General features: G+C 39.1%; 4 protein-coding genes and 1 long non-coding RNA gene across 15 annotated transcripts; all 5 read left to right on the top strand.

Moving 5' to 3' along the window:
* Window positions 1–501: 501 nt before the first annotated feature.
* Window positions 502–122,313, top strand: KCNIP2 (potassium voltage-gated channel interacting protein 2; the record flags this gene model as incomplete). 5 transcript variants are annotated; one of them, XM_083364381.1, is made up of 9 exons in its annotated part: window positions 502–574; window positions 112,440–112,542; window positions 114,701–114,884; window positions 116,424–116,493; window positions 117,961–118,031; window positions 120,315–120,422; window positions 120,541–120,645; window positions 121,873–121,935; window positions 122,266–122,313. In XM_083364381.1, the coding sequence occupies 9 exons, from the start codon at window positions 502–504 to the stop codon at window positions 122,311–122,313; spliced, it is 825 nt and encodes a 274-aa protein (XP_083220507.1). The 5 variants fall into 5 exon arrangements, with proteins under 5 accessions (XP_083220507.1, XP_083220510.1, XP_083220511.1 ...); XM_083364384.1 differs by having other exon boundaries at window positions 114,764–114,884; XM_083364382.1 differs by lacking the exon at window positions 502–574 and adding an exon at window positions 75,594–75,711 and having other exon boundaries at window positions 114,764–114,884.
* A 17,734-nt stretch (window positions 122,314–140,047) lies between these two features.
* On the top strand, window positions 140,048–178,147 carry OGA (O-GlcNAcase). 7 transcript variants are annotated; one of them, XM_083363627.1, is made up of 18 exons: window positions 140,048–140,515; window positions 144,556–144,607; window positions 147,717–147,814; window positions 149,084–149,214; window positions 150,679–150,850; window positions 154,748–154,846; window positions 154,992–155,276; window positions 156,065–156,223; window positions 158,244–158,854; window positions 159,655–159,829; window positions 163,478–163,563; window positions 164,420–164,524; window positions 165,195–165,280; window positions 167,212–167,404; window positions 169,219–169,378; window positions 170,859–170,881; window positions 175,543–175,605; window positions 177,989–178,147. In XM_083363627.1, exons 1-18 carry the CDS (start codon window positions 140,290–140,292, stop codon window positions 178,025–178,027), a joined length of 2,763 nt encoding a protein of 920 aa, XP_083219753.1. In that variant the 5' UTR covers window positions 140,048–140,289; the 3' UTR covers window positions 178,028–178,147. The 7 variants fall into 7 exon arrangements, 5 of the variants coding, with proteins under 5 accessions (XP_083219753.1, XP_083219754.1, XP_083219752.1 ...); XR_014492649.1 differs by lacking the exons at window positions 175,543–175,605; window positions 177,989–178,147 and adding an exon at window positions 172,971–173,279 and having other exon boundaries at window positions 170,859–171,393; XM_083363628.1 differs by lacking the exons at window positions 175,543–175,605; window positions 177,989–178,147 and adding an exon at window positions 172,971–173,279.
* A 277-nt stretch (window positions 178,148–178,424) lies between these two features.
* NPM3 (nucleophosmin/nucleoplasmin 3) lies at window positions 178,425–184,911 on the top strand. Its single transcript, XM_083363634.1, has 5 exons — window positions 178,425–178,630; window positions 179,804–179,889; window positions 182,069–182,188; window positions 182,769–182,862; window positions 183,469–184,911. The coding sequence occupies exons 1-5, from the start codon at window positions 178,555–178,557 to the stop codon at window positions 183,579–183,581; spliced, it is 489 nt and encodes a 162-aa protein (XP_083219760.1). The 5' UTR covers window positions 178,425–178,554; the 3' UTR covers window positions 183,582–184,911.
* A 15,119-nt stretch (window positions 184,912–200,030) lies between these two features.
* LOC310640848 lies at window positions 200,031–204,174 on the top strand. The gene is made up of 3 exons (XR_014492605.1): window positions 200,031–200,169; window positions 202,454–202,539; window positions 203,970–204,174. It is a non-coding gene; the product is annotated as an uncharacterized lncRNA (long non-coding RNA).
* Window positions 204,175–216,194: 12,020 nt separating this feature from the next.
* On the top strand, window positions 216,195–233,882 carry FGF8 (fibroblast growth factor 8; the record flags this gene model as incomplete). Its single annotated transcript, XM_083364889.1, has 5 exons — window positions 216,195–216,226; window positions 216,397–216,433; window positions 218,488–218,668; window positions 228,514–228,620; window positions 233,595–233,882. The coding sequence occupies 5 exons, from the start codon at window positions 216,195–216,197 to the stop codon at window positions 233,880–233,882; spliced, it is 645 nt and encodes a 214-aa protein (XP_083221015.1).
* Window positions 233,883–283,248: the final 49,366 nt, after the last annotated feature.

Here is a 283,248-nt window from a genome sequence, read left to right on the forward strand (position 1 = left end):
CGGGAGCCCATCTTGCCCCTGGGTTGAGTGCAAGGGAGCGCCCGGATGGGCGCCCGGGAGTAAACCGGCACCCTTCTGGCGTGGGGCGGTGCGAGAGGGAGCTCAAGGCGGCCCCCGGGAGAAAGGCACCCAGCCCGGGAATGGGGTCTGGTTCTTCTCCTTTCGCCCCAGCTACAGGCGGGCAGAGAAGAAGCCCGCCCGTGTGAACCGGAGAAGCAAACAAGCGGCGGTGCACAGAAGCTGGCAGGCGAGTTGGGGGAGCAGCTCGGAGGCTGGGAAAGGAGGCGCTTGCGCTTCTTCTGTTGCCGGGGAACTGGACGCCGGCTGCCCCTGCCCGGTCCCGCGCCCCCGCCAGGAGGATCTGCAGAGGGGGAGGGGGGCATCAGAACCGGGCGCCCCGGGCGCCCCACCTGGCAAGAAAGAGAAGCTGTAAAGGGAAAGGAAGGTGTGCAGCCAGGTCCCGCCCTGTCCCGGCTCCCCGGGGCGTCTCCGCTCCGCAAGATGCGCGGCAAGAGCAGAAAGGAGAGCCTTTCCGATTCGCGGGACCTCGATGGTTCCTACGATCAACTAACCGGTGAGTTCCCCCCAAACTGGCAGCGCATTCTGCTGAGAGCCGCCGCCTTTGCTTGAGGAGGGGGAGGGCTAGGAAGATGCAGCATCCCTGTAACAGCAAACTGGGTGGAGGGTGAAAGAGGTCCCACGCAGTAACTGTTGTCGACCCAGCACCACCTGCCAAAGGTGGGGTTTTCCTCCGTGCATCCTTGTCACGATCTAGGGAGGGGTTCTTTAGTCCATTTCTGAACAAAACTTCCACTTGCACAAAGTGATGGTGCCGAGGAGAGGGTGTCGGGTTAGGACGCTGATTTTGTCCCTTGCCATCTCGAAGTAGGTGAAGATGCATGTTTGTACGTGTGCATGACTGAATGGATTTACAGGCTGGAAAACAGAACCTTTTTACTGCTTGGCTCCTTAAAATGGTCCAAGGTCTGGAGCTAATGCTGGCTGCGATGCCTTCTCCCAAGACTCGAAGGAGATCTTAATGAACTTACTCCTCGGTCTAAAACCAAGGTAGAAGTTGGACAAGATCCCCTTGAGATGGACAAGGAAATCTTCAATAAAAAAAATAAAATTCAATCAGAAGGAATTCATCTACGTCTTTCTGCTGCCTCTGCTCTGTACCAGGGAGATGGGAGGCATAGAAATTTAATAAATAAATATTTATTAGAGGGTCTTAGCCGACTACAGAAAGCACAGACCCCGATATCTATACAAAGGGCTAGTAGGAAGAGATGCCTTCCCTATCAGGAACTAACAAAACCTCTTCAGAGGTCCGGTGCTGTCCGTGGTGCTGGAGTTTGTCAATGCTGCTGGGCTCTCCTCTGCACACGGAAGAGCAATTTCCTCTCTCTGTTGGCCCTGAACGTCATTCAAGCGATTCGATGCCTGCAAAATTGGCTCTTCAGCCACAGAGATATTTTGAGCTCAGTAGAAATTCAAAGCCCACATGATGTCTTGTCTCTCAAGTGACTTTAACACATCAATATGATTTAAAATCAAAATGCAATTTAAAAGAAGCTTAGGTTCCTCCCAGTTGTGACCTTTAATTGTGGAACTCCTGATCTTGTGCCATTCATATTTTGCTATCCAGGTAGGAGTTTGATTTCACAGTATATTAATCAGTCTTCATATTTCCGTGTACCCTTTTTATCTGAAGGGAACTGAGCAGAATTAAAGTCAAGAATTTTTGTGTTCTTCAACTCTCCCTTCCACACAATCAATGGAGCCATTTATCCCTGGTTGATTTTTGATACTATAAATTCACTACTGCTCTCTTTTTCTTTTTACTTTTTCATGTAGTTTTATGTTTAATATAAAGTTATAAGCAACAAAGAGAATATTATTAAAGACAGCTACAAATCTCAGGTCTTGTATAACACATATACTTTGAGGGGCAAGTGGATAAAAATAACATAATAAACTTACTACTTAGTGAAATGCTGGGCACTCGTTATGCAGCACACATACAGTGAATGTCTATATGTTATATTTTGATCATCTCTTCTTCATTTACTAATGGACAAATTCTCTCTTGGAACTAAAGTTCACATCCTAACTGCTGAAAAGAATATGTATATATGACTTTTGCTCTAGTTCCATTTCCTGTTTTCTTTATTTTTGGTCAACCTTCTCACTGTTAACAGACATTACCTTGCTATTAATTCCCTTGAATCATTCACATTCATCTTCTTGTCAGCTTTTTAGGCATAGCTGTTGCGCCTATAGTGGCAAAAAATGTAGCTGGTCCAGAGACTTAATGAGGGACCATGGAATACAACAAAGTACTTTGGGGAACTTAAACCATGGCTTTTTAAGACCACACACAATTACTATTTCATGTTTTGGTATCACTTGAACTATAGGAAATATTTCCTAATTGAGCTGTAAAGAAAGTTCCGTGAATATTCATCTCTTATTGATAGTATTGGAAATGGATATTTCTTCCAAGAGTCCAAGTTGCAGCAAGTTATATGTGCAAAAGTGTGGAACACAGCTGAAAACAGTAAACTGATATTCTAAAATTCATATACTCCTGTGTTTCTTTATAATACTATCCAAATAGCTAACTGGCTGCTATCAAGTTAAGCTTTATTATTATGAGTGTAATAACTTTTGATCTTCTGATATTGTTGTTGTTGTTGTTATAATTATTATACAATATAGCCTGAAGTGGACTCTGGCTAATGTATAACAGCTAATATTAAATGAAATGAAATTGGACAGTTTGAACTAAAATCATTAAAACAAAGCAGGATAGCCTCCCCCCTCCCCCACCACATGCACATTGACCCCAGATTTGGGACCAAGTTTTAAAGGCTTTTCAGAAGCCCAGGACACCACTTCCAGGGCATCCTTTTTTGAAAACTCCAGTTCCATTTTAAAACCCATGCATCTAATTTATTGATCATCTTACCCCTCTTCTACTTCCTTCAGTCTTACCTAGCACTTATTTTTCTAATTCATTATCCACCTGTGTCACATGACAAAATGTATTGTTTTGTTTATTTTTCTCTCAAGAAATCTCTGAGCTTTTATTTGATCCAGATCGGATGTATTGATCCTTCTTACAATCTGTGATACCACTCGTAACTTTCTCAAAATCCATAATTTGAAATACCTATCTTCTTTCCCTTTCCATTTCTCAGTGTCTACTTTTCAAAGATGAATTTGCAGCTTGAAATATTGTTGCTTTCACCTTTCTAATTTTTGTTGTCACTGAAGTATCCTCCGTCTTCATAATCTCGTCTAAGGTTCGCATTGTCTTACTTCCTAGAATTAATCTTTTCTTGAGCACACTGTCCACCTCAAGTTTAAGAAAACAAAGTATCTTCCACCTTCACAGCTATTAGTTTAGTCAGCATGCTGGTTGACATGGATCTGGATTTCCCACTTTCTATTTCTTTCTCATAATAGCTTAAATCCTCTTTACTTTGGGATAACGAAGTGATGCCTAACTACAAATTTCAAATTGTTAATATTTTGTCTCTACTTTTAATTCTGGTTCTCCCCCCTCTCTTCTAAATCTATCATTGTTTTATTGTATTTACTTTTACATAAAAGAAATAAGTGCTGTTATATAGATAGTCCTCAACTTGCAACCATTCATTTAACAACTGTTCAAAGTTACAGTAATGCTGAAAAAAGTGTCTTATCCCTGGACCTTACACTTACAACCGTCACAGCATTCCCACAGTCATAATCAGAATTCAGTTGCTTGGCAACCAGCATATATTTATGACAGCTGCAGCATCACAGGGTCATGTGATTGCCATTTACGACCTTCTGGGGGGTGAAGGTTGGGTTGGCAAGCAAAGTCAATGGGGGAAGCTGTATTCAAGACTATGTGATTTGCTTAACGACTGTGGCACAAAAGTTCATAAAATCAGATGCAATTCACTGAAGTGCAGTGTTTGATGATGGAAGCTCCCAAGTGTGGCCATAAGTCGGGGACTACCTATAACTCATATCGTGCATCTTGGTCACCATCCTAAAAAAACAACCCAACAATCTTTTGAGAACAAATACCTAACAGCAGTTTATTCAGTTTTGTTATGCTGGCATACCTTTTTGTTTTGTCAGGCATCTTTGTCAATGTCATGAAAGAAAGTGACGTGGGCAAATAGGAGATCTGTTTTTTTCACCAATCAAATCTAGATCGGGGCTTGGCCACGCTTCATTTGTAAATCCCCTTTATAAAGGTTTTCCAAGGAAGCAGGGAGGTTTCCTGCCAATTGTCTACATAAAAAGCCTTAAGTAACAAGTCTGAAATAAAAAAAGTTAATCCAAGTTTATTAAAATCCTAAGGATGATTGTGTGAATTGATACAGAGTAAGAAACAGAAAATCCTCTCTGCTTTTTTTGGTTTATGTCATCCTCCCTGAAGCACAAACTTCTGAAAATGGTTCTTAGCCCTAGCCATTGACTTCTTGGGATTGGCCTTAGGAATCCCTGGAAGACAGTTTAGTGGTCAGGAAAATTTTGTGCTCACATTCCTCGCCCAGCTTAGAGTCCAAATATGGCATTACAATCATGCCAATAGAAATTGCAGTTTCACTTTCAGCATTACATCTGGCTAAAAAAACAATCTGCTTTTTCAAGGAAATGGTAGTAACAACATCTTATCTTGTTACTAAATCTTAAAATAAGCTACAAAACAGGTACAGTTGTTGCATTCATTTATAGGCAGTTGCAGCTGTTGTAAAAATTGAATATTCTTCGCAAACAAGAGTAAACAGAGTATTTTGCTGTATGTATGCAACTGCTTGTAGTGAATAATTGGCTATTTTTTGGTACATTATAGGGTACATTTTCGGTACATTTTTTAAGAGAAGAAGGACCTTGCAGTGGGTTAAAACTGGATGATAAGTATCTGCAGAAATGGCTGTGCAGTTTATTCATATGAGTAGCCTTTCAGTAATACCACCTGAAAATCCACAAGCTCTCAAAGTGGTCCTGTAAGCAATCAAAATGCTAAAAAACATTGCTGCGTGCATGAAGAAGAATCTATAAGCATTAATTCTATACCGCTCTAACTCAAGATTGTTAATTTATAATAATAAAATTATTACAGTGATTTAATTGAATGCCACTTACCATTGGAAGTGGTATGTTTTTGTTTTCTAACTTGAAGGTATTACAGTAGTGCTAGTGTTTCTTTTTTTTCCTTTTCTTTTTCTACAATCCCAGGGGTGTTATTTTTCTTAAGGCTTTCTGCATACTGTAAGCATCAGTGGAGCCTCTTCTATCCAAAATAACAGTGAAGTAATGAATAAATAAGAGTACATTACAGGCAGCAACGACTGAATCCTATTGTCTTCAAACTTCATGAAAATGATTAATTGTCTCCATCTTAAACCTCCCCTAATACAATCTAAACCTGTAGCACACAACAGATATAACATTGGATATAGCAAATTTTTTTTGAGCTGAGAGTTTAAAGGTTCACTGTGAAGGAAGCTAAAATATGACCTGTGGATTGGATATTAGTTCCCAAGTCTTGATCCTTCGTGGCCTTTAGACAGTCTCAGCTACACATGGGAAAAGGAAAAAAAAAGATGGTCTCAATCCTAGATGCATACATTTCTATTTTGGTAGCCACTTCACCACCACGGTGCCTTGATTTCCCTAGAGCGTACAGCCATCTACCTTGCAACTTCTTTGTCGTGCAGTTGCTGCTGAACAGCTGGTGCAAAGACAGTTGCATTTGGCAGTGGGTGAATGATCACTATAGAAACAGCCAGCAATGAATGCACTTGGGATGCTGACAAGGCCTACATTTCCTTCACTCCCTTAGAAGTGACAGGTAAAGGGCTACTGTAAGTCATGTTGCTTCTGTCAAACCGCTCAGTGGGAAGCCTGCACAGGCTTGCCTACTGTATATGGTAGCCAACTTCTATCTGTCATGAATCTCCTCATAGCAGAACTATGGTTCAAAGCCTGTTAGCCCTGCAAGGTAGTCCAGACAAGAAGCACAAGCAAGAGTACCAGTTCTACCTTTTTGTAAGGTTACATTAACAGAATCAAGCAATATCAAAGGCATTTCTCTCCTCCTTTCCTTTTATTCTCTGGAAAAAATTGAGAGGGCCTCTTCTGAAATGATTCTCTTTCTGTGAGCTGAGGTATCTTTAATGTTGGTTTCCAGTCTGCAGTTCTCCCTCCTATCTCCCAAGGACACTCTCACGTACCATTATGTACTGTAAGCCAAGCATGGAGTATGGTCCTGTCACCTTGAAGACAACAACAACAACAACAACAACAACAACAACAACAACAACAATAATAATAATAATAATTATAATAATAATAATAATAATAAAGTTGGAAGGGCAGGAAACCTTATACCATTTCAGGCAAATGGCTGTCCAGTCTCTTCTTAAAAACCTCCAGTGTTGGAGCATTCACCACCTCTGGAGGCAGGTTGTTCCACTGGTTAATTGTTCTAACTGTCAGGAAGTTTCTCCTTAGTTCTAGGTTGCTTCTCTCCTTGACTAGTTTCCATCCGTTGCTTCTTGTCCTGCTTTCAGGTGCTTTGGAGAATAGCTTGAATCCCTCTTCTTTGTGGTAGCCCCTGAGATATTGGAACACTGCTATCATGTCACCCCTCACCCTTCTCTTCGTTAAACTACACATACCCAATTCCAGCAACCGTTCCCTATATGTTTTAGCCTCCAGCCCCCTAATCATCTTTGTTGCTCTTCTCTGTACTCTTTCTAGAGTCTCAACATCTAGAAATGGAGGTGTGACGACCACTTTCAACTTTTTCTCTGCCTAGGAGGAAGCAATTAACATTATAGTATTTCATATACAGTTTGGCTACCAGGCCACAGCATCATGGACCAGGCCTTCCACCTACTTGTCCCCTATCTCAAGTGGGATATTTTGAAGGGCTGCCTCACATTCTATGGCCTAAAAAAGAAGAGATCTGATCACTGTATCCATGATGTTATTGTATTAAATATACAATTACACATATATTTAGAAAGCAGGGTGGTATGAAGTATTTCTAATTCTATGATACCTTGCAGTGTGTGTTTCTGCACGTGTACACATGTTTATGTGTTTGTAAGTATCTTCCTTTCCATACCATTGTCTTCTCACCCCCTTTAACTCTTTCAACACCCCAAGGCTTTGGTCTCTGGTACAATCTTGCAAATTCTCACATAAACTGTCTGGTTTCACGCTTTGACGTCTGTGGGGATAATGGTTCTCACATAAAGAAAGCTTTCCACCACATGCTCATGGGGGGAGGGGGAGTTTCTGGGCAATTCCTGAATGCTGACAGGACTATGAAGTGATCTCACTTATCTTGCTCACTTTGAGATTTCAAGTGCCAATTAGTTTGCTGTAATTGGGGATGCTGCATCTTGTGAACTAAAATTTGCACTATGAAGATTATAGGTATATATATGTACTTTGTGGCTACCACCTTCTTTCTGTGTATTTTGTCCATTTCTGAGACTATGGTCTCTTTTGCTTTCCTGGCTTGGAAACTCTCTTGTTGCTCAATTTCAATCTTGTAATTTCGCTCAATTTCAAATAAGATATTTATTTTTCTAGTGGGCAGATGTGCTGTATGTGTGCAGTTGAGTACTGAAGGCCGTTTTTGTAATGTAAAACATTTGAGTTATTCAAGACATAGGGAGGACAATATTTTGTATTTTGTGTTTCTGCTTTGCAATGTTCAGCCTGTTTGAGTTGGGCAAAAACTGAACAGGACATCTTAATCAGGACCTCTCAGTTTGGAGAGACAAAAAATAAATGAGAAAATATTGGTCCAGCAACAAATTTGCTTTGAGTTGTGAAAGCAGCTTGTGCTATTTTACTTACATTGGGAATATGGTGTTGTGCAAATTCTGTAAAACAGAATAAAAAGACAGAAGTTGTCTAATTTCAGCTTTGATTTCTTGAAGTATTGGTTATCAGTTTCCTTAATTTCCAGACAACGTGGCCCAAAGTTGAATAAAATGGCTGCTTCAGTCTCCTTCATCTGGAGATTAGGGAGGAGAATAATAAGAATATCTGCATTGCTGCTTATGCAAATTTAATGAGCAATTCTGATGAAATTCAAAATTAGAAGAATCAGCTGTTTTCCCTGACCTTGTTATTTGTCTGATCAAAACCAAAGAGACTTTCACCATATGGGATTAAAGCAATGAGTACCATCTACTCTCCTGTATAATAATGCCTCTTTTGGATACTATCTCTATCATGACAGTACTTTGGGTGTCTTGGGGAAATTTAGTGTCCAGGCTGAAACTGCCCAATCAGGAGGGATTCAGGATTTCATGCTCCTATGCAGTAAAGACACGAACTGGATTTGGTTTTCTGGGTGGGTAGAGCTAGCGGTCTGAAAGAGGAGGAGGTTTCTGCAATTCCATTGTCATGGACAGCTCACTTTCTAATGAGTTTCAGACTGGTAGTTATTTTAAATTTCTGCAGAGCTGGAAAATCAGTTAAAATGTGTAGCAGGTTCTTGATGTTTCTAGATAAATTCTCAAATGGGCTTGGAGAATTTCCTGTTTTGACTGTTGACAATATTGATGAAGCCCTGTTGATGTGAACATGGAGGTGGCCTGGATAATTGACACTATTTGTCCTAAACACTCTCTTTGCTCTAGCAGAGCTTAAGCAACAATTTTGTTTGTGAGGAATCCACGAATGCAAGACAGGAATATTTGGGTGTCAAAAACATCTGAAGTCCTCCTCCATGACAATGGATGCATCAAAGAGGGCCTATATCTGTCCCCTGACTGCATTTGCATCAAATGGGCCAGCAATCATATCATATGGCTCCTCCTACATCAAGGTGGAAGAGAGTCTTAATACTGTTTCTAGGGAAGTCAGTCTAACACAGTTAAAAATTCATTGTAAGTAGTACGGTACTTATTCTTTGTGGATAAAGTTGATTAGATTGCCTCAATTTAGCTTCCATTATTGGGGAATGTAATTTTTGGCATTTTCTTGTTGAGATTGTTTTAGAGCTTGTAGATCTGGAGAGGTGAAGTTTGTCACCTGCTTGCTTGATCTTTGCTATTTCCAGCTGATTAGATAAGCTCAACTCATAAACTGTACCTTTTTAAGGCAATTTTAACAGCCCTACTGAACAGCCCTCCCTTACTTCAAAAATCTCTGTGAGTATAGGTTGATATCAAATATTTTATTCTTGAATAATGTGCCTGAAAAAGTGGTAACTTTGCAGTTCTGAATTGACCCATTTCAATTATATTTCATCCATAATGTAGTACTGAAATTGTTTTGGTTGTCTTGAATAACCTGATTCTGAAATTAGGTGGGAAAAGCAGTCCTGCTAGTTCTGCTAGGCCCTTCAGCAGCTTTTCATAGTGTCATGGTATCCTTTTGGGCTATCTAGTGGAGGTAGAGCACTATTTTGCAAATTCCAGTCCTTCTTGTAGGGATTTCTGTTGGAACCCAGGACATCAATTTATATTGTTCCCCATGCTATTTGGTTTAAATATATAAGTGTTGTGGGAGGTCCTTCAGAGCTTTGGAGAAGGGTGCCACTAACATGCAAATGATATCCAGCTTTGCAGCACTTGTTCAGCAAGGGTAGATCAGACCAAGAAATGAACTCCAACTTCTACTGAGGCTAACTATATCAGAATCTTGCAAGTCTGATTGGGTTGTAGGAATGTCCTTCTTATGGTTCAGTGAATTAGGAAAACATCTGCCTGAGTCCAGTGGTGGGATTCAGCCAGTTCGCACCACTTTGGCAGAACAAGTACCGGTAGCTAATTTTTTGTTGCCTGGGCCCAGAATAGACTTACGGAAGTGGCATCCACACAGAGAACCAGTTGTTCACATATTTGAATCCCACCACTGCCTGAATCTCTCTGAATATCATAAGTCTGTTGTTAAAACCAAGTTTTACCCCTCATCATCCTGGCAACAGTGCTTGCAAATTTGTGTCAAGGTGATCTCTCTTTTTCTACACTTACTTTTTTAACTCTAAGGAAGCAATCATTACCCTTGAACGTTGCTTAATCCCAATAATGAACCGGATGGGACCGAATAAAATGAAGATACTCAGTAATGAAAAAAGCTGAACTCAAGCAAAGTGATGGAACTGCAATCTTTCAGAAAGATGGGAGTAAGGAAGCATTAGCTGACTCTGACTCCAGCTGTCAGTGGATTTGCAAGTGGCAATTGTGGCAAGGGGTGGGTCTGTGCTACCATGGCTAACATGCCAACCATGACTGTTCGTGAACCTGTTGGACTTAATGATAATTATATGCAACAGGTTGCTACCTATCTTGACTACTGCAAACTGCTCTGTGCAAAGTACAGGAAGTCCTCAACCTATGACCACAACTGAGCCCTAAATTTCTGTCATCAAGCAAGACAATTGTTAAGTGAGTTTCGCCCCATTTTATGACCTTCCTTGGCACAGTGGTTAAGTAAATCTCTTCAGTTGTTAAATTAAAAGCACAGTTATTAAGTGAATCTAGCTTCCCTATTGACTTTGCTTGTCAGAAGGTCCCAAAAGGAGATTACATGACCCTGGGACATTGCAACCACCATAAATACATGCCAGTTGCCAGTTTTGATCATGTGACCATGGGGATGCTGCAATGGATGTAAGTGTGAAAAACGGTCTCAAATCACTTTTCCCAGTGCTATTGTAACTTTGAACAGTCATTTAAAACAAATGGCTGTAAGTCGAGGACTACCTATAACTCTTAAAAAAATATCTGTAAATTATAGTAAATTATACTATCTGTAAAATATAACAACTAGGCTGATAACTCATGTACGATACAGGAATCACAGGATACCTATGCTGAACATGTACACTGGCTATCAACTGCCTATGGGGATCAATTTAAGATGCTGGTGTTAACCTTTGAAGATTTACATAGCCAAAGAGCTTAGGGCCTAACTATCTGACAGGCTGCTTCTCATACTATGTTTTACTCTGGTTGCTTAGATTGAGACATGAGCCCCATTTGAAAATAGCCCTGTTGCCAGAATCATGCTTCTATTACAAAGAAAAGAATTGTGTCTTATGTATCTTCTGGGCTATGGAATACTGTGCATGTGACCTCTTTTCTTCCAGGATTTAGGAAGCTGATACAATATCCACCTCTGGTGGTAAGTTTTTAATTGTTAGACATCAAATTGTTAGACATAGACATATTTTAATGGTCTTAATTTAATTTTGATTTTGATTGGACTGAGTTTATTATCATATTTTGTATATGGCTGTTGACAGCCATCTTAAATATCTACAGTACATAAACAGAAAGGTAGGGCTAAACATTTAATAAATAAATATTGGCATACAATATTAGGAATATGGCAGGTCTTGAGAAAGAGCAACTCTAAACCTACCCATAATTGCAGATGTGGTTTATAGAGGTTGTGTTGCATAAACTCATATTCACTTTAAAAACTGGTGGGTGAAATCCTTTGATTCAGATAATGGGTGAACAGCAAAGAGAAATATGGAATTATTGATTTTCTGGGAGGTATGTTCTCTCATCTCAACTCTGATTGACTTGTTCCTGCATATGTAGCCTTTAAATTTCAGAAAGATTATAAAATGAGTTTATTAAAATGAGAATTACCCATTGGGGAACTTTGGGTCAGATTAAAGTAAAGGCAGATTGGTTTTTCTAATGAATGGCTATCCCACTCCTCCCCCTGCTTTTCCTGTTTTCGTTTTTTTATCAGCAATGGTTTCATTAAACAAAGTGCTTTTAGTTTGGTCTGAGGCAGATTGCTACCCTGAAAAGCTGGTGATTAATCAACTGGGTCAATAGCTTCTCTTTTTACAGTTGGTATATATAGTAAATGCTGAAAGGGGCTTCAAAGATTGTTGGACTCTGAAAAATTGTAGACAAATTTGGTGACATCCTGGAAACTGGAGATGCTATTAATATAATTGAGACTGGAGACTGCCCTTACTGAACAGCAATTGCAAAGAATGTCCATTTGCAAGAAGTCAGTATAGCCATAATAATACAAATGGTCAGTGGAGTTACATCTTCCTGGGATAGACAGTAGCAATTCAACTGGGGGACTGTTGTATTGTGATCATGTAAGACAGGGGGACGGGGCAAAATTTAGGAAATCTACAAAGGGCTAGGTGAAAGTTCTTTCTTAGTCGTGTTTGCTATCCTGTTAAGTCTCAGTAGGATTTTTAATAGGGTTCCTTGAAAGGGGAGGGGGAAATGCTAAGGAGGTAGGAGACAAAGACAACCTGGATGCACAAAAAGCTCAGCAAAAATAAAAAATGTCACACATGTAAAAGATGAAAAGAAAGACAGGTCATCAACAAAAATCCATTGAACAGTGCAGATTTATTTATTTTATTTTAATTCCATTTATATCCCACCCTTCTCCGAAGACTCAGGGCGGCTTACAAGCTTAGCAGTAGCCTTCATTCTATGTATATGCCTGCTTATTAGGGCTTTCACACACACCCCAAGCGGCATTATTACAAAGTCAGCTTAATTGCCCCCAACAATCTGGGTCCTCATTTTACCTACCTCGGAAGGATGGAAGGCTGAGTCAACCTTGAGCCTGGTGGGATGCGAACCTGCACTAATTGCAGGCAGCTGGTGTTACTTAAGGAGGCATTAGCCCACTGCTCCACCAAGGCTATAGAGTTGTTGTTGGAAAAGCTAAAGCTCTGAATGAACAGAGGTTACAGAAGGATTGTACCTGTTCAAAATAAAGGAAGGAAAAGGAAACTACATGCCATTTGATTAGAGAAAATGGCAAACTATAAGAAATAATAAGACAAATCCTATTTTGGTTCAGGATTCTCTAGGAAGAGGAAATGCATTCTACCAGGCAATTATGTGTGAGTTCAGCTCTCAGGACTGCATGGCTTACAATCATCTCTCAGTAGTAAAGATGTTGCTGGCAGTCTGGATGAATCTGCCAGCATCTTAAATATACTCCACCAATTACTAGAAATCAGCAAAGGGCTTGCTAGCCTTTCCTTGTCTCATTTTTTGAAAGGATAATTTCCTTCATAGATTATAGAAGTGCTTTCAATTTATATTTGGACTTGGGCAAAACATTTGAGAAAGACTCCCTGTCATGCTGATCAGCAAAGTTGTTAATTATGGGCTGGATGGCATATCTGTTAGATGAATCTACAGTTAATGATGCTTGAAAACCATAGTTAAAGAGTGTTAATCAATGGTCTGTCATCAAACTGAAGTGAGATATCAGCTAAGATGCCACTGGCCTGGTACTCACTAATAACTTAGATAAAGAAGTGGAAGGAATGTTACTGAATTTGTAAATAACACAAATTGATGGGATAGCTAATAACCTAGGAGAATTTATTCAATTGCTTAATATTGGCTAGGTCTGCAATATTATTGTTATTATTACATCATTATCATCATCATTTTAACAGCTGTAGAAAAAAATTGAATTTTTGTCAAGGTGCATCTTTTCCTTCCAGCAGGATTCTTCCCCAATCCCCCCTTCAAGAAGGCAGCATGTTGGCTGACCTCATTCCAGAAAGCACAGCAAGAGTTAAGCTGCTGAGGCAGCAGTTTTTCCAATCAACTGAAAAACGAGAGGAAAAGATCACTGCCACTGGTCTGGGGAATAGTCTCTGTAAAAAGATATTGGAACCATGGCTGATCACAAGCTGAATATGTGTCAGCAATGTTGCATTGCCAAAAATGAGGAACGCAATTAAGGATGGTGCCCTTCCTGTTTATGTTTAGGAAGGCAGTCAAAATAGTTTTTCTGCAGAATGGTTAATGTGCAATATTATGATTATTATAAGGTTTTAAATATATAAATTGCTTATTGACTGGATTTGCATTGTGACTTCTTATTTTATGTGAACTCTTGTAAGCCACTAAAATTCCTTGGAGTCCTCTGTGGATGGGTGGATGGATGGATGCATGGATGGATGCATGGATTTGGGAACTGAATATTGATCTAAAATTTTAGATTTTAGATCAATATTCAGTTCCCAAATCATGGGAGGTCATAGTTCCATTACGTTCTGCATTAACCAGACTATTCTTATGTCCAGCTCCAAAGATTCTAAGAAAGATTCAGAGAAACTAGAGCAGTCATAAAGAAGGGCAATTAGAATAATCAGAAGACTAGAAATTAGGTCTTATACAGACAGATGTAGGAACTTATTGTTAATCTTGAAGGGAAGTTGAGTCACTGGGCAGTGGGAGATTGTAAATGTAACTTTTCAGTACCTGAAAATGGCTTAGTGGGTTAAGATTTAAAAGATACCTTCATTCTCTCCACAGAATATCAAGATTTGTTTTCAGTTGTGTTAGCGAGCAAGACATGGAATCATGATCTTAAATAAAAGGAAGACAGATTTTAGATTGATGTGAGGAAAGAAATCCTTGACTGTATGAGCAGTCTGACAGCCAAATTAATTGTTGAGGTTGGTGGTGAATTTTCCTTTGTTGAATGTGTTTGAGTAGACACTGCCATCTGTCGAAATTGTCTTAATTTGATTCCTGTACTGATCAAGAATGAACTTGATGTCCTAAATTGTCTCTTCCAAATTTATAATTCTGTTGAACAGGAAAAACGATTACAGGATTCTTATGAGGTTAAGATCGTGGGCACTTTGCAAGCAGAATTGCTTGAGGAATAACCTCTTCCAATGTTTATGTAGGATTGAATCTGTACTGTGAAGAAGATAGTATTGTATGTATGTATGTATGTATGTATGTATGTATGTATGTAGTGAAGAAGGTAAGCATATGCTCATTAATGTACACCTTTCACAGTGTGAAGAGGCCATGTGTAATTGCTCTGCTTTCTGAAATCATAGCTATTCACTCTCCTTTACTGAGCAAGGATTTTCCTCCTCATTTTTCCAGTTTTGTGGTTATATGCACAGAATATATATTTATGGCTTAGCTGGTTAAGCTTTATAAGATGACTTCATTATACAGTCAGTTAATATGCCTGTGCTGTACGCCATTTTAATGTGTCATGATGCAGAGCATTGTTTCCCTATCTAGTGCTCTCTAGGTCTGTTGGCTACAACTTCCTTCATGATCAGTTCTGCTGGGTTAAGGTTATGGTAGTTCAACAGAACTGGTGGATGCCAGGCAGATAAAGGATGCTGTGCGAGAGTGGGCGATCTGCGACATCTAGCTCTTTCTGAACGTGGATACAATCGCAATCATTTCTCATAATCATAATCTTGTCCATCATTCTTGAGTTAAAATCTCATCAGCCTCTCAGCAGGACTGATGAGATTTTAGCTCATCAACTATTGACAAGGTACAATTTGCCCACTGTGCGCAGGGATAACTAGCAGCCCCCTTTTAAAGAAGTAGAAGCTGACATTAACATTATGGAAACATTTAGAGTGCTCAGAAGCAATTGAAATCACAAAGCTAAAGCAGTGCTGTCAGATTACAAAGAAAGGTATGTGTAGGCTAGGAGCGAGGTAAGGTTTGTAGAAATACAAAAACACCTACCCAGAAAATCACAAAAAAACAGTCTCATATGATGTGAGCATGCTGAATGGGTTTCTTGAGTTCATATCACACAAATGTATTGCAAAGGTTTGATTTGGGCTCTAGGTATCAAGTGAACACAATTGCAAGATTTGTAAATGATGGTTTATGGCTTAGGAGGTGATACAAGCCCATTCAATTGTGGCTTAATAAACTACGGTTAGGTAGGATATATAATTCAGCTCTAGTGGGGTTGGGGGTAGATTGGGGAATAGAATGACCTGGCAGGCATTTTGAACAGAATATTCATCAATGTCTTGTTTTGGGTTTCACTTCTGCTAACAAAACTTCATATCTTGAGTTCTGGGGGAAAAACCCTTCCCTGACGTGTAATATAGATAGTTCTCAACGTATGACCTCAACAAGTTGTCTACAGAACAACCTGTGAAGTTCAAACAGTGGTGTTTTTTTCATACCTAGGGCTTCACCAGAGTGATATGCCATACTTTGAAGAGTGGGCTTTTTTATAAAAAAATATTTCTCTCTTGAGGGCATGTGATGTAATGGCCTTGACGGCTTTTCATGATTTCTTCATATCAATTCTATATATATATATTGCATTTATAGAACAGTAAGCTGGCCAGTGGAAGATGAGTTTCCTGTATTTTATTGAACCTTTGTTCTTCCCACTAACATGTTTTCTGCTACAACTAACACTGTACTGTGCAATCCTGATATAAAGGTTGAGGAATGCACATACACAGAGAGAGCATCTAAATTCTTATAACTGAAACTATATTATATTCTAATATTTACATATCAAATTTGGTAGTCACAATGTTTGGTCACCTTTATTATGTTGTCCTTATCATATTTTTCTCTCCTACTTATTCAAAAAGATATTGAATTTACATTGACCATATAAAGCCAAACTCATGCCAGACATTTTTTTATGGACAAACATCAAGAATTCAACAACTCACATAAATTCCTGTATCAATTATCTTTATAGAATAGTTCTTCCTAGCCACCTCATTTTATTCTTTTGCAAGAGATTTCTAATGTTCAGTCACAATACTTTAGACATTGTTTAACTTTTTAAAAAATATATTTTATTTTAATCAATGTCCAATTAAATAGCATTAAAATTTAATGGAGACATTACTGTGTTTCAAATGGACTTCAAATAATCTTAATTCTTTTTGCTATATAACCTGTTTAGGATCAATTTTCATCTTACTTTAAAATGATAGTTCAGTATATATAGAATGGAGAAAATGCAGAACTTTTTAGCAAGTGCATTACTAAGTGTCTTTCAGTTGGAAAATATATCGGTGAAAATAAATTTTTCAAGTTCTTTGTTTCTTTGATTTGAGTTTCTTCATAATCAGGTTCTCACCTGCTTTAAGCCAACAAGATACATTTTCTTTTGTTTCCTCTTTCCTTTCTATTATTTTGTGCCTTGTCAGCAAATAAAGACATTCAAGAAATATGTACATTCATTATAATACTATAATGACCATAATATAGTTCTAGGGCTCATACATTGAATGATCAATTAGCCTTCTCTATCCTTGCATTTTTCTGTGGTCTAGGCTGCCCACCTTGGATCAACAGAGGAAACCTGTGCTATGATAATGCTCACAAGTATTGAACAAATAGTTTTCTTAGCTCCACCCAATCTATTTTATTTTATTGAAGTTGTTTTGAGGATAAATGAAATGTAAGCCAACTTGACTGCTGAAAAGCATTACTGCTTCTCCTCCTACCATTTGCTAAATTTGTGGTGAGAATTCAGTGGGTCTAGATTCTCTTTGTAGCCAAAGCATCCATGGGCAGTAACAACACATGGATTACAATGGCAGGCTTCTCCAACCCTATGCCAACTATTGGCTATACAGCCTAAAGGTTATTGGATGCATAAACCAACTTATTAGAAAGGCTCCTAGTATGGGAATACAACAGAGCATGGCCTCAGAATTGAAGGAAGCTGGCTCATTCATTGCTAACCCTTTTCCATCCTGGAAAGTTTTATGAGATTTCCCCCCCCCGAAATGTTGGAAAAAGACTGTTATAAGAACGGGGGGGGGGGATGCAGAAATTTATTTATTTTGATTTGTATACCGTCCTTCTCCCCAAGGACTCAGGGCGGTGAACAGGGACATAAATATCAAAATGCACAAATACAGAAATTGAAAACAAATTAAACCCTAGTGCCCAAATGCAGAAGATAAATTACATTTAAACAATAATTAAAACAAAAACCCGTCAGACCAGACTGGATTGCTCAAACAGATAGGTTTTTAGGTCACGTCGGAAGGAGCGAAGGTCGGAAGCCATCCGGAGCTCAACCGGTAAACGGTTCCACAGGTCAGGCGCACGCACAGAGAACGCCCTCCCCCTGGGAGCCACCAGACGGCATTCTCTGAACGGCGGCACCCTGAGGAGGCCCTCTCTGTGGGAGCGCACTGGGCGGAGGGAAGTTGACGCCGGCAGCAGGTGATCCCTAAGGTACTCCGGACCCATGCCATGTAGGGCTTTCAAAACCATTACCAGAACCTTGAATCTCACCCGGAGGACAACTGGGAGCCAATGCAGTTGGAGCTTCTTATAATCCTAAGACTTTGCTTTCTGTACTTTTGCTTTCACTGCATTTGAAAGTTATTGTGTCCTTGAAGTTGGGCTACAGAGAGAATAGCAGATGGAAACTGTGGAATGGTTGCAGTTGAATGCATCTATTTCTTTGGAAACTGATGGCTGAGACCCAGAAATAGAGTGCATGTGATAATCCTGATTGCTTGATTGCTTGATTGCTCTTCGTATCCCATTTAAGCAAGTTGACAAAAGTGAACTCATGCACGTCTATGCAGATTCTCAGTCATCCAGGTCATGATCGTCCCAAAGGTGTTTTTTCAAAAGGCAACTGGAACTTTGTTTTTCCTTGAAAAAGTTTTGCTTCTCATCCAAGAAGCTTCTTCAGTTCATTCAGTTCTTCAGAGCTGAAGAAGCTTCTTGGTTGAGAAGTGAAACTTCAGTCATAATCTTAGCATGGCCTTATTAATGTAGTAGCAAAAGTAGTCATTTGGTTTGCATACACATCTGCCTGAAGGAATTTACAACGTGAAATTCAGGAAAAGAAATAAATGTGGAAAAAAGGGGAAAGTAGGCAGGAATATACAGAGAAGTAATCTGAGGCTGTTTCCAATTCCAAATGCTTCAATGGCACTTTAAACCAGATTTATAGTGGTGTTATTTACCTTTTCATATATAGATTCACTTACTTTGCTGTGTCAATATTGTGTATCCCATAGAATTGCATGCACAACTGTCCTTAGCAACTGGTTGTTTTATGGGCATACAGTAAATATTGCAGAATAGCTGTTCTTCACCTCATGAGAACAGGACAAAGAATATCAAGGGTAGGAAAGGCAATGAAAATTAGCCTAACTTCCTCCTAATGTCTAATTTATGTATGGATCAATTTTTAATTCTCTCACCTGAAGCACGTTTGAGGGGCCTAGGCAGTCCACAACTTCCCCAGCAAGTTATTTCCTAACTGCCATTTCGTCAGCACCAGAGCTTGTCTCTTAGCTGGATTAGATAAATGAACTTCCATGTGGATACTCATGTGGCTCTTTTCTAGATTTTTGTTTTCACATTATATTGTCAGAGTCTTTTTCAAAAGACTGTAGCTTTGGAGATCCCTGTAAAGCTGTAATCCAGGCAATTTTACACTTCTGCCAGTCTTCTAGATTGCTCCTTCTGTTCCAGAAACTGGTCTTGCTCCCTGTTCAGCCATGTCCCCTCTGACTTTTTACCCTGATGGAAAGAAGCTGGGCCCATTTGATATTCAAGCCAGATATGCTCACTCTTTCACTTTTTCCAATAAAATGTCAATGAATTCCAAATGGCATGAGTTCCAATGATGAAAGTCTGAATTGCCTTGAGAGTGGGTCCAATACTCTGCAGCAATGAAGGCATGAAATCTTCTTGAAAGTTGTACTGCTCCAATTTTGACTGTCAGCTGAGGACATAAAGGAATAGAAGGAATACCCTCCAGTAGAAGGCAACCCAGCCAAGGGCCGGTTCAAAGGTTATTTCAAAAGCAAGAGGTTGCTTCCTCTGTTTCTGTAGCAAGATGCTTTGTGCATCTTAATAAAACATTGCCGGTGGATGCTAGTAATATGGAGAACCCTGCAAGGCCACTCTGAAAACAAAGAGCTGGAGATGTTGTGGGAGCACCTTCATCTCCAGAAGCAAAGATTCAGGGCAGAGTTTTCCCACTTGCAATGGTACCAAGGAAGTAGCAGATTTAAGAATTTGACACACCCCATGGCTGCTTTGCTGGAGGTGAGATGTGACGGATAGGGAGGTGACAGTGGTGTTGATTTGCAGAGGTAGGTTATTCCTCACATGCTAAATCCATGGTCTCCGTGGATCTGCCACATGTTCTTTATTTTCTGCAGAGAAAATGCTGGAGTGTGGGGGGGGAAATGTGAAAAGCCACAGGCATATTACCTATTTCACTTAATACTGAATGTTGAATGAACCCCAGCTTCTTCCCAGCATGTATTCTATTGCTGGTTATGAGTTCCTTTTTTCTGTTGCTTCTTAAGCCTCATGATAAGCCGGAGGATCTCTTTGCTCTCCTCTCAATTTGTTAATGTGGTTCAGAGCTAGTTTGTTATATAACTAAAAAGGTCAGCAAAGCTCTGTAGCTTTGATTAGTTTTTCACCTGCAGGCTTTTTCTTGTGGATGTTTTTTCTGAATCCCAAGGCTTTCTTCCAAAATAGTTCCCTCTTTATAACCAATGTCGGGCCTGACCTATACTCTATTTGTGGTACCTGAACTGCTACTGGGATCTATGCATCCATGCTTCATTGAGAGGGTTCTGTTAATGGTGAACGTGTTTATTTGCTTGTTTGTTTGGTTAGGCAGAAGTTTAAATTTCTGCAGGGGAAACCCCTGCTTTTCCTTGCCTCAAAATAAATAGCCATAATAGCCCCACAGTACTTTACAGCACTCTCTGGACAGTTTACAGTGTCAGCATATTTTCCCAAACAACCTGGGTCCTCATTTTACTGACCTCAGAAGGATGGAAGGCTGAGTCAAGCCTGAGCTGGTCAGGATCAAACTCCTGGCTGTGGGAAGAGTTAGCCAGCAATACTGCATTTTAACCACTGTGCCGCTAGAACTCCTACATAAATAAAGAAAAGAGCAAAAGGCTAGGGGGATAGGCAGTGTCAGGCAAGGCTGCAAACCGAATCATATAGCCAGCTTTCTCTCCTGCTATGTCCTATCCAAGACCTTAGGAATGAACCACATCTTGAAGTCACATTTCTTGGGTTGTAGCCAGAGCCAATTCCTTCCACAAGAAATCACTTGGCTTTTCACACACGTCCACATTGTACCTGCCATAAATGTGCTATTTTTTCCTTCTTCTTCTGAAAGCATTTGTGTTAAATCATGCACAAGGAACAGGTCCCTGTCTTAGCAGGCTAAGTAACATGCTCTTGTTGGGGGTGGGAAATACTGTATGCCTTGTGAAGTGGCCTTCTGACCAATGCTACTCCCACTTATTCCCACAGCCTAAATGGGGCAGCTGCTGCAGGCAGCAAGGCAGAGCATCACCTGCAGAGCCACTATCCTGGCAGTTTTGCTGGTGGGGGTTGCTACTCTATACAATGAAGTTGCTTGCAGCACTAGCTTGATAAAAGTATGTGTAGCCTAGCAACTCCCTAACCTTCCATTCTCCTACTCAGAAAGCTTCCTTTTCTATTGTAATGCTGATTCCTGAATACTGAATCTGCTTTTCCCCCTCACTGCCTTCTTCCAAGGTAGTTCCCTGTTGGGAGCAAATGCCAGTCCTGATCTGTTCTCGATTTATAGTACCTGAATATGTTCTCTCTCTCTCTCTCTCTCTCTCTCTCTCTCTCTCTCTCTCTCTCTCTCTCTCTCTCTCTCTCTCTCTCTCTCTCTCTCTCTCTCTCTCTTCCTCATAATTACAATCCTGTGAGGTGGACTTCCCAATCCTGGGAAGAATGAACTTTACCAAAGTCATCCAGAGAGGTTCATGGATGTCAGTGGACTTGAACCTGGATATTCTCGGGTTTTAAATCTTCCCCAAACATTTTAATTTGCCCAAACTTCAAGTGTCTGCAGAATCTGTGTAAATTTGAATTAGTGACATCGGCAGAGAGAGTCAGAAAAGATGAAAATCATATATCTACAAAGGGCTTCCACTGTTGCAATCTCCATCTTGATTTCACACACACACACACACACACACACACAAATGGAGGCAACTGAACTTAAACACACATAATTTGCCATATGATTAAATAATGCCTGGATTTCTGTATTAGTTGAAGCTTCAACTCCCATTTTGCCATCAGCATATTATTGTTGACTCCATGGTCTGGCCTGGCTCATCTAATAACAGTCTCAGCCTGCCAGATAATGTATCTCTGACTTTGTACCCTTAGGCAATGTTGATACCTAAGAGTCGGTGCTCCCAGAATTCCATAGCTTCATGGAGGATTGTTTGGCAGGAATGCAGAGAAAGGCAGGAGATAAGACTACCATATTTGAGCTGATAAATCCATGTTATTGTCAGAAGGCTGTTCTTCCCTGTTGCTGTCTTGGGGATCATCTAAATTCATGCAACCAAAATATAACAGGAGGAGGAATTCCTACTAGAAAAGATTCCAAAGGGACAACATATAATAAATGTCCCATTTTTTAAAATACTAGGTTGGGCTACAAAAGGATGAGTCAGCTCCTCCCCACCTCTTCACCATCTTGGACTGTTATCTCCTTTTGACCTGGATGCTCTATTACCCCCTTGGTACTCCAGTCATCTCTGCTTCCTGGCTTACTAAATAATGTGATTAACTCTCACTAATGAAGTGCTTATGGTCTTACGCTTCCCCAGTTATTTAATTAGCTGACTGTAAAAGCAAAACTTATGGCCCTGGGAATTCTGAAAGACTGTAATTAACTCAGAAAGAAAGCATGTAGACAGGCCCTTCCAGCAAAGAGTTAATGCAGAATGTCACAATTCCCCATTCCTAGATATTAAAAAGAAAGAAAATATTGCTGAGAAGTCACTCAAAATTTCAGAGAAGAAATGGGACCAGGAGAATGAGTAGCTTGTGACAGCTGAATGACCAAAAGGGACACCATAGAGAATAGCTAGCACCTTTGCAACAGCTGAGAACAGCTTATGGCCTCTTGTCCTTCCTTGGCTCCCCATTTCAATTTTATCCCAAGAAAAGATGGCATGGGGATGGGAAATGGCTTCCATTTTAGTAGAGAAAATGGTTGGGAAATTTTGGAAGCAATCATCCAGCCAGCTCAGAGTAAATGTACTTGATTATAAAATGGGAGGAGAGAGACTATATATCCAAAACTAGCATGCAAGCCGTAGAATCAGGTAATACCGGTTGAATATTGCCACACTATCTACTGAACTGGCACTATGAGTTAGCTGCAGAAACATGCCCAGCCTATTGGCTTATACTTCATTTTCAGGCACAATAACAGACTGATTTATTTATTTATTTCAAAGGGACACTGCTTTACCTATCACCATTTGAGGGAAATTTGTAGTAGGATGCTAAACAGCATGTATATACTTTCTTCTGCCTCTAGTTTTCCTGTGCTCTTTCCTGAACCTTTCAGCTGTTTGCTTCCTGCTTCTAAAGTTGCATCTGCCCTTGCATTGCTGCTGAAATTCCATGAAAAATATGGCTCATTTCAGAATATTGCCTCCTGAAATCTAATGCCTTGACAGCAAACTGTCATCTGCATTTTGCCTCCTTGTAAAATCCTTGAAGCTATACACTTCTAATGAATTCCACAATGACTGTGCAGGTATTTCCAATTTAAAAATAACAGTCGCAAGGAATCTGGTTGAGTCTGTTACATTTGAAAGAGAGAGTTTAACTTTTTACCTACTCTTCATACTAGTTAAATTTCACACGTAACTATAAATAATATCAGCAAACTAAACTATTCTTTAAAACATTGACTGAAAGTTGCATGCTGGGATAATTAAGAACTGATAAAAAAGGGTGAGAAAGTTAAGGAAATCTTCATTTTAGAAAGGTATATTCCACAGTCTAAGTCTTGTTCCCAACAGCTGTTCATTAACAGATTAATGATGAGAGTCTTAGTGCATTAAAGTGAATTGCAAGCAGTTCTGAGGCCTCCATATAAATATGCATTTAATATTTATAATATGATTGACAAGGTACAGAGTATCCTTTTGGCCATAACTGTTCTGCTGTTGAACCTGTCTGGTTTCAAATGTTGATTGTTCCTATGGTAGTTCACAGTTACTCAAGGTCAAAGAGATAACAATACTCAAAGCATGCAAACCAAAAGAGAGTCTCTGACAGATGCTTGCCTGAAAGGTTAATTTTTTCAAAGAGAAGCATGTGAAGGAATAGTCCTAAACCAATCCAAGCTTCCGAGAGTCAGGTCAGGGCTGTCAGCCAGTCCAAAGATCAGAATTTCACAGGCAGAGTCCACACACACTGTCACATAGGGGCCAGAGATCAGATGATTGTTTCCAGAAAAACAAGAACATAGGTTTTAAATCAGCTGCAGCCAGCTATTGCTTAGTAAGAGATTTGCTCTCTTACTTGGTAAGAAGCATCCTAGAACATCTCTGCTCTGTGCTCTACTTGCTGGATGTGGTGGCTGGGAGGCCTTATATCAGGGGTGTCAAACTGCCGGCCCACAGGCCGGATGTGTCACACCAAAACTGTGCCCACCCCACTGCCAGCAATGGGGAAAAAGTCATGATACGTCATGACACATCATGTGACATCACAAGTTTGACACCCGTGCCTTATATCATCCTGATCTGAATGTTCCAGCTGTCCAGATGGTATCTGATTTTGATCAGTTTCATGTCACTCTTGACTGTTTGTCTCCTGAAGATGACGTTCCACAGCTTCTGCTGGAGCATCTTCTTCAAAGTCAAAATCAGTTTCTGCATCCTGCCCATGACAATAACTACTTCGTAACAACAATATACATGACACACAATTAGACTAAATTTAATCAAGTTTGCAGATTAAAAGAGAATAAAATGAAATCTTGCCAGGAGACCAAAATCACATCTCCGTATTCTAAAAGAAGTATAGGTATAAAAGTATAGAAGTAGTTTTTTAAAAAAACTAACCTACTTTATTCCCCTAGCTTTGGGGAATCAAAGTGCTGTACAGAAAAATATCTAAGTTTAGCCTTCTTAGAAGTTTATCACCTATAGATTGCTTTGTGTGCAAGGTGCTAGTTTTCCAAATATTATGTCCTAACTGATTTAGGACTTTCATGCCAGTATTGCTAGCCTGAATTGGGTTTGGAAACAAGATCTAAGCCAGTGAGGTTGGGGTGAGATATGGCCTGGAAACTGCAGCCCAGAAAATTATTTAACTGCAGCATTGAACTTTCTACAATGGCATATTTCAGCTATGGCTTTAAATCTTAAATTCAGGATGAGTTTTTATCTCTAACTTGTTTTAAAAAATCATATAGGATTTTGTATGCAGTGTGAGAGCTTAGACAGTGAAAGTCACATAAAACTAGTCAGGAGCATGATCTTTCATTCTCTAACTATTTTATTGGAGCATATTCTATAAGTATAAAAAATTATTTGTGGGAGAATCTGAATTTTTCCAGTGCCGTAAGTATGCACACCATGTATCTATGATGGTTCTCACGAAATGTTTTTCTATTCTCCTCTGGACTCATTTTTTCTTGTTCTGATGTATCAGTTCCTTTCTCAAGGAAAAGTATGTTTATTAATACTGGCCATATCATCATTATTAGCAGACTTTTCTTTCAGTTTATCAGCTCTAAATGGTGCTCACCGGTGATTTAGTCTGTATTCATCAACTTTCTTTTCTTGTTCTTTTTTTCGTGATTCCTCAGAAGTGCCTGTAGAAATAAATTTTATTATATTTATATCCCGCCCTTCTCCGAAGACTCAGGGCGGCTTACAAGCTTAGCAGTAGCCTTCATTCTATGTATATGCCTGCTTGTTAGGGCTTTCACACACACCCCCAAGCGGCATTATTACAAAGTCAGCTTAATTGCCCCCAACAATCTGGGTCCTCATTTTAACTACCTCGGAAGGATGGAAGGCTGAGTCAACCTTGAGCCTGGTGGGACTCGAACCTGCACTAATTGCAGGCAGCTGGTGTTACTTAAGGAGGCATTAGCCCACTGCTCCACCAAATCTGTCTCTGCTCACATTGAATGTTGAGTTCGTGATGCACTAGCCAATCCAGAAGCATGAGCAAGGAGGTCCATTTAGCCCAGACCTGAAATTCAAAGGAAGGCTCAAATGTAGTTGTTTGCTATTTCTTATTTTATAAAAAATCAAACATGTCTGTCTCTTTGTGGAGGAATTTTGTCTTGTCTATCATGTTATTGTACTTAAAGAAATGGAAGGGACTCTCTGAATCTGAAAACATCTGGCTGTGCAGTCAGATCTTTAGAAGAGGACGCTGGAACTTTCCAATCACAACTAGGCCATGTAACCTATTAATACCATGTAAACCAAGTGCAGGAATGCAACTAGTGGCATATCCTTATTTCCTATTTAAGCTGCTCCTGGCCTGTGCTTATGTTGGTTTGATCCTGAGCCAATTTAAGGAAAGTCAGAGCAGAGATATTCTTGCAATAGCTTGAAAAGTATTCAGTCTGAACAGAAGCAACCACATCCTCCCATTTTGTTATTGTTGTGAGCTACCCAGAGTTGTGTTTTAAGATGAAAGCCATACAAATCCCTTAAATAAATGAAATATCAAACTATTCTAGAACAAAATTACATAGCTTATACTAAAATTTTGCTGATTAGAATGCCCAGTGTAATTTTAACCACACATACCCAGTTGGGATCAAGCAATGATCCCAAGGGAAGGGTGCACATCTGTTTCACATATGCTACCGCTGCTGGATCCCTCTTTACATTTCTTCTCAATCCCAGGAACTACATCAGATGTTCTGATGTAATTATCTATACAGGCTGCAATTTCAACAACTAGAAGAAGCCTTGCTTCTTGAATAAGAAAATTCTGTGGATTTTTCAAAATCATGGGATGGCATAATAGTACAACTGTTTACTGGGAGTTGGGAGCCAGAGCCTCACTTGATGAAGGTGCTCACTGTTCAGCCTGATGAGCTTTGCTAAATGTCAGGTCTCTAATTGAGGCTCTCCACTTACCTATATTTAATTCTGGTTAGGTTTACATGAACACAACATACTATCTTGCTGTTATAGCAAGAAGGAGAATTTGACTTCCAAATAGATGCTCTTTTAAATATACCCCCCCCCAATTCTTATGAGTCATACACTATTTATTAAAAACATCTCCATCTCTGAACCATCCTTTTCTATTCCAACTAAAGTCATGAATATATTTCCTCCTATATTGTAAAGCTATGACTCCGCCGCCTTTCAATTTATTCAGGCATAATCTCCACGTGAATCTAGCAATGGTACTTGTGTTTTATTGTCTCTGACCCGAGGTTATTTCTATGTGAGAAGTTTGCCCCATTGGCTTCATCCTATTAATTCCATCTTATTTCCACAATATTGTATAAATGTTCACTATGGCTCACTATTAAGCCACTTTTCAGCAGAGTAGAGCAGTGATGGCCAGCATCCTACCCCATTCTCCATATTCATCTCTTCTTGCCTGCTGTCCGTAGGGAAGAAGATAACAAGCAAAGAATGCAAGGGTGGCATATTGAGAGCACCGAGGAGCCCTAACATTTTGGCTGATAGAGGTAGGGGGCACTCTGGGATGCAAAAGGAGGCAAGGCAGGAGTTCCTTTTGATAAGAAGCTGCCTGCTCAACAGGCCTAGGGGCAGCTCTGTGAAATTACCACAACATTTCCTCTAAAGCAGGAGCTGAGCCAATTACCAGCTAATTACCTCAACTGTCCAAGCTTTATCAGAATGTTATAATGTACACAATACATCTCCCCTTAAGTTGTTATTGCAGAGAGATGCAGATATTATACAATGTCATGCCCCCATACACAATACCACCTCTTGAAGAAGAGAGAAATTTCTTATTTTTACACAATGTCTACCTTGTGTGGTATTTTTGGTTACACTGATCACCAGGAGGCATAGTGTGACTAGGATTCCTCAGACATGGGTAGCTAGATAACTATGGGGTTCAAACTTTCTACCAGAAACGGAAGGCATAGACCTTTAAGTTATTTTAGAAATCGTCCATGTCCACAGAGTCCCAATAAGGAAGAAACTGGTTACATGGTGCTTTCCAATAGTCAGTATAATTGAAAAATATCACATGGGATATACACAGTGGTGGGATTCAGGCAGTTCACATCGCTTTGGCAGAACCGGCAGCTAATTTTTTGTTGCCCAGGCCCAGAATGGACTTCCAGAAGCAGCATCCACATAGAGAACCAGTTGTTCACATATTTGAATCCCACCACTGGATATACACTGTGGGGAAAAAAGTCCATTAAAAGCCCATACACAGGGGCATGATGTAATGTAATAGATGCTCTTTCTGGTCTAAAAGCTTAAGGGTAGATGGGATGTATAAACCATTCTGATAATTTTTTAGTGTATTCCTTCCTGTATCCACCAAGCACCAAAACATGGATCGTTTCTGAAGTTAATGCACTGTATATAATCATCTGTGTGAAGGTCTCTGAGTTCAGTTCCTGACAGATTCCTGAATCCCATAGAATAATACCTGACTACCCATGTCTGAGAAGCCCCATTAAGGATGTATTGTTTTTTTCCCATTGGCTTGCAGTCACCCTGGTTTTTCACACCTTCCCTACAACCTAAATACCCTACATCATTCGGACTGGTCTGGACTCCGACTGGGCTGAGTCTGACAGAGGTGACACGAGCGGTCTTGGTGATGTTATCTGGGAAGAGTTTGATCCTGTGACTCCAGAAGATGTGGACAGGATCGTGGGGAGGCTGAGTTCCACCACGTGTTTATTGGACCCGTGCCCCTCCTGGCTGGATTATGCGGCTCAGGAGGGGACACGAGGCTGGCTCCAGGCAGTGATAACTGCTTCTTTGAGTGAGGGTAGCTTTCCCGCCACCTTGAAGGAGGTGGTGGTGAGGCCCCTCCTCAAGAAGCCTGCCCTGGACCCAGCTATTTTGAACAACTATCGTCCGGTCTCCAACCTTCGCTTTCTTGCGAAGGTTGTTGAGAGCGTGGTGGCGCATCAGCTCCCTCTGTTCCTGGAGGAAGCTGATTATCTGGACCCGTACCAATCGGGCTTTAGGCCCGGGTACAGCACAGAGACGGCATTGGTCGCGCTGGTGAATGATCTCTGGTGGGCTCAGGACAGGGGTTGTTCCTCTGTCCTAGTCCTATTAGACCTCTCAGCGGCTTTCGATACCATCGACCATGGTATCTTACTGCGGCGTCTCAGGGGGTTGGGAGTGGGGGGCACTGTTCTCCAGTGGTTCTCTTCCTACTTCCTGGGACGTTCGCAGTCGGTGCTGGCAGTAGGGCAGAGGTCGGCCTCGAGGCCTCTCCTTTGTGGAGTTCCTCAGGGGTCAGTCCTCTCGCCTCTCCTGTTCAACATCTATATGAAGCCACTGGGTGAGATCATTCGTGGTTTTGGGGTTGGGTATCATCAGTATGCTGATGATACCCAGCTCTTCATCTCCACCCCAAACCACCCCAGTGATGCCCTCGATGTGATGTCTTGTTGCCTGGAGGCGGTTCGAGTCTGGATGGGGAGGAACAGGCTTTGGCTCAATCCCAACAAGACTGAGTGGCTGTGCGTGCCGGCATCTCGGGAAATTCAGGTTATTCCATCTTTAACCATGGGGGGGTGAGTTATTACCCCCCGTAGATAGGGCTTGCAACTTGGGTGTCCTCCTGGATTCACAGATCAGTCTGGAAGATCATATAGGAGCTGTGACCAGGGGGGCTTTTGCCCAGGTTCGCCTGGTGCGCCAGTTGCGACCCTATCTACTGCAATGCTCTGTACATGGGCCTGCCCTTGAGGACCACTTGGAGGCTTCAACTGGTGCAGAACGCGGCCGCGCGAGTTGTGATGGGGGTCTCCCGATACTCCCATGTAACACCTCTACTCCGCGAGCTGCATTGGCTTCCAGTTGCCCTCCAGGTGAGATTCAAGGTGCTGGTGATTACCTATAAAGCCCTAAATGGCATGGGTCCGGATTACTTATGGGAGCACCTGCTGCCGGCGTCAACTTCCCTTCGTCCTGTGCGCTCCCACAAAGAGGGCCTCCTCAGGGTGCCGCCGGTCAGAGAGTGCCAGCTGGCGGCCCCCAGGGGGAGAGCAATCTCTGTGGGCGCGCCAGCCCTTTGGAATCAATTACCGGTTGAGCTCCGGATGGCTCCTGACCTTCGCTCTTTCCGCCGTGATCTGAAAACTTACCTATTTGAACAAGCCAGCCTGGTCTAATGGGTTTGGGGTATTTTAATTAATAATTTTTAATTATTTATTGTAATGGGCTAGTTCTATTTAATCTTATTTTTAACTTTTGTATATTGTATTTTTATTGTATTTTTATTGCCCTGTACTCTGCCCTGAGTCCTTCGGGAGAAGGGCGGTATAGAAATTAAATTAATAATAATAATAATAATAATAGTAATAATAATAATAATAATAATAATAATAATAATAATAATAATAATAATAATGTCAAACACAAGACCCAGGGGCCGGATGCGGCCCGCGAAGTGGTTTCATGTGGCCCGCAAAGCCATCCTGGAAACAGTGAGGGAACGGCCCCCACTGCCTTGGCCCTGGCCCAGAGACCCTCCTTCTGCCAGAGACCCTCAGATCTGTCCCACTCCTGCCCAGGCCCCCATAGGCACCCTTGATGCAAACGATGTAGAGCTGGCCACGCCCACCCAGTAGGCCATACGCACTCTACTCTAGTCACGCCCACCCAGTTGGCCACGCCCACCCTGGCCATACCCACCCGGCCCCCTGAGGGCAACCGCAATGCTGATGTGGCCCTCAATGAAATTGAGTTTGACACCCCTGCCCTACATGGTGAGGGAAATTCTCCTATGTGTCCATGTTGTTGTTGCCTGCTTGTTTCTTTGCTTAGTAGTGATGATACTGTTATCACTATGGAGAATTCTTAGCCTTGAGGAATTGCTGGAAAATTTATCTTCCCTCTGAAGAAATTTGGAGAAGTTATCGTCCCAATCTGTTGCCCAACTTACTTTTATTATCCAAAAGACATGGCTTTATAGCTTATGCACTAAATTTATAAATAGCCTCTCACTGTGTGAAGGATGATTCATCCTTTGTCACAAGGGATGCCCCTGTGCCAGCATATCCAGCTATTTGGCAAATCTAAAGATATCAGCCATCAGAAAAATTAAAAGAATGTACAGTAAGTGTCTTCTCCAAATCCAGCTGAAGTTAGTGAGTATAATGGCCAGCATTTGTTGAAGACCTAACTTCTTTCTTCTTTTGCAGTGAAATATAGTATCCTGCTAGTACATTACCTGTATGTTTTTTTATTTTGCTTTTGTTGTCATTGACCTATGTCAATTGCACTTGGGAAATTCAAATGTCACCCAACAACCATTCTACTTGCTGAGTTACAAGCAATATGCAGATTATCCACACATATCTCAGGGGATGATTATAGTTCTGATTCTGCTTCCTTGGGAACCTTAATGTGCCTCACCCAAGCACTGAGGGGGCAGGACAAATGTACCATTAATTGGACCCCTGAGGCTTGTAGTTGAGCAGTGGCTCCTTGCTTAGTGGTTATTAATGTGCTTATTTGCATGCTTATCTGCAAAACTGAAGAAAACAAGGATAATATTATGCTGGTAGGACACAGTTGGACTTTAATTTGGCTCATCTTCCAAACCTTTTATCTATTTGGAAACTCATTCAGGATTCCACATGGAATTTTGAAAGCAGGAAAAGAAGGCAGAAGTTGATAGGCTGGAGAACACCCACGTCAACTGGACAGAATCTTAGCTGTGTTGAATCTATAAATATTAGTGATGTAATTGAATAATTGTAGCAGGACAGTATTGTTGAATACTGGGTTCTTTGCTTCAATGACGAGACGAGGCGAGTGAGTTCAGCAAAGATCATTGTTTATTGCTGCAGGAACTGAACTGAGAAACAGGGCTGCGAATGCAGCAATTTATACCATGGCCTCTAGGTGGCGGCCAATAGGTTTAAAGCAACCTATTGCCACCCTAGAGACAGCCAATGCGGCGCTGGAGACAGGTTGTCTGAGGAGCTGGGAGCCGTTAGTCAGCTTCCCTGCTTAAGCAACCTTCCAGCAATTAACCCACATGGTGTTCCCTTAACAAGACAAAGCCCAATACATTACAAGTATAGTACCTGAAACCTTTTGTTGGATCAGAAAATATTACAGAGTTTGTTTTAAAAACCAGATCTGTTTTCCTGTTACCTTGTTCCTCAAATTTTTACATTATGAAATATCAGCTTTTTAAAAATAAAGTTTAAACCCACTACTTTTCTGTGGCAGTTTCCTAAAGCACTTGATAATGTTTCATAAAGTTTAATGTTCAAAAGCGGCATTTGGCTGGCCCAAAACCTTCCCAGCCAGAAAGAACATTGGGCTGGCCATTTTTAGCATTATATCAACTGGCCATTTTTAGCATGGTATCACAGTTAACTAGGATTTAAAGAAAAAGATTAGTAGTGGCAGCCTGGCTTTCCATTAGATCAACAGATGGGAATTCTATTTTGGTGTGGACTACTTGTACAGTCAGAATTAGCTTTTTTACCTCTTTGTAGTGTATGATGATTTCACAATACCAGTTTTGAATTCATGAATCAAAAGACTTCAGCTGGAATATTGTCAGAAGTTAGTCATGTAATTGTGCACAGAGGGAAGTACTGTTTCAAGTCCTATGAAGCCAACTTAATGTTCAGAAAATTAATATAGTACAACCAATATGTACAGGAAGCATTAATCCTGAGAGAAAGAGACCAAATGAAAAACTACAGTATAGCAATTGCTTTCTGCATGCAAGGATATTTTGTAATGGTTGAACATTTTAATGCACAATCCATCTGCATTTTGAGGAAGTACAGCCCTTCCAGATTTATGGGGTGAGTTATCATCAGTATGCTAATGATATTCATTTATACCATCTCCAACTCCTAGTGAATTAAGTGATGCTATTGAAGTCTTGTCCTGGTGTTGGGAGGCTGTGGGGCTATGGATGGAGAACAACAGTTTCAAATGAAACCGGGCAAAACCGGTTTAAAAGGTCTTTTAAATCCGGGTCTGTACTATCTTTGCTGCTGAATGGGATGGCACTGCCCCAGATAGTCCTGGTGTACAACTTGGAGAGGGTCGCAGTTTTGGCTAGGGAGTCCTTTGTACAACTTCAAATTGTATGCTAGTTGTACGCATTCCTGGATTGTGAGACTCTGCTCACATTTACTCATGTCCTGGTCATTTCTGCAATCAGTAATACTGCTAATGACTTTGAGCCCAAGCATTTGCTAGATAAGTACCGCTGGGCCTTGTAAAGTACTCTACATAGGGAGCAAAGAAGCAATGAGCAGGGAAGGATGCTTTTAGATTCTATGTACCAAATACTCTTGTTAATGATGATACTCTTGTTAATGATGAAAAGTTTGCCAACCTAAAAAATGGATATGAAGTTTTTATCGTAGTTGTGTCATTCTTTGGTATTAACCAAACAAAAGTCTGATTTACTTTAATATAACACTTTCTTTACTGATGGCACTAGTTTGGATTAGAGATCAGTGTGAATTTTAATGTAGTTATCCCTATAAAGTGATCCAGTCTCAGCAATGTTGACTGGACATCTGGATTCATTAAGGCTCTGCTTCGTGCCGTGCCAAAATTTGTGTTACCTTTTCTCAAAAGCTTTCTTTCTATGTAAAAGTATCTTCTTTTTTAATTTTCTTCTCAACATGCTTATAAATTTCTGTTGAATTGGTCTTTAAGTTTTTGAACATACTTTATAATCGGATGTGATGGAAGGAATTTCAATCTGTATTGTCCTCTATTACTTTTCTTCACTCACTCTGAGAAGACTTTCCTCACTACGTCTTCTGTTGGGATCAAATTGAGGTATAATGAAAAATTCACACCCATTTATCAGAATGCAATTAAATAACTGCAAACAAATACATATTTATATTCTTCCCCTACTCTACTTTGCTATTAAATAACTGCAAGAAGAACTAGTTACTTATCAGTAATTTAAGTTCTTTTATTAATCATATGTGAATTCATACATACAAATTATGCGCTTGCACAGAATCCATTCTACTCCTATTGCTAACAGATTTGGGGCAGGATTTTTGGCCTACCACACATAGGATGCATGACTATGCATGCCTCTTGCTAATACTTTCTGAGGCCAACGTAATGGGTCTGATAGCAAGAAACCCTGGTATTATATGTCACCAAGTGGAGCCTGAAGGCTGGCTACATGACTTTACAGATGACAATCTAATATCTTTAGTTACAAGTGGTAGCCAGTTGTATTTCACTGTGGACTCCAATTCAGCAACTGGTGAGTAGTTAGGCTGCATCTACCTGGGCTTGGAGGTCCAAATGACAGCTTTGAAAAAAATATAGAAGGCTAAATCCAGGTAACTGACCAGCACAGCTCTGACTAAGGAATGCTAAGGAGGAAAGCTGCAGATGTTGAAATAGGTCCTCAAATGCCCTCAGATACCAAGCTTGGTCTGTTCAACTAACAATGTTTTTTTTAACCATTTGGAGAAATTCTGATCTGACTAACCAACCCTTTCAGATATTTTCTGAAGAACAAAGAACAAACACATCCTTTTCAGTGAAGCAGATTTTGTTTTTGTTGTTTGTTTATTTATTTATGTGTTTGTTTGCTTATCTAATTTATATGACCACCCATTCACAAAACAAGTGACTCTGGGTTGTGTACAAGAAAGCTAAAGCAATTAATAAATACCTAAAAACTTGTAATATTGATTATTTAAAGCATTAAAAACTGTAAAAGCCAAGCGAAGACAAAGAACTAGTAAGCGAGGGAGTGTTAATAAAGTCAGTTTACCAGTTCCCTGAAGTCCCCGGACCTGACGGCACAATGAATTCTTGATGGATTTTAAGAGGTTCAGATCTGATGTTAGTAATAATATTCATTCCGGAAATTGAAGTGATTTTTTTCCTCACAAGTTTGTCAGCCTCAAAGGGCTTGACATCAATCTTGAAAGCCTGTCAAAGCAATTATCCAAATCAACTTATACCTAACATAATTAAAGTGGAACTACTCTGAGTTTCTTTCTCACTTTTTCCCCCTCCCCTAGGCTAAGAAATCTTTTTTCATAATGTCTCCCCACTCCATGTCCCCAGCATTTCTTAGACTTCCCATCACATAAATCTACACAATTTGTTGAGGTATGCTGTGATGCTTTGGGTACCAGCCAGATGGATGCAAAGGAACCAAAAATATCTGGTGTGTTGTGTTCCAAATCAGTCCAGCCTGAATGCTTCACAAATAATAATCTGTTTCAGTGGAGAAAGTGCAGAGGCTATACCTTTGGTGAGGTTGTCATACTCAGGATTCCTTAATCTGTAGTAGAGTGAAGCATGTTTGGCATCTGACCCCAATGGAATGTTATAGTGTTATTACACCTGTAAGAGGAACATTGAAAATCATGGGGACCATATCCCAGAGGGAGCAGCTGCCAAGTTTTCAAGCAACACCAAATGATTCTAGCCATCAGCTTTAAAGCAGATATTATTATTATTATAAAACTTTTATTCATAAAACATAAAACTCAGTCAACTGAACACTCAAATTGACTGGCACTAATGGTTGAGACGGGTTGCTGCCAGCATCCTAGGTATCAACCAGGTATCTCCTTAAAATGTAAGATGTTCCGAGTAGTGCAGTTTTTTGTAGCTTTGCTGGAGTTATTGTAGGAAGCTGCAATTTCTTGATGTATTTTGCAAAGTGTTTGGACATGGTTCCCAGTGCCCCGATGACAATGGGTATCACTGTTACACGTTTCATCCATAATCGCGCAATTTCGATGGCCAGGTCGCGGTATTTTGTGATTTTTTTCCAGTTCTTTTTCTTCGACTCTGGCATCTTCTGGTACAGCGATATCAATCAACTGTACGCTTCGGTTCTCTGTGACTGCGATATCTGGTGTGTTGTGTTCCAAATGGTGATCTGTCTGTATTCGGAAGTCCCACAAGATCTTCACCCTCTCATTCTCAAAAACTTTTTCCACCCTATGTTCCCACGACTTTTCAGACACAGGCAAGTCGTATTTTTTACACAATGCCCAGTGGATGAGTTTAGCAACTCGGTCATGTCTAGCTTTGTAATCAGTTTGCGCAATTTTGCTGCACTCACATATTAAATGTGAAACAGTTTCAACTTTGTCGTTGCAAAGTTGGCAATTTGGATTGTCAGTAGATTTTTGTACTTTGCTTTCATGGCATTAGTTTGTAGTGCTTGTTCTTGAGCAGCCAGTATTAAGACTTCCATTTCTTTTTTGGTTCCCATCTTAAGCCATGCCCATGTCAAGTTATTATCACATTTTCCTTCAATCTTTTTCAAATGCTGTCCATGCAAAGGTTTGGTTTTCCATCTATTTAATCTGTCATCCAGCCATTTTTCCTTATATTCTGCCTTTGTTTCTGTTATTTTTATAATGCTGTCTGTTTTCACAGCCTGCAGCAATTTTTCTGTACTTTGATTTACATAGTCATTCAAACTTCGTTTTTCTTCTTCTACAGTTTGGTGGATTTGCAGTAGCTCTCTGCCCCTACACCTCTTGGCAGGTACAACCTGTCGATGTCACTTCGTGGATGTAGAGTGTGGTGCATATTCAAAAGTTTATGCGTTTTCCAGTCTAGGTGTTCCAATTCAGCCAAAGTCCATTTCATAATTCCACCTGGGTAGCGTATCACTGGGACTGCCCATGTATTAATGGCTTTAATTATATTTCCAGCATTCAGCTTTGATTTTAGTATTTTGTGGACTCTCCTGATATATTCCTTTTGCGTTGACTCTTTGACTTTTCCATTCAAGATGTTATCTGCTTCCAATATGCCTAGGTATTTGTAACCATTATCCTTTGCTAGTGCTTTCATAATACTTCCATTTCCCAGTTCTATTCCTTCTATTTTTCCCATTTTTCCTCGCTGCATGAATAATATAGCACATTTTCCAAGTCCAAAGTCCATTCTAGTGTCGCTGCTAAACAGTTGAACTGCACTGAGTATTGATTCAAGTTCAGTGTGGCTTTTCGCATACAGTTTTAAGTCATCCATGTATAGTAGTATTTTGCCATGCTGGCTTGAGATGTGGTATCCCAGTTTTGTGTTTCATAATATTATTGTCAATGGAATTAATGCAATGTTGAACAGTAGTGATGAAAGTGAGTCCCCTTGGAAGATTCCTCGTCTGATGTTGATTTCACCAATGTTCTCCCCATTTGCTGTTAGAACTGTTTTCCATTTTTGCATATTTGCTTTCAAAAATGCACAGATGTTTTTGCTGATTCCAAAGTTTTCCTAACACGCATTGATCAAACTGTGGGGTAATGAGTCAAATGCTTTCTTGTAATCAATCCACGCCATATTTAAATTTGTTTTTCGTCATTTTGCATTTTTAAGTACCATTTTGTCAATGAGCAACTGATCTTTTGTTCCTCTTGATTTTTTTATAATTTCCTTTTTGTTCTGCGGGATGCAAATTGTTTTACATCAGATGATTGAATACTGAATTTGCCAGTATTCTTGTAAAAATTTTGAACATTGTTGGCAGACAAGTGATTGGGCGGTAGTTGCTTGGTTCTGTGCTCTTTTCAGAGTCTTTCATTATCAAGTATGTTCGACCAGCTGTTAACCATTCTTCACTTGTGGCATTTTGAAGCATTTCATCAAACTGAGTGGCCATGAGGTGATGGAGGCTGGTGAGGTGTTTCAACCAGTATCCATGCAGCTCGTCCAAGCCAGGTGCACTCCAGTTCTTGACCTTCTTTACTTGTTTTGCAACCATATAGGTGATTATTACAATATTCTCCATTTTATTTTGTGTTGCTTATTTTTGGATATCTTTGATCCAGGCAGTTTTATTATGTTCCACTGGGTTTTCCCACAGTTCTTTCCAAAAGTTTAAGGTTTTTTTCTTTACATGGTGGAATGGTAGTTTGGACTTTATTTTTGTCAAGTGACTGATAGAAGAGGTGCTGGTTTCTTTTGAACTGGATGTTTTCACGATATTATTTGTCCTTCATATCTTTCAATTTTCTTTGCTGTTGCTATTACACGCTGTTTTAGGTTTCCCATGATTTCCGTTATTGTTTTTTCCTCCAAGTTGTATTTTTTGTATAAACTATTTTTCAGCTTTTCGTTCTTTAGTTTTCCTTCTTTCAAGTATTTCAATTTGCTGACAACCTGTTGTTGTTTTTTCAAGTCGAATTTTCCACTTTGGTGTTCCAGTGGGTTTCTTTTGGGGCATTTTATAACCCAATTCTTCAGTTATAATGGCGGCTGTACTGTACATTAGTTGGTTTGTTTCATACAGTGTGCTGGATGGGATGGAAGTTAAAATGTTGTTCACAGCATTTAGTAAATATTTCACTCATTTGCTATGCACTTCACGGATGGCAAGCGGTCTTTTTCTTTCTGTGTTTTCTTTGATGTGGTTTTCAATCTTCTCTTTCAGTATTTTCGCTAGATTACTTAGCTGTACACTTTCGAGTTGTTGCACAGGGGAGTCTTCATCCTGTGTGGCGGCTTCTTCTGCTGGTTGGTCAGTTTGTTGGTCAGTTTGTTCAGGTATTGGAACAATTTCTTCAGCCTGTTCATCATCATTGCTTGTTTTTTCTTTTTAGCCAATGTTCCTAGATGTTGAAGTTCCACATCTGTAAAAACTTTATTACGGATGATGAAACGTCCTTGATCCATTAATTGTTGTTCAGTTACGTCACTCTCTGGGTGCTTTTCCTTCCACAATTGCATCATTCTTTTTTGAAATCCCCTGGCTGTTGGTTCTGCCTGGTAGTAGCATTGGATGATTTCTCGATTTTCTTCAGTTGTCCAGGTTTTGCGCTTTTGTTCCAGTTGCTTTACAGTTGTATGCTCTGGTTCCCCAGCACTAGTAACTGAGCCCTGTGACCCATTTTTCGACAGATGTCCAGGAGCCATAGCATCTGACGCGGTCCTTGTTGATCTGGGCGACGACCAATCGTATGGATTTTTTTTTATTTCTTCTCATCATTGGTGATGGGAGGTGCCTGGGTTGGTTCACAGTGGCTAAACCACTACCAATCTGAAGACCGGTAATCCCATAACCATAGGGACCGCACCCAATAGCCGTCCAGACCCAGCCACAGGTTGTTGTTGTTGTTGTTGTTATTATTATTATTATTATTATTATTATTATTATTATTATTATTATTATTATTATTATTATTGAAGGGACCTTGGAGGTCACCTAATCCAACCCCCTGCTCAGGCAGGAAACCCTATACCATTTCAGACAAACGGTCGTCCAGTCTCTTCTTAAAAGCCTCCAGTGTTGGAGCATTCACCACCTCTGGAGGCAGGTTGTTCCACTGGTTAATTGTTCTAACTGTCAGGAAGTTTCTCCTTAGTTCTAGGTTGCTTCTCTCCTTTATTAGTTTCCATCCATTGCTTCTTGTCTTGCCTGTTGCTCCACATTCAAAAATTTGAAGGCAGTGGAGAAAATGTTTCTTCAGTGGCATTCATATTTGTCTCTGTTAACTCTCTCTTTATATAGAAATAGATGTAGGATAAAATAAGCGAATTCATATCCCACTCCACATTGCAGGAGGAGCAGGAAGGAAGTAATGAAAATAATTCTAAAGCAAGGTAGTTTCAGGATATAATTAAGGTAACGTTGTGATTCATCACTGTTTACTGTGGGGACCCTTTTATAGGCACAGCAAAATATAAATGCAATGATTGAAGGAAAGTTCATTGTCCTTTTAAAACAATGAAGTAATTCAAGTAAAAAAATTAAGACTGTAGTTCTTAGATAGAATATACACAATTGTTCCTTTTGGCAAATGCACACAAACTTCCAGTTGCACAGAGCAGTTTGGCAAATGTTTCTCCCAAAATTTAATATAATATGCTTGGGAAATACTGTACAAAAAGCACAAACCGTAGAATTGGATCAACCAGTGTCTATGCAGTGGAGGTGAGAAAATTAAACAAAGATGCCACTGACAACTCTGGGCTGGAATCCTGTGGTCCTAAAGAATGATAAAATTGATGATGGATGAGAGCAAGAATTATATCTGCACACTACCTAAATTGGGGGCTGTCTCAAAATGTCTATGAAAGCTGTGCAGGAAAAGGCTAATGTTTTGCTAAGAGGGGAATTCTGAGCATGAGACAGTGTTATTGAGGGAAATTTCTGGTTATGGGAATGTTTTTGCAATGGACAGGTCTAGTTAGGTAGGTAATCAGAATGATTAAGTAACGTCATTGGTATACAGTAGTTCTGTTCTATAGACCAGCACATGGAGTGATTGGTCTCATGGCTATTATGCAGTGCTGACAAAAGGCAACAGCTGATCTGAAGGGAGAAGTCTGTTATCACTGGAATTTGCAGAAGGAATTTTTCTAGGCCATAAGGAGCAAAAAGGAACAAATTGTTGCCTGACAAATGCTTTCCCATGAAACTACCACGCAAAGCAAAGCAAAGCAAAGCAAAGCAAAGCAAAGCAAAGCAAAGCAAAGCAAAGCAAAGCAAAGCAAAGCAAAGCAAAGCAAAGCAAAGCAAAGCAAAGCAAAGCAAAAGCATGTCAAGAAATGAAAGTAGGAAGAACCTGAGGACAAGCTATTCCATTCTTGGCCCTACTATGTGGCGCATTGTAGGATTTGGTGCTTTTTCCCCTCCTGCTAAACATCTACAAAAAGCCTCTGGCTGACCTCGTTTGTTACCATGGATGAGATATCATCAGTACACTGATGATACTCAATTCTGCATTTCTGCCCCGGGCAAATCAAGCTATGCTATAGTTGTCTTATTCTGTGCCTGGAGGCTGTAGAGATCCTGATAGGCCTCCAGGAACAGGGTTCAACTGACCCTGGAAAGATGGAATGGCTTTGGGTTTGGTGGCCAACTGGTTCTGGGACTATGGCATTTTTGGTGCCGGATGGGGTTGCGCTACCCCAAACAGACTGGGCTTCTCCTAGAGTCACAACTTGTGTTCAAATAACAGGTTACATTTATGGCTAGGAGGGCCTTTGCACAGCTTTGTGTTATGTGCTACTTATGCCCATTCCTGAATTGGGATTCATGGTCACTCATGCCATGGTCATCTCCTGAATGGACTACTGTAGTACTGTTTACACAAGGCTGTCCTTGAAGAGTATCTAGAAGCTTCAGCAAAATGCAGTGGCTTGAGCGGTCTATGTGCGTACCTAGAAAGGCTCTTGTTACACCTCTGCTCCTCTAGCTGCATTGATTAGAAATTTGTTTCCAGGTCCAATTCAAGATTCTTTCTTTGATCTTTAATGCCCTTTTGAGGGACTACTTAGTTACATCCAGTAAAAGAAAAAAGTGCCGGAACTCACACATGTCATACAACCCGCCTTGCCTACCCTACAAAGTTCCATCCAAAAAAGGTGCTGGAACTCCGTTCTGAGTGTTCTATGACAAAAAAGCCCTGGTTACATCTGTCCCTCCCATCACATCTGGGAGAAGAGGTATGTTATGGGTGCCATCTATTAAGGAGTTATATCTGGCAGAATTCTAGGAGATGGTCCTTTTCTGCCATGGCACTGCCATTTGCAACATAATACCATCTGAGGTAAGGTGAGCCCCATCCTTGTTAACTATCTTTTTTTGTATATAATTTTTATTAAAACTTTAAAGCAGCAAGATAAAACTAACATAAATTAAAGTAAAGAAGAGAAAGAAAGAAATCAGAGAAAAAGCAAAAAGTGCAAGAAAAGTAATAGCTAAAATGTACAAACTTTTTTTTATCGAAAATTGAAACTGAGGAAGAACAGGCTAAAGAATGTATGATAAAGCAGGCTAAGAATTTTAGTTATAAAATACAGATGAGTCAGTGGGAAAATATGTGATTAAAGGGTTTGAAATTTATGTTGTGCTATGTTCTCAAAGAATTTTTTTATCACATGATGTATGATTGGTACATGATACCAGATAAATTATATAGAATGCATAAATGTACTTAAAATGTATGTTGGAAATGTGAACAACATAAAGGGAAATTTTATCAGGTTTGGTGAACATGTAAAAAAACTAAAAAATTTAGGCAAGGTAGAAAGTTTCCCAATACCTGTCAGATTTTTTTGTTTTGCTGGCCCCATATTGTTTACATTTATTTTGCATTCAAGGTATTCCCATTATTAAAAAAAAAACAAAAAGTTTGAGATTCAAGGGCTTGAACTGAGGGCTTCAGGTAGAGAAAGATTGAACTCTGTCACATTTGTGTTGACAAATCTTGAGCTCCCAATGTTAGTTTTGAGATGCCTTTTAGGGAAGCTGTCTTGGCTTTTGGCTCTATAAGTTCAATTTTTAGCTGTTAAAAAAGTTGTTAGTTTTGTGGGTTGTTTTTTTTAACTCCAATCCCTTAGAAAACTGTTATACTCAAGTACTCTTTTTCCCAGTAACAAGTGTCTGGTAGCAATTCTTTTTGTTTTAATGCCTGATTGGTGGCGCAGTGGTTAGAATGCAGTACTGCAGGCAGTTCGATTCTCACAGTTCAAAGTTGACTCAGCCTTCCATCCTTCTGAGGTTGGTAAACTAAGGACCCTGTTTGTTGGGGGCAATATGCTGACCCTGTAAACCGCTTAGAGAGAGCTGTAGAGCACTGTGAAGCGATATATAAGTCTAAGTGCTATTGCTAAGTGCTATTTCTGGGTAAGTAAAACTGCACGTTTTGATCTGGAGGTTTTACCTAAAAGATTGTACCCCCGTGTTTAGATCTGTTTGTTCAAGACAAAATATTGTAAATGTGTGTGCGAGGGGAAGAATATTAATGTTTTGAGATGAGGAATAGCATAATTAGAGAATGGACATTGGCAGAAGTCTACCTTAGTATCACAATTAGATTTCTTAATTTAAGCACCACATCATAAAAGTTTTAATTGCTTTCTGAATGGATAATATATAGTTAATGATTTTAAGCATTTGGGATTGGATATTATTACAGAAGCAATGCTCATCCCTCCTAGTTTATTAAGTAGCTCTTGGAATGCTGACGCAGCTTTTCTCCAAAATCAAAATAAGGATTATTGTATGAATACTTATTTCTCAGTATTATCTTATATTTTGTAAATGTCATATATTAATTATGACCAAATAGAGATACACATACGAGCAAGTGAGCAATTTGCTTAGGGCTAAATATCTGAAATTGACAAATGTTTGTGCTAACTAGAAAGGCCATGCAAGCCATCCTGATAAGACAGGACTTTTGACTAGATGCCCATGCAATTGGCTCTCTTTCCCCAAAAACAGCATGCAGAAGAGTGCCCAGACACTAACAATCTATAGCCCCAAGAATTGCCCCACCTGCCAGACCATCTATACATGCATCCCATCTGAGAGAGTTTCTCTAGATCACAAACAAACTCTCTCACACACCTTTCTTCTGCTTGAGATAAAAACAGTGTAGTATTTTTAAAGAGCAGAGAGGACTTGGCGGGACTAGAGAAAAGTGTGAACAAAGGCTGTGAAAAACAGGGGACTATCCTCCTTTCCCATGGTGCCTGTCAGGGATGAAAGATCAGGTCTACACGTGAACGTCCAATTAAACTGATTTATTGTTACTGATGTCTATGCACAGGAATATTCTCAACTAATACTTAGCACCTGGTAGGAGTTAGATAACAGTTAATGGAGTTCAAGGGAGAGTTGGACTTATTTCGCTTATGGCTATGTAGAGATTCTAGACTGATCCCTCTTTTAACTTCACCCCCAATTTCTGCCACTCCTTCCCCTGCAGTTTCTGATTAATGTTGGGAAGCTCAGGAAAAAGGGAGATCCAGGTAATTGAAGCAGAGGAAACATCTGTTTCTGAACTCTTCTATTTATGTAGAAATCATAGTTTGAACTATTTATTTCAAGACCTTGTGCTATGTTTGATTGCTGTTTTCTGTATTGTGTAAAATCTTGTTTATCTCTCTACATAGGTCATACAACTAACCATTGAATCCTTAGTTTTTATCCAGGTGGGTTCATGAAGTTATGCTGTTTCTACAGAATATTCCTCCACCGTATAATATTAGTTTCGAACTCTTCCTCTTTTCTGGACTGTCTCTGGGATGGGCAAGCACATGATAGAATAAATAGGTTTGGATTATAGGCCATTTTAATCAAATATGGAGTTATAATGGTTGGTTCCTAAATTTTATAATAATCATGAATAGTATAATTGAAGATATGAGAATAAATAAAATACTTAGTGAATGGTTCAGCATTGTGCAGGAATTAAGAATGGGTAATATCCCTCTAATTGTTTAATATATGTATAAATGTAAAAGGAACTCTTGTAATGATGCTGTTGACTGGGGATGTGATTGTATACTTCTTTTTAATAGAGATGATACCTTGTTCTTGACTGCAAAATGATTTGCAATCAAGAATGCAACTAATTTTGCTTATCCCAAAGGCAACAGAATAATGGATTTGTTCATAGAGTCACCTTTTATGATATCACTTTTTATATCTACAGATTTCACTTGATATTATGGTTATGCTTCTGTCAGGTGCCTCAGACCCAGTGGTGGGATTCAGCTGGTTCGCACCACTTCAGCAGAACCGATAGTTAATTTTTTGTTACCCAGGCCCAGAATGGACTTCCAGAAGCGGCATCCACACAGAGAACCGGTTGTTCACGTATTTGAATCCCACCACTGCTCAGACCAAACATTATTTCTTGGCTGAGTTTCACGTTTGACTGCTGATTTCAGTACAAGCTGAAGCAAAGTCAATGGGGAAACCAGATTCATTTCACAATCATGTTACTAACTTAACAACTGCAGTGATTCACTTAACAACTTTGGCAAGAAGGATCATAAAATGGGGCAAAATTCACTTAACAATTGTCTTGATTAGCAATGGAAATTTTAGGCTCAATTGTGTTCATATGTTGAGTATTACCTGTGTAGATATTGTCTGGATTAAGAAAAGCATTCTAGGTAACACATTCATTCCAATAGTTGCTATTCTCCCCCAAAATGAAAGATTTCATTTTCCCGTCTCTCTAAATCTTCTTTACATCCTCCAAACCTTTTCAGAATTATTTTTAAACAAATAATCTTAGTTTGGGGTATATTAACTCCCAGATATTTAAACATCTTGGCCTCAGTACAAAACCAATCAAATGGTTTTTATCCACCTTTATCATATTTTAGGTAATATTTTGGTTTCTTTATTAATCTTAAAACTATTTACCGGTACTTTTCCATATTCCATTAATTTATTCATTAAAACACAAATTTTCCTTTCCTTTCCTTTCCCTCAGTTTTTAACTCCTGGTAACTACATAGACAATGGTTACATAGGTAACCATTTACCTGAACAGCCTGAAGTGGAACTAGAATTCATAATCGCAGTTTCTAGCCTGATGGTTTTAACCACTACACCAAACTGGCACTTAACATTTCACTAGAATCCTCTGTTGTTAAAACAATTCGTCCACATAAGCTCTTCACTTATATCTTTGTTGGCTAATTTTTATCCCCTGTATTCTCTGGCCTTGATGTCTTTTACCAAGACTTCTAAAGCTATTATGAGCAGGAGTGGCAAAATGGGACAACCACGTCTGGTTCCTTTCTGAATCATGCATGGTTTGGATAATTACCCATTCATGACCACCAGAGCTTGTTGCAAAGTATATATTGGTCTTATACATGCCATGGAATTTTGTCTAAATTTCATATATTCTAACATTCGAAATAGAATTTTTTAGTTCAAATTGTTAAAACTTTCTCAGCATTAAAAAAAAAAGAACAAAGCTGCTTTTTTCATTGTGAACCTCTAAATCAGGGGTGTCAAACTGCCAGCCCGCAGGCTGGATGCGTCATCCGGAAGCCACACCCACCTCATTGCCAGCAATGGCATAACTCTCCCGATACGTTGCACGACATCACGTGACGTTACAAGTTTGCCATGTCTGCTCTAAATACTTTAAAACATTTAAAACATATCTAACATTGTCTCTCATTTGTCTATTGAGTACAAATCCACACTGATCTTTATGAATACTCTGTGGTATACACTTCTTCAATCTGTCAGCTAAAATGGTATTAACAAGTTTATAATCACTATTCAAAAAATGAAAGGTCTATAATATTTTGGTAGTTATAATCTTGATTTTCTGTAGGTATTAAAGAGATATCAGGGCCACATTTTCAATTGCTAATATTGTGTAGAAGAGTTTGATGAAAGTTTCTCCTCTGAGGAAAAATATTTGGAGGAATAAAGCAGGAACAAACTAGGTCCAGGGACATAATACGTCAAAGCTTTTGGAAGATGGAGAATGAAGGATGTTTAATTTTCATCTTGGTCCTTCAACAATTGTCACCCCAGCACTCCTTTGGAAGAAGAGATATGGGGTCTACTTGTCCATAGAGACATGCTCATGACTCCCATGACTCCCTGGGTTTTTAAAAAACAAATTGAAGAAGATATAACTGCTGAATAGTTTTATATAATTCATCAAGGAAACAAAAACTCAGTAGTAGTTGAGAGACATATGGGCAACCTTTTAACTGGTGAGAGGAGCTGCTAAACAGCTGAAGCACCTTAAAATCTCATTGAGGTAGAGAGATCTGGTTGATTACTGGCCAGTTACCTAAGCTTAAAGACTCTATCATTAGTTCATTGCTAAACAGCCATCCGTATCAGAGAGTTCTTCATGTTAATGTTTTGTAATTTGAACCTAGAAGAGCAACAGAAAGAGGCTGTTTACCTATCCTTTTGTGACAATTTTTCATAAATCTGAAAATATTTGTATTCTATTATCCTTTCCTTTGTATTCTATTATCCTTCCTCTGTAGAGGAAAAAAAATGAGATTATCTCTGTTTTGGGGCATTTGTTCCAATATTTTAAGGAGAAATGTTTTTCCCAATTTTTTTATTTGACACCATACTCTTTTCTATTCCCAGCTTCCAGAATGTCAAGTTAGCATGATGTTTGTAGGTTTTGTTTTCATATATATCAAATTTATCTTGATTAAATCAATTATTATTTTCTGAGATTTTATTATTGTTTTGTCTTGAGCTGTTTTGTCCTAGTCTGCTTGATCTTTGGTTATTGGACAGACATTTTTAGTAGCATAGAAAGCTTTCAGTCTCTTAATATGAGCTGAGTACATAGAATACTCTTCTGCAACATGATGCCAGGGGTGTGTTAGCTCTGTGTAATTGGTATTACAGTGCAATTAGAGGCATTCTTATTTTGGTTGTTCACGCTTGGGGCTGAATGCACTTAATGGTGCATAGTTGGAATGCAAACCAAGAGACTATGGCTAGTTTCTCTCACATCACTGGATCCAAATGTGAGAAGGACTGATTCATCTAAAGAAACACTTTCGGACTCTTGATGCAATAGTTTCACATGTTCTTTTTGCTTTATGTAATAACAGCAAGTATACTTAGTTCTCAATCTCCTTCCCTAACTCTGCTGCTCTCAAAGTGCAACTCTCATGGGCCATTTTGGTTTGCAGTTTAGGGAACCGTAGTCCTAACACATTTCAAGGGCAGAAGCTTAAAGGCTGAATTAGACAAAAAGAGAAGCTGATAGCTAGGATTTCTTGGTTTTTCTGAGCAGCTGGAGACTTCCTGCAATAACCAGCATATCCCAGCAAGTGCAAAAAATGAGTGGTGAAATGATCTGGCTGGCAGAAGAGGTTGGGTAGTAAACTAATGAGCTTGCTGCACAATTGACTTAATTATCTATTATGTGCAGAGCACCTTTTGCAAAGTAATATTTGCAGCTTTCTCTGCAAATGTAGAGAAGAGAGCCATGATTAATTCCCAACCTGCATGTGATGACATGACATGTAATGACAGCACACCCATTGTCAAAATGATTGCAAATCCTGGAGGCTAATAGCTATGCAAATATTCTTGTTATCTGCCCTATTTATTTTCTTAGTCTTACACCCTCTTCATATATTTGAGGTTTTCTAGCTGTCATACTTAGCGGGAGGGAAGATGGTGTTATGACTGCTGCCCTGAGGTTGCTCAAGAAGCATATCTGTCCTTGCTGACAAATACCTTCTGGCTGTAGATCACTTCTACTAAATTAGATATCTCAGTTTGGTTCAATTAGGCAACTCATTGTTTGTTTGTTTTTAACCAACTTTGAAATGTTTTGATGAAAGCAAAGCGTGGGGTGGTGGAGAAGTAGGAGTTTGGAGGCAGAACTGGTTGCAAACTTGGAAATACAAATAGCTCCAGAGTCCTGCTCTTGACTCTTGAAATCCCAGTCCAAATGGCTCTTTTTTAGAAAATTTCATACAATTAAGTACATGTAAAATGTACCAAATAATTTGCCATGGAATAAATGAAATGATGGCTCTTTTTATTATTTTATACAATGGTTTTGAATTTCACAACTGCAGGTATGAGAGCAAATAATTAGGTATTTTTATAAAGGTATCAATTTAAACTGTTTACAGTATGAAACATTCAACAGATCTTAATCATTTTACCTATTTTCCCCCCTAGATATAGAGACCCTTGGTGCTCCCCAGGCTAAAGAAATATCAGCTAGGGATTATGGGAGTTAGAATCCAATACATTTGGAGTGCCTCAATTAAGGAAAATCTCTGTGGCTAAGGCTTATTATCTTTGGAAGCGAATGCGTACTCTTGCTCACCAAAAGTCTTCAAAGAAGTTGGGTGGCCAGTCCCAGAGTCCTTGGGATATTTTGCATGTTAAGTTAAGGCAGAAATTTTGTGCAAATCCCTCTTTGGTGGGTATCAGCTAAAGGTTATTAACTATGAAATTAAACGTTTCAGTGCTGTGTGGCCACTGCATACAGGTAGTCCTTGACTTACAACAGTTCATTTAGTGACCGCTACAAGGGCATTGAAAAAAGTGACTTATGATCATTGTTCACAGTTACAACCTTTGCAGCCTCCCCATGGTCCTGTGATCAAAATTCAGGTGCTTGGCAACTGGTTCATATTTATGACGGTTGCAGTGTCCCAGGGTCATGTGATCACCTTTTGCAACAGCGGGAAGTCAGCCCCCCCCCCGAGAAGGAAATATTAAAAAGGCAGAATATTATATTTCCTCAAAAGATCTTAAAGAGGCAGAAAATCATGCCCAGTTTTTCTTAATAGCCCCAAGTCTCCCTCTCCTAAGCAGAAACCAGCTCTGTAGAAATGCAGATGTAATAATCCATTCAGGAAGGTTGGAGCCCTCTAGCTAGAAGTTTAGGAAGACAAAGAACCTTAAAATCTACATACCCCACTCACACTCTAAGACGGGACATAATAGGATTAACCCACAGATGCCAAAGGGGCACATCCAGACTCAGGTCAGAATACATGACACAGGAAATACAAAGCCTCAAACAGGAACAGGAAACAACTCCAAACAAAAGCTTCAAACAGGAAAAGGAAACAACCCGAAGAGCCCCAGAGGGTATAAAAACCCACTCCCTAGATGTGCTCGCTCTCTTTTCTTCCACAGCCATCTTTCTGCCTGGCTCTCCTCTTCAATAAACCGCAACCTTCTTTCTAAAGTAGTCACCATGTTGTTGATTTCCAGCTTGGACAGAACCATGATGAAGACTTTTCCTTCGACACAACCTTCCAACAAGCAAAGTCAACAGGGAAGCCAGATTCACTTAACAACCATGTTACTAACTTAACAACTGAAGTGATTCACTTTTAACAAACTGAGGCAAGAAAGGTAGTAAAATGGGGCAAAACTCATTTAACAAATGACTCACTTAACAACAGAAATCCTGGGCTCAATTGTGGTCGTTAGTTGAGGACTACTTGTATAAATATTCTTTAGCTAGGCGAACTGAGAATAAATATTAATTTATTATGTTTGTTATTTATTATGTTTATTAAATGTTTGGCACTGGAAAACAGGATGCATATTAGCCCTTCTCTATTCTTCTTAACTTCAGTTTATTCGGGTTATTTAATGCATAAAGTTGTGAAGTTATTTTAAGACAAGATCCTTGTCTGAACTTCTGGACGGTGTTGATAGCCTTGTTTATAGCACTAAATCCCTGGTAGCCCTCTACCTTTCTACACTTCTTTTTTTTCCTGCTATTTCTCTTACCAGATGTGCTAATACACATTTCATTGCTAGCAGAAATGTTGTATTCCCTGTGCTATCAGGATGCTTTTGTTTAGTGCTAGCCCAGATAGTTCTGTATTAAGAAAATTGATTCTTTGCCTAGTATTTCTCTCTGAAGTTTTGCAAAGTTGGCAACACCTTTGGCAAGAGTTTCAAAGGATATCCCATAGAAAACAAGGTCTTGGTATTAGTCTAAGGACAAGGTCTGCCCTCTATGTACTTCTGTGAATTCTGTATACAGTATCCAAGAAAACATGCACAGGATGCATTTTAGATAATAAGGGAAAGGAAAGGATGATAGAGAAGGAGAAGTACTGTAGTTCAAAAAGGTCTTATCATTGTCCAATATGTATTCTGCAAGATTGTGCTATCTCTCTGCTCTAGAATTTTAAGGGAAGCATGAGATTCAACTTCCATGTTGGTGACAGGAATACTTGTACTGTATCACACATAGCTGGATTTTGTACTAATCAGGCAAAATTAGGCAAAGGAATCTGTTAAAACAGGCTTAAGCAACCTGGTGCCCTTCAGATATTTTATGTTAGTTCTTTGATCTTCCCCATCCACTATAATAAAGTTGTGAAAGTCCAGGAGGATGCTCAGATTGCACACATGTTCTGAACCGGGAAAGAAGCCCTATTCTAGACCAAAAATGATAAGTCCCTGGAACCAAATAGACAAGGATTCACAGCCACTTGGTCTTGCCAGAAAGAACCTCTGTCTTTTTCTCCCAATCCAGGTCCCGACAGCTTTCAGGCACTGATGAGTAACCATTAATGAGCACTCTCTGAATATAATTTTCAAGCCACCCATATATCTTAATTCTCGTGCTATCCAGCCCAGAGTCAAATAGCTTGTTAATCAGAACATCATGGAGTACTTTGTGAAATACTTTGTTGAATTCTCTCTCTCATGCATTGCATTTTCCTAAATCTGTTAAATAAGTTACTCAATGACAAGGAGATAAATTTGGTAGGCAAGACTTAAAATATTACTGAGAGATCAGTGCTGGCTTCTGATACTACAGCAAGATGCTTTACAACTAAAGCTTCTGTAGAACTTTCCAAAACATTATATAGTTTTCCAGATCCTTCTCCCTTTTTTCTCTTTCCCCCACCCTCTTTCTTTGAAGATGAGCATAATTTTTTTTTTCTCCAATCCTGGTACTTCACTAATTCTCCAGGCTACTTCAGAATTAATAGACACTATTTAACCAAACCAACAGCGTCCCAAGATGCAATTAATTTGGTCTGGAAAATTTAAACACATTCAAAGAAAAGAATTATTCTATGATCCTGATATTTTCAGTGGTCTGCTCTTTCATTTTGCTCTTGTTAATTGCCATATGGAATACATATCTTCTTGCTGGAAAAGATTGTTCTGTTATAATTCCTGATTCTTTCTCATCATTTTATTTTGAACTTATGCTACATGCTCTTTGCAGTGTATGCCTCCCAGCATACACAAAGGACAGCACAGCAGGAGGCTGATGGTGCAGATCAACAGAGGGGTTGGACAGCTCCGGGCGATAACTGCTCACTCAGGATAAGCCTAATGAGTTAAGCTGTTGACAGCCCCAGGCATGGTCAGCCTGGTGGGAAGCCAGGATCTACACCCATTGTCACCTGCACTGGCAGGAAGCCCAGGTTTGAACTGATTGGATGCCATCCACCTGGGCAGGTACAAATAGACGCCAGGCTTCCCTGTTTCCCCAGTTCGTTCTGTTCAGAATAAACTCATCTTTACCCCAGCTCTGTGTCCATCTCTATGTGAAGCACGCGACTTTACACTCTTTTTGTTGTTGTTCACATTGTTCCCCAACAGGTTCATTATTTTGGCACTATCTGCATATTTCTGGACTATCTGTCAAGTTTCCGACGGGTTTTCAATAACAAGTAAAATGTTATTGCTTGACACTATCTAAATATGTGTTCTTTTGTACTGATCTGCTCCTTTCCACCTCCAATATGTGTCACTTCTTAAGTATGCTTAAATTAGCTTCTTTTGCTATTGCCTCTCCCCCCCTCCCTATTTAACCCATTTACTACATAATTTTTAAGAAATTCCTCCCTATGTTGATTTTCCCCCCATTAATTTCCTGGAAGTACCACACTTGACAGAGTTTGTCTCCCATGGATGTCAACATTATTAACGTTCCTTACCACTTGTTTTATCTTTGTATCTTAATGTGCCTTCTTAACATATCTTTGAATTTGTAAAAGACATTCAATTGCCTTTACTTTGTTAAGGAAGTAGAGTTTCCCCATTAGAGATAGGTGAATGACAAATTGCTCCTTTTGGAATACTATTGTCATAGAACCAGCAAGAAAAGAAGAAAGGCTGGAACATATTTTGATTGAAAGAGATCCTGGGAGGATGAGGTGATTATGGGGAAATAAAAACACTTAGAAATTATATTTGCATCTTTAAATAGCAATGAAAAGTAGAGGCAAGAGTTTCTGTCTTATGCTTTCTGTTAGTAAGTTATCTAAACTAGAGCCACCAAAAATAGTTGAGAAAGAAGCCATTTGCTTTCTTACTGAACGGAATGAAGCAGCAACCATAACACCTATGGAACGGAAAGTCAGGAAACATTGCACAGTACTGTGAAAACTTGAAAGAATACTATATAATTATTGCTTCTTTTTATTGCTGTCAGATGTTATCTGTGCTTTTATAGTTTGTTTTTATCCATCTAACTGTATCAGTTTCTTGGATGTTAGTGCCCCTTTGTGGTGATATTATGTCTCTTCAGTCTATAATGTACATTCACTTCAAAAGGAAAACCTCTGAGTGTTGTTTCCTCCTCCTCCTCCACCCCCCCAATTTGCAGACACAAGGCATCTAAGTCAAGTTGTCCACTTACCAGGTGAATTATAGAACCTGACATCTAATAAATTTTTTTTTACTATTGTTACTATTGTATAGTAAAATTACTTTTTACTACTTACTGTTCCACATCCTACAATATGGATTGTTTCCATTTAGTCTTCTCAAACCAAAACAGTCCCAGTCTTATCTCTTCCTATGTTTTGGTTTCAGATTTGATCTTCTTTATCATTTATTTTGTCTGTATTGCAAATGGGGTCTATTGAATGGAAGGTCATAATGGGATCCTCCTTCCTGTGGTTTGGAAACTGTACAAATACTGATAATCTTAAAATTCCATCAGCCTCCAGTTTCCAGGCTACTTCCATTCCAAACGCTTTTGCCCAAATATAAGACAATTATATTATAAAATGATGCTTCTGTCATCCTTTATCTTTGCATCTTATTTTTGTTTACTAATATTTATCTGTGTAAAACTTCATTTTTTAAACCTGTTTCTGTAACTTGTTCAGATTGGTCTCAATTTTATTTCCATCTCTTGGGGTGTTATCAAACCTGCCCATTTTTTTGTCATCTGCAAATCTAAAAAGCATTCCTTCTACCTCTTTATCCAAGTCAATAAAAATGGTTAGAAGATCCAGGGCTGAATATTGTGGCAATATGGTGCATTCTAGTTTGATGAGGTACCTTTGATGAGAATTCCATCAATATTATTTTTCAGCCACTTAATTGTCATATCATCCAACCCATGAGGTACTTTGTGAAATGCTTTTATTAAAGACAATATATGGTATTTGAGCAGTATTTATTACATAGACTGTTAAGAAAACTACCCAGTCAGAAATGATTAGTCTGTTCCAGTTTTGTGTTGTGGAGAGAAGGACACAGGAAGGCAGAGCTCTGCCTTCTGCACCTGTTTTCACCCTGCTGGGGCCCCCAAAGAGGTGATGAAGAAGGAGGGGTGCCTTGTTGATCATGGAGAGATGACGGTCTCTCCATTTGATCAAGGAAAGCCCTCTAAACGGGCAGGGGGAAGACCGACCACACCTCTGCAGCCAGCCATTAGCTGCTGATGACTGAAGAACAAAAGCTTTAATTATCACATTGTAAACAGCATGTTTGGACTGGGTGAGACTCCCAAGAAGCTTAAAACCATTTTAATTTTTTTATGGGGGACAGAAATACACAATACTGAAGTGAAAATAATACAAAGCTACCATTTTGATAAATCTGAGAACTGAGATAATAGTTAAGATGTTCTCTTTGGAAAAAAATTATTGAGGTGAAATATAAGAAATATAAGAAATCAACCCTTTGTTTTAAGAGTGGAAAATGGGCTTTGAATGACATCTAGTGGTAGATTTGAGTATAGCACTATAACTAGCTCCTTGGCTGCTAGGTGATTTTCAGCTTAAGGGAGAACAGCTAGCAATAAAGGAAAATATTTTGGCATATTTATCATCCTGACCTTCTTGGACTGACTATAAATGCCTACTGAGCTTGGACTTTTAATCTCAAGAGCAAGTGGGAGAGAAAGAAAAATTTGACTTTTGAATATGTCTGGCTGCAGGAAGATTGAACATTTTGAACTCTTGGAACATTGTGGATTACAACCTTGCCTGACTGATAATTTTCAGGATACTTGAGACAAAGGATTACTATAAAATATTGCCATTAGGACTGGATTATAAAGGCTATATATAAAGACCAGAAAACTAGAGGAAATTTTGTTCCACTTTTATTGAGACTGGTGATACTAGGGGATTTCTAGGAATGATGCCTCAAGAAAATTGAGCCTTGGTGGAGCAGTGGGCTAATGCCTCCTTAAGTAACACCAGCTGCCTGCAATTATTGCAGGTTCGCATCCCACCAGGCTCAAGGTTGACTCAGCCTTCCATCCTTCCGAGGTAGGTAAAATGAGGACCCAGATTGTTGGGGGCAATAAGCTGACTTTGTAATAATGCCGCTTGGGGTGTGTGTGTGAAAACCCTAATAAGCAGGCATATACATAGAATGAAGGCTACTGCTAAGCTTGTAAGCCGCCCTGAGTCTTCGGAGAAGGGCGGGATATAAATGGAATTAAAATAAAAATAAAAAATAAAAAACAAATACCTTTCAGAAGGAAATACTTTCTATGCTACAGCAAATTCATCGAACAATTGTTGCACACAAAGAGGACATAAAAAGAAACCATAATGAGACTAAAAATAACCTAGATGATATAAAGGACCAAATGGGCAAATTGAAGCTACAACTGGAAAGCTCCCAGACAACGACTACAAAGTATGAATAAATAAACCAGAGATCAGAGGGCAAAGCAGAAGAAATGGACCTAGAGATGGAGGAGATAGGAGAAGAGAAATATGGATTGCCATACACAAATAAAATACTGCAAGATCTACCTATAACAATGAAAATACAAAAGACCCTTTATTCCTTTCTCATCTGATGACATGGAAGAAGATCTAGAAAATGTAACATAGAGTGGGTAGGGGAAATGTCTAGGGAATATGGATGGGTGGAGCTCCCCCCCAAAAACATTCTACCTAAATTGTCTTTCTCATGCCAAGCAGCTTTCACAAAAATAAAGAAAATTCTTGGGTGATTTAATTGCCTTGGCCTGGAAAACTGCTTAGCAAAGTCAGAAATTGAGAGTTAGACTTAAAAAACAGAGCATTTGATCTATCAGAGGGGGCCCAATTTATTTAATATACCTGTTTGAATATGATTAAAAGGACAGATGACCCTTAGATATAGCTAGATTTTTACAGTGGAAGATATGATTTAGAATTAAAATAGCATTTTTCTTCTTCTTTTGATATGGGAAATTTGAAAATAAGAGGAGAATTGGTATGAATAAACTTTTAGCTATATAAATGTAATTAATATTGAGAAAATCATAACTGACAAAGATACTTTAAATATTGATGGGAAATCAAACTTTAATAAGAGCATGAAAAACAGGATATTGACTTATGAATTGATATTATTGTTATTTCTATGATATTAGTAAAATATGATAAAGATGTCTATATCTAATTTTATATACATCAACAGTACTAAGAATTGTAATTGTTTAATGAGGTCAAAAGGGAAAAAATATGGGGAAGAAAGGAAGATTAAGGAAAAAATACTGGATTGTGCAGATTTATATTGAAGAAGTCAATGTTAAATATGTGAACCCAGACAACATGTTGTTTACTAAGCTCTAAAGACTGTAATTTAAAAAAAATAATAAAACTTAAAAAAAACAAATGATTAGTCTGACAATAAATCCATGCTGACTTATAATCACTACATTTTTTTCAAGATGTTTACAGCTCAATTGTTTTATAATCTGTACTAGAAACTTGTCAAATATTGATGTCAAATTGTCTAGTTTTCTGGATCTCCATTTTTCTTCATTTTGAAGAAGGGGACAAAATATTCACTCCTCCAGTCATCATAATACTTTAGCCATTCTCCAAGATTTCTTAAAGGTAATACATAAAAATTCAACTAGAACTTCTGGAAGTTCTACAGAACCAAATGAAGTAATCTGGCCTTGAAGATTACTGCTGCTGGCATCAAGCTCCCTTCATCCAGTGCGCTCCCACAGGGAGGGTCTTCTCAGGGTACCGCCGGTAAGAGACTGCCGGCGGACAACACCCAGGGATAGGGCCTTCTCAGTGGGTGCGCCTGCCCTTTGGAACCAGCTGCCAGTGGAGCTTAGGACCGCCCCCGACCTTCGTTCATTCTGCCGGGACCTGAAGACCTGGCTCTTCGAGCTCTCTGGCCCAGGCTGAGAATTTTAATTTTAATTTAATTTTAACTGGGGTTTTATTTGTTCAGGGACGGATATAATTTTTTTTAATCTGTTTTTAACTTTTGTATTTTTTGTTTTAATCACCCTGTAAACCGCCCTGAGTCCTTTGGGAAAGGGCGGTATATAAATATAATAAAATAAATAAATAAAAAATAAAAGATCTGAACCCATTCAAAATAATAAGCATTCCCTTATTATGTATCCTCCCATTCTTTCAACCATCTTCATAGTTGCTTGATAGAACACATACCTTCTTTTGTTAGAAAAGACTGAGTTAAAATATAGCTCCATAATTCTGATTTTTCTGTTATCTGGTACTCTTCTGTTGCCTTCACTGACCACAGGTACTTTGCTTTCCCCCACTCTTCCTTTTAATTTGTAGACATCTGAAGAAACTCTTTTTATTGTTGGTACATCCTTCCTGATCTCATTTTCTTCTAAACTAGCTTTCTCAACACTTTTATAGCAATTCTGGTATAATCTATATGTATTCCTCTCGTGACTTGTCCCCCCCTTCTTCTTCTTGTATGTTTGAGTTCCAAATTTTTGTTAAACTTTAATGAAGCCAAATTAGTTTTCTTCTGGTGTTTTCTTTATTCCCCCTTTGGTACTGCTTGCAACTACATTTTTAATATCTCTTTTTTAAAGGAATTTCTGCCTGTGTTGACCTTTTCTTCTCATTAGCTTCTCCAACCATGGAATCATATTTATCATTCTCTGAGTTTATTAAAATCTGCTTTCATGAAATCCAGGCTATGAATTTGATTATTGTCAGTTTTTTCTTAATAAAAATTCTAGTATTTTTAAGCCACTTTTCCCTACGGTTCCTAGACCTTCTCTTATTCAGTTAATGTTCCTGTAAAGAACCCCTGGATTTGTATTGATCAAATCCATGTGTGAGGTTATTTTGAGAAAGAGATTGAGAAATGCAAGCTGGCCAAGATGTGTAATTCTAATACAACTCAATTTTATTGCAACATAAATAGAGATCCATAAAAAATGTCTCTGGTCTTAGTGTAGCAGAATTCCTGGAATGTGGAGCTTGGTGGTAGATAATGCTCTCTTGATCAATGGAATCTTGACTGACTTTCTCCTCATTCATGGTCTTCCTGCAATTATCTTTATTGGTATATCTGTCCAGTGGTTCTTTTCGATCATCTGCAGCATGGAGAGATTTTTTTTAAATTACTATTTGTTTGTTTGTTTGTATTCCTAAGCCACTTTCCAAGTGGCATACAGTAGATAATAGTGGGTAAAAAACCCCAAAATAATAGCAAGCAATATATTTCATTATAGCATTAATCAGCACAATTAAATCTAAAAACAAAACAAAACTTATATACTCCAAATGAAGTTTCCCACAGCCTAGTAGTCACTAGTTGTCACTCCTAGAATAAAAGTGTTACCTCAGCAAATCCCAAAACACTTGACACAATCTTGACTACTGCTTGCTGAACCAGTTTACCTTTCTAGCTGGTCCTCAAAGTTAGCCTCACATAATGCAAACTGCAATAATCCAATTGTGAGGTGATAAGGGCATGTGTGACCATGTTTAGTGCTTCCTTTACAGACAGTCCTTGTGTAACAACTATTCATTCCACAACTGTTTAAGGGGGACTTGTGATGTTTCCAGGAGTTCTATAGCTGACACGGTTTCCCCACAGTTACACGGTTTCTCCAATGTTCCCTGCCATCTTCCCACAAGCAAGTCAGTGAGGAAGTTGGCATACAATCAGAAATTACAATCGCATGAGATCCTTGCTTAACAACTTGCATGATACTCATTTATTGACAGCAACTGAGACTGGTTGGATTGCCATTACTAAGCAACATGGCATGTGACATCATACTTTATGACCCCATTGCTTAGTGATGGAGTTCCCAGTCCCAATTTTGCAACCCAAGGACTATCTGTACTATAAATAGTCCTTATTAATGCACCAGATGCAATTGTGAAGAAGTACTCCTGGCCACAGAAAGCAGGACTTCCTACAAATTGTGAGCCAGTTTTCAGGAATCACCTCCCCAGACTGATAGTTCAGCAAGTTTACTATTGTCTTTCACCTCAATTGGATCTGTCCAGTTGACATCCAATTCTGTATGGTGCAACTTATTTTTTTTCTTCCAAATGGTGAGCAAATTCCTCAGAATGATCCAGCAACAGTTCTTCCAATGCAAATTTCCCTAAGAATGGGTCTCTGTAAGTCTGCCGAATGCCCTTCCTAGATGCAGTAAAAGTGGAGAAGTAGACATATTCAGAATAGACCTATTCAGAGTTCTTATCTGTTTCCAGCTGCATTTGTCCTTAATTTGTAAACCAACCATGAGAATCATCCCATTCTTTGTTATAGCTATGAAATCATATATATATATACACACACAAACACATAGACATCTTTATCTTTCCATAAAATAATTCAAGTTCATGTGTTTATTATTACTAAATTTATTTGCCACCCATCTTATGGTTCTAGGTGATTCTGAAACACTTAATTCATATCTGAGCATTATAAATATACAGAGCAGCCTTTTACAGCATATTCTTTTTTATACATTGTCGGATTGGTAATATACAGGCATACCAAAATTCTGTGAGTTACCAATCAATAGAGGACACTCTTGATTTATGTTATTTATTTCCTGATTCCAACAATTGGCTTCAATGCATCCCTTTCAAATCTATGATCACTGTAGTCTGTAAATCACATGACTCATCCTACATTTCTATGGTGAAGTTTAAAAAGTACTTTGTCATTGATTCTATACAGTCACTAGCATAAGTTCTTGGAAATAAAGATTTGTTGGAAAAATATTGCAATTGAAAAACTAGTCTTTCTGATGCTGGAAAATGTAATTTCATAAACATGTAAGTCTAGGTACATTTTTTACTGTTTTTCACTCTAATTTTTGTTGCACATGCTTAGAAAGTTAAAGAAAAAGTTACTGTGTCCACCCCACATCTTTCTTTCCAATTGTCCACATCCTCCTTTGTCTGTCCAGATACTTGCTAACCCTACATGAGAATGCTTGTCCAATCCATAGGTGGTAATTGGTGAACAAGGTGCATATTTATTCATTAAATTTATATGGCTGCCAGTCTCGGATGAATGATTCTGAGCAGCTAACAATTAAAACAGTAAAACAATAAAACTGCAAATAACAATAAAAATAGCAGCCGAGCAATGTTACGTAGGAACCATCCACAATCAATATGCCAAGAGATAGGCTTGCCAATATTACCAAGACTCCAGGTTGATAGCAATATAAAATCTTTTTTATTTTTATTTTTTATTAGTTGATAGTGCAAAATACAAAGAAATACAAAAGAAAATAGTGGGAAAGATGGAGGGCAAGAGAAGAAGGGGACGACAGAGAATGAGGTGGCTGGATGGAGTCACTGAAGCAGTAGGCGTGAGCTTAAATGGACTCCAGAAGGTGGTAGAGGACAGGAAGGCCTGGAGGAACGTTGTCCATGGAGTCGCAATGGGTCGAACACAACTTCGCAACTAACAACAACAACCAGGGAGGGAAAGGGGGAGGGAAAAGTGTAGAGCAAAAGGAAAAAAGAAGGAAAAGACACTGACATCTGACTCCCCTTGGTGCAGTAGAATACGATAATAGCATCAAAGTTCAACTTTTTACTTTTACATAGTAATATAAATTGGCCATGTCTATAGAACAAATCTAGCATTTTTTTCTACCTCAGGCACAAAGTCCAGAAGTGGTTTCCAAGTAGAAATAAAAGTAATTGTGATTTTTTTTCTTTAATCAAAACAGTCAATTTAACCGTCTCTGCTAACTCCATCAACTTTTGCCGCCATTCATCCATGGTGAGAATCAAAGTGTCCTTCCAATTTTGTGCCCAAAGTAATTTTGCTGTGGTCAATATTTATAACAATTTTATAAACATTTTTTTCACCAAGTCTTTATCCATTAAACCCCAAAGAATTATATATATAATTCCTCACAGCAAAGAGAAGCAGAGATGGTCAAAACTGATTCTTTTATCCAAGGAAGAGAATATATCTAACCTTCTTTCTATTTTGATATTGCTTCCGGATTTTGTGCTTGCAATAAAAAAAATGAAATTTTGATTTTGTTTTTGCTAATTAGATAGGTTTATTATTATAGAAATGGCTTGTACACTCTGTTCTGTAAAAGTATAAAGTTGCAGTTTTAATGTTATCTTCTACTGTGCTAAAGAGAGTCGGAAGTTGGTGCCTTTTAATTTTATTTATGACCCCAAAACTGCTCCTCTGTGCAGTTTTCTATTACTTTTTTGAATTTCTCTTTGTAATTTATATTTTGATAAACCAATAAAACTATTATTAAAAAAAGTTGTGAATCCTACTTCAATATTTCTTTACTTCGTCATACGCCCACTGTAATAGGTCCTTTTACATTTGCATTTCCTACATTCATTTAAAATACCTTTATATATTCTTGACAAATCATCTGGTGTTAAATACCAGCAATACAACATCTTATAAAAGTATTCTTTTAAATTATAATGTAGTGTAAATTTTAGACCTTTCGTTCATATGTTCTCCCGTTGTTCAATCATTACATTATACCCAAATTCCCTGCCCACTGAATTATGCAATACTTTACATATTCATTCTCCAAATTCAAATTCAGTAACAATTTATAGACCTTAGCAATAATATGTTCATCACTGTCATGCAGTAGAATTTCCAATTCACATTTCACAAGTCAAACCCATAACTCTTTTCGTCTGATTTAAATCTTTCTTTCAATTGTAAATATGTAAACCAATGGCAGATACGTCCTTCTGACTCTAACTGCTCTTTAGATTTGAGGATAGGATCACCAAAATTAAAAGATATTAATTCACCGTAAGTCCATCAGTCTGATTTCGCCACCATTTCTTTTCTAAAAAAAAGCTTCCTGGCGGGGACACCCCAAAGAGGCATCTTCACAGCGAACCTTGTTATATATTTATTCCAGACTCTTAGGATGTCACATCTAACAAAATGGTTATTAAAATCAATATTTACTTTAACCTTGTCATGCCATAAATAGCAAAACCAAGTCTTAAATAACTTGCAATAAGTCAGCAGGATTGGAGCTAATTTGATCTATGGATGTATGAGGGTCGAGAGGGTGAGTGTCACAACTGAAAAAGCTCTCTTCCTGGGTCCTGCCAAATGACATTCCTGTATGGAGAGGATCTGAAGCAGGCCTCTTCTGCCAGATCTAAGAGAAGGGAGAGAGACTACAGGGGAGAGACATGGTCCTGTAAGTAACCCAGCTCCAAGCCATAACAGGCTTTAAAAGTAACCACCGGCATCATGTATTATACCTGGAAGCAGACTGGCAGCCAGTACAGCTGATGAAGCCAAACAATAAGGTAAAGGTAAAGGTTCCCCTGCACATACATGCTAGTCGTTTCCAACTCTAGGGGCCTGTGCTCATCTCCGTTTCAAAGCTGAAGAGCCAGCGCTTGTCCGAGGACGTCTCTGTGGTCATGTGGCCGGCATGACTAGACGCCAAAGGCGCACGGAATGCTGTTACCTTCCCACCGTAGTGGTCCCTATTTTTCTACTTGCATTTTTACGTGCTTTCGAACTGCAAGGTTGGCAGAAGCTGGGACAAGTAACAAGCACTCACTCTGTTACGTGGCACTCGGGATTCGACCCGCCAAACTGCCGACCTTCTGATCGACAAGCTCAGCATCCTAACCCACTGAGCCACCGCGTCCCTGTGCCAAACAATAGGCACCCATAATTTCCTGAGCTGTCATATTTTGCACTAAGTGAAGCTTCCAAATATTCTTCAAGGGCAGCCCCATGTAGAGTGCATTGCATTGCAGTAATCCAAGTAGAGGGGTGACTAAGGCATGAGTGACTGAGCAGAACCTTTGAAATGTGGCTAAGCTTGAATCCTGTGATAGTAACTCAAGGAAAGAACCACGATGAAAAAAGGAGTAGGAGTTCCATCAGTTTCCACTAGATGTCCTTTTTCTCCATCACTTTCTTAATTAGCTTCTTAATAACTAGACAGGAATGTTGGAGATTCTGCTGAGTGCTTGTTGGATATAGAAAGTTGATCATTTCAGCTCCTCTGTGTAGCATATTCAAAGAAAAATTGCGTGCTTGATTTTTTGAAACAAATCCTTTTTAGACATAAATCCCCCAAGGCAAGAAATATTTTTATATAGATCAACAGGAGTCACAATACTTTGCTCTTATCATTGTGCTAAATTTCAATATTTAGAATTTATCTACTTTTTTTAAAAAAAAACTATCTAGATGTCTTTGGCTGAGTTTATGTACAGTGCTAAACTAGGATTTTAAAAATGATGGGCTGATATACTTTACAAAGTGGCCTGGGCCACAGATAATATTAAGCCATAATGTGAGTTTGGCTTTACACCTTTGTACATGTTAATGTTACATGTGAATCCAACCCATTGTATATGTTAAATAATATCAGTAAAGTCACAAGTTGGTAGCACTATCAGAGTTTGGCTGATCTTTAAAAAGCTGAACACTGAACCTGTTTAAGACTTTGATAGGAAATTTCAGGGCTGGGGGGCTAGACTGGGAAGTCAGAAATATATCCTGACACTTCCTCCATGTAGTCCCCAGGATATGTTTACCTTAATCCAAATTAATGGGGTTTTCTGCATTTCTTGTTAATATCAAAAAGTAAGCTGCATCTGAGCAGGAAAATGATGTTTTAGCCAACTCCTCGTTTCTGCTGCCTGCAGTCCTGTCTCTTTCGTGCCCAGACCAAATGCCTTTCTTACATATTATTTTCAGAAACCATTCGCGCAAGTTCCTCAACTCCTCTTTCCTCCTTTTCAAAAAAAATGCAGACTTCTCTAAATTATTCCAGCTCACGGGGCAGAGCTCCGGGTGTGCTGGCCGCTCCTGCAAATGTTGCCAGTGCAAATTTCGCGTGATGTTGGATCTTTTTTTCAGACACCGAGCGCTTCGATCATTCGCCAATGCCTCCCGCAGGCGTTTTGTCTTCGCCATCTGTGGCTTCTCCTCTGCTTACACGGAGAGTTGGAGAAGTCACTTTGCACTCGCCCCATTGTTGTCCAGAGCAGTTTAGCGCTTCGGAATGAACATCCTGGGAGGCTCCAGTAGAAGAGCCGGGAGGAGGAGGGGGAGGCAGCACCCCATTGGTCAGCAGGACCTGTGGAGTCAGACCATTGCCATGCCAACCTAGCACTGCCTCTGGTTTCCTGGCAGCTGTCTTGTGGAGAACTGGGTGTGGCGGAGAAAGATGTCACGCCAGGCAAAGCAACCAAGGATCCGAAGAGGCATCCGCCTGGAGTGGGAAACTGCTGGCTGCTGCCCTCTTCGAGGAACCGGGACAGCCGATTGACCGCTGCGTTGTTGGCGGCTCCAACTTCGCTGTCCGCTCTTCGTTGCAACTTTGCTGGAAATTCCTGCTCAACTGAGCGTCCGGGAAAGGATCGTCGAGCAACTCTGGGTTGAAACGGCGGCCGCTGCCGGTCCCTTCCTTCGCCCAAGTGTCGGTGCACGCTGCGATCTTCTCGCCTTGGTGGGAGGTCACCCCAGCTTTGGCTCTGGGCGTGTCTGTTGGCTGGTCATCTCTGCTCTTCTAGCGTCCCCGAAGCCTTCAACAGCCACCAATCTCAGCTGGATCTTTTCTATCCAGTCCAAACTTTCATGTCTGAGATCAGATCAGAGCTCTCTCTCTTCGATGGTGGCTCTGACTTTTCTTGCCTGAATACTGACTGTGTAATAGCCGAGAGCAGAAGGCACTCTTCTCTCCGAGTTCTACTAGGTTTCAACTGGTCCCGAGAGCCTGCCGGTCCACAGCCAGGTGTGTCCCCCTGCCACTCTATTGCTAGTGCCATGGCTCATTGCCAGCAACGGTGCAAGAAGCAGCTGGGGCGGGCGATCCGTTTCTTCTACCAGTTTGTAACTGGGACCTTATATCAAGGTAGGAGTTCCCAGCATTCTGGAGGAGGGATGGGCTGGGACATGTGTGGCTGGCACAGCAGGCACAGGGATGATGAGACCCTACACATATTTTGTGTTTGTGTGGTGGGCCTTTAAAAAGAGCTGAGCTCTACAAGCCATAGAAGGGGAAAGTGCTGTATTGCTCAATACCACCATTGCAGTTGTAGGTTACTGTGGTTCTTCAGAGAAGGAAGAAAACACCATGTGGTAGACATTATATATAGATCATAGGGAGCAAATTTCATTGGATTTAGACAATAGGCATATCTCTGTTGTGGCTCAGTACCAGATTACGTTTGGCTTGAGGTCACCAGGGTCAGCTGATAACCTGGTAGATACTGTCTAAGCATCACACCCTTTTTCGGAATTCTTCTTTTCACACTGAAAGATCTGTTATGTTAGCTCCCATGTCTTTCCTCCATACCACTCTCAACAAAGCAATTAGTCAACTTCGTCACTGATAGATGGAAACTTTGCTGCTTAAATGAATGCATCTACCCAAGAGATGTTCTGGGAGGAGAGCCAGGTTAAAGATCTGTTGGATCCAGTCTTTGGATTGGAGCTCACCTCCTTTGATTTTACATTCAATAGTCCATACTTTTATCTGTATCAGGGAAAAGAAGATGAGCTAGAACAGATTAGCCCTACTTTAGCTTTCTTCCAACCTGATGCTTTATAGATGAATTGGGCTACGATTCCCACAATCTTTTGTCTCTAATCCCCATTTTGTAGGGGGTAGTTGATGGGAAATATATTAGCCTGTCCTCTGACCTACTGCATAAATGAGTATGTTTCTGGACCAATGGCAAATTGACTTTGCCTTATCCAGGTCCAGGCCCAAATGGGCTGTTCTTACATGATATAGAGTACTATAGCACATGATATACTACATCATGATATACTATAGCACATCCTAGATTATCCTAGATTATGGTGATATGGTGATGTTATGTCTAGGGTGTTAACAGAGAAAATTGGGTTAAGTTAGGAAACCATATAATGGGGAAACATGTGACACACACACATGGCACACATAGAATGGTGCTGAGGATTGTTATTTGAAAAACTGAAGGGCCTGTCTCTCTCTCTCTCTCTCTCTCTCTCTCTCTCTCTCTCTCTCTCTCTCTCTCTCTCTCTCTGTGTGTGTGTGTGTGTGTGTGTGTTGTAAAATTCTTCTGTTTGAAGTATAATAATCCATCTGCAGTATCTCTCAGCTCCAACTTTAGTATATGTGTATTTTATCCCAAATATGAACAAACAATAGAAGTAATATATATGTTTGAAATATTGCTTATATATATAATTTATCTAGGTTTTATCTTGTGGAGATAATAATTCCAATTTATCATGAGGGCTATTTTAAGTTAACTCCCAGGATCTGGAGAGTGAAATGGGGATTCTAAATGATGGTGGTATCTCTGGCTGCATATGGGCTCATAGAGAAATTGATGCTGATCATCAATGCACTGTCAGACAACATCATGTTGAAATGTGTTAGCAAAGTGCTTAATGCAATATTGCAAAGAAAATTTCCTGCCTTGTGTCATATTGATCTCGTGGAGTGCTTTACAGTTGAACTAGAATAAACCTGCAATTTATTCTATTTTGTATCTATGCCACTGCTTGCTTAGTGCTGAAACGGTAATTGAATATTCAGAAATATGTTTTTAATCATTTGGGGGCTTTGCTATGCCAGAACCACAAACTCTGAAAGGAGCTTATTAGACCTGTTACTACATTGTTTATTACCTAAAGTCCTCCTAGATGAATACCTTGATTTTCCTACTACTGAAACCTCAGAGGCAAATGCAGCCCCTGAAAGACATACAGTAAAAAAATAATAATCAAATACAAGGGAAGTCACCTTGACTAAGAATTGTAATTGTTGTCATTTTAAGAATAGACACCACACTGTAATTTGTGCCCTGATTCCAGCTGCCTTCTTTGGGGAAAGTAGCCCCCCAGCATATTACTCAAAAACCATATGTGCTCTCCTGTCCTCAAAAGATTGGGCATCCTGTTCTCAGTCATGTAACAGGCATACTCTGAGCCATTGGGGGATTGTCAGGCCTGTGCAATTTTCTTTTTTCCTTTGAGAAGTGGAACAGCAGAATTATTTTATCTCAGTTCACAAGCAAAAAAGCACAGGGGCTACAAGAGGATTCAGTGAATAAAATTTGGGAAGGTGAGTTCAACTTTGTAAGGGTACAAGGTGTACATATCAGATTTTTACTCTTCAGAAAGTCTTTGAGAAACATATATAAAGGTGAGAAAGAAAGTATATTATGAGTTTGTTGCCTTAGAAAAGCATTTTAGGATAAACTTAACAAGTTCAAAGTATGGAGTATTTTGTGAAAGTATTAAGTTGAATGTGCTAAGAGTAGAACATGAAGTATAGCATGTATGAAAAAAAATAGTCCTCATTTAGTGACTGCCTGTACAGCAACTATGCACAGTTACAACGAAGATGAAAAAGTAACTTTGCCACCAATCCTTGCATTTACGCTCTTTGTAGGTCTATAAAGCAAAGGAAAGCTGAAATAAGATTGTAAGCATGGCCACTGTTTCACTTTGTGACCAGTTCACTTAACAACTGAGTTGCTGATCCCAGTTGTGATTGCTAAATGATAAATACCTATAAATGGAATGTTTAGCGAATGGTTTAAGACTGAGCAGGGAGGATGATAAGGATGTATGATAATTCTTGATTGTTAATACGTTTATGAATAAATGTACTAAGAACAGGTAGAGTTGCATTAGAAAGGTGTTAGTTGAAAATGTATGCAGAAGTTGTACTATTGGCTAAGGATTCCCAAAATCAGTAGCAAATGTTAGATAGATAGACTGTTTGATGTAACAAGGCGTATGAATCTGAAAATCAATATATCAAAAACCTAGGAAGCAGAAAATTAAGTGAATCATACATAAATACCAAAAGACAAGTAGATAATACTTATACTTTAAGTACTTCAGTGGAATGTTTATTATAATGTTTATTAAAAATGAAAAAATGGATGGAGAAATTTTAAGACTTAGAAATGCTGATAGTTGCAATATGGCCTGTCATGAGAAATAATGACAATAATGTTTGTCAAAAGATGTTTGTTTATGTTTGTTCATAAATGCCTGTTTCTCCCTACTTTGTTATACAGAAGTGAAAGTTGAGTATGGCACTAGAAATATAAAAGAAAATTCACAGTAATGGGAATGGGATACTAAAGAAGCACATGTAGTAAAAGATGAAGAGATACGATCAAGAATGAATGGGTGCCCGAAGGATTGTGCATCAAATACAAATATGAGGGACTAGTATGAAAAAATATCCGGTGGTGGCTTGGTCATACAGAGTGAGAATTAAGTTGCAAAACAGATATATGAAGGAAGAATAAATGGAGTGAGTGAATAAACATAACACTGTTTAATCTAAAAGAAAATAGTGTGATGATGGATATGTAAGTTTTAAATTGACCTTTAAAAGCCAGTATACAAGAGGCATATAAAGGCCAAAGCGTACCAGAAATACAGCATTTAATTACTAAACCTTCTAGAAGAGCCAAGTCTTTATTACTTTCTGAAGGTCATGAAAGTGGGGCTTTCCATTCCTGGGGGGGGGGGGGAGGGGGGGAGGAAAACAGACTCTTTCATATGAGGAAAACCCCTACAGAGAACACCTAGTATGAACAAAAAATTCATGAATGACAAAACAGAGTAAGCGTAAACTGGCTATAAAACTATATAATTATACAAGCAGCCCAGTGTACTACAATCCGGTTTTGAATATATAGGAGGAACATTCAGAAACCTAAGTATCATCTTTGAGAAAACTTTTAAGTGCCTTGGGAATGCCATTGTTGGGTTAGGATCCTCTAAACTTTTTTTCCTTCAACCCTGCATCTTTAAATACTTGTTTTCGTAGGGAAGTGTTCCTGATCCTGCCTACCTGACATCAAGACATACGAATTAGGACAGACCTCTTGAGGTTGTACTCACAGAGCATTGAACTGCAGTTGTGAATGAGAGCAATTTGTAAAAGGTGAAGATAACATCTTTAGGCCCTTGATTAAAAGCTATATTTATTTAGTAAGGAGAATCGTGGTGCCAGAATTGAGACAGATATTCCTTGATCTTCTGTCATCTTAAATGTTCTTTATACTACAGACTACGTAAAGTGAAAAGTGATTTTTTCAGATGCACTTTGGTCCTGTCGGCTACACATCTAAAGATACCATGGATTCTGTCCTCAGTTCCTGTCTTTCTTTTTCTGAAAGAAGACTTGACTTATTAAAAGGGGCTACCATTAGCACCAGTTGTCTGCCCTGTTTGTAGAATTGATCATGCTAGAATAATGTGGTAAACTCAGAGCTTTAAAAATTTAAGTAATGGTGCCATCCAAAATAACCAGCTTGATTAAATATAATTATCACATAGCTTATTTGAACATAATTTTGTGAAACATATTTTCTTCAGGATTGCATTCTTACTTTATTAGATCTTTTACTTATCTGTTAAAAGAGTTTCAGAGTTGCTAACAATAAGTTTAATACGCAGTTCTTTTTTTTGTAGTAGGAATTTTTTCAGGAAATCTTATTTAATTAAGGGCACTATTCTATAGTGAATGAAAAAAAACCTGCATTTTTCTTAGTATACATTCACATATTACATGTTCAGTGGCAAGCTGTTTTCCTACTGTTTCATAGTCCAGGCAGTCTTGTATCCTGCAGATGGCTTTAGAATAGGTGACATTGGACAAAAAGAGAACATTCTTAATTAAATAACCAGAGTGAAGCAGTAACACCAGTAGCCAAAAATAGCCTTTGGCCAATATTTGGATGTACTTTATTAATAATCGACTTTCGCTCTGATCAGTAGTTCTATAATAAGATTCAGCTGTCAGCGACCTAAATTTAACTGTGATAATGACAGATTAAAAAAAACCTAAAAATGATAATACATCATTAGATCACCTTAGCAAAGACAAATAATCTGGCTGAATGAGCAGCTCTGAGAAAAGGGGCTCACAGTGCCTCCCTGCCCTCACATGATGCCTTCTAGATGTTATGGAATTCTACCCCAATCATTCCTTCCTAACATAGTCATTCCTCATAGTAGTTGACAACCATAGGAAACGAAAGCCAACATATATTGAAGGTAGTATAATGGAGAAGGATGTTGTGCCATGCATTAGAAGGAGACATAGGAGAACACAGGAGAACAAACCTATCAGGATAAGATTCAACAGTCCATCTGCATTTAAAAGACAAAGGCCACCCTTTTAAAGACAGCAAAGTCCACATTTTGGACAGAGAGGACAGCTGGTTTGAAAGATGGGTCAAAGAGGCCATCTAAGTCAAACTTGAACAGCCCTCTCTCAACAGAGGGGGAGGGATAGGACATCATTTATCTTCAGTCTACAACAGAGTCCTTTCAGCAGTTCCAAGAAAGCTCCACACCCATTTGCACCACTCAGGTGACCTTGAGGACACAGATAAACTTCCAAGTGGCCTCAATGACTCTGTAAAAGAATGCAAATAAACAGCTGTCTGCAAGGAATATAAATCCTTCCATTCCCCACCATCCAGTCAGAACTGAAGAAGGTTCTTGGATGAGAAACAAAATATCTTCAAAGAAAAACAAGAAAGTCCAGTTGCCTTTTGTAAAAGCACCTTTGGGACAACCATGACCTGGATGAGAGTATCTCCATAGACAGAGAGGTTCTCTTATTAAATCAATGAAAGCAAACCTATAGAAAAGGGATTTAGTGTGAAAGGGGGAATATAAGAAAGACAAAGAATTCCCAGTTTTTATTTATTTTACATATTTAAATACCAACCCAATCTATGTGATTGTATAATCTACAGTCAGTCTACCTAAACCAGTTATTTATTATGTGCTTAAATAAGCTCTTGGATATCAGGATGTGTTTGGAATTCATTGCAAAGAGACCTTCTGGTTCTCCAGCCTAGATTTTGATAAAGCCTTCTCATCCCTTCCTCCCCATCTACACCTTACCCTTATATATTCCCTTTGGAGAAACTGAGCTCTTTTGTCAAAGTAAGGGAACTATGTATCTCCATGTATCCCTAGCCAAAGAAGTCAAGAATTATCTGGTGGTTAAAATTAATGACTTCATAATGACTTAGTTATGAAAAGAAACTTAGAGTTAGAAAGGGACAGTCTAGTTTGTCATTGCATAAATGGGATTATATGGAAGAGGCTTCTTAGGGAAACAAAAGCTGCATTCCGTTTAGTCAGGCTGCAGTGAGACATGCCGGTACATGCACCCACAGGAATTTGGTAAACTAGGTTGCCTGGATCCCATTATGGGTTCTCTCCACTCAAAATATCACTGCCTCTTCTGGGGGGAGAGCCTAATCAATAAATGCTGCTACCAGCTTTTGCTTTTCTTCTTTTTCTGTAGCTTATGGTACTTGGATCATGTGATGAAGACTAAATTCCTGGACAGAAGGGCAGATTCATGGGAAAAAATATGAGATTTTATTATAAACATTGGGATTAATATACTAAATGGAAAATGAAGCTGTGGGGAAAAATGAAAGAGAGAAGTCTGTAAGGTTTTTCTCAGTGGCTGCTCCTCCAGCCAAGAATACGTATATGCAGAACCCAGGTAGAACAAAGTAAAGCAATGAATAATAAAGGAAACACAACTCAGATCATTCTCCATAAAATAAAATTCAGCATCTAGTTTCCACTTGGATTGCTGTATATTTCCTGTATCTCTGATTCTTCTCCTTGGAATCCACCCCCCATCTATTCAATTGTGTCCAATTCTTAAAGACTTCCTAAGCAGTTTTCTTGGCAAGATTTTTCAGAAGTGGTTTGCCATTGCTTCCTTCCTAGAGCTGAGAGAAAGAGACTGATCCAAGGTAACCCAACTGGTTTCATGTTCAAGGCAGGACTAAAACGCACAGTCTCCATGTTTCTAGCCTTATGCATTAACCACTACATCAAACGGGCTCTCTTGTTCTGGGAATTAGGCCAGTGTCTATATGGCTTTGAACCAGACAGAAATGGCAAGGCAAAGATAACATTGAGCTTGATCTTGTTTTAAAAGCTGAGATTCTTGTTTCTATCTGGCAGTGTAGCATTCGGTTTTCCTGGTCTCTGATAGTTTCTACCTTTGGCTACTTAGATTGACAGGTTAGATTGTGAGGTTCTTTTAACTCCTCTTTCCCTTTCTTTTCTGAATCTTTGGGAATAAGGTTTCTTTTATTCCCTGCACAGGTTTACAAATTCCAGTCATTCAACTTGGAATAACTTACCAGATGTTTTAGAGGCCACTGTGGAGCCATACCAAAAGCTATGGGTTGGTCAGCTGGATAATCTATTGTTTGGCATCTTTAGCTGATCCTCTCTCCATCCGGCATTGTCAGAATGAGATGGACTCTGTCTCTAACTAGCAAAGAGGATCAGAGTGGTGGGTATTGGTGGTTACAATCCACCAAGTCTGGATAGCACTTGTTTGGACAGAGACTTTTTAAGCAGGATTCTTATGAGGTGCTGGAAGGAAACCCATGCTCTGTTTGACTTTTATATTTAATAGCAATGGCTTTGACTCAGAATGCCTTGTGTCTATGACAGGAGGGACTGGCTACAATGCAGTCTAGTGTAGGCATCAAGCATTGTGGCACCCAGCTAGGGCTCAGATTTTGAAACCTTGCTTATGTGCTGCTTTTATCTTCTATTTATACCCAGACAGGTGGGTGACTGGCTAATTTTAGCTCTGTGCCACTGCTGCCTTGCCAGGGAACTGGTGGGTGTCTGAGTCTATATTTGTGAGAAAGAAAGTGAATACATGCTTAGCTATATTTTACAGATGAAGTGAGAAAGGAAGGACAGTAGCACCTGGTTCTTGGGCTTGAGCTGTATGTAAGGATGGACAGAAATTATTTCGTTGCAATACAAGGAAAAATAAAAATCTGATTAAGTTTATTTTGTGATAGTTAGGCTTCTCAAAACAGAGAGGTGATGCAGAAGGAGTTGGCTGAAAGACTGAATTAGGAATGAAGAGACCCTGGGTTCAAATACTGTTTCTTCCATGAGCTAGTTTTGTAGCATTGGCTCATCAGTTCTCTCTCAACTTCACCTGTGCTGAATGGAATAATAATATTAACTGCATATAGGATTGGGGAAACTAATGCTGCATAATTACAACATCTGTAACCCTCACCCATAGCCATATGGACTGGGGCTACTGAGAGTTCAGTTCTGCAGTACCTGGAGGGTCTCAATTCTCCACCTTGATTTTGAGGTTATTGTATAGTAGGATAGTAGGGCCAACTCTTTCATTAAATAGGAGTGAAGCAACTGCCTCAACCAGGCGGCTAAAAGCAGGTGAGTAAAAAGCAGAGGCAAGATGCTACCAAGAGGCATGGGAATCACATGACCTATCCCAAACTCTTCAAACTTAGATGTATTCAGTGGTACAGTAACCTAAATGTATACACTGGGTGTAATTATCTTACATTTCTACAGTTGTAGAAATATATATTAGTACTATATATTACTTCAGTTGCAAAATATTCAACTTACTCAACATAATCATTATTTTGTTTGGAAATGAGTATCATTCCAGGAGAGGTTTTCAATACTTTTTAGTTTAGTTTAGTTTAGTTTTATTTAATTTATATACCGCCCTTCTCCTTGGTGGGGACTCAGGGCGGTTCACAGGGCATATATAAAAAAGACAATACAAAAATTAAAAAAAGATTAAACCCATGCCCAGTTAAAAACAGTGAACAAATCTAAAACAGTTATTAAAACCCAACCCCGTCAGGCCAGACCAGCTATTTCAAATAGGTGGGTCTTCAGGTCAATAGACATTTCTATCTATTTAGTAACATTTCTCTCTATCTTTTCTCATGAATTTAGCTCTTTATCTGAAAAAGGTTGCCTACATCTAGCATATTGAATACACACTGTATACACCTCAGTTGAATTGCATACATATATAACGTGGTCCTCCTGCTATTCCTTTCCAGGACATTTTGCAGAAAAGAAGTAAGAAATAGTATCTCCAAAAATTATTGGCATGTAATAAAAAATGAAAAAGAGAATACAGCTACCAATAGTACTATTATATCTCTCTATAGCTTTCTCTCTTAGCAAACCATTCTTGCTTTTACTACGTTTGTCCACTAATACATATATTTACTTTTCTTCCTAAAATTGCTCATTGTTCTCTTCTTTAGGATCTGTCCCATATTTTAAAATTTTTCTTTCAATCTATATTGCTGCCTATGCACAAGCAAATCTAGGCAACTAACAGCATTAAAAATAATATAGAAACTTACAATAAAATATCCAGAAAAAAGAGCACAAACACAAACCCCTGTAGTGTTAAACTCAGAATTAATATTACTAGATATATGTAATTCCTTGATTATCCCTTCTTCTTAAATCATTCACTCTTTTCTTCACAGAGGTGTGTTGCAGTTTGATCTTCACTCATTTTTTCTATATGACTAAACCACCCCTAACATATCCATATTTCTTTCACTTTTTTTTTCAGTCCACCTTCATTTAGCACCTATTCTTGGCCTTATTTCTCCTTATTTTACCATACACATTTCTTGGAATGATCATTTAGGAGGAAGGAAGGAAACCCATGCCCGGTTTGACATAGAAATTATGTAACCACAGTGAAATAAAGGACATTTGTGTTATACAAATGCTGTGTTTCTGTGAACAAAGGAGAAAGTGATAACACTATTTAGTCATGTGGACTGATCCATGGTTCTAACTCCAAGATATTTGCTATGCAAACAAATATTGTTGTTGTTGCTGAAGTTCCCTCATGACCCTTTTAAGTATCAGCTAGATTGATTATCATTATTGCTGAACACATGCCAGAAGAAAGACATCTATGCGATGTGAAAGCTTGAATAATGATTGTAAACATGGGACAGGAGAATTACTTTGATAGAACTGGTATCACAATTAACATATCTGATGCTTTTATTCTTTATTGAGCTGTTTTTGTCCATTTGATTGTTGTAGCTTAGATGCAAAGATTTTAGATATCTGGAGGTGAGTGAAAATTAAATGACTCTGTGTATTAACACACCTGCACATGTAACTTTGCAAAATAATTCTTCTGAATTTGTAATTTCATTATAACTGCACTAACAGCTGATCCGAGATTCAATTCGTAGTTTCTTTAGATTTGGCTGAGAAAGAGTCAAAACTCTAGACATATACTACAACTACTGAGCTAGTTAAAACATTGATAGAATCTCTTTGGTAAGTAAATACAGATTCCATCTTTCTACTACCATGAATTTCAGAGCAGTATACCTAAGATTTTCTAGCAGTCTCATATACAACTGGTGATCAATCCCATGCCAGTTAACTTATGAAATTGGCAGCATCACATGTTCTTCAGCTATGTTGAGAGTGTCCTAGACAACCTTTTATGGCTTTCTGGACTAAATAAGAGGAAAGTGTTAATATCTGGATTTAAGATAGTGAACCAACTCACTATCCTGAGCTGTAGGCTATCGTGTTAAAGGAAGAACTATATGAGGAAGAATCAAATAAGTGAATACAAGAGGAAATTGAGATTACATAGCTATGGGTTCTGGCTTCTGATCTTCACACCCCTGTAGGAAAATATTGCCCAAAGAGGAGAGTTACACTGTCTCCCAGAAAGGCAGAAGAAAAATAAGAAAAACCCATTAGCTGCCAAACATTTGTAATCACTGAATACATGCAGTACCACTAAGTACAGTTCAAGATTTTTCCAATTCATTATTATTAAAGCTCATTAAAAACAAAGCGGGGGGAGGGGGGAATCCTGATCAGCCAGGCAGAAATGCTTGCTGTGGAACAGAAAAAGACTCAAGCATCAGAGATATGAGAATGGCAGCCAATTCATGGAGGATGTGTTAGTGGAACAGGGCCCAATCTTGATCCAGTAACATATCTTCTCTTCCTATCTCTTGTATGCCCCCCCCGAGTTCCCCCCGGGCCAGCCAGTTATTTTTAGATAGGCGCCATGTGTTGGAGAAGAGCAATTAACATAATTGGTCAGGGGAGCCAGGTTCATGTGCATGGCTGAGAGCTCAAGATTGCCTTGGAGAAGCTAAGGTAGTAGAGACTCAGGGAGCCCAGGCAAGAGGAGAAGAGGGACATACCCGGCATGGCGATATGGAGAAGGAATCCCCCCATAGTGACAGCCTCCTGTACGCTTCCCTGATTGTCATTCTCCTGATCATATCCTACTGGTTCACTACAAAATGCTTCAAGATCCTCAGTGGCATTGAAGGTAGGTGTGGGCTGGGAGGCCCTGGCAGTGGGCAGAAAGGAATGGCTTCTTGCATAGTAGGCAGGCAGGCAGGCAGGCAGACATCTGTATGAAAGTGGGAGAGGACCCCCCCCCCAATCTCCTTTGTTCTCAATTTATTTCCATTACTATTAGTCCTTTTGCCATTCTGAACTATCAGCATATTTCTTGTGTAACTACTTGTCTCCAGTTGCATCTACTCTTTTGCAGGTACCCATTTTCTTGGGAATATCCTCTCCGTGTAGGAAGCTAATGATCCACAAATACTTAATTTTTCCCCCAGAGGGATATTAATGGTTTCTGGTGATGATCATATAATCATCCTGCATCATTTGGTTGTTGTTGTTGAAAGCAACGTCCTTCTTGCTATAGTTGACAAAGTGCATCCTTAAGAGGAGGCTATTTCATTTATATCGTATTTTATAGGTTTTTCCGACTGGTCATAGTTTGAATAAAATGCTGCACTATGGTGGCCTTCCTTCTAAACCAGCACAGTTCTCATTTTAAAAAAAAAAAAGGTCATGCCAAGATAATTACTTCATGCCCCAAACTGATCTATGATCTGATGGACATTCTCTGTATTTAAATTTCTGCATTTAGAATTTGTGGAACTCAGTTCCTTCTTTTGTTCTGAAAACCTTAAAATCTAAATTCCAGTATCAGTTGCCTTGTCGGGGGAGGGGGAAAGCCCTCTTTAGTTATGAGTGACTGTGTTATGCGGGTTAAATGAGCTTAGCTTCTGAACTCAGAGCTTTCTTGTTCAGCTCAGATCAGCTCCTGGAACTGCACCGAACGAACTACATGCACATATACAAATGCCTTTTCACTTTGCTAGGGAAATAAAAAAACATAGCTTTTCTTTCCAATGGTTTCCCATGGCTGTAAAATTGAGATTTGTAGATATTATTTGCCATAACGTCTGTAAAACCTTGGAGATGGGTCTACAACTGTATCAATTTTCCAGGACTGCTTTAGCTGACACTTTACAGAGAATTGCCATAATTTCTTCTTCCATCATGTTAAATGTCTGCATGCTAGCAGTATTTAGAGTGGGTGTGTGTGTGTGCTCCTTTGCTCTGCATTCTTTGAAGCAGATCCTAATTCTTACTATTGCATAAGAAGTTGCAGAAGCTTTGACTGAGTTTTTGTTTCACCATTTTACTTTACAGTACAATTTTGTACGTGTAAATGTGCAAGCAAACATATTGAAAGGTGAAGTGAAACATTAATATTTAGAGATTGGATATAGCCTGAAAGCAATATCTCCAGGACAGGAATGAACAGCAATTTTAGATGGATGTTGAATGATCTTCAGGGATGTCTCCATTTTCTAGCCATATTCCCTTCTGTATATAAGGGAAATTTGGGAAAGGTTAGCTTGGGAAAATTGTATCTATTTGAATTGTCAATTAATTGGATAGTGGAAGGTTATCTTCTGCATCAAGAACATACTTCATTTCCCAAAGAGAGATCTATATTCAATAAGGTGAGGGGCTATAAGGGTCAAGAGAAGCGACTGCATTAGTAAAATAATGAAGTATTCTGAGTCTGTTCACATTATTGGAAGGATCATATTATTGGCCTATGGCTACTGCCTTCTCTCATCCTGGAGTCCCATATCTCACTGTCATTCAGCACCCAGGAAATGATCCATCTGTACACCACACTAATTTAATCAGTAGAGTGGTGAAATTACCATCACTTTCTGTTTTTAAAGCATCCCTGAATTCCTGTCCACAGGTAAACTAGTTTCTTTCCCAGGTAATGAAAAACACTGTGAATCCAGAAAATACATGCCAACTTAAGGCTCCACACATTCTTAACACTTACCACCACTGTGTTTTATTATATAAGCCACAATCAGGAAAGTTCACTGAATATATTGCCACAAACCTAGATATGTCTATAAATACTTAGTCCACAACATGATGGATTAGTTGAAGCTTCCAAATAGTCTTTTAGAGTAACACTATGGGTAATGAGGTACAACACTTCAGCCTTATGACAAAAGCAAACCTATGCCACACATGGGTCCAAGGGGTGCACAAGGTACAATTCCTGGCTACAGCCTTCATTTATTGATCAAACACAAGCTATGAATCCAAGAGAATTCCTGGATGGCAGTTCACCTCCGGATTGGAGAATGAATTCCATTGCCTTTCTTTGGAAATAACTGTCTTTCAAATCCATTATCACTCCAACTCATTGGGATTCAGTTTTGTTTCACCTCATCCAGACTCTAATATCCTCAAAGCACTGGATTTTTTTTTATTTTAATCCCATTTATATCCCGCCCTTCTCCGAAGACTCAGGGCGGCTTACAATTTAAGCACAAACCAATGTGCTTAGCAATAGCCTTCATTCTATGTATATGCCTGCTTATTAGGGCTTTCGCCCCTCCCAAGCAGCATTATTACAAAGTCAGCTTATTGCCCCCAACAATCTGGGTCCTCATTTTACCTACCTCGGAAGGATGGAAGGCTGAGTCAACCTTGAGCCTGGTGGGACTCGAACCTGCACTAATTGCAGGCAGCTGGTGTTACTTAAGGAGGCATTAGCCCACTGCTCCACCAAAGCTCTGGATCAAGCCTGCCAGGCCTAGAGTGCAGATGTATAAATGAGTATCATCAGTACACTGATGATGCCTTACTGAAAGCTGATGGATGACTTCTAGTAGCTTCAAATAAGGTGTTAGACAACAGAAGATTGAGAACCAAGCCCTATCAAATCATTTGACAGATTTCCTGAGGGCTCGACTTCTCCCTACTGTCCCTACTGACTGAACTGACCAAAACACTGTTTCTCTCCCCTCCCCCATCCTTTCAACTAGCTCATGGTCAGTGATACTGAAGGCTGCTAAGAGATCAAGTCAGACCAGGAGAACAGGTATAACTAGGAAAACAAATGTTGATTTTTTTTTTTTGCTAAAACCAAGGTCATTTTAGAGTCTTGCCTCATCTTACCTAATTTGTAGATTTTGTGTTCCACATTAATAAAGGTATTTGTTGATACTTTCTTTATGAATCTGGTATAAAGCATTCAGAGTAATTTCACTCATTATAAATAATTTGTTCACAGTTTCAGTGTGCCAACTATTTTACTGTTCATTATCTCATTGCTTCAAATATATCTGTGAAGAAGGTCATTATCACTTCCACTTTAAGGATGGGAATATGAGACCACAGATATTTCCGCATGAGACAAAATGCAGATGTTTTTAGTGGTATAGTCCTGTAACTGTAGATCCTATGCCAGGAACATTATTATATTTGTATATAATGGAACTGCAATTAGCTCTTTCTTTTTGAATGTTAATTCTAATAGCTGCGTAGTCCATCTTAGTAGTAGAAAAAGTCTGATGGGACTATAATGGGAAGGGGGAAGTGAGCTGCAGTGGGGGAATTTAGTAAATCTTTATGCCTTGCCTCTAGTTTCAGCTTTTGGGGGGAAACTTCCTCTATGAGTGTCACTATACTAAATTATATCTCCTTGACTGAGTTCAGAGAACCTGCCAAAAAGGAAGGAGTAATACAGACGCTTACCTTGTAGTAGTTCATTTCTAACCAGCGTGTAGCTGTCCAAAAGATGGATGCAGCAGGAAACACAGAGCTGGGTAGAGTACAGAGTCAGTGATCCTGGAAACAATTAAGACAAGGCCTTATATTTCATGAGCAGAGCACAAGGAAGGAAATCGCTACCGTGCGCTGCCAAATCTTTTTGTGTTCATCCAATGTATTTCTTTCTGGGGATTCTTGTACTGAGCAGGGAACTGGATTAGGATATCTCATTCTATCATCTTATATAAAGTCCTGTGTTGTAGGGAAAACCTTTGTATTCTGGATTTGATAGATTCAAGGACAGCAAGTTGTTTCTAGATGTTATTCCAAAGTCACTACTATTATAATGTCTATTATTTGTTTAGCATGTACACAGCGGACAATTTATTAGATTTATATGTGCCACCCATTTTGTCTAGAAGCAAAAATGAACTTTAGGCCTTTTTTAAAAACATAGAATTAATATGCATTCATTTTCATAAATGATGTAGGGCACATTTGCACTATCAGTTCTGTTCCCCAATTTCAGAAAATAATTTGAAGATTTTCTGCAATCAGCATTGAACTACTGGCATAGAAATGATGAGAATAAGGAGCAAAAATTATTGCCCTGCTCTGAGCTGCTGTATGTCTTGCGCTAACATAAGTCACTGTATTCCTGAACTCCTACTATATGCAAAAAAGTGGAATAATTTGTAAACGCATAGCTACAGTATCCATATCCCTATTCCATGTTACATTATAATGTTTGCCATCCAGAGTCACTTGTTGAGATGGGTGGCTATAGAAATCCATCTATCCATCCATCCATCCATCCATCCATCCATCCATCATCCATCCATTCTTTTCTTTTCCATGTTGAAATAAATCAGTGGCACTGATGTAATGTTGCTTATTCGTTTTTGTTTTAATGACCTTAATGTTATATGCACAGAGTATATAAAGTAAAGCACAGATGGAATTGCTTTTTACCAATGATCTATACCAGGCTTTATCAATTAGATAACACATTAGAACTACAGTTCCCAGAATTTACAGACAGCCTGGCCAATATAAAATATTTCTCTGGTGCATCGACTTACAGCTTGTCCACTGAGTTTAGATTGCCATCAGTTCTAATTTGATAATTAGAATCAACTAAATCTTTGTATGTTAAGATCAAGCATCATAAAAAATGTGCTCACTTTTATATTAATTATGGTCATTTCCATAATCAGAATGAAGCCACCTTGAAAGTAGAACTGAGTAAAAACCACAAAATCTGGGTTTTAGCTTATCTGATATGGTTCTTTTTATTGTCTCTGTTTACTGTAAATTCAGTGGCTATTCAAATCTAGTTCCTAAGGAATGCTAATTAATCTAGTTCCTAATGAATGCTAATTAAGAAATGTCTTCCTTGTGCAGTCTTTTGTTCTAATTTGCAGTTTTGTAAGACTGTCTTGACAGTTTCTACAGGCACTTGACTCACGAGCTTAGTAATTATACCTGAAAATAGGAGTATGAAATTTAACACACATAACTCTCAAACTGCTTTATACACATGACTTAAATATAGATTTTGAAGGAGTGGGCAGTGAGATAGATGTGATATTCTTTTGTTAAATGAGAAAATTCTGCTTAGCTTTCACATAACATCAGGAACATATATACCTCAACATGATACAGTAGATTTATCTACTAAGGTTTTATATATTGATAAGGATATAGCATAACTCATAAATAAGATAACAGTGTGAACACGATTAATATTGGTACTATGGTGAGAATTTTGTGCATTTTAACTTGTAGTATGAAAAATAAATTTCTCTTCTGAAACAAAGTTTCTGCTTTAATGGCCTTTTTTTATTTTGAGTCAGTCATTTTCTCACAGTCTGACCTATTGTATTTCATAGGGTTGCTCTGGGTACATATTGGAAGAATAATGGTATGTATGCTATGTTGCTATATCCTCAAAGAAGATATACATCTAACAAATGAATAAATAAAACATTTCAGCCCTGTGTACTGCTGTTGTGATGTCGTTTCTGGGCTACTTCTGTTTTCCTTTCTATGTTATTGCAGTTCAATCAGGAAACTCATGGTGAACATGACTTTATATATATATCCTATCAGGTATGATTTGATGGTTACACCAGTCAGACCAAAATAGTCTTCTTATTGCACGAAATCTGAATGAAAGGAGGGAGAGAGAGAAAGAAGTGTGTCCTTATTATCTGGAATGCTCCCTACTTTCTAGTCCATTGGAATTGTAAATGATTGTGCTGATGTTTGTCTCTCCTGCAGTTTCATGGCTTTCACATGAGAATGTTATTTTTTTTTAGAGGATAAAAAAGAAATGCAACTTCTTTCAACTTATCCAAGTAGTGAATTCTGTCCTTGGAACAGGTGTGAGCTGCAGTTTCAGCACCCTGGACACTTCATCTGCTGCATTCAGTACCCTACCGTATTCAGATAGATGACCAAAATATTCTACTATGGAGAACATAACATGAAGGAAGCATTCACAATCTACAATCAGAGTTTGAGAGAGACTAATTGTCAGCCTTCCTAGGTACTGTAGAACTGACACAAAAAACATGACCAGATGAGCTAATTATACATTATTGTAAGGCTACATTAATAGAATCTTGCAAGTCTGATAGTACAAATATCCTGCTGTCTCTTTTACAGCCTGGGAAGTTAGGGAGGTGTCTTTCTGTCCATTATGCAGCTGTGGGCTATGCCCCCTCTTATCTAATCATTCCCTAGGCAGCATCTCTTCCCTCTGTCTCTCAAGATCATTCCCACATACCATTATACTAATGGGAGTTGAAATGTTTTTTTTTAAATCACAATCCAGGGCCTTTCTTTGAAACATAATCTCTTTCCATAATTTTTGAGCATAATAAGCTTTGTAATGGAGAAAAGAAACACTGATAAAATGTGGAATTTATTTATATTCAGAAAGAAATTGCAAAAAGTTTTTTATTATCTTAAATGCTTTATTAAATTGTAAAAAGGTTTTTATTATCTTAAAAGCTTTAACTTTCTTACAATCATTATAAAAGTGGTAAAATCATACTTTTATTGGTGGCTAAAAACTTAAAATAATTTTATTGATAACAGAAGCTTATATTAAAAACCAATATATTCAATTAGACTATATTAGAATTTTGTGGAATATATGTATTTTATGAAATATTATTATTTTATTAACAGACCAAAGTTCCAGAATTCACATTCTGTAAGCAGATTGGTGATTTCTCTGCCCTGTCCAAGGGCCCTAAGCTACATTACTATATGAAAAGTTTTAAGAAGTGCTTAAAATAGCATGAGTAATCTGGTTTTGGAGTGGGGAGATACAACAAACGTTTTGGAAGTAGTACAGATCAGATTCCCCTTCATGGATTACTGCCTTGCCGTGGCGAAGGGGCTTGCGTAATTCAATGAAGCTATGAGCTATGCCGTGCAGGGCCACCCAAGATGGAAAGGTCATAGCAGAGAGTTCTGACAAAACGTGATCTACTGGAGAAGGAAATGGCAACCCACTCCAGTATCTTTGCCATGAAAACCCTATGGACAGTACCAAAAGGCATAACGATATGACGCTGGAAGATGAGCCCTTCAGGTTGGGTCCAATATGCTACTGGGGAAGAGCAGAGGGCTAGTACTACTAGCGCCAGAAAGAATGAAGCGACTGGGCCAAAGCCGAAAGGACGCTCAGCTGTGGATGTGTCTGGTGGTGAAAGGAAAGTCCAATGCTGTAAAGATTTTTTCTCCATAGGAACCTGGAATGTAAGATCCATGAATCAAGGAAAGCTGGACGTGGTCAAACAAGAGATGACAAGACTGAACATCGACATCTTAGGTATTGGTGAACTAAAATGGACAGGAATGGGTGAATTTAACTCAGATGACCATCAGGTATACTACTGCGGGCAAGAATCCCAGAAGAAATGGAGTAGCCTTCATAGTCAATAAAAGAGTAGGAAAAGCAATACTGGGATACAATCCTCAAAATGACAGAATGATCTCAGTTTGAATCCAAGGCAAACCATTCAATATCACAGTAGTCCAAGTCTATGCCCCAACCACCAGTGCTGAAGAGGATGAAATTGACCGGTTCTATGAAGCCCTAAAGCACCTTATAGAACTAACACCAAAAAATGATGTCCTTATCATCATTGGAATGCTAAAGTAGGAAGCCAAAAGATAACTGGAATAACAGGCAAGTTTGGCCTTGGAGTACAAAATGAAGCAGGGCACAGGCTGATAGAATTTTGTCAAGAGAATACGATGGTCATAGCAAACACTCTTTTTCAACAACCCAAGAGACAGCTCTACACATGGACATCACCAGACGGTCAACACAGAAATCAGATTGACTATATGTTCTGCAGCCAAAGATGGAGAAGCTCTATACAGTCAGTAAAAACAAGACCAGGAGCTGACTGTGGTTCAGACCATGAGCTTGTCATTGCAAAGTTTAGGCTTAAACTGAAGAAAGTAGGGAAAAGCACTAGGCCACTCAGGTATGAATTAAATCATATCCCTGTTGAACATACAGTAGAGGTGACAAATAGATTTAAGGAATTATATCTGATAGATAGAGTGGCTGAAGAACTATGGACAGAGGTTCGCAACATTGTACAAGAGGTAGCAACTAAAACCATCCCAAAGAAAAAGAAATGCAAGAAAGCAAAATGGCTGTCTGAGGAAGCTTTGCAAATAGCTGAGGAAAGGAGGGAAGCAAAAGGCAAGGGAGAAAAAGAAAGATATGCCCAATTGAATGCAGAATTCCAAAGAATAGCTAGAAGAGATAAGAATGCCTTCTTAAATGAACAGTGCAAAGAAATAGAAGAAAACAATATAATAGGGAGGACCAGAGATCTCTTCAAGAAAATTGGAGAGATGAAGGGAACATTTCATGCAAAAATGTGCATGATAAAGGACCAAAATGGCAGGGACCTAACAGAGGCAGAAGAGATTAAGAAGAGATGGCAAAATTACACAGAAGAACTATACAAGAATGAGCTTAACGTCCCTGATAATCACAATGAGGTGGTCACTGACCTCGAGCCAGACATCCTAGAATGTGAAGTGAAGTTGGCTTTAGAAAAACTGAGCAACAACAAAGCTAGTGGAGGTGACAGTATTACAGCTGAGCTATTCAAAATCTTAAAAGATGATGCAGTAAAAGTGCTAGACTCAATTTGCCAGCAAATTTGGAAAACTCAACAGTGGCCACAGGATTGGAAAAGGTCAGTTTACATTCCAATTCCAAAGAAAGGCAGTGCCAAAGAATGTTCAAACTATCGCACCATTGCACTAATTTCACGCTAGTAAAGTTATGCTTAAAATCCTACAAGCTAGACTTCAGCAGTATGTGGATCGAGAACTACCAGAAGTGCAGGCAGGATTTCGAAGAGGCAGAGGAACTAGAGATCAAATTGCCAACATACGCTGGATCATGGAGAAAGCTAGAGAGTTCCAGAAAAACATCTACTTTTGCTTCATTGATTATGCTAAAGCCTTTGATTGTGTGGATCATAACAAACTGTGGCAAGTCCTTAAAGAGATGGGAGTACCAGACCATCTTATTTGTCTCTTGAGAAACCTATATGCGGGCCAAGAAGAAACAGTGAGAACTGGACACGGAACCACTGATTGGTTCAAAATTGGGAAAGGAGTCCGGTAAGGCTGTATACTGTCGCCCTGCCTATTTAACTTATATGCAGAGCACATCATGAGAAAGGCAGGGCTAGATGAATCAAAAGTTGGAATTAAAATTGCCAGAAGAAATATCAACAACCTAAGATATGCAGATGATACCACTCTAATGGCAGAAAGTGAAGAAGAACTAAAGAGCCTCGTGTTACGTGTGAAGAAGGAGAGTGCAAAACTTGGGTTGAAACTTAACATTAAGAAAACCAAGATCATGGCATCCGGCCCTCTCAATTCCTGGCAAATAGATGGGAAAGAAATGGAGGTAGTGACAGATTTTATTTTCCTGGGCTCCAAGATCACTGCAGATGGGGACTGTAGCCAAGAAATTAAAAAACGCATGCTCCTGGGGAGGAAAGCAATGGCAAATCTAGACACCACACTAAAAAGCAGAGACATCACCCTGTCAACAAAAGTGCGTATAGTCAAGGCTATGGTCTTCCCAGTTGCAATGTATGGCAGTGAAAGCTGGACCATAAGAAAGGCTGAGCGCCAAAGAATTGAGGCCTTTGAACTCTGGTGCTGGAGAAGACTCCTGCGAGTCCCTTGGACTGCCAGGTGATCAAACCGGTCAGTCCTAGAGGAGATCAACCCTGACTGCTCTTTAGAAGGCTAGATCCTGAAGCTAAAACTCAAATACTTTGGCCACCTAATGAGAAGGAAGGACTCACTGGAGAAGAGCCTAATGCTGGGAAAGGTTGAGGGCAATAGAAGAAGGGGACGAGAGAGAATGAGGTGGCTGGATGGAGTCACTGAAGCAGTAGGCGTGAGCTTAAATGGACTCCAGCAGATGGTAGAGGACAGGAAGGCCTGGAGGAACGTTGTCCATAGGGTCGCGATGGGTCAGACACGACTTCGCAGCTAACAACAACAGATCAGATTAACTATTAATTATTCTTACTAGCTATTATTGAAGCAAAAGCTTGCAATTAAAGTTTTTAAAAAGTTTCAGTGCTGAATTTGCTCCTAAGAGAGGTTCATTAATTCTGAAGTCTCACAATCCTCCATGTTTTGTTCTTGTATGGCTGAGGATGTGAGGTGTTATGGGAGAAACATGATGAAAGATGGTGAGGTGTTTGGAGGGTCCTATAAAGAACTGTTTAAGAAACTAGATATATTTGTCCTCAAGGAAGAAGGTATAGACCAGGGGTAGGCAACCTCGGCTCTTTTATGACTCATGGACTTCAACTCCCAGAATGGGAGGCTCAGGAATTCTGGGAGTTGAAGTCCATGAGTCATAAAAGAGCCGAGGTTGCCTACCCCTGGTATAGACCATTCTCCATAATTCCTGAGGACAAGAATCAGTGGGGTGAAACTTTACAGACAGAGATCCTCACTTGAAATAAGGAAGAATGTTCTGGCTGTAAGATCTATTAAACAGTGGACAACCTACCTCCTGGAGTCTTGAGTCCTCAATCAGTGCAGGTTTTCAAGCAAAGTTTGGACAGCTATTTGTTTAGGATAGTATAAAACAGAGATCCCCAACCTTTTGGGCACCAGGGACCAGTTCCATGGAGAGAGGTTTTTCCATGGACAAGAGGGTGTGTGGTTTTGTGTGCTGTCTGCATCTCGTGGATGGGGCTTTTCTTGTTTGTGCGGACCGGTTGCTGGCATGCCACGGCCCAGTACTGGTCCACAGACCGGGGGTTGGGGACCCCTGGTATAAAAGATACCTGCCCAAAGCAGGAAGCTGCACTAGAAGATCTTCAAGGTAATTTCATAATATCAGAAGTTGTGTGTGTGTGTGTGTGTGTGTGTGTGTGTGTGTTTGTACATATGTGTGTATGTATTTTATAAGGCTGGCCAACTTTAGAACAGTTCTGAATGGTGGGAATAATGAAATCATTACTAAAACTTACAAATTAAAAAAGCCACAGTTCTTGGGAAGAAGCAATCATCCATTCTAAAAACAGTCCAGTATGCAGAACCCATCATTCATTGCAATCAAAGTCCTGAGGCAGAGCTAATTTGTCAGAACGCTTTTAAATATGAACAGGGTGGTAGCCAGATGGAACTCAGAGAAAATGTTTTTCCAGAGGGCAGGTGCTGCAACAGAAAACATGCTTCCTAGATCCTATCAGATGACAGTGTTTCACAGATGGAACCTGGAACATGCCAACTCTGCCTGATCACACAGTTCAGGCAGAAACTATGGAAACACACGGTCCCTTAGATAACCAATCCCTATGCCATGAGGTGACAGCCAGCACCTGGAATTACACCTGTAAGCCTTCTGGTACTAGATAAATGGCTGCATTTTATATTTTTTAAAAACAGAAGATCACCAGTTGCTTGCTTCTTTATCCTCATAATCCAACTGCAATTTGTACCTAGATACAAATCTAGCACTAGTCCAATCATCCATAGGTCTACTTAGAGTTCACCTCTGCTTACTTTTGAGTAATTGAGTTTTGAATTGCAGTCTGGATTTACATTCATTCCTATGCCTACCTATTGAGAAGAGAGCAGACTTTCTACTTTTCTTCCTTCTCCCAGGATAGATAAATAGTATAAATCTGTAGCCCAAATAAAAAAATGTTGAGGAATAAATGATGTGTGGATGGATGACATACAGCAGTTACCTTTCTTTTCTATTTTAGGCAGTTATCTTTTTTTCCAAAGGACTAATTCTTCTTGCTTATCTTGCATCCGGCTATGCCAGATGGCCACAAGAGGCCACTCTGCTATAGATCTATCTCTATCTACCTGTTTCCCTGGTAAAGAAAGCAGACAGGATATTGACCGTATAAAGAGAGTTGCTGAAGAATGAAACATTACGGGGTAGCTTGTTAATGTTTAGATCTTGACTCTTACAAACAGCAATCAGTTTCCATGGGATAACCTGTCAGGATAGACAGTATGGCAAGAAAACATCACAAGTTGCTCAGGTATTTCCTGACCAAGTCAAATGACTTATGGCCACAATTGGGATCTGAATTTCCATTGCTAAATGATGCAGTGTTATAGTGCAATGTCACATAGTCACATCACTTAGTGACTTAGCAGCTACATTTGTACAACATTCTAAATTTGATTAATGATATTGCTGGTTTTTTGTTTTATTTTATAGTTAACAGTTTAGTCGTTCTGTGAACTTGGCATATCTGGTTAGTTACCGTATTTTCTGGCGTATAAGATGACTTTTTAACCCATGAAAATCATCTCAAAAGTTGGGGGGTCGTCTTATACGCCCAGTCGTCTTATACGCCGGAAAATAGTACATAAATCAATCGAGCGCCCCCGTTCTTGCAAAGCAACTTCAAGCCTCCTTAGTCCAGTCCCCCCTCCAACGTGACTCTCCCTTCCCACCCCCAAGAGCCTCTCAGCCCCTTCCCCTCCCCCTTGCAAACGCCAGACCCCGGGAGCTCTTGCGTCTATTCCAAAGGGTGGGTGGAAGGAAAAGCCCCTTTCGGCTCCGGCTTGGCTGCAAGTCAGCGAGCCCGGGAAGGCACGCCCTCCCCTCTCACTGTGGAGGAAACAGGGCAGGCTGGCATCAGGCGGGAGCCGGCAGGGCAGTCCTGCACACGCGCGCACTCCCCGGCTGCTAAGGAGTGCTCCTTAACAGCCGGGGAGTGCGTGTGTGCGCAGGACTGCCCTGCCGGCTCCTGCCCGACGCCGGATGGCTCCGCCGATGCTGCCTCAAAAGGGAAGAGCGTGAGGCGCCTGCCATGGCTCCCCAAGGACTCCTTAGGAGCCGGGGAGCGCGTGCGTGCACAGGACTGCCCTGCCGGCTCCCGCCAGACACCAGCCTGCCCTGCTTCCTCCACAGTGAGAGGGGAGGGCGTGCCTTCCCGGGCTCGCTGATTTTCCGGCTGATAAGACGAAAAATCTTGAAAATCATCTCAAAAGTTATACGCCCAGTCGTCTTATACGCCGGAAAATACGGTATGTTCAGTGTGTTTTGTGAATCTAAAAATGGATTACCGGTAATTTCGTGACCGGGTTAAGGATTTTTAAAATTTATTTTTATCCCACCTTTATTACTTGCATAAATAACTCAAGGTGGTAAACATACCCAATACTTCTTCTTCCTCCTATTTTCCCTGCAACAACCCTATGAGGTGAGTTGTTCTGAAAGACAGTGACTGTCCCAAAATCACTCCCCCCAGCTTAAATTCCTTGGTAGGCAACCTTGGCTCTTTTATGACTGGTGGACTTCAACTCCCAGAATTCTTGAGTCAGCTGACTCAGGAATTCTGGGAGTTGAAGTCCACAAGTCATAAAAGAGCCAAGGTTGCCTAGCCCTGGCCTAAGGGTTTGTAGCCTGGTGCCTTAACCATAGACCAAACTGGCTTTCTTTGTTGTTTGAATGCAGCCATTATGTCTGAATTCCTTTTGTCTGTGGTACATACAACATGCAACTTTTTAGATCTTCTTCTGAAATCCCTTCCTCTACAGGTAGTCCTTGACTTATGGCCACAATTGGGATCTGAATTTCCATTGCTAAATGATGCAGTGTTAAAGTGCAATGTCACATAGTCACATCACTTAGTAACAGCAATCCTGGCACTCCCTGTTGCCACTGTTAACCCACTTCCACCAGTAATTAGGCAAAGACCCACCCTAATCCAAGCCATTTCCATTTCTCTCAGCTCTGAGCCCCGGAAAGATAAGGGACTGCTTACTCTTGAACTCCCCCAAACTGCCTATTCTCTCTCTCTCTCTCTCCCCCCCCCGTCATCTCTTCCTGTGTGGCTCTGGATCTGCTTGCCATGCTGAGGATCAGGAACTTCTTGGGGTGCTGCCAATCAGGAGCTACAAAAAGCCCCTGAGTTGCAGCACAGTGCAAAACTGTAGCCACCCCAAGAAAACCCAGCTGTCCTAGCAGCGGGGTGCCAAATTTCAGTCACTCTGGGAAGCCCCAACCTACCCCAGCAGCTCGATACAGAGCTGCAGCTGCCCCAAGAAACCCCACCCCAGCAATGTGGCGCCAAAGCCCAACCTTCCCCAGCAGCATGGCACAAGATGCAGCAGTTGTGGAAAGCTCCAACCACCTCAACAGCACGGAGCAAAGCTGCAGCCTCCTCAGGAAGCCCCAGCCATTCCCAGCAGCGCGGCACAAAGTCGCACTCACCTCCAGAAGCCTCAGCTGCCCCAGTCAGTCATCCTCACCACCCAGACTCTGCTGCCAGAGCTGAACTTTGCTGTCTTATTGCTTCTGCTGCTGAGAGTTGTGCCTGCCCTGGGCCTTTGCTAAAGCAACTGCTGGTCCTGTGTGGTCATCTTCATGGGGAAGAAAGCCTCACATGGCCAGCAGCTGCCTCACAAAGGCATGCTTGGTCATCAGCAGGAGCAAGAAGATGGCAAAGTTCAGCTAGGCTAGAAGGGGCCAAAGAATGCAGGGACCAAAACAGTGGGTGGAGATAGGTGATTGGGAGGGGGGATTTGAAGTGCCTCTGTGGTTGTAAATGCAGGTGGACTGCCAAGCACCTGAATTTTTATGACTTGACTCTGTAGACGCTGCAATGGCCCTCAGTTTAGGAATCAGTTGTAAGTCCCTTCATTTAGCACCACCGCAACTTTGAATGGTTGCTGAACAAAGGGTCATAATTCAAGGACTGTTTGTACTTCAATTCCCACCAGACATATTCTCCTCTTAGATCCCTAAATTGGCTTCGGTGTGTCTTGGTCCTTCATTTCATCATCTGCATTTCAAGTGTGCAGAAGGGAAACTGCTGCAGAACTGAAGGGATCTTCTTGGCATATTATACTGTAGATTGACTATAAGATTGACTTTTCCTGAGGAGATAAAAGAAGACAAACATTTGATGGATCCTAGTATAAGATGTATTCCCTTGGATGTTCATCTCTGTGAAAAAGATGAGCCATAAGCAACCTTTTACCAGCAACACAAGATTAGGTTAGATTCTTTCATCACGTTAACCAACCTTGATAGCTGTTTATTAAATAAGCTTCAAAGTTCTAACATAGAGCATTCTAAGCTCTATGATATTGTTTGCAAACCACACTGGCTAGGTGCATGCATTATACTTTAGCTAACCAGCTAAGACAAGCAAATGTCTGATGCTTAGATCTCGGCTCCCAAAGAAGCCGTATAAACTTAAGAAATGTATGAAGTCATGAAAGCTTCATTTACTCTTCTCTGCAGTTTTTAGAATTACAGTTGATGCAACCAATCTATTGTTGGCCTTTTTACTTTTAGCCTCGAGTGTTTTTGTAACATTGATTTGGCTCCCTGCTATTGCAGTTTCAGTTCCCACATGCTGGCTTTTGACAACTTTGGCTTTTCTTTTAATTGACAATGATCTTTCTGTGCTGCAACATTGACTCTTGCTATTCATGCCATATTCTACGTCTCCCTGGGTCTTAGCCAAAGCTGGTACAGGAAAAGCAATAGCGGGGACTGTACGTCGCTCAAGCAGTAAACAACAGCCTAATCAAGGAACTACCAAGGAGAAAGCAGCACCCCATCAACACTAACAGCAGGCTGCTTTATATTGTTGTTGTTGTTGTTAGCTGCGAAGTCGTGTCCGACCCATCGCGACCCCATGGACAACGTTCCTCCAGGCCTTCCTGTCCTCTACCATCTTCTGGAGTCCATTTAAGCTTACGCCTACTGCTTCAGTGACTCCATCCAGCCACCTCATTCTCTGCTGCTTTATATAAACAGAGACAAAACCCGCTCACATCTATGACTGAAGATGTTACCTAGTCTGGTAACCAAACATTTGCAAGCAAACAGCCAAGCTCAGAGAACACCAAGGATTCCAGAGAAAAAGCATCTGGGTGGGGTAGAAGACACAAAGACTTAGAATCACCTGTATAGGTTTGCCTTAACTGAGACTATTAAGAGTCCATCAGGTTTCATGCAATGTTTACTTCCTTTCTTGATTACCTGAATAAGCTGTCTATGGAGCAACTCTTTAAAAGTATTTGGGAATTACAATTTTCATGTACCATGTAGCAGGTAGGCAGCATTTTTATTTTATGTAAGAGGTTTCTGTTTTTATTTGGTTTTATAATTAAAATTACTGTGGATGTTTTAATAGTTATATCGTGTACCTTATAAGTCACTACATAGGATAAAAATTGGAACAATGTAGTAAACGTTGCAAAGGAACAGAAAACAAGCTGCTTGATTATAGTAAAGATATGTTTGTGGTGCTACTGTGTACCAGATAGAAAATCAGGTTTTCTGATATGTTTCAGCACCAATTCAGTATTCATCTTCCAGACAAAAAGGCCTTTTTCCTCAAACATAAGTTTTATAACTACTGATGCTCCAGGTTTGCATTTCTATTTTACTTATTCTAACAGGCTATCTGCTGCATCATCCATAATTATAATTATTCTGCATATATTTAAGATTTACTTTATCTCAGTCTATGTTTTTCACATATGGCTTTCGTTTGACCTCATTAGCCTACCTTGTCAATGTAACATCCAGTTCTTGAACTGGAACATCTAAAAAGGTGTGGCAAAAAACAAAGTGAAGATCTATCAACCTACCTACTTACCTACCTACCTGTTCACTCATTTTTACAATGTTTAAAGGCATTTTTTTAGATTTTTTAAAAATGTTGCCTTTATTACTTTACAGCAGGAGTATCAAACTGATGGCCTGCAGGCCAGATGCGTCATCCCAAAACCGCACCCACCCCATTGCTGGCAATGGAGAAAAAGCTCTGATATGTTACGTGACGTCACGTGACATTGTGAGTTTGACAAGTCTGCTTTATAGGTAACTCAAGGGTATGAGCGTACCTAATACTCTTTCCTCTTCCTATTTCCTTCACAACAACAACAACAACCCTGTGAGGTGAGTTGGGCTGAGAGAGAGTGACTGGCCCAAAGTCACCAAGCCAGCTTTCATGCCTACGGTGAGATTAGAACTCACAATCTCCTGGTTTCTAGGCCAGCATCTTCACTTCTACACCATTCTTCCTCCTCTTCCTATTTTTGTGTTTTTTGAAATGTGTTAGTAACTGGAGAGTAAAACTATTCAAGAGATCATAACCAATTGAAGTCAATTTTTGTGATATGGGGGACCCTTGCCTTCTTCCTGCCTTCTAGAGTTGGAGCTCCTGTCTTAAGTTTCTTCTGCCTGCAGAACTGACGCCAGTGCCAGCCTGGCAGCTTCCCCCGGGCTATGTTTATCTGCGTGATGTGCATAGTCTGGGTAGAGCCTCCCCCTTTTCTGAATCCTGGCACCAGGCCTGGCATTTTTCTTGACTTTGGTGCAGGCAGATCCTTCAGCATACTGAATGAGGTGTCAGTTATGTTGGTAATTAGAAAATTTTGGGACTGCTGACACTTCGGTACATCTGTAGCAGTTCAACAACAACAATTTTTGTTTTCTTTTGTATCAGGCCATATGGTAAAAAGTTGAAATAGAAGTAATTGGCAAGTGAACAAGAGGGGGATCTTACAAATGTTGGCATTTTGGGCTTAAAGAATTGGCAAATGCTATTAAATTTTAATTTTTTGGCAGTTTCATTTTACCAAACTGAAGAAGTGGCAGCTTTTAAATTTGTGGTATGTGCTTTGTGTATCAATTTACAGCATCCAGAAATATACCTCCCTATTGCCATTCATCACATCTTTCCCAATCAGTTATCCCTTTAAGTGCTGAATGAAACATTTTTGAAGTAGAAACCCTGAAATCTGCAGTATTTCCATAGAGGCCAGTTCTTCAAAAACCAATCTGTTGGGCTTCCTGTGTATCCAATGGTTTAGTTTATCATTGATACCTTGACTTCGATGGATCTTATATTTTAACTAGCTTGAAGTAATAGTAGTGTCGTCCCTTCCCCAGTCTCCAGCAGGTGAGATAGCAAAAATACTTGAAATGATGGAGAATTTGTCTAACAGAATTATGAAGAACAATAGGAATAAGAATTGGGAAGAGGCCACATGTAATCAGATATCAGTGTCTGTGTGGGATGTCTGTGTAGGCTGGATATGAAGAAATTATGGATGACAAGCAGAGTGCTGAGACAGTGCTGAAAGTTTGCAGGACATATGAGAATATACAGCATTAAGTTCTTTCCTTTGCCCCAGGAGTTGGACCAGAGCAGTCAATCTGGGCCCAAGTCTCTGCTCAGTGGAGGGCTGGGATTTGATATACTGAGGTGTCACACAAGGGAGGTACTCTGCATAACACTCCCTCCCCAATTATACTCCACCTCCCTGAGTGTAAGCCAAGATCCTCTTAACTCTCCCATCTCCTTAGCAACTGCATTAAGCAAATCGATTCAGTTGGTGTCACTGGAATGGGATGGGAGGGCAGGGCTCCTGCTGCACATCTCTCTTCACCCCCCCCCCCGTACTTATAAGCTTTCTTTGGTCTTCCACACTCCCTCCCGCCCTTTTTCTTCTTTGTAAGCCAAGCAAACGTAGCCTCTGAGCTACTAAGGAGAAAGTCCCACTTCTTCTTCTCTTCTGTGACTTACTTAGGCAAAGTCCTTTGGGGAGGGCCAGAGGTGCACTAGTACGGATTCTGATGCAGAGTGATCTTCCACAGCAGGACTGAAAGCAGAGACACAGGATGCAAGAATCCACAAGCTAACCTGGGGCGAGGGAGCAGATTAGGGTGGGCTGGGGGCTGGATGCCATGAGTCCCTCTCACCATGAACCTGGAAGGCCTGGAGATGATTGCTGTTTTGGTGGTTCTGGTCCTCTTCATTAAAGTGTTGGAGCAATTTGGGCTCTTTGAGCCTGTCTCCTTGGAAGGTAATGTACAGGGAAAGTGGGAGGGAGAGGGGAGTAATGCCATACTTCCAGGACTGGCGTCAGAGTCTGCTTTAGTTAGTGAAAGTGATCATTCTAATCATGATAATGAGAAGTTAAGTATTTTATTAAATAGTGAAGATACTCACAGAGATTCTGCTGGAGGACTTTAAATGGATGCTAAGGGATATAGAAATGGGACACAGAGCAGAGCCCATATGGGGTGGAAGCAGCCAAAAGACATGGTGTTGGAGGCATATTCAGGAAAGAAGCAGCAAAGCCAGTCTTGGATGAGAGAAATGGAAACCACAGTGTTTTCTTGCTATTCAGTGTTCATTTGAGGATTGAAATGAGCTTTGAGTACATAAAATTTCAAAGCAGCTGGTCCGTCAAACAGGCACCCATCGTGGCAAACTTTTATAGCTGTACTTGTTGTCAGTACCTTCTCTAACTCTGTGCCTGGTGTGTGAATCATGCCAAACTGGTCCCTTTTTTGCTTGTATTCACTCACATGTGAAAAATATTTCTGATATGGTATGCATGTTTAAGAATAAATGGACTGTGTATGAATAGGTGAAGTATATGATGAAAATAATGTGTTTTTTTATATACACATTTTCATTTTGTTCGAAAGAGCTGTAGATAGTTGAACTGACTGTCCAGAGGGGGTGTTCTATAATTTATACTATGTATTAATTAGTAGGGGGGAAATCTGTATACATTGCTGAAAGTTTGCTGAGCCTTGGTGGAGCAGTGGGCTAATGCCTCCTTAAGTAACACCAGCTGCCTGCAATTAGTGCAGGTTCGCATCCCACCAGGCTCAAGGTTGACTCAGCCTTCCATCCTTCCGAGGTAGGTAAAATGAGGACCCAGATTGTTGGGGGCAATTAAGCTGACTTTGTAATAATGCCGCTTGGGGTGTGTGTGAAAGCCCTAATAAGCAGGCATATACATAGAATGAAGGCTGCTGCTAAGCTTGTAAGCCGCCCTGAGTCTTCGGAGAAGGGCGGGATATAAATGGAATTAAAATAAAATAAAAAATAAAAATCTCTTCCCTTTTTCATATTTGTCCTTTCTTTTTTCAGAAAGGTCAGGAAAGCATTTTGTTTTAGTCAGAACTTCTAGGGAAAGAATGAGAATCCTCACTGCAGAGTTACTGGAGGGTTAGAGACATTATGGAATGTATGGTCTCTACATAATTAAGTGGGTCTACTGATTTTCTTAAATACAGGAATAAGATATGGGGTAAATAAACAGTTAGCATATACATTTTCTCTAATGATGATCTGATTTTCTATTCCTGCCAATGGGTTAGACAATTGCTTATTATGGACATGATTTTAAATCCTTTAAATAAAATTAAAGAAGCAATTCACTACCCAAATAAATGGATAAATGAGAAGGCTCTAGGCCAGTTTATATTTGGCTTGCCCATTAATACCTGTACAAATTTAGATTCTATGTTACTTTTTCTACTATTGGCATCAATTTCTTTTGAAATGTTACTTCAGGGAAGTGTGTTTCCCGGTTCTGGGAGTTTCTGAAGGGCTTTCTTAAGTAAGGGAATCCTGGATTTCCACTCAACCTCTTCAGATTTGACTGGATATTCAATTTCAATGTATCTGAAGGTGTCCTGATTCTCACCATTAGTTTAGAGAAACAGCCTCTTTATGTAAGATAAGTTTCATGTAAGCAGATTGTTTCACTGGGACAATAAAATCACTTTGTCTGTATTTTCTCCCCTTAGCATTGGGTTTTGTGCTATTGTATTATATCTTTATGCACATCTTGATCATATTGTTTTTCTGAATCTTATTGGTTATGTTGAGATTGGGATTTTCCAGAGATCTCTCTGCTGGAAAAGAACTTCCAGTGACCTTCCAGGTGATTTAACTAGCAGAAACAGTATAATTAAAGTGTTTGACTAAGCCAAATTTTAGCCTCAGGGTTTCTTAGATAAATGTTATACCAAAATGAATGCAGTTATTCATTATGTACACATGGCAGCATAACCCAACCTCATGTCCTTAGAGGAATTGCATTGTACTCCCCATCATCCCCAACCAGCATGCTTATAGATATTCTTTTTGAGAATGATGAGAATTGTGGTACAGTTTTTCAGAACAGGTCAACTGATGAGAGAATTTGAATTTTGTATAAAGCATGAACACACAAATTTGGATATAGAAGTGCAAAAGTAGCCACCCACCCATTTATTCTGATATGCACATTTCTTTATAGCACACAGAAGATATAGAAAATTCACATTTCTAGAGGGGGATACAAATCACTCTACAGAGCTCCATTCTCTTTTGTCTTGCATCTTTATAAACACTCCATAGATGATGCACTTTCCTCTGTGCTTCATCTTAGCTTGGCGCATATGGAGAAGAAGGATACTCATGTGCAAATTCTGTTTCTTTATTTTAGTTCGGCATTCAACACAATAATTCCTCAGCATTTGGTGAACAAACTGGGCCTATTAGGTTTTAATACTCCTTTATGTAACTGGATACTTGATTTCCTTATTGATAGGCACCAGGTTGTGCAAGTTGGAAGAAAAGTTTCCAACTCCATCTCCCTGAGTACAGGTTCTGCACAGGGCTGTGTCTTGAGTCCATTACTGTTCATCTTGATGATCCTTTACTGCTGTGCCCAATCTGCTACGAATCATATTGTGAAGTATGCAGATGACACGGCAGTGGTGGGTCTTATCCAGAATGACAATAAAGATTCTTACATGAAAGAGGTGAAGGCTCTGGTGGACTGGTGCAATAGAAGTAACCTGGTTCTGAATGTTAATAAAACAAAGGAGAACATTGTAGATTTTAAAAAAAGCCAGCATAGCCATACTTCTATATCAAGGCTGCAGCTGTGGAGGTGGTCAGCAGTATCAATTATCTGGGGGTACAGATAACTAAAAATCTGACTTGGTCTCTCCACACATCATCCTTAGTGAAGCGTCTTCATTTCCTGCATTAGATGAGGAGAGCACATCTTTCTCCTTCTGTCCTGACCACTTTTTACAGAGGCATGATTAACAAACTGCATCACTGCTTGGTTTGGTGGTAGCAGTGCCTCAGATAGAAAGTCCATACAGAGAGAGTGGTAAGGACAGCTGAGAAGATTACAGGAAGCCCACTTCCCGTTCTTCGGGGCACTGCTTATAAGCACTACATGCTTAGAGCTTGAAGCATTGTGTTGTGATTCAGGGTCAGCCTGTGGGTTCGGCAGTTGGGTCGGACGACTCAGAAAAGGAGGGGGGTGTTGAAGAGCTTGCTGAGGGGGTTGGAGAGCTTGCTGAGGGGGTTGGAGAGCTTGCTGATGAGAGCCCTCAGCCAGGCCCCTCCCACCTGGTCACGACGGAGACCCAGCTGTGTGAGCCTGACAGCGTGGATGAAGATGACCCACAGTTGGGCCTGTTCAAGGATGCCCGATGCAGGAGGCAGTCAATCAGGAGTAAACAGAGGAAGGCAATGGGGCACCTCGGAAGGAGGCAGAGAGAAGCCACGCCCTGAACTGTATAAAAGGGGAATGCGTGGGAGGGCTGGTTTGCTGAAGGCAACTGCTTGAATAGTTCCTGTTTCATAGCTCCTGTTTCATGGTTGGTGTCTTGTTTTGCTCTGTTTTATGTTAATAAATTTGGCAGGCTTAATTCCAGCCTCTTGCTGTTTGTAAAGGGGTTGTCCCTGCCTTTTCTGCAGGGCCGGTAGCAGGCTGGTACAGAACACATTGTTAGAGACCCCACACACCCTCTTCACAGTCTGTTTCTGTTTCTCCCCTCTGGGAGGAGGTTTCAAAGTATTTATAGCAGGACTACCAGATTCTATAACAGCTTTGTTCCCTATACCATCTGCTTGGTAAATTTGCAAGATTTGCTTTTCTCTCCATGTATATGTATACATCTGAACTAGACTGTGTTGTTTCTCTGGGTCATGTGTATGTACGTGGATATATGTATATTTTTGTCATGTTTATGCAGTGTATGCAGATACTCACCCTTTGAGAGCTGTATGCAATGAAATCTCATCTTAATGTGTGCTGATTAATGTACATTTATAGTGACAATAAACTTATTATTCTATTCTATTCTATTCTATTCTATTCTATTCTATTCTATTCTATTCTATTCTATTCTATTCTATTCTATTCTACTATTCTATTCTATTCTATTCTATTCTATTCTATTCTATTCTATTCTATTCTATTCTATTCTATTCTATTCTATTCTATTCTATTATCACTATATGAGTTGGTTCATATACCTCTGCAGTTACAGATATCCATGGCTGCAGATCAGTCTTTCTAACCTGATTTTATGAAGTTATGTTGGACTTCATCATACTGAGTTACCAATAACTTAATTTCTGGCTGTAGATTATGGTGGCCAGGAGCGAAAGGAATGGCAATTTGACACATTTAGAATTGTCAGGTTGAAATACAGTTAGGAAAAGTCTGCAAAGCAAAAAGTCAAAACTATTTGCTGCTCCATTATACCTGAAGAAATAAAGTTAGTCACAAGTTCAGGAACAAGATTCACAGCTCCTTGAATCTGTCCCTTCCCTCCCCACCAGTTGTCTACCAAGAAATTCCAGAAGTTTCCTTCTTGAATCAGACTATAATTAAGGGGATCTGCACTTCCTGATAACCTCAGCAAAAGGACAGGTGGTGCCTTCATTTAGAGAATAGGGGACAAGCAGTTGCAAATTTCAGAAGGGAAGCCCTGAACATTCCAAAGGAGATTAATTTATTGACACCTGATTCTTTAAGCTCTTTGCAATAAGGTTTTAAATCTAGTTAGATAACTCATGACCAGCTGGATCATCCTTTTAGAGATATTTCCTAAACAGAGAAGACCATAGTGGGAACAGGAGCAATTTCCAAATCAGGTGAAATTGAGTTTTTCCGAGTAATCAGAAGAACTGTTTAATGCAGTGTTTCTCAATCTCAACAATTTTTAAATTGTTCTGAAGCTGAAAAACATTGGTCTAGTACGTGTGTTTGTGTGTGTGTATGTTTTCCACCAATACTCAAAAGACACATCCATTGAAAGAAGAACAATTGGTACTTGAATTCTTGGCAGGCATACAAAGGGTAAAGAAGGGCATCCATCAACTGGGCCTTGAATGAAACAGTGGATTGGCTAGAACCTTTGGTTATTGTAGCTGATGTGGAGGAGGGGCTAAAATCAGGAACAAAGACTAACCTCTGAAGGCCGCATCTTGGAAAACCCCATAGTGAATTTGTTAAATCTATCTTCCCCTACATTCTTCTTTAGTGGCAGTATTTTTGAATCTCCAATGCTGCACAATTTGGGCAGAGAGCATATCTAGAATAGTAGTTTGCAGTACTATTATTACAAGTTTCTGACTTCAACCACACCTAATTAGGCTTTTTAACAATAAAATATTGGGGAACAATACATCTCTTATTATTACCTTATTGACAGTGCAAATATTGTTCTCTGAGAATAGGTTACAGGGCAATTCTAGTGAGTCTATCTTCAATCTGCTATGACTCTTTTGAATGATTGGCTCTCTCTTAGAGATTAATAGAAGGCATTGGGTAACCAATTTGTTAGATATGTCTCATAAAATCTTTTAAGAATAGTAGGTGGACTCTGAAAATCTTATAACCATCTGTAGCAAATCCAAGAACCAGCCTCTCTGTTTTCTAAATATGGCAGAACAAGACTGGAAGACAGAATAAGAAGTACGCCATAAGGACTTGTTTAACACATTATGGTAAGGTCTAATCTAAAAACTTACAAGTGGAATATAAAGGCAATGCCCATTTATTATTTTCTCTTCCCATAACTGATGACCAAAGGTATATATTCTTCTTGAATAGAAGGGTTCCACCTTTCCACAGGATCATATAAAGCTGATCTTCAAGGAAAAAGAAATAAAATGCACAGATCTCTACAGATGTTACAAGGTTAGGCAACAGTAGATGTAAAATGGATCTTTGAATTGTAGGCAATTATAAGCTGAAAATGAATCAGCAGTGTGATATAACTGCAAAAAATGGCAAATACAATTTAATTACTTCAATAAACATACAGTTTCTGAAGCACAGGAAGTAATTTTTCCACTCTATGCTGCCTTAGTTAGACTGCACCTCAGGTGCTATGTTTACTTCTAGTTATTTATGTTAAGAAGGTTCAGACAAAGGCAACAGCTGGTCAGAGGACAGAAAACTGAATCCGGTGATAAGATGCTGAGTGAAATGGGTAGTATTGAGAAAAAAAAGACTGGAGATAATAAATTAAACATTGTGCTAAAGAAGAGGGGGTCAGAATCCATTCTCCACTTCTCTGATTTATAATACTTACTGCTAATGTGATTTTTATATTTTTATATTTTTTCTGTGGTTATTTTTATATGTAGTTTTACACATTTGTTGTGTACTGCCGCATGTTGCTTCAGTGAGAAGGGCAGCTATATAAATGTTATGAAAAAATAAAATAAAATAAATCAAAATAGAATATGCAAGATTCAGACTAATAGTCTGTAGGAAGGAAAAGATAGTTCCAGTGTTAAGAAAACATTCCTAAGACAAGTTTGATGCTGGAATCAATTGTCCTGAGAAGTAGTCTGCTTTCCTTCACTGGAAATTAATTACCCATATAATTAAGGATAGGTTAGACAATCATCTCTTGTTTTAATCTGGATCCCTATAAATTGAGCTGGGGGCTGGATCTGATGATCTACATGACTTCCTTGAATTATACGATTCTGTCTGTCATTAGAAAGAATAATGTCTCCTCATGGTTCAAATGCTCTGTTGGGCAGGTAGGGGAAGGATGATGGTGTGACAGGGTTGTATCATCCAGTTTAATCAGGTGTTTTGTAGGGTGCCTGAAATAAACATCCATAGTGAAACAAATTCCAGCTGCTAGTCAGGTTGGCTTCTATGTATGGAATCATAGAATATCTTCAAATATCTTGTGTTAGTCCTGCCAAATATAGCTTGAGATACTATTTATGATGCTGTAAATATAGCCTACAACTTCACTGTATTAGAAGAGATCAAAGCTTTATTCACTCTTAAGCTTGGCAGAATTGCTTTCTTCTGCATTATTTTTCCCTGGTAAACAGTAGCCTGATAAATTTATTTGAGAGACTGAATCTCTAGTTGGTGAATTCTGTTGATTCTCTTCTTACCAGAGCTAGAACGAAACCGCAGCATTTTTATTTCCCCAGAGGACTTTTTCAGGAAGAAGTGCCAGACAAGACCCTTTCTGATTTTTGTGTGTGTGTTTTATTTAATATATATATATTGATGCTCCAGATTTCTATATCATATATGGACTTCCTTCTTCCAACAAGGAAGCACATTGTTGGGGTGGCTTAGGAAACATTCATGTAGGTCAGTCCCTGCAACTGTGCCCAAACTGATCCTTATGTCTTCGGCACTCAAAACTGTCTCTACCTCTCTCCCCGTGTTATTTTTGACCACGAAAGTGTTCCCAAGCATTGCTGTATCATGCTCCCTTTAATGGATAGAATCCCTCCATCAGCCCACCACAATCAATCACCCTATATCTGTGGTTGTGCCAAAGAGTGTGCTGTGTTTTTTTTTTCTGGCTGCTGCCCAACAGAAAAAGGGACAAAATGAGGTAGGTGAGAGTTGCTGAATCAGGAGACTGTTGATGCAGCAAGCCAAAAAAAAGGAAAAAACCAGTCATCTTCATATTCTACAAGTTTCCAGAGTTTTTTGTGTTAATCTGTTGCATCTTAAAGCACCTTGAGAAAAGGAAAAAACACAGGAAAATAGAACAGAAAATCAGTGATTTATCTATTGATAGTTGTCATTCAGAAAAGAATTGTTCAGCATGATACAGACCAGTGTTTTTCAACCTGGGCAACTGTATGATGTGCAGACTTCAACTCCCAGAATTCCCCAGCCAGCAACACTGATGAATTCTGGGAGTTGAAGTCAGCACATCGTAAAGTTGCCATGTTTGAGAAACACTGGTACAGACAGTCTTGAATCAGTTCATTAACATATGTAAGATGGTAAGAAACAGTGATAAAGATTAAGATGATTAAGAAATAATAAACTCCTTAATAAAATAAGTTCAGTGACATAATGTATCTTATGGTGTTTTCCCCCCAAAGAATTACCACCTTGAGGTCAGCAACGAGATGCTCTGGCTGGTGAAATGTCCCTCATTGGTTTTTTTTTGAAATTATCATTTCTGATATCTGATTTCTTTCTATTCATTATTTTAAATAGATGCTGAAAACTTTATATAGTGTAGTCCAGACATGTCAAACACAAGGCCCGGGGGCCGGATCCGGCCCGCGAAGTGGTTTCATGTGGCCCACGAAGCCATCCTGGAAACAGTGAGGGAACGGCCCCCACTGCCTTGGCCCTGGCCCAGAGACCCTCCTTCTGCCAGAGACCCTCAGATCTGTCCCACTCCTGCCCAGGCCCCCATAGGCACCCTTGATGCGAACGATGTAGAGTTGGCCATGCCTACCCAGTAGGCCATACACACTCTAGCCATGCCCACCCAGTAGGCCATGCCCACCCTGGCCATACCCCGGCCCCCTGAGGGCAACCGCAATGCTGATGCGGCCCTCAATGAAATTTGAGTTTGACACCCCTGGTGTAGTCCATAATTCTGACATGATATAATCATACTATTAGAAAATAATGGAAATTGTATTTCATCTGGAGGGCACTACTCTGGGGAAAAAACACCATCTCTACCAATCTAATAATACACACAAATAGTACAACTTTCATTGCCAGATTATTGAGCAAGAGATATTTTCACTGCATTTTTTGACATTGAATGGAGATGAAGAAGGTCTAAGATGAAATTACTAAAAGGAAGTTTAGCTTGTTAAATAGTCATCGCTTATAATAGCTGCTGAAAAGCTATACAGGTAATCCTTGATTTATGACCATAATTGAGTGTGGAATTACAGTCGTAGGTTGTTGAAATTGTAAGTTGAGAAATCCTTTGACTGGACCCAATTTTTTTGACATTTTTTTGATGGTCATTAAGCAATTGGCATAGTCATTAAGTGAATGCCATGGTTGTTAAACGAATCAATTTTCCTCAACGTGTGTGTTTTTGCCAGAAACTTGAAAATAGGTTGTAAGTAGCTTTGGGGAGGTCTGTCATAACTTCAAATGGCTATTAAGTGACTGGTCATAAGCTGAGGACTACTGGGAGTGCTTCAATAGGCAAGCTGTGAGTGTAAGCTAATCACACGTAAACACTAAGTTTAAACAACTTCTGATAAAAGCTTTTTGTAAATGTATAGAAAAGTGTTTTAATAGTTTAGGAAGGCTCCACCACAAACCATGCCAGGCAATGCCAGGGATTAATGGTGTCTGGAGTGCTGCCCTTGCAACCCATTCTTTTGAAGGACATTGCCATCTTTGCTACTACCCACAAGCTTCAAACTGGCTAACACATTGGTGGTCCAAAACCTGGACATATTAATAGGAAGAGAGAGGGTCTATAGGGCAGATTGAAAATCTGGTGCTATTGATTGTGGCTCTTAAAATGCTGGCATCAATAATTCAGAAGAACAATTGGCAGGAAACAGAGTAAGTGTGTGCCTAAGTGAGGATGTGACAGAGCTTGCAGGGAGGAAAGAAGAGATAAAAGTCCAACTACAAGAAGCTTGCACATAATCAAGTCTGCAGTGGATACTAGACAAAAGTCCTGATTGAAATTGACAAGTGTGATTCTGTGCACTAGGAAGAAGGGCACAATTAGAGAGCCAGCTGTGGAATAAAAATGTGAATTAAGGCGGTAAGAAGCTACCACTAATCCCCACCATCGCCACAAAAAAAGATGTAGGTTAGTGCTTCTTTAAACTTCCCAGCAACTTCCAAAACATCTTGGATGCAGAATGGGAAGCCTGGCATATGTCAACCATTTGCTGGAGAGATCAGAAAAGGCGCTTCCAGGACCTGCCTTGTTTTTAAAATGCAGCTTTCTTGTTTGAGTTCATGTTCAACATAAACATTGGTAATATTAGGCATCATGGAGCTTCTGAGAATAACTTGATCCACAGTGATTTCCTCTTGTTATGTCTGTGAGGAAATCCAAATTATAAATTTAGTAAATTTTAGTATAGGCCAGCTTCTCTTTAAAAGAAAAGCACACATTTTATCAGAAACACACATTTTCAATTAGAGTGGCATGCCTTTAGCTGTTTTGATGCTTCCTATTTGTTCCATGGCTCCTCTTTGGAATTTATTTTCATGGAAAATGAACCAAAATATATTTAAAAAATACCTTTCTTATCATGTTTTGCAAATGCAGCATATAATTACTGAGAATTCTCTATCATATTTACCTTAAAGAGGAATTTTTAGCCATATCAAAAAGCTGCCAAGCCCAGTTGCAAAAAGCCAAAGCAATGATGAGAAATTTACATGAGATAACAAAAGCTATGAACATTTCAGGTTTGTTTTCATTTGCTTACTCTAAGATTTCAGTTTATTTTACTTTTATTAGCTTCTCACCAATAGGTTTGTCTTCTTTGCCTATCACCTGCCATGAGATGAACAGTTTTGCAAGGGGTTCTTTTGGGGATCCACTTGGTGCCACCTAACCTCTGTATAAGCTGAGCCTTATAGCAGATGTTTTTTAAGGGTACTGACCAATGTTAGTGATATAATATTTATTTAGGATTTAAAATAATATTATACTTTTTTGCCCTTTCCAGCAGTATAAAAATATAAAGGCATAGTGCTTTTCACCAGCCATAAGTATTTATTTATTTATTTGGATTTATATACCGCCCCTTTCCCAAGGGACACGGGGCGGTGTACAGGGCAATTAATGTGAAACAGAAGAAACCTGTCACTAGAATAAAGGTTAGTACAGAAAAAAAAATGAAATACAATTGTAACATAGACAGCAAGAGGCATGAATTCTCATTTAGGTAAGAATGGGATAACGCACTATCATTAGTTTATATTTTCAGGGTTGAAGTCACAAGCGGAGGCATAAGGGACTTATAACTGCTGCAGAAAAACTGGAGTAACTTAACCTGTTCTGTTCCATTGTTTGGAGCAATCTTCCTTTCTTTATCTCTAATATTTTATTCATATGCTTTATGTATTTTAACACGTTCATTTATATTCATCAGAATGGTCTGTCATTTCAAAAATATATTTAAAATATAAGTACTTAATATCAAAATAAGGGACAATGACAGAAGCAATAAAATAGCAATATAACACATAGTGAAAAACAATTTAAAGCATTTGAGAATCATAGTGTCTTCATCTGGCATTAAAAATAGGTGCTAAATTTAGTGTCAATAAATTATAGTCAATTGCTTGTATGCCATAATATGAGTCAACTGAGTAACCCATAAGGCCATACCTCCCATTCAACATGTCTGAATGAAAATTACCAGCAGTTTAGGTACTAGAGTTTAAGGTACTACAGAGCAGGTACCATGATAGAAAATGCTCATCTCCTGAGTCCCATCAAATATAACTCCCTAAATGACAAGGACCTGCAATATGCTTCTGGTAGACTTGATGTAATCAGGGTGGTCCCTCAAATAACCTTTCTTAACAACATGAAAGGCTTTAAAAGTTAAAAGTAGCACCTTGAATTGGAGCCAGAAGCAAACTGCATAGTAGTACAGCTCATAGAGCAGAAGTATAACAAATACCACTCTAGGGCCACATAGCATTCTGTACCAGCTAACGCTTCCAGTTATTCTTCAAAGGCAGCCCCATGTAGAATGCACTACTGTAATCTATCCAGGAGTTGACTAGAGCATACGTGACCATAAGCAAAGCCTCCCAATACAGACATGGGTGCAACTGGGGCACAACATGAAGTTGTGCAAAGGCCCTTCTAGTCATGACTCTCACCTGTTGTTCAAACAGGAGTCATGAGTTCAGGATGATCTCCAAGCAGACCCCCAAATTGCGTACTGGGTCTGTTTGGGGCAGTGCAACTCTACTTAGGATGAAAGATGATATAGAACCCAAATTGGCAGGCCCCAAACCCACAGCCATTCCATCTTGCCAGAGCTCCAGTGAAGACTTTTGTGCCTCATCCATACTCCTGGCACCCCCAGGCATCAGGATATGACATCAACAGAGTTTCTCAGTTTGCCAGGGCCAGAGATGTATAACTGAGTATCATCAATGTAATGATGATACCTCATCCCATGATGATGCATGAGCTTATCCAGTGTCTTCCTGTAAATATAAATAGGAATGGAGAGAGCACTGAACTCTACAGCACCTCACACAGTAGGAGTCAAGAGCAGGATATCTCCAATCACCACTGACGGGTACTGATTATGGAGAAAGGAGGAAAACCAGCATAATACAGTATCTCCATTCCTAAGCCTTAGAGCTGATCCAGACGGTAACTATGGCGATGGCATTAAAGGCTGCTGAGAGATAAACAGAGCCAAGATGGGTGCACAACTACCCTACAGCTCCTGCAGAGATCACCTAACAGCATAACCTCTCATATTCAGGCCTGAATCCCCACTGAAAGGGTTCCATGTAATCCACCTCATTCAGGGTCCTGTTGCATGACCACTTCCAGCACCTTACCTAAAAAGGGGAGGTTAGATATCAGGGAAAGCGATGGCTCTTTTTTATTATTTATTTTATATTATATAAAAAGGAGTAAAACGTAAGCATAATAGCGATAGAGATGTAGATACACAAAGAGTATTCTAACAAAGATGTGAAAGAAATATGGCAAAGAAAAACCACAATATACCATTATAATGATATATGTGAAGATTTCTTGAGGATGGGACAAGGGCCCCCTTAAGAGATGAAGGAACAATCCTCTCACCCAAGGAAGAACTCACCACCACCAGAACCAGCTCACATGACACTCCCCAGGCAGCTTTAATCAGTCAAGAGGGACGTGGATCTAACAGATGACCAACCTTACAGTCTTGAGAACCCTCTACACTTCCTCAGGTCCATCAGATTCCTATTCCTAGATAACAGGACAGAACTCCAAAAACCAGGCTTTCTCCTGGCACCTGCAACAAAGCTAGTGTCTTGTTATAGAATAGTTTTATTCTATTTCAGTCATTACACTTTCCCCCTTCAATTATTTTCCTTTCACTGATTTCAAATAACATATTATGCATATTGCATACATAAATAAAGAACTGGTTGACCTGGAGGTTAAACGTAAGAAGTAAAACCTAGGGGAAGGGTTTTTAATTGTGTTTTATAGATTGTAATGAGCCACCCAAAGTCATTGTATGAGATAGGTGGTCGTATAAGCCCTGTAAACAAACAAATCCCACAATGCAGGAAAAATGTTGGCTTCCATCTCATCTCATTTTGATAAAGAAAAAATAAACTCGAGTCCTTTTTCAACAGACAGTTTTTAATGTATACATAATGCATGGCTGTGCAGTGGTGTTTTTTTTAGGTGGATGACTTTGGATAAATTGTAAGAGTTTATAATTTGATTAAAGTTTTTGCATTGTTTCTGCAGAAAAAAAGAAGAGTTGCATTGGTTGTCGTGTTATGCCTCTCTGTATATTATAACAATGCATATTATTTGTTCTGTGTCCTCCCAACATTCCCCAAACCCAAAAATGTGTCTTTCTTTGCAACAAATATGCCAACACATTCATTTGTAGTGCTGAAACACCTTAACAGAGGAATGATGATGATGATGATGATGATGATGATGGAAGGTACCTTGGAGGTCATCTAGTCCAACCCCCTGCTCAGGCAGGAAACCCTATACCATTTCAGACAAATGGCTGTCCAATCTCTTCTTAGAGACTTCCACTGTTGGAGCATTCACAGCTTCTGGAGGCAGGTTGTTCCACGGATTGATTCTTAAGTGAACTGTTAGCTTTCAGAAGGTGATTTTAATATGAAAAATATAATAAGTTAATTCACTCTATCTTTGAACATATTTTCTGGGGTAAATTATATGTTTAATGGCTGACCTTAGAGGGACTATAATAATTGTTCAGTAGGCAGTATGTTATTAATTAGTTAGAATGATATCCATTTTACCCCCAGAGCTTTATGCAGTTTACCTGGGAATTTCCCTTCATTTTATTCCCATAACAGCATTTGAGATAGCTTAAGCTAAGAGAGGAGGACTGGCTGAAAATCATCCTGTGAGTTTCCATAGCTAAGGGTGGCCTTGAATCTGAGTCTCCTTGGTGCTAGTTCACACTTTAACCACAGTACTGTTGTTGTCGTTAGCTGCGAAGTCATGTCTGACCCATCGCGACCCTATGGACAACGTTCCTCCAGGCCTTCCTGTCCTCTACCATCTTCTGGAGTCCATTTAAGCTCACGCCTACTGCTTCAGTGACTCCATCCAGCCACCTCATTCTCTGTCGTCCCCTTCTTCTATTGCCCTCGATCTTTCCCAGCATTAGGCTCTTCTCCAGAACCACAGTACTACAGTGGCTTTATTACTCTTGTAAAGCAGATTCTCCTTAGGAAGGAAATTCTTTTCACTATGTTCATTGAAGGAGGTATGAGTATGACTCGGGATGTAGATACTTATGTAGCTGTGTTCTTTTTGAAGTTTTATAGTAAATTCTTCATTTGGCGTCCCAGCTTCCTTTAAGCTGGTGATTAGTTTTTCATATGACCCCATTGATAATATTTTTTCATATGATTACTTTCTAAGAAGGTGACTAGAGAGTTCAGGTTAGCTGAGAGTTTAAAGTCTATACCAAGAAGCAAGCAATCCTATAATAGAATATATAGCATGTAACAGAAAGGGATAATAGCCTCCACCCCACCCCAAACACACACACTAAATGTAAAGGTAACATATCAAAATTGTCACCAGAGCTAACATTTGTGGAGCATTACAGGAGACTAAACAAAGAATCAGAGGTGGGAAAAACTGGCGTGAAAGAACAGGCTGAAGTAGGAAGCTTCTGCTATTCAGGTTACTGCTTAGAAATGGGGTGAAAATATTTTTACAGTCCAGGATTAAAAAGGACCAAAGCCTAAGATATGGACAAATAAAGACATGTGGTGGACTTCTGTTCAAGACAGCAAAGGGATAATATAGCTCTTGTAGCCATTTTTGAAAATTAAAGATATACTAGCAAAATAAATAAATAACTGGTGCGCCAGTTGCGGCCCTACCTGGACCGAGATGCCCTACGCACAGTCACCCATGCGCTCATGACCTCCCGGCTAGACTACTGCAACGCTCTCTACATGGGGCTGCCCTTGAGGACCACGCGGAGGCTTCAACTGGTGCAGAATGCAGCCGCGCGAGTTTTTTTTTTTTATTGAAAAGTTTTAACATACATTTTATCTTTAACAATCCCCCCTCCCCCTCCCCTACCCATCCCTCCCTACCCCTCCCCCCCTCCCCCCCGACTTCCCAGAGCTAAGTACAAGGTATAAAAACAAAAAAACAATCATGAACATCCATATGCTAACAACCATAAACTCTAAAATCTATCGCTCTCTAGCTCATATAAGATAACTACAAGCACTATTAATATTAAATATAAAAAAAACGAAAAAAGAAAAAAGAAAGGAAGACTTATTCAAATGCTACATGAAACTTTTTAGTCCCATATTTGTTCTGGATATACTCAATCCATTTTCTCCACTCCATAATATAACGTTCTTGCGAGTGATCTTTCAAATAAGCCGAAATCTTTGCCAAATTAAAGATATACTAGCAAAATAAATAAATAACTGGTGCGCCAGTTGCGGCCCTACCTGGACCGAGATGCCCTACGCACAGTCACCCATGCGCTCATGACCTCCCAGCTAGACTACTGCAATGCTCTCTACATGGGGCTGCCCTTGAGGACCACGCGGAGGCTTCAACTGGTGCAGAATGCAGCCGCGCGAGTTGTTATGGGAGTTTCCCGATACTCCCGTGTAACACCTCTTCTCCGTGAGCTGCATTGGCTTCCGGTTGCCCTCTGGGTGAGATTCAAGGTGCTGGTAATGACCTATAAAGCTCTGAATGGCTTGGGTCCGGATTATCTAAGGGAACACCTGCTGCCGGCATCAACTTCCCATCGTCCTGTGCGCTCCCACAGGGAGGGCCTTCTCAGGGTGCCGACGGTTAAGGAATGCCGGCGGGTGATCCCCAGGGGGAGGGCATTCTCTGTGGGCACGCCTGCCCTTTGGAATGATTTACCGGTGGAACTTCAGACCGCCCCCGATCTGCGTACATTTCGCTGGGATCTGAAAACCTGGTTTTTTGATCTATCAGGCCTGGACTGAAGGGGTTTTAGCTTTTAATATTGTTTTAATTGTTGGGCTTATGTAATTTAATCTACCGTATTTTAATTTATACTATTTTTATATTATATTTTATGCTGCCCTGTAAACTGCCCTGAGTCCTTCGGGAATAGGGCGGTATAAAAATTTAATTAAATAAATAAATAAATAAACTATGGCTCGCCAAAGTCATGCTTGATACTCTTTAGATGTCCCTACATAACTTATTAAACAACTTACAGGAACTCTAACCATGGAAAATGAAACTGACAGATTCTTATGCAGTACTTTTTATCTTGAAATTGCAGATCAGAATGAAGCTATATTTGCTTCTGGGCTGATTTATTATTTATTACCCATTTAGAGGTTATTTTCTGGGCAATTTGATCGTAAAGCTGTGTGGTTATCAACTGCTGCAAACGCAGCTAAGGTTTCCAGGTGTGTGCTTATAAAAGGGTGATGTACATATTCCGTGTAGGAATCATCTGTCTCTTCCTAGTTAATATCGTGGTAGATATCAACTAGTTTAACATGTGCATTAGATCTTAACAAGGACAAAAATGTGTGTGTAAGAGAAAGAGTGACTAGTTTTTAAAGTTACTATTTCAACTGCAATTATTATCTGTGGTTAGAAGTAGCTGCCAAGAGAGTAGGTAATGAACTAATGAAAGCCAGGACAGCAAAAATGAATGAAATACAGTGTATGTGGTTTCCTATACCACTTATTCTTTTAAAATGCATGATCAGTTGCTGCATTCTCAGTGCTTTTGCTCAAATGAATTAACCATGTTGTTTTCTATTTTTTGTTTTAAATCTTTTTACACCTGCGGCAGACTTATGCATGTATAACTAATTGCCTTTTAGTGTTCTCAAATTTAGAATTACATTTTAAAACTAAGACCTGCATCAATATGGTCACAAATGTAGTTTTGTGCCTCCTTAATATACAAAACTACAAATGGCGTGAAGAAATAAACAAACAAAAAGTCACCTTGCGATTGTTTAATTTTCATGCCTGAGCTGAGAATGTGGCAGGATTCAACTATACTATTATTTTTATTAACTATCTAGCAATTGTGCAGCAGGGGATAATAGTATGTTTCCAAGTATCAATTCCTTGAATCCACAAAATCTGCCAGTGTGTATTACACTGCCCAGATATGAAGTTTTTTCATGATTTCACTGCATGCTCAGTACGTGGATTTGAGACTGCTAAATTGTGGCTTCTAAATGCTGCTGGCAGAAAAAGAGGATACATAAACATCTGTGCTCTTTTCCTTTCTCATCTTTTTACTTATTGTTTCCTACAATCCACTTTGATTGAGAGGAATGATTACCGGTATTTGTTTTAGGAGAATTTTGTGCTGTAACCGAGTTGGACTCTTTTTTTGTGTGTGGTAGCACTGAGGTTATGCATGTTTGTCTTCTTTGATTCATTCCATGCTTATTATGGCTGAGACTTAGAGGGAATGATTGGGGTAGATAAGAGACGCCGTGATGTGTTAATTCCTTGTGGCGCTTGTCATTTTCTTGCAGGCAATCCATCTGGTCATGCTAAAAAAGCCTTGAAGCAGCGGTTCCTCAAGCTGCTGCCCTGCTGCCGCCAGCCTAAATCCATCCCCTCAATCAGCGAAAGCAAGTGATACTTTGTGCCTCTTTATTTTCTCTGTGCTGTGACATTACAATATCCAGGAAGGGGGGAAAAGGATTCCCTCTGTACAGAATTTATATAAAATCCTTAGATAGTTCTTTTCTTAAAACAAATTTTAGATCAAATGTATATTGTAATAATAATTACATGTTAGTAACACCTAAGGTACAAAATGGATACCCAAGGCAGATTTTCTGATTTGAGCCACTAATATTATAACATTGCTTTGTGGTGGAATTGGGTCTTTGTTACCTTCTCTAAGTGCTTACTACAGTGTGCAGAACCATTATGGGCATCAAGTTTGTGTATTTATTCCTAAAGTACTGGCTAACTCTTGTTGAGAGATGGATCCTTTCCTCTGCCTATTGTAAACCAAGCTTTGTAAGACAGGTTTGTTCTGTATTTATTAACATCATGCCAGACACAAGTTAAGAATGTACTTAATGTCCACTTTCAGCATATTGTTCAACTCATTACCAGTAATAATAGTTGTATGCTACTGCCAAAGCCTGGCCTATTCTTTCAGGATGTTTTAGTGATCTGTGCAAAGTTTAAATAGTCCAAATGATAAGAAATAAACTGTTTTTCTTTCCACTCTTTTCTGATTTTGAAATACTTTTTTATCCTAGCCCCTGGGAAAAATAAATTCATTAGGGACCTTTGCAATATATCTATTGTATATGTATTTATTTGCACTCACACACTTCCCTTCCATATATACTTCAAGCAATGTACTGAAAATTGTCTTAAATTGAGAATACAAGGGTTCTTTTGCAATTCTCAATAGCTTATTAAGTTCATTGCTGTGATTGACTAAATATCCTTGAGAATCTGTGATTTACCGATGTCAATATGCATAGGGACTAAAGGATAAGGATTAGAGTTCCACAGCTTCAGATTTCTTTTTACATATTTGTGTTTGAGTCTAGAAAACTGGCAGAGACATATGTAGCAATGCTTGTGTGTTGCACCTCTAACTTTTATTCTCTTGGCTTTTGTGAATTAGTTTATGGTTTTACTTGCCTTGCAACTAATGAATGATCTATCAGCAATTTAACAAAAAGACAATGTTTTTTTAATTCCTGAAACTTTCTACCCTCTGTCTTAGAAGGTGAGACATTTCATTTTGTTTGTCTGCATTAAATCACTAAGAAACTGTTGAGTTTGGCCTTAGGGCAGTGTTGGATAATGAAGGAATATCTTTCAGGTGCAACAGCTCTTTGAGTATTCAAAGCATATTTGTAGCTTTGCTGCCTACTGTAAATATTTCTCCTACCTGTTTGAACATTTATATGCCTTAGGTAGTCTAACAACATTCCACATTTTTCATGTGTTTTCTCATCTAATTGAATGTAAATCCCAAAGTTATTATTGTACAGGGAAGTGGCAAGCATATATTATTCATTTCTTGTGCTCATGGATGATAGGGTAAGCTGTAGCCTCCAGTTCCCATCTAAACCTATCCTGAAATTTATTTTTCTCATTTTGATTCCTTTTAAGCATAACAAACAGGGGAACCTGGTTGATACTGCTCTATTACGAATAGACTAGAAGTCTACTCCTCCTCTAGCCTATGGTTTGTTTGTTTGTTTTATGTTTTATTTAATTTATATACCGCCCTTCTCCCTGGGGACTCAGGGCGGTTCACAGGGCATATAAATAAAAATACAATACTATACAAAAGTTAAAACAAAGATTAAATCAATGCCCAATTAAAAACAATAATACAATCTAAAATGACAATTTAAAACCCAGCTCCCCCATCAGGCCAGACCGGCCAATTCAAACAAATGGGTCTTCAGACCACGACGGAAAGTTCGGAGGTCCGATGCCGTCCGGAGCTCCACCGGCAGTTGGTTCCACAAAGCCGGGGCACCCACAGAGAAGGCTCTCCCCCTGGGGGCCGCCAGTCGGCATGGTGTGATCACTGGGGCTCTGAATTTCTTACTATGCCTCTGTTTTAAGACTGTATCTTCAGATGTTCTGTAGCATGCGTACATATTTAAAATAGATTCTTTTACCAGAAAATAAAAAAGAGGCATTTATTCTTACGTTCAGTCAAATGTAATGAGCCCTTTTGTGTCAGTCTGAGGATTGGGGGAAAAAATCAGTATCTGCAAGAGGAAAGAAGATGGAGTGAGGAAAGGAAGGAAGAAATTGAGGTTGTGCCTTACTATACTTCTGAGGTTCTTCTTTTTCCCACAGACAGCATAGAGGATGAGCTTGAGCTCTCCACTGTTTGTCATCGGCCTGAGGGTCTGGAACAACTACAGGAACAAACTAAGTTCAGCCGCAAAGAGCTACAAGTCTTATACCGAGGTTTCAAGAATGTGAGTTGAAAAGACTCTCTCCCCTTTCTAGCTGGCATTTCCTTCTTTCCTTCTCTGCATTCTCTTGAGTTGCTTCTTTTTTAAATGAACCACCATAATTATTTATTTACTATATACTCATGTTATTATACCATTGGTAATTGCTTATTTATATCCTAAAAAACGTGAACAATTCTGCAATCCTTTTTTTTTTGCAATAAGATTTTTTTTCCTGATTATCTAACTTAATACCCCATTCTGGTAGCAGTTTTCTCTTCAGAATTGACCTCTATACTATCTTCTGTCTTTATTGGGACTTCCAACAAATATATATCCCCCTCTTTCTGAAGGTCAAACTGCATTCAGCTACACTTCATTTTACTTTATCCTCTCATTATCTTCATTATTTGGAGACCTGAAGAAGATCGCAGTAAGTAGGTGCGGAAGGATTAATTTTATATCTGCAACATTTTCTTTTCTCTCTTCAGTTTAAAAGCAAGATAAAAATCCACTCTCTGTTGTTGCCAATTTAGTTATTTTTCAGAACATGAAGGGTGAATTTTAAAGTTGAAGGAGAAGACATAAACCTCCCTTTTGATTTTAGTCAACATAACACACAGCAGTATAAAGGGGAAAAATGAAGCCTGCTATATATTTATCACATCAAGTTGCTTAAAGACATTATAGAACAGCAAAGAATGATAACTGTTATACAGATGACTTTGTACTATTTTTGTATTATTTTTCACATAAAGCTGCAGTTACACCATTTAGTTCCATGTAATTCAATATTCTTCTTTTCTTATTTTCCTCCATGGTATTCTCAGAAGTTTTCTGCCACTCCAAAACCTTCCATATTCTTTCTATCCTACCTCTTCAAAGTCCAACTTTTGCTTTCATAGAGTGTCACAGGGAAAACCTTTTGCAGGTATAAACATGTCACAGCACCTAAATACTTTTTTCAAGTCTTCATTGCAATCCTACCAAGTTTGAGAGCCACTTTGCTGTAGTGATTGAAGCATCAGGCTGTGAGTTTTAATTCCACTTTAGGCAGAAAGCTAGCTGGGCGACTTTGAGCCAGTTACCTTCTCCCCACCCTAAGAAGAAAGCAATGGCAAAATTCTGACTCTGGCCAAGAAAACTGCAAGGATTTGTCCAGATAGTCATCAGAAGTCAACATTGATTCAAAGACACCAAAACACAAAGAAACAAAAAAAATAAATAAATCAAATCTTCATCCTACCTTTCCTACCAAATGCTAGTCTGCTGGGTCCTTTGCTATTTATATTTGATCCTGAAAGATAGCAGCTATCCACCACTATTAATTTCTCTGCCAATGTTAAGGCTGGTTGCTACACTTGCCTTCCCATTTGTCCACTGCCAATACCCCAGGAGATAACTAATATCCAAGTTCTTCAAAAGGAGAGAATTCCTCTTTCTGTTGTTGTTTGATGGGGAAACTAAAATCAGTTTCTCATAGATAACACTGCTTGCCGCACCTGGGATGTTGTAGATTAGCAATTCCAACTAGTGAACAATGTACACTTTTCTATTTGATAGGAATGCCCTAGTGGGATTGTTAATGAAGAGAGCTTCAAGCAGATCTACTCACAATTCTTCCCACAGGGAGGTAAGTCCTTTATCAGAAGAGCTAATATTTTGGAAATGTTGCAAAGCTAGGTAAGGAGAGTGAGCTGGCAGTTGTTGGAAATAAAAGATGAGAGACTTTACATCCTAAGCTATAGTTTCCTTACCTTCATTGCCAAACATATATCCCTGGAATAATCCTCTGCCTCCCTCACAGGATAAAGTAAAAAATGTGAACATTGTTCATTGGATCATACATCAAAGGAATAGTGACTTTGTCAACTGTGACACTTTTAAATTTGGCCATTTTCTTTGCCTGATGTTAAATTGATATTTTCCTTATTTAAAAGATATATATATAGTTATTTAACTCATGTAATCATGACTTTGGATAGCGCATATTAAATATAAACCAAACAAACAACAAGTACAGATAAGAAACCATACAGAATTGTATGTTATCTATAAACAATGTATCGGATAACATCAAGTTAGTAGCAACCAGCTCCAGAAGACAGATTTATTCATCATCCTGACCCAATAACTGGGACAGAAAGCAGATTTTCAAAGGTTTCTGGGAGGCAGACAATGTTGGGCCATTTTAAACTCAGAGGGAGGAGATCATTTCAAGGGATCTGCCACAGAACAAACCCCAATAGACAACATAGTCTCAGGGAGAGGATATAAAGCTTACCCAACATGTGAAAGTGGGTGGGATGGGCAAAAATGGTTAAAGTCAAGTGATCCTACAAATAAATAGGCTTTGTTTTGAAATGAACTTCACGATTATGTAATACAGAACAATTCTGTAAAAATGACACTTGTTATATTATCACCAAATCCTAAAGTTTTGCAATAGCTGGATGTGTTATTTCCTTCTTCTAACTTTCCTTTACTTAAAAGAAATTTATTATGCCAGTTCTAACCTGGCATAACTATCGACTCATATTTGAAAAATGAGGGGCTTAAGGTGCACAACTATTCTTGGAATACTGTATTCTCCGTTCTAATGGAGTATCACCAGCATAATCAGAATAGAGATAAAATGTTCAGCCTCCACTTTGGGAGACTTTTAGTTGTGGCTTTCATACTTTTTCTGTAGATGTCCTTTCTGGTGTGTAAAAGATAGTACACTATATTACATGGCTCTCTCAATTAGTTTCACAGAAAGCAAAATAACAGGATGCTACATTGGTTGCTGATACGGTCTTAATGGTATTTTTACACTTAATGGTATTTTTACGCTCACTTGTTACTAAAAGTATTCTTAATTTGATATGTATTTGTATTAATACATTCTCTTGTATACAAAAGAGGATGGTAAATGTTGAAATAACTACATCTTTTGCATCTAAGAGTGAGAGATTATCAAGTTATGGTATCTACAATTTCAAAAAAGTTTCAGCTTAGCTATTTTCTCTAAGTTTCCTGACAATCAAATGATTCAATAAAATCCACTAAAATATACATACATGGTAGTTCTTACTAGGTTTGATGTATCTGTTTTTAGATTCTAGTACATATGCAACTTTTCTTTTCAACGCATTTGATACTGATCACGATGGCTCTGTCAGTTTTGAGGTAAGATTCCATGTACTTATTTATTTATATGTGAGCCCCTATAACACAAAACTAAAAGCAACTGTACCTACTCTTATTTATTATGTGTATATGTGTGCATGCGTGCGTGCACGCACACACACACACACACAGCAATTAAAGAACAAAAACAATAAAAACAAAGTAAAATGAAATATATAACTGTCAGGATTTTTTTTAAAAGGTAGTAAAATAACCATCTCACAGGCTCTGACAATATGACTCCCATGGCTGGGAACACAACCACTTCTTCAAGGCCTTGACAAAATCCAGCAGAGGTGGGTCCAAGGAATGATGTATTATAATAGAAAAGGCTCATTTCCTGCGTCCTGCAAGATGACACTCCTTAATTGAAGGACCCATAGCATGTCTCTTCTGCTGGATCTGATGGGGCAGGTAGAAATGATGCCTAGGGATAGGCCTTCTGCAGAGTAATTAGTATTTTTGAAGAAATTTTATTTACCTTAGCAGTTATACTCAGGACTCTTATAGACAAATGAAAACATAAATAACACAACTTTGCAAAAAAGCAGTTAACCTCCTTTAACCTCACTCCACAAAGATGGGCTACAATAGAATTTGTGCTTTGTCACTTTGCCTTCCAAGAATGCTGTGTTCAGATGAATACCATGTCTAGTTAGATTTTTTTTAAAAAAAGGAATACATACTTCTGTATTCTAATTTTGAACCATGCCATTCAACGAATCATTGAATAATAGGCCATCTGCTGGTACTATCAGAATCTGTATCTGTCTAGTAACTGTTGGAAATGTAGGCAAAAGCCAGGCACATATTATCACCTTTGGTGGACATGGCCTAAAGCAAAAAAATTTTGATGAAAAATACACATGTGGTTACAGAAAATATTAAGAAAACATGTACATTTTAAGCCAGAACTGTTTCTCTTAGATATAATTATAGAGAACAATGAGAAAAATGTATATACTTAATATTACATGTATTAACAGCAGCGAGAATTACATTTGCAGAGTTTTGGAAAAATGAAGAAACACCATCAGAAGAAGATATAATTAGGAAAATTTGGGATTGTGCAGAAATGGATAGGCTTACATTGAAAATGAAAGGGAAATTAGATACAGAATATTTTTAAACATGGGATAATTTTTATAAATGGCTAGAAAAGCGGAACAGAGAGTAGAAATGGAAGTTGTATTACTATCCATGTTAAATATGTGAACCCAGATAACACATTGTTTATTAAGTACTAAAGATATGTAACTATAAAAATTTAATAAAATATCTATTAAAAAAAGGATCTGTATTTATGTGCCTCAGGGCTTAACACACGACAGAATGCATATTTTAAAAGGGGTGTTTATCACTAACAATACAAAAACAGGACAAAAAGTATGCCAAAGATTTCCAGCAATTCTAATTAAAGGAGAGGTTGAAAATAATTGCCTATACCTGTGTTATATGTATTAAACTACTAAATCTTGAGCAGTTGTATCTTCATCCAAATATTCTTCTCTACCATGAATGGATAGATAAAATCTGTCAGTCTATACAGGTAGTTCTCAACTTACAACCAGTTTCTGTTGCAAAGCAAAACCCTTATTGAGTTTTGCCCCATTTTACAACCTTTCTTACCACAGTTGTTAAGTGAATCGTTGCAGTTGTTAAGTTGGTAACATGGTTGTTAAATGAATCTGGCTTCCCCATTGACTTTGCTTGGTAGAAGGTCACAAAAGGTAATCATATGACCCTGGAACCCCGCAACTGTCATAAATATGAGAAAGTTGCCAAGCATCTGAATTTTGATCTTGTGATCATGAAGATACTACAAAGGTCGTAAGTGTGAAAAATGGTCAAAAGTCACTTTTTCAGTGCCATTGTAACTTTGAACAGTCACTAAATGTGCAGGTTCGCATCCCACCAGGCTCAAGGTTGACTCAGCCTTCCATCCTTCCGAGGTAGGTAAAATGAGGACCCAGATTGTTGGGGGCAATTAAGCTGACTTTGTAATAATGCCGCTTGGGGTGTGTGTGAAAGCCCTAATAAGCAGGCATATACATAGAATGAAGGCTACTGCTAAGCTTGTAAGCCGCCCTGAGTCTTCGGAGAAGGGCGGGATATAAATGGAATTAAAATAATAAATAAATAAATAAATAAATAAATGAACTGTTGTAAGTCGAGAACTACCTGTGGTCACTGGATCTACTTTACATTCCTGCAGCATATCACAACTGTAGTAGTGCTTAGACTGTATTTCATGCTTTCTTCATCACCTTGTCTCTCTTGCAGGATTTTGTGGCTGGTTTGTCCATTATTCTCCGTGGCACTATAGATGATCGGCTCAGTTGGGCCTTCAATCTCTATGATCTGAACAAAGATGGCTGTATCACCAAAGAGGTACAGACAGTAACAGAAATCAGTAAGGCCAGAAGATGATGAACTTTGCTTGAATCTGCTTCAGTAAGAATCTGCTGGCCACATTGGCTAATAATTCTTTCTGTGTTTTGACTTTCAGGAAATGTTGGATATAATGAAATCCATTTATGACATGATGGGCAAGTACACTTATCCAGTCCTGAGAGAAGAGGCACCACAGGAACATGTGGAAAATTTTTTCCAGGTAAGCTTAGTAGAGTATTTCCATGTCAGTATCCTGCACTTTTTTTCACGGTCAAGAGTATGTATTACTTTGGTCTGCCTTCTTGGGAGGACAAAGCCTTCCTCTTCCTCTTCCTCCTTTCCCCTTTCCTTTTGGTTCCTTCAGTCTCAGTCCTGCCCATAGTATAATTCCTATAATTATGTCCATGAACTTTTTTTAGCAACTTGATTGTTTCTGTCTCCTTAAATCAGGTGTGTCCAATCTTGGTGACTTTAAGACTTGTGGATCAACTCCCTTGCTGGTTGGGAAATTCTGGGAGTTGAAGTTCACAAATCTTAAAATTTCCAAGGCTTTTCTGCCTTAAATATTTTCAAAATAATAATAATAATAATAATAATAATAATAATAATAATAATAATAATAATAATAATAATAATAATAATAATAATAATTGTATTTGTATACTGCCCTTCTCCCGAAGGACTCAGGGCGGTGAACAGGGCAAACATATAAAAATACAAGAATACAAATATTAAAAAAGATTAAACAAGGTGCCCAAAACTAACAACAAGTTAAAATGCACTAAAACAATATTAAAATCCAAACCCATCACCCATCAGGCCAGGCCGGCTTGTTTGAACAAGTAGGACTTCAGATCGCGTCGGAAGGAGTGAAGGTCGGGCGCCATCCGGAGCTCAACCGGCAAACGGTTCCACAAATCCGGCGCGCCCACAGAGAAGGACCTCCCCCTGGGGACCACCAGAGATATAAAGCCATTTTCTACTAGTCAGGCTTTTCAGATCATAGACATGTTGCTAAACCAGCTGTCTCTAGGCTGGAAATGTGTTAAGATATTATAGGGTATTTATTTATTTTATTTATTTTATTTTAATTCCATTTATATCCCGCCCTTCTCCAAAGACTCAGGGCGGCTTACAAGCTTAGCAGTAGCCTTCATTCTATGTATATGCCTGCTTATTAGGGCTTTCACACACACCCCCAAGCGGCATTATTACAAAGTCAGCTTATTGCCCCCAACAATCTGGGTCCTCATTTTACCTACCTCAGAAGGATGGAAGGCTGAGTCAACCTTGAGCCTGGTGGGATGCGAGCCTGCACTAATTGCAGGCAGCTGGTGTTACTTAAGGAGGCATTAGCCCACTGCTCCACCAAGGCTCAGTTTCTCTGCATTTGAAGGTCTTCTAGGAATCTACTTCATTTCTTCATCAATTTTCATTTACATTTCAGAAAATGGATCGGAACAGAGATGGTGTGGTGACTATCGATGAATTCATTGAATCCTGTCAGAAGGTAACACCATTGTCCTCCTGGCATTTTAATCCTTCATAACAGTGAATAAGGAAAAAATGCACAGCCAGTCCTATTCTTTGCTCTATAGATGAGAACTTTTTATCATCACCATCAGTGAGATCAGGTAGTGATATTTCATTACTAGCTCTGGTTTATATTAATACTATTGTGGCGCAATTGGGGGAGTAAGGTGAAGAAGTTGGAAAATACTGCTTCAGCCAAGGCAGGTTGTGAGGAGAGTGCTGAAACAACATTTTTAGTAACAGTAAAGCTATACCTTCTTAATTTCCCACTTTTTCTAAGGCCTCGATTCCATCTTTTCTCTGGCAGGATGAAAACATCATGAGTTCCATGAAGCTTTTTGACAATGTGATCTAGCTGACCACACCTGGAGCCAACACCGTCATATGCACACCAGGGCTTTCTCTGCTTGGTGTATCCTGAGGCACTCTTCCCTTGGCTGCATGGACAAAGCAGGCCCATTTTGTGGAGACAATCCTCATGTACTCAAGATCCAACTGGGGTGGGATGGGGAATCCCTACAAGGGGAATCAAATGGGAGTCTTTGTTTGGGTTCAGTAAGGCTAGGCAAGGAGCGTATCCTAGAATTTACAAGCTCTTATTCTGGGAAATTAACTACAAAATGAATTGCCTCCCCCAAAAAAACTGCACTGACCTATCACTATGTAATGTGCTTTTCCTTAAGACTTCTCAAAATCACAGCAACCCCATGATCCTACATTAGGGCTTTCACACGCTCAAATGGCAATGTAAGCATCAATTGTTAAAAACTCTTGTAAGTGCACTCTTACCTTCAAGGAAGGGAGTCTATCTGATCTGCACCAAGGTTCTCACAGCACATGGAGTAATATTCTAATGCTTCCAAAAAGTGGAGGCAATATTTTCCAGTGTTAAGATATCTTGCAGTTCCGCTGTTACATTCAACTGAACTCAGCTTTTCTGGAGAAAACTGCAGAATGGTATTTTGCTTTGAAAAAAAATTTGTTTGCATACACACACACACACACACACACACACACACACAAGTGTGGGTACTTTGTATCACTCCAGACTTAAGTGCAAAAGAATTATTAGCTTTTTTTAGAAATCAGGAGATAAGTTACAAATTATGTTCAGATTGCTATTCAGAGAAAAAGTGCTTAACCAAATAATTGGGTCAAAGATTTTCACTGCTCCCTGACTTAGTAAATAAGGTGCAAACGGAACTAGAAACAGGGAAATTTACTTAGTAGAAATGTTTAGGTCAGAATGGGATCTAAATCTGTTGGACTTGTCTGAAATGGTATAGGTTCTCCTGCTTGAGCAGGGGGCTGGAGTAGAAGACCTCCAAGGTCCCTTCCAGCTCTATTCTATTCTAAGAAAAAATTCTATGAAGCCTCACTGGATGTGTCACCAGATGTTGATGTTACGATATTACTATTAATTACTTTCTGCAGCTAGATACTCTACAGAAATACCAAGACCTCCAGTATGCTTAGATGAGAAACAAAGGGATCAGCTAAGTTTTGGATAGCAATATGCTTAATGCCATGGTAATATTCATGTATGAGGGCTCTGGACTCGTGGGATTAGGGCAAAATTTAACATTGTGCCTTGTCTTTGAATTTTATGTATAGACAGATTAGAAGCAGAAGTAGTGTTGAATGGAAGGGGGAACCCACATGAGAGGAACAGAAAAAAATCTATTGGGAAAATAGAGGGAGATACACCTGGGTGTTCCTTTCCTGTGCCAACAATCTCTTTTTTCTGTAAAGGAACTTTCCCTTAGCACTTGCAAAGGGTTATTTTTATGATTTTGTTACTATAGCATTACCGTGATAAACAGCCTATGGGCCCTTCAGTTGTCAAAGCATTACAAACAACAGACAACTTCAGAGCATGCTTGCTCCAAGGACATGCCAGGTTCTATACAGAACATAACAGCAACATAACAGACATGTTGAATAGGCACAACGGGGATGTAGTAATGGGGATGTGCTAGCAAAATCATTAGTAGAGGAACAAGTGGATAAAACTTAGGGTATTTATAAAGCACTTTGAAAAAAAAGTGAAGCCTTTTTAAAGGGTTTAAGTAAAAATAAAAATAAATACAAGGGTGCTGATAATAGAACAGCTGTGTAAACTCAGGACTACAACATGGAAACTACACGAAAAAGCAAGAGAAGTGATATGGAGTAGAAATATGAGGAAAGAGGAGAGACTTAACACTGAATATATTGACAAAGGTCAACTTAAGGGAAAATGTAATATGGCAAGAGATGAGACCACTTGGGATATTCTGAATAGACCGGAGGAAAGATGCCCAGCACGAGGGCATAAAGTAATGAAGATATACTGAATCAAGATAATAGGCAATAGGAAAATAGGTAGGCTTTGTTATTTAAATTCAAAAAGAAAACAGGCAGCAAACATGAAAATTCTAACAGATTCAAAGCTGAATCATAACAGACCAAGAAAATACCAAAGTATATTGTTATCACTATATACTAGCCTTTCCCCAAAATGATGCCCACAAATTGACTGGGCTATTATACATCTGAAAAAAAGTTTTGCATCTGAAGAAATCCTGCAGAATTATTAATACAGTAGCTTTTAAGAACTCCCAATCAGCACAACCATATTATAGAAGTTACAATCTTAATAAATGAAAGGCACTAGATTGAGAAGTATGCAACAGTTAATATTTAATAAGTAGATGGCTATTTTTCATCTTTTCATCCCCTGAAATAAATGGTTTGTTCTAATATACAAATATTAAATTTAATCCACATTTCTTTTTTAATGGCAGTCTGCACTGGTATTTCCTCTTAATAATCAATCGTGGTAACTTCTGATTTTTCTTTCTCAGTTTCAGATTTTTTTTCTTCCAGCTCTTAATATGTATTAGGGTACCTTGTCAAACAAAGCAAACTTCAAGGACTTCTGCTGTAGGAATTGCATGAGGAAAAAATATTTCAGGACTCCAAAAGAAGTGCAGGAAATATTGGATTGAGTCTAGAAATGGAAATGCCTGGCTCAGGATTTATTAGCTATGCAAACAGACTGCCATATGCACTGTAGCCACATATGGCTCTTCCCCTTGAGATTATTTTACATTTTGCTAATCCATTATGCCAGGGGTCTTCAAACTGGGCCCTTTTATGATTTGTGGACTTCAACTCCCAGAATTCCTCAGCCAGGAGTTGAAGTCCACAAGTAATAAAAGGGCCCAGTTTGAAGACCCCTGCATTATGCCATATTATTAAGATTGCTGGAATCTGCTTCTGGAGAGAGTTTAGAACCACCCATTAAGATGTTTTATTATAATTTTTTCAAAGAAACATTTTCTTAATATTTTGTTGTTTTTTCTTTTATTTGATATAAGAAAAACTATTCTTAGTGTATTTTCCTAGTTTCCGTATTTTATTTCTGCAATCTCCCTCCATACTTCTGTCAATTCAAATGATGTTCTTTAATTCTCAAAAGGCCCAAAATACTAGCGGAGGAGAAGAAAAAAAATCACTTCAGTTCCCTGACCATTTCCAATGGCCATTCAGGTCAGCCAAAATAATTGGTATTGCCTTACTAATACCTGTTTTTTATTCTCTAATTTTTCCTTACAACAGTTGGGTATATGATGTCATTGGAATTAGCTGGTTCCATAAAGTGGCCATTCAATTTAACATGCACAGCATATTACTATCATACTTAAGTTTTCCATACTGCTAGGGACAGAACTGTCTTCCTGTGATATGGAAGCTCAACACAAACAGCATGGGGGAAAGCTACACTTTGTTTCATGATTAATATGGAGAAATGCCACATGGGGAAAGATATTGGTGCTGATAAATATAAGTGGGGCAAAATTAGAGGCGTAGCCTCTGATATTTGTGTTAGAGGAATTCCTCAGCCAAAATGGATAGAGATATGACTGCTGTCTTATATTATTAACAAAATAATTTATTTTTATTTTGCCTAACTAAAATATATTTCTTATTCAAAAGAATGTAAGATTGCCAATACTTGTAAAGCCCAATTTACCATCCAACCCATTACAGTCTTGCCTTCACTATCAGCAGACGATATTTTCCTACTCCCAAGGACATAGATATAATTATAATACTGATTCCTTGGAACCAAGAACAACACAAGAATTTATTCAGCGTACTTTTATTGTTGTTGGCCTATAGACAGGAATCTTGCCAGACTAAAGCACAATCTGCATAACTATTAAATATACCCTATGAAAGGTTACAGAGGTTCCACTCTGGCCTTCTTCCTGCATAGCAAGGATTCTAGACTGATTTGCTCCTTCGAAAAGACTCCTCCTGCAAGTCTGTACCACATTCTACCACAATATCTCATTTACAGGAGAGGGAAAATGAAGAAATGTGCATTGTGATGTCATAATGTAAATTCCACACTTTACTTGTGCCAGATATTAGACCTTAAGTGCTGTACAAAATTTCCACTTGGAGTTGCTATGTGTGAGTTGGGTGGCTATATAACTCTATTAAATAAATAAATAAAATATTTGCAACGTTTATGTGATGACACCATTATGAACCTATCGTCATTTTGACATCATCACAGTTTGTTGCACATACAGGTGAACTCGTTCCTCTATTTTCTCTTAATTCAGATACAATTTTAGATCTAGGGGAAATTATCCTGGGAGCAAATAAGGAACTGCACATCAATTTTCTGATCACAATGAACTCTATAGCTCTTTTGCCATCCGGTTAAAATAAGGGCTTCTATCCCCGTTTGAGGAAGCAATTCTCCATGCAAGGGTATTTTATATTTGAAAATAGTGTCTTAGGCTACATATAAAATTTCAGTGAATGCAGACTGTCTTCCTAATATCTAATAAAGTAAGTTTTCACAATTATGGATGGCACAATTTATGAATTTACTACCACTTCTGCAGATGCATGTTTATGGGTAAAGTGAGAGTTTCGATTTGCTTTAGAAATTACGATTACATGAACCAATTATTTTATAAAACATGATGTCATGTGTCCTTCTCATTTGGGATTACATTTGCTATTTTCCCCATCATATTAACTTGATTTGGTTCATAAACCGACTCTGAAACCTATACAATTCTTTCCTAATTTGATCCTTCCAGATGTGTTCAGGTCTTATCACTGCCAATCAGCAGTCCACTAGAGTAGATGCGGATGATAGGATTGATAGCTCAACACATCTGGAAGGGTTAGTTTGCAAAAGTCTGCTCTAATCTATCTTTCATCCTGACATATTGATTTAATATGTCTCCATATTACAGTATGCTTTACAGTATGCTTTGTTAAATACATGTGTGGGGCTGTATTCAGTTCTGGAAGTTGGAGACTGCTGCTGCTGCTGACTGTTCCTTACTCACATACTAGCTGCTTCCTTCTACCTGTCTTTCATTACAATCAGTAGTGGGGCCAAGCAGCCTAATTCCACTGCACAAGCTCTGCTATCAGCTTTGCATTTTCATCTGTATATATTTTGTATAATAACAATCAGCTATAACAATAAAATGCACACCTAATGGCTATGTACAAACACCATAGCCTCTGCTACTGTTTGCTTTGCTATGTTCTTTTCACAATGAGTTTTGAGGTATTATGTTCTTCAAAGGGAATATTTACTCTTCCCTTTTTCTCTTTAGTGTCCCTTCTACCTTGGGTCATCTCATTTCACTATAAGGTTATGAGATTTTCTAATAAAAATTCCATCTAAAGCCTGCTTTCTAAAGTATAGCACAATACATTATAATCAATTCTACAGATTTTATATAAAATTGTTTTTAATACCTGTTGGTTATATTTATAGCTCACTTTGTCCTTTGGCAGGGAATAAGTAGCTGTTTTAATATTTCATTCTGATTCTTCTGACAAGTGAAACTTCTGATTCCCCAAATTAGATGCTAATACAGTACATTCTAACTATATTTTGCATTGTAATGCTGCCATTACAGTCATAATTAGAACACATCTAATGCCTGATGAAACTCAGATCCATTTTGTACTTTTAGACATTATCAGTTCAGGTATAATCACTGTCTCACAATTTGTCTGCAAAAAGATTACTTAGGTCCAAAACATCTCAGTACAGCATCTACCGGTACGTCTTTCTTGATGAACATACTGTGTAAACTTATGCAAACATACATACGATCTCTATAACAAACGTGGAAACTATGCAGCCACAACTTCTATTTTCCTTTTGCCAGGGCTCATTAAAGGTTGTGAAATTTTATTTCATAATACAATTCAATATTCTGTTATTTTACTTCCTTTTATGCATTAAATCCCAACTGCATAAATCATGTAGATGCTCAAGATTCCATGAATCTTTTCCTCTAATAAACTACGATCCATTTTATTTCCTTTAAAAGTACATTTATAGTACACTCCATTTTTGTGAAATATGTTGCTAGCTTGGGTTTTTACCTAATCAAATTGCTAAAACTTACCATGATCTGTTGCCTTTTGAAGTATTTCTAAACAATTTCCAAAATGGAATTTTCCTTCTTTCTTTCATTTATACTCTGAGGAGTCCTCTAGAAACTCAGGACAGAATGCATGATATAATTAAATTCTCCATGCTGCAACCATTTTATTTTTACAGGATTACGAAGTAGGTTAGATTGATTCAATGTAGGGTATCCAAGCAACTTCATGGCAATCTGAAGATTGGTTTCTCAAGCTCTGTCCAACTATTGCTCATGTATAGGAGTATGTGAAGGGGTATATTTCTCAAAGTGCCAATTATGAGGGTCTCAAATTAGGAATTTATAAGTAGACTGACTTATAGAAAATATCTTACTGTAATTCTTTCCCCATGCCTGTTTAATGGATAGTCAGCAAAAATAGAAATGTTGCCAGGTTGCCACCCATTTTATTTCTTAGGTGGGAATTCACCTACCTAGAAGGGAAAGACAACTAGTGGTAAAGATGTTATTTTATAATGATAGAAATAATAATGTACTTTCCCTGCTTCTACTGCAAACATGTTACCCAAACTAGTCGACAATATGCCGACTAGGCCTTCTTATCCATGCTGCAGGTACATTCAGAGGGGAAAAACGGTTGACCCAAAATGGTGGTTAAAATTAGGAAACTACCTGATTGGCAATGCAGTATGTTTGTGATACAGCAGTAAGTTTGTCTCACATCACTTACTTACATACTAAGTGCTTTGTTTCCATCCCAACAGATCTAATCAGCTCTGCAGAAATGATAAAGTGTAACAATTAATCAGCAAAGAAACTTAGAATGAAAAAAAACTGTGATATTGTAATATTTCATTCATATACTAACAATTTGAATTGTTTAGTTTAAAAAAAGGAACTAAAATATGAGAATTCTTTAATAAGTATCCAAAAACAAATAAGATGCAAGTTATTGTTTTATATATCAAAATCAAAGAATGCAAAAACATCAAAATCAAAGAATGCAAAAACTAAATAGCTATGCTATTGATATATATATATATATATATATATATATATATATATATATATATATATATATATATATATATATATATATATATATATGTTTAAGTATTTGTCAAGGCTTTTTGAATGGACCTTGCTAATTAACTCTTTCATTCCTGTTTTGGCCCGGCTCAGGGCTTATCCACAGGAACTAGTCAACTTATGACAGCTCATTATTTGTGCAAATTATTCAAATTGCTAATAAAGAATTTGGGAGGCTAAGATGATCATTTCGAACTCATGAGAACATAAATGAGTTCGAAATGATCATCTTAGCCTCCCAAATTCTTTATTAGCAATTTGAATAATTTGTATATATATATATATATATATGGATCCTTGGTTTTTCGGGTTTTTCCCCGCGTAGAACTAAAGGTGTGGGCGCAACGTTTCGACGGAGTCCCATCCGTCATCATCAGGCTTTAGCTTCCTTCTTCTGGGAGAAGCATGTGGCTGTTAGTTCCTCTTTTTTAAACTGCCAGAGGGGGTGTGTTCTGTGGAGGTGTGCTCTGATTGGGTAGGGGACCAAGTGTGTTCTGATTGGGTGGGAGTGTGTTTTGAATGGTGGGTGTGTTCTGATTGGGTGGGGGGGTGTTCTGAGTGGATGGACTGGTCTCAGCTGCCAGCTCCAGAACTGAGCTGGTGAGTTGTGCTGCTTTTGTTCGGCTTCGTGTTTGTGGTGGTGCCATGTTTTTATAGTGGGTGTCAGTTTGCTTATTGTGTGGTTTGGAGGGGTTTAAAGTGGCTGATGTTGCAGCTGTGGTTAGGTTTCTGTTTTGTGGTTGTGTGTCTTTATCGTTGTGGGTTCGGATTTGCTTTTTGAATGGTTGTGTGGTGGTGATGTCATGTGATGTTATCATGAGTTTGGGTCTGGTATCATTCTTGGTGGTTGGGCCTCGTCTGTCAATCAAGGCGGGTTTCCAAATGGCTGGTAGACGAGAGGTATCATCTCGTGTATTCATGCTGTGGGGGCGTTTTTCTATCTCAATGGCTTCTCTGATTATTCTGTTGTTAAAATGTTCAATTTTGGCGATAGTTTTGGTTTTTTTAAAATCAATTTCATGTCCCGTGGCTTCAAAGTGTTGGACCAGGGATGAAGTTTGTTCTCCCTTTCTGAGTGAGTTTTTGTGCTCTTCAATGCGTGCACTTATTCTTCTGTTGGTCTGTCCGATGTATGTGGTGGGGCAGGTGGTGCATGGGATTTCGTATACTCCTTGGTTTTCTAACCCAATTATGTCCTTGGGGTTTCTTAGGATGGTGGATATTTTTCTGTCTGTGTAGAATGCTGTTTTGATGTTGTGTTTTTGGAGGACCTTGCTGATTCTGTCTGTGGTCCCTTTTAAGTATGGGAGGAGGGCTTTGCCATTTTCTTGTTCTCTGTCTTGGGTTTTTGTGGGTGTCTCTCTTCGGATTAAGTTGGTAATCGTGTTTCTTTGGAATCCATTGGCTGTTAGTACATTAGTGAGAGTGTGTAGTTCGGTTTTTAGGTGTTGTTTGTCAGCTAGGTGTTTTGTTCTGGAGATGAGTGTCTTGGCTACGGAGTTGATCTGTGCTGGGTGGTGGTGTGAGAGTGCGTTCAGATAGCAGTTTGTGTGTGTTTTTTTATGGTAGATAGTGTGTCCTAGGGAGCCGTTGGATTTCTTGTAGACTAAGACATCAAGGAAGGGAAGTTGATTGTTAGCTTCTGTTTCCATGGTGAATTGTATTTTGGGGTGTAGGCTATTGAGGTGTATGAGGAAGTCATCCAGTTTTTCTTTGCCGTGTGGCCAGATTACGGCAAAGAAAAACTGGATGACTTCCTCATACACCTCAATAGCCTACACCCCAAAATACAATTCACCATGGAAACAGAAGCTAACAATCAACTTCCCTTCCTTGATGTCTTAGTCTACAAGAAATCCAACGGCTCCCTAGGACACACTATCTACCATAAAAAAACACACACAAACTGCTATCTGAACGCACTCTCACACCACCACCCAGCACAGATCAACTCCGTAGCCAAGACACTCATCTCCAGAACAAAACACCTAGCTGACAAACAACACCTAAAAACCGAACTACACACTCTCACTAATGTACTAACAGCCAATGGATTCCAAAGAAACACGATTACCAACTTAATCCGAAGAGAGACACCCACAAAAACCCAAGACAGAGAACAAGAAAATGGCAAAGCCCTCCTCCCATACTTAAAAGGGACCACAGACAGAATCAGCAAGGTCCTCCAAAAACACAACATCAAAACAGCATTCTACACAGACAGAAAAATATCCACCATCCTAAGAAACCCCAAGGACATAATTGGGTTAGAAAACCAAGGAGTATACGAAATCCCATGCACCACCTGCCCCACCACATACATCGGACAGACCAACAGAAGAATAAGTGCACGCATTGAAGAGCACAAAAACTCACTCAGAAAGGGAGAACAAACTTCATCCCTGGTCCAACACTTTGAAGCCACGGGACATGAAATTGATTTTAAAAAAACCAAAACTATCGCCAAAATTGAACATTTTAACAACAGAATAATCAGAGAAGCCATTGAGATAGAAAAACGCCCCCACAGCATGAATACACGAGATGATACCTCTCGTCTACCAGCCATTTGGAAACCCGCCTTGATTGACAGACGAGGCCCAACCACCAAGAATGATACCAGACCCAAACTCATGATAACATCACATGACATCACCACCACACAACCATTCAAAAAGCAAATCCGAACCCACAACGATAAAGACACACAACCACAAAACAGAAACCTAACCACAGCTGCAACATCAGCCACTTTAAACCCCTCCAAACCACACAATAAGCAAACTGACACCCACTATAAAAACATGGCACCACCACAAACACGAAGCCGAACAAAAGCAGCACAACTCACCAGCTCAGTTCTGGAGCTGGCAGCTGAGACCAGTCCATCCACTCAGAACACCCCCCCACCCAATCAGAACACACCCACCATTCAAAACACACTCCCACCCAATCAGAACACACTTGGTCCCCTACCCAATCAGAGCACACCTCCACAGAACACACCCCCTCTGGCAGTTTAAAAAAGAGGAACTAACAGCCACATGCTTCTCCCAGAAGAAGGAAGCTAAAGCCTGATGATGACGGATGGGACTCCGTCGAAACGTTGCGCCCACACCTTTAGTTCTACACGGGGAAAAACCCGAAAAACCAAGGATCCACATACAGGCACCCGCGAAAACCTCAGAAAACAAATATATATATATATATATATATATATATATATATATATATATATATATATATATATATATATATATATATATATATATATATATATATATATATTTGTATAATGTTTGTTAAGCATTCAGAATACACTTCCTTGGTCCCAGACACGGGACAAATCTTATTTCCTGTTTCAGCCTAGCCCAAGGCCATCTACAAACATTTAACACATATCTCCCTTGCTTCTCAGCTAACAAAGAGAGAGAGAGAGAGAGAGAGAGCCTGTGGCCTAGGGGTTAAAACAAAAGCTTAAGACGCAGTCGGCCCAGGTTCGAATCTCAGAAGGGTATGGCTGACTGATGAGAACAAATAAGTTTGAAATGATCATATCAGTCTCCCTTTATTCTTTGTTAGCAAGCCAAAAAAATTACACACACACACACACACACACACACACACACACACACACACACACACATATATATATATATATATAGAGAGAGAATGAGAATCACTTTTTCTTATTTTCCGTTTAAGTATCTTTATTTACCCCTTCATGGATTACTGCCTTGTCGTGGTGAAGGGGCTTGCGTAATTCAATGAAGCTATGAGCTATGCCGTGCAGGGCCACCCAAGACGGACAGGTCATAGCAGAGTTCTGATGAAACGTGATCCACTGGAGAAGGAAATGGCAACCCACTCCAGTCTTTGCCATGAAAACCCCATGGACAGTACCAAAAGGAAAAAAGATATGACGCTGGAAGATGATCCCCTCAGGTCGGAAGGCATCCAATATGCTACTGGGGAAGAGCAGAGGGCTAGTACTAGTAGCGCCAGAAAGAATGAAGTGACTGGGCCAAAGCCAAAAGGATGCTCAGGTGTGGATGCATCTGGTGGTGAAAGGAAAGTCCGATGTTGTAAAGATTTTTTCTCCATAGGAACCTGGAATGTAAGATCCATGAATCAAGGAAAGCTGGACGTGGTCAAACAAGAGATAACAAGACTGAACATCGACATCTTAGGAATCAGCAAACTAAAATGGACAGGAATGGGTGAATTTAATTCAGATGACCATCAGGTATACTACTGCGGGCAAGAATCCCTCAGAAGAAATGGAGTAGCCTTCATAGTCAATAAAAGAACAGGAAAAGCAATACTGGGATACAATCCCCAAAATGATAGAATGATCTCAGTTCGAATCCAAGGCAAACCGTTCAATATCACAGTAGTCCAAGTCTATGCCCCAACCACTGGTGCTGAAGAGGATGAAATTGACCAGTTCTATGAAGCCCTACAGCATCTTATAGAACTAACACCAAAAAATGATGTCCTTATCATCATGGGGGATTGGAATGCTAAAGTAGGAAGCCAAAAGATAACCGGAATAACAGGCAAGTTTGGCCTTGGAGTACAAAATGAAGCAGGGCACAGGCTGATAGAATTTTGTGAAGAGAATACGATGGTCACAGCAAACACTCTTTTCCAACAACCCAAGAGACAGCTCTACACATGGACATCACGAGACGGTCAACACAGAAATCAGATTGAGTATGTGCTCTGCAGTCAAAGATGGAGAAGCTCTATACAGTCAGTAAAAACAAGACCAGGAGCTGACTGTGGCTCAGACCATGAGCTTCTCGTTGCAAAATTTAGGCTTAAACTTAAGAAAGTAGGGAAAAGCACTAGGTCACTCAGGTATGAACTAAATCATATCCCTGTTGAATATACAATAGAGGTAACAAATAGATTTAAGGAATTAGATCTGATAGACAGAGTGCCTGAAGAACTATGGACAGAGGTTCGCAACATTGTACAACAGGTAGCAACCAAAACCATCCCAAAGAAAAAGAAATGCAAGAAAGCAAAATGGCTGTCTGAGGAAGCTTTGCAAATAGCTGAGGAAAGGAGGGAAGCAAAAGGCAAGGGAGAAAAAGAAAGATATCCCCCATTGAATGCAGAATTCCAGAGAATAGCTAGAAGAGATAAGAATGCCTTCTTAAATGAACATTGCAAAGAAATAGAAGAAAACAATAGAATAGGGAGGACTAGAGATCTCTTCAAGAAAATTGGAGAGATGAAGGGAACGTTTCATGCAAAAATGTGCATGATAAAGGACCAAAATGGCAGGGACCTAACAGAGGCAGAAGAGATTAAGAAGAGGTGGCAGAATTACACAGAAGTACTATACAAGAACGAGCTTAATGTCCCTGATAACCACGATGAGGTAGTCACTGACCTCGAGCCACACATCCTACAATGTGAAGTGAAATGGGCCTTAGGAAAGCTGAGCAACAACAAAGTTAGTGGAGGTGACAGTATTCCAGCTGAGCTATTCAAAATCTTAAAAGACGATGCAGTAAAAGTGCTACACTCAATTTGCCAGCAAATTTGGAAAACTCAACAGTGGCCACAGGATTGGAAAAGATCAGTTTACATTCCAATTCCAAAGAAAGGCAGTGGCAAAGAATGTTCAAACTATCGCACCATTGCACTCATTTCACATGCTAGTAAAGTTATGCTTAAAATCCTACAAGCTAGACTCCAGAAGTATGTGGATCGAGAACTACCAGACGTACAGGCAGGATTTCGAAGAGGCAGAGGAACTAGAGATCAAATTGCCAACATATGCTGAATCATGGACAAAGCTAGGGAGTTCCAGAAAAACATCTACTTCTGCTTCATTGACTATGCTAAAGCATTTGACTGTGTGGATCATAACAAACTGTGGCAAGTTCTTAAAGAGATGGGCATATCAGACCATCTTATTTGTCTCTTGAGAACCTATATGCGGGTCAAGAAGCTACAGTGAGAACTGGACATGGAACTACTGATTGGTTCAAAATTGGGAAAGGAGTCCGGCAAGGCTGTATACTGTCACCCTGCCTGTTTAACTTATATGCAGAGCACATCATGAGAAAGGCAGGGCTAGATGAATCAAAAGTTGGAATTAAAATTGCTGGGAGAAATATCAACAACCTAAGATATGCAGATGATACCACTCTAGACAGATTTTATTTTCCTGGGCTCTAAGATCACCGCAAACAGGGACTGCAGCCAAGAAATTAAAAGATGCTTCCTCCTGAGGAGGAAAGCCATGGCAAATCTAGACAGCACACTAAAAAGCAGAGACATCACCCTGACAACAAAAGTGCATATAGTCAAGGCTATGGTCTTCCCAGTTGTAATGTATGGTTGTGAAAGTTGGACCATAAGAAAGGCTGAGCACCAAAGAATTGAGGCCTTTGAACTGTGGTGCTGAAGAAGACTCCTGCGAGTCCCTTGGACTGATCAACCCTGACTGCTCTTTAGAAGGCCAGATCCTGAAGTTGAAACTCAAATACTTTGGCCACCTAATGAGAAGGAAGGACTCACTGGAGAAGAGCCTAATGCTGGGAAAGGTTGAGGGCAAGAGAAGAATGGAATGACAGAGAATGAGGTGGCTGGATGGAGTGACTGAAGCAGTAGGCGTGAGCCTAAATGGACTCCAGAAGATGGTAGAGGACAGGAAGGCCTGGAGGAACATTGTCCATGGGGTTGCGATGGGTCGGACACGACTTCGCAACTAACAACAACCTTTATTTAGTCAAATTGGTTTTCCAGAAAAGGTCTGAGCAAAACCATTCTTCACAAATTTCTCTTGCTCGCTTCCTTTTTCATATCATCCAGGATGGGCACTCGCCTCTCATCCCACACCTCGAGCAAATCTCCAATAGGTAACCTAATTCCCATCCTCGAACTACAGCTAACAATGTTCCCCTTCCGATGTGGGGTTCAATCAGCTTAGTCAGGTCCCTAGCGGCACTTCTCAGCCACTCCTGTCCGTTTTTGGGCACTAAAAAAAATTGCCGAGGAGGACTTCGGTTCCCTAATGAAGTACGGGCCCCTCCTATTGCTGTCACTTTACAGACCAAAAGGGGTCTGAGAAGGACCTGCCGCAACAGGTACACAGCCTACTTCTACCTTACTGCCTTCAGTTTTCAGACTCAGGAGTCGTCTTGGAGGACCTGTGCTTTGTGCAGTAGTATGAGCCCCTCCTACAGGTGGGCTTTGCTTACAGGGCCAGCTGGTTGCCAAAATCCAATGCTTTCACTCACTCATTCCATTCCATTTGCACACAGCTTCTCCTTTTTCCCTAACAAAAGGTTCTGCGCTCTGGCCAAACCCCCATGCTTTCCAGGGTCTGCCACTTGAACAGATCCTTTCTGCGGTTAGGAAAGACCACAGGGAGCAAAATCCAATTGTGATTGGGAAAAGGATCTTCTCACTCACACGCAGAGACATACGCACATTTATTTTGCTCCCCTGGGCTTTAAAGTTAAAATTTAGAGGTACTTACCTTACCTTTTTTCCAAAGCAGCCCTTGAGTTCAAACCCAAAACTCCCTTTACTACCCTGGCTCCACGTGGGCAGGGCCTGGGAAACCCATCCACAGACACAAGGAGTCTGCTGCCAGCAAGATGGGGCTTACCAGTCTCAGTCCTTTGGAGAGGTTAGCTTGGAGTCCCATTCTGTGGTGCCAAATTGCTGAAGGAAAAGTCCTTCATGGTTCAGTCCAAGCCTGGAATAAACAACATGGCGTCTGCTTTAGAAAGAAGGTTGCAGTTTATAGAAGAGGAGAGCCAGACAGAAAGATGGGTCTGGATGAAAAAAGAGAGGGAGCATGTTATGTACTGGGCTTTTGGTACCTCACCACATGTGTTGCTGGAGAACTAATGGTTCTCCAGCAACCCAGACAGGACGTCTCTGGTCCTGTAATTGGTCAGCTTTGGGCGGCAAGCATGGGTTCAATCTGATTGGTTGCTACCAGAGGGTCTGGCCATATATTGTGGCAAGGTGCACCCAAGTCCTCAGTACAGTTCCAGCTTAATAAAAGAATGAGTTTCTCTGTACTCAGCTGTGCGTCTTCATTCCTGCTCATTAGAGCCCACAACATAATAGAGCACATGTAGGGAGTGGGTTTTTATACCCTCTGGAGCTTTTGTTTGGAGTTGTTTCCTGTTCCTGTTTGAGGCTTTGTATTTCCTGTGTCATGTATTCTGACCTGAGTCTGGATGTGCCCTTTGGCATCTGTGAGTTAATCCTATTATGTCCTGTCTTAGACTTTGGATGGGGTATGTAGATTTTAGGTGTCTGTCTTCTTAATCTTCTAGCTGGGGGCTTCCAACCTTCCTGGATGGTTTACATCTGCATTTCTATAGAGCTGGTTTCTGCCTGGGGCTATTAAGAAAAACTGGGCATGCTTTTCTGCCTCTTTAAAATCCTTTAGGGAAATATATTTTTCTGCCCTTTTAATATTTCTTTCTCTGCGGGGCTGACTTCCCACAATGCTATTAACTCACAAGCTGGTGAAACTTATGTTGATATAAGAATTGATAAGTCACTTCTATTTTCAAAACTATGATGTATAAATCTGTATTCTGGAGTTATTTGCAATCCTAGGGATCAAGGAAAAGATAGTTTATTTCAATTTTCCTTTTCAGAACTGGAAAATAAGTGTCAGAAGAAAAAAACAACTTTTCCAGCTACAAATTTAAATCTTACATAAATTATGTAGGATGCACTAAGCAGCTGATGAAGTAAGCTGCAGCTCACAAAAATTTATGCCTTTTAAGAAATTGTATTAATCTGAAACTATGCTTACTAGATTCCAGATTTTTTTTTACCTGTTCTGAATTCTCAACCTTGAAAACTCACAAAAGGGTTGAATTTAAGGTGGGAAAGATGGAGATCCATGAGTCCAAAGCTATGCACTCAACATACTGTAATTTGCAATACTGTAATTTGCAAGAAAACAGCAGTCAATCTTGAGGGATTTCTTTCTAAATTAGGCCAATGGCGTATTATCTTCAGATTACCAACCTTCCAGTTTTTCAAGGACTGATTATTTTTTAATATTTTTTCTGCCAATTACAATCTATTATTATCAGTACTTGACATTAGGTAATATTTATTTTATTTAAAAGCATTTGTATCCCCTGCTCCACTGAATCTTGGTAACTATATAAAATTACTGCAAATGTAAATACTACAATATAAACAATATCAGGTGTGCGAAGTATTTTACCATTCGAGCAGTTTGTATCCCTTTATTGTTTTTATAAATAACTCAGATTGGTGAACATATCCTACATACTTTCCAGCACACACATATCCTACGATTATCAAATCAACAGAATTAAATTAGCTAGATTGGTATGGTTTTACTAATTAACTCCTAGATTCTCTCCTCGTTCCTTCTAATTCACCCAAACTATTATAGTTTTCATCAGCATTGCCCTTTCTCTCGTGTAAGGAAACTCAGGCTACCGGCTTGCCAGCGAAGTCGAAAAGAAAAAAAAAACAATCACAGAAGGCAATTGCGAAGTTGCCAAACACACCCTGAATTACTAAGGTAGCAGTCGAGTTGGAGTCGGAAAGTTTACTTTTTTCCGGCTTGGACAGGAATAAGAGATAATATATTTAGGCAACACATTTGTAGTGGAGAGACAGGCTTCTTCGCTGAAAACTAGAGGGAAATTATTGAATAAACGAAACAAATTAATGCCGCTTTTCTATCTCAGGACTGCTTGGCAGCCGATAACTCTCCAGGCTTTGTGACGGGATTTTTTACAACTGAAAACACGACATTTTAGTTTGTAAGTTTGTAAGTTTGTAAAGCCGCCCTGAGTCTTCGGAGAAGGGCGGGATATAAATGGAATTAAAATAAAATAAAAAATAAATAAATTTCTGGTTTACTGGTGAAATATAATATTTCTAATACGTATTGCTGAGTTACTTTATTTTTTTATCTTGTAGGTTAAACGGACGAAGGTATGCAATAGTTTCCCCTAGGCGCCGATAACGTTGCTCAGCAACCAGACACAAAATACAGTAAGAAACGGCTCCTCCTCCTCAACCGCTTGGAAATGAAAATAATGCTGAAGGCAGGCGCTGAACCTTTCAGCTTATACAAGACTCCACCCCCTTGGACAACATTAGCCTAAACCAGGGGTAGGCAACCTCGGCTCTTTTGACTCATGGACTTCAACTCCCAGAATTCCTGAGCCAGCCAAGCTGGCTCAGGAATTCTGGGAGTTGAAGTCCATGAGTCATAAAAGAGCCGAGGTTGCCTACCCCTGGCCTAAACAAACTAATCACTCCCTTTCGCGCTTTAAATTCTGCGCTTGCGCTTTAACAGTGGCTACTTTATTTTCCTTCTCACTTGCGCCGTACCGCCCCCGGAATCTGTCCAGCAACTACGCACGCGCACTAAGGCCTTGCTGCGAAGCCAACGCCTGTCACATGCGCAGTTGAGCAAGGCTTCACGTTTGCGCGTGCGTGCAGGCGCCTCCCCGCTCCTCTGACCCTGTTAAGCATGCGCAGTTGGTAGCCTGCTAGACCCTCACGCCTGCGCTGTAAGGTTTCTCTGTCCTGCCCCCACCCTTATAATAGTCCGGTTCGTTCTCTGGAGCCAGCGCCGAGTGGTTTGTTCGCGGTTCGTGTTTCTGGCTGGCGCGCGGAGGAAGAGAGGTGGAGCTGCACGTGATCACCCACCGCGGTCCCGGTTGGAAATCAAGGGAGCGGAGCGGTTGGTTCCGGCTTGGACCGGTTGGGGCTGGTTTTCTCCGCGCAAGCGCAGCCTACCCTGGTTTAGAGTGCAGGGAAGGGCGATGGCGGCGGACGGCAGCCCCGGAGTAGATCTGGCTGGGATGGTCGCTGAAAGCCGGGGGGAGCCCCAGGGCGCACCCGTTCCTAGTTCTACGGCCGTTTCCTCACCCCGAAGTGAGTCGTCCCCTACACGACCGGACCCCTCGGGCCCAGAAGAGGTTGCCGAGAGTGGCTCCGGGGCTGTGGGCAGCGCGGGAGCACGGCGCTTCCTCTGCGGCGTTGTGGAAGGTAACGGGGAGATCTTGGAAACGGGAGGGACCCGGGGCTGGGCCGCGATAAAGAGCGCCGAAAAAAGAGGACCCGCCATTGAACAAAGCGGTGCTTCCCCCCTCCTGCCTTCCTTACTCTTTACCTCTTTGTGTAGCGCCTGACTCCGCCCTACCAGGAAAATCTGGCGGCGGCGGTGGAGATTAACTTGGCTCCTTTTCTCCCCCGTTTCAATTGGTCGCTTTCTGTGAGCTTGGCAGGAGCCCGATGATTAACATACCGTCGGGCGTGAAATTAAGTCTTTAAAAGAAGAGTCACAGATTGAATTGTTTGCGAAGGCTTTTTTATGTATGCTTTTTTAAAAAAAAAATGTTACAGCACTATAGATAAGATGGATGAAAACACAATATAATAATATAATGTAATATAATATAATATAATATAATATAATATAATATAATATAATATAATATAATATAATATAATATAATATAATTAATATAATATAATATAATATAATATAATATAATATGGGCTGTGGGCAGCGGGAGCACGGTGCATCCTCTGAAGATTAATTATCTGAGCTGCAAACTTTCTGAATATTTAGCAGATTGTTCCCACTAGGCTATAGTGTTAACCACATCTAATGAACATGTTTGATAGGGTAGATGTGTGCTCATCCATGATCGCCTGTGAGGCCTGAAATTTAAAATTAATAACTACTCATTTTCTCAGACTTTTTCCCAAGCAAAGGCTGATGTGTTCGTTTTAATCAGTTTTTTTAATCCCATTTATATCCCACCCTTCTCCGAAGACTCAGGGCGGCTTACAATCTAAGCACAAATCAATGTGTTCTATGTATATTCATTCTATGTATATGCCTGCTTATTAGGGCTTTCGCCCCCCCCCCCAAAGCGGCATTATTACAAAGTCAGCTTAATTGCCCCCAACAATCTGGGTCCTCATTTTACCTACCTCGGAAGGATGGAAGGCTGAGTCAACCTTGAGCCTGGTGGGATGCGAACCTGCACTAATTGCAGGCAGCTGGTGTTACTTAAGGAGGCATTAGCCCACTGCTCCACCAAGGCTCTTGGTTACTAAAAATACTGAGATTTTCTTATTTATGAATTGTAATATTTATGTGTTGTATTGATATTTTGTTATCTTTGGTTTTTGTTTTTTCTATGCATTAAAAGCAATAACTTTATTTTTAAAATGACTAACTCAAGGTGCATTCACTGGATATGGGAAATACATAATTGGTTATTTTAAAATTAAAGGCCCATATAATTATTAGATTTACTGTTGCCTACAAAAATAGACTACTGCAGATTTAGGAAATATTTTTGCTTAGGTACTGTACCATTTTCAATTCTAGAGTGAACTTAAAACATATAGCTAAGGATATCATTGAAATCTTGGATTGGTTTTCTTTCTACCCACATAGTAACCATTTGGCTGCAGTTAACATTTGTTTTATTGGTTTGCGCTATAGCAAAATATTTGTCTCAGAACAGAGAGAAGCAGTGTTATATAAAGAAAAAATAAGCTTCTGTTTAATTATTGTAATATGGTTAATATCCAGTAAGATGCATCTAGGTTAATTACTTTGTACAAACTTCAGGAATGGAATAATAGAATTTGGATGATTAGCAAATATTTCCAGATGTGCAGTAAATATCACATCAATCCCAGTATATTGAAAACATTAACAATTGAAGCTGTAGTATGTGCTTATTCAACTGCATATGTGCTAAAGTATAGGTAAACTGGAATGCAATGCATAGATTTAATCCCCTGCCTTTTTAAGAATAAGAAAGCTAATAACTGATTGATGATTTTGACAACCTGAGAGGAGTGTAACAGCTTCCAAGCTGGCAATTGTTAAAATTTTTGTGCTTATAACTATAGGAACTTATTTTAGTATAAACATTTTGTATTATAAGTAGCAGTTATTCTGAATTATGCTGGGATGACTTTATAAACAGAATGAAGAAAAAATACAGAATGGCCATTAGAAAGGAAAGGTTGTGAATAATAAAAACATTGTTCTGTTGATGAGCTGATATATATAGAAATAGATATTCCTCCCAGTTTTGGGAGATGGAGTTGTCTCTTTAGCTATTTGGATTGAGCACCTTATGATTGGTGATAGCAATCCTTTTTTTTAATATTCACAATTTTGAGATTAGTGGTTAAAGTAATCATGGATCCAGTCAGGACAAAATACAGTAACTGAAGAAGCATAATCTGGTTTTGGAATCACAGAGAAGATATTCTTCCACTTTCACCTCAGAGGCCCCTCACAGTGTTAAAGGCTTCCATCTTTAAAGGATGTGTGCTAGAAGACTTGGTATGAAAACAAGATCAGAACAAGAGAGGTGATCTCTTGAGAGTTAATCAAGACTTGTAACAATGTTAAAAAAATTTCACTAGCATTTTGAGTAGCCACATGGAGATCTGTGGGAGAAGATGTGGCTATGGGAACTAATACCAATATCATTAACGCATTAGAATCGATTTTCAAATAGACATTATTTCAAAAGCTTATTTTTATCCAAATGTTGTTGTTAGTTGCGAAGTCGTGTCCGACCCATCGCGACCCTATGGACAACGTTCCTCCAGGCTTTCCTGTCCTCTACCATTTCCTGTCCTCTACATTGGGACAAATCCTAGTGTATGATTTTTATGCAGGAAAAGTTGGAGGATTAGATTATAGATTAATTCTCCGATGCCTCTTAAACCATTAAACTTTACTATTAGTGTATTCCTTAACTGTATCTGCAATTTTGCAATAAACTTGATTCTGAGGCTACTAGTGGAAGATCAAGTGGCAGCTGGATATTTCTTCATATACCTTAAGTGTTTATTTTTGTTATATAAAGCTGCCCTGAAGTGTTTAGAAAGTAATGTACAGGTACTGCAAACTATGGCAGTTATATTGTTGACTGATAACACATTTTACAGGATGTATAAGGAGAGTTTTGAATTAACCTTATTCAAAGTTGCCTTTGAGCTCACTTCATTTATAAAGCTCTAAACTGCTTAGGGCAAAACTAATTGAATGACTTCTACTTTTTAAATGAATCTTTCCATAATTTTTGAATGCTATTATTTATTTTTAAAAATACTAAACATTTTCAAGCTACCTTTACCTTTCCAAGATAAAATTAACAAAAAGGCTGGGTGACAGATGGGCCAGTCATACACTCTCAGCCCAACTCACCTCATAGAGTTGTTGTTGTGGGGAAAGTAGGAGGAAAGAGTATTATGTATGCCATCTTGAGTTACTTATGGTAATAAAGGAGGCTAAAAATCTAATAAACTAAAAAGCAGCAGGTCGGCAATAAAAAACCCAAAGACAAATGAATCATTTAAGTTTTTAAAAAACTGAAATGATGGAATCTTTTAGATTCTAGTTGTTTCTAAAATTTCTAAAATAGGGTGCTATTATTGCTATAGAAAATCTTCATCTTACCCACCCTAAGTACTTTAGAATGGGTTTGTGAGAAGGAATACTGTTGTGAATCTTAAACCATTAGTAAGTAATATGGGTAAAGCAGCCTTTCAAATAACGGTTCAAATAACTTCAATAATAATTCTTACACTTTTGGCAAACAATTCAAATGACACAATAAAGAATCAATTATATCCTCTTGATCAAATTAGGAGAAGCTTTGCAGTCATACAGCATATTACAATGTTCTTGCCACATATGCATGGGTAACAGGTTAAGATCAAACATCTTCAAATAAGATATTTATTTAGCATAGAAGCAAAAGGGAAAATAATTCTTGGCTGCTACTGTAATCTGAACCATCAGTCCAGGAGAATTCCTAAATTCTACTCTTGTTCTTCAAAGTGGTACACTCCATCTGCTGTTACATCTGCTCACATAGGATTTCTGTTTCACCTGTTTCTCACAGATGCAGAAATTAGGTAGGCAAGAGAAGATTATAAATTCTATTTTATGTGAATATTATGAAAAGGCATTTGGTCAAAGCTTTCTATTGTGGAGGCTGATTATTTCAAACTAATTTTAATACTTAAATTTCTTACAGGTTTTTATGGAAGACCTTGGGTTATGGAACAGAGAAAGGAGCTTTTTAGAAGGTATAAGACATCATGCTTGTTCTGCAGTTTTATGCTATGTAAATGATTGATTGTCCAAAATGCAATTAAAGCATAGATTTAAAGAACAAAATAATAAACAGTAAGTTATTACAAAATTCTTTAATTGTTGTCTTCATTAATTTGCAACAAGTTTTCCAAAATACCTATGTGGATGTCACTTTATAATTAATAAATTCATTATTTCTGGTTTAAAAGCAAAGAACTGCTTTTAATTTTTCTTCCCTTAATTTTTTAAAAAAGCAGGTTCCAGAAAATAAAGTAAGGCAATGTTGTTCCTTATGCTTCAAGATTATATTTCACATCCCATTGGCTTACATTGGTTCCAAGTGGTTTGGAGAAATTTGGGTAATTCTATTGATATTAGGGACACGATTCTGAATAAAGATCCATCCACAAAGAAATGACCCAATCATGAGTATTATCAGCAGTAAAAACATGAAATTTACACGGTGGGAATAGGGATATCTGAGAAATAAAGGGATTACATATCTCACCCTTCACTGATGTGACATTTTTCATTTCCACTATCCACAATAAATATCTTTCTTGGGGATATTCTGCTGAAATATAATTTAATTCAGCTATGATTCTTCTTTTTGGCAACTCCAGACATAAACCTTACCATAACAAGCTTAACCATAACGTAAGCATCAGTATTCTAAATTGGCTATAGAAATGTCTAATCTGAAATATGAGTAATATCAGCAATCTGAAGTGACTTCTATTGTGCAGAATGCATTTATTCAGCTCCAATTTATAAATCATCTACGTATCCTTGACTGCTTTTAATCATAGTTTTCTAGCAGTGAGGGTTCCTTTTGAAACTAATTTTCATCCTGTTTCAAAGAGCTGGTTGTTGGTTTTTAAAGTTCTGAATAGTCTGGGACTTCATTATATCAAACAATCTAATTGGAACTTTCTAAAAAAATTGTATTTTTCTATATTTGTTCATACAGGAACATGGTACTTTCTGTTGCACCTATGGTACTATGAAATATGCTTCCAGAATGTTTATTCAGCTCTTGGCTCTCAAAAGATTTGGGAAACAATTTTTTACCTTTGAAAACTAGTAACTGTTTGACCTTTTATTACCATTGTGTTTCTTAATTGTTTTTATATTCTCCTATGTTTTGCATCAATGCATTATTGTGAGAAAAATCTATAGCAGGAGGTCCAACTCATGGAGGGGAAAGGGCCACATTGATACATTAAAACAATCATGAGCCACAGATAGCTGGGTCACTAATCAGCTCTTTGGTGGCTAGCAGTATAGCAGCAACAATAGAGCTGACATTGTAGGTAAGTTGGATGTTTCAATAGCAGTAATTCTCACAGCAGTAATAGTGAAAAATTTAGTGGTGGCAGCAATGTTTATTGGTGGTTGATTTGTTGAGTTTTTTAAAAAAAAATACCAGCAGCAGCATTTTGGGCAGGCCTGATGGATATACAGCCTATACAGCCCTGTTAAAATGCCAGATTTTTGAGATGTAAAAAAATCAGACCAAGATAAATCAATTCAGAATTGTTTTCATCTTTAATATATAAGCTATACAATTCAATTGTAAAACAAACTGAAATTGTTTAGTGGGGGGGAAATAAAAAAATAGAATAGTGTGGCTACATAAGTGTGCACACCCTCTTATAAGGAGGGATGTAGCTATGTTCAGAATTGGTCATATTCAAATTAATGTTAAATACCAGTACTCACCTGCCATCAATTAAAATGACTCTGATCAAGCCCATATAGTTTAGCCGTTCTAGTAGAATTTTTCTGACATTTACTCGGTAGCCTCTTAAGCAAAAACCATGGTCTGCAAAGAACTTACAAAGCAACAAAGGAATCTCATTGATGGAAGGTATCTGTCAGGAGAAGGGTATGGAACTATTTCCAAAGCATTGCATATACCATGGAACACAGTGAAGACAGTTATGAAGTGGAGAAAATATGGTACAATAGTGACATTACCAAGAACTGGATGTCTGTCCAAAATGGATGAAAAAGCAAAAAGAAAACTGGTCTGAGAGATTGCTAAGAAGTCTATAGTAACATTAAAAGAGCTGCAGGAATTTCTGGCAAGTACTGGTTGTGTATTTCATGTGACAATAATTTCCTGTATTATTCATATTTTGGGCTGTGGGGTAGGATTACAAGATAGAAGCCTTTTTTTACAAAGAAAAACACCCAATCCTGGCTATATTTTGCAGAAAATTGCATCAAAACTGACAGAAGCACGTGGGAAAATGCGTTGTGGTCTGATGAGACCAAGATTGACCTTTTGGGCCATAATTCCATAAAGTATGTTCTGTGCAAAAATAACACCATGCATCACCAAAAGTACACCTTCCTCACATGGTGGTTTGGAGCTGCTTTTCCTCAGAACTGGGGCTTTGGTCAAAATAGAGAGAACGATGAACAATTCCAATTACCAGTTATTTTTGGCACAAACCTTTGCTAAAATGCTGAAGATGAGGAATTTCACCTTTCAACATGACAATAACTCAAAGCATACTTCCAAATAAGCAAAAATGGCTTCACCAGAAGAAAATCAAAGTTTTGGAATGGCCCGGTTGGAGCCCGGACCTGAATGCAATTGAAAATCTATGGGGTGACCTGAAAAGGATTGTGCACAGGAGATGCACTTGCAATCTGACAGATTTGTAGAGCTTGCACAATGAAGAGTAAGCAAAGATTCCCAAGGCAAGATGTGCCATGCTGATAGTCTCCTATCCCAAAAGATTGAATGTGGTCATAAAATCAAAAGGTGCTTTAATAAAGAATTAGTTTAAGGATGCGACCATGTTATTGTAAGGTTTTTATTTTTCCGACTAAAAAGAATTCAGTTTGTTTTTCAATTGAATTGTTCAGCTTATATGTTATATTAAAGGTGGAAAAAATTCTGAAGTGATTTATCTTGGTGTGGCTTTTTTTACATCTCAAAACTCTGGTATTAACAGGAGTGTATAGACTTATGTCCATTGTATTGTATTGTATAAATATTATTTCAACTGGTAGTGTACAATTTAGCATGGTTGATGAGCAGTTGCATTCTCAGCTTTAAACATTTTTTTTAATCTTTTAACCTTATAGACTTCAGAAATGGGGACTAAACACTTACCTATATGCTCCGAAAGATGACTACAAGCACCGTATGTTTTGGCGAGAAATGTATTCTGTAGAGGAAGCTGGTAATTAACCTCTTTAATTTTCAAAAGTTATTTAGTTGACCACAAATTAGCTAATGAAGCAATCACAGTATCATTGCACACCTAATCTAATGGAATATAGAAAAATCAAAATAGTGAAACTCTTAACATACCAGTTCAATTATTAAATTTACAAACAGATCAAGGGGTCCAGAATGAGACCCCTTCCTTTCAAGATGTATAGCAGAAGCAGTAATGCAACAATTAAAAACTAATCCTTCTGTTAATACAACCAACCTATATCATAATCCAAAAAGAGCAGATAGAAAACCCAAATTAGGTAAGCAACCATACATTTGATAGAAACGTTTTAGTAGAAGAAGCAAATACCAAACTATATTTTTCTCGTCATCAGAAGAAAGGCATACTAGACGGATGGATGGATAGATAACCTTTATTGTCATTTTTTACTTTGGGCACATTGGCACACATTAAAAATGAAATTTTGTTGCTCTCAAAAGTGTGCACATACATAACACATTTAAACATGCTATATAGAACATGTATAAACCTACACCCTTACATGGAAATAACATATAAATATTAATCACTGTCCATCTTGAAAACATAGTGGAAAGAGGAAGCTTTAGAGTTCACAAGATTAATACTGTAAGGAACAAAACTGACTGAATCTGGATGTTCTACCACGAAGCCTTCCAGAAGGTAACAAGGAAAAGAGGTCATGAAGAGGATGTGTAGTGTCCCAGTGCTTATATGCTATGTCCTGGATGGAAGGGAAAGAACTGTCAATAATCTTTTCTTTTCGAGACCAAAGTCCAAAGAAAACTTACCCATATAAGCCAAATTTAATAGTTAAATTTACATGAACAATAAAAAACTTGCATTAAAACCATATTAAGTAGATGATAATATACTGCAACACAGCAGAACTACAAAACAGAATTAATTACTTGCAAGTCTTCCTTCAATACAATAGACACACAAGCAACTTCATCAGAAAGTTGTTCACCTAATTGAATGTAACACAGAAATAATCTATCAACAGGATAGACCTCCCTGACATCAAAGGTGTTTCAGTATCTACCAATTCAGCCATTTGTAACTAGCAATATTCTTTGTATACTTTTTCAATCCAGACTCGGCATACTGTACACAAACATAATATAAACCCCAATTAACATCCTTAATCACTTTTAATATATATATAAAATTAAAACCAATATATTTAATTTGATGAAATAGATTAACTTATGGTCACTTCTTGTTAAAATAATCGGCTTTTATTTCTAGAACAGCTCATGACTCTGATTGCAGCAGCTCAAGAATATGAAATACAATTTATTTACGCCATTTCCCCTGGACTTGATATTACTTTCTCAAACCCTAAAGAAGTATCTACATTGAAACGCAAGCTAGATCAGGTATTGACCATTTGTGCATATTATGTTGTTTAAAATATTAATAAGATCATAATTGAAGTATAATTATAGTATAATTATTCACAGGCAGCAATGTTTGAAATACTGGGCCCTTTTGTGCTAACTTGTAATATGGATTATTGGTTATAGCCTAGGCCTATTGTAGCAATGGAAATCTGACTTGAATCAAATAATTAGAACAATTGTAGTTATTTTTTATAGCTGACAGACTTGAAATTTATTGTATGTACTCATTAAATATTATCAAGCAATATTTAGCTCTGATTTTGTTCCATGTGCACGGGTTTTTCAGAACTATTTTTGTACTACAGTTGACAAGTTATAATTGTAATAGAGCGTGTCCGTCATGGTTGTAACTCCTGATAGTTGTAGATTGGGTGAGTCGTGTAACCAACCTGATTTTACAGCCTTTTAGTAGTGGTTGTTAAGTGAACACCGTGGCCCTTAAGCAAATCAATGGTTTGCTATGGACTGGTTTTATCAAAAATTGGAAGTAAAACATGGCCATGTGACTATGGATGTTGCAAATGGCTGTAAATGTTGCCTGGTTTTTGACTGCCTAAAGCACAGTCACGTGACTGAGGGGCCCCTGATCATTGGAACTTGGAATATGGGTCATAAGTATCCTGGGGGAGTCTGTTGTAACTTCGAACAGTCGCTAAGTAACTGGTCGTAAGTTAAGGACTATCTGTATGTGCTTACCTCATAGAGTTTTTATAAAGATAAAATTGGGGAAGAAAAGCAGGATACAGTATTTGATGCATATGGTGACATAACAGTGCCATAGAGTGTGAAGATACAGTGTTATCTTCAGACAGCATTTGTCTATAAATACATTTCAAAAGATTCTCTTTGAAAAATAAGATATTCATGAGGTACTGAAGGAAACTTATCAGCCTCAGTCCAGTTGATTTTGTAAAAATGCAGCATCAATATTAAGTGGTTAGATCTGGAGAATTTTGTGACATAGATTAGTTTTCCACATCATGCTATAGCTGAAAAATAATTTACAAGGTTAATGAACTATTTTTGGTAAATGTACACAAATCCAGTATCATCATTACTAAAAGTGTTTCTTTGATTTATGAAGGAAATAGTAACATTTGATTGCAGTTATATGCACATGCACTTTTTTGTTGCATAATGAATATTGTATTTGATGAAACGTAGCGGTTGCTTAATGTGACATAGTACAGTATTAGGTCTTTGCATGAAATGAGGCGAAATACAACAACGTATGTATTCTCATTGTTTTGCTTTGCTTTGCTTCCTTTATTCTTCCTGTGTAAACCTATGTGCAATTGAAGTGGGGAAAAAACATTTTGGCTAGGGGGTGGGGTTGTTTTTTTACCTGAACTGTGGAGCTAAAAATGAAATAAATTAATAAATTTGGAATAGGTTTGTTAATTCCTAATTTCAATGCTTAGCGTTTTGTCTTTATTTTAGGTTTCTCAGTTTGGTTGCAAATGTTTTGCATTATTGTTTGATGACATTGATCACAATATGTGTGCAGCAGATAAAGAAGTGTTCAGCTCCTTTGCCCATGCTCAGGTTTCAATCACCAATGAAATCTATCAATATCTTGGAGAACCAGAAACATTCCTCTTCTGCCCCACAGGTAAGCTAAGCTAAGTTAAATTCTGAACCATAGGAAAGGCAACTAACTCCCTTTTAGGAGAGTGCAGTCAACAGAGCTCCACCTGAACTCTGTGACCGGTTTGCATGATTTCTTGCCGATAGTTATTCCAATGGGCAGTCTCTTGAGTCTTCACAGACAGATGAAGATGTGGTGATGAGGGCAGCACCTTGACATGTTATTTGGAAGTCATGTTAGCTAATGGACTCCCAAGAAAGTGAAGAAGGTGCTCTCTGATACATACTCAACCACTTGTTGCTTGGATTCCCTTCCTGGTTCCTTCAGGGGTGATGTACATAGGGGCTGGGGCTGATAGGAGATTATGAATATCTCATTTCAAGAGCAGTATTATCTGCAACCAATGCTTTGTTGCTTGTTATTGTGGTTGTCGTGACAGTCTCGTAATTGCAGTTTGTATAAATAAAATAAGTAAAAATAGAACAGCCAATTACTCTGTTGTATTTAATCTTTTAAATCTCTTTTTGGAGACATTTGTGTTGTTGATAGATCAGTACTTCATAAATTCACAGCTTTTGCCTCTACATCTTTGATTCATGTTAGAAAAATACACTATGTTATGAGATTGACATTTCCCCCAACATTGAATCCCCAAATTGAGGGCAAAGATCTTTTCTCTATTCACTGCAGTAAGTAACTATATTCACCAACTGAGCTTTTGCAAGACATTGAAAACAATGTTTACAAAGAGCAAATAACCTCTAATGCTACCAGAGTGATTCTATGGAAGGGCTTTTATTATAATTTTTATGAAAGGCTAGTTATCCACTAAGGATGGAACAGAAAACAGGCATGTTAAAACTTATACATCTTGGAAAATAGTCTGTCTTGACTCAGCTTTGCATTCTGATAACAAGGAGAGGCCTTCTTTCTTCTCAACTTCATTTCAGTCAATAGGCAATAGGAAATAACAACAAGAAGCAGAAGATCCAATGGAGCAGCTGCATCAATCTCTAAAGTAGATGGTAATGTTTGTTTTTCTCTCTTTGCTCTCTCTCCTTTTAGCCTGGATGGCTCCTCTTCCTTATCTTTTTGCTGTACTGAGTTGGTGTTCATTTTCTGCTAGAGATTCTATACAAAATCACAATATCTATTTCAGTAGTAGAATAGCCACAAGGAGAACTTCAATTGTGGCATGACAGTAAGGATCCATCCAGTAGGCCATAAAGTTGCCTTTAGTCATCCTCTGGAAGTTCCACAAAGCTGTAAACTGATATGTGGCATAGATGCGGGGGTATGTTGGTTTTGAAACCCAGGGTCATGTGAAGTGACCAAAACCTGCTGCAACCACCCAGCAGATGGGGGGAATAAAAACCAACCCCCCCATCCCCCCTTCACTGCCAATCCTCAATAGAAATGCTCACAACAATGAAAACCTCGGATAGGAGGAAGAGTGCCGCCAGGCAGGCAGGCAGGTGTCTTGCTCAGCTGTGGCTTGGGGGGCACTTTTCAGTGCCATTGTAACTTGGAACAGTCAATAAGCGAACTGTTGTAAGTTGAGGACTACCTGTACTTCACTTTTTTCCTTTTTTTGTCATCAAGTTTTTGACACCTTGCTAGGCGACTGGTGGCTCAGTGGGTTAGGACGCTGAGCTTGTCGATCAGAAGGTCGGCTGTTTGGCAGGTCGAATCCCGAGTGCCACGTAACAGAGTGAGCGCCTGTTACTCATCCCAGCTTCTGCCAACCTTGCAGTTCGAAAGCACGTAAAAATGCAAGTAGAAAAATAGGGACCACTACTGTGGGAAGGTAACAGCGTTCCGTGCTCCTTTGGCGTCTAGTCATGCCGGCCACATGACCACGGAGACATCCTCGGACAAGCGCTGGCTCTTCGGCTTTGAAACGGAGATGAGCACCGGCCCCTAGAGTCGGAAACGACTAACACACATGTGCGGGGGAACCTTTACCTTTAGGTGACTGGTGGTACTCGGATGTTGCCATATCCTAAAAGTGGTACAATGGGTGAAAAGGTTGAAAAGCCCTGATCTACATGAAACCACTACGTGAGGTTATTTGCCAACACAGGGTGTGCTCCCATCAGTGTGTTGATGATACCCACTTAGACATCTCCATTTCTAGCTGGGCAGGTGATGCTATTTCATTTCTGAATCAATGGTGGAGAGTTTGGATAAGAACTAGCCAGTTCCAATTCAACTCTAGCAAGACAGCAATTTGGGGAGGCTTCCCCTCCCCCCCTCCCCAAGATCTGGTGATATGTTATTTCTGACTCAGCAAAGTGGCACCTCTCCGGACAGAACTGGTGCCCAATTTGGGGGTTGTCCTGGACTCATAGTTCGTTAACCAATGGTGGAGGGCTTTGAACATTGTACCTTTTGTGCCAGCTATGCCCGTTTCTGGACTGAGAGGCCTTGGTCATTTTCCAGTGGGACTATTAGCACATGGGGCTGCTCTTGAAGACCACCCAGAAGTTACAATTGATCCAGAGTGCAGGGTGTGCCCAGTGTTGGATGTCCCACAGTTTGCCCATAACACATTGTTGCATGAACTGTTACTGCTTCCCACTTGCTTTTCAGGTACAATTTATAGTACTGATTATTACCTTTAAAGCTCTACATTGCACAGGGCAATGTTATTTTGGGACTGCTCTTCATGAGAGTTCTTGCCTGCCTATTAGGTTAGATAGGATGGACATGTTCAAGATGCCTTCCCTTAAATCTACTGTGACCTAGGAAGCATGCCTTTTTGAAAACAGCCTTTGACTTGTGGAACCTCTTCCCACGGGGATCCAATAAGCCACCCACCTTTTAGCATTCTGAAAAGCTGAAAGAAAAAAAAAGTTTTTCCTGCAAATCAGGTGAGATTGGTACCTGAGGATTGTATTTTTTGTTGGATTGGAGATTGTTGGTTGGATACCAGATTTTTGTTTTTTTAATGTTTTTTTTTATTCTTGTGAGCCACCCAGAGTTGTGTTGAGTTATGTTTCATAGGATGGGTGGTCATATACATTGTTGAATTAATGAATTTTTTCACTGCATAATTCATTCAATTTTAGCAAATTAATAAAAAACTAGATAACATAAAGTGACATATATTTTTAATTTTGAAATTCCCTTTCAGCCTATAAAGTTCCAGAGAACACAACCGATGATAAAGCATCTTTGACTATGCTATGCTAAATTGGTGGCACTTATTATTGATACAAGATTAATACAGCTACTAATTATAAACTTGGATATAGGCTTGATATTGCATGTTTCAGGAATATTTTCACATCATCATATGTTGTTTTAGAATTCAGAAAAAACTATTGCACGTTTAAAAGCTTAAAATATTTTTTTCTTGAAATATTGTTTTCATGTTTTCTGGAACAGAATTGACAGAACTATCGAACTATAATTTAGATAATTATAAATTAACTAAATTTATATCTACTCTGGAAAGATCCTAAAATGCGGACTAAGTGAACCTGTTTCTTATACGCAAGGACCATCAGAACTAGCTGTTTTCCGCATGGAATATTTTGCATATCCTTATTCTTAACTCAGCCAACTTTTTTGATTTGAAAAATTCTGAGAATAAGCTTCTGCATTCTCTTAGAACTCTAAAATAATAACCAGAAGTCTAGTCTGTTGCTACAGTGGGTTCTCAATCCATTAAAAATACAATATTGATGCTTATTTTGTTTGCATATTATTATTGTTTATTTATTGAATATATGTCGCTCATTTGAGTATATTATAAATACTTTAATAATATTAGGCAATACTAAGATATAGATACATAGTTCCTATATCTGGTTTCCAATATCTACAGTAATTCTCTTGGCAGAACCCTATCAGTACCTGAAAGTTCTCTGCCTGTTTTGAGCTTTCAACTTAAAAATGTTGTTTTCTCTCTTCCAGAATATTGTGGCACTTTCTGTTATCCAAATGTTGCTCAGTCTCCTTACTTGCGAACTGTAGGAGAAAAACTGCTACCAGCAATTGATGTATTATGGACAGGTGAGCATCAGTATTTAGCTCTAATTTGAGCAAGGATCACCAGATTAATTTAGCCTTTTTAAATGAAAGTTTTAGTGCATTTAAATGTTATTACTTTTGAATATACTATGTCCACATTTTTTTAATCCAACTATTTCCATTTTAGGTCCCAAAGTGGTATCTAAAGAAATTTCAGTGGAGTCTATTGAGGAGGTTTCAAAAATAATTCGCAGAGCTCCTGCTATCTGGGACAACATTCATGCTAATGACTATGATCAGAAAAGACTGTTTCTTGGGCCATATAAAGGCCGATCAACAGAACTCATACCACGCTTAAAAGGGGTCCTGACAAATCCAAATTGTGAATTTGAAGCTAATTTTGTTGCAATTCACACTCTTGCAACTTGGTACAAATCCAACATGAATGGAGTGAGGAAAGATGTTGTGATGAGTGAGTTGATTGATTGGATAATGCACATTGTCTTACATAATGATGTTTATCTGTCTAATTTATATAGCTGCCCATCTCACCAAAAGCAATTCTGGATGGCATACAACAAAGATTTATAGGAAGATTTACATTCAAATCAAATGGCTTTCTTTAGGAAGTGTGATGCATTATCTAATATGAAAACATATTGTTGATGGTTGGCAGGGAAAATTTTGCAATCCAGTTAATATTTAAAAAGGTTGCTAACTTTACAATGTTGACAGCTATGGTAAAGAGTGAATACAGTGGCTCCCTAGAGCTGATATTAATGAAGTTTTCAAGCATGTTGACAAAAAAGAATAATGAAAGAGGAAAACAAACAAATGGAAGAAAATAATAGATTAAATGCTATTAGTGAACATAATTAAAGTTTACCTGTTTCTTATTAGATCACTCATTTGATAAAGGTTCAGATTTTAAAAAATCTCAGGCTTCTAATCCTTGGGATTTCTTACTAAAGAGATCAATAATTGATTTTTATGCAAAACACCAAATGAATTATATGTATTCTGGAATTATTTGGAACAAATTTTATCTGGCTGCTATAGGATTGCCTTGCATAGCCAGTTTTAATCATTTTAAAGGTCAAACTTTAGAACAACTGCAAATTACGTTACTTCAATGAAGAATTATATTAATCTTAAAATAGTGGGTGGTATTAACAATTAAAGAAATTCTATTTAAATGCAAACAGCAATTTTGATTCTTGCTTTCACTATTTAATATGCTGTTTCCTGTATTTTCTGCAGCTGACACGGAAGACAGTACAGTGTCAATCCAGATTAAACTAGAAAATGAAGGAAGTGATGAAGATATTGAAACAGATGTTCTTTATAGCCCACAGATGGCTTTGAAGTTGTCATTAACAGAATGGCTGCAGGAATTTGCAGTACCCCATCAATATAGCAGTAAGAAAGATTTATAGTTTTGTTTCAGTTTGAAGCTTGAATAGAATGAAGAATGTTCTTCAAATGAACATTTCCTGCTCTTGGAAAACAAAATGCTAAAGAAAATTCCTGCACTGTTATTTTAGTTTAAAATGATAAATTCTTATTTTGCATTATATTTATATCCTATTTTCCTACTGGGAATCTTAATGGAGCATACATGACAATCTTATTTTATCTCACAAGAGCACTTCGAAAAAGGTTTGATTGGAATATAGTGGATGAGCTAAAGACATCCAGTAAGTTACATGTCCATTTCATTCTTTGTCTCAAAATTATGCCCATTTCTCCAGATGGAAAAACATAAAAGGCACGGTAAATATTGTCAAGCTACCTTTAACACAGTCTTTTACTCAGTCATAATATTGAGATGGAGAGAAAAGCACTGAGATCCAAAGACTTAACTTAAAAGGTTATGTCAGTGCTGCCATGTTCTAGACGTAGTTGAGGGGAATGTGGAGGCAAAGGAGATTCAGATAAGCTATTTTATTCCTAAGAAAAAGACTTCATTTTATCTAGTACTGCTGTTTGATATATTCATATCCTATCTTTCCTCCAAAAGCTTAAGGTGGCATATGTAGGGATCTTGCCTAAACTTCATTTTATCCCCACAATAGAACTCTTTAAGGTAGGTTGAAGTGGAAGATCTAGTGAGAGTGGACTTGAACTCTGGTATTCCCAACCCTAGTTTGAAACTTTAAATACAACAACATTCCCAATAATTATTTTATGGGTTGTAATATAATGAACCGTTAGTGTTCTCTCTTGTGCTTTCTTTTTTGGTTAGGTAGCCAAATCTATGAATAAGCAGTGTGATGTGGTTTTTAGTTCATCTGTATACAGTAGAGCAGGCATGTGTCAAACCCGTGACATTATGCGATGTATCGGAACTTTTCCCCCATTGCCGGCAATGGGGTGAGCACAGTTTCAGTATGATGCATCTGGCCCGCGGGCTGGCAGTGTGACATGCCTGTCATAGAGCAAAGGGCAAAGAGTAGGCACTATGTAAGAATATAGATGAAGAAGAATACTCAAGCAAATAACCAGAGAAATGTAGTTGAGCTGTTACCATATTACTGAAGGACAGCGTTGAAATGGTTACGGTTTCTTTGCTGGACCCAGTTCTATAGCTCTTTATGCAGGTGCTGGCTATAAAAACTCTCAATTGTTTCTAACCCTGCTGGTCTTGAAATTCTAAAAATGTTTACATTTAGTAAGGTTTCTGCATAATTAAACATAAGAAACACTTGACTTTGTAGTCCAAGGACAAACAGAGAGGAAGTTTTGAGTTCCTTTGGTTTTCTATCATAAAGCCATGCAAAATATTTTGAATTTTATTTGAACTATTTTTGAATTGGAGCTATTTTTTAACCATAGAATTCTATATAGATGTGCCATTGTTGCTTACTTTTCCGATTTCTCAGGTCTGAAAAACTTTGTCATAACAGAAATGGATTGAACATCAGATTTACCTACCCTGTCCTACTTATTTGCCAGGCTGGTTCTTTCTAAACTCAGGGTATGGAATCATTGAAAGCCCCAGAAGAGAGCACGAGGAAAAATACTAGAAAACTCTGTCCCACAAGCTCTTGCCACATGTAACCTATGTGGAAGTCTAAATACATTCCCTTCCATTATTTTCAGTAGAAGGGAAATGCTTTCTTTAGGGCCAGGACAAGGTTGAAAAAGAAGTACATTATTTCTTCACCATTTTTGTATTTCTGAGAAAGTTAAATAACTTGGTATCAAAAGGACTCAGATTTTAAGTCACAATATTCCAAAAAGATCTTACTGCATTCTTTATATATAAAAAAATGAAAAAAAAATCATGATGTAACTGAGACTTTTCAAGAATCTTAGTAACAAAATGAACACTCCATATTCATGTTTTTGTACAGGTTAACTATATGAAGGAAAATATTTTATGTGAAATAGTTGAATAGGTAAGAATAAAGATTCCCTATCTGCTCTGTTTTCACAGGTAGGCAGGTGGCCCACAGTGGAGCCAAAACAAGTGTGGTTGATGTACCTCTAATTGCACCATCCTCTTTAAATTCTACCACGGTGGTTACCACTGTATATCAAGAGCCCCTCATGAGTCAAGGAGGTGCCCTAAGCAATGAGTCACAGACTCTAGTGAAAGAGGAGGAAGAGAAGAAGCAGTTAGATGAGGAACCAATGGATATGGTGGTGGAAAAGCAAGAGGATGCTGACAAGAATATCAGCCAAATATTGACTGACATCTCTGAAGCAAAAATGTCAGAAGAGTTAAAACCAATGGATACTGATAAAGAGAGCATAGTGGAATCAAAATCCCCAGAGATGTCGATGCAGGAGGACTGTGGTAGTGATATTGCCCCAATGCAGACAGATGAGCAGATTAACAAGGAACAGTTTGTGCCTGGTCCCAATGAGAAGCCATTATATGCTATTGAACCGGTGACTCTAGAAGATCTACAGCTACTTGCAGATTTGTTCTATTTGCCCTATGAACATGGACCTAAAGGGGCTCAAATGTTACGGGAATTCCAGTGGCTCAGAGCAAACAGCAGTGTTGTCAGTGTGAATTGCAAAGGAAAAGATTCTGAAAAAGTGAGTGACTCTTATATTATCTTTTAGTATTATAGATGACACAATAACAAAAAAAATACTAAGGAAACTTCTGGGATAAACTTAATGTAAAAAAAACATTGAGGAAAATGTGCCTGCAGACAGTTGGATATTCATTTCCTTGTCCTGTAATTCTTAACCTGTTACTCTCTAGTTACATTGAGCCTACAAGTCCCAGAATTCTCTGCTATTAATGTCCAGTTCCAAACAAATATGTCCAGTTAGGAAAGCCTACACTATAGAGTTTGTCACACTTTGCATGAATTGCCAACTCCTTGGTTAACTGTTCATAGGTATGGAAGAGATAGATGAATTTTGGATGAATCTTTTTTGGCAGGAGGGAAGCAAAGTGGATAGAATTAAGAACAGGTGATCAAAATTGAGCCCAAAATTTCCATTGCTAAGCAAGACAGTTGTTAAATGTGTTGTGCCCCATTTTATGACCTTTTTACCACAGTTGTTAAATGAATCGTGGTTAAGCAAATCTGGCTTCCTCTATTGACTTTGTTTGTCAGAAGCTTGCTGGGAAGGTTAAAAATGGTGATCCTAGTGCAGCTGTCATAAATACACGCCAGTTGCCAAGCACTTGAATTTTAATCCCATTACAGGGATGCTGCAACAGTTGTAAATGTGAAAACCAGTCATGAGTCACTTTTTTCAGTGCAGTTGTAACTTCGAACGGTTACTAGATGAATGGTTGTAAATTGAGGACTACATGTATGTGTGTGTGTATTTAACTGCTCGATAAAAATGGAATATAAATAACGAATGAATTCTATTAGATTGAAGAATGGCGTGGTCGAGCAGAAAAATTTGAAGAGATGTGTAGCTTGGTGATGGGAATGTTCACTCGTCTTTCCAACTGTGCCAACCGGACAATCCTTTATGACATGTACTCCTACGTCTGGGACATCAAGAGCATCATGTCAATGGTGAAATCTTTTGTGCAGTGGCTAGGTATGTTCTTTAGGAACCAATTATAGTGGCAACTGGCATATATGTTTGTCTTCAATTAGCCCACGGGAAAAAGAGAATGTCAAATATTTTCATATTGGGATCATGTTGTACTTAAACTGCTTCTGTTTTTGTGCATTATTTTGTGGTTTAATATTAAACTGGTAAAAAAAAAAAAAGCACAAGTGAACTTACACCGAATAGCTCTTGATTTATATATATTTTTTTCCTTGGGCTAATTAATCTGAAAGTTTTATCTCTGAAATATGAGTGTTGACGCAGACTGAATGCACACTGGACTACATTATTTAGAATTTTCAGGCTTATAGCAGAATTGGAAATGACACTATGAAATGTGACCATACCTCAGCTACCTGCTGCTTGCTCTGTTTCAATAATGTTATTGCTGTCTTCAACAGAACAGTTGCAGATGTGACCTTTCACTGGGCTTGGCCAAGAGGGAGCCGAGCTTTGTAGCCTTTCTCTGCGCATGCGAGCTTTAGCATAAGGCTATTCTGGTGCAAAAGTGATTTGCTTTGACACTTGCAAGGAGCCTAATTTTGGGCAAGGGTAAGAAATTACAGAGCTCTGGAGTCTGCTTTTATGCTGGACCGGTGGTTTCTGAAGCCAAAACCAAGAGCTATTTTTTTTTTGTCTGCAGCTTTTTAAAAATTAAAATATTTTTGGGAATAGCACCAGCATGGCCTGGGTTCCTCTAGTGACCTCATTTCACTTTCAGGTTTCAATCCAGCTGTAAGGAAATACGCTGTGGACTTGTTTGATGTGCACAGCAGGCAGCAAAACTGATGGTTTCTTGTCACCATTTCTGTAGTAGTCACAAATATCTTCCTTCATAAGCTCACTGCTCTGTATTGGATCAGCCTACAGTTCTTGGATCACGTAAGTCATTAAGATTATATAAATAGTTGCATAAAATAGAATCTTGGGTTGAAGCTTAAGATAGCCAACATTTTTGAGCTTTTAGTGTGTAGAATTTTTGCAGTGGCAGTAATTTTTCCCAGATGAAAAAGGGAATCATTCAGATTTAGAGCATTATAGTAGCACACATTGTGTCCAGCTGCTCTATATGTTTTTATGAAGAATTTGACTTACTTTGCTTCCATGTTCCCCTTGGATTAGGTTTAGAGATTATATGTAATTTCCAAGAAAAGAACAAGAAAATAGCATTAAGCAATCCTTATTGCCTTCAAAATATTTTTTCTATCATAAAGACAAAAAGATATAGAAATTAGAAATAGTTACACAGTGGATAAATAAAGTTATTCTCTGACAATTCTTTAAACATTGTCAGCTAACTTGCTAAGGCAAAAACAGCACTGCATGGATATGTAGGTTAAGATTGTGATTTTAAGCTAAAACGTCTCTGCAATTACTTTACTGAAATTCAGTGACAAACTAACCCAAGTCAAAAGATTAGGCTTGTTAAACAGAAGATAAAAGCTAAATTTGTTTTATAAAGATAACAGGGACCCAATGTAAGGGACTAGAAATATAAAATTTCCATATGATAGAATTGTACAGAGTAAGCAAACTAAATTGACAAACCTATGCTGCTCATACCATGCTGTGTAATAAGTAAAAACACAGGCACACAGCAAGTCATGGTATTCCTATGCAACATAGAAATAGTGGCATTGTTTTCATAGGGTAGAAACTGAAGTAGAAATCAATGGATTGAGCATAGGATTCCAAAATACAAGGTAATATTATTTGAAGTAACTGAATAATAACGTATTACCTTCTGAATAAAAGATGCTGGGAACCTATGTGGGCATTAAAATCAAGACTAAAGTTACCTAGCAGTAATTTTCTTAATGAACTAAGTATGTCATTCTATTTTACTGCGGAGATAAACCAGACAGAACTGTAATAGTAAGTAAAATAGGTTCTCAAACTACTAATTGATCCTTGGGGGAAAAAATTAAAATAAATAAAATCCACTAGAATCTACATTATTTTATATTTTAGCTATACAGGTTGCTCCACTTGGTGCTCTCTTGACAGTAATTGATCACCAATTTTGTACATTTCATGTTCTACTCTACACTTTACCCATACGAGGGGATAACTAAATAAATAAAATACTAAACTGCAATGTAGAAAAACTTAGATCGGAACAGTATCAGTGAACATTCAAATGCTTAGTGGTCCACTGAAGGCTGATTTTCTTACTTTTTCTTGCAATCCAGCTAGCATTCAGTTTATATAACTAGCGTAGATAATTCTACTATGGATTACTAATGCCTTCTACTGTCTTCTTCCCCAATGTGTGCAGATGGGAGAATCTTCAGCACAAGTGTCTACTGCTATTGGATGGACCACGCCAGATGCTTTCAGCGTGTCGTGATTAATAAATTTAAGATGGGAAAGTTCTGATTGTGAGGCAGCTCAGATTATTAGGGTTGTAGGCATGGGCTGAAGTCACATTTGCGCAGCGACTTAGGCATTAACTCTTGATTTTCATTCATACAGCTCTTCATTCATGCAGCTCTATAAAATGTACAATAGTTGGAAGTGCTAGTTACAGTGTAATCTCAAAGGAGAAGTATTTCAAGTTACCTGTGAAGGGGTTCTGTATAAAGTCTCCATATATGAGAGACTAGCAAATAGAAGCAGTTAAAGCTCAAACTGGGCTCTTTGGGTCACTTCAAGCTTGCTGTGTTAAAGGCTTGCTTTTATAATTTGAAACCAAGGAACAATATCTAGCTTGATTCGCTTTGAGACTGCCTGGCTAGCATGATGTGTGTGACTACTGATCTGAGATTGTTACTTGAACAGGAAGTAGATCGCTGTCCACAAGAAGAAACAAACTTGCGCAGCTTATCTTATCAGAAAACTAGATGGGTGATATACTCTTCACATCATTTATTTATCTCCTTTTTAAGAGCTTAATTATACTGATTGGTTTTCTAATGTCTTCAACAGAATTTTCCTCAGAATTGAGTCACAGTTTAAAATTTATAGCTTCATCCTTAATTGTGCCAAAAATTTAAAGGCATATGGTAAGGCTGGCTGTCAGACATTATACCATTTCTAATATAATTGTGGAATAACTGTAACTGAAGCCATTGTTGCCTTTCTTGGTAATGAAGCATAATGCTGTGTGGTTGAGAAGTAGATAATATTGGTTTCTAATCTCTGAAGAAGAGGCTTTTGTTCTGCATAGCTGTTTGGGCTATATTATTGCATACCAGACCTAGTTTTCTGGCAAGATTCAAACCATATGAACATGTGACTTCAGACAGGTCCAAGTATTTTTAAAGGGCTGTGGTAATGGCTAGTAACTGTACGTCCCTTACTGGGTGAAACTAGACTTTTGTTTCCTTATGTGTTGTATATTTCGTGTGCCTGTATCAAATGGAGAATCTTAGCAGCTTTTAGCAGTAGTAGACTGTCTGCGCTCTAAAGCTATCATTGTAACATTCTTTTGATTTTACTAATAAAGAACACAAGCGCCTTATGATTAGGAAGCTATGTACTGTGCAACATTATTACAGCCAAGCAAGCTCTTGGATAATAGCTCAGTTAGAGAGCTTTTCCCACAAATATGTGTTAGCTTGTTGGACATTTTAGTATCTCAGGACAATCCCCCTTCTCGTAACATTCTCCGCTTGGATCTGATCTCCACAGGGTGTCGTAGTCAATCTTCAGCACAGTTCTTAAGTGGAGACCAAGAACCCTGGGCCTTTAGAGGTGGTCTAGCAGGAGAGTTCCAGGTATCAATATGAATTCACAACTGAATGACATTGTCTTTGTTTGAGAATTCTTTTTTTTTCTTTCTTTTTTTTTTGCGCGTCGGAGGGCTGGAAGGCTTGGTCTGCCGAAGGCTTTCTGGTTCAAAACCCAAACCTGATAGGTTGTTTTAAAATAATTTTCCTCCCATTTCTACAGTAATATCCCAAGGAGATGCTGCCATTCCCACGCGCATGCGAAGCGCAGCGGCTTTAGTTGTACATTTCACATTGTTTCTTTGCAGGTCGCACAGCGTTTTTATCTGCGCCCGCAATTGCACAATGCGCGCCTGCTTGTCTTCCAATGAGAACTCTATGAGCAAAAAAGATTGTGATGTAGTTAAGAACTCTTTTCAAAGCAAAGATTGGTTGCATTCTTGACGAATCAATTGGAAAATCAGTTTTAAAAGTTGGGGGTTTTTTTCCTGTGTTTGAATTTGCTCATGGACTTTTCAGGGCCTTACTTTCTTCCCCCTCACAGGTGCTCTCTGCGCACAGCCAATTGAGTCAGCACGTTGCTTTGGGTTAGTGTCTCTGGCCAGTTAACCCTCTTCAGACCAAACCTTTCCTCCTGACACATGGCTATCTTATGCTGAGAACATAGATGAGATTTGGCAAGATAATACTAAAGCAAAAAATGAGTTTAATGTTAAGTGCTGTAACAGTTGTGTATCTTAGACTTCTATTCAGATAAAATGGTCCTTACGTTTGTAAAGCCTGCAAAACCCTATCTTCCTCTGGGGTGCCTGCAATACCAAAAGTTATCTTGGGAGTCTGCAGTGCGCACCCAAGAATGTATTGTCTCTTGCTTCTCACTTACATTAACTTTTTATTTTCACAGCGTTTGCTGCCTATTGAAGGAGCAAATGACCTCTTCTTTCAGCCGCCTCCTCTGACTCCTACTTCCAAAATCTACACCATCAGGCCCTATTTTCCTAAAGATGAGGTAACCTAAATTCTTTCGTGGTCTTACGAAAACTCGATTTTTGAGAGAACATCTTAATCTAGGCAACTGTTCACTTTTTCCAGAGTCCCTTGAATGCCTAGAAAATGTATGGCTTGGATAGAAAAGGTTGTTATTGAAGTAAGATTAAATGATTCACTCCAGGTTCATTGTAAATAACATGCAGTCCTGGCATTTTATTTATGCCAAAAAAATTTCCCAAATTGTAGAATATAGTTAGTTTGCTGCTGTTATTTCTAAAATAAATTGTAAGTAATACTTTGGCTGATTGCCTTCATAATACACCTCAGTCAGAACTTCACATATCCTTGATACTTTGAAAACAAAGTCTGAACGTTTTTAATTTTGAGTTTTGTAATGCCAATTCAAATCAAAGAAGGTGGAAGACTAATGTACATCAATATCCTTTCAATTCTGTCCAGTGAATTTCAATGCTGAGTGGAGTTTTCAAGAGTAATTTTTTTATATAAATCCAACTTAATTTATATTACATTCTATTGTCAGTAGTTGCAATATCTTTGAAACATGAATTGCTACAGAACCATGACTAATAAATGAGCATGTCTGTTTCATATTGGAATAGTATGACTCCCAAAGAAAAACAACATGCTGTCACAGAGTTTAAGTATATTTTTATGTACTGTGTCTTTAGGCATCAGTGTACAAGATTTGTAGAGAAATGTACGATGATGGAACTGATCAGCCTTTTCATAGTCAACCAGATCTAATTGGAGACAAGTATGTATTATTTTGACAGAAATTTGATTTTATTGGGTGTATATTTTGTTTGTACAGCATTGTATACCTATTCCTATCAAAAACTGTAATACAATTCATTGTATATTACATTTGTGCATTGTGACATTTTTGTAGTTTTCATAGCTATGGTGACACGGGGTTAACTAATTATTGGTCATACATTACAAATGTTTAAGATTCTTGTTTCTGAAAGCAACTAAAAATCTCAGAGAAAAAGCCCTAAAATAGTATCTGACTATTAAATACCTACGGAGTTAGAAGCAAACAAAATTTTTATAGCATGAACTATGAATATAATATAAATTTCTCCTGAAATTTAACTTCTGAAGATAACTTCTCCTGAAGTTAATAAACTTTGGATGACTTTCAAAGCTTAATACTGCAGTTAACTTAGAGAGAACTATTTACTACACATTGCTAAGTTGAGGTAGGGATATATAGTCATTATAGGGTTGTATACAATGTTCCTTGCATGGAGCAACTAGTTTCAGGTGGCCTATGCCTGGATTGATGCCTGGATATTTTTATTTTTATTTATTTATTTTAATTCCATTTATATCCCGCCCTTCTCCGAAGACTCAGGGCGGCTTACAAGCTTAGCAGTAGCCTTCATTCTATGTATATGCCTGCTTATTAGGGCTTTCACACACACCCCAAGCGGCATTATTACAAAGTCAGCTTAATTGCCCCCAACAATCTGGGTCCTCATTTTACCTACCTCGGAAGGATGGAAGGCTGAGTCCATATTCCATACAGAAGCATTTTGGGGTTGGAAGAGAAGGATATAGGTAAGATTGTCAGCTATGGTTAAAGGGTGATGATAAAGGAAAGTGTTGGGAATCAGGAAGGAGTGTGCAATTTGGTTGGATATACCAACCTAGAATTCAAGAGTGTCACTAAGAAAACATGGGGAACGAAAGCTGCTGGAAAGATAGGTAGATGAACCTGTGCATGTGGCATACAGAAGGGAGTGGGAGAAAGGGTCTTAATAACAAAGAAAGATTCGTATTAAATAAGTTTGATTTCTGAAATATAACCATACAGAGTTGTTTCATTATTAAGTATTTGGCTTAAGTAGGATTATTAGTTTTAGTCCCTAACCTGGAACATTTGAGATTTCTCTCAGCTAACATCTATTGCTTTGTTATTTTTCTGCTGAATTCTTTTCTTCAAGTGGAATGTCTTGCTAGGGTGGTATGCATATCTTGCAGTTATAATTGTTCAAATCTTCTGTCACTGTTCCATGTCAGGGACTTAATATTAGAATGTTGAGATCAACAAATGCTGGTACAAAAGGCAGATATTTTATAAAAATTCACTCTTCAGAAATTTCTTTCACATTAGTATTATAATTTAGGGGAAACAGATTGTAGTGCTATTCTTTAGTAGATCTAGCTTTACTGTTTTACTTGTCCTTTCCCTTTTCATGCTTGATCTAGAGTTTCCAGTTTAAGAAATGACTAGTTCAGATCTCTTTTCTTACTATCTAAGGCAGCTTTTTCCGAATGCTCTTTCAATCCACTTTGGCATGTATTTTCCTGAACTGATATGGCCTCATCTTCTCTTTTTGCCATTACCTCTACAGTTTTTTCAAAATTTCCCATAAGGTATTACCAGATACTTTAAGTTTTTAAATATGCAGTTTCATTAGAAAGCATAGCACATATCCTACTAGCCTTTAATCATACAGTAACAGAATGTTTTTGGTTTGAAGGCGTTGTGTAATGTGCACAGGTTTTACTAATTTCATTCATTAATCCAGATCTTCCACATTTTGTTCTCATGCATTATATCAGTGGTTTTGCTTTTCTGTGGATGTATTTTGCGGCTGTTGTCTATTATTTAATTTAGTTTTTGTGATTTTAAGTTTTTGTTGCTTTTGGTCTCATTCACTATTCCTTTCCTCTCAGGTTGGTGGGTGGCTTGCTTTCTCTGAGTCCAGATTACTGCTTTGTTCTGGAAGATGAAGATGGCATCTGTGGTTATGCACTGGGTACTGTTGATGTAACCCCTTTCATTAAGAAATGTAAAATTGCCTGGATTCCTTTCATGCAGGAGAAATATAGCAAGCCAAGTGGCGATAAGGAACTATCAGAGGCTGAGGTTAGTCATGCCAGTTTATGTATGATTTGAACAAGTAATATGAGTACATGTTTCAGTTCTACTTTAGTGGGAACAATTTATTCAGGTCCTTTCCAATGTTAAATTTTAGACTTACAAAGTTTATTAATGCATATGATAAAAGGTTACTACCATGTTCCTCCGAAAATAAGACCCACCCCCAAAATACGCCCTAGCTTGATATTTTGGGGTGGGCCTAATATAAGCCCTGACCCAAAAATAAGCCCAGGGGGATGGGCGTGGCTAGCACAAGAGGCAGTGAGCGTGCGGGAGCCGACAGTGTTCAGCAGCCTTGGCACATTGCAAGTATGTCCGAGCACAAAGGAGGTAGGCAATTCTGGTGCAGCCAAACCTAGAAATGGTGAGATGGAGTGGGTGGCACTTTGGGATCACCTTCCCCCCGCCCCCCCTTGTGCTTTTGCCTCTGCCTGCTGCCAGAGCCGCCCCGCAAGCCTCCCACAAGCCAGAGGGCTGCACAGCACATCCAGATTGCCTGCCACCCCCTGTGCCTCTGGCTCCCCCCCACACTTTTTGCCCAGAGGCTGTTGGCTGTTTTGCTTATTAGCTCCGTTTCAAAGCGCCCCATTTGCAAGCAGACAAGGCTTCCAAACTTTCTCTGGGTGAAAAGTGTTTGGGTGCCTAAGGGGCACTTGGGAATGGAGCAAATCGCTCTGTTTCCAAGTGCCCCTATAGGTGCCCAAACACTTTTTTCCCAGATGGAAAAATGACGGAGACTGGAAGCTTTGCCTGCTTGCAAATGGGGCGCTTTGAAATGGAGCGATTAGGAAATAGGTGAAGCTTCCAGTCTCCCGTCATTTCTCCATTCGGACAAAAAGTCTGTCTGCCCTGGGAAGCCCTCGTAAGCCATTGTGGCTGCAGGCAAACAGATGGAGGGAGAAGGCGGCCGGCCGCAAAATAAGACGTCCCCTGAAAATAATGGTTCTCTTGGTCTAAAAAAGAATATAAGACCCCACGGTATAAATTAATTTAGCTCTTTGCCTCAAAAACCTTTATTTTTTTATTTATAGATATGTATATATGTATATGTATGTATATGTGTGTGTATGTATGTATGTGTGTGTGTGTGTGTATCTTCAGTTCACTGTTTGAATTTGAATTGAAGAGGTTGGATTTCATTCTTAAAAATTTCCTTGAATTATTGTTTGTCATAGCAACCATTTTTATAGGTATATGTAACGTTTTGAGTGGCCCAGGAAGAAATAATTCAGCATGAGGGGAAATGGAGAAAAAGCCAAGGGCTGATGGCTGTAGGGAGGCACAGGGAAAATGGGAACTCTAGTGGAACACAGTTGGTCCTCAATTTATAACAATTTGTTTAATGATTGTTCGAAGTTACAGTGGCATCGAAAAGAGTGACATATGACCAGTGTTCGCACCTCCAACCATTGCAGCATTCCATGGTCGCATGATCAAACTTTGGGCACTTGGCCAAATACAACTGGCTTGTATTTATGACAATTGCACTATCCTGGGGTCATGTGATCACCAACCTTCTCAGCCGGCTTCAAACAAGCAAAGTCAGTGGGGAAAGCCAAATTTGTTTAGTGTACGATACACTTAACAACTGCAGTAACTCACTCAGCAACTGTGACAAAAAGTCATCGAATGGGACAAAACTCACTTAATTGCCTTGTTTGACAACAAACTTTGGGCTCAATTTTGGTCGTAAATTGAGGACTACCTGTATGCTATGCTGGGAGTACTAAGAGAAGTCAGTATATGCACCTGCATTGCCCTATTTCCTCCTGAATTTTGTTTGTATTTGTATATTACAGAAAATCATGCTGAGCTTTCATGAAGAGCAAGAACTTCTGCCAGAAACATTCCTTGCCAACTTCCCATCACTGATAAAGATGGATATTCATAAAAAAGTGACAGATCCAAGTGTCGCTAAAAGCATGATGGCCTGTCTGCTGTCCTCTCTCAAGGCAAATGGTAAACTGCTGTTGTTGCATTTCAGGTTACTGAGGTATTAAGAGCAGTAACTGCATCCTGCAGTTCAGGAAAAGTCATAACTTTACACACTTAAATATCAGGTAGGGAATGTAAATAACCAGGAATGTGCAAACCATATCCCTTGCTTATTGATACTTTCAGCACAGAATAAAGTGGTCAGATTTGTAATCTAGGAGTGATATGTAATATTCATGTTTAAATTATCATAGTGAGTTTCACATGAAACTATTTTCCAGAAATGTTTAGAAATAGCAAGAATTCAGTAGTTTATTTTCTTACTTGATGCTTGCCTTCAGTAACATGAGGAAGACTTATTATTGTGTGCCTTTCCATCACATTATCTTAAAATCTATCTTGGAAAGCCTCCTTCTGCATCTGAGGTTCTAAGAGATTATCAAGAGAGGGTCGGTGGTTACAATGTTCACGTGGAACAGTGTTCCCAGTTTACTTAGGTATCTTGGTTCAGGTGGACTTTTAGCTACTTAACTTCCTTTGGAGTTGTAAAAGAGCCTTGGTGGAGCAGTGGGCTAATGCCTCCTTAAGTAACACCAGCTGCCTGCAATTAGTGCAGGTTCGCATCCCACCAGGCTCAAGGTTGACTCAGCCTTCCATCCTTCCGAGGTAGGTAAAATGAGGACCCAGATTGTTGGGGGCAATTAAGCTGACTTTGTAATAATGCCGCTTGGGGGGTGGGTGAAAGCCCTAATAAGCAGGCATATACATAGAATGAAGGCTACTGCTAAGCTTGTAAGCCGCCCTGAGTCTTCAGAGAAGGGCGGGATATAAATGGAATTTAAAAAAAAATACTAAAAAGCACCTGTCAGTAATATTGCCAGTGAGCTCTTGGAAGTTTTGTTCTTACTGACCTTTTGTCAGAAACCATTGCAATGGAATAAATTGCATATTATGTTTCCATTCACAAATATTGACATCTCTAATATGTAACGATCTAGAGTTGAATCATTGCTGATACTAAAGCATGATAATTTATGCATTATGCATTTCCTTTGGATTACCAGTTCTTTTAATATATATAAAAAAGAAACAAAAAGCCCAAAGAGGCTATCGGGAACACACACACATAATAGCCAATGCAAGGATTTGGGGATTAAATACAGAAAACCAGTTAAAGCTAGTTCCATATGCCCAAGACGTTTGAACTTTTATGTTTTACAGAAAACCCTGAAAAATGTTCTAGAGCAGTTTATAAGAGCTCCAGGCATGCTTGAAGTGACTTTCTGGATGCTTGGCAATTTCATGAAGACTGAAAAACGTTTTATCATTCTGCTGTGCGTGATTGGAATTTTGATCAAACTATAGCACTGAATGTAAAATGATCTACGCTGTTCTGTGTTCAGTCACCAGTCTAGAATCTCCCTGCTTCTACTCCCTGACCCAACGTCTTCGTTTGATTTTATTCATTTGCAAATCTCTTGTTTCCTTTTTTTTTTTTTTTTAGGTTCTCGTGGGGCTTTCTGTGAGGTGAGACCAGATGATAAAAGAATCCTGGAATTTTACAGCAAACTGGGATGCTTTGAAATAGCTAAAATGGAAGGTTTTCCAAAAGATGTTGTTATCCTTGGAAGAAGTTTGTAAGGGATTTTTTTTTTTTTAGTGAGCACGTTGAGACTGGAGCCAGCTAACAGTTGGAGAGTAGTGAGCCTGAGTTTTGTTACTGTCTGCCCTTTCAATGGCAGAAGTCAGCTGGCCTGACAGGAAAGAACCACCCATTATTACACTCTCCTGTATTCTGCTGAAAACAGTTTGAAGAACGCTTACTGGTCATCATTTCCTGGTCTTACACAAAGTTCCAAGGGATACTGCATAGCTTCAGGAAAAGCTTCACAAGAATTCTCAAAGAAGGATTGGGGGCTTTTCCATCTCTGTATGCAGCAGAAAGGTCAACTCCTTTTTATAGTGAAGTGGGATGCAACATGGAAGTGGGATCTTGTATAGAGAAACATAGGGTACCTGTGCAGGTCATTTTATGAAAGGTGAATGATAACTCATTGTCGTGTTGGCTGTTTTGCTTATTAGTAAGGAAATGGCCAGCTCCTCTGAAGAAAATTGATTAAGCTTTGTGCTTTGTAGGGATAAATTGTCCATTTGTCTATGGGGTCACTCAGTGGCAGAAATGTAAATTTCAGTGTGTAAATATATACATATATAGATATATATAAACTTGCTTAATGCTGATGCTTTGTGTTTAATTGTTTTTGTAATTATTTTGCTTTCCAAAGCAAAGTGTAATTATTCTGAGACAGCACCTTCAATTTCAAAAAACAAACAAGAGGCTCAGGCTTACATTATTTCTGGTCTAGTCTGCTATGTTTCATGTCCTTTACTATAATGCCAGTTTGAAAGCTTTTTAAAAGTGCTGATCTAGAGGGATTGATCCTTTAGAGAATGAATTTTCAGTAAATGGGTAAATATTGCTACCAAGAAAATAAAAACTTACTGACAGTAACTCTAGTGATTGCTACTGAGTTGTTCAGCTGTGCTCAATACGTGGATGGACAAATATTACAACCTCAGTTCCCCATTCTTCCCTGTACAGTCTCATTAAATCAGGGTCTTTTAAGTCATACATATTTGTTACAGACTTCTGGGGGGGGATAACAAATAGCACATTTTATAATTATTTAATTATTACCTAATATTAATATTACTGCCTGTTCCAAACATTTAAGGTTTTTACTGCAATCTGAAATGGAGTTGTAGGAGGGATGATGGATGCACTCTTTTGTTCTAAAAAGCTGTTAGCCAACATAATGCTTCGTTATTTTCACCTACTACAATAAACTATTTTTCCTTTGAAACTATATCTTTTTAGTAAAGATAGAAATTGGACCGATCTTATGGTTTGTTTTTTAAATGAAATTCCATACACTTTTTAACTGGCATTTTACTGCCATTTTAATTTGCACCCATTTCATAGAAGCTAGTGTTTGGCCTTGGTTATATTTGCTTATTGATATTTGATTTTCACTGAATGAAAAGCAGAACATTTCAGCTGCAGCAAATACATTTCATTTGAGGAGCAAAACCATGGACAAAAGGACTTTCATGTTTTTTAATGCTTTTCAGTGAATGTTAAACAGCCATTTCATTTGGTTTTAACTAGGCACCGTGTGTGTATTCAGTAGTTGGAATTATTGCAATTGGGGGGGGGGCATCTGGATTTTTATACTGTTAAATATAAATTTATCACTGTTATAAGTTAATTGTGTGCATCATGAAAGTTTGAGTCAGTCACTTGCTCTGAGTGTATCAAGTATAGCACTGACACAACTTTCAGAGACGGTATTAGTTTTCATTGCATACAGTTGGAATGCAACTTTCATGACTGTTTAGATCTGCTGTATCTGTAACAAAACAACAGACTGTAAAATTGTATTTGGAAACCATGTGAAAAATAGAATAAATTGCAAAGTCAATGTAAAGGCATGTTTTGGTATAATGTTAGAGAATGAGGAAAATTAGAGGAGAGAAATAATTTTCCTGTGTTTTATAACTGTCTAATGATTGTATGGTAGCAATGAATAGTTCATATTTTGGCTCCACTTTGCAGGTTTGGATATAGCAAATCTGCCTCTTGTGTTCATTTCTCTTGGGCGTGCTGTTCTGTAAATACAGATGAACATTACTGAAGGCTACTGAAGTAGGTGTTTATTCTTATTGAGATTTCACAAATAATATCTTCTAATTTAAAAGAGAATAGTAACTCCAGGTAATAATTGTCAAGACCACTGCTCACAGCACACCTCCAAAGTCCTAAGAAACTTCCAAGGATCCATCAATTAGTAATTTTCAATGTGACGGAATGAAAAATGAGAGTAAAATGTCATCTGTTTTATTAATTAAATGAAAGTGAATTCTACTTTTCCTTTGCTCCAAATAATATGGACCCTGGTCTGCCGATAGGAGAAAATATTGTAGTTTAGGATTGAGCTGTGGGGTCCTTGGTGCTCTTTGAGCTTGGTTGCTTTCTTGCAGACTTTTCATTACCAAACTAGGTAACATCATCAGTGCTAATAGTGATGATATCTAGTTTGGTAATGAAATGTCTGCAAGAAAACAACCAAGCTCAGGGACCCTAGTAGTCAAAACCTAACCGTAACTGTATTGAAGTTTATATTTTGCTCAATAGTTCTAGATAGCAGAAAGAAAAATAAAGGAGGTGGGGGAAGCTGTGTAGGGACTTATACTTAATACTAGTCCTATCCTTTTTATTCCATTTTAGTTGATATATATATATATATATATATACATATATAATTTTGCTGTCATTTCTGTCCTGCAGTACAGTGGACAGTGGTAAATATCAGTACACTTTGCAATGCAAGTCAGTTCATTAGCCTATGCTAGTTGGGAACTACAGAAATTGTAGCCTTAACAGATAGCTGGTTTAGCCAATTAAGCAAGGACTTCAAAGGCTTCAAACTGAAGTTTCATTTGCCTCATTTGGATCTCAAGTATGTTAGTTGCTCAATTTTTCAGATTTAGCTGTTTTATATATCATATTTTTTATCTTCAATTTCATACTGTTTAAACAGAAAAGCATTTTTTTGTGGAAAATTGCCTTCTTTGACTTCATAAAGGTTGGGAATAGTATTAACTAGATTATGTGAAATGGAAACTGTCATGTTGCTCTTTTGTCATTTGTCTGATTTTTCTTGTTCTATATTTTTAGTTCCTATTTCTAAGTTTAATAAAATATTTGACTTGGAACTTGGGGATTGAATAGGTATTTTTTACTGGCCCAAGTATTTACTCTTTGAAGTTCTTCCTTCTGTGCTGCAGTCTGTACCAGGAAAGATACTTAGAAAACTAGACTTAGATCACAATGTCATGCAGAAGTCAGTTAGTAATTATTGTCTTCAGTTGGGGGTCAACTCAAGCATTTTAACATGCTTTTCAATGTAGAGTAGAAAGTTGAAAACTAAGGATCCTGCCTATTACAGTCATGATGGTCATAAAGCAGGTCATCCCTGACCACTCTGATTTTATGACCTTTAACTTGTGGTGGTCGTTAAAACACTGGTCATTAAGTGAATCCATTGTTTGCTGTGGGATGTTTTTGCTGAACACTAGAAGTAAGTAAATGCTGGTTTTTGGCAAAAATTTAAATCACAGTCATGTCACTGTGACACTTTAAATACCTATAGCTGTGGGCTGGTTGCTGAGTGCCTGGGGGGGGGGGTGTCAGCGGCTGTTAGAACTTTGGAACCAGGTTATAAATACCTTTTGGAGACTGTCATAACTTTGAATAGTCTCTTAAGTGACCAGTCATTAATCAAGGACTACCGATATGGCAGTCCCTGGGTAAAGAACGAGTTCTATTCCCTAACTCTGTCTAACCCGAATTTGTATTTAAATCATACAGGTTAACATACCTGTACTGTGTATCAGGAATAAATAACAAAGTTATTTACAATTTTTTTGTAAAGTTTCAACTTATAACATTTATAAGTTTTTTTTGTAGATTTTATATCTTAAAACTGAGTTATAGAGGAGACGGACTTCCAGCAAGGAAAACTTGTTAAATTCACAATCTTCAGAGAAAAGAGTTATGAGGTGTTTTTAAATGAATAAAATGACATGAACATAGAATTGCAACTGTGTTCTCTGTGTTACTTCTTACTTTTAAAACAGAACAAAGAATTCTGAAGAAGAGTGAAAGAAAAATGAACAAACAGATACAAAACAAATGTATTCCATATATTAACAAGCTGAGAAAGTTGAAGCATTTCTGTACCAAGAAAAGAACAGGGCAGTCTGAGAAAGAGAATGGAGAGGGTGTCTGTGGATAGAGTAACTTGTATCCCAATTCTGTGGAGATTTTGCCAATATTTGGTTGTAGTTTCAAGCCTCAAAGTATGAATAATTATTATAGAGCTGTTGTGTGGAGTTAGATTTTTTATTATACTGAGTAAAAGGGATCAAATGAGGGGAGATGCCTTGCCATGAGTACTCAGGAGATAGGTTGGGACAGAAAGACAATACAATATGTAATTTATATTTGTTATATACAGTATAATGGATTTCTCACTCCAGATTGATGAAAAAATGGAACGAAGGTAGACTACACAAATCAAGTTCAATTGCAGACATCCTGCTCCTTTGTTCTTCAAAATTCACAGGACTTTGACAGAGCAGGACGGAAACTGCTACCGGGAAGAATATGGTGGCTGCTTTTGCCAGTGGTATGAGAGTCTTCAATCTATTGAGATGGGAAGGCATAAACCAGCTAGCAGGAAATCTAATTGGGATAATAATCCTTTTGATTTTACTGCACATAAATAAAATGCTAGAAATAGATCATTCAGCAAACTCCCCAACTCTTCATAGCTAGAAAATCAATCAAATCTCCGAAATGTCCTTTGTGAGCCGATTTTTCTCCCTGCGCTAAGTTGCATCGCTGACAATTGGTTTTTTAAATTGCTCCAAAACAGCAAGCCTCCGGCTCAGCACAGACACTGCCTTTACAAGATAATAAGGCCAAAGGTGAACATTATCTCTTCAAAACTACAGAAGAAAAAATATCTTGCCATGATGCTATATATCAAAAGTTCTGTCTGAGAATGGAAACTGTTTGCCTCAATAGATGATCTTTAGGAATGTAAGACTGCTAATAGCAGAAGGTAACACTGATGTAATGTTACTCCCTGCTCGAAGCAACTATGGACTGTCAAATTCCCCCCACGTTTTGACTAGATCACAGGTCTGCAACCCGCGGCTCCGGAGCCACATGCGGCTCTTTCAGCCGTCTCCTGCGGCTCCCAGTCCTTTGCCATGTGTAGTCCCCCCCCCAAAAAAAAAGTGGGACTAAAAAAGTTCAACCAATCAATTCAAATATGCAGGGTAGGTGCATATCTCGCCTTGGCTCTACTCTTCAGTCAAATCCTGTTCTGTGCATGCGCGCATGTACACACATGCGCACACATTTTTTGCGGCTCCGTTTTTCCTTTTGTGAGGGAACCGGTTCCGAGTGGCTCTTTCACTGTTTCAGGTTGCTGACCCCTGGACTAGATCATGTAGTCTAATATGTAGCTGGTGTATATATAGGCTATTATTTAGGAACTGTATTGGGGGGTGTCGTAGACAATTGTTATTTTTGCATTCTGCTTTCTCTAAGGAATTATTCTTGGGTACTTTTCCTCATAGAAAGTGCAAAACAAAAGAAATCTTAATCCTTTTGGAGCTTTTATCTCTTAATATTTTTTCAAGCACATTTCCTCATTTCTCTTATTTTCAGAGCATCCTAATCACTGCATGGCAAATGAAAAATAAAGCGTTACTCCTAGTAACTAATAAAGCGTTAGTTACTCCTAGTTTTCTATCATGTGCAGACTTGATCATTATTCCCAAAACCTCTTCATCTAGGTTGTTCAAAATACTAAATAGCAGAGAACCCTGTGGACTCGGCTCAATATTATGCCATGGCACTCTTCCCAATCTGTTTTTAAGATAATTATAAGAAAATGAGACTAATGACATGCTTGCGACAAGCCCATGGTGGCTTTTGTTAATTGTTGCCTCTCTATTCAAGGGCATCTGTTTTTCTATGTTAAATCAACTTCAGCACATGTCCAAGAAAGATGTCAAGTTGACAGTCTGAAATTCCTAGATTTCACATGACAGAAAGTTTGACCTGCATCTCCATGGAGAACTTCAACTTCCAGGGTTTTATAACATAATTGTTTGTTTCAGTTTTTGCGACATTTCTGTTGGGTTTAGGACTAAAACTTGACCATTCCAAACACCGAACTTGTTTTTCTTCATTCTCTCATTGACTTGTTGGTATGTTTGGAATTACTGTCTAAGCTTCAGCTGACAGACAGGTGGCTACATACTCTCTTGGAAAAGTCTCTTGACACAAAGCAGAATTCATACTGTATCTTGTTAAGCAAGACAGGTTGTTTGGGTTCACAGTGCAGGTAGTCCTCAACTTACAACAGTTCATTTTGTGACCATTAGAAGTTACAATGGCAGTGAAAAAAGTGACATGACTAGGGTAGCATCCTCGGGGTCATGTGATCACCTTTTGCAATAATATTATTTTGCATTATTATCATTATTATTATAACCTTCCAACAAGCAAAGACAACAGGGAAGCCAGATTCACTTAACCGTGTTACTAATTTAACAATTCTCTTAACAAATGTGACAAGAAAAGTTCTAAAATGGGGCAAAACTCACTTAACAAATTTCTTAACAAATTTTGGGCTCTGTGGTTATAAGTTGAGGACTACCTGTGTAATTTCCATGCTTGATAGTTGGTAGGATATTGTTGGTTGATGCTTGTTACACCCATTTAGCCTCCAAAATTCCACTTTTGTGAAACCTAAGACAAACATCAATGTTCTCAATAAGGAATTGCTTGCAACTTGCTACTCTCCCATGAATTCCATTTTTACCCAAGATGAAAGAGGCCTTGGCAAACAAATCCTTCAATGTTATTTTCATTGTATGTGATTTTAGGAATTATTTTGAGAGGATAGCTGCTTTTTATTTCTATTCTCCATTTCAAGACAGTATCTCTGATATGTGGATTGATGGAACTCCCTTTTATAATCTTTTTTCCAGACTGATAGGCATCAAGAGGTTTCCCCAAACTGCTTCTGACCAGGCGTGACCTGACTTGTGTGGTGAGAACTTTGCTTCAGACTCCCTTGTAAGCCCTACATGAAAGTCTGATACTGTTCATTGGTAAGGAAGGATCGGAATCGGAGAATTTCCATCGGTTACCTCCCATGCATCAACCTTTCTTTCAGAGAGTTTTGGATTTCAATTTGGGGGCCCTAACGCAAAGATGTTCAGCAGAGGAAAGATTTGTTTCCCACAACGGGACAATCTAGATTTTTTTTTCCCCCTTTCGACACTTGCGTAGTTTAGTTTCAGAATCTTACTCGGTTTTTTTTAAAACGAGAAAAATTGTAATACACCTCGGTGGGACACGCGACTTCTGCCATTTGTACTGTATGAATAAGGCCTTGCCTCCCTTCCCTTTCTGAGCGGACAAGCTTGTAATTGGAGAAAAGCTGCGTGGCCGATTGGAGCGGCCCTGGCGGGGCGGGCAGCAGGCGGGGCCCGATCTGAGCGTCTTCCTGCCGTCCTTTTTCCTTTCGGCTCTGAGCTTCCTGGCTCCAGATATGGCCTCTTTCTTGGATCTAGAGAGCCTGGACGGTGAAACTACGGCGCCGATTTGCACCAGTCATTTCGTTTTCGGTTGGTAAAGATGTGTGTGTTTTGGGGGGGGGGACTTCGCAGGCCGGAAATTTTGACTGGCGGTCGTATTTGTGAAAGGAGGTGTGTGTGTGTGTGTGTTTGGGGGGGGGTGCTCGAAGGCAAAACCAGGCGCTTTGAGGGAGGAGGTTATTTGCTCCTGGAGTGGCGATCGTTTGGGAGGATTTGATCGCTCTCGGATCACTTGAATAGGGCTTTTAATGATTGCATTCGCACGATACATTGAACTGCATAATTAAATAACCGTATTTCGGGTCTTCGGCTGGAAAGCTGAGCACATGGGCGCACCACGTGCTTCCCTGCCCCGATTCAGCTCGTGCTCTCCAGCTCCTCTCTTGCGAAATGTTTCCTGAATCTCATTGAGCAGGGTGGAACTTAATGCGGGCAGGGCTCAATTCCCACTCATATGTTGGAGAAATTGCAGAGCACGGATTTGTAACGTTGATAAACTAAAAATTAAAGCTGTTAAAACGGTGTTGTCTCTTGGTTTTTTTTTCTCTTCTTCTTCATGCAGCCTGGAATACTGATATGCAATAATAGGCAGTTCTGCCTGGTTTAATTTGTTTCTATAAAGGTTGATGGAGAGGATTTGAAATGCAACCTATCGCTGAAAATTATCGCCAGATTTTTTTCATCAAATTTTTTTCATAAATACTTTTGTTGAACGGAGGCTTTTGAAGTAAATAAACAACTAAGAAACGTGTTCCTTTATATAACACTAAAACATCATTGGTAAAATCTTTAGATTTTGCTATTAATTCTGAAAATCAAAAATACTTGTTAATTCCTTTGGCTTTAGAATCAAATATAGCACTGCCATCTTTTCAAGTTGGGGGAAACATAGGAGAGATCAATACAAAGCACGTTGAAAAAGCATCACAGAAGAAGACAGTGATGAACTGTTTTTGTATTGTTACCTAAAAAGTGAAATGGATATTTCCATGAGGTAGAAGTAATCAAGCACAGCTAAGAAACCAAAAGCTTTTGGTCTCAGCTTTTGATCATGCTGGATTTATTTTTGGCTTCTGCAAAGGAAGAAGTTGAAATGGGTAGCATTTTTGCAGTTGGAGAAACTTATCTCTTCCATTTAAGAAAAATCTGTGGTTTTTTAAAAAATGTCTTATTGTTATAATCACTTGTATTTTCTCCTCCCAGGATGTGAGCTGAACAGCAGTGCGCGTTCCTATACTTTTAAAGTCTCGGAAGAAGATGATTCAGAACATGTCCTAGCTCTGAATATGGTAAGAGATTTCACTCTGAAATGGGAAGATTAGTTACAGGCTATTTCCTAGCTAGTGACTTACAACGTTACTAGTCATTGCTGGGGCAGTATAAAGCCTGTCCTCATTATTGTTACGTGGCTTCATAACAATACATTTAGTTTCCAGAGATTATGAAGAAATCATGCAGGCAGATGAAAAGGTGCTGGAGAGAAGATGATGGATCACTTAGTTCTTCTTACACTCCTTGATTCCTATCCTAGTAACAGAGCTAGAAAACTCCCTTTTTAGACAACTAATGGGGAAATGCAGAAAGTTGATGGAAAGGGGGATGGATGGGTCATATCTGATGATGAAAGATTTTTATTTTTGATACTTGTTAGTAAAGTAGAATTCTGTGCAGATTACAGTGCACGAAACTGCGTATCTTCTGTAGCCAACATGGAAGTAAAGTCTGTTCACTTCATGCTCCAACACTGGAGGTTTTTAAGAAGAGACTGGACAGCCATTTGCCTGAAATGGTATAAGGTTTCCTGCCTGAGCAGGGGGTTGGACTAGATGACCTCCAAGGTCCCTTCCAACTTTATTATTTCGAAGACCATATAGGAGCCGTGACCAGGGGGGCTTTTGCTCAGGTTCGCCTGGTGCGCCAGTTGCGTCCCTATCTGGACCGAGACGCCCTACGCACAGTTACTCACACGCTTGTGACCTCCCGTTTGGACTACTGTAACGCTCTCTACATGGGGCTGCCCTTGAAGACCACTCGGAGGCTTCAACTGGTGCAGAATGCGGCTGTGCGAGTTGTAATGGGGGTTTCCCGATACTCCCATATCACACCTCTATTCCGTGAGTTGCATTGGCTTCCGGTTGCCCTCCGGGTGAAATTCAAGGTGCTGGTTATCACCTATAAAGCCCTACATGGCCTGGGTCTGGGATATCTGAGGGAACACCTGCTGCCGGCATCAAACGCCCTTCGCCCAGTGCGCTCCCAGAGGGAGGGTCTGCTCAGGGTCCCGCCGGTAAGAGATTGCCGGCAGGTGACACCCAGGGATAGGGCCTTCTCGGTGGGAGCGCCTGCCCTCTGGAACCAGCTGCCGGTGGAGCTGAGAACTGCCCCCGACCTCCGATCATTCCGCCGGGGCCTGAAGACCTGGCTCTTCGAGCTCTCGGGCCCAGACTGAGGAGAAATTTTTAATTTGGGGTTCTTTTTAATTGAGTACAGGGTTAATTTAATATTTTTTAATTTGGTTCTTAATTTTTGTATTTTGGATTTTTAATTCCCTGTAAACCGCCCTGAGTCCTCAGGGAATAGGGCGGTATATAAATATAACTAAATAAATAAAATAAAATTATTATTATTATTATTATTATTATTATTATTATTATTATTATTATTATATAGTTGATAAAAATGCTTTGCTGGCAAAGCTGCTTTAATATCTACCTGCTTAGACAAAATGGCTATGAGACTTTGTATTTTTCTTCATTGTTATGCCACAGAATGCAGCGTGTGCATGTGTGTGTGCATGCATGCGCGCGTGCATACTCACGTATACAGAAAATCAAATATTTTGCACTGAAGGCTGCCTTTTCTGATTGTGTCATCTCAGACGTTACTTGCTTAAATGTATAAAGCTAGAATTATCCTATTAGAACAGAATCTCCTAGGTGTGTTGTAATTATGCATACAGTACTTATTTTAATCAGCAAATATTGCTAAGCACATTGATTTGTGTGTGTGTGTGTATATATATATATATATATATATATATATATATATATATATATATATATATATATATATATATATATATATATATATATATATATCACTAATGGGAACTTGACTGCAAGAAGTTTAGTGACATATATATATATACCCTGTGTTTGAGTGTATTTTTTCCTTATACCTCCCTGTTTTCCAAAAGCACCCCAAACTTTCCTGAGTAGATTTTGAAGGCAGGTGCATGAGGGCTACAGGATTGATTTAATGGGATGGATTACACAGCCCGCAAATTGACTGATTTGCTGTTTTGGATTCTGTTCATGTTTGTTTGTTACCGAATGATTTTGTTCTGTTCTGATTTTGTTCTGATTCCAACTGCTTATTGGAAGATGTTCAGCATTAGAGCTCATTTTATTGTTAGCTAAGCATTCCTCAGTATGCCTCTTCCATTTTGTTTCTCCTCCCCTTTTCAAGGCTTGTCTGTCCGAGGGTGCCAAAGATGAATGCAACATTGTGGAGGTGGTGGGCCGTGATTATCAGAACAAGGAGGTTGCTGTGCCTGTGGCCAACCTGAAGCTGTCGTGCCAACCCTGGGTAAAATGATCTTTTGGGAATGTGGATGTCTTGAAAAAAATCAGCGTGCAATGATTCCGGGATGTTGATTTGAAAGACCTGATAAGGAAAGGAAAATTATCTGCTCTTCCAAACACGATTGGCAATACTTGGGGTAGCCTCTCTGATATGCTTCAAAGTTTGAGATGCACAACCAGATTTTCCAGAGCCTGCCTTCTGTGGTTTCTCTAGACTAGGCCAAAGAATGTTCATGCTGAATGAAATATTTGGTATTTAATCAAAAAATCTTTCTGGACCCGTGACTTTCAAGATATTATCTGTTTAAACGGGTTAAATAGGTGGCTTGATACAATACTTAGTGAATCATTCAGATAACTGGATATATAGCACTGGTATAAAAGGTGTTAACAAGAGTTAAATTTTCAAATTAGGAACACAGTATTTCTCCTTAATTATATGAAAATGTTATGGCTCATACCCTCCCCCCCCCCCCAAAAAAAATAGCCACAGATGTAACAAAGCTCAAAACCTGTTGAACTATATGAGACTTGGAGAAATTCATCTAGTTTCACAATTACTCTATCTCCTTATTTTTCCACAGTTGTGTTTAGATAATTTTGAGTTCCAGCCTCCTGTGACCTTTCGTCTGAGCTCAGGGTCTGGCCCTGTTCATCTTGCAGGACAACATCAAATCTGTAAGAATCTGGGAGTGGGATGGAAGAAACTATTGGGTACAACGAGCATGTCATAATAGTTAAGGGACATAGAAAAGTAGTAGTTCTTTCTGGAGGTAAGGCCACAATTCCAGGTTAAATGTCTTGGCTACCCCAGCTAGCATGGTCAATATTGCGAATTCTGGAGCTTTTCCTGGTGTGGAGTATAAGCTGATTGTTGTCATTTACATGGAAAAGAGACCTGCTGTCTAACAGAACTAGCATTTTTGCCCACCTTCTGGTTTGGAGCAATGCAAACCATTTAGGATATTGTGTGAAGTACTAAATATGAGATGCTCTGGAAAATAATGGGTAATAGGAAGGATAGAGGCTTGAGGAATTCTCTAGAACAGCAGCTCCCAACCTTTTCGTTCATTCATGGTTCCGATGAATGAGACACCCTGCACCTCTAGAATGCTTTTGATATATTCTCGCGCCCTTACAAAAGTTCGAATTAACGGCAACGAATTATGCATATGCACTATAATTTCGAAAGCCCATGTTTTCATGCCCCCTGGAATATTGTTGAGCAACCCGGTTGGGAACCCCTGCTCTAGATGGTATAATGAACCCAACATTGTTTCTCAGTTCACAGAAAAAATCTCTCAGATGATGACTTCAGTGATGAGGAAGAGGAATCTGTTGACCAGGAGGAAGAGCTTTCTCCATTCAAGCCAGCCAAGAAAAAACAAAAATCATAGCCGAGCTTCTCTGTAGGTACCTGTTCAATTGGCTGAGAATGCTCATCCTGAGTGGAATACTAATACAGTTTTTGTTTTCGTTAATTAAGCTTGTAATGTTATTGTAGGTTACCATGGGCAGTTCTCCATTCACAGCATTGGTACTGACTTCCTGAAATCAGCCTGTTCCTTTAAAGGCTCTGAACAGGAAATGTTCTAGAGCAGGTGTAGGCAACCTTGGCTCTTTTATGACTCATGGACTTCAACTCCCACAATTCCTGAGCCAGCCAGGCTGGCTCAGGAATTCTGGGAGTTGAAGTCCATGAGTCATAAAAGAGCCAAGGTTGCCTACCCCTGTTCTAGAGCAATGTCTCGTTTAGCTCTTTAACCTCATCTCTGCTTTTATATCCTGCATAGCGTGGTATAGTCTGGAACAGAACTTGCTTTTACAGATGGACAAGGAAAGTAGCCATCTGTAACACTATGATAGGGACCATCCACTGTGCAGCTTTCCTTGTCCTGGTAGTGTTAACAGACACATGTGCTGATCTTGGCAGCAGTTTAATGAAGTTGGTCTGGGATCTCTGCTCCTCTCCAAGATGAGAGGAGCGGTAGAACCATCTAGGTGTGGTTAGCTGTGGGGCTAAAAAATAGGTGTCTGTATCCTAGATGCGTTTGCTGTCGTGACTGAGATTTTTATTTTATTGAGATGCAACTGGAGCTGAATAGCTTGCTGAATCTGGTGGCTGTTAGAAACAACAGGTGTTTCTTATTCTGTTGGGGGAAAAATCTGAGTTGTTGGAGAACTGCAAGTGTGTAACTCTCAATCCTGGAAAAAAAAATACTGTGATGCTTTCTAGTAAGAGTTTCTTGATACTAAGAAAAGTATCCAATTATAAGTCCTTTTTTCCTGATATTTATTTTTTCCAAGTAAAATGCAGGGTCCATTTTCCAAATCTGTTCTTATATCTGTTTTAAGGTTATATTTTTTTAGTGAACATTATGTACTTCTCAGGAAATGTTACTGACCATTTTGCTAACTTTGGGTGGCTCCTAATTTTGTTTTGGTATGAGCCGCATTCCCTGCAATAGTTGGTAAATTCAATAGTTAATGAAGATGATTTCCTAGATTCACTTTCTGAGAAAAAAATAAAGATGTATTTTGTATTTATCTTCACAATTTTGAAACAGTGTTCGGTGTTGACCAGGTGGAGTTTATTACAATTTATAATTCAGTACAAGCTGGAGAGACAGGTTTTTACCTTTGATAGATAGTTGAGAATGCTTCTTGTATGTTTTGCCCTTGTTACTGGTGTGCTTTTTTTTAATAAACACATTTGTTATACATGTTCTCTTTTGCTTTTTATTTTCTTGAAAGATGTTGAGTGTTCAAAAATACAAAATGAAGTACTATTACTTCATTTTTCTATAATATCTTTTCATTCCCTTCCTTAAATATATAAAGGCTTTAATGAGAATTTTTAGTATTTTCTAAAAGAGGCTACAGTTATCGTCACTGTTGATTTGGATTGTGCTGCCACAAGTAGGATTGTTTCAGCCTTGCAAGGATTCATTTGCTGATCAATAATTACAAAAGTAAAACTTTAAATCCGCGTTATTTGCTACTCTTATGCTATTTCATCCAGCTTCCTAATCCCGGGTTTATTCCTATTAAACCTGTTAGTCCAGACATGTCAAACACAAGGCCCGGGGGCCAGATCCGGCCTGCGAAGTGGTTTCATGTGGCCCGCGAAGCCATCCTGGAAACAGTGAGGGAACGGCCCCCACTTCCTTGGCCCTGGCCCAGAGACCCTCCTTCTGCCAGAGACCCTCAGATCTGTCCCACTCCTGCCCAGGCCCCCATAGGCACCCTTGATGCAAATGATGTAGAGCTGGCCAAACCCACCCAGTAGGCCATATGCACTCTAGCCACGCCCACCCAGGCCATACCCACCCCGCCCCCTGAGGGCAACCGCAATGCTGATGCGGCCCTCAATGAAATTGAGTTTGACACCCCTGTGTTAGTCTATTTACATAGTGCTTTGCTTTAGCTTTGTGTGCTATCTCCGATGCTTTTCTCTTCCAGCTGTGTTTGAGGAATGCAAACAGTTGTCTGTTGAATCCAGCTCTTACACAGGCTCTGCCACAGGGTGGCTTATTGTTAGGTGTTGCTCCATTCACACCGGCTCCCTTCCTTTCACTTTCAGGCTGTGCTATCCTACAGATTCTTCCCCAATCAGTTTTTTTTTTAACCCAACCAGTATTTTGTGGCTCTGCTGGGTGAGTCACTCAATAGCACCCTTCAACATTATCTTTCCTCATTAATTTCTTGGTTACAATGCAGCTTACTCTTTTCTACAGACCACTTCAAGCCTCCTCTGTTTGCCTGCCTTTTGGCTTGCTGAAGGTCCAGCAACTCCTTCGCTATCCTGTATCATCTTCCTGATTTTCTCTCGAAAGTTGTCTCCACATACAGACTCTCATACTCACTCCAGCACCATTTTCCATCAGAGACTTTCTGTTACCTGACTGGGACAGAAGCAGAGACACTACAGAGAATACAGTCTAGACCAGGGGTAGGCAACCTCGACTCTTTTATGACTCATGGACTTTAACTCCCAGAATTCCTGAGCCAGCTATGCTGGCTCAGGATTTCTGGGAGTTAAAGTCCATGAGTCATAAAAGAGCCGAGGTTGCCTACCCCTGGTCTAGAATGACCATGAATCTTCCTAACAGGGCAGGGATTGCAGCTACCAGAAGGTCTGGATCTACTACTGGTACAGAAAAGTGGAGCAATCATTGTCAGGTGGCCTTAAGGATTGGACCAGCATGGCAGGGTTTGCACTGTTCAAAGGGGATTTCTTTTATTAAAGCAATAAGGAAGAAAAATATGAATTCTTAACATGGTCCCTAAAATTAAATTATACCCTATTACTGAAATTTGTTGCTTCTCCTGTTTTTGGTGAAGATAACAAATTGCTTCATGTACCCTACCCTATCTCCTTTTGAGTATGAGTATGGATGGGGCATTTAGGTACAAATCTATACATAAACACCACCAAAACAAATATTTTTTGAGCAACACATCTATTTAATCCTTGTCCAATGATTAAATCGGATTCCAGATCCAAAAAACCCACATTTCATTGGTTCTTAGCTGGGGTTCCTTTACAAGTTCCAGCTTGGCACTTCTCTGTTGAACTATCAGTTTGCGTTGTCTTCAGCCAACACAGATGTCGGTTGAAGGGAAATGAGGGCTTGTAATCCAGTGCATCCAAATAGTGCGAGATTGAACCCAGTATTCAAGTATTTATTGAATATTTGCCAAAGAAAGATTGCAAAAGAAGTATAAACTTGGGAAATAATCCACTTTTAACTCCATTAACTAGAGACTTGGGTTGTATCCTTAAAGACAATAGTGTACAGAGATGAGCAGTTTCTTTGGTCATCTTAAGTGATCAGGCATGTTTTGTGGTATGTTCTATTTGTAGAAATCCTGGAATGCCCGGCAAGTTTTTTTGTCAGAAAAAAGGAGATTGTGTGTCTAATCACACTTGGGCAAATAAAGTATTCAATTAAATTCAAATCTAATAAAATAACATTTCTGGGATAAAAAGCTTTGAGGGAAGATGAGGTCGGACAGATTCATCGATGATAACTTGATGTTGGCAGTCTTTCTAAAAAAGGAGTTTGTGTACATCAGTTTTCATGGCAATCTCCAAATCAGCCTCCCCAGTTTGGTTTTCTCTAGATAAGCAGACCAAGAACTTAGAATTCTTCATACCAGGCTAGGAATATGGCTCCAAATAAGTTGACAGATGCAGCTCCAGGTCTGTTTCCCATATCTAGTTCTTAAGGCATCTTGCCTGTTCTGCATATACTTCCCTTCATTTGCTGGAAAATAGGATGAGAAGGTCTCCAAGTGGTTTATGACTTAAATGATTTGTGGAATGGGGTAGCATAATCAACACGTTTCCTGAAAGCATGGGAAATTTTTCTGCAACCCAAAGAGTAGTCCTCAGTTCTCAAAGAGCAGGTTCTTCATGTAGCCACAGGATGGCAGCCTTATCAGCAGGAACATCCTTAAAATTTGTTTCTTTCTAGGGACTTTGAAGGATTTAATTTTACCCATTCTTCTTGGATGGAGTTCAGGATGTGCGAGAAAAAATATTATGGTGCAATAAAGCTACCTGCACATCATTTTAAGAGACTGAGAAATCTGTATTGGTTATTTCAGCCAAAATGTGTATAAACCGGTTGCATTGCTTTGAACATCCATCACACTTACTATTGCCTATTTGCCAGCACATTTGAAACTCTCTAAAAGCTGCTTACACTGCTTCAATTCCGAAGCACCATGTGATGACCTGAGAGTCTGAATACTCAATGTATCTTCTGTCAACAGATTCTCACATAAAATTAGGCAATAACCTTATGAAGACCAGACCAGTGACATACCATTTCCTATAAACGTTTGAACAATTATGAGATCCTTTAAAGACTGTTAAAAACTGATACAAGTGCTGAAAACTGTGAATGTCATGGACAGCCAAGAAAAAAATGGATCATGAAACAAATCAGCCCCCTTGAGGTACAAATGATCAGGGTCAATTTATCCTCCTCTGAAGAAGATTCTAATGTTGGGAAAGGTGGAAGGAAAGGGAAAGAGAATGACAAGCAGCAAGGGAGGTGACACAATTGTAGTGGAAATGGGTGTATCTTTGGAAGACTTGAATAGACCGTTATAGTAAAACCTATGTGATTCCTAGATGCTGGTGCTGGCATGATAGTGCAAAATCAGTGGTCAAGAGAAGATTATAACTGCATTAAAAGAAAAGTAATAATGTAGGTAGGTGATCCTATGGAAGTTGAATAGTTGTCAGAGATTTCTTTTAGAGGTTTTACCAATCTGCCCTATTGTATTTCCTTCCTTTTTTCTGTGATATTATGAATATATTGCATGATATCTTGAGTAATTCTTAAACAGGTGAAATTGTAAATTGAACAAATTGTTATTACAATACTGAGGTTATTTATTTACAGGCAGAAGGAATTCACTGAATCGCATCTCGTTGCAGAACCAGCTGCTTCTACCTTCTCACATAAATCTTTCCTATCCTGTTTAAGCTGTTCTTCCTCCAATTCCACCCTGTCCAAGCTTTAGTCCACTCTCTTCCCTGGGAATACTATATGTAAAGCCAGGTAAATATAGGTCTTGCTGTCATTTTTCTGTCCATCCTCCCAGTATATAAAGGTAAAGGTTCTTCCACACATGCGTGCTAGTCGTTTCCAACTCTAGGGGCCAGTGCTCATCTCTGTTTCAAAGCCGAAGAGCCAGCGCTTGTCCGAGGACATCTCCGTGGTCATCTGGCCGGCATGACTAGACGCCAAAGGCGCACGGAACCCTGTTACCTTCCCACCGTAGTGGTCCCTATTTTTCTATTTGCATTTTTACGTGCTTTCAAACTGCTAGGTTGGCAGAAGCTGGGACGAGTAACAGGTGCTCACTCTGTTACGCGGCACTCGGGATTTGACCCGCCAAACTGCCGACCTTCTGATCGACAAGCTCAGTGTCCTAACCCACTGAGCCACCGTGTCCCTTCCCAGTATATACTGTGACCTAAAATTGGAAAACTTCTATGTTTTTTTTCTCTAAACAACTTTATTCGTATCAATATTTTGCTAGAGATAGGATAATTTGGGTAAGCCTAAGGCAGGGGTAGGCAACCTTGGCTCTTTTATGACTCATGGACTTCAACTCCCAGAATTCCTGAGTCAGCTATGCTGCCTACCCCTGGCATAAGGTAAACTCCTGAGGCCCCAGGACCATATATGGTTCTTGAATATCTTAGTGAGACCCCCAGTTGAGATTTTTCCAATTATGTTTTTATATGACAGAATGGGAAATTATTATATTAATTAGATTTTTATCCCACTTTGTAAGTAATCCAAGATGAAGAATATAGTTAATTTCCCACAACAACAATGTTCTGAGGTGGGTTGGTCTGAGAGAGAGTGACTGGCCCAAAATCACCTAGCCGGCCTTCATGCCTAAGAGAGGACTAGAACTCTGGTTTCTAGGCCAGCACCTTAACCACTACACCAAATTGGCTGTCATTTATTATTATTAAATAATGTAAAGTTAATATACGATTGTTACATATAATTTTTGTAATTTTTACTTCAACTTTAGGTGTACATCAATCTTCATTTCTTATCTTCCCATTACTTTTTGGAAGGCAGATCTCCTCTCTCATCCCCATCAAACTTAGTCATCATTACATCGTTGCCAGTTTCCAAGGGCTGAAAATGTTAATGTGGTGACAAAAAGTTGCTCAGGTGTATGAGAAGGAAGGGAATGCAAAATGGAAATTGGTGAATTATACTATACAAGTTCCCACCTGTTTTCAAATGCTGCTCAGGGCTTTGATCAGTTTAACCACATTCTTTAGAGCAGTCATCATTTTGTATTTGATGAATCCTTGGAGCAGAGAAATTAATGTATCAAAGCTTTTCACTTAGTGAAGCTGGATCCCAATGTTGCAAATTTCCCGGTGTACAAACTGTGATGTCTATATGAACACTTTATCAGCAACCAACTCTTATTTACTAAGTACCTAAAGTTAATATTTAACCTTTGCAGATTCAAACATCCACACTGAGATTGTCATCAAGAGAGAGAGAGAGAGTGCGTATATGAGAGAAAGATTACTTGTATAGGCCGTGTTTAAGGGGAAGAATAGGATTAGAGGGTCAGGCTGAGGCAATGAGTTCTTCTCTAGAGATGATGCTATCAGGATAGACTTAAATACCTTGTGCAAACAGAGGATTGTCTAGAAAAAGGAGATCTTATGTCACAGATTTCTTATTGCAAACCTTTCCAAGAAAAGGAGCTGTTAGTTTATTTTTCCCAAAGAAGGACATGTGGGTATTTATTTCTATTCCATTTACTAAGACTAAGAAAACAAACAGAAAGCCTATTTTTCTCCACATAAATATGGAGCTGTAGAAGTGTTCCTAGCATAAATGTCACAGCACAAAAAAAAATCTAATCCCAGGATTTAAACAGACCTGTGAAAGAAATTTTTACCCCCTGATTTATAAAGGGGGTAAGGATTGCAACCCCATTTTTAAAATGTATATATATATATGGATTTATCACAGAGAATGAATGAAAGTTTAAAAGAAACTGAAATTACTATCTTTGAAAAAAGAAAGATGAATTTTATGAAGATTTTAAAATAAAATTTTATAAGAGAAGAGCTTAACTTCTCAGGGATCGGTAGAACACAAACAAAGCTCACTTTTAAATTAGGAATAAGAATTTTTCCAATCAGCAAAATGTATCTGCAATTAACACAGATGAGATGAGACAAATTTTTCAATACATCTGACATCCAAAGCGATCCTATACCATCCTTTACAGATTATGTGTAAATGGGTACTCATTGGTCAAGTAATTTCAAAATTATTTCATCAGAATAAATGAAATTAATATGTAATTTCCCCCTAATTATTATTAAACCAAAGTTTGTTAGGAAGTGTGTAAGAATTTTCAGGGTGCTGGCTTTCACTATCATTCCCAAAAGCTGTTGTTCAGGCTATTTCTGAATACAGATACTTGTGATAACTCTCCTGGATGCTTCCCCAGATACCTCTCCAGATATCAGCTCAGAGGAGGATGAACCAGTTCCAAGCATGTCTGGGGGGCGGGGGGGGGGGGAGTTGCTCAGTGCTTCTAAGCAGCGTCTGAGGATGATTTGGCTGAAGCACAGCTGCAGGAGGACAGCCCTGAGGCTTCAGGTGGGGAAAGCACACAGCTGCAGCTAGTCAGTGATGAGGAACTACCTTCTGTACCTGATCCAAGAACACATAGGGCAGAGAAAAGGCAGGAGCAGAGAAGGTCAGCCAGTGACTTGCAAAGAGAAAGCTTTGTCAGAAGCTGGCTATTTAGCACAGCAGACAGATGGAGGCGATGCTGGGAGCAACATGTTCATTTCCTAGCTGGGTGTTTTCTGGTCATTGTGATTCTTTCCTTGCTTTGGATTGACACTGTGCCTTGACTTGGATTGTGCCTTGTGAACTCTGGACTTTTCTTGTCTCGTGAACCGTCTTGTGCATTTAATTTTGCCCGGTAGGTTTATTTTGATTGAGAAACTTTCAAGTGCCTTGTGGACTATTGGCCATTGCTCTGTGGACTAGTATTGGTCTGCTTGTGGTTGAACTTAATTGGTACAGTTCTGGGTTTTTGGTGAAAGGAGTGCTGGGGAATATTAATAAACCCACTAAACCACAGTTACGTGTGAGAGTGGGACAGCACAATACTCTTCTGGAATAACATTAAATCCACATCCAAAAGGAGCCCAATAATTAACTCTGATGTGGCCCAAACATTTTGCATGGGTGAGTTAATGAAGATCAGATGATCTTCATATTTCTTCCAGACATAGGTTTAGCTGCTCTTGTGTTAAACCCCTGTCCAGAAGGGTGCAGGAAAGATGCCTTCTCTGTTGTGTTGCCTGTCCTGTCCAACACTTTATCTCCAAGATTCATATGGCTCCAACCTATTGGTCTTTCATAAGGCTCCAAAGAACTTGTTTCCCATTAGCCACTGGCCTAGAATATGAAATGAATCTCTAGGAGGCACAGTGGGATCTTGAGTAGCATCCTTTGTTGTTAATCTGCTGTGCTTGTTCTGATATACATTGCTTTTGTAATTTAAGGTACATGCCACAGTTGTCATGAGATGGGCAGTTACCTCAAGTTGACAGAATAAATAAATACATTCATATATAAAGCCGTCCCCTTTGAATGCAATGTGCAAAATATTTGTGCTGCACAAGAACGTATCATTAATCTCCAATTGAATTCAACTGTCCAAAACACTTTCACCCAGTTAGAGGGAGTTTTGACAGAGGCCAAACCCAATAACCTAGCCATCTGTGAAAATGCCTCTGTTTCCCGCCTCATCCCACATTAAGGAGAGTTGTGATTCCCCTCTCAGCAGGTGGTGACATTTGGTTTAAGAGAGAAACAAAGTCATGGAATCCATCTATTTCTGCTTTTAACACAGTATGCCCTGTACATTGTCATGATTAGCCATTTGTATGAACAGACTCCAGTAAAAAATACTGCATTTGAGATTACCCCAGTTAAGTAGAAGTTCTGTTTGTGTCATATCTATAATATTTTATTCACACATGCACTTCACTACCTGAAGAGATAAATATGCACATGTGAACTAGCCTTTGAGTTTGCAATAACAAATGGAGATTATTTGAAAGAATTGTGACTCATTAGCATGTAGAAACATCATTTATATCATATTATCTGAAGCAGAGGTCCCCAACCTTTTGGGCACCAGGGACCGGTTCCGTGGATAGAGGTTTTTCTGTGGACCGGAGGGTGCGTGGTTTTGTGTGCTGCCTGCATCTCGCAGATGGGGCTTTGCTTGTTTCTGCGGCATGTTGCTGGCATGTTGCGGCCCAGTCCCGGTCCATGGACCAGGGGTTGGGGACCCCTGATCTGGAGCATAAGACACCAAATTTTTAAGGTCAAGGTTACATGCAGATGTGAACGAAAGAATTTGAAAAGGTAAGAAGGAAACTAGGTATGGTCAAACTTCACAGTGTGTGTGGGTCCAGAATAAAATCATGTTTATCCGTCTTCTCCAGTATATCAAAAATCATTCCTCCAAAGATCTTAAGGAGAAGGAAGGATTTTACATTTCTTGTGCAAGAGCTCAAGCAGCGAGATATAAGGTTCAGATGGGAGATCCCAGTGGGGTTGATGGTGACGCACGAAGGTAAAAAGTACCGTTTGGTTACTGTGATGCAAGCGCGTGATTTTTACAATAATGTTTTAAATGCAACGCCATTAACACTTTTGGAAGCTGGAAAGGGATCTGGAGTAGGAGTGCATCAAGAGGCCGAAGATGGTCAGATAGAAGACAACGGTGTTGGAGGAGATCAAAAGACAACCTCGTCGGATGAATCTATAAAACAGAGGGTGACGCGTGCTGCTGCAAAACGATCTAAGAAGAGAAAATAGCAGGATTTGCAGAAGACTATGGAACTTTTATGATATAGTCAAGTAGTCAAGTAGGGGAGGTGGGAAAAGATTTGGGTGTAGACGCAATATATTTTTATATTTGGTGGTTCTGTGGAAAGGGTGAGCTTTTTTGGATTAAAGTTTGGGGGAATATACAAAAGATTTTTTAAATGGAGGTTTAAGTTTTGTTTGCAATCTTTTTTTTCTTATTTTTGTGTTTGGAATAACTATAGATGTGGTATTGGAAGAGGAACGGTCGAATACAGAAGAGTTGACTTTAAAGTTTTTTGATTTGGGATTCTTGGTTAATTTCAAAAATTATTTGTAAGAATGTTATATCATGGAATGGATAAAATGGATGGAGTTTATTTAGGATAAGTATAAGCTAGAGAGTGATGGATTTTAGAATTTATAGTTGTTAGTATATGGTTGTTTAGGTTTGTTGTTTTTTTTTATATATATATACCTTGTATTCAGCTCTGGGAAGTAGGGGGGGGGAGGGGGGGAGGTAGGGGGGGGAGGAGGGAGGGGGGAGGAGGGAGGGGGAAGGGGGGTTCTTTAAAGGAAAATTGTATTTTAAAACTTTTCAATAAAAAAAAAAATCATCAGCAACTTTGAAGGGGATTGCAACATTGTACTTCTTTGTATAGAGCGGGGGTCTCCAAACTTGCCAACATTAAGACTTGTGGACTTCAACTCCCAGAATTCCTCAGCCAGCCATCTGTCCATTTTTGCTATTGTACAAGAGTGAAACTGAACATAATTCTAGAGGGCTTTTACAAATGAATTGCCTCCAGTAAATATAATGACTATAAAATTGAGCATTGAACTAGCATGGCCCGCTTTGGTTTTCATTTTGTGAACTTAAGCAAAACTCTAATGCTTGATGGATCCCTTTATGTATGTGTAAGCAGGAAATGTCTTTTTGGAATATCAGAAGAGACTCTGTTAACTGTTGATTGAGCTTAACATGCTTCCTATGTGTGATGAAGTGGAAAGCATGGTGCCACAGTGAGGAGAGAAGTGGATGGAGAATTAAACAATAATAAGGTTCAGAGAAACCAATGTCCTGCTGGAAAATAGTGCACCCTTAAGGCACTAAAAGAGAAAAATGAATTTAAAAAGAAATTCCAGTTAACACGTTATTATTTTTCACAATTAACATTTATCAAACCTTTTAAAATGGCCTCAGAATTCAGCTGAACTTATATACTATCACCTAACCTTTACATAAGGTTTTAGTTTCCCAAGTGTCTTTAAGAATCACTTTGGTGTATTGGTCAAGTCATCAGGCTGGGTGACTTTGGGCCAGTCATTCTTTCTCAGCCTTAGAAAGAAGGCAATGGCAAACACAGCTGGAAAACTTTGCCAAGAAAACTGCAGACACCAGTCCAGGTAATCAGCAGTAATCAAGAGTGACTTAAAAGCGTGCACACACACCGTACGTCTTTGCTTTACTTCTGTCTTAGATGCTTAAAAAAGTACTTTGCTTGACATAATTCTACCCAGAATGCCCAATTTAGCAATAATTTGAATGGTGTAAAGTCCTAAAAAGCATCTTTCAGCTCTCCTTGTAGAATTCCTGCTTGTATAAAAGATAGGGGGGGGGGGGCAGGTTATAACATGGAACTAAAAGGTATTTTTCTCACCTCAGGTGAAGATTCAGATTTCCTTTAGAGATAAAAACATAAGTCTTAATCAAGAGAGATGGACCACCAAAACAAGAGCATCTGCAAAAACAAGTTTCTCATAAGAAAAATAGCATGGATACTATGACTACGTTGCACATTTCATTTTCCTCTCGTTTAAAAACAGAGAAAACAGAGGATTAGCCAGCCAGCCTTAGCTAAAACAGACTTATTTTCTCTCACATTTTCACTTTTCTTTTAAATCTCTCTCTCTCTTTTTTGCATCTTAGTTGTGAAGATATTATTGAATTGTTATAAGCTCCTATAAAAACAGAACCAAATTTATTTTTGCCACTTTTCTTAATTTGGAGAGGTTGATATATTTTTGCCTATTCTTCCAATCCAGCAATTTCCAGGCTTTAACGTAAGGAAACAGATGTACACCTCAGTGATTTGAAATGGACAATGAGAAGCAGCATCGCCCGCAGGCTAGAATGTCTAGATTGAAGCTCCAGAGTTTTGCTGATTCATGTGTTCAGTAAATCACCCACAACTCTGGCAGGAGCCCTAAAGGTTCTTTGATAAAGTTTGTTTAGGCTTCTTTTTAAAGTACACACACAGATCTCAAGTTACAGTCTTCCTCACAGTGACATTTGTCTGAACTTTTTTGTCCTGCCCACTTCTACATTTGATGACTTGAACATAGCAGACATTTTCACTCTGAAGAAAGGTGACTGTTTCTCTAGGTAACAGCTTTGATTCCTATACATGTAGTAGCTAATTCTGTGCAATAGGAATTAGACTGACTCAAAATAATTATAAATCAAAGTGCTTCCTAAACAGTTCCAGACTTTTTAGTTTTGCTAAATTGTCTTCATATGCACTTTTTACGTTTGATTTCCCATTGACTAGAGGTTGAAATGGATGATCTAAAGCAGGGGTCCTGAACCTCAACCCTCCATGCTGCAAGTTAGAGGTGGAAGGGATGTTAGAGGTATGAATGGAATCTAAAAATTCTATTATTTTCTCCTTCCTGTATAATTGACTTACATAATGATATAATAACCCTGATTCCAGGCCAGTCTTGGAGATCCTTGACTATTTAGCAATTTTTTCTGTCCATAATTTTATGAACATAACAAAAAAACCCTCATTTTCCTGTTTGTTTTTTAATACTTGTATGCTGGTATGCATTTGCCTTATAGCTCAGAGGGAGAATCTGCATAAATGCATACAGCTGGATGCCACCCAGTGGAACAAGAATAACTCCTATATATGCAGAGATGCCTAAATACTTCATGCCCAAAAGAAACAGAATATTTAATAGTATTGAAAATTGGGGAAAGGTCCTTTAGATCAGCAGTCCCCAAACTTTCTGGCTTTGTGGACCAGCGGGGGGTGGGGAGGAGGAGAGGGGACGGTTCCATATGAGCAATAGATGAACGTGTGCTGCTCCACAAATGGAGCTGCACCTGTGCACTCGCCTGGCCGCTGTGTGTGCAAGTGGAGATGTGCATGCGTGTGGTGTGCTCGCCTGCTGCTTCTGCGGGCCCGGTAGTGGCCCGCACCTGGAGGTTGAGGACCCCTGCTTTAGATCATCCATCTCAACCTCTAGTCGATGGGAAATCAAACGTAAGCCTCCATGGACAGATGGCATTCCATCCTCAGTTTCAACATATCCAGTGAAAACATCCCACCACCTCTAAAGTAATAAATTACACTGTTAAACCAGTCTTATTCTTAGGGAGCATTTTAAAAAAAATGTGTCTGTAAACATACAGTAGGTTCCCTTCCACAAGTAAGAAGAAGAGTGCTGATGAAATCACTTATCGGAAGCTGCCTCCTTGCCGAAGTACATTGCTGTGGACTGCATGCAAAAATCAGGCCCATAACAAATGAAAAAAGAAACATGACATTGCACCTTTATGCACCTCCTGCATGGTTCATTCCAGATAAATATGCAGGAAAGCAATCATTGTTTGCATTATTTTGGGAATAGATATTCGGAAATGGTCTTGTGATCCTCCATCCTGACCCTGGCAAGTTACTGGCTCACTTTGGAATTAATTCCTTGTTCTGGGACCCAACATACAAGCAGAATGAAGAAAGCCAGTACAGCAGTACTGACATTTTCACGGGTGATGCCCTGCTCTGAAAATGCCGGCTATTGTGTGTTTTCCTTCTGGTAATCAAAGCAGGTAAATGAAGACTTGCTCCCATGAATGGCTGTTGCTGCCCTGGGGCCAGGTTTGTGCTGTGGGTACAAACAACAAAGTCATTCCCATGGAGCATGCCCTAGAAGGCTGGGGAGGGAACACTCTGAGCCTGGGAGAGAGGCAATGTTAATTGGTCTTACAGCCTTGCCTGCGGCAACTGGGAGTCACCCAGCCATAGCAAAGTTGTGCTGTTGTCACTAAAGTGTTCCATTAATATGGCCCTCCTTTTGTAGAGGTGGTGGGAGAGATCATTGCCTATGCTGTGAACTCTGAGATTGTTTTGGTTGACCCAATCCCATCAGTTGTCCAGGTACTTTCTTGCCTAAGGTACATATCTACTTTGATTTCCAGTTGTTCCACATTTTGGCTTATTAAGTAACAGGCAGATGGGGGAGGGGAACATAGCAATGGCCAAGATGGCCAACTGTCATTTGAGATGCTTAGTCTTTGGTTGAGTTGGATGTCCTCAGATTGCCCTTGGGAACTAGGTGGGCCAAGGCCAGCCCAAGGTTTCTTGCTACCTAAATGATGCTTCTCAGTCATCCAAATGTAAATTAAAAAAGCCAGCCGATAGTTTTTACACAAGGTAGCAGATCCTCTTTCTTTTTGACACACACACACACACACACACACACACATCATGCAACTTCCTTTGGAGTTATGTAACAGGAAAAGGGTAAGAAATGAGAAGCAAAAAAAAATTAAAGTCAGGATATAATAGAAGAGAAAATTCAACTAAATCTAGTTTACAATAACATCTATCACGATTCCTTCCTTCCTTCCTTCCTTCCTTCCTTCCTTCCTTCCTTCCTTCCTTCCTCCCTCCCTCCCTCCCTCCCTCCCTCCCTCAATTTCTAGGGCATCTGACTCCAGAATGAACTTGGAGAGGTTCACAATTAAGTTGAGACAGAAAACAATTTCATATATATAAATGAAAGAATAAGTCACTCAGACAGAGAAAATAATTACCTTTATATATCTCACCCTATCCCCCAATTAAAATAGGCCTGATTATGTGCTAGCTCAAGGCCTGGAAGAAGAACCAGGTTTTTAAGGCTTCTTTAAAGGTAGATAGGGTGGGGACCATAAGAAACTCTAGGGCAGGGGTATCAAACTCGCAATGTCACATGACATGTCACGATGTATTGCGACTTTTTTGCCATTGCCGGCAATGGGATGGGCGTGGTTTCGGCATGACGCATCTGGCCTGCGGGCTAGCAGTTTGACACCCCTGCTCTAGGGGATCCTGTTCCAGAGTGCCACAATAGAGAAGAGCTATTTTCTGGGTCCTGCTACACGTTACTGCTTAATTGAAAAGATCTGAAGCAAGCCAATTCTGTTGCATCATAGAGGACAGACAGAAGCTATGGATGATAGATGGTCCCTCAGGTAACTAGGGCTATACAATGTAAGGCTTTAAAGGTAATAACCAGCACTTTGAATTGTAACCAGAATCTTACCAATAACCCATGTAGTTCACCAACAGGAAAAAAGGCAGCTGAAGGTAAAGCCATCAGAACAAGATCATACAAGCTCAATTACCTCCAACCCCCATGCCTGGGAAAACAGCCAAATCTTAAGGGATTTATGGAAGGCCAGCAAGGTCAAGGCCAATCAATCTTGAGTGGAATTGTTTTCCAAAAAGCAGGAGCAGCAAGGAAAAAGGCTCACTTCCTGGCTCCCTTCAGATGACACTCTTAAAGTGTCAGGACCTGGAGCATGCTCCTCCTGTCAAATCTAATGAGTTGGGTGGAAATAATTGGAGATAAGTGCTCCCTTAAATATTCAGGTCCCATGTAATAAAGGGCTTTATAGGTGACAACTAACACTTTGAATTACATCTGGGAACTATGGGGATTCAGTCAAATTCATGAACCAAAAGTATCACACAAATATTTTAAGGCACACCAATTGCTTTTCCTGTATTCTGTATCACTTGCAGCTTCCATAGGCCCCATTGCATTAAACCAGGAGGTGACCGGCGCACAGTGACTGTGTGCAATACCTCCTGATCCAGGAAGAGGCACAGTTGATGCATAGCACAAAAATTGGGCCAAAGCCCTCCTGTCCAGTGCTGCCTGCTGCTGTTTGAATAGGGGCTGTTAGCCCAGTAGCTGCCACCCCAAACTGCACATTGGTTCTTTCTGGAGGGATGCAGGCTCGTCCAGAACTAATCACTAGATTCAGGAGGCCCTAAAATTCAAACCACTCTGTGTCGTTGTGTTTGAGTTGGTTTGCTTTTCCCTCATCCAGACCTCCACAGTTATTTACTTATACATTTTAGAAGTGAATAGCTGTATGCTTTCCATTTTAGCAAACACTGATACTCCTTGTTCCCATTTTAATAGAATTTGTAACAAATACTTTATAACAGTGTGGTGCTACAGTTCTACAGTTATTTCAGAGCAACAGAATTCTTATTAAGCATTCTGCTATATTCTTTAAGATACATCACACAATGTCATGCAAATGTGATGGGCGGTTTACTAATATTTTTTAACTGGTGTTAATATAACTTTATACAGAAAGGACACTTACAGGTAACTTGTTAATTTTGTATATCTTTTGTTTTTATATATCCCCACTAACATCACATATTTAGCTTGTACATACATTTGCACAATATATTCTAAATATTATTATTGTTTACTTTCAAGAATAACTATCTTATTCATGTTTCTTCAAAGGAATTCAGATAATGCGACTTATCCTCAGGTAAGTGTGCATATACAGTTATTGCAGGTTAATTAAGTAGGTCAAAAAAATGCTAAAAGAAGGATCTAGATGTCTCAGTGGACTGCCACTTAATTATGACTCAGAAGTGTGCTGCAGCTGTCAAAAGAGCCAATGCAGTCCTGGATTGCATCAACCAGGGCTTTTTTTCTCATAGAACGCTCAGAACGGAGTTCCAGCACCTTTTTTGGATGGAACCTTGTAGGGTAGGCAAGGCGGGTTGTATGACATGTGTGAGTTCCGGCACCTTTTTCTTTTACAAAAAAAGCACTGGCCTCAACAGAGGGATAGCATCAAGATCAAGGGAAACGATAGTACGATAGTACTGTTCTGTACTGCACTGGTGAGACCACATTGGAAATACTGTGCCCAGTTCCAGTCATCACAATACAAAAAAGATGCTGAGACCCTAGAAAGAGTGCAGAGAAGAGCAACAAAGAGGATAAGGGGCCTGGAGGCTAAATCCTATCAAGAATGGCTAAGGAAACTAGGTATGTTTGGCTTAACAAAGAGAAGACTGAAGGAAGACAGGATAGCAGTCTTCCAATACTTGATGAGATGCCACAAGAAAGAAATAACTGATTTATTCTCCATAGCACCTGAGGACCAGAAGCAATGGGTAGAAACCTGTTAAAGTAAGAGCCAGTCTGGAAAGAAGAAGGAGTTTCCTGATAGTAAGAACAATTAAGCAGTAGAACAGCTTGCTTCCCGGGATTGTGGCTGCTCCATCACTGGAGGTTTTCCAGAAAAGATTTTCTGGGATGACATGAGGACTCCTGCTTCAGGCAGGGGATTGATCTAGAAGAAATCCAAGGTCCCTTCCAACTCTATGATTCTATTATTCCATGGAAAAGTTTTGATTGGTTTTCTTTTTAATCTATTAAAATTAGCTTGATGTATCTATCACATAATTGTTAATTTTCTGTTGCAGAGAACTTGAATTTTCATTTCCCCCTTTTTTCCTTTATAATATGAGTGTCCATGATTTTTATTTAGAGTTGTAAAAGAATACTATTATGTACAAAATATTTATGTTATGGAATACTCATAAATATACAGTATAATAGAAACAATATCCATAAAAAGTGGGTATGCGAAGAAAACTGTCTATCAGGAAATGGTTTATACGTGTTGGTGTTTCCAGAGAAGCATAGCCAGCGTATCATTCATGCTGATCCTTGTAGTAACTGAAATGGAAACCACAGAAGCATTAAAAATGAACTCAGTAAAACTTGAGCTTGGCAATACTGTGTTCCCCAAATATTAGAAGAGATGGGCTCCACTCTGGGTAGCATGACATAAAATAAGGGGGATGCACATAGCCCATTCTCATCCAAAATCCATGTCTGGGTAGTTATGACCAACCCCATTGACACAAAATGTGGATGAATTTTGAATTTTTCTCATGGGCTAACCTAGACATCCAGCAACTCTGTGATATTATGTAACAACGTGCACACTGTTCCAATCTGCAAAATGTATTCCAGATAACGAATATTTTTCAAAATGTCTTTACCAGATAATTCACCTCTGGATATGCACCCGATTTTATAAATGGAGGCAATTGGGGAAAGGAATCTCCTTTACTGGATTAGGATAATCTTCTTTTCCAATTTGTTCTTTGCTCATTTGTTAATTACTGGGGGGGAGGGTCCTTTTCATTTTTAATTTTTTTTGTCAAATAGAAAATTGCGTATATGAAAATTGGTTTATTTTAGTTTTAGTCAGTGTCAGATTCCAGGAACATCTTAGTCCACCTACCCACACCCAATGCCATGCACATTCTCTGGCTTTCCCTCCATCGGTATCAGCAGACAAGGAACTTTGAGTTGTCTCATATCTTAATTACATGCCCTACTTTGATGCAATTTTATATCAGGGATTGTAGTATATTTTAGTATTTGTCATGCGAGAGACACAGAACGTGTGTCACTAAAGTAAGCCTTGCATGGATTCTGCTAACTCTGGCTACCAAGAAAATAATTGGGATTAAAATAGATGAATGCAAACTAGAATAAACCTTGAGAACAAAGGTTTATTCAAAAGGAAATAGCTTTTCTTGAGATGGAAACCATGGCAAGAGAACATTGTAACTAAGTTGTGTGTATAGATTAAAGAGGAAAGTTTTAAAACAGATAAAGAGAATATGGATAAATACAAGCAAGCAAAACTAATCTGGTAACTGAAGATGCTTTATGAACTATATTGCAAAAAACGTAGAAAGGGAGCTAAACTTATTTGAGTTTTGGGGTTTGCTTTTCTCCAGGTCTATAAAATGTCTTTAGAGGAGCACGAATGCCACCTGGTGGACAACAACTAAGCTTACAGCAAGAGTATCTAATGCACATAATGGTAAAGTGGCCTTCCCTAACATAGTGATTTCCATGTCTGTGGAATCAGTTTCCATCCTACTCAGAAATCAAGATCATGCCATATACCTGGGAATAATAGGAACTCTAGTCCTATTTGCAAAAGTTCTGTATAGGTTTGTCTTATATATAAAGGTAAAGGTTCCCCCGCACAAGCGTGCTAGTCGTTTCTGACTCTAGGGGCCGGTGCTCATCTCCGTTTCAAAGCCGAAGAGCCAGCGCTTGTCCGAGGACGTCTCCGTGGTCATGTGGCCGGCATGACTAGACGCCAAAGGCGCACGGAACGCTGCTACCTTCCCACCGGAGTGGTCCCTATTTTTCTACTTGCATTTTTACGTGCTTTCGAACTGCTAGGTTGGCAGAAACTGGGACGAGTAACAGGCGCTCACTCTGTTACGCGGCACTCAGGATTCGACCCGCCAAACTGCCGACCTTCTGATCGACAAGCTCAGTGTCCTAACCCACTGAGCCACCGCGTCCCTTATATATAGTATTGCTTATATAGAGATTTTTCCATATAACTGGTTCCGTATACCCAATCTGGCCTGTTTCCTAGCGCTTCTCATTTCTCATAATGCATTTGGTTTGGGTTCTGACTTTTATGAACACTTGAAGATCTTTTTCACCATCAGGATACATTTATATATTCGCGGATCTTTTGTTCACAAAAAACAATTAGCCAGTTGCTTTTCGGGCAATTTGTCATTGTTTAACCATTCAGTTGTTTTTGGCTCTCCCATTAATTGCTTCTTTAAGTCTTTATAAGCTCATGCTTGTGCCATCAGTGATTTTAGTCAGATTTTAGTGATTCTGCCAACAGACAATCATACTCAATAGTAAATATTTGGAGATTCTGGAAATTCACTAGGACCTGCCTGATATCCCATTAGTTCTTGTGCCAGGAGAGTATTGCTAAGACTGCATGCCATTTGTAGCTCATCTCAGTTGGTCAATGAGACAAGTGTAATGGAGCAATCTCCTTTGCTGGCAGGTTTTGACAGTGAATTAAGCAAAACAGTCACTTAACTGGCACTAGGAGTTCTATAGTATGTTTGACTGAATGCAGGTACTTTATCCCTGTGCATAACCAGGTCTGTTGGGAGCTACATTTAGAAAACTTGGGGTTGGGTGAATGGACTAATGAGCTGTTTCTGATAGCTCCATAACAGCCCACTATTTTGCCTTCCTCCCTGAAGTATGTTAAGAACAGGCAACTTTGTGTTTCCTTGGACATTTACATATTTTATAGTGTGTGTGTATAAATATATATGAATATGTACATACATACGGACACAGAAACACACATACATATGGCTTGAGGTCAGTGTTGATTCCTGATGACTGCCAGGGCAAGTCCCTGTGGTTTTCTTGGCAATATTTCCAGAAGTGATTATGCCATTACCTCCTTCTTAGGACTGAGAGAGGATGACTGGCTCAAGGTTACCCAGTTGGCTTTGTTCTTAAGGTCGACACAGAACTCACCATCCAGCTTGATATCTTAACCACCACACTAAACTGATTCAGGAGCCTTGGTGGAGCAGTGGGCTAATGCCTCCTTAAGTAACACCAGCTGCCTGCAATTAGTGCAGGTTCGCATCCCACCAGGCTCAAGGTTGACTCATCCTTCCATCCTTCCGAGGTAGGTAAAATGAGGACCCAGATTGTTGGGGGCAATTAAGCTGACTTTGTAATAATGCCGCTTGGGGGTGTGTGTGAAAGCCCTAATAAGCAGGCATACACATAGAATGAAGGCTACTGCTAAGCTTGTAAGCCGCCCTGAGTCTTCGGAGAAGGGCGGGATATAAATGGAATTAAAATAAAATAAAATAAATAATTCTCTATCACATGTCATAAATAGATTGATTCATACTGTCTGTCCAGCGTCACCCTTGATAGAAACAATCCTAACTGAAACAAGTGTCACAGTCAACAGCAATAAGATTTCCTTAATGTTTACCTAATTTGCATATTCAAAGCTTTTGATATCCAAAAATTCTGCATAACCGAATAGGATGGCATACCTTTTTCTCCAAAATTGAAAAGAATCCAAGACAACGTTTTATTAAGTAAAGTAAAACTTGAGGGGGGTAGGAGCTGAAACTTTTTTTTAAAAAAAAGCAAAGCACTGTCAATCCAAAACAGTTTTTTATTTTCCTTTTTAAATAAAAGTATCAACATGAAAATGTGAGGCTCATTTATTTGGGAGTCGAAAGAACAAAGAAGAACTGAAGCAAGCTGTGTCCTTCTTTTGCTCTTTGGGTCTCTCTCTCTCTGTGTGTGTGTGTGTGTGTGTGTGTTAAGAGAGAGAGAGAGAAGTGGGGGAGAGAAGCCGGGCACCAGCTCTTTAATCTGTCACTCATGGCTCAGGCTGACAGGAGCTGTCCTGGTGGCAGAAAGCACTGATTGCTGATTTGAGGAAACAAAATAGCAGTTGTAATTACGGGCCTTGATAAGATAAGGTCTTCTGAGGGGAGGAGGGGAGAGTTCTGAGCCATCACCAGCCATTTACACTGAATTAGCAGCTGTCACTCATTCCATCTTGGGCAGGAGCACAGTGGGAGCACTCTTTGTTTGATAATTTATTTGTAAGGTGGAAGAGCTAGAGGGTATCTTAGCCACAGAAGAATCCTCTTTTCCTTTCCAAATTCTGTACAAGTGTGAATGGCCCCACACCTGACCTATGATAAGAAAATAGATGCTCTCTCTCTCTCTCTCTCTCTCTCTCTCTCTCTCTCTCTCTCTCTCTCTCTCTCTCTCTCCCACCCTCCCTCTCTCCTCACCCCCCATTTCTCTCCCTGAGTATGTGAGAGACCTTCCCTTGAATTTCACTAATTCACTGACACTCATGCCACAGCTTCCTGATCAATGGTAACATTTGCAATCTGCAGGTCCTCAGGAAAGCTATCCTTAATCTTTCTTAAATGAGTGAGAACCACTCTCTTCCTTTTGTTGTTCCCCTCCACTGCCAAGGACTTCTCTTGTTATGGGCAACCTGCGTTTGAAAATCAGGGGAGCAGTTTGCCTTAAGAATAGGATGTCTATCTATCTTACAGCCTTCTGAAATCAGTGCAGACCTGGATGACCTGGGAGTTATCAAGTGCTGAAAGAATGACTTGGTGCTGTTCAGTCCAGTTCTGCAGTTCCTAATTTCTGCCTGAGTTGAATAGGGTTAACTCCTAAGTAAGCAGACAAAGATTAAAATCAAAGTGGTAGTTAGCTAATTAGTTGGAACTGTAACAAAAACATTTCTCATGTTTTGTTGGGTGGCCCTCACTTAAGTCTTCAACTTCTCGCTTCATTTCTTGCAAGTGTTTTAATTATCAGTGGTTAGCATATCTCTGTGAGGTCATTTGCCATCTAGTGCTGAACAAGATTCTTCTCAGGTTTGATCCCTAGCAGGGATTTAGCAGAGAGGTTCTTGTTCAAAATGTGTCTCTTAGTATTTTGGCACTGCAGTGTTTTAATGCATTTTTGCTATGTTTTTTTCTTTCTCATTTTTACACAGCCAATTGCACAGGACCATCCGTCTTGGCAAGTCATATATTTTTTAGAAAAAACCTCTTCTTTCCACCTAAAAACATAAGCACTAATCCCATACTACCATACTGGGAAACAAGCTCCATTGAACTGGGTGAGACTTAATTCTGATTAAGTATGCCAGTGCTTAAGCATTTAATTTCTTGCCAGTAGGCAAAAGAATAAGGTGTATATGGATGGACCCTCATTCAGTAACCAAACTTACAATAGCACTAAACAAGTGGGAGATACAACCAGACCTCATACCTATGGCTGTTGTAGCATCCGCACAGTCACATGATTGCAGTTTGCAAGGTTCCCTGCCAGCCTCCTACAAGCGAACTCAATGGGAAAGCTGGTAGGAAGGTGCAAGTTGCAGTCACGTGATGCCCTTGCTTAACAACCTATGTGGTCCTTGTTTAATAAAAGCACCTGGGATTGCTGGAATTGCCATTGCTAAGTAGCACAATAACATGATTTTTCAATTTATGGCCTCATCAACTCTGGAGTTTCTGGTTTCAATTAGCATTGTTAAATGAGGACTGCCTGTATCAGTTTATTATATTCTATGTTGCTTGGCCCCAATATTCTGGGCAGTGTGCAGCATAAAGCGACACATCAATTATCTCAATTAAAAACCCATCCATAAAATGTATGAATTTTTTTCAATATGTTAATTAGTTTATCAGAATATAAAATACAAAAATACAAAGAAAAATGAAAATAATGGGGAGGAAAAAGGGAAGCGGAAAAGTATGGGGTAAAAGGGAAGAGGAAAAAAAATAAAGGCATTGACTTCCAGCTCCATTTGATGCAGTAGAATGAGGGACTTTTTACTTTTTACATAATAATATATATTAACATTTCTATAATAAAAAAATCCTATCTAATCAATAAAGGCCAAAATCAAAGAATATATGATCTTAAACATTAACAGCCTGTCTAAAAAGGAAGAGTTTTAGTATCTTCTTCAACACTAGAAGAGATTGCTCCATCATGCAAGGGCTATTGTAGAGAAGTCCTGCTTTCTAGTGGATACTCTCCTCTTACTTCTTGCTTAAGTGGATCCTCTTGAGATTCCTTTACAGAGCAGGCGGACTCAGACCAGACAAATGGTCTGTTACATATACTACTTCTTTGACGTTTATGGGCAATTTCTAGTTCTGCTTGCAGTGTATATCTACCATGCTCTGTAATGTGACTGATGATGTGGAAGACATTCGTCCCTAATCAAAGAAAGAAATCAAGCCACAATCGATTAAGCTTGTTTGGGTTGATATGTCTCTCTTGTTCTGTACCAGCCTGCTACCGGCCCTGCAGAAAAGGCAGGGACAACCCCTTTACAAACGGCAAGAGGCTGGAATTAAGCCTGCCAAATTTATTAACATAAAACAGAGCAAAACAAGACACCAACCATGAAACAGGAGCTATGAAACAGGAACTAATCAAGCGGTTGCCTTCAGCAAACCAGCCCTCCCACGCATTCCCCTTTTATACAGTTCAGGGCGTGGCTTCTCTCTGCCTCCTTCCGAGGTGCCCCATTGCCTTCCTCTGTTTACTCCTGATTGACTGCCTCCTGCGTCGGGCGTCCTTGAACAGGGCCAGCTGTGGGTCATCTTCATCCACGCTGTCAGGCTCACACAGCTGGGTCTGCGTCGTGACCAGGTGGGAGGGGCCTGGCTGAGGGCTTTCATCAGCAAGCTCTCCAACCCCCTCAGCAACCTCTCCAACACCCCCCTCCTCCTCCTCCTCTGAATCGTCCGACCCAAATGCCGAACCCACAGGCTGACCCTGAATCACAACACTCACATGCACATATACCCAAAGAATTTTGTTTAGCAGCAGGAAACACCGCTGGTTCTGATAACCTGTTTCCATAATATTTCCCTCGTGCATTGAATTAATCTCCATTTCTTGTCCAGTATAAATGTTGTCTATTCTAGCCACCCATCAGAAGTCTCTAAATATGACTAACTACAGTAAATGGATACAGTATATATAAAAAGCTCAGTTTTTATATTTTCCAATGATAAATTTGCTAATAGGAAAAAATACCCTAAAAAGACTCCCAAAACAGAATAAAATGTTCAGCATAAAACATGGTCATAGCTAGTACCTGTAAAAGGGTATTCAAACAAGATCTTTAAAAAGTAAGATTTTAAGACAGAAAAATCTGAGAAAAAAAACAGTCTTCCCAACTCACAAAAAGGGCCAAAAATACAGCACCAATTAAATTTCTATGAAGGAGGACATGTTTCTGTGCCACTCTTGAAATGGATGCTTTTGCAAATACAAAAATAAATCAAAACACAGAATGACCAAAGCAGTCTTTAAAACACTGTACCTGAATGAGAACAAATGAACCCCCACAATGCTTATTTAGTTTGAAAACTTTGGGAGGTTAAATTTACACCTGCTTTTTGAAAGACTGTGAAGAAGATACCGCATAGCCCTGTTTGAATTGTTGAAACAATTTCCAAAGATAAGGCACATGTACTTTTTTTGCTGTATGAAATATGGAGCCATGGAATCCTTGGTGCTGTTTGCAGACTTTCTATTACCCAACCAGGTAACACCATCAGTGCAAGTGAGTGTGCAGTTTGCTCCCTGTTTATATGTAGTAGCTCCACATAGAAGTACAGAGCCACATAAGGCTATTCCCTCCCCTTCGTACTGAAGGTCTCTTCCGAATATGTGGATTTCTACTTCCAGACTGTTTCACTTTGAGAGCGGGCAACTACCGTAAATTTCATTTTTGATGTGTGCCGTTGTGCTCACAGTAAAAAATGACAATAAAGATTATCTTATCTTATCTTATCTTATCTTATCATATCTTCTCATCTCATCTCATCTTATCATCTTTAAATTAAAAAGGGTGGAGTACGTATTAAAGAAGCTACTCTAACATTTCCTTTTAATTTTCAATTAATATTAACACTCTGATTCTTTGTTGGTCTTTTCTCTAAAGCAGGGGTGTCAAACTCAATTTCATTGAGGGCCGCATCAGCATTGCAGTTGCCCTCAGGGGGCCAGGTGGGTATGGCCAGGGTGGGCGTGGCCTACTGGGTGGGCGTGGCCAGCTCTACATCGTTCGCATCAAGGGTGCCTATGGGGGCCTGGGCTGGAGTGGGACAGATCTGAGGGTCTCTGGCAGGAGGAGGGTCTCTGGGCCAGGGCCAAGGCAGTGGGGGCCGTTCCCTCACTGTTTCCAGGATGGCTTCACGGGCCACATGAAACCACTTCACGGGCCGGATTTGGCCCCCGGGCCTTGTGTTTGACATGTCTGCTCTAAAGAAATAGCTGATTTAACTGCCATCCTAACAGTAACTGAAAACAACTGAAATGTCACATTTTTAAAAAGAAAATTATATGGCTTGCCTTATTATTATAAACTTATTGGGATTCGATTAAAAAGTTATATCTAAAGTGTTTTAGTTAGAATCAAGGGGTCACTAAACAGGGGCATCCATTTACTTTTTAAAGTCAAGATGGCTGCAAAACTGTACAACTGAAGTTTTGCCCCTTTTATATACAATATGTTACATGTTAAATAAGGGCAGAAGTTCAGCTGCATGATTGTGACTGCCATCTTGACTTTTTTTTTACTATATCGCAAACTGTTATGAAGGGATATTGAGTGAGTTATCTTAAAGTGTAACCCCTCAAAGTAACAGTGGAATCCTGGGAGAGAGAATACAGTGCTCTGAATTCAGTTAAATGGAATGAGTCCTTCGGGAAAGGGCGGTATATAAATTCAATAAAATAAATAAATAAATAAAATACCTTTCTTTTTATTTTCTTTGGGTTTTGTAAACGTTTTGACAGATTAGATAGATGATAGATAGATGATAGATAGATAGATAGATAGATGGTAGATAGATAGATAGATAGATAGATAGATAGATAGATAGATAGATAGATAGATAGATAGATAGATAGATGATAGAGGCACAGATACGTACAGATATACTTTACAAATTGCTTTTATAGAATAGCTCACCCCCCCTTTTTTGCATCTGAATATCATATTTCCCACGTTTGATTTTAGAGCAGAATAATGAGAAAACACCTTTCAACGTCACATTCAATCTTTATTCCTTTATCCAGCCAGCTGGGGGAGGGTGACCAAATATTTAGATAATTGATTTGCATGAACAGAGATAGCTGTTTATAAAGTGTTACTTTGGCAAAGAGAAAACAATAATGAAGACCTTAAAAGCTATCAAAATGATTGCGGTTAATACAAAACTTAATCTTTAAGGTAACAAGGCATTTGTAGCTGTTGCAGGTTGACCCCATGGATCTTTCAAAGAGTTACACTTCAGTCTGAATCATTTAAAACTGAATATATACTAGATCTGAGATGACTTTGGTTTTTCCTAATAAAGAAAAAAGCATAGCTATTTGCTAATGCAAAGTACTCCGAAAGAAATGTTCTGTATTTTAGATGCCTCCTTACTTTCCTCTATTCCCAGTTAAGTTAGCAAGGCTGTCACCGTTGGTCTTATCAGCGTGCTGAGCAGATAGAGTTACCTCTCAGACAGAAGCTGGGCTGTTTCTGTTGTTTCTGCCCCCCTAGCTAACTGCATCCTTGCTTGATCTTAGCCTCAGCAGACAAGAGGAATTATTACTTTGGAACACTTTAATGGTTTTCTAGGTGTTTAATGCCACCAGTTTTCTCCCCCATCACAAAATCTGGCTTAGGCAGCCTTAAAAGTAGAGTGAGAGAAGTCGGGTAAGCGGATAATGAGACTTAGTACGGATAATAGGTTTGGTGGCTTATTTATTTGTCTAGTAGCATGTTTTTCCTCTCCCGAAACTCTTGTTCTTTACTCTAATCCTTTGAATGTCTGTCACTTGCTGTAGGTAGCTTGCATGGACAGTCTCAATCCACAAAACCAGATTTCCATAGCTCTGTGCATAATGATTCAAGTCCATCACCTTCCTTCAACTGCTGCAGAGGGGTAGGAGCACCCAGCCCATCGCCTCTAGTCTAGGACCTGGCTGATTCCTATGATCCTTAATCTGCAGTAGGTCTATAGAACATATAGAAAGCATCTGGGCAGCCGCTAGAACAGGAGGCCTGCAATATAGCATAGGTTAAAACTGCAGCTGATGTCGCCTGTGAGTGTTGAACGTGACAAGCCATTTCACTGTCAATGTGTGAACATTTCCCCCCTCCCCAAACACTTGACTACGCATTGCTAGAAACCAAATTACAAGGGGAAGACAAAAACACCTGCTCCAGAAAGTTACACTGTGGGTTCTAAATTTCAAATTAAGGAATTGCATAAGAGATTGTTATATCATTATGGAAAAATTACAGTCTATCTGAACATACTACCCCATTATCTAGTGAATGAATTCTTAGAGACTGTTTACAGAATGGTCCTTTGACAGGTGCTCAGCTTATCTGCTTTTTGGTATAACATGGTTCTCTTCTGAGGTTCACGGGATGACCTGAGAAAGTGATTGTAAAAATATTAATTAATCATACTTTATTACTGTCTACAGTCTCTAGGATTGAACCATGACAAATATCCTTATTTCTAGCAGCCAAGCAGCTAACGCAGGGCAGTCTCCAGCTTGTGCCTTCTGTGAACAGAACTGTGGTTTGGGTACAAGAAGATCAGATTTCAGTAAAACACAGTTGCTTTCCTAGAGGTTTTTTCCGGGGGGGGGACAGGGGGGCGGGGGAGAGAAGGAATGCAAGCTTTTCTTTTCCCAGCTTAGTATCTAGATCTGTGAGACTCTTACTGTGATCATTTTTGAACTAACCGTATCTTCTTCATACTTACAGGTTGCTGAAACCCGGATACTGTGATCTAACTAACTTCAGGACCAAAGTTCAAATCTGGGGTGGGGGGTTCCAAGAGAACTGCAGGAGGTAGACTTGCACAGACTGATCTGTCCATTGGCAAAGACATGTTGGGTTGCATCCTAGCAGCTGGTGCCCTTTCCCTTGTCCCCTCTTTCTTCTATCTTTGATAGATAAGTGTACCATGTGCATAGTTGCACGTGCTCGTCTTAATATTTTTGTTTTAAAAATATGTTATTTCTTTCCACGATTAAATGATGTGTATTCCAAAATAAGTGTACGGCTATGTAAAGGTAGGGGCGTGGGGAGGCAGGGAGAGCATAAGTTCCTGGTTGCATCAGTGTCTGGAAGTAATTCTTAATGAACGGCTTCAGTTTTAAGCAGAAGGGATAGGGAACCTATAGTCCAGACATGTCAAACACAAGGCCCGGGGGCCGGATCCGGCCCGCGAAGTGGTTTCATGTGGCCCGTGAAGCCATCCTGGAAACAGTGAGGGAACGGCCCCCACTGCCTTGGCACTGGCCCAGAGACCCTCCTTCTGCCAGAGACCCTCAGATCTGTCCCACTCCAGCCCAGGCCCCCCTAGGCACCCTTGATGCGAACGATGTAGAGCTGGCCACGCCCACCCAGTAGGCCATACGCACTAGCCACACCCACCCAGTAGGCCATGCCCACCCTGGCCATACCCACCCGGCCCCCTGAGGGCAACTGCAATGCTGATGCGGCCCTCAATGAAATTGAGTTTGACACCCCTGCTATAGTCAGATATTTTTGGGTTTCAATTCTCATCAGCTTCAGTCAGCATGACCAGTGCTCCAGATTGACCAGAGCTATTGTCCAACACCAATGGAAGCATCTACATCAGGGGTCCCCAACTCCCGGTCTATGGACTGGCACTGGTCCACAGCATGCCAAAAACCGGGCCACGCAAACAAGTGAAGCCCCATCCATGGGATGCAGGCAGCACATGAAACCCTGCCCCCTCTGGTCTGCGGAAAAAAACCCTCTCTCCACAGAACCGGTCTCTGGTGCCCAAAAGGTTGGGAGCCATTGATGTACATTACATCCGATCTGGAGCCAACGTAATTGATGGGGTTCCTACATAAAGCCTCCTCTTTTTAAGGATCAGCTAATGAGGGTTTCCTCTTGAGTAGGAGCTTTGATGTGGTGATACATTTTCATTTGAATAAGCTTTTTCTGACATGTACTTGTTTATGTCAGTTACGCTGAAAATCTTTCTGCTCTTTGAGGTTGCTTTGTTTTTATTGTGATAGAGTCAATACTGTTGGATCGATACTGGGGGACACATATTGTGAGTCAATAGTTTTAGAAAGATAGCATGTAACAGTATACAACAATGCAAATATTTCCCCATATTCCTTTGAACTGTTTCAGAATTTACTTGGAGTTGCTGTATTTCTTTTTGAGCAGGGGCAGGACACCTATGGCTGGTCAGGGGCTGGGCTTAATATTGGGCTGTTGTGTAAGATTTGCAAATTGTGAAGGGCCACATTACAGGTATGGCCAGAGCTGGATTTACAGGTGAGTTTGGGGTGTTTTTTTCTTTTCTTTTTGGGAACTGTTTTCATTTATGTCTTGGACATAAAGGGAGACCACAGTTTTCAGTAGTCAAGGCCAGAGGGGGTTTCTGAGAGCGTACTTGCTCACCCCCTTGCCTTACGAAGTCTTACCAAGCTTGGTAAGCTCCAGTTTGTTGAACTACAACTCCCAGAGTTCCTAACTGCATATCTGATAGAGATCGTCTGTTGAAGAAGACATATATTGGGAGGAAGATAGTCCCCCTTCTCTCTGCTTTGTCACTTAAAAAATGAAAATAGTCTCCTGAATCATATACTTTAAGAGGTGTCTCAGCTGCTCATTTGTTACCCCATTGGCTCAGCTTCAGTAGACTTGTCTGGTCATTTGTTCCCACCACTTGGTCTTCAGAGGACATCTTTCTCTGTGGACTTTCAGTTTTTGGACAATAATTGGGATATTGAAAGATACTGCATCTTGCAATAATGAAATTATGTCATTTATATTAGATCAATTCACACATTGTACAAAACAATATTGTCGTTTATTTGCTTTTGACTTGGTATAATGTGTGAATCCAATCACTATAGCTTAGCGTTATGAGTAAACCATGCCACTATGACTTGTTCAAGAACTTGTTTTGCTCTGATCTCTTCTTAAATCCTGGCTTAGCATTATGTGTGAATGTAGAAAGTGTATGAAGTCCTCGAATTCAATTCTTTTTCCCCCCTAACTACTATCTAATAAATTATTTTCTATTGGTAATTTCAAGTTCCTTTTGAGCCAAGGGAATTCAGTTTGCTTCACTTGTTCCCCATCTTATATTTTCTCAGTCCAATTAGCAAAGGTGGACAGGAGCTGCAAGTTCATCATTCTTACTATATTTTAATCTTCAAAGTGATTAATTGTTGAAATGCAGGAGGGTTCAAGCTGGTATAGAAGCTCAGCCTCCATTCTCCTTCCCACTTCTTTTCCTCTGTAACTTAGGCATTGTTTGGTCTGTCCTGGCTTGGAAGCACTGAATGGTTTCAGGTGTCTTATGGCTGTACCACATCATTAAAATCAAGTTCCAGGGCTGAAGCTCTCTCTCTCTCTCTCTCTCTCTCTCTCTCTCTCTCTCTCTCTCTCTCTCTCTCTCTCTCTCTCTCTCTCTCTCTGTGTGTGTGTGTGTGTGTGTGTGTGAGAGAGAGAGAGAGAGAGAGAGCCATTACTAGTTTTTGTGGGTATTTGATATTGCTCCACACATGCCAACTGTTATCAGAGCAGCACTGGTTAATCAGGTACGTAATGCGTGAGCAATGTTCATATATCTTAGCTACCCGGCTTTATTTGTACGTTCTGACGCTAAAGGGAGCCTGCTGCTTTGAGGAATGTCTCTGCCGGCGTTGGATGTAAATGGAGGGAATGCTAAATCCTCTGTGCTCTTTGGAAAATCAGAAGAATCCGAGTTTTTTGCTTTGGCATTCCTTCCCTTCCCCTTTAGCCTCTTCGAAGCTGATTCCGAGTCGCAATCCCGAAACCCCGGAGGAAAGCGGGCATTCCCTACCCGCTCAGGTGACCGCTGCCCGGTAGTTTCACGGGGATTTCTGTGTGGCCCGGTTCCCTCTTTGCTCATCTCCTGTCCCGAGCCGCTGGATTATGGCCCACTTCTCCAAGCGGTCAGGCAAAGCAGAAGCTCGGTCACACTTGTCAGGCATTACACGTGCGTGCAAACTTTTGGGCAGAAAGGAGCGCTCGAGATTCACCCGACCTGTGGTGCGCGCAGTACTTTCAGCAGGAAATCCCAGCAGCTTCTCCACATACTTGGGGAAAGGCCTTCGCCCTCGAATTGTTTCCGTGCCTTTTCATCACGTCTGCAAGTGTTACACCGATAGGCAGGAAGGCTGGTCGCGGGCAAAGTAGGGGAACCTCGTAGCGTGTCCGTGGCCTCTTTCTGCACCAGGGCAATAACCGCACACCCCGGAAACAGGCGAGGCGTTTGCAAGCAGCCTCCCCTTCGGCCAAGCTGCGGGGTGAGCGAAGTTGGGGTGGGGTGGGGGAGGGAGGGAGGGAGGGAGAGTCCCTGGAAGCCAGCGCATCTTGGCCAGCGGGGTGCTTTCAAGCGCTGCTGGCTGGTCCCGTCGAGGGGTGGATGGGGGACGGTCTATGATGGGGGGGGAAGGTGGGTAGGACGCGGGTCTAGGGACATCCCCGGACAGATGAGAAGGGGCTGGCACATTGGCGAGCGCACAAGAGGAGGGACCAGAGCCGGGCTGGTGCGTACTGCCCCTCGGGCGCTCCGAGAGTGGAGCGCACACCCACCCGGCCGAGCCGCCTGCCTCCCGTTCCGAGCTCCGCAGCCGCCAGCCTCGAAACGCCGGCCTTCCCCTGCTCCTGGCGCGGAGCTGTCAGCGGAGCCTGCCCTCCCCGCTCGGCCCCGGGATCTTCTGACAGCCACCGCCGCAGCCTCGGGCGCGCCGAGCCGGCAGGGCGAAGGTCCGGGCGATTCGGGGCCGCTCGGCTGCGGGACGCTCTCGAGGGATGGGCTGGGAGCGCCCAGGGAGTCCCTCGGCCTGACCAGGAGGTTGAGCCGCCCCGCGGGCCGAGCAACGCCCGCCGGCGAAGGAAAAACGACGCCCGCGGAGAAAAAGCCAGAGCCTCCCCCGCCGAACCCTGCTCCGGACTCCCGCCGGTTCGCCGAAGCCGAAGAAAACCAAGAAAAGTCGGGCCCGCCGAGCCGGCTTCTGCGCCTCGAGCCAACCGAGTCCCCCGCGTAAAAATCTCGCAGGATGAACCTCTTCTCTTCCATATTCAGCTATTTGTAAGTATTGAGTCTGGCCGCTCTTTTATGGACCGATGTCGATTTTCCCTTCCCTCCCCCGAAATAGCCTCCTCGATTTTCCATCTTTATTTCTGCTCCATTTCAATGGCAAAATTCATCTCACCGTCTACTTTGTTTTCCCCTCCACTCCCCCCTTTCCATTATTCTAGGCTACTGCACTTGTTTGCTTTCTGCTTGCAGGCACAGGTAAGGAATTGTTTTAATCCTTTCTAAATAGCTGCGATGGTTTTTATTATTCGGATAGAGCCAAGATTTTTTTTTCTCTTTACTTCCCCCGCCCCCACTTTTTTAAAGTGATGTAATAAAAGGAATTCCCTATGATTAACAGACTATATAACCCAGTGCGGGGAGTAGAGAATAAAATGCAAAAAGTGGGAAAGAGCATTGAATTAAAGTAAGAAGTGATATATGCTGAGCTCCCCAATTGCAGTGTTGAAGAATCCCGATGGGAAATTGGTGATGATCTATTTAAATCTTAGTAAACTGTTTTTCCATCCAATTTCCAGAATAAAATAAAAGCACATTCCTTCTATTATTATGATGTTTAAAAATTATACTTAAGAAATATACCTTAATTTTAGGAAAGACCTTACTAATACTCTTGCTTCCTAGAAATTAGAAACCTCATTAACATATGGAGCAACACAGTCTGATACTGTGGAATTTATAACCCTTTTGGTGTAGTATTGATTGCAAATCCAGAGAGTTAAGGCCAAATGCTTGCAGAAACATTCCCCCTGCAAGAGAACAGGTGTAGGATTCTGAATTAAATTTGGAATGATCCCTTAATTCTATAAAGCTGAGTAAACAAATTGAATTTGGTGGACCCGAATGTAAAAGGAGTGTAGGCTAACAGTGTTGTAATATTTGGGGATATGAGATGGAAATCAAAGAGTATTATGGTTGGCCACATGGTCTACTCATTACAGCAGGCAGAGCAATCCAGAGATGTTATGGAAAGAAATGCCAATAGAAAACCCATGCATCCCTGTGTGTGTGTGTGTGTGTGCATGTGCGCATGCATGCACACACCACACACACAAAGGATAAGAGCGATACACCATCGAGGGAAGACTTTTATAAAGTCCATCTTTCAGGAAGGTGTTGCTTCCCTGTAACTTTTGGACAACTTCAGTAGCTGATATGGGGCTGAAGATGGGCAGGGTGGGGGGTGGGGAGGCAGTGAGGAGGGAAGCTTTTTTCATGCACTGCCACCCCATGAAGTTGAAAGGAACAAATCTCCTCAACATTTGCTCAGAATACGTCTTTATAAATGTCAGGGGCAAACTAAAACCCTTCAGACTTAAAAGAGGAACTGGAAACTCGTTGGGGGTGGAAGAAGAGCAGCTTGAGAGAGGAGGGGAAACAGACACGGTCCCGTCCCCCCCCCCCGCCACACAGCCACTGTGGCTGGAGCTCAGATCGCCCTACCGTTGCTGAACCTTCAGCTCACGATAACTTTGAATGCGGGTGGGTGGGTGGGTGGGAAAAGCACGGCAAGCCTCTCTGTATGGAAGGGCCTCATAAATATTAGTGAGAGACAATTCTGAACTGTCTGGGCTGCTGACACAACCAATCCCTGTTTAAGGGGATAAAATATAGCTATCCTCATCCCCACCCCCATCTACCGATCACTCTGGTCCAAGGCACAGAGCCACTCTGAGCCTTGCAGGACAAAACTCTCAGATGGACCAATTGAAATAGCTGGAAAGCCAATACCAAAGCAGTAGAAACAAATCCAGGAATTGAAAGACTGTTTGCCAGGCAAATAGGATGCTTTGTATTATTCCACATTTAAGCCAGTTAAGGATTTAATGTGCCTTGCATGATATGGTTATCAATGATGGGGCACATTCATTTTTATTTTTGTTTGCCTTGTTGAGTCTTCCTTGATTTAAAATGTCACAAACAGGATTGAGAACCTAGTTTAAATCTGCATAAGTCTAGACACACCTCTTTGAAACCAAAGGAGAGCCATGTTATTACTCGGTTCTGGTCCAAGCTTGTCTTTATTTCCTGCCTCGCATGCCTGTTTTCCAGTGAAAAACTCCTGGGCAGCCAAGTAACTTTTCAGTCACTGCTAGAATCCTGGTCTTTACTATATCAACACATAAGAGTCTCGACTCTACACTGCACCAACTTGGTGCCCTCACCAGATACACCAGGAGCACACCAAGATAGCCTTTCCCAGAGGAGTAGAGATTATAATGGTGTGTTGTATATTTTTTAATTTCCTAAAGGTAACTGTTCAGTCCCCACCTAATTTTACACAGCATGTGAGGGAGCAGAGCCTGGTGACCGACCAACTAAGCCGGAGACTCGTCCGGACCTATCAGCTATACAGTCGAACCAGCGGGAAGCATGTTCAAATCCTGGACAACAAGAAAATCAATGCTATGGCGGAAGATGGAGATGCTCATGGTAAGTCTGCATGTGTGGGCAGGAGCACTGGGAGAGTGGGGGTGGGGAGGGCAATGCATGCAGCCCAGTAATTGATGATTTCCGTCCCCTTTGTTTGCCAGAAATCATTACAAGCATTTGGAATGCAGAAAGCTTCTGATGGAAGAATGTGGGGATCAATATTTGTAATAACAGTATAATGCTTTCCCCTTTGCGGATTGAGTCAGAGCTTCTGTGGAGGAGATTGGGCTGGATTTTACACCCGATCACTGACCACGGAAATGGTGGGATGAGTCGCAGATTTTAAGAATTAAAATCACAGGACTGTGGGAGAATAGGCATCTTCTTGCAGTATGTTCCAGCCTAACAGTGCAGCGGAAATAGGGAAACGGGAAGCACGTTGTGATGTTAACCCCAGGTTTTCTAGAATCACAGGCAAAACTTGCCTTCAGCTAAGGAAGGCTTCTCTGGGAAAAATAAGCTTTTAGGATGCACAAAATGTCCTTCCCAAAGAGAAAAAGATGTGAGAATAGAATACAATAGAAGATGTTTTAAGTGAGACTTAAGTTTTACAAATAACCAGTTTATATTCAGTTCATCAAAAATACACCGCAACAAACCGTAAGTCCATGTTCTCCTTTCTAACTTTAATTATGCTTATGAAACACTGTATAATATTAAATGAGATGCTCCATAATTGCATTGTCTTCAATTTGTGGTCAATAATGCACATCCTAGTATTGAATCTCCATATAGCTACAATTTATGTATCATGACCAGAATTATTGACTTCTCACATTTGCCACATTAACCCTTCTCACATCAAACTATTATCTGAAAACCATGCAGGCTTGCTTATATTTAAGCTGGCTGAAGGTTTTATTAACATTTCTAGCAGGCACTGATAGTGAGGGAAGAGTCTGCATGTGTATACAGTATGCATCTTAGCTTTCAAGTCATAACTGAAATATACAATATAGTTTTATTCTAAATAAAGGGAAAAAATGTGCATCCCTTCCTTAAATATATCATTCTCTAAAAAGTTACTTCACGTTTAAATAACAGCATTACAACACACAGGAATGAATGATTTGCAAAAGAAAATATTTCTATTAAAAATGGTTAAGCATTTGAAGCATAAGAAGCAAACTCAGCAGCGATCTGAAAATAAAGAGAACACAAGCAGTTTTTCAGATGTAAGGTTTTAGGAGAATTGCAAGGCTGTAAATGTTAAAATAGAGGTTCAGGATTGTTCTATATGAATCTCTGGAGAGACCCCCATGTCTGGAAGAGCTATTAAAAGTCTTCTTACTTTCACCTTTTTAAACATTTCCTGAATACTTTCTCCTCTTCACATCCAGTTAGGGGATCAAGTGTGCCTCACTGCATTTTTTCTGCATCTACGTAGCCACTTTCCTTTCAAAGTTTGAGCATGAAACATAATTTTTACTGGGATAAATCTGTCACTGAAGGGAAAGAATACAGTTGGAACTGTTACGCTTTCACCCCATCACTAACAAAATCAACTTTTCACACCCTTCAGGTCTTATGTTATACTTCAAGTTGTTTTGCTTTCCTTTTTAGTTATTGTCTTTCTTTCTTTCTTTCTTTCTTTCTTTCTTTCTTTCTTTCTTTCTTTCTTTCTTTCTTTCTCTCAAAAAAGTGATTTATTTCCACCCATGGCCATTTTCTCTGTTGTGACATTTTAATAGCTGATTTAAGGTCAGGTCCATTTTTCTTGGTTATCTGTCTTGACTGTCAATATCTGACTCAGTTTTCTAATTAGGAGCGAAGTCTATGGATCTTAAAGCTTGGTGTACTTCTGTCTTATATAGCAATCTGTAATCTGACTTTGAATCACTATGAGAGGAAGTAGTGTTAGAAATGAATGATAATTGTCGCATTTGCTTTCAGTTGTGTCTTTTAGGGAATTTTGCAGAAGTAATAATGAATAATATAATAATAACTTGTGCATGTCTTATTATTTTAGGATTGGAATGGGTATTTTGCTAGTTTGTCTTCTTGCAGGCAGGTTATTGTTTTTCTCTCTGACAATTTCTTCTCTGCTTTCAGTCTGTATCTCTGTGCCAAAGCAATTTCAAACCAGTTGAGTCTGTCAAGGCAGCAGCAATTCAGCGTTAGAGGGTGAGTCCCTGAAGAGGCTCGTGTGGTAAAGCTGACTGACCAACAGGCAATAAATCAGAAAAAGGCCTTTGAAAAGGTAGAAGAGGGAAAAAGCATGTGGCGTTCTGCCTGTGTTTGGGGCTGCTTTTCTATGCCTTTCCACCAGTCAGCAGAGGAAGAGCATGAAAACTGATGCTCTTTAAATGTTAACTGCTCTCTTGATCGACCTCCCTTACTTGTGTCCCCCAAAGACAGATAAATAAGGGAACCTTGTCTATGCAGCTCAATGAAAAGGAGTCGGGGGTCCAATTGTCCTTGGGCAAGGAGGAGGTTACAGATGTTAATATTTTATAGACAAAAAAGCAATAGAGTTAAAGGGATCATAATAAGTTAGAAGAAGAAGTGGTGTGATGCTGGAATTTAGCAATTTGGGGATTGCAGTCGGTGAAGTCCAAAGCCAGTTTGGAGAAGGCCACAGTATTGTAATCCATATACAGTTCAACATTCACCCAGGGAAAAGAACTGGTCTTACGCAGTTTCAAACAGAAAGATTTATGAGAGGCAGAAAGAGATGATGAGAGTGAGGGTGATGACATCAGGTTAGATTGGCTTCAAAAAGGATTCACTAGGTTTATGGAAAAATTGGCTGTCCATCTCAGTGGCTGAATTGGTGCTATGCAGAAAATGCTCTGCATGTTTCTACTAGTAGTGTCCGTTTCCAATAAGAATATTACTTCAAAAAATACAACTTATTTTGAAAGAAGTTCTCAAGGATCTGGGCAATGAAGTAGAAAAACAGAAAACTCTTCTAAAGGAAAAAATGTTGAGAAATTTCAAGTTTGCTGTTTCTGCATTATTAAATATTACATTATTAGACTTGTTCTAGACCAGGGGTGTCAAACTCAATTTCACTGAGAGCCGCGTCAGCATTGCGGTTGCCCTCAGGGGGCTGGATGGGTGTGGCTTGGGTGGGCGTGGCCTACTGGGTGGGCATGGCTAAAGTGGGTATGGCCTACTGGGTGGGCGTGGCCCGCTCTACATCGTTCGCATCAAGGGTGCCTATGGGGGCCTGGGCAGGAGTGGGACAGATCTGAGGGTCTCTGGCAGAAGGAGGGTCTCTGGGCCAGGGCCAAGGCAGTGGGGGCCGTTCCCTCACTGTTTCCAGGATGGCTTCGCGGGCCACATGAAACCACTTCACGGGCTGGATCCAGCCCCCGGGCCTTGTGTTTGACATGTCTGTTCTACACAGACTTGATCTAACCCATCAGCAATTGTGGCAATGCTTTAATTAGACAAAGAGTAGAATAATCTATTTTTATTATAGAACAAACTTGTTTCTGCAGGAAAGCATATAGATCACTTGGATAGGGAAAGGTTAGACCATCAGGACCATAGGTTGTTTGGAACCTTAAAAGAATTCCCTACCTGATCAGTTTTGTTCCCCATCCCAGTGGTGAAAAGACTGTTTAAGATTTTAATAGTGGTATTTGGAAGATTTTGGAGGAAATCATTGATGGGGGGAAACCATCAACATTCTTTTAATCTTATTTAAAAACTGCTCCTTTCACAAAGTAATAAGAGACCTTATAGTAGCCACTGTCATTCCAAGAAAAGGGTTATCGTCTCAAAAAGAGACATGCCTATATTTAAAATATTTTCACACTGGTAACTTGAAGTATCATCTAGCATCACCCAGCCACCTCATTATCTCTTTAGTGACTTCACAATAGTTGGATGTCTCTAGAAGGTGTTGCAAGTTCCTAATGGGGATCTGGAGAAAGTTCAGTCCTGCCCTACAAGCTTTGCTCTATGTAGCCTTGGTGGAGCAGTGGGCTAATGCCTCCTAAGTAACACCAGCTGCCTGCAATTAGTGCAGGTTCGCATCCCACCAGGCTCAAGGTTGACTCAGCCTTCCATCCTTCTGAGGTAGATAAAATGAGGACCCAGATTGTTGGGGTCAATGAGCTGACTTTGTGATAATGCCGCTTGGGGGGGGGCCCGAAGGCCCTAATAAGCAGGCATATACATAGAATGAAGGCTATTGCTAAGCACATTGGTTTGTGCTTAAATTGTAAGCCGCCCTGAGTCTTCGGAGAAGGGCGGGATATAAATGGGATTAAAATAAAAATAAAATAAAATAAAATACATGTTCTGCTTTGTGACTGGAGTCACTTTTTCACTTTGGCTATTGAGAGTCACAGGATATGGCTATAATGACAATGCATGGATTGTGCCAGAGGAGAATGGAATTCATCTCATTTTGGAGAGCCTGTACTTTTTGAAGTAAAACATTAAAAAAAACATTATCTCATCAAGTTGGACTTGATAAACCAGTCAGTTTACTTGGCCTGCTATGTGGCATTTCTCAAATGAACATTGGCATTGGAACTGGGGGGGGAGAGTCCAAGAGTTCAATAAAAAGGAGCTACATGTAAGTCATATATTGTCTATCTCCATGGCATAAAAATGGGGCAGATTTTGGATGAATTATAGAAACCTGTGAAATTAGAGATCCCAAAAAGTGCTATAATCAGCTTTTGTTAACAGCAAGCTTCCATTAATTCAGGACACTTCTGAAGTTATTGTACCAGCCTTGCCTTGATGATAGCAGCCTCTTGGCTTCCATTAGTTTATTTACGTAGCCCTGTAGAGGGGTAGTTTCTGAGTGTTACATTGTGGGCCTTGTAGGTAGAATTTGGGAATCTGGAGCAACTGATGCAGTAAATAACAACCAAAAAAAGTTGTTGCATTGCAAGTTGCAAGATGAATAAAGAGAATAAAACCGAAGACTTGGTAAACGTATTGAGTTTTCCTAAACATAGAAGTTGTAGAAATTGTTTCAGTATTGACATAGTAGCCTGGGCACTAAAATGATTATCCCATGTAATCTCTCCCTCTTTCTCCTTCCTAAGAAAAGAGAGAAGGAAATGGTTTGCACTTTGTTGCATGTCATGGGTTCAAGAAGGCAGGGCAGAAATTATTTTTAAAAAGAGATTGAAAGTTTTAACTAACTCATGTAGAAATGTTTGCTGCTTATGTTAGGCTGACACAGTTTTCTTTAAAAAAAAGCCTTCCCTTGATTATGTATCAAATATGCATTCTTTCTTGTTGCAAAAGGATCTTTCCCTTTGTAGCAAGTGCAAGCATATCAAATCTTCAGTATTGATAGGATAATTGATGTGATAGTCAAATTGATGTGGTAGTTTATGGTTGCTAGGAAAACAAGTTATCCCTCGCAAACTAGCATTCCTTAAACACTCAAGATTCCTAGAAGTTACCTATACTGGTTGGGAATTCTGGAGCTGTGGTCCAAATGTATCTAGTTGGGGCAAGACCTTTTCTTCTGCAAGCAGAACAATTGTGATTGGAAAATGTGGCTATTATAATGATTGGCTAAAAAAGAATAGTTCCTCCCACTGTCCCTAAGCATCACGATGGTGAGTGAGACAGTATGGCTATGGATGACTCAACTGATGTTAAGAAGAGCAACCTAAATGCAAGGGTATTGGAGAGAAGCAGAGGTTAATTCTCCAGGACTCATAAGTTCTTCCCAATGGCTGCCAGAACTGCAAAATTGTGGATGATGCTGACATGGCAGCCGAGTTTCTTTTTGTTTTTAATCATTCAGTGACTACTATATTTTTGCAGTGCACTTCTAATAGCTTTATTCTTTCCTTTACACAAAATTAATTCTTGTATTGAAAACTGATTAAAGAAATGATGAGTTAAAAAGATGGAAGTGAGAGAAAGATCATTAGCAGAATTAATAAACCATGGTTAAACCATTTGTGCAGTTTCTCTTATGCGCATGTGTTTGCCCTTACTGTGTACTTCTATTCTTGTGCCACTGATGGTAATATTTTTTTTATTGAAGACCTTAGTTGAATGTAGTATTTGGAGTAAAATAGTGAGCCTCTTCAAACTTTACACTGAGCTGGTATAGTTCCAGCTGTTCTGCAAGTCCACCAGCCTTTGATAATCTGAATGCTTCTCTTTTTTTTACAGTAGAACTTTGACATCCAGTCTAAAAGATAAAAAACAAAAAGATGAGAGGGACAACAAGGAGTATTGTGGAAAGCATTGTGGCTTATCTCCATTGCAATGCTATTCCTCTCTTTCCCTAAAATTCATTATAGGTGAATAGTGCATTACTGCTTTTGAAAGGACTTTTCAGATAACTTTTCTGCAAAGGCTGAAGTGCCATAAAACCACTCACCTGGTTGACTGAGCATGTTTGTGTTTATATTTGCCCTAGTGTGATTAGCCCAGCCTCAGTGAAGTAGGATTTGCATTAATGGGTGCAAATTCAGGATCAAAGGTGATGCACAAAAGTTGTTTCACTGAAGCAACATTCTAGATTCTGATAAGAGATAAGTAACTTTATGCTCTCCAGATATTTGGATTGCAACTTCCTTCAGTTCGAGTTATCATGGCTATGGCAAGAGACATAGTCGAAGGCTACCTAGACTGAAACTCTTGTTCAGCACTGTTGTCCCTGATTGTAGTTCTGAGGTACATCTTTTTGATTCCTAATACATCTTATGCTTTAAGTATGAATATAGCATGTTCTAGCATAAGCAAAACTGGTTTGTCACAATCTCATGTCCCCTGAACTCTTGTAGAGCAGAGCTCCCCAACCTTTCCATGTTGGCGGTCCAGAGGGAAAGGGACAAACGGAAATGTACGCGCGCATGTGCATGCACACATGCCTGTGTGTAAAATGGGTTACATGCGCCCACAGTGGCACTGGTGGTGGCACTGGTGCCCATGCGCAAATGGGCAGCTAGAACCCATGTTCATGCGCAAATGGTCCACTAGTACCTGAGCCCGTGCATGTGTGCAAACAGCCTGCTAGTGCCCGTGTGATGCTGGCGGCAGCCCTAGCACCCTGCACATGTGCAAACGGGGCCACTAGCAGCCATAGGGTGGCATTAGTGCAAGTGGGAAGGGTGTGAGCACACATGTGCACACTCGCCAGCCATTCCTGCGGCCCACTGGCCAAAAGGCCACAGACCGGTACCGGGCCGGGGCCCACAGGTTAGGGACACCTGCTGTAGAGGTTTGGTCATACTGAAATGTGAGTGAATACCTTTAATCAACTCATCCCAATCCTTACTCATAATGGCTAGGAATACAGATTTGTAGGAGCTATCGCTGAAAATATTAGGGAAGGATGGAAGTATCAGAGTATGAATGAATGAATGAATGAACTTTCATTGTCAAAGTACAACCATGTATAAATTGAGATTAGCTGAGCTTTTTATATCTATATACTACTTTTATATCTATATACTACTAACTTTTTATATCTATATACTACTAAATGGTTTGTTGTCATGACCTTTAATGGATGAAATGGTGTATAGTAAGGCAACAATTTTTGGAGCAAGGTACCTCAAATAAACTAACTTACAGAATGCATCCAAATTATGAGGCCCATGACTTTAAGAGAATGAAATTTGAAAAAGTTGTGGCTGCCTCAGTGCTACTGGCTGTTGCTGCACTGGTGGGTTACGGCTGTGGTCATGTGACCTTAATTTTCAATGTTCTATGACAGTTTCCCAGTCAATCTCAGGGAGTGTCAGAAATCCTCCCCCCCTCCCCCCCCAGCAGCAGCCATTTACCTGCCTTCTGAAAAGGGAAAAGAAGGAGAGGGGAAGGATTTCTGATGTTCCCTGTCAGATTCCCAAGAGAAAGTTCCCAAGAGGCAAGTAATGGGAAGTCACTTCTGTTCCTACTGCTGTTTTGCCCACTCTTGGTCATTCTCTTTCTCTGTTAAGACGAGGACATATCTCTGAAACCATGACCCAGTGGTTTGTCTATTTCATATTAAAAACAGGTCCTTGATAGAATGCGACGGGGGAGAGTAAGAGAAAGGATCCAATATGGACCACAGAAGAAGAGTTGTTTTACTGGGTAGAAGATACGATGGATTCCAATCGTTGGTGTGAATAGTATTACAAAGTCTCAGAATTTGCCCTTTGTCAGCAAAGGCTTTGTCGCAATGGCTCAAGTGTTATCAGAAAAAAGAAGAGTAGGATCCAGTTTAGAGTTATATCATCATTTTATGATCAGAAATGGCAAGCGTGAAGTCCAATTCTTCATACAAATTTTGAGCACCCTGAACCCTAAACAAACGTTCCACATAGAATCCTTTATTTCTTTCAGACACAATATTATGGCAGAGTTAGATTGCCAAGATAGTTCTTGGAGGACAGCTGGCTCCAGATCTTGGGGTTTATGCAAAAGCAAGAAGAAAGGACAAGCTATTGATCTGTAATTTGCATAGCAGCTCCATAAGTCAATCAATGCCCATTAAAAAACAGATTAAATCAATATACCCTCTCAACTCTCACAAAGAAGAAATGCATTAAAGGGTCAGCTTTTCTCTGCAAAATCAGCAACCATACAAGGAGGGAAGAAGGTGGAGAAGGGTCTTAAACTGTCTTCTGGTTCTTCATGGCCTACAGAGAACAGAAATGCAATGAAGGCAAGATAATTATGGAAGAAATTCTAAATTCTCTTTGTTGCACAGACCATATTGCTATCTTTAGAAGATACCATTTTTTTGTATTTATTGCTGATCTAGATTTTGTGTTAACTTCTGATTTTCTTATTTCTCCATGTTTTGTGCATAGGGTTTTAACCATTTGCCTTGATCATGGCACAAGCATGTGCTGGCAATATTTTCTTTTCTTTTTTGTGTTCCCATGATTTTGCCTTCATCTTGTCTCCTGACCATGAGATAGACAGGCTTAATCTCTTCTTAGATGTACCCTATTAACATGCAGTTTTTTCTCTATTTCAACACTGTCTGAGGTCAGTATCAGGGTATATAAAATCTATAAGATTGTTTTAGTGTTACCTTGGAAAGTAGCCAGATGACTGCAGTAACTTGAAACAGACAGTTGATGCAGAATAGGGATCTGCTATGCGGACAGGCAATTTCATGGTGGTGTAGGGTTTTTTGCCTAGTGAAGGTTGAGTAAAGAGTATTTCAGCTCAGCAGTCGTGAAAGACTGACTTTCATAGATTACTCCCCCCACCTCAGCTTCCTCATCTGATTAGTTAAATTCTAGGAGTTCTAAGTTTAAGAAGATATAGGAAATTTAATCACATTTTTTGCTTTCTTTATTCTAACCTTTAGACAAAAGGCTGCTGTTACAATATTGAAATGATTTTTTGTTGTTGCTGGGAATAGACAACAGGGGCCAATGCAAAGAATAAACTTGTGAGACTTTAAAAATTAACCAAGTTATTATCACATAATTCTTAATGGATAAAAAATTAGCCAGTCTTTCAATGACAAGTGAAAAAACATATTTGTGCTATTGATGTCATTGTTCCATTGACTCCCATACCATAGGGAAAAAGTAATGTACAATGCAGCTCTTGGTTCCCTGTAAAACATATTCCTTTTTTCTTTGCTTCAAATGGAGACTCTTAAATGAGATTTGGGTGTGGATGGAGCAGGCACATTGCTCTGTGTATCAAAAAATAAATGATTTTATAGCCATACTCCAGAGTTTTATTCCTTATCACAAGAACAGCACAGTCCCGGGCCCCTTTTGGCTTTATTGTGATTGTATAGAATGCCCAAATACATGGATTATCATTACTTTTCATTGTACTATAAGTCTTTCTACAACAGAAAAATGTCATTCTGTTTGGCTTTTTTTCCTGTCAGACTTCTATAGGATGTTGATCTTATAACTTGATTTCTGTTGCCTTATTCTTTCCAGCTAAGCTCATTGTGGAGACTGATACTTTTGGGAGCAGAGTAAGAATCAAGGGAGCAGAAACAGGCTTCTATATTTGCATGAACAAAAAAGGAAAGCTGATTGGCAAGGTAAGAAGACAGACAATAAACTGTTGGGAAGATTATAAGAATATGGCTAAATTGGCTTTGATGTGGCAGTGAACAATAGCCTTATGCAAACAGGAGGGTATGTGATTGAAGCTAGAAATTTGCTCATTTGCATACTTTCATTTGTTTTGGGAAATCTTCATGCAGCAAGTTTGTCCTTAACCTCAAAAATCCAGTATTTAAAGCAGTCAGTTAAACACATTTTTAGAAGGTGGAGAAAAGAGAAGAGGCTAAATCAGTACTAGGTAGGTGACTTTTGTATTGGAGGAATATTTGGATAGATGAAAATATGTAGTGGATTTCGTAACTAAATGGTATTGGGATATAAACTTGATTATTTACAAAATGTTAGCATGGCAGATGTGATCAATCACAAAACACTTATTTCTATAATCCCAATAATTGTTTAGCATTTTGTTTTCCCTTTTGCTTCTGGTTACCATGTCATTGATTTTACTGGTCATAAACAGTTAAGAAAAGTGTACATCAGTTTTAGATGCAGTGTAAAATATAAATGGGTGGGCATGACCATGCAGCCTCTTATTGCGTGATGAGATCTATCACAAGTATGATAGGACCCAGATTATTGGGGGCAATAAGCTGACTTTGTAATAATGCCGCTTGGGGCCCCCCGAAAGCCCTAATAAGCAGGCATATACATAGAATGAAGGCTATTGCTAAGCACGTTGATTTGTGCTTTAGATTGTAAGCCGCCCTGAGTCTTCGGAGAAGGGCGGGATATAAATGGGATTTAAAAAAAAATCTGGATTTTTTTTTTCAGCCACAGTCTACTCATTTTAAAAGATCAGCCATTTTAATCTTACATCTATGCAGGCTTGCTGGAGACCAAAAGCGTTTGTATTCTAGACAAAGTTTGTGACTTTGAGCCTTGTAGAAATTCAAATGAAATATCACTGGATTTGTGAAACATATTTTTGAGCCAAGACATTTAAAGCTCCACTTTTTGACACTTCTGCTAATTTTTAAACAAATTGCCCATGAAAATTCTATAACTCAAAGGTCTGTTGTAAGAAGACCTCAAAAACTGTGGCTTATCTAACTCTATAAAAGAAAATCATGTGTGGTGCTATAAAAAATATTGATTTGCAGAATGTACTAATAAAAAACTTGGAGTTGGCTTCAGAGCCCCTTTACCCACCCTGGAAGCTATTATGTTTGAGGCCACCTTAAATCACAGTATTATGAAGCACTATGCTTTTTAATTCTCCCCTTTTTCTATATTTATACGAAGTATTTGCATGCTGTTTATTCCACTAATGCTCCATAGAAATACAATTAACATAAAAGTATTTTTGAAGATAGACCTTAAAATGTTATGAAAACATTAAATTAAAAAGTTCAGAACAATCAAAATAACTTAAATATATTTAAGAAGAGAATATACAAAAGATGTCGACAGCAGTCTAGTTAGGGGCAAGCTGAGTGGCACACCCAGATCTCTTCTTCAGGGTTTAGAAACTAGGCTGCCTGAGGCAGTTACTTCAATCTCTTGATGGCAGGGCCAGTTCCTTCCAATTAAATCCTGAGGAGTTAGACACAACATCAGCATCCTGATCCTTGGGGATTAAAGACGACACTGGGCATGACCATGCAGCCATCAAAAAAAGATTGAGGAAGGCCTGGGCCCTGGGGGCTAGACCAAGCTATTTTACTGCCTGAAGTAGAAGAACAAATGCAGTCTTTCCCCAGAGAACATGGGAGGGGAGGGGGGGTGAACCCTGGCCAGGTTAGTTGGCACCTGAGGCAGAAAATCCACAAACTTCTCTCTTAGGTATAAAAACAAAGTAGCAATAAATTAAAAAACAACAACAAGATTTTTTTTCTTCTCATGAAAACTAGGAAAAGGTTTCTGTGGATGAAATTAACTACATATACAGCCTCTATAAAGATTCTAATCCAGTCCTGGAGAGATATTCTAGGGTGGTTTAATATTTTCTCCCCCATTTCTGCTTTCCTAATTCAGATACGTTGCAGGTGGGAGAATTCAGTCTGATAGATTACATAAAGAAAGAACTTAAATTTGTTTCTCTGGCATTGGGGATCTATCTGCCTGTCCCCCTTTCACTTCCACCACCCTCCCGAGGACTTTTTGATCACAGATCTCCTGTTGCACTTTCTCAACTTTTGAACAGTTGAATAAAAAATCTAAAATTACTAATCTCCATTATTTTTTGGATTAAGAAATACTGAACTAGTTGCTTTCATTTTCTTTGAATTTTGATTGAAAAAATGAAAATTCTGGTAAATTCTTCAATTTTTCCCCTAATTGTGACATATAGCAACATTGCAAAGTAATCCCTAACATGTATATCTTACTCAAAAGCAGGAAGTAGTATAGGAATTCTACAGCATAGAATAGTATTGTCGTAGCTAATTATTTTTTTTAATGGAAATGCAATCTAAAAAAACTAATCAGGGTCAGACCTGTTAATAGTTGAATGAGAGATTCTGATTAGCAAAGTCAATGGTGAAGCTAGCAAGAACTTGCAAGTTGTGGTCCTGTGAGATCCTTGCCTAACAATGGCTATTGTGGGCCTGCGGGAACTGCCAATGCTAAATGGTGCAGTCAGGTGATTCTTTTAACTTACGACTATGCTGTTTGAGGATAGAGTTTCTGGTCCCAATTACCATCCTTGGGAAAGGACTACCTGAAGAGATGTTTACATACTGCATCTGCACACTCAACATGAAATAAAGTTGTTGCCTTTGGTTTTGTGCGTTTTCCTTTCTCTTTCATGTTTTTTCTCTCTTAGAGCAGTCTTTGGTTCTATGTATTTTTTTTATTAAAAAAATTGTGGTGAAGACATCCGAGGTTCTTGGAACAGACCTTGAGGTAGGTTGCAAGCTAGGCTTGGGTAACATGATATAGTTGAGGGAGATCAGGAAAAATGCTGCAAAAGTTGTATTACATTAGCTGATGAAAAAGGCTCAGCAGTATAAAAGTGAAGTGCATTCCTAACTGTTGCCATGTAGATTCATTTCTTCCCATCTCCACTGCAAAGGACCTTCACCATAGATTCCACTGCTACTCTTAGTAAAACATTCCAAAATATTTCCCATTCCTTGTAGGGATGAGATGTAACTCAACAGTGGTGCCTTGTGTTTGATAACACAAGATCCCATGTTTAATCTCTAGTCAACCAAATAAGGCTTTAGCCTAAAAGTGGCTAAGATTACCAATAAGCAAAGACAGTATTGAGGTGGAAGGATTAGGATCATATCTGGTATAAAATTGCTTGTCATGTTCCTATTGAAACAGTCCTACACTAGAATATGAGATCCTTTATTTAAAAAAGATATTGTTAGACTTCTAGATGCTTTGATATCTTAGCAAAGCTTCCAAAGTCCTTCAACTTTCCATTCAAATTATGAGCCCAGATTTAGATAAATAGATATATGGTTTCCATGATGATTCTTACTGACTTTTCAACTTGGTTGCCTCACTTTTGCTTTGCATGTGCCATGTCTTTATGGTTAGAAAGGATCAGCAACTGAGGAATGCAGAATTGACCAATCTTGTATTGAGATGTCCATCTAGGAGCCCAACTACCTCTGTTGATCAGGCAACACAACATCACTCAATCTACTATGGATATGTTGTGGTGTATTCTGTCTTCTGAATGAATCTGCATTGTTTTAGTGGCAATTATTCTTTGACATTTTAAGGGGAACATTTTATCTAAACCCTTTAGTAATTATACCAGCTCTAGATGTTTCTGCTTTCTTTTGGACAGAAAATTTATTATATGCAGAGGACAAGAAATTCACAATCAGAGTGATTCCTTTTGGGCCCCCTCTGGATTTGCCAGTTGGTGTAAAGTGTTAGTGTTTGGTTTCCAAACACTCCTATTTAAATCTGTAATGAGTTAGGCTGCACTCAAATGAAGTGACACTAATTAGCAGCAACTCAAGTCTGCCATGTTTGTAATAAGTGCTAAGGATACTTGGCACCTTCTGTGAGGTGCCATCTTCTGTATCACGTTAGAGTCTAACTATTAAGGCAGGGAAAGATTCACTCTATCTAGACACAGCTTTATTAACTACAACTTAATGAAAGGAAAGATATATACAAACTATAATTTATACATGTATGTATATGTAAGAGAGTGAAGTAAATGGGGGAAATAAGGTCATATCAAATGCCTCTTTCAGTTTCTCTAACTTTACACTTCTAGAAATATGTGTTTGTTGAATAGAGAGCTAAATGAAAATTACGGTGTTTGTGCTACTGAATACATCCAACATTAAAATTAATAGTCTTATTGTTAACAGACTCTAAATTTCAATCCTTGTTTTTGTACAAAGCAGGAGAAAAAGTTTGAAAATGACATGTAGTGCACAGATATAGAGCTTTGCAGATTTTAAGGGCATCCAATTCTTATGGCATTTACCTGCACACATGGTGGTTGAAGTATAAACAGATATTTTCACTACTTATAGAACTGTTGCTATTCTGATTATACACAGTGATTTTATTGAGCAACAGTAAGTAAAAATGTCTCTTTCTACTTAAATTGGAGCTTTGGATAATAATAAAAGAAAACATTGTAGTTGTAGGGAAAAAGGGATAGTCAATAAGATAGTAAGGAATAAGTAATCATAAAAGTGAATATATGAGTATATAATTCCTACAAACTTAGTTACTGTATCAGCCACTGCTATTTACAATGGACTCTGAATTTATGGAGAAAAGTTTTTTCTTTAGTCCTGAAATTATACCATATCACAATCATTCTGGCCTTTGCTTCAGTAAAGCTGTTTGGCATAATGGAGCATAGAAGCTTGGATATAAATGGAAACAGGAGATACCTAAAATGTTTTATTGGAAGAGGCTTATCATAAGTGCGGGGCTGATACCTGCCCAAAGAGGCTTTAAGGACAGGCAAGATGGGTAAGACAAAAGATGTCAAATTATTCATTCTTTTTCACTTGCAGAGCAATGGCAAAGGCAAGGATTGTGTCTTCACTGAGATTGTGCTGGAGAACAACTACACAGCATTACAAAATGCAAAATACGAAGGGTGGTACATGGCCTTCACTCGGAAGGGGCGTCCCCGCAAAGGCTCCAAGACTCGTCAGCATCAGCGTGAGGTGCACTTCATGAAGCGGCTGCCCAAAGGCCACCAAACAACAGAGCCTCATAGACGCTTCGAATTTCTTAATTATCCTTTCAATCGAAGGAGCAAAAGGACTCGAAACTCCAGCCCAAAGCCATCAACCTGACCTGCCTCACCTTCTACCACTTAGGACCACTTTCCTTTGCTGGAGGACATTGTGTAGAGACTCAGTTGATGGACAATAACTAGAGACTTCCCTATGACGATGACTGTAAAAGGGGATTGGAAGAAGAGGGCGAACAAAACTTGATCTAGTTGTTTATAATTGTTCTGTGTTTTTTTTTAAAAACAAAAGAGGCTCTATTTTTGTATTCCAACTTTAATGCTTTTTTAAGAAAAAGCAGTATAATGTTTAAATACTCATGGAAGGTTGCTCTTCACTTAGGAGGATTTTTTGTTCTTTGGGAGGGGCCATGCATTATGTTTTGTTAGATTGGTTTTTAACATGGGGTAGAGATTAGTAGGAGGTAGTTGATCTAGGCATAAGCATAAAACATGCTCTCTTCAATAAATCATACACTTGGGACCAAATTTCTACCTCAGATAAGATAAGTTACTTAAGAGGATGGAGTCCATCCCCAATTCTTTGTGTTAGGGACTTGTTTTGGTGTGCTTTTTTGCACACATGTCAAATGTCTCTGATACTTGCAGATGGTGGTCTTTCTTGAAGTCAAATTTGTTTAAATAAGTCTTTTAGGTCCTACCCAGGTGGGACACGGTCATCCTTTTCATTTTTGTGTAATAGAGAAGAGATGATGAAAACATAGTGACTTGTCCTTGCTGGAGGAGATGCTAAGGGCATTGGTTTGCTTTGTTCTTTCAACGCTAATCATTTTTCCAAAGGTCTGAATTTATTGTCCTGTCAATAAAGTGCCAATACATTAAAAATGATATTTCACCTATTACATTACCATTTCTAAGGATATGCCATAAGATTGAATAAAATTAACTCTAGGGCCATCAGGGTATTTTCAGTTCCTAGGTAAATCCCAAGGAGAAAAGCAGCCTTCTTTTGAGAAGACTGGCAACTTGAAACCCCTGACCCAAAGTCAGCCCTTTTTTCTTAGTCTTGCAATTTTGTCACTCTAGAATTTGCCATTTTATTTGTAAGCCAACTTCCCAAAAAACGTGCCGGAACTCACACATGTCATACAACCTGCCTTGCCTACCCTACAAGGTTCCATCCAAAAAAGGTGCCGGAACTCCGTTCTGAGCGTTCTATGAGAAAAAAAGCCCTGGTTGTTCTGATTGCCTGTAGCTACTGATATTTAGATATTTGTATGAGTGTGCTTCACATGAGGTTCAAGTGACATATTTATATCAGCTGGAAAACTATATAGAAACATTTTGCTGGTTTGATAATCTTTTCTAGTTGTCACTGAACAAACGTAGCTATTAGGGTTATAATCTATTAGAGTTATGTTTATGTTTTCATACATTGCTCTCATTTAAAGATGGATTTTTAAGGCAATGATGTAAATTTATAAGTTTTTTTTGACTTCCCTTATACATTAATTTGATTAAAACCCAGGGGAAGGGAGATCATGCATGAGAGATATACCAGATCCAAAGGGCTTAATTTCTCACAAACCTTTCCCGACCAAGCAAGCGTTGCAACAATATTAGATTTTTCCACCATGCTTATGACTGTTTCATTCAGAATTTACCAGGAAACATTATTTGCCATTCTATCTTGATTAGACTTCCAATTGATTACTATGTGAGATGCTGATATTGTCTATTTCCTTTCTGTGCCCTGGTTTAGTTCTTTACCTGGACAAAACAGATCTTGTGCTCAAATCTGCAGTGTTCTGGAACGATGTGTCCTGCCCAAACAGGGATTTCAGAAAGCTTGAATAACTCTGAGGAATGAGATTCTGTGTCACATGTTTGATTTGAAAAGTGTATTTTCAAAGGGTCATTTAAAATAACACCCATAAGAAAAAGGTATGTTAAAAAAAGAGCATGGAAACTGTGAACAACCTTGCTATAACAGCACATCTTTCTCTTTTTGCTCCTTGAGGGCTTAAAAAAGTTTACTGTATACAAATTGAAATATGAAACTGTTGGAAATATTTATTTAATATGTGCATTAAAATTTCTAGTAGTAAAAATCAACTTGACTTTTTGGCTGTGTGACCTGCAGTAGGGACCAGGATTTGCTAGGAGTGGAAGATGAGACTGTGGAGAGCAATTCTGCCAACAACTTTGTTGAGAAAAAAGATTCTGGGCTCCTGATTTTGGCTCTGAAAATGCTTGGCTGCATTTTCTGCAGACATTCTAGCAATGGTTTTCCACTCAGCTGGGGAGAATTTTAATGACCCTTAAAATTTTTAGAAGAGTGGTAAGGATCAGTGCAAGAAAATTTCAAATTCTAACTTTCAATAATTGAAAATGGTTGGCTAATGATTTAAATTAATTTCAGTGAAACCTGGTAATTTAATTTTGAATTTTTTTCTTTTAATTTTTGGCTTAATTTCATAAATTACGTTTAAAATGACATTATTTAATAGCTTGTACTACATGATTTAAACTGAAATGCTATATGTACTTGGAGGTAAATTCCATTTAATTCAATGGTTTATTTGTATAAATAGGATTAGTCTATTAAAGAAGGTAAATATTCTTGTACCTTCTTTAACACTATTGGATACAGTCATCATACATAATTAACTTATAGATTTCATTGCCAATAGGAGAAACAGCTTTGAAAAACTAGAAAAAAGATGGATGGCTCTATTAGCAGGACAAGTTTTTATATAGGGTAAAAAAGGGAATATGCTAATACCAGGTATTAGTGGGATGGGAATGAGAAAAATTACTGTATGCTTCACAATCCCAATAAGAAACATTTGGTCTAAAGGTGTTGATCTATGAGTCCTTGGAAGTCAAGCATTGAGGATCCAGAAAGATTAAGCAGCATGCAAATGTTGAAGCTGAGGTAAAATAAGTGAAAAAATATAGTAGGTTTAAAAGACAGAGTTGCAGAAAAGTACTTGAGAACCTTCTAATTCAACATTTTCTGCTCCAGTTGCCTTTCAAAATATAGTCTTCCTTTAAAATATTGCTATATCCACTGAGATCAATGACCATCACTGCACTTAACATATAGATGAATATTTATCCCAGTAGAATGGATTCTGAAAATGCAACAAGATTGGATATAATTCCTCTGGGGTTTTCTGGAGATACTTAATTTGGTTATTTATTTCAAAATTCTCTGTAGTATTTTGAACACTGTAGTGTGTTAACAGTAAAGAAACCAGGGTTAAGGATACCTCTGGTTTACGTGACCTCCTTTTCCAAAGTTAAACACAAGGAGTTTCTTGGCTTGCTGGATGAAGTCAGGTAAAGAAAAGGTAAGAACAGTATGAAGGAACTGCAGACAGATTCAGAATTGCCTTTGGGGGGTCCCTTTCAGAATGTGAGGGTTTATGGTTGCCAAACCAAGTCCATCACCTGAATGATATCTGGTAGAATCAGGAAATAGCTCATTCAGTTTTGCTACATAGTAATAATACTAGTGCTTTCATTAACTCTCCATTTGAACCCATGGATTTTTTCTGATGATTTTTAGTATGTGCCCTTGATAAATGAAGTATAATATTGTATTCTCCCTAACGCTATTCAATGAAGAGCAGTGAAATAATATTTACTGGCAACATAGATAGGTGTGAGAAAGAGTTATTACTGTTTTGAAGAATGTTCCTTGAGAATATTGCTTTGTAGATGCCCTGTACGTTGTCTTGTAGGTACAGAAATTCTTGGGGGGAAAACTGAGATTTAAGTGTAAAAATATAAATATCCCAAAGACTATTTGGCTCACTCTTTCCTATCTTAGTATACTACAGACTGTGGAATTCAACTACTACAATTCCCAGTTTGCAACTATATGAAGCAGTAGAAAGGTTGGGTGTACTGTAAGTCAAATTAAAATCAAATGAAACAACAAATCATTGGGTTGATGTCTTTTGGGAATTTTATTTCCATGCTTTGTGTAAGGAAGAATACTATCATAGAATTACAGCAGAACTGACATAATTAACAGAAGCTGATAGACTGCAGCCATTACAAAGATTCCTTTCCTGAGAACGTTTTCCCTACACTATACGAAGTGTACTAAACTATCAGAAACAAACAATAAATTGTGCAGCACCAGGAAGTAAGGGAGAAATTATCAAAGAGATATCCAATCTACAACTAAAGAGAAATTTCCTGACAAGAGAGCAATCAGTGGAACAACTTGCCTACAGAAGTTCTGAGTACTCCATCACTGGAGATTTTTAAGAAGAGATTAGACAGTAATTTGTCCAGAATGGTACAAGGTCTCCTACTTGAGCAGAGGGTTGGACTAAAAGACCTCCAAGGTCCCTTCCAACTCTGTTGTTTTTTTTATTATTTTAATTCCATTTATATCCCGCCCTTCTCCGAAGACTCAGGGCGGCTTACAAGCTTAGCAATAGCCTTCATTCTATGTATATGCCTGCTTATTATTAGGGCTTTCACGCACACCCCAGGCGGCATTATTACAAAGTCAGCTTAATTGCCCCCAACAATCTGGGTCCTCATTTTACCTACCTCGGAAGGATGGAAGGCTGAGTCAACCTTGAGCCTGGTGGGATGCGAACCTGCACTAATTGCAGGCAGCTGGTGTTACTTAAGGAGGCATTAGCCCACTGCTCCACCAAGGCTCTTGTTCCATGTTGTTCTGTATTCTGTGAGATTCTGGTCCAGCTGAAGTCATATGATTAGGGGACTGGAGGCTAAAACATATAAGGAACGGTTGCTGGAATTGGGTATGTCTAGTTTAATGAAGAGAAGGGCGAGGGGTAGCAGTGTTCCAGTATCTTAGGGGCTTCCACAAAGAAGAGGGAGTCAAGCTAATCTCCAAAGCTCCTGAAGGCAGGACAAGAAGCAACGGATGGAAACTGATCAAGGAGAGAAGCAACCTAGAACTAAGGAGAAGCTTCCTGACAGTTAGAACAATTAACCAGTGGAACAACCTGCCTCCAGAAGCGGTGAATGCTCCAACACTGGAAGTTTTTCAGAAGAGACATGACAGCATTTGTCTGAAATGCTATAGGATTTCCTGCCTGAGCAAGGGGTTAGACTAGATGACCTCCAAGGTCCCTCCCAACATTATTATTGTTGTTGTTGTTGTTGTTTATATTGATAACATTTCATGTTTCCTTGTGGCCCATTTTTTCCTGTGAGGAATTCATCCTATTTTGAGTGTTCATTGCCTTTTGAAGTGAAAAGGTCTTACGCAGTTTCTTTCTTGGCATCTTGCTGTCCCTTGTTATTGTACTGCCATACAGTACAAGCAAAAATATATACTGAATTATATCAACGTCTCTTGCTGTTTAATGACATGAAAGCTTCTCAGTTAGGTAGAACATTTTTGTAGGCACACTGACTCACTCACGCTCAGCTTCTAATATTCTATTCTTTATGCAATGAAGCCATTACTGAACAAAATGGATCATGGTGACAGGACTGAAGATGGAAGCTACTGAGTTAAATCTCCCAGGTCCCCTGACTCTACAAGAACAGGCCAAGAACATTTGTTTATTGCATAGGACTCAGCTTTCAAACATCTTCCCTTTAGTCCTGTGCATCCTCCTCCTGCTCCATTGGGCCTCCCTGGTCCTTTAATTAATTCTACTTACAAAGTGCTGCTTTATTGTACCATAGAGCCAAGGGCTCCCCGTGGGAAAAGTCACACCTTCTGAACAGCTTCTGATGCCATGCAAATGAAGGAGAAGTCCAGGAAATGCTTTCATGTGGGACTTGTCCAACCCCCTGCTCCATTAATTACGCATGTTTCATTTGTTTGAGAGCAATTCCAATTGATGGGGGAGGGAAAGAGGGCTTTGGGTTTACTGCTAATTTCTCCTGCATTTTCTAAAGACCTCCCTCCTTTTCAAGAGATTTATAGCTAAAAAGGGACTGTAAAAATCCCACCTGGAAGATTCCATATCAATTCCCTTTTTCCATTCTCCACTTCAAACTGGTTCAACTTGGAAACTTTTGCCCCACTATTACTAACTGCTGGATGTTCCGAGAGCATATTATATTCTTAGCACCTGTCAAGTTAGAACCACCAAATAATTCCTATCTTCATTCTTACTTTTAAAACTAAGGCTAGGAAGATATATCTGAAATCAGCAGACAAATCTTTGATCAGCTTTGAAATTGGCATGTGCCAAAAGTCATGAAGAGACCAGAATTTATTCCTGATAGTTTTTCTAAAAAGCTTTTCTAGAATAGTGGGAAGTAGGAAAAAAAAGTTACTAATACATATTTCTTTGGGGTGGTGGTGGTGGTAAGGGAACAGAATTTTGATTTAAACTGGAGCTATCTGGCATTTAAACCAAAGACTGGTTTAAATTGGATATCTTTGGAATAATATAAGGATAGAGGACATTACATTTTCCTTCTAATTCTGATGAAAACTATTCTCTTCTCCCACAATATGCAAACCAATAAACAGTGATCTGGGTTTGGATTTGTTGAGCAACCAGTTCAACTCAATACACAATATGTATATTTGCCTAGCCAGTCAAGATGCATTTTGTCTGTTAATTCCTTAGATTTGGGGTTCTCATCAAGTTTAGCTCCCATGTATTTCACTGAAATCCTATCCAAGTCATCATTAATGGTGCTTCCATACGGATGGTTTCCAGTCCCTAGCTTTCAAAAGATATTGTGTATTTATTCCAATTTCTTCTCATTAACAGCGTCAACCCCTTTTTTTCTTTTTACCTTTATGCATGTCAAGAAAAGAAGTGCTGGGGAAACAAAGAATTACAAATGAGAGATGCTATCTGGATGTCCATAAAATTTCATGAGCAAAAGAGGTGGTTGCATGATAACATGATTAGCAAAAACTGCAAGGCTTGTTCTTCATATCCATTGCATTGAGAAGTGATTGTATCATGGTGCTCAGTTCTACTCTTAATCGCTTTTGTAATTTTGTAAAGGTTGCTGATTGATACCTCTAGAACTAGGTACAGTACCCCTTCATAGGTCTCTAAACTGAAGACATTCCACAAAGTGATAATGTTGAGCAATTAAACTATTAGCTAAATTGTTTTGGTTCATTTTAGGCTATCTTTGTGAAAATAGACATGTGGGCAGCCTCACCAGTGGTAGAGGGGAAGATCCAAGGAGTGAAGCCAAATAAAAGTTCAATTAAACATTCTTTGTTGCCCCTAAGAAGTAATTTTCATGCTTGCTGGCCCAAGTGAATTGGTGCTGATACAAATACAATACTCTATTCTAGTTAAGAGGAGTCCAGGCACATATGAGCAAAGGTGTCATCCAGACTGGATTCAAACAATGTATATTGGAAGCTGCTTCACCCAGACTATACGTTGTAATCTTTCACTTGTCCTTTCAGTTTTCTCTATTGACTAAGTTAATGCATTTTCAACTCTTTTTCACTGTTTGTCACTCCCACTTAATTCTTCAAAGTAAAGATGTCCTGATATGGATTGGAGTTTTCCTGTGGATGATAGTGGAGCAGCAGGAGGCATTACAACCAGGTGATTTGATTGTTGGGGATGTCAAAGGTGTTGGAGTTTTCACAGCCACTTTGCTAACAATTCCTAGTGTTTCTTGTGTAAATTAAAAATGCCATGCTATCATCATCTAATTAATAACATGATTTTCACCCTGTTCTTGAATAATGAAGTCAAATTAGAATTAAACTAGGCAACCAGACAATCAGTTCTAAAATCTACCCATCTCTCATGCTCAAGTTCTAGATGTTTTCTCTCCACATTGTACTTCTGTAACATGGATTTTATGGCACGTATCAGAAAGGTTTTCCTTTCTACTCCAGTCAGTATATCGTCGCGGGCATGTATTGGATTTTTTTCTTTAGATATTTATTCTGCCTTTTTTTCTCACACATAATTCAGGGTGGTGAATATACCAACCCACAACAGCAACCCTGATGTGAGTTGGGCTAAGAGAGAGTGACTGGTACAGATACGATGCCATTGGTAATAGAGACAGAACTTAGTAATAGAGACAGAACTTAATTCTGTATCATTCAAATATTTCTAAGTTTTTTTTTTCAAAAAAATCTGTTTACCTTTTTAAAATGACTGGGCATGTTGCTACAGTGAACTAATCATTCAAATGAGACTTTAAAAACTCTGAATGCTGGAGATTCACATTAGGCCTGAGTCTAGCGTAGAACGTAAGGTAAATTCTGGTGCAGAACGTATTTCCAAACCCTTGCATTCACAAAATGGCTCTTGGGACCTTCTGTGGTGATAAAACATGGCCCTCATTGGGATTTTTCAGTTGCTTCCAGTGGGTTTTCCTACTGTCGATAAGGTGCATATATAGCTTGTCATTAGCCTAAAAACAATTCTGTACAATTAAAGGGAAATAAAAAGAGATGGAAATATGTATAAAAACTGATCATTCACATCTTTAGTCCCTCTAGCTCCCTCAGTTTAGTCCAAGATGTGGCAGGAGCCCAGTTCTTAGAATCTCAGGCTGATGGGTGATATTAGTTTGGTGAAGGGTAAAGATATTGGTAGAGTATTAATTAAATATAAGCTTTTTTAATTGTCAATTACCTTTCCTGAAGACATAGACAAAATGAAACAAAAGCAGGGAGTTTAATAGATTTCCAAATATAGTCTTCCCTTCAAGTGTCTAGCATCAGGCTAACTTGGTAGACTAACTTCAGAGAAGAAAATGGGTACTAGTGCATTTAATCATTTTTCTAAGGCTGGACTAAATCTTTTAAAGAGGCAATATTTAAGGTGAATATGATAATCCAAAGGGTGGTCTTACTTGATTGAATAAGGCACAATAAAACCATCAAGCACCAGATTCATCTTTTATCATGGAGGCATTGATTTGTTGCTTACCGTCCACATAAAGTGATACCCAAAAAGGAGAGAGCTTTTCTAATAGCTTGTGAACTTCTCTTTATTGCCTGTTATCACAGCCCTGCCTGCTAATTTTAACACAAGGTAAATTGCTGAGCATCTCATGTCTCTGTGAAGCAACTGCTGGAAACCAGCTCTTATTGCAATTAACCACCAGTTGGCTTCAGTTCAGCCTGTTAACTATCAGCCTCCTATCAGGAGCTGGTAATGATTGATTCTTCAATAGTTGCAAATGGATGGAGAATGAAGACATGGGCCATGGAGTGGTTTTATAGTTTTTGCCAGTTTGGGGCCTGCCAAACACCCTTTCCATAATTCTAACCAGAATTACCAAGTGAATTATGAAATGAATGTCTTGCTGGGAGTTATAGGATTTTCTATCCATATAAATGGAGGCATTTTAATTTCCAGATTACACTTTTGGGGAGTTGTGGAAGTAAACTCTGATACAACTGAAGGATTGCAGATTGGGAAAGATTATTATATTGCATTTTCAAATATGTATTTCCTCATCTTGGTATTTATTAATACACTGAAGTTTTGTGCACACACTATTCTCCTAATATAGAGTCAGAACAATTTTTTTTACTGTATCAGGGCATAAAAGAAGGTTTTTCTATTTGAACTAGAAACTAAATCAACAAAAATAGTTAGGCTCCAAGATTCAAATCAACATTCCGAGTTGGCACCCTTCAACTATATCGGACTTCAGCTTTCCTAGTTCCCAGTCAGCATAGTTGGAAATGATGGAAGTAGAAGTCCAATCAATCTGGTGGGCCTCCCATTACTAGACCATGCTACCTGGGAAATATGGGAACTAACAACAGATATATATAAATACAGAGTTGGAGGACATCAATTTGGGAAAGGCTATTCTGGTTAACTCAATAATATTATAAAATTTCCTTCTTAGAAGTTTAGCTTCTTCTTTAAGTCATTTCCACGAATTGCAAAAACTATTCTCAAAAGGCATCCTCAGGGCCATTAAACAGAGGGTTTATATTAGTATTTGTTTTCATATTAATTTTTACTTGTTGCCTTTGTGGGAAAATTCTTAGGGCTTGTTTAATTTTAGTTTTAAATAATTGCCATATAGTTGTTAGAGTGGCCTCACAAGAGAGATTTTTATTATTTGGTATATAGAGACAATTGTCTTCAACATACAGAAACTCCTTTTAAGTGAAATATTCTTAATTACATATAAGGCAAAAATTGATATGGAATTCATAATTGCATTGTACTAAGTGAGGCAAAAGACACTGAAGTATATAACTATTGCTGTTTGCTCACATAGAAATTCTCTAAAATAATAATCAGTTATTTCTTCAATTATTTTTATCATCCTTCCTGCAGGCTAACATCTGTATAATTCTTTACTCTAGTTTATCAACCATTCCATAAAACAATTAGACTAAGACACACCAGTCAATTGAAGATTTCCCTGAGAAAATAGTTAAAAGGAGTTTTAAACTCAAGTCTCTCAAAATACTCCAAAGTTCCTGGTTCTTCATTATATTTCATTAAGGCATTTGCTTGTTGATGACCCAAAATTCCATTTCTGATCTTGAAATGCAATTGTTTTTACGTAGAAGTGGGGGGGGGCTTAGACTTATCTACGTTTACAAATCAAAGTTTCCTTCTTTATTCTTGAAAAAAGAGATTTATAAATAAAATAAACTTTATAGGTTAACAGGGTAAGTTCTCCACATTTTCATATGCCATTGAAAAGGGCACGAAGTGTAATAAGCTATTGATATAACTGAACTATCTATGAAATGTAAACTGGAGCTTAAACTTCCAATATATTTACTTGGAGTGTGTGTATAAATCTAGGTGACCGAGATCAGATTATTACAAAAGATTCTTGCAATGTTTGGGGACAGATGTGATTCCAATGCAGTTGTTTTCCCAGGCTTGCTGTTCAGAAGAGACAAAAAATATTAAATATTTTTATTTAAATGTAAAAAATCTTCTTTTAACACTGAAAAAAAAACAAATAAGAGGATTTTTAATGGGGGGGAAGGGGAGAAGGAAGCTTCTGGCCAGCTACTAATCTGCCCCCGTCTATTGCTTTTCTCTTGTCTCTAGCAATACCTGATACATCTGGCTGTGAGCTCTATAGCATTGTTTCTGGTACTTAGGAGCTTTGCTTACACACATGATCAAAGCTTCTGGTTCAAGCTGTAGCACGTAAAGGAGTGGAAAGAGGCTGACACCTGTTTGAAAATATTTAGAAGACAGAAAGTGCTACAGTGATGGAATATCCCTGACCTTATGAAATGTAAAGAGATATAGCTATGCAGATGTTCATACCATCATGACCAGGGAAAGACTAGCAAGTAGATAATGCAAAGATTGAACTACTGTATCAACTTCTCTTTGAGGAGCTGGACTTAAAGGAACTGTCTTTGCCACATACTGTCATGTTTATGGATAAATCTTGAGGAGAGGGAATAAATCTGCTAAGCAGTTTGTGATTTCATTTGAGCAAAAACTGTTAGAGATTTGAAAATTGCTTATGTGATAGCAAACCCATAAGTAAGCTCAGTATAGATAAAGTGTCAATTCCTTTTAAGTCCATTCTTTGATGAAGAGAGCGTGAGTTCATTTCTGTTGTGTTTGTGTATTCCTTATATAAGGGACGCGGTGGCTCAGTGGGTTAGGACGCTGAGCTTGTCGATCGGAAGGTCGGCAGTTTGGCGGGTCGAATCCCGAGTGCCGCGTAACAGAGTGAGCGCCTGTTACTCGTCCCAGCTTCTGCCAACCTAACAGTTCGAAAGCACGTAAAAATGCAAGTAGAAAAATAGGAACCACTCCAGTGGGAAGGTAACAGCGTTCCGTGAGCCTTTGGCGTCTAGTCATGCCAGCCACATGACCACGGAGACGTCCTCGGACAAGCGCTGGCTCTTCGGCTTTGAAACGGAGATGAGCACCAGCCCCTAGAGTCGGAAACGACTAGCACGTATGTGCGGGGGAACCTTTACCTTTACCTTTACTTTATTCCTTATATTCCCAATGACTTATTCATAGATCTGCTGTTGATAGAACTTACTGAGATCATATTGGATTTCCAATTAGAATTTTAGCCCTCAAGAAAATGGGTTTTGACTGCAAAAATGGTTTTGAAAGCAGGAATTTAGTTAATTATATACCAGTCTACTTATAGATGAGCAGTTGAGGCAGTGCCCTTATGGGATCACATTGTGGGCTAAATTTCAATAAGGATTGAAGAACACAATCCATTCATCTAACAATATTAGCATGTATTCAACTTTTTAATATGCCTTTAATATCCTCCCAAATTGTCTTATAAATAATACAAATCACTGTAAATTAAAATACAATAGTGTAAATTTAACGAAAAAACCCCAACTTCCAGGATTCCCACAGGGTAGTTGGTGGTAATGGTTCTATGTGTTGAAGGTGACATAAGAAAAGAATCTAGATGAGCAAGCTACAGTGATTTTTGTCAACCGCCTTCCTCCACCTTCTTTCAGGAATCCTGATTCTTCTCCTATCACAGGATGGTTGATAGCAATGGCCATGTTGAGGCCACAAGGTAATGTCCTGATGAGCAGACTTCTGGAGTGCTTGTTGCTTGCTTCTGCCTCTTTAAGTAGATAATTTAATTACTTAAAGGAGCTGCAGGGCCTACCACCATTTTGCTTTGGGTCTGATGATGTAAAACAGGGGTGTCAAATTCTCAACGTCACGTGATGTGTCGTGACTTTTTCTCCATTGCCGGCTGACTTTGTAATAATGCTGCGTGGGGGCCCCCGAAAGCCCTAATAAGCAGGCATTTGACCGGGCCACGAACAAGGAGTATATATCGGAGGTGGTGACCCTTTGAGAGCTGTATGCAACGAAATTTCATTTTGATGTATGCCAATTGGTGTACGTTCAAAGTGACAATAAAGTTATCATCATCATCATCATCATATACATAGAATGAAGGCTATTGCTAAGCACATTGATTTTTGCTTAGAGTGTAGCCACCCTGAGTCTTCGGAGAAGGGCGGGATATAAATGGGATTAAAAAAAATGGGGTGGGCACAATTTCGGTATGATGCATCCAGCCCACAGGCCAGCAGTTTGACACCACTGATGTAGACGTATTACTGAGAACCTCATCCCCAAATGAAACTACTGGGGACATATGATTTGCATTGAATGGGATTTCCTCCAGATAGAGGATGTCTAGTTTAGTCTTTGTAAAAATGCTCCCATTTAGAAATTATATAACATAACCCTTCAGATGAAAGAGAAGCAGTGCAGGAACTCATATGTCTTGGCAAGTAATGTCAAAAGGAAAGGAAAGAACTGCAACTACAGCATCAACATGAAAACTCCATAGCTTTATTTGCTCCCTCTTTCTTATCCTCCTCCTCATTCTGGAATTGGCTTCTTCCTGGAAAAAACAAATCTATTGGATTGCATCCAATTTTAAATATATTTGGTAACTCAACATAAATTAATATTCAAACAAATTGTGGAAACATGTTTCTAACAGGCAAAGAAAGGATTAGTCGAGTCTCTCAGGAATCAGCCTTCTGTTACATTCAGTAATGATATGCTGGGGAAAGAGAGTGGGCTGATATAATACAATCCACAGATAACTAGGAAACATTACTATTGCAGGGAAAGAGCAGGAAATTAAGCAGGATGGGTTCAGATTATGTCATGAATAGTAGAAACAGAAAGCAAATGCAATCCAGTAACAAAAAAAGTAAGGTCATACCCAATTTTTCATCATCTGGGTGGCTCATCAGCTTGAAAACCACAGAGCAACGAAAGTAACAAAAAAAATGACCATGAATGAAGCATGGTTGCAAAAACAACAACATATTAGATTCCCGATAGTGAAGCATTTTCAGAGAAGAAGATCATTTTATATAGACAGGTATTTCTCGTTTAGCAAGTGCCACAGACAGAGTTCATTCACAGATACGATGAAAAAGTAACTTTGCAACCAATCTTAGCGTATAAAATCTTCCCAGGTCTGTAAAGCAAAGTACAACTGAAGCACAATTTTAAGCACAGTTGCGATCTCACGTAGTAACTGTTTTCTTTAATGACTGAGTTGCCAGTCCCAATTGTGGTTGCTAATAAGGACTAACTATAATGCTATAGTGAAGCTGTATTTAGGTTCTTGTAAGCATAGTTGAACAAAATAGATAAATTCATGTGGCAAAAGACACAAATAAGGCAGAAAAAGAATAATAAAAATAAAATTTTGTTTTTTTCTACTTTATAATAGCTTAAATTCTTCATCTTGGATTAAAACAGGATGCAGGTATCCAAATCTGTCTTGTCAGTGAATACAAATTTTCTAGAAATGCCTCAGGAAATGCAATCTTATCTTTAGATACCACTATTGTCCATTTAAGTCCCTTCCCCCCACACTACTAAAAACTACTGGAATTTTGTATTCCCTCAATATAGACCAGCAGTATTTTTTTATCAATTTAAAAAAGAAGCAAGTCTACAAAACAACTGCAAAGGTTTAAAGAATGGAAACTGAAACAGAGCTGTAACTAAAACTGTTTTGATGAAGGCTAGAAATAGAATATAACATATGTAGCTGAGGGTAGAACTGTGGAATCCTTGGTGCATCCAAGCTTGGTTTGTCTGCAGATGTTTCGTTGTCTAATTAGGTAATATCATCAGTGTGACTGAGTGTGGGGTACAGTTCTTTGACGTGCCACTTTTGCGGGTGTGTGTGGTTTTCTCCCTGGTAGTTCCTTTATTAGGGTATTGTTTTCTGCTCAGTTTGTCTTCTGTTAATCCCTGCTTATCTGGATATTGGCTGCTGGTCTTTTTGCTTTATTCTTAACTTTTTTTATTGTGAATGTTATATAAATGTGATTTATTTATGTCTATTGATGGCTGATTTGCCTGAATGCCAATTTTCCAGGAATTCCCTAGCATATTTGGATTTAGCTTGATCTAGGATGCTCATAGTTTCCCAGTTGAAACTATGGCTGAGTCTATCCAGATTAAGGAATTTCATTATTCTTCTGATTGCTAGTTGACCTTCATAGATGTGCTCTGCTAGTCTTCTGCCTATCTGTCCTATATAGTGGCTGTTACAGTTCTTACACTGTATGGTTTTTCTTCTTGGTTTTTCTTCTTGGACTATGTAGCTTGTGAAAAATGATGGAACTGTTTTACACTGGCCTTTTTTATACTGTGGTGTTTGAGAAACGAGGCTCCTCATAAGTTAGATTTTTTCCAATATGTTTCTAATTATAGCAATTATAATAATGATAGCTGTTGTATACCTATGTTGATGGGAGAGTGAAGCCCAGGGTTAGACTACCAGCACAGAAGGTAAATTCACCTGCATGATTCCCATCTCTAAGGGAATCATACTATCATACTATATAGCAGGGGTGTCAAACTTGCAACATCACGTGACGTGTCGCAATGTATCGCGACTTTTTTGCTATTGCCGGCAATGGGGTGGGTGTGGTTTCGCTATGATGCATCTGGCCTGCAGGCCGGCAGTTTGACACCCCTGTTATATAGTATCAGAAGTGGGATGCTTTCCTCCAGAAATCTTGAGAAATATGACAACCTGCTATTGCCCTGGCTCTATTTTTAGTACTGTGTTGTGTAGCCACCCATACAGATGTTTTTCTTTAGGCTGCTCTTTAGCACCAAGTCAGTTGATGAGGTCTTTTAATAAAACTGTAATAAAAGTTTTACAACAGCCTTAGTGATTATTCTAGGATCACTGCAATATGCAGCAAAGAAGAATGTGGCAAGATTATGATAAAAAGGCTTTTAGTTCAATAAGGACAAATTAGTGAGCAAAAATAGATCATATTTATTTATAGATCGTAATTATTATTTTCTTTAGTGTCAAATGTGATTATGTGCAGTTAGAAAACATCTGATAAGAATTGCTAGACTGCTTCCCTAGTCAAGACTAAAAGAGACTCAGACACCATCTAATACTTGATCCAGGACATGTATAATAATCTAATTTAAAATGTCCATACATACTTTTTTAGGAATGACATTATGTGGCACTAGACACCAAGCTCCTCTTCATGAATTCAAGGTAATTATTCTATATTCCATATTCCACAGTATTCTGTGGAATTCTACAGTATTTTCAACTCACAGACTAAAAGTCCAAAAAAATACACAAACACACACACACAAATCCTAACTGCAATAGAATTTCCTAAACTGTTGCTTAGATTTTGCTACCACCCAGCTATTCATGTGCTGGCTACTAAGAATGATGCTGCTAGACAATACATGTTGAATGTTAAAATGCCAAAGTTGATTTAGTTTAGAACATCAACAAGAGCAACAGAAAATCTGACAGAACTGCAAGTGGACCTCAATGTGCAGTCAAAGAAAAATAAAGTCATGTTCTTATTTTATTGATACTCCCCAAGGACCCTTATAATAAGAGCAAGTGGGAGTATCTCAGGAGAGACTCTTTTTCTCATGTAATATACAGTATATAGATGCAAGTATTGATAAAGAGTTGATACATCTCAGCAAACCATTGGTCTTACTTCTTTCAAAGTGACAGAGAGAATCCCCAAGACAAATATGGGAAAATATAAGTAAGCAAACATAGGTCGTCAGACAACACTGGCTCCCTTGGCCAAGCAACAGTTCCCTAGAGTCAGAAACAAGCCTTGCTGCCATTCTCATGTAGAAGAACAATGTTCTATAAGATGTTTCTGTTTGTTTGTCCATTAATCCCAAAAGAAAGATCTCTGGTTTCAATTGTACCTTCGTTTTTTAAACTCTCCTCATCAAAATATGAACTTGACCCCACTGTTTTTTGGCTTTGTTAAATGTCCACCAAAGATGAAAAAATGTTCCCTCGGTTTCATTAAAATCAAAAGGGAAGGGAAATTCTGCAGCACTATGGGAAGAGGCCCGGAAAACCTGGGGGCTGAAACGGGAAAGGTGCCCATTGGGAAATGTAAGGGTTGAATGGAGCATAGTCTCCTAGGTTTGGGAATATTGTCTTAATGGGCTGCAGTATCACTGGATCAATAATATTATAAAAGAAACAGCTATTGCTGACCAGCAGAAAACAAGTATCCCAGCACAAAATGGCTGCACAGGGCAGTGACCAACTGCTGGATGAGCGTATGCATGCTGGCCACCAGAGCCAATCAGAGTTGGGGTTGTTGCTAGAACGGAATGACGTGCTGGAGACTCTTCTCCCTGAAGGGCTTCACACAACTCAGGTTGGCAGTTTTGAATTGAACCTGGGGCAGTCTGCTTGCAATGGATTGAGAGTGGGAGGCGCATGACATCATCTGTTCTGACATCATCAGAAAACAATTGAGTAGCTTGCACTGGTGATTGGTGAAGCAGAAAATATGGATTTTCCCTTAATTTTGATTGCTATCGATTTTCTGAGTTTCTGATTGGTGCTACTTTGGATTACTGAGAGGACAAAAATTTGGTTTTCTCTCCCAGAGACAATTGCAAGCTTTACTTTGTTTCAGGTACAGTTCTGATGACTTTTTATAAATTCAGTTCAAAATAACATACTTGAGTAACTCCTTTCAAAATTCTATCTGCATTAGTTTGTTGCAGCAAAAAACAATAAATGTGTAGAATTTTTAAAGTTATGTTGTAATACATTTCTTGATTTTTTAAAAAATGCCACGAGATTCCTTGTTGTTATAGGCAAAAACTTTTTTTTTCCTGGCAGATGGTCTTCAACAAATACAGAACTAGGAGAAATTTAACCAAATATGCTTTATTCAAACTTTTAACTGTAGAATTTATCCTTGTCAGATAGCTATGAAAGGTATAGGAACTCTCGAAAGGAAAGGAGATAAACATTTTTTTTCTAAAGAAAACATTTAAAGCAATGTATATTTCCTATTTTAAAATTTACAGTAGATTAGGGGGCATAGAAATGAGAACAACTTATTTTAATTCTGAAGAATCAATCAACTTTGTAATATCAGTATAGGTAGACTCCCCAGAGCACATGCTTTTTGACTTTTACATGTACACACAGATCCATCATTCACCTATAACATAAAAATATATCTTATGGGAACCCTATATTTTCAAATGCCTCTAAAAAATTTTTGAGAATGAGAGATGCCTGTTTTTAAAAAAGAGAGAAAATGAATGTCTCCTACTTGGTTGGCGTTAGTGGAGATGGAAAGTCTCTAGTGACATTTGCAAAAAGTCAGTTATCTACATGCAGACTAGAGGAAGGACAACGGGGGAACAATTAAGCACAGAAAATTCACTTCAAAGATAAACAAGTGTGCAAAAGTCTCCTGGAACTGAATGAATTCCTCCTATAGGTAATAAATTTAGAAATTGAGCTACCTAGAGTCAGATGCCTCCAATGCAGCTTTGTAGGATTGAATTTATTCACCATTTATTCAATAAGCCATACCATTTTCCTTAAACATAATGTGTTGAATTAACCATAAATGGCTTGAAAAATGTGAAATATAGCAAATTCTGCATCTCAAACAGGGTACTGGGATTGCTAGTGTATCCACAGATGCCTTTCTGCTTTCAATCAGGTCATATTTGCTTTAAAAATTGTTAACAATCAGAAAATTTTCCTAAAGTAAAACTTGTACTATACTTTTGCTAAGAACATTGCTTGCCTTGTTGGGTGAGGTGGGGTAATAGCTGAAATGGGAGCAAGACTCTTGCAGATTTAGAGAAGGCAAGTAGGAAGCAACATTACCAACATTTTCCTCTGGTAGGGATGTTTGATAAATGGCATAGTCCCATGAGAATGTCCATGACAAATCCCCAAAATTCCATATGCGCCCACTCATCTAAACTATAAACTATGGTTTACAAACCATATTGGTTTGGTCCTTACTACACAGTAACCCAAAATCAGACACACATTCTAAGTTGGTATAATGTGTGGTATCCTCTGTTATAGAATGCTAAAGAAATCAAGACTGTCAACTTCACGAACGAAGGCAAATATACGTATCCCAGGTTAATGATGCAATCCGGGACCAGATTTACTCTTCCGAGCTTTCGGACTTGTGCTGGAGCCCATCCTCAGGGTACTTCTCTCTACTGGGATACGTGATTTGGGCTATTCTGTGAGTTGTGTTTATGTGTTGCTTTCTTAAGCCAATAAACACAACTCAAAGAATAGCCCAAAGCATGTATTCTAGTAGAGAGAAGTTCACTGAAGATGGGCTCCAGCATGGGTCCAAAAGCTCCGAAATCTCTGGTCCCAGTGCCTGACCCAGATTTGATTGTCAACTTCACTTGTCCTTTGGAATCTAAGAGTTTGCCACATTGATTTGTGCTTTAAATTGTAAGCCGCCCTGAGTCTTCGGAGAAGGGCGGGATATAAATGGGATTTAAAAATAAAATAAAAAAAATCTGTAGATGATAGGTGCCGGGTGGATTTTTCTTGAAAAAACAAACCAACAATTTTATTATTTCTCTAGGAGTGGGCAACCTGAAACCTCTAAGCTACTTATGGTTGATTACAAAGCCATTTTTGCATCCATGTCTGGCTAGAACTGCTAAAAAGTGATGAGACGGCTGCAGTAAAAATATTCAAAATCTGTCTGGTAAGCTTCAAAATAGGCTTGACAGAGCAGAGCATCTCCAAATTTCCTCCAAACCCAAGAATTTCCCTACATATTTTCAGTTTCCCTACTTAGCATCATTATCCCCGAGGCTGTTGGATATCCCAGAAATATTAAATGTGACTCCAAGACTCCAAAATATTTTCCAACCGTGTACTACAGTATTGTCTTTTTTTGTATTGTTACTGAACATAAGTAGCACAATATGAGTTCTGCCATTCATTCAATTCCAGCTGGTTACTAATTGAAATACTTGTTAGGTGAAAAGCTTATGTGCTATGCTGCAAGAGAAAAAAGTTCCAAAGAACCTTAGGTTGCAGTCTAATACTACTTTACATGGGAAGTGAGCCCCTTATTCAGTGGGTATCCAGGAGTACAATGAGTGCATTGTAAAGTGTATAAATGGGATTCTCATATCCTGCTGAGTCATAATGTAATTTGTCTGGTTTTAGCATGATGTGTGAACCAGACAACTATGGCTGGTGATTTTCTATGGTAACACCAATACCTTTAATTGTTGTTGTTTTTTTAAAAAATTGAGAATTGCTGAGCCTCATGAGATTTTGGCACAAGAGGCCCCAGCCACATAAAGATTTTGAGCAAAAATACTGAAATCATGCAAAATCTGACCAAGTTGCGACATTTTGGCTTTTTTTTTTAAAAAAAGAAAACTTATTTTGAAGTTTTAGAAAAGTCATTTGAGAATGTTGTGAGCAACATGATGCTGATGGGCATGCATGGCCAACTCCTGAGGTAGTGGGATACCTGACCCCAGCAACTGGATTTTTACCCTTAGTTTATTTTTTAATGCAGTCTCTCCAGCCAATATTTGATATTTCTCACATCTATTTTACCATATGTTCTTGACACTTCGACTATGGAACAGATTATTGTTGCTGTTCTTTTTTATTTATTTAAGAGCATTTTATGAACCTGTAGAACTCTGAAGTTTCTTTAATTTGGAAAGTAGAACGCTGATGACTATCAAGAGTATAGGAACAGGGTTTGGCATAGACATGACGCACATGCGATACAAAGGCATGTTAGAGGGCTTAGTGTCACATATGAAAGCGCAATTCATCGTAAGGAAAAAACCATGGCTTCCAAATCTCAACACAAAGGATAGCCTATTATGCTATCAGGGTTCCTTCAAACTATATTATCAACATTGATTAGCATACTCATCAAGAACTGATAGTGGTTTTCTAAGTGTTCCTCTCACAAAAGAAAGAAGAGTTTCTTTTTTATAAAAATAATGTACATAGTCAATCTTAGTTATGCCACATGCATAAACCTGCTTCTGCCTGCTATGAAACATGACCCCCAAAGATTGGAGCCTTCACTCTTCCACTCAATATAAAAGCTGAATGGTTTCCCATCCCTGCACTAGTCAAAATATATATTATAAATTAATATGGTTTGTATGAACCTCGTCAATGTTTTATATTGCTTGGAATTAGCTTTCCCAAATGCTATAATCTATGAAAAGCACATTGAAAGGAATGTTCTGATTCCTAGAGCATTTTAGGATTTGTCCTTTACCTCAGACAGTGATCCCAGTAATGCAAGTTATTTCATCTTGTCTTAAGTTTTTGTCTTTGTAAAATTAAAGATCAGAGAGCTACTTCCCTTTAGTGATGATGGAGAAATGTGTTTGGAATACATTTTAGTGCAAATATATCCAATTTGTTATTTTTATAATGTATACAAAATACACAATATTTTTATTATGTGTTTATGTTGTATGCTGCTCAGAGTCATACTGAGTTGTGCAACTTTGTAAATAAATAAGTAAGTAAATAAATAAGTGAACTGTAATGCCTTTATATACCAAAATTGCCCTTTCCTCCAAATTTACAATGAATGTACAATTCAAGGGGGACAATGCACACAAAAATGTATTAGCAAAAATCATTCACGTAGTACATGTAATAGGCACACAAATCCACATCTTTTAGACAAAACTACGGTTATAAAAAGGAGCACATTAGAACATATGTAAACAAAATACATATGGATTTTCATGTAGATATTTAAACAATTCCAGAAAGATAGTTTATCATTGGAAAGATGAGGATCTTTTGCTAATCTATACTTTTAGCCCTGAATCTAACACAATCCCTTCCTGAAAAACAAAATTTAAACAAATATTCTCATGAAATTTAAGACATCTGAACCACAGTATGAAAATGGTTTACCATTGCCATCTTCCAGGATTTTTTTTAATACTTCCCAGTCTAGCCTACAATCCTAGAATTTTCAGTGCACTAAAGGTAAAGGTAAAGGTTCCCCCGCACATGCGTGCTAGTCGTTTCCGACTCTAGGGGCCGGTGCTCATCTCCGTTTCAAAGCCGAAGAGCCAGCGCTTGTCCGAGGACGTCTCCGTGGTCATGTGGCCGGCATGACTAGACGCCAAAGGCGCACGGAACGCTGTTACCTTCCCACCGTAGTGGTCCCTATTTTTCTACTTGCATTTTTACGTGCTTTCGAACTGCTAGGTTGGCAGGGATCCATAAATCCAATATTTCATTATTGCTCTTTCATGATAAATGTGGGGAATATTGTCTCATTTTTTTGTACAGTGCACATGGCAAAAAGACTGCCTGGATGCACAGACGTTGCCATTTCAGTTTGTTCCTACTGCAGATAAAACAACTTTTTACCCACTATTAGTTTTTTCTCCTATGATCCCTGCTTTAATATGAATGCACTCCATGGTTAAACACCATTACTATCTTGTGAGGATTCCAGATACCAAATGGTAAAGATATATCGGGTGATATTTTTCTTAGATAGGTTTTTAGTATAGCTGGGAAGGTATAGGTGAACGTGTGGGGAAATGAAAAATCTGCTAGGAAAAGCAAGAAACCAAACCAACCACAGCCCTAGGGCCTAGTTTATGTTTTCTGCCAGCAGAGGGAGCACCACATCATTAACAAATACATTGTTTTCTGTACTGAAGCTTGCAACTTGGGAAGCAAAGGTAAGAGAAATAGAGATAGACCATGAGCTAGACAACTGTAAAACTCCTTAATTTAATGTTGTGCACTAAAAATAGAATGGATAAAATGGAAAAAAGATCAGGAACAGTTCATGTTGATAGTGTGAAATATAATAAGTTAAGCAGGAGACCAATCTATTGAGAGTTCATGCAGGTGGCTTAAAATAACCCAAATTGTCAAAACTACTTATTTATTTATTTATTTTTATTTTAATTCCATTTATATCCCGCCCTTCTCCGAAGACTCAGGGCGGCTTACAAGCTTAGCAGTAGCCTTCATTCTATGTATATGCCTGCTTATTAGGGCTTTCACACACACCCCAAGCGGCATTATTACAAAGTCAGCTTATTGCCCCCAACAATCTGGGTCCTCATTTTACCTACCTCGGAAGGATGGAAGGCTAAAGAAATTATCAAGATTAATAATCAGTGGATAAAAAAATAATACACTTGCACTGCAGATATGGAAGAAAAACAAAAACAAAGTAATAAAGAAACATTCGTAGATTTGTACTCTTTAAGTATTTCCTTCAAACAGCATCACAGTACCTCATCTCAGTATTGTCTATGAGACAGAATTTAAGACTATGAGAAACCAAACAGTGTGGAAGTTCCCTTAGAAACTAGTTCTGAGTTTCCTAATGTTCCTCACAGTTAGGCGCTATTAAGGTGGATCTGATTCCTGGTGACTGCATGGACAACTGTTCACCATCTTGACAACTGTTCACCATCTTCTTCCCCAAATAATTCAAAGCTCTTCCAAGGACATTCACCCAATGAGGGTGAAGGTTCGTTCTCCGAGCTTGTGGATTGGTTTCCAAACGTTTCGGTACCAGCCTAGTAACATCTCCAACGGAGTTTAGGGGGTGTCAGTGTCAGTGTTCTGTTTATAAGGGCTTCAAGTGTAGGTGTGTCAAGGGAGGGTCCTGTGATGGAATGTTACTCAGTCTGGTAACGAAATGTTCAGAAACCAACCCACAAGCTCAGAGAACGAACCTTTACCCTCCATCCTACACCAGAGCTACAGATATTCGCCACTATTGCAAACATTCAGCAATGTTACATTTTAGCTACATTTTATCTATATAATTGCAACTATGTTTTGTATCACTGTACATTATAGTGGGAGTAGGTGAGAAAAATTGGGATTGATATTTATATTCCTAATCATTCCAATAAAACAATTCCCAACTATTTTCAAATTTGGATTATCCCAACCACCAATTTCTCATGTGATTTGGAAACGGAGATGTGACTGCTTAACTGTTACTGATCAAGCGTATCTGGTGGCTTTCAAGGCTATTAACAAGGATCCTTGTTTAACATACATTTACCAACATTTCAGAGGTATTACACCCTGAGTCTTCAACAGGCCCAATGATTTAATTGAAAATTTGATAAGTGAAAGCCACCACCATCATAAGGTCTTTATTTTGGACAAAGATATTTGATGTCTTAGCTTGCCATACATTTTTTCTTATTAATTTACATACCAGTGTAAAACATTTAATAGGGATTAACATTAGATTCCCCCTTCAAATATACATTAACTCTGAAGTCATATTTATTTCAAGATATTAATATTGTCCCAGAGACTTAATGTAAGTTTTAACTATCAAGTTACATCTCCAATTACATCTATATACTTTAATATATTTAATTCAATAAACTGATACATTTTAAAAAATAAATCTAAAAAGTTATAATGCCTGTACAAATTGTAATGCCTAATCTTTCCACTAATCTATAGATATGCTGGATCCCAGAGGCATCAAATTAGATGTTTTCAGCTTAAGAAACAGTGGTATTAGCACTCTTATGTGGTTTATATGAGTATTACCTGTATAAGCTGTACAATTTTAATAGGTTTTGGTAATGAGATTATATAATCATCCAGAATAACCATATTATAGTATTAGCATTTAAGAATAATTTATCTTCTGTATCAAGAACCAGCGCACTTTTAAAATCTTAAGACTATCTTAACAGAGGAAGACAATGGTTCATGAAGCAAAGTAAAGATTAAATGAGACCAAAAACACTTTGCTAGATGTTACAATAAAACTTTATAGGCTTATTAAGAGCCATTTTGATTGTAATAGCATAGAAATGTTAAGCAAACAAAGAAGAAAATAGATCACTCTAGTTGCTATTGGGTTAAGATACCACACTGAAATCCAGTGTACAAAAGATGGGAGAAACCTGTTATGAAGGTTTATTTATTTCATAAATTTGACCTGAACCATATTAGAGACCTTTTCAGCGTATAATTAAATTAGAACAGCTGATTCAAATTTATCTGCTTTGATACCAAAGAATCTTTCACCAGGCAGCTATTACCAGATGCTTGTCTATTTTTTTTATAAACCCATAAGAAGATGGGTGATTATAAATGGTATTACTTTCTGTAGCCTCTTGCCTAGCGTTGCAGTTAATATTTTAGTATCTATGTTGAGCAAAGATATTGGTCTATAATTTACACATCCAGTAAGGTCTTTCTCAGGCTTTATTATTACTGTAGTACAAAACTCATAACAGAATAGAGATTAAATGATTGATTACAGACCTCTAACAATATAGATGTCAGTAGGGTTATAAAAGTTCTGTATCACTCAACTGGAAATCCATCTGGCCGAGGGTTTCCCAAAGTTCATAAACTGAATTGTCTTTGTAATTTGCGATTCAGTTACAGAAATCTCTGATTTATATAGCTGAGTACCACAATCATAAAACTGAAAATTATTAAATTCTGTGCCAGTAAATAACTGTCTGTCAGCAGCCTAAATATCTAAATATAAATTGTATTGCTTTTGTCATTTCAAATGACAACAATGATAAGTAACTGTCACAGTTACCTTTTACTGTTTTTATTTATAAACTGCCCAGAGTTTACTTAGGTTAGATAGGTGATATAGAAATGTATTTATTTATAAATTTTGAAACTGCCCATCTCCCTCAGAGAGGAATTCAAGGCAATGTACAAATAGAATATCAAAACATAAAAACAGTATATAGAAGTTAAAATTTAAAAAGAATTAAGGATAGTTAAAAATCAATGTTAAAAGTTCAATACAAGGTGCTGGAAGGCTTTCAGGGTGCGAACCAGCCCCATGGATGCACGCTTGCTTCTCTGCGAGCTCCAAGCAAGGCCACAAACAGCCACGTTCAGTCTTTCTGGGAGGCCAGGAGATTGGGGCCCCACCTCATGTCTAGGGGGAGAATGTTCTACAGAGCTGGGGCAATGGCAGAGAAGGCTCCCTTTCTGGAGCCTGCAAGTCCAAATTCTTTAGTTAGCAGGCTTCACAACATGCCTTCCCTGCCTGATTGCGTGGGAAGGGCTGATGTAATGGGATGAAGATGGTTCCGTAGGTTGCCTGACACCATACCATCTAGAATTTTAAATGTTATAACCAATACCTTGAATCGGACCTGGAAGCAAACTGGCACCAATGTAGCTCAGGCAGCAAAGGGATTACATATGCCATTCTTTGGGTATCCAAAATTGTCTATGCAGCCACCTTCCGTAGCGGATGAAGCTTCCAGACACTTTTCAAGGATAGCCCCATGTAGAATGCATTTCAGTAATCCAAACAGAGATGACCAGGGCATAATGACTGATTGGACAGCCTTCCTAGCCAGTAAAGGGCATAACTGGTACACAATACCAAGCTGGGCAAAGGTCCTTCTAGCCATGGCTGCCATTTGCTCTTCAAGTAGGAACCTGAGTCCAGGAGGACCTGCAGATTACACACTAGATCTGTCTGAGGTGCTGTAATCCCATCCAACATCAAAGACGATAAAATCCGGGAGGCAGAGGGGTCCACTCATAGTCGCTGCGTCTTACCAGGATTCTGCTTGACTTCTCGTATGCATCCATCCCTGTCCTACTTTGACCTCACAGTGGTTTTGGTACCATCAACAATATTCTTCTGGATTGGTTCAGAGGATTGGGAGTTGGTGGCACAGTGTTTTGCTGGTTTGTCTCCTTCCTTCAAAGTCAATTCCAGTCAGTGATGATTATTGAGGAGGGGTCCTGCCCTCAGCTCTTAGTATGGAAGTGCTACAGGGTTCTTCTTTCCTTTTTAACATCCGTGAGGCTCCTGATGATATGCTGATGATATCCAATTATACTGGACAATAAAGTGATGCTATGAACATCTTATCCAGATTATCTAGACCCGTACCAATCGGGTTTCAGGCCCGGGCACAGCACGGAGACGGCATTGGTCGCGCTGGTGAATGATCTCTGGAGGGCTCGGGACAGGGGTCATTCCTCTGTTCTAGTCCTATTAGACCTCTCAGCGGCTTTCGATACCATCGACCATGGTATCCTGCTGCGGCGTCTCAGGGGACTGGGAGTGGGAGGCACGGTTTTACAGTGGTTCTCCTCCTATCTCCAGGGACGCTCGCAGTCGGTGTTGACAGGAGGGCAGAGGTCGACCGCGAGGTCTCTCGTTTGTGGAGTTCCTCAGGGGTCGGTCCTCTCGCCTCTCCTGTTCAACATCTATATGAAACCACTGGGTGAGATCATTCGTGGCTTTGGAGTTGGGTATCATCAGTACGCTGATGATACCCAGCTTTTTCTTTCTACCCCAAACCACCCCAGTGATGCCCTCAACGTGATGTCCCGTTGCCTGGAGGCGGTTCGGGTCTGGATGGGGAGGAACAGACTTCAACTCAACCCCGACAAGACCGAGTGGCTTTGCATACCTTCATCCCGAGTCTATTCAGATATTCCATCTCTTTCTATGGGGGGTGAATTATTACCCCCCGTAGATAGGGCTCGCAACTTGGGAGTCCTCCTAGATTCACGGCTCACCTTGGAAGATCACATGGTGGCTGTGACTAGGGGGGCTTTCGCCCAGGTTCGCCTGGTGCGCCAGTTGCGGCCCTATCTAAGCCGGGATGATTTATGCACGGTCACTCACGCGCTCGTGACCTCTCGTCTAGACTACTGCAACGCTCTCTACATGGGGCTTCCCTTGAGGACCACCCGGAGGCTCCAGCTGGTACAGAATGCAGCCGCGAGAGTTGTGTTGGGAGTCTCCCGATACTCCCATGTTACACCTCTGCTCCGTGAGCTGCATTGGTTGCCAGTTGTCTTCCGGGTGAGATTCAAGGTGCTAGTAATGGTGTTTAAAGCCCTCCATGGCATGGGGCCGGAGTACCTCAGGGAACATCTGCTGCCGGCATCAAGCTCCCTGCGCCCTGTGCGTTCCCACAGAGAGGGCCTCCTCAGGGTGCCACCGGTCAGAGAATGCCGACTGGTGGCCCCCAGGGGGAGATCCTTCTCTGTGGGTGCCCCGGAGCTATGGAACCAGTTACCGGTTGAGCTCCGGACGGCGCCCAATCTGCGCTCCTTTCGCCGCGATCTGAAAACATACTTGTTCGAGCAAGCCGGCCTGGCCTGAGGGGGGATTGGTGGGGTTTTTTATTATTTTTATTGGGGTTTTTTACTATGTATCAATTGTATTTTAATCGGGCATGTATTTAATTATCTTTTAATTTTTGTAATTTCTGTGTTTTATTCTTGCCCTGTACACCGCCCTGAGTCCTCCAGGAGAAGGGCGGTATAGAAATATTAATAAATTAAATTAAATTAAATTAAATGTCTAGAGGTCTGTGAGGGTCTGGATAGGGAAAAAGAAGCTTCAGCTGAATCCTAGCAAGACTGAATGGCTCTAGAGTTTAGGGCCTACTGCTTCCAGGACTATGCCATCATTATACTAGAGGGAGTTGCATTGCCCCAGACAGACCCAGTAAGCAATCTTGGGTTGTCCTAGACTCACAATTCTGCTTGATGAACAGGTCGCAGTTATGGCTAGGAGGACCTTTGCTAAACTTTGTCTTGCGTGCCAGTTGCACCTGTTCCTGGATCGGCAGGTTCCGATTACAGTCACTAGTGCTCTAGTCACCATCCAATTGGACTACTGCAATGTGCTCTACATGGGGCTGCCCTTGAAGACTATCCAGAAGCTTCAGATGGTAGACAGTGCAGTGGCATGGGCAGTTACATGCATTCCTAGAACAGCACATGCAACACTTCCGCTCTATGAGCTCCATTGGCTGCCAATTTGCTTCGGGATCCAATTCAAGATGCTGGTTTTAACCTTTAACTCCCTTTATAACATGGGACCGGGCCACCCTCTCCCCAGTCACATCAACCCACCACATTAGATCTGGCAGAGAAAGCATGCTACATATACCATCAGCTAGGGACCTATATTTGGTGGGTCATAGGAGATATGGCTTCTCTGCTGTGGTACCTGCCTTATAAAGATGCTTCCCCCTAAAATTAGATTAGCCCCATCCCTTTTGACATTTCAGAATTCCCTCAAGATCTAGTTATGTTATCAGGGCTGGGACTCCTGATAGACAAGCTTAGATGGCTCCATTGTTGAGATGGCCATTCTTATCCTCTCTCTGCCCCAGGTTTGTGTATTGTTTTATAATATTTGCTTTTTAATGTGTTGTTTTTATGTCTGTTGTTTTACCTAATTGTTGTACATTACCCAGAAGTTGCTTTTGGTGAGATGGGCAGATATACAAATTAGATTTATAAATAAAATAAATCTACTTTTTGGTAGTATCTGTGGGATTGAATCTCCTGCTAGAAAGTTCTTAATTAAGTATTCATACTAAGATGTTTAAGATATAAAAACATTGAACTATAAAACAGGTTATTATTAAACACGTTATGTTTTAATTTGCAGTTGTTTTTCTATGGACTTTGAAAAATGCCATGAAAAACAAAGCTTTTTTAAAAAATTAACAGCAATCAGCTGACATTCTTTATCTGGAAAATAGTTGTTTGTCATAATGGCTTGGTCCTTGGTATTTAAGCATATACTCTATTATTTGTAAAATACTCAATTAAAGAAACAATTGAATAGAATATATGGTATAAATGCCATGGAGGATATTTTAAATGCAGATATTAATTTTTGCATTAGAGTGGTAATGCTCTATGATTTTATCATTTTTCCATTATTTATACTGTATATTGTCTGATTTCTACGTAAAGAATGCTGGTCATCAAAATGATTGTAAATTAATTTCATATTATTAATACATAACTCAAATTACAATTCCACAAAGGCAATCTTATAGTTTTGATATTGTAGGAAATTCTAGGAGTGTGAAATGAATGCCATGGGCATTTTAAACAATATATAGAAAAGGCTGTTCTTCATCAAGCCCCATGTGTTAGACCAGGGGTGTCAAACTCACAGTGTCACGTGACGTGTCACAACGTATCACAACTTTTTTCCCCATTGCTGGCAATGGGGTGGGCCTGGTTTTGGCATCCAGCCCATGAGCTGGCTGTTCGACAGTTTAGACCAGGGGTAGGCAACCTCGGCTCTTTTATGACTCATGGACTTCAACTCCCAGAATTCCTGACAGGAATTCTGGGAGTTGAAGTCCATGAGTCATAAAAGAGCCGAGGTTGCCTACCCCTGGTTTAGACCTTGTAAAGATCCGCCATCTTTCATAAGCCCAACTGAAAATGAAATCAGTTTAGCTCCTTGGAAGATGAGCTATCTCTTTTGGTCTTTGCTTAGTTACCTTTGAAGAATAAGGTATGTTGTAATTGTGTCAGATAGTCCTGGAATAAGGAAAACAGAAAAAGCCATTAATTAGTCTATAATTAACTAATATAAAAATGCTACAGATATGACTGTCTGTTAATGTACTTATATACGGTATCTTAATTCTTATGTTCTATCTATTCAAAATTACTATATGTTTGTCTTATATTGTGAAGATACATTTGCTTATTGGCTAAAGAGCACAAAGAAATATTTGGGAGATATTAATCTGGAGATATGTTGTGGGTTCACACCTCATACAGGTGCTTGCATCCTTATAGTCCTCACTGGTCAGCAGTAGCTCTATGAATGTGAGAAACACATTGGATTAAGTGTCCCCTCCTTCCCTCCCCGAAATGAATGGCTAAGCTTCTTTCGATGCAAAAGTTTTTACCATGATTAGAGCGCTCTTTCCTACTGATTGCTGGATCAGGATAACTGTATGTTTAAACATGAAGAGCATTCTCTACAGGATGTCTGAGTTTCTTTTTATAAAATGCAAACTTATTTTTAAAATCGCTTTTTGCCCCAATGCTTGTTCGCTGGGCCATTTACTGATTCATCACGGAACACTTTCAGCTATTTTGGTGGGAGCACGAAACTCAGCCTGGCAGGATGGAAAGCAGCAGACAAATGATCTTCCAACCTGACTTTTTGAAAAGGAAGCTCAATTTCTTCAAGATAAAGTGAGCCAAAATGAGCTGGAATGCCTTGCGAACCCCCAGAGACCATTGCTATGATAACAGTTGTTGTCCTGGGAATCTAATGCCTGCAAAAGGGTTAAATACTGGCCAATGGGCAATATCAGTGACATGCATCTGAATTGAACATGCTCCCAGAGTGAGACTGTGGACTGGTGTTTCTCAATGAATAGGGGCCACTCCAAGGGAGTTTTCCCTTGAATAGAATGGGGTCAGGGAGCCGCTTTGGGGAACAATAGTTACCACCAGCAAGCTGAATTTCTTACAATCACACACCATACCCCCTGATCAAATAGCTCCTTTGTCAGGCTGATATAAAAACATGTCATACAATGATGATCTGGAAGAATGACATGGGCTAGCCTTTCATGGAGATCAGAAGGGCTTGTTATGCACAAAAGGGAGCTCCTGTCAGAGTCAAGAATGGGGGAAAGAAACAGAGAATAAAAGGGAGCGAATGGAAACAAACAGTAACAGCCACGGCAACAACAACAGAAAAGGGAGTGAGTGGGGAAGTCATGCTTGGTTCTGATGCAAGATGCTTTGGGGGACTGAGAAAATTGCTCTAAATCTGCTGTGGTGTCAACAGATAATTCTAGTGGTTCGGTCCGAGGGACTCTATTGTCATTCTGCACTGGGACAGAAAAAATTGCTGGGTGGGAAAAGGTCAGTAGGCCCAACAAATCTGCCCCAACCTTATTTTTAAAACTTTGCCTCAATCTCTGAGAAATCAGCATTAATAAAGCTGATAAAAAGGAATTAACTCTTGTACAAAAAAAGAGACAGAATGCATTTCTTTTTGGAATAAAAGAGCAAAGTTCCAGTATATTAAAGCCTGGTATTAAATAAAAGTGAAAGTCAACATCGAGAAAACAATTGAAAAAAATAAATAATTGCCTGGGTATAGTCTGAATATTTCATCACAGGAGATTTTAAAGAAAAGCCTTAAATAAGTATCACTGGGGATTCTTGTAAAAATCAATGCAACATACATAATGGACCATTACAGCTATTATAGTATCTTACAATTATTACCTTTGGCAATAAAGGTAGGAATGAAACATATGAATATTCTGATCATAGTTATCCCTTTTTATTTCCCACATAGTGGGAGTTTATATGTGATTGCAACATCGTTTTCTGGAGTTTTAAAACTTCTATCCACATTTATCTTTACTTATCTTTGCTAACTTTCAATATTTTTATTTCCTTTTTTTGACCTAACGCTAGATAAAAGTCCAATCTATTTTGGCATCTGAAACAAACAAACAAACAAAAATCCAATGTTTCTTCTTTCCCAGCGATAAAAAGTATAAAAACAAAATCTGGTGAATAACATTAATTTATCTATCTGACGACAATAACTTAATTCCACCAAGATGTATCATCTGTATTTACTGAACAACTCATTTTTGCACAATAGCACAATTTGACTATAGATGAAACAAAACGTTAATACTAAAGGTAGGCAATAAGAAGAAACCTTTTGTGGGGCTGCTGTGTGGGTTGCATTGCAGCTTTAAAATTAAATTAAAATCAAACCTCCTGCAGATAAGCCTAACACCAAGCTAACCTAACCTTATCTGGATATTTCTTAATATACATTGGATAGCTGATTGTTAACAGAAGATATTGCACTCTACGTCAAATATGCTAAAAACACAAAGGAATGGCTGTAATTCAGGACAATGCAATGGTTTTATAAGTTACGTAACAGGCTTCAAATTTAGTTGCTGTCACTTCCATTCCATGTAATGGAAAAAACCTTGGAGGACCACTTCCAACCAGATAACACAGTACTGAGCTAGCGTAATATGATGTAATGTTAGTTCCTATTATATTGGCTATTGTCAGCTTGGACCTCTTTCTTTACACTTTTTCCTATATTTGCAGATGAGCAGACTACCGGATTTTGATGCTTCTTCACTCTTTAAGAGAGATAATAGTATACACAACTATTTTTTATAGCCGTGGAACTTTTTTTTCTCACGGAAACTCATCAAATCCAGAAGTAGGGAAGGGCTTTTAGTGATGTGGTTAAATTATTTAAAAACCTCTATTGTGTAATTGAATTGTAAGTGGGGTATATTATTATGTGTGCTTTTTAAAATATGAGCAGTGTTGTGGTAGGCAAGAAATAAGGGAAACGAGGAAGTATAAATCAAACCTGTAGCATCACTTTTAATACTGCCTTGTTTTTCAAAACAGAAAGCCAATTGTGATCTGTGTCATACATACTACATTGATTATAGTAAATATTTGATCTGTATGCACTTAGAAAAGGAAAGAACTAGTATCATGTAGCCAGTTGTACAGTTTCAGAAACAATTGTAACTCTAAAGTTTCTGAATGATTGCAGACATAATGATACCTGTCTTATCTTCCTCCCATCCTTTTCTCCATTTAAATAATAAACACATTTATGTCATTAATAAATGGAAGGATCTGACACTATAACCAAGGTAGCCTAGATAACCCAGTCATCCCAAAATAGGTAGTGATAGAGTTAACTTTTTTAACAAATTAGATCTGCTTTTGCATTAATACCACAGAAACAAGTTGATGGGATCACTTCCTTCCTTTCCAGGAATTGAAGAACAAGAAATCTGCAAACTTGAAATTCTTTCAAATTATTACACTATAATAATCTAGCAGAGAAATAAAAATGAATCAGAAAAAAGCATCTAAACATAAGACTTGTATATTCACCGTACTTCTAAAAATGTGCTCGTGCTTCAATATCAGGTATGTGAATTTACGGTAAATGTTTTAATATCAAACTGTTAGTCAAATTTAAGATCCATCCATTGCCACTGATGTTAGATCTATTATACAAAATCCCAAACTGTAAAATTCCTATTACTGAATTCCTACAGTTTAATTCCTAATTAGATCTACTCGGAAGTAAGTCCAGTTGAGTTCAATGGTGCTTACTTTGTGATAAATAAGTATCCCCCAAAGTTCACTGCTAGATATCAGTAGACACATGCACAGTGTAGCACATTTGTTTTCTTGTAATCTTGCAAGTAATTTTCTAGTAAATCTGATCTCCAGTGCTGTACCAGAATGGATGCCTGGTGTCATGTATTATATTAATACAAAAGCACTCAGATACCATGGTGATAAGTGCATTAGAAATCCTTAAAACAGCTGCATTCTTATTCTACAAACTGCACCCCTCCCTACTCTGGGCATTTTGAACTGACCAGGCACTTGAAACCTATGAAAAAGACCTTGTGTTTTTACAAGAAACAGAAGCTGCTGGACAGTTCATTGCTATGGGGATGTAACTAAACTGGACTTGTTTAAGGCAGAGGGCGCAAACTAAGAACAAAAAATAGACACAAGAGAGGGGGGAGAAGGAAGGAGCTGCATTGATTTCAGTCTGTTCAGGTCTAGCTAGAAAACACAATGTAATGAAACGGTCCCTTAGGCGGCAAATCTCTTTAGTGGGTTTTTTTTCCCAGGGTTTGAAGTAGAGTTGGGATGGTGAAGCAGAGATGAGGCAGAGATGTGAAGCATGCCTTACAAAAGAGTAAAGTGCCATCCTTCCGTTTGTACATTTGTATTTGTTGGCATAAAGGTGAAGCACAGAGTCAGGTAGATAAAGATCTCAATCTTGTCTGATTGTAGGTGCAACTTTTAAAAGTTCTAATGCCTTTGAGAAAGTCAATAGGAAAACTGATTTGATCAATTCATGAATTCTGTTCTCTTTGTTACTTTCTTCTATTGTTTAATTTCTATTCAAATCTCCACATTTTCCTTTAATGTTTATAGTTGATGCTGTAGAGTGCAGTCTTTCCTTCCTTCCCTCTTTTTTTCCCCTTTTATGACCCTTTAATCCCTTTCTTTGGGATGGAGTTAGAGAGGCTGAATGTGTTGTGATTCAGGGTCAGCCTGTGGGTTTGGCAGTTGGGTCGGACGATTCAGAGGAGGAGGAGGAGGGGGGTGTTGGAGAGGTTGCTGAGAGGGTTGAAGAGCTTGCTGATGAAAGCCCTCAGCCAGGCCCCTCCCACCTGGTCACGACGCAGACCCAGCTGTGTGAGCCTGACAGCGTGGATGAAGATGACCCACAGCTGGCCCTGTTCAAGGACGCCCGACGCAGGAGGCAATCAGGAGTAAACAGAGGAAGGCAATGGGGCACCTCGGAAGGAGGCAGAGAGAAGCCACGCCCTGAACTGTATAAAAGGGGAATGCGTGGGAGGGCTGGTTTGCTGAAGGCAACCGCTTGAATAGCTCCTGTTTCATGGTTCGTGTCTTGTTCTGTTTGCTTTTGTATCCATAAATTTGGCAGGCTTAGTTCCAGCCTCTTGCCTTCTTGTAAAAGGGGTTGTCCCTGCCTTTTCTGCAGGGCCGGTAGCAGGCTGGTACAGAACAGAATGGAGCTGAGTGTTTACTGGCTGGATGCCCTTCCTGATGCCTATGCGGAGTTTGCAGCAGATATTTTCTCTTTGCACCCTGATAGAGAAACATCTGCCTCTGCCTAGGATTGAACTCTCAACCTTCCAAGTGATAGGTGAGCGTCTTCACTTCTAGGTCATCACACAGCACTTTCTTTCCTCCCCTCTACTATATGATTATTCCTGTCCCCCCTTCTCCCCATATTATCAGTTGTTCTGCATTGAAATGAAACATTATTTATCAGGCTTGTTTACAAAGCCACAACTGCTAGTTTCACATATAACTGCTAAGACATAAATTATTGCTTTAAAAATCACATTAGTTGAACTGTCATATCATGCTAAACCATTTATGTGCTAAACTATATATATAAATCTTTGTCAGAAGATCTGACATTAAATTTTGACTCTAATTTTATCAGACCTTCAATTTCTTCTGCTCTAATTTTAGTTTAAGAATTCTGTCTTGTATTGAAACTGCTTTCTCTATTTGAAAGAGATAATGAGTTAAGATATCTGGAAATGTCTACTTTTTTATCCTGGCCTTCTTCTTTTACATCCTGCTCTGCCTAATTTACACAGTTATGTAATTAGTTGGTTTATTTTCTTCATCTACTGAATGAGTTAGAATGATGTATAATCAATATGCTAATGAAATTCAATTCTGTATTTTTTATCATTTCAATAAGGAAAATCCACATGGGTATTTGGTTTCAAGAATGAACTAAATGAAGCCAATGAATTGAAGCTAAATCCTGACCAGATTTAAGCTCTTTGATTCACTTATTCATTTATGGAAGTTGGGTGTGCAATGTTTTAGACAGTCTTGCATGCACCTTGAAAGATTATATGTAGTTTGGGAGACTTCCTGGATTCAGCATTGTCACCTGGATTGAGCTGACTATTGAGGTTCAAAGTGCCTATTATCAATCCTCTGCTGATTTATGAAGCATGTCAGCTCTAAATCAGAGGTTGTCTGGTCATATTTAACTATGCTTTCATATATCCTTAAGTGGTCTACAGTACTGGTTAAAGTATATGTCAGAAGATTTTACTATTTTAGTATGAAATGTTTACAGATGTGATCAGATGAGTTCATATTATACTACATTTAAAAGAGCTGCAGTTGTTGCCACTTTTGTTTTTGTAACCAGTGAAATGTACAGGTATTTTTCTTTAAATTATTAACTATTTGAGGCTAATTATTTGAAGAAACATTTTTATTTATTGCTCCTTTCCCATATCTTAAAACCTTCCCAAAGTACCTTTTGCTCATTATATTACAATGGTAATTTGTAAAATATTTTCCCCAGACAGTTGTGATTGCTGTACTGTTAAAATCATTGTGGATTTACTCAGTCTTTTTAAACTGGCCATCTTTGCCCAATATATTTTCTTGTCTTTTAATGTTGATTTTATTTATATGTTATTTTAATGAATTTTAAAATGTTATTTTCATGTCTGCATACAAATAGAGTCTCTTGGTACAGTAAATTGATATAGTCTTCCTATCAATATTAATTAAACTCCCCAATGAAAAATATGGCCTGAACTGGCTTTGGAGTTTTGGTTATTATCTTGCTGTTGCTGTTCTTGTTGTTATTGCCAGTACTATTTAATGTTTATTAAAATCATTTAAAAATTAAGTGAAGTTATTGTATGCACAAAGATGGAAAGATTCAGAATTACCCACAATGAAGGAATGGTTGGTCAAGAGGATGGAACTTACAGAAATGGCTAAATTTACTTCTTTGAGCAGAGAAAAAACAGTGTTGACATTTATTGCTGACCGGAAACACTTTATAGATTTTTTGAATGAAAGAGGAAAAATGAACTTATGATTTAGGTTTTGCTAATTAGGCAGGATAGATTATATAAAGAAGATGCTTTGCAGGTTTTTTTTCCCAATTTTACTTTTCTTTTTCTTTTTACACTTTTAGCTTTCTCTGTGATTCCCCCGCCCCCGCTTTTCTTAATATATATTAGCTTGTATTAATTTTTATCTTCTCTTTCACACAATACCAGAGTTGAAAGGCATTTTGGAAGTCTTCTAGTCCAACCCCTTGCTCCAGCAGGAGACTCTATAGCATTCAAGACAAGTGGATGTTCAGTCACTTCCTAAAAGCCTCCAGTGATGTAGCACACATAATTTCTGAAGGCAAGCCATTCCACTGGTTAATTGTTCTGACTGTTAGGAAATTTCTACTAGGTTGCTTCTCTCCGTAATTAGTTTCAATCCATTGTTTTTTGTCTTGCCTTCTGGTGCTTTGGAAAATAGTCCTTCTTTTCGCTAGATTAGACATACCCAATTTCTGCAACCGTTCTTCATATGAAGAAAAGTTGCAGGAATTAAAATGATTAAAATATTTAAAATGTTTTATAAAATTAATTAAAAATTAGAGAGTCAGTTTGGTTTAGTGGTTAAGGCATTAGGCCAGAAAATAGGAGAGCAGAAGTTCTTAGGGACAAAGACAGCTGCATGACCTTGGGCCAATCAGTTTCTTTCAGTCATAGGAAGCAGGCAGCGGCAAACCACTTCCAAAAATCTTGCCAAGAAAACTGCAGGGATTAGTCGGAATGAAGGAAGGAAATATTACACTAGATCATTTAATAGGAAATTTTCTTTGCACTCCAAATATAGCGTACGTATAACATTATTTAAGTGGTTATTTACAGTTTTGGGGGGGTTAAAAGTTAACATTTGTTAATTTTATTTTTCTAAGAATAGTATGATAAAACTTATCCAAATGCATGAAATAGTTTTATAAAAGAATGATGCATTGTAGGGATAAAAAGAATACATTGATCTAATCATCAATAATTGGATCAGGTTAGACTCAGTACTAGATCTACGGCATTTTGCATATATCCAGTACAGAAATGAGAGAAGAGTAGAATGGAGCCTTAAAGAATTCAGCATTCTGCCTCTGAATTTATGTATCCTTTACTGTTTTAGAAGAGAGATTTAACATAGTTGAGTCTGGACTAAGAAAGGCAACCTCATTAATTTCTTTCAGAATATAATACAGTGACATACTGCACACATATACATCAAAAAAATTGTGTGACCTGGATCACAGATGTTAAAGCCATCAGAAATGTCAGTCCTCATGGTTCTGAAGAAAAACATTTACTATTTAAATGTTTTTTTATGTAAACAAACAAACAAAAATAGCATGGTTTTTTTGTGGCAAGTTCGACATATTACATGACGTGATCCTAACAAAACTCTAGAAGCAGTGAATGCTCCAACACTGGAGGTTTATAAGAAGAAACTGGTCAGCCATTTGTCTGAAATGGCATAGGGTTTCCTGCCTGAGCAGGGGGTTGGACTAGATGACCCCCAAGGTCCTTCCAACTTTATTATTATTATTATTAAAACTGTTACGTTATTAAGAACTCTTAAAGGTACTATCAAAAATATATTCCTTCAATGTTATTTATTTATTTAGAAAATTTGTATCATTACCTACTTGCACATGACATTTCAAGGTGGCTTACTTCAATAAAAAACACCCTATAAAAATAAAATAACAAGAGGAAAAATAAAATAATATAATAACCCCCCACCTAGCAATATTGATGAAAATTCAGGGGCTGTCCCCCAAAATGAAGGATAGTTCCATGAAATCCGTATAATTTTTCATAAAGGAAAATAACCTTATTATTCCATTAATCATATAGCTCTAGTTTATAGCTATAAAGACTGCATATTCTATCAAAATTTGAAATGCAAGATTTTTTTTGTCTCTGATCATGGCTTGCATATATTGATGTTTAATAACCTGCATCCCACTATAACTAAAAATAATTTATAACTCTATCCTAGTGCTATTCCATTGCACAATTATACTTAGTACTAATACAAATCATTATTATAATAAAATCCAGACTTCTCAAATGTAAACTTATTCATTTATTTAAATAGTATATATTCATGTAATGTAAATCAGTCTTGAAAACACAATCTTTTAAATCATAAAGTCTGTAACTAGATGTTAAATTGTTACTGTACAGAAAAGATAGAATAAACGTTTAAATATATGTGTGTTGTTAAATACACATGTAATATTTTAAATGACACTGCCATTTTAAACACACTTATCTGGAAGCAACCCCCATTTATTTCGTAGGCCTTACTTCATAGCATTGCATAATTAGAGTGTTTTCCATTTTTCATCTTAACACATTAACTTTTTTTTCTTTTAATCTGTATAGGTTTTATAAGAAAAGGGAAGGATGCGTGATAATATAAGCAAAGATTATTGTGAAGAATACAAAAAAATATATTAAGCTATATATTTCTAGGGAATATAGCCTACTAAATCAATTTGTACTTATCTTTATAGGGGCTTTGTTTAATTAAGCAGAAAAGAAATTTGTTGAACGTAATTTTACATTTAAAGGGCACATGTCCGAGGAGAGTAATGCAAATGAAAAGCTTTAAAAGGGCTGTGAATCTTGTGTCTGTGTGTGTGTGTGTGTGTGTGTGTGTGTTTGGGGGGGGGAGTCATATTATGGACTGTTTCTTTGACTCTTGCCTTTGCAGTAAATAGAAAGTAGGCTCAAGCAGTCTTTCTATGAAGTTCTAATTGTTCATGACAAAAGCTTTCAGCAGCCCACAAAAAATGTTCACTGAAATGGGCCCAATTCTGCTATCAAAGGAGTAGGTGGGATTTTGCTATTGATTTCTAGAAAAGCAAGGTCAGGCTTCAAGTGTGAAGGGGGGAGGCTTCTCTTAAAATAAATATCTTTGTAAGAGCCCACTAAAAAGACCCAGGATTCAAACACATTCCTTCTGGAGATCAAGGATGTCCGGCCTTTGAAGCCTGAAGGGTTGGGGCGTTTCACAGTCTGTGTGGCAGTCACACTGTGGCATTAGAAATTGTGCATTTGGAATTGTAAAGCATTTTAAATGGAATCTTTCAGAATTCCACAGCTGGCTGGTGAGTGACAACCTGATATAGCCTGGGGCACAGAGAGAGATGACATTGTTTGGATTAAAGTTAAAATGATCTCCTTGTGAAGAGATACTTAAGCACATTTTGGTTAAAAAGAGGGAATAAAATAAAATTCAAAACAGGGCTGAATGTTTTGTATGGTAACAAAGAATTCTGGCCCCCAAATTAAATGGATATCCTGGAAACCGAGGTGCATTAATAGTTAACACAGTCCTAAACATATTTGCTTAGACATAAGGGATATTGCTTTTTATGGGATTTATAACTATCTAGACTGTTTTCTAGGAGTAAACCTTACTCAACTAAATTAAACTTATTTTTGCACAGAAATGCATAGTAGACATTTCAGTCTGCTTAGTGGAAGCTATAAATGGATTTGTGGATTACAGTCAATCTTGAATTACCGTAGAACAGACATGTCAAACACAAGGCCCGGGGGCCGGATTCGGCCTGCAAAGTGGTTTCATGTGGCCCACGAAGCCATCCTGGAAACAGTGAGGGAACGGCTCCCACTGCCTTGGCCCTGGCCCAGAGACCCTCCTTCTGCCAGAGACCCTCAGATCTGTCCCACTCCTGCCCAGGCACCCATAGGCACCCTTGATGCGAACGATGTAGAGCTGGCCACACCCACCCAGTAGGCCATACGCACTCCAGCCACGCCCATCCTGGCCATACCCACCTGGCCCCTTTAGGGCAACCGCAATGCTGATGCGGCCCTCAATGAAATTGAGTTTGACATCCCTGCCGTAGAAGTAATATTGAATGTATTGGAAGGAGCAGATAGTAAACCACTGACCAACCAAGCTTGTTGCATCAGATTTTGCTACATATGCCTTTCCTTATCTTTTAAAACTACTAATACTTATCTCTTTTTATTGTCATAAGAGACCAATATTTGATCTTGAATTTAATTACGGCAGCGAGACTTTTAGTAGGGCAATATTGGAAGAAGGAAGAACTGCCGACTATAGAAGAATGGACTTTAAAAGTTTCCAACCTGGCGGAAATGGCAAAGATTTCAGCGTATTTGAAAGACCAGTCGCAACAGAGATATATTGTGGAGTGGAGAAGATGGATTGATTATATCCAGAATAAATATGGGACTAAAAAGTTTCACCTAGCATTTGAATAAGTATTGATGTGATATTTATATTGCTTGTAGTTAGTTTATAAGAGTTAAAGTGCGATAGATTTAATAGTTTATTGTTGTTTGCATAAGGTAGACTATGATTGTTTGTATTTTTATACCCTGTATTGAGCTCTGGGAAGTCGGGGAGGGGGAAGGGAGGGAGGTGTTGGGGAGGGTTGGGGAGAGGGGAGGGGGTGGGGAGGGGTTTTGCTTTGTTAAAAAATGTATTGTAAAACTTTTCAATAAAAAAAACTACTAATACTTATCTCTTTTTATTGTCATAAGAGACCAATATTTCTTTTAAAATATTAAGTCTGGAAAAGACACAGGGATGTTCCCAATATTGTTAGGTTGTATCTAACTAAAGCTGGAACCATATTCAACTGAACATGATTATTTTGTTCCCATACAGAAGAGGAAATTAGAGTGCAGGCACTGATTGTCCTGTTCTCTCTTTATGCTTAGTATTTCAAACATCAAATATATTTAAGGTTGTACTTAAAGAGACAGAAGCTGAATAGCTGGGAGATGATAGGTACTTATATAACAGAAATTATATCTTGGTTGGACTAGCTGATACAGATTCTTACTAGAGTAGGAGCCTCAGACAGCAACAATAGAAAATTACTGAACCTTTTACTGATCCTAATTTCTATTATAGGAGTATTCAAAAAAAAATTACGGTCAGAATATTATATTTATTTCATATTTCAAATTTGCTGTTTTCCTATAGAAGGAAAGAGCATTATAATCTTAATTTTTTAAATGAATGAAGTTACTCAGATCTATGAAATTGCTCAATGGGTCAAAGGATATGGCTTTGACGTTGGTTTATGTCTTAATAGCTATAAATAATACTTCTTTAAAAAGTCATAAATGCAGAACAGCTCTCTCTCTCTTTTGCTCTGATTTGCTTTGCTACTTCTTCAGAGAAATGAAATCCATGAAGCATAATTTGGAGAAGACTGCACCCCAAATTCAATGCAACCTTTTTTATCCCTCTTAATCCTTTGATAATTTTTTGTGCTTCTCTAGTAGAAAAGCAATTTTGCTAATCACCTTTGTGCCGATGCCTGCATTCTTGACAATAGCGTGAACAACTTCCATCAAAGTCTTTGATGTGGGAAAGACACGCATGCACACACATATAATCTGAAAACAATTCCATTCCTTGCCACTCAATGGAGAGCACTCTGCTTTAATAGAGAGCCGATTCTGTAGAAGTTTCTAATCCTTTCTGCCAAAGAAGAGAGGGACTCAGCCAGGTAGCCCACCTTATTCAGGAGTTAAAATAACATGGTTTTGCTCTCAAGAGAAAATCAAAACAACTCAAGATCAAAACCAGATTTCCCCAACCCTAACAGGGCAGCCTCTCTACTCAGATAACTCTTGATCTAAGTGTGTAACAAGTAACTGGCTTTAATCCCTCAAAGTGATGGCGTTACAGATAAGTACCTCACTAGTATCAGAGGTGTCTTGAATTTCAGGAATACAAAAAAGTGTTAGCTGGAAAGAAAAACAAAAGAGAAAAATCTCATCCGTATGGCTAGTGTCATTTGCTGAAGAGGTAAAAAGCTTGAGCAGCATAAAGAGCAGGTCTTTGAAAAACGAACTGCAAATAAAAGTGACAGTCAGGTAATGAAGAGGTAATTCTTTAATACAGTGCCTGGTGACTTTTGGTTATGTTTTAATATCTTTCATAACTGGTTGTCCTCTGGGTATATCGGACTTCATATTATGCTAACTAGGAAGATGGGAAACTTAAGCCCAACAATGTGAAAAGCACAGATTAGGCAAATATTTGTTCCACGTTTTGCAAACCACTTTATGCAGTGCATTACATAAGTGTATCTGTGTAAATTCCCGTACACCTAACAAAAAGATTGGCAGTCACCAACATATCTAGAGAGGTAAGATCTGATAATTTTATTATCACATTTATTCACTTAGAACACAAATGGAATAATTGCTCCTGATAATGGAGATTTTTCTCTCCCATCTTAAATCTTGTTAGATTGGCTGCACCTCCATCTACATTTTTCCCCCTCATAGACCGACATGCCAACCAGTGTGACTTTTATGCCTATCAAATATCCTATCTTACTCTATATACCCCAACTTTTCATAATAGTGAGCTTAAATTGTATTCACATAAACTAATCACATGGATTGAGTCTGAAGACATTTAAGACTGAAATATGATAGGCTGAATTAAATATAGCCTAAAAGGGCATAAACCAGGGAATGATGGCATTGTGTGTGTATGGAGGCAGAAAAATCATTGACACATTTCATTTACTTCAGAAGTTGGTTTCAGCATACTCACTGAATGGAATACTGTATAAGGGTTACTCTAGTCAAGCTGCATGGCTTTTGACTGAAAGTGGGCCAGTCCTATAAGAGAGAGGGAATCTGTGTCTATTCAAATTTTCTTGACTATGGTACTCCAGTGGTTATTTTAGCTGAGATGGGAGTATTGTAGATTTCCTCTAACTGCTGTAGTAATTCTAAGGGTGAGCAATATATTCTATGACCATTCCTATTTTCTTCCAATGTTACTTATGTCAGAAGGACCAAAATAATTCTATATTTCTCATTATTAATTCACAGAATTAAAATAGCCATGAGATAGAATTTTAAATATTTTTTCTCCTTTGGTGGAAAAAGCTGTTACTTCTTCAGGGATAATTCCCGATTGGCACCAAAGGGGATGTTTGTATTTTTTAATTGCAAAATGAATTTTCTTCAAGATCATTATATCAAATAGCTAAATTTCCACTTCTTGCCTTTTTTGATTCTATTAAATATCTGTTCATTTGCCCCCTGTGCTCCTTTTCTCTTTTTTTAAACAGAATCTTCTCAGATGACCATGTATTAGTTTCTTCCATAAAAAAGCCAATAATGATCTTTCTCGATGTCGGAATAGCTAATAGGTCTATGACTTGGAAGATCACTGTTTCCTTCATCTTGAAAAGAATAGAATAAATAATGCTGAGAGTCTGAGAAACTTATTACTTTCCCCAGATATTAATGATCCTAGTGTCAAGGATAGTGTCAGTTTTGATCCAAGAAAATATAACCAGCTATTTTATGCAGAACTCCTTGCTAAAGTTTTAACAATAAGCCAGAGTGACTTGCTTTTTCTATGAACAGACTGGCTTATTAGGTTGGTATGAGGAGGCTTTTGTTAGAATAGCCTTTCCCAAATAGTTCCCTCAAGCTCTGTCAGCTCCTGTAATTTGCATTCATGAGCATAATCATAAAATAATTATTTTAAAAATCAGATTTTTTTCATGGAGTGTGTTTTAAGAATTCAAACCTATCTATTTAAGCAGACAAGATAATAAATTAATAATTTATTCATTTAAAATATTTTATTAACAAAATTCTAAGGCTGGACACTCTATTTTCAAGTGTTAAGATGTTTCATTATATAGTATGGAAAAATCTGATGTTCCTTTTTTAGAGTATTCTTCACATTTCATTGCCTTCCACATCCTACTATATTGTCCCATTGTGGGGGTGTTGGGTGTTTTGGCAGAAGCAAGCAAAGAACGCTGAAGTATATGCCAAGAGTATATAATCGCATCAAGGACCCCAATGCCCAGTGTATTAGGCAATGTGATACTATATAGGAAGATGCTGGGGGTAGATGATCACTTTAGTGACAAAAGCAATAGCATCATTTCATCTGCACGTGAGAAGGTATGGTAAACCACTCCTTTTTTTTTAACCAAATAATCACGTGGATACACATTGTGATAGACAATATAATGCTGGATGATGAGCCGTTTAGGTTGGCTGCTACTATACTGAAGCAGACTGAGGATATCTTACAGTACTAGTGGAGATTATGACATGACTAGATTAAAGCCTTTGGGACATCTAGTTGCTGATGTTGCCAAGCAGGAAAAGCAAAGCTGAAGCTGAAAAGGTAGAATTAGTGGGAACACGTAATGTAAAAAAACATTGAACGCAGGAAACTCAATACAGTGAAAGATGAAAAGAATTTATGAAACATAGATGTAGAAACATCTTAAGCATCAACAAATTGAAAGGGACTGGAATTGATCCTATTCTTTACTACTCGTGACACACACAAAAAAAGAAGGAAGTGTTGCTTTCAGAGCCCGGAAGCATGCAGCAAGAATAGTATTTGACTAGAGTGCAATCAAGGGCTAAATAATATCAATCTTTGCAAACATCCCTTTAAAACAAGTATCTAAATTTATACTCCAACCACTGGTGCTCAAGGTAAGGAGGTTGATGGGTTTCATGCTTATGTTTTGATTTGAAATTGACAGAACACACAAACAAGATATGCTGCTTTTGCCTTGAGACTAGAATGCCAAAATTGGAAATATTTAAAGATGAAAATATAGTTGGACTGTTTGACCCAGGAAACCAAAATGAAGCAGGGAAACGATTGCCATTTACATAAAATTTCTGTACTTTCTCTTCATTTCTGTCAATCTAATGAAAGAAATCCACTGCTAACACAGCATTCCAACAACCAATGCCTACATGGTGATTTTTAAACAGAGTACAATTGACTATATTATTGTTACAAGGAGGCAGATGTAATGGGCAGTGAGAATAACCTTATGTGACAGGAATATCTGCAGCCTAAACCAGGGGTGTCAAACTGTCGACCCACGGGCCGGATGAGTCATGCAGAAGCCGCGCCCACCCCATTGCCGGCAATGGCAAAATGGTCCCGATACATTGTGCGACGTCACCTGACGTTGCGAGTTTGACATGTCTGGCCTAAACAATGATCTAATAAGACAAATCTAAGTCCAAAAAAGGGATGGGGGTGGAGAAGCAGAAGGAATCCTTCCTAGTTCTCTGAAAAGTAATCTTACAATAAAGGTATATTAGCATACATAGTTTTGGTTTCCTAACTGGGCTACTTTTAAGGCCTGGTAGAAAAAGAACTCAGCTGTACTTAAACTCATGCCCTTGTAACCTCCTTATTAGATTTCTACATTGCGTTCTGCATGGGACTGCTCTTGAAAACTCCAGCTGATGCATTAAGCAGTGGTGTGGGTAGTCCATAATGCTAGTTATTCGGCACGTGACACCACTGCTCTATGAGCTGCACTGACAACCAGTATGCTACCAAGTACAGTTCAAGTTGCTGGTAGTCACCTGCCGGCGTCTACTTCCCTCCGCCCTGTGCGTTCCCACAGAGAGGGCCTCCTCAGGGTGCCACCGGTCAGAGAATGTCGACTGGTGGCCCCCAGGGGGAGATCCTTCTCTGTGGGCGCCCCGGAGCTATGGAACCAGTTACCGGTTGAGCTCCGGACGGCGCCCGATCTTCACTCCTTTCGCCGCGATCTGAAAACATACTTGTTCGAGCAAGCCGGCCTGGCCTGAGGGGGGATTGGTGGGGTTTTTACTATTTTTATTGGGGTTTTTTACTATGTATTAACTGTATTTTTAATTGGGCATGTATTTAATTATCTTTTATCTTTTGTATATCTCTGTGTTTTATTCTTGCCCTGTACACCACCCTGAGTCCTTCGGGAGAAGGGCGGTATAGAAATATTAATAAATTAAATTAAATTAAATTAAAGCTCTTCAAGGTTTAAAGCTGGATTACTTAAGGGACAAGTTATTTCTACTAGTTCTATCTGATCTGGGAGAAAGTGCACACTCTGTCTTCCATCGGCCCCAACCCTGCTGTCCTTTCATCCATCCGTTCATCCATCCACCACTAAATCTCTTGTTCGTATAATTTTTAACTGGATGAAACAGTGCACCATAGGACAAAAACTTTTGAACCAAGGTACCTCAGATGAGCTAACTTACAGAATGCATTTAAAATACAGGACCCACAACTCCTGTGGAATTGAAATTTGGCAAATTTTATCAATGATTTTATAAAACATTGAAGTAGTTTATTACATAATACAATATGTCATAAACATTTCCTGTGCTGGTATTTGACTAAGCTGTACAGTTCAATAATGGTTATTTTCAAGCAGATATATCTCTGAATGTATTCTAACTTTTCCACTGAAGGCAGAACATTAGAAACTTGGTCATTGTCGAAACCATTGAGGATTCTCTAAGGAAATTTCTGAAAGAAATATATAATGACCTGGGACAAGTACATGGCCGTTATGATGGCCATGAATTCCTGAGTTATCTCACACCCTAACCACAGGGAAGGCAAATTGAAGTCCCTCAAGACCATAAACATGGAGAACTCCACTACCAACCAGGTTATAGAATCAGAGCTTAGGCAAGGAAATTGCTATACACCAGGGAGACTGGTACATAGTAGCAGTCCCAACTGATCCCTAGAGTCCAATTTAAGTCGCCACTTGGCAATCTGTGGGGCAGAGGACCTGGATGTTTCCTACAGAATAAAAGGGTTGGAAGGGATCTTCTAGTGTAAGCAGGAGACCCTATAGCATTTCAGACAAATGGAGAGTCTTTTAAAGTCTCTTCTTAAAAGCCTCCAGTAATGGAGCACCCACAATTGCGGAAGGCAAGCCTTTCTACTAGTTAAGTGTTGTCACTGCTAGAAAATTTCTCCCTTAGTTCTAAGTTGTTTCTCTCCTTGATTAGTTTCCATCCATCGTTTCTTGTCTTGCCTTCTGACTACATATCTCGGACCATCGCCACTTGCCCCCAAGCCTGAAAACATGCTTCTTTTGTACCAGTTGTGGTCCCAATGGTTTCTAGATGCCTTCTCTAAAGACATTTCCATAATTCCTTATAAGGTATTTAATTTAGAAGGTGACTCTAATCTTAAGAGCCTATAATATATCTGATCTTAGAAAGAGGTTCTAATCTTAAATTAGCATGCTAAGGATGCAAATGGAAGATAGTAGTTGATTCCAAGATCAAAAATGGAAAAGTACACAGTACAGTACAGTACAGAAGAGATTGGACAATAGAATCCCTGTAATTTTCTTGACATGATTTTTCAGAAGTGGTTTGTCAGCCTTCCTAAGGCTAAGAGAAACTGGTTGGCCAAAGGCCACACAATTGTCTTTATGCCTAAAACAGGACTAAAACTCAGAGTCTCCCAGTTTCGAATCTGGTGCCTTAACAACTTCACTAAGCTGGCTCTTGTACTGTTGACCTTAGATGATATTTCTTTCTTATAAGTACTTCAAGTACTAGAAGATGAAGACAAACCAGTACTGTGACTATTACCAAGATAGAAGGCTAGCAAAAGTGGTCGAATCTTTGCAGAAATATGGTAAACAACAGAAAAATCTATAAAGATTCTAATCAAACTATCCCAATAAATTTGGAGAATGACACAGTGGTCAACAGACTGGAAGAGGTTGATCTGCATACTATTACTAAATAGATTCTTAACAGAATGTGCAGACCATCATATAACATCCTTAATTTCATACACAAGCAAAATAATGCTTAAGATTATCCTGTAGAGATACTAGATGGCTTTAGGAAAGGCTGAAAAAGAAGAGACTTTATTGCTGAAGAATGTAATAAAGAGTGAATTGAAAAAGCTAAAAAATTCCAAAGAAGTCAGTATTTGCTTATAAAAAGGCCTTCAATTGTGTTGATATCAAGCTGTGAAATGTATTTAGAAAAATGGGAATTCCAGAACGTCATTGTCCTCATACAAAATCTATATACAGGTTAGGAATCCAGTCTGGACTAAACATGAAACAAACTGTCTAGGGTTTAGTAAAGAACTAAAACAAAATTATAAATGCTCCCCTTATCTATTCAACATTTACGCAGAATATATATGGAGGAACTACATTGAAGCATTGTTTTAAAATTGGAGGAAGAATAATCAATAACCTAAGCTATGCTAATGATACTGTTTTTATAGCTGAAAATGCAAATGATATGCAGACTTTAATGAAAACCAAGGAGCAGTGAAAAATGGATTAAAATTAAATATAAAAACTAAACAATTGCCAATGAAGATACTGATTAATACAGAATTTCCTGCCTTTTGATCGATTGCTACAATGAACCAGCAGTCAACTTTCAATTCCGTACACAGTAAGCCAGTCACCTCAAACCTTGAGATGAGCTGCATATAAATTTAATAAATAATAATAATAATTCTTGAGTGCCTTACACCTTCCTTGATGGAATTGGTCAGCTGTATGGTCCCTCTCATTTAATTATTTTTCTTTCCTGCACTGAAGTATGCATTCTGCCTGGGCTTTCAAAATTGTTGCTTTA

This window comes from Vipera ursinii, assembly GCF_947247035.1.
Source record: "Vipera ursinii genome assembly, chromosome: 5".
Classification (NCBI taxonomy): domain Eukaryota; kingdom Metazoa; phylum Chordata; class Lepidosauria; order Squamata; family Viperidae; genus Vipera; species Vipera ursinii.

Excerpts from the sequence above, each read along its gene's own strand:
- OGA (XM_083363626.1), top strand. The coding sequence starts at position 140,290 with ATGGCGGCGGACGGCAGCCCCGGAGTAGATCTGGCTGGGATGGTCGCT. Across the intron at positions 154,847-154,991 it reads AATTGATGTATTATGGACAG|GTCCCAAAGTGGTATCTAAA; the intron begins GTGAGCATCAGT and ends TTTCCATTTTAG. Across the intron at positions 159,830-163,477 it reads ATCTTTTGTGCAGTGGCTAG|GGTGTCGTAGTCAATCTTCA; the intron begins GTATGTTCTTTA and ends TGATCTCCACAG.
- NPM3 (XM_083363634.1), top strand. The coding sequence starts at position 178,555 with ATGGCCTCTTTCTTGGATCTAGAGAGCCTGGACGGTGAAACTACGGCG. Across the intron at positions 178,631-179,803 it reads CACCAGTCATTTCGTTTTCG|GATGTGAGCTGAACAGCAGT; the intron begins GTTGGTAAAGAT and ends TTCTCCTCCCAG. Across the intron at positions 182,863-183,468 it reads TGCAGGACAACATCAAATCT|TTCACAGAAAAAATCTCTCA; the intron begins GTAAGAATCTGG and ends ATTGTTTCTCAG.